The sequence below is a fragment of the Salminus brasiliensis genome, chromosome 6, assembly GCF_030463535.1.
Source record: "Salminus brasiliensis chromosome 6, fSalBra1.hap2, whole genome shotgun sequence".
Taxonomy (NCBI): Eukaryota; Metazoa; Chordata; class Actinopteri; order Characiformes; family Bryconidae; genus Salminus; species Salminus brasiliensis.
This window is the reverse complement of record NC_132883.1, coordinates 23,049,538-23,337,895: the sequence shown is the minus strand read 5'-3', so window position 1 is coordinate 23,337,895 and position 288,358 is coordinate 23,049,538.

Below are 288,358 nucleotides of genomic sequence, written 5' to 3'. Positions count from 1 at the left end.
CCAACGTGGTATAATTTGTCACATTGTGGTAAAGCACCAAGGGAAGAAACACCTCATGTGCATGAAAGAGATGTGGACGTACAGAAGGAGAGAGGCAGGAAGATCTACAGGGTCAAACTCCAAAAGAGGAGATTGTCCATGATGTGGACAATGGTGATGACTCTGTGGGCATTTCTGATGATGCCGGAAATGACTCTGCAATTAACCAATAGGAAAGAAGATTTGGGGACATTGAGTTTAGGGATGTCCCAGAAACAGCAGGAACTAGTTCAGGGGAGTGTAAAGCACTAAAAGGGTACTGAGGACACTGATTCCTCAACAGGGGGAGTCAGAGAGTCAAATAGACGTACAAGTCCAAAACCAGTACAAAAAAGGGTCAGACCTAAACGTTACGAAGACTGAGGTAGATGTGTCATTGGAGAAGATGACTTTATTAGCATCAAATGTTACTGAAGATATAAATAAAGAAGTAACTTTCTTTCGTATTACAAAGAAGAAAGTCAATACATGATAAGAAACTGAATGTTTACTTACCTGTTACACAGTTGCAGATGAAAACACAGCCAGTAAGACAGAATTCTAGATGCAGAAAACCACATACAGCTGGATATGGATAGACTCTTGAGATCATGAGGTCCTGTCAACAAGTAAGGCAAAGAAGAAAGTCAATACATGAAAAGAAACTGAATGTATACTTACCTGTTACACAGTTGCAGATGAATACACAGCCAGTAAGCCAGAGTTCCAGATTCAGACAACCATATACAGTTGATAAATAATCTCTTGGGATCATGTCCTGTGAACAAGTAAAACAAAGAAAAAAGTCAATACATAAAAAGAAACTGAATGCTTACTTACCGATTACACAGTTGCAGATGAAAAAAAGCCAGTAAGCTAGAGTTCCAGATTCAGAAAACCATATACAGTTGATGTATAGTCTCTTGAGATCATGAGATCTCTTTTTTTTTATGATCTCTTGAGATCATAAAATAAACGGAATGTATAGTTACCTGTTACACATTTGCAGATGAATACACCGTCAGTAATCCAAAATTCCAGATGCAGACGATGGCAAAAAGTTGGAGATGGATACACTCTTAGGATCAAGAGGTCATATAAACAAGTAAGACAAATAAAGTCAATACATGAAAAGAAACTGAATGTATACTTACCTGTTACAGAGTTGCAGATTAATACACAGCCAGTAAGAAAGAATTCCAGATGCAGACAACCACATACAGCTGGACATGGATAGCCTCTTGGGATCATGAAATCCTGTCAACAAGTAAGACAAAGAAGAAAGTCAATACATGAAAAGAAACTGAAAGTATACTCACCTGTTACACAGTTGAAGATAAATAAACAGCCAATAAGAAGAAAAATCCAGATACAGACAACGGCAAACAGCTGGAGATGAACAGTCTCTTAGCATCATGAGGTCCTGTGAACAAGAAAGTCAATACATGAAAAGAAACTGAATGTTTACTTACCTGTTACACAGTTGCAGATGAATACACAGCCAGTACGACAGAGTTCCAGATGCAGACTACGGCAAAAAGTTGGAAATAGATAGTCTCTTGGTATCATGAGGGCCTGTCAACAAGTAAGACAAAGAAGAAAGTCAAAACATGAAAAGAAACTGAATGTATACTTACCTGTTACACAGTTGCAGATGAAAAAAAAGCCAGTAAGCCAGAGTTCCAGATTCAGACAACCATATACAGTTGATGTATCGTCTCTTGAGATCACGAGGTCCTGTCAACAAGTAAGACAAAGAAGAAAATCAAAATATGAAAAGAAACTGAATGTTTACTTACCTGTAACACAGTTGCAGATTAATACACAGTCAGTAAGAAAGAATTCAAGATGCAGACAACCACATACAGCTGCATATGGACAGTCTCTTGGGATCATGAAGTCCTGTGAACAAGTAAGACTAAGAAGAAAGTCAATACATGAAAAGAAACTGAATGTTTACTTACCTGTTACACAGTTGCAGATGAATACACAGCCAGTACGACAGAGTTCCAGATGCAGACTACGGCAAAAAGTTGGAAATAGATAGTCTCTTGGTATCATGAGGGCCTGTCAACAAGTAAGACAAAGAAGAAAGTCAATACATGAAAAGAAACTGAATGTTTACTTACCTGTTACACAGTTGCAGATGAATACACAGCCAGTAAGAAAGACTTCCAGATGCAGACAACCACATACAGCTGGACATGGATAGTGTCTTGCGATCATGAAGTCCTGTGAACAAGTAAAACAAAGAAAAAAAGTCAAATCATGAAAAGAAACTGAATGCTTACTTACCGATTACACAGTTGCGGATGAAAAAAAGCCAGTAAGCTAGAGTTCCAGATTCAGACAACCATATACAGTTGATGTATAGTCTCTTGAGATCATGAGGTCCTGTGAAAGGGACAAAATGAAAGTCCATACATGAAAAGAAGCGGAATGTATACTTACTTGTTACACAGTTGCAGACTAATACACAGCCAGTAAGAAAGACTTCCAGATGCAGACAACCACATACAGCTGGACATGAATATCTCTTGGGATCATGAAGTCCTGACAAAGAGTAAAACAAAGATGAAAATCAATATATGAAAAGAAACTGAATGTATACTTACCTGTTACACAGTTGCAGATGAAAAAAAGGCCAGTAAGCCAGAGTTCCAGATGCAGACAACCATATACAGTTGATGTAAAGTCTCTTGGGATCACGAGGTCCTGTGAACAAGTAAAACAATGAAGAAAGTTAATACATGAAAAGAAACTGAATGTATACTTACCGATTACACAGTTGTAGATGAATAGAAAATCAGTCAAATTGAGATCCAGATGCAGACAACGGCAAACACTTGGAGATCTATAGCCTCTTGGGATCATGAAGTCCTGTAAACAAGACAAAAAAAGTCAATACATGAAGAGAAACGGAATGTATACTTACCTGTTACACAGTTGCAGATGAATACAAAGCCAGTAAGAAAGAATTCCAGATGCAGACAACCACATACAGCTGGACATCGATAGCCTCTTGGGATCATGAAGTCCTGTCAAGAAGTAAGACAAAGAAGAAAATCAAAACATGAAAAGAAACTGAATGTATACTTACATTTAACACAGTTGCAGATGAATACACAGCCAATAAGACAAAAAATCCAGATGCAGATGAATAGTCTCTTGGGATCATGAGGTCCTGTGAACAAGTAAGACAAAGAAGAAAGTCAATACATGAAAAGAATCTGAATGTATACTTACCTGTAACAAAGTTCCAAATGAATACACAACCATTAAGAAAGAATTCCAGATGCAGACAACCACAAATAGCTGGACATGGACAGTCTCTTGGGATCATGAAGTCCTGTGAACAAGTGAGACAACGAAGAAAGTCAATACATGAAAAGAAACTGAATGTATACTTACCTGTTACAAAGTTGCAGATGAATACAAAGCCAGTAAGAAAGAATTCCAGATGCAGACAACCACATCCAGCTGGACATGAATAGTCTCTTGGGATCATGAGGTCTTGTACACAAGACAAAGAAGAAAGTCAATACATGAAAAGTAACTGAATTTATACTTACCTGTTACACTGTTGCAGATGAATACACAGTCAGTAAAAAGAATTCCAGATGCAGACAACCACATACAGCTGGACATCGATAGCCTCTTGGGATCATGAGGTCCTGTAAACAAGACAAAGAAGAAAGTCAATACATGAAAAGAAACTGAATGTATACTTACCTGTTACACAGTTGCAGATGAAAAAAAAAAGCTAGTAAGCCAGAGTTCCAGATGCAGATAACCATATACAGTTGATGCATAGTCTCTTGGGATCACGAGATTCTGTGAACAAGTAAGACAAAGAAGAAAGTCAATACATGAAAAGAATCTGAATGCTTACTTACCGATTACACAGTTGCAGATGAATAGAAAGTCAGTCAGATTGAGATCCAGATGCAGACAACGGCAAACACTTGGAGATCGATAGCCTCTTGGGATCATGAAGTCCTGTGAACAAGTAAGACAAAGAAGAAAATCAAAATATGAAAAGAAATGGAATGTATACTTACCTGTAACACAGTTGCAGATGAATAGAAAGTTAGTCAGATTGAGTTCCAGATGCAGACAATGGCAAGAAGTTGGAGATGAATAGTCTCTTGGGATCATGAGGTCCTGTAAACAAGAAAAAAAGAAAGTCAATACATGAAAAGAAACTGAATGCTTACTTACCAATTACACAGTTGGAGATGAATACACAGCCATTAAGAAAGAATTCCAGATGCAGACAACCACATACAGCTGGACATGGACAGACTCTTGGGATCATGAAGTCCTGTGAACAAGTGAGACAACGAAGAAAGTCAATACATGAAAAGAAGCTGAATTTATACTTACCTGTTACAAAGTTGCAGATGAATACAAAGCCAGTAAGCCAGAGTTCCAGATTCAGTCAACCATATACAGTTGATGTATAGTCTCCTGGGATCATGAAGTCCTGTGAACAAGTAAGACAAAGAAGAAATTCAATACATGAAAAGAAACTGATACTTACCTGTAACACAGTTGCAGATGAATACACTGTCAGTAAGAAAGAATTCCAGATGCAGACAACCACATACAGCTGGACATCGATAGCCTCTTGGGATCATGAGGTCCTGTAAACAAGACAAAAAAAAAAGCCAATACATGAAAAGAAACTGAATGTATACTTACCTGTTACACAGTTGCAGTTGAAAAAAAGCCAGTAAGCCAGAGTTCCAGATTCAGACAACCATATACAGCTGGACATCGATAGCCTCTTGGGATCACGAGGTCCTGTGAACAAGGAAGACAAAGAAGAAAGTCAATACATGAAAAGAAACTAAATGTATACTTACCTGTTACAAAGTTGCAGATGAATACAAAGCCAGTAAGAAAGAATTCCAGTTGCAGACAACCACATACAGCTGGACATAGACAGTCTCTTGGGATAATGAAGTCCTGTGAATAAGTAAGACAAATAAGAAAGTCAATACATGAAAAAAAACTGAATGTATACTTACCTGTTACACAGTTGCAGATGAAAAGAAACGGTATGTATACTTACCAGTTGCACAGTTGCAGATGAATAGAAAGTCATTCAGATTGAGTTGCAGATGCAGACAACGGCAAACACTTGGAGATCTATAGCCTCTTGGGATCATGAAGTCCTGTGAACAAGTAAGACAAAGAAGAAAGTCAAAACATGAAAAGAAACTGAATGTTTACTTACCTGTAACACAGTTGCAGATGAATACACAGCCAATAAGACGAAAAATCCAGATGCAGTTGAATAGTCTCTTGGGATCAAGAGGTCCTGTGAAGAAGTAAGACAAAGAAGAAAGTCAATACATGAAAAGAAACAGAATGTATACTTACCTATAACACAGTTGCAGATGAATACACAGCCAATAAAATGTAAAATCCAGATGCAGACAACGGCAAACAGCTGGAGATGAATAGTCTCTTGGGATCATGAGGTCCTGTAAACAAGACAAAAAAAAAAGTCAATACATGAATAGAAACGGAATGTATACCCACCTGTTACACAGTTGCAGATGAAAAGAAACGGAATGTATACTTACCTGTTACACAGTTGCAGATGAATACACAGCCAGTAAGAAAGAGTTCCAGTTGCAGACAACCACATACAGCTGGACATGGACAGTCTCTTGGGATCATGAAGTCCTGTGAACAAGACAAAGAAGAAAGTCAATACATGAAAAGAAACTGAATGTATACTTACCTGTTACACAGTTGCAGATGAATACACAGTCAGTAAGAAAGAATTCCAGATGCAGACAACCACATACAGCTGGACATCGATAGCCTCTTGGGATCATGAAGTCCTGTGAACAAGACAAAAAGAAAGTCAATACATGAAAAGAAACTGAATGTATACTTACCTGTTACAAAGTTGCAGATGAATAGAAAGTCAGTCAGATTGAGTTCCAGATGTAGACAACGGCAAACACTTGGAGATCGATAGCCTCTTGGGATCATGAAGTCCTGTGAACAAGTAAGACAAAGAAGAAAGTCAATACATGAAAAGAAACTGAATGTATACTTACCTGTTACACAGTTGCAGATGAATACACAGTCAGTAAGAAAGAATTCCAGATGCAGACAACCACATACAGCTGGACATCGATAGCCTCTTGGGATCATGAAGTCCTGTGAACAAGACAAAAAGAAAGTCAATACATGAAAAGAAACTGAATGTATACTTACCTGTTACAAAGTTGCAGATGAATAGAAAGTCAGTCAGATTGAGTTCCAGATGCAGACAACGGCAAGCACTTGGAGATCGATAGCCTCTTGGGATCATGAAGTCCTTTCAAGAAGTAAGACAAAGAAGAAAATCAAAACATGAAAAGAAACTGAATGTATACTTACCTGTTACACAGTTGCAGATGAATACAGTCAGTAAGAAAGAATTCCAGATGCAGACAACCACATACAGCTGGACATCGATAGCCTCTTGGGATCATGAAGTCCTGTAAACAAGACAAAAAGAAAGTCAATACATGAATCAGAATCAGATTCAGAATCAGAATCTCTATTTCATATGTTACACATACAAGGAATTTGTCTTGGTGAGAGCAACACGTATGACAAGTAACAAAAAAAAAAACAAAAACAGAATATTCTTAAACTAAAGGAAAATGACACTAAACAATAAATAGGGTAGGGGATAAATTAAAAAAGTAAAAAGTACTAAGGTAAAAAAGAGCTGAAAATATATTTACAGAAAAGAACATCTGTACAGGTGTGCAAATAGTCATAGTGCAAAATAGCTGTTCAGTCCGGTTTGGTACAGTTCAGTTGTAAGTTTTGAGGTTTACAGTGGGAGGTGTCCACTGTGATTGAGGAGCACTACAGCTCTGGGGAAGAAGCTGTTAGCATGACGTGTTGTGCTGGTTTTGATGGACCGCAGTCTTCTACCCGAGGGGAGTGTCTGGAAGAGGAGGTGTCCAGGATGTGAGGGGTCAGATGTAATCTTGCCAGCCCGCTTCCTCATCCTGCTGGTGTAGATCTGCTGAAGTGATGGCAGGTTACATCCGATGATCCTCTCTGCTGTCCTGATGATGCGCTGGAGTTTGGTTCTTTCTTGTGAGGTGGAGGAACCAAACCAGATAGTTATGAAGGCTGTGATAATGGACTCGATGATCGCTGTGTAGAACTGGATCATCAGGGTCTGTGGCAGGTTGAATTTCTTGAGCTGTCTCAAGAACATCATTCTTTGTTGAGCTTTCTTGATGATGGAGATGGTGTTTTTCTCCCATTTCAAGTCTCTGGAAATGGTGGTGACCAGGAACTTGAGTGACTCCACAATTGATGCTGCAGTGTTGTTGATGTGGAGGGGGGGAAGGGTGGGTGGATTGCGTCGGACGTCCACCACCACCTCTACAGTCTTTTCTGTGTTTAGCAGCAGGTGGTTGTTGCTGCACCAGGACAACGGCAAACAGCTGGAAATGAATAGTCTCTTGGGATCATGAGGTCCTGTAAAAAAGTAAGACAAAGAAGAAAGTCAAAACATGAAAAGAAACTGAATGTATACTTACCTGTTACACAGTTGCAGATGAATACACAGTCAGTAAGAAAGAATTCCAGATGCAGACAACCACATACAGCTGGACATGGACAGTCTCTTGGGATCATGAAGTCCTGTAAAAAAGACAAAAAAAGTCAATACATGAAGAGAAACTGAATGTATACTTACCTGTTACACAGTTGCAGATGAATACAAAGCCAGTAAGAAAGAATTCCAGATGCAGACAACCACATACAGCTGGACATCGATAGCCTCTTGGGATCATGAAGTCCTGTCAAGAAGTAAGACAAAGAAGAAAATCAAAACATGAAAAGAAACTGAATGTATACTTACCTGTTACACAGTTGCAGATGAATAGAAAGTCAGTCAGATTGACTTCCAGATGCAGACAATGGCAAACACTTGGAGATCGATAGCCTCTTGGGATCATGAAGTCCTGTCAACAAGTAAGACAAATAAGAAAGTCAATACATGAAAAGAAACTGAATGTATACTTACCTGTTACACAGTTGCAGATGAAAAGAAACTGAATGTATACTTACCTGTTACACAGTTGCAGATGAATAGAAAGTCAGTAAGAAAGAATTCCAGATGCAGACAACCACATACAGCTGGACATCGATAGCCTCTTGGGATCATGAAGTCCGGTAAACAAGACAAAAAGAAAGTCAATACATGAAAAGAAACTGAATGTATACTTACCTGTTACACAGTTGCAGATGAAAAGAAACTGAATGTATACTTACCTGTTACACAGTTGCAGATGAATAGAAAGTCAGTAAGAAAGAATTCCAGATGCAGACAACCACATACAGCTGGACATCGATAGCCTCTTGGGATCATGAAGTCCTGTCAAGAAGTAAGACAAAGAAGAAAATCAAAACATGAAAAGAAACTGAATGTATACTTACCTGATACACAGTTGCAGATGAATACACAGTCAGTAAGAAAGAATTCCAGATGCAGACAACCACATACAGCTGGACATCGATAGCCTCTTGGGATCATGAAGTCCTGTGAACAAGACAAAAAGAAAGTCAATACATGAAAATAAAACTGAATGTATACTTACCTGTTACAAAGTTGCAGATGAATAGAAAGTCAGTCAGATTGAGTTCCAGATGCAGACAACGGCAAACACTTGGAGATCGATAGCCTCTTGGGGGTCATGAAGTCCTGTGAACAAGTAAGAAAAAGAAGAAAGTCAAAACATGAAAAGAAACTGAATGTATACTTACCTGTTGCACAGTTGCAGATTAATAGAAAGTCAGAAACGGAAGTCAAGAAACGGAATGTATACTTACTTGTTGCACAGTTGCAGATGAATAGAAAGTCAGTCAGATTGAGTTCCAGATGCAGACAACGGCAAGCACTTGGAGATCGATAGCCTCTTGGGATCATGAAGTCCTGTCAAGAAGTAAGACAAAGAAGAAAATCAAAACATAAAAAGATACTGAATGTATACTTACCTGTTACACAGTTACAGATGAATACACAGTCAGTAAGAAAGAATTCCAGATGCAGACAACCACATACAGCTGGAAACCGATAGCCTCTTGGGATCATGAAGTCCTGTAAACAAGACAAAAAGAAAGTCAATACATGAATCAGAATCAGATTCAGAATCAGAATCTCTTTATTTCATATGTTACACATACAAGGAATTTGTCTTGGTGAGAGCAACACGTATGATAAGTAACAAAAAAAAAAACAAAAACAGAATATTCTTAAACTAAAGGAAAATGACACTAAACAATAAATAGGGTAGGGGATAAATTAAAAAAGTAAAAAGTACTAAGGTAAAAAAGAGCTGAAAATAGATTTACAGAAAAGAACATCTGTACATAGAACATATGTATACTTACCTGTTACACAGTTGCAGATGAATACACAGTCAGTAAGAAAGAATTCCAGATGCAGACAACCACATACAGCTGGACATCGATAGCCTCTTGGGATCATGAAGTCCTGTGAACAAGACAAAAAGAAAGTCAATACATGAAAAGAAACTGAATGTATACTTACCTGTTACAAAGTTGCAGATGAATAGAAAGTCAGTCAGATTGAGTTCCAGATGCAGACAACGGCAAGCACTTGGAGATCGATAGCCTCTTGGGATCATGAAGTCCTTTCAAGAAGTAAGACAAAGAAGAAAATCAAAACATGAAAAGAAACTGAATGTATACTTACCTGTTACACAGTTGCAGATGAATACAGTCAGTAAGAAAGAATTCCAGATGCAGACAACCACATACAGCTGGACATCGATAGCCTCTTGGGATCATGAAGTCCTGTGAACAAGACAAAAAGAAAGTCAATACATGAAAATAAAACTGAATGTATACTTACCTGTTACAAAGTTGCAGATGAATAGAAAGTCAGTCAGATTGAGTTCCAGATGCAGACAACGGCAAACACTTGGAGATCGATAGCCTCTTGGGGGTCATGAAGTCCTGTGAACAAGTAAGAAAAAGAAGAAAGTCAAAACATGAAAAGAAACTGAATGTATACTTACCTGTTGCACAGTTGCAGATTAATAGAAAGTCAGAAACGGAAGTCAAGAAACGGAATGTATACTTACTTGTTGCACAGTTGCAGATGAATAGAAAGTCAGTCAGATTGAGTTCCAGATGCAGACAACGGCAAGCACTTGGAGATCGATAGCCTCTTGGGATCATGAAGTCCTGTCAAGAAGTAAGACAAAGAAGAAAATCAAAACATAAAAAGATACTGAATGTATACTTACCTGTTACACAGTTACAGATGAATACACAGTCAGTAAGAAAGAATTCCAGATGCAGACAACCACATACAGCTGGAAACCGATAGCCTCTTGGGATCATGAAGTCCTGTAAACAAGACAAAAAGAAAGTCAATACATGAATCAGAATCAGATTCAGAATCAGAATCTCTTTATTTCATATGTTACACATACAAGGAATTTGTCTTGGTGAGAGCAACACGTATGATAAGTAACAAAAAAAAAAAAAAAAACAGAATATTCTTAAACTAAAGGAAAATGACACTAAACAATAAATAGGGTAGGGGATAAATTAAAAAAGTAAAAAGTACTAAGGTAAAAAAGAGCTGAAAATAGATTTACAGAAAAGAACATCTGTACATAGAACATATGTATACTTACCTGTTACACAGTTGCAGATGAATACACAGTCAGTAAGAAAGAATTCCAGATGCAGACAACCACATACAGCTGGACATCGATAGCCTCTTGGGATCATGAAGTCCTGTGAACAAGACAAAAAGAAAGTCAATACATGAAAAGAAACTGAATGTATACTTACCTGTTACAAAGTTGCAGATGAATAGAAAGTCAGTCAGATTGAGTTCCAGATGCAGACAACGGCAAGCACTTGGAGATCGATAGCCTCTTGGGATCATGAAGTCCTTTCAAGAAGTAAGACAAAGAAGAAAATCAAAACATGAAAAGAAACTGAATGTATACTTACCTGTTACACAGTTGCAGATGAATACAGTCAGTAAGAAAGAATTCCAGATGCAGACAACCACATACAGCTGGACATCGATAGCCTCTTGGGATCATGAAGTCCTGTAAACAAGACAAAAAGAAAGTCAATACATGAATCAGAATCAGATTCAGAATCAGAATCTCTATTTCATATGTTACACATACAAGGAATTTGTCTTGGTGAGAGCAACACGTATGACAAGTAACAAAAAAAAAAACAAAAACAGAATATTCTTAAACTAAAGGAAAATGACACTAAACAATAAATAGGGTAGGGGATAAATTAAAAAAGTAAAAAGTACTAAGGTAAAAAAGAGCTGAAAATATATTTACAGAAAAGAACATCTGTACAGGTGTGCAAATAGTCATAGTGCAAAATAGCTGTTCAGTCCGGTTTGGTACAGTTCAGTTGTAAGTTTTGAGGTTTACAGTGGGAGGTGTCCACTGTGATTGAGGAGCACTACAGCTCTGGGGAAGAAGCTGTTAGCATGACGTGTTGTGCTGGTTTTGATGGACCGCAGTCTTCTACCCGAGGGGAGTGTCTGGAAGAGGAGGTGTCCAGGATGTGAGGGGTCAGATGTAATCTTGCCAGCCCGCTTCCTCATCCTGCTGGTGTAGATCTGCTGAAGTGATGGCAGGTTACATCCGATGATCCTCTCTGCTGTCCTGATGATGCGCTGGAGTTTGGTTCTTTCTTGTGAGGTGGAGGAACCAAACCAGATAGTTATGAAGGCTGTGATAATGGACTCGATGATCGCTGTGTAGAACTGGATCATCAGGGTCTGTGGCAGGTTGAATTTCTTGAGCTGTCTCAAGAACATCATTCTTTGTTGAGCTTTCTTGATGATGGAGATGGTGTTTTTCTCCCATTTCAAGTCTCTGGAAATGGTGGTGACCAGGAACTTGAGTGACTCCACAATTGATGCTGCAGTGTTGTTGATGTGGAGGGGGGGAAGGGTGGGTGGATTGCGTCGGACGTCCACCACCACCTCTACAGTCTTTTCTGTGTTTAGCAGCAGGTGGTTGTTGCTGCACCAGGACAACGGCAAACAGCTGGAAATGAATAGTCTCTTGGGATCATGAGGTCCTGTAAAAAAGTAAGACAAAGAAGAAAGTCAAAACATGAAAAGAAACTGAATGTATACTTACCTGTTACACAGTTGCAGATGAATACACAGTCAGTAAGAAAGAATTCCAGATGCAGACAACCACATACAGCTGGACATGGACAGTCTCTTGGGATCATGAAGTCCTGTAAAAAAGACAAAAAAAGTCAATACATGAAGAGAAACTGAATGTATACTTACCTGTTACACAGTTGCAGATGAATACAAAGCCAGTAAGAAAGAATTCCAGATGCAGACAACCACATACAGCTGGACATCGATAGCCTCTTGGGATCATGAAGTCCTGTCAAGAAGTAAGACAAAGAAGAAAATCAAAACATGAAAAGAAACTGAATGTATACTTACCTGTTACACAGTTGCAGATGAATAGAAAGTCAGTCAGATTGACTTCCAGATGCAGACAATGGCAAACACTTGGAGATCGATAGCCTCTTGGGATCATGAAGTCCTGTCAACAAGTAAGACAAATAAGAAAGTCAATACATGAAAAGAAACTGAATGTATACTTACCTGTTACACAGTTGCAGATGAAAAGAAACTGAATGTATACTTACCTGTTACACAGTTGCAGATGAATAGAAAGTCAGTAAGAAAGAATTCCAGATGCAGACAACCACATACAGCTGGACATCGATAGCCTCTTGGGATCATGAAGTCCGGTAAACAAGACAAAAAGAAAGTCAATACATGAAAAGAAACTGAATGTATACTTACCTGTTACACAGTTGCAGATGAAAAGAAACTGAATGTATACTTACCTGTTACACAGTTGCAGATGAATAGAAAGTCAGTAAGAAAGAATTCCAGATGCAGACAACCACATACAGCTGGACATCGATAGCCTCTTGGGATCATGAAGTCCGGTAAACAAGACAAAAAGAAAGTCAATACATGAAAAGAAACTGAATGTATACTTACCTGTTACACAGTTGCAGATGAATAGGAAGTAAGTTAGATTGAGTTCCAGATGTAGACAACGGCAAGCACTTGGAGATCGATAGCCTCTTGGGATCATGAAGTCCTGTCAAGAAGTAAGACAAAGAAGAAAATCAAAACATGAAAAGAAACTGAATGTATACTTACCTGTTACACAGTTGCAGATGAATACACAGTCAGTAAGAAAGAATTCCAGATGCAGACAACCACATACAGCTGGACATGGACAGTCTCTTGGGATCATGAAGTCCTGTAAAAAAGACAAAAAAAGTCAATACATGAAGAGAAACTGAATGTATACTTACCTGTTACACAGTTGCAGATGAATACAAAGCCAGTAAGAAAGAATTCCAGATGCAGACAACCACATACAGCTGGACATCGATAGCCTCTTGGGATCATGAAGTCCTGTCAAGAAGTAAGACAAAGAAGAAAATCAAAACATGAAAAGAAACTGAATGTATACTTACCTGATACACAGTTGCAGATGAATACACAGTCAGTAAGAAAGAATTCCAGATGCAGACAACCACATACAGCTGGACATCGATAGCCTCTTGGGATCATGAAGTCCTGTGAACAAGACAAAAAGAAAGTCAATACATGAAAATAAAACTGAATGTATACTTACCTGTTACAAAGTTGCAGATGAATAGAAAGTCAGTCAGATTGAGTTCCAGATGCAGACAACGGCAAACACTTGGAGATCGATAGCCTCTTGGGGGTCATGAAGTCCTGTGAACAAGTAAGAAAAAGAAGAAAGTCAAAACATGAAAAGAAACTGAATGTATACTTACCTGTTGCACAGTTGCAGATGAATAGAAAGTCAGAAACGGAAGTCAAGAAACGGAATGTATACTTACTTGTTGCACAGTTGCAGATGAATAGAAAGTCAGTCAGATTGAGTTCCAGATGCAGACAACGGCAAGCACTTGGAGATCGATAGCCTCTTGGGATCATGAAGTCCTGTCAAGAAGTAAGACAAAGAAGAAAATCAAAACATAAAAAGATACTGAATGTATACTTACCTGTTACACAGTTACAGATGAATACACAGTCAGTAAGAAAGAATTCCAGATGCAGACAACCACATACAGCTGGAAACCGATAGCCTCTTGGGATCATGAAGTCCTGTAAACAAGACAAAAAGAAAGTCAATACATGAATCAGAATCAGATTCAGAATCAGAATCTCTTTATTTCATATGTTACACATACAAGGAATTTGTCTTGGTGAGAGCAACACGTATGATAAGTAACAAAAAAAAAAACAAAAACAGAATATTCTTAAACTAAAGGAAAATGACACTAAACAATAAATAGGGTAGGGGATAAATTAAAAAAGTAAAAAGTACTAAGGTAAAAAAGAGCTGAAAATAGATTTACAGAAAAGAACATCTGTACAGGTGTGCAAATAGTCATAGTGCAAAATAGGCAGAGTGCAAAATAGCTGTTCAGTCCGGTTTGGTACAGTTCAGTTGTAAGTTTTGAGGTTTACAGTGGGAGGTGTCCACTGTGATTGAGGAGCGCTACAGCTCTGGGGAAGAAGCTGTTAGCATGACGTGTTGTGCTGGTTTTGATGGACCGCAGTCTTCTACCCGAGGGGAATGTCTGGAAGAGGAGGTGTCCAGGATGTGAGGGGTCAGATGTAATCTTGCCAGCCCGCTTCCTCATCCTGCTGGTGTAGATCTGCTGAAGTGATGGCAGGTTACATCCGATGATCCTCTCTGCTGTCCTGATGATGCGCTGGAGTGCTGGATGGTTCTTTCTTGTGAGGTGGAGGAACCAAACCAGATAGTTATGGAGGCTGTGATAATGGACTCGATGATCGCTGTGTAGAACTGGATCATCAGGGTCTGTGGCAGGTTGAATTTCTTGAGCTGTCTCAAGAAGAACATTCTTTGTTGAGCTTTCTTGATGATGGAGATGGTGTTTTTCTCCCATTTCAAGTCTCTGGAAATGGTGGTGACCAGGAACTTGAGTGACTCCACCATTGATGCTGCAGTGTTGTTGATGTGGAGGGGGGGAAGGGTGGGTGGATTGCGTCGGACGTCCACCACCACCTCTACAGTCTTTTCTGTGTTTAGCAGCAGGTGGTTGTTGCTGCACCAGGACAACGGCAAACAGCTGGAAATGAATAGTCTCTTGGGATCACGAGGTCCTGTAAACAAGTAAGACAAAGAAGAAAGTCAAAACATGAAAAGAAACTGAATGTATACTTACCTGTTACACAGTTGCAGATGAATACACAGTCAGTAAGAAAGAATTCCAGATGCAGACAACCACATACAGCTGGACATGGACAGTCTCTTGGGATCATGAAGTCCTGTGAATAAGTAAGACGAATAAGAAAGTCAATACATGAAAAGAAACTGAATGTATACTTACCTGTTACACAGTTGCAGATGAATACAAAGCCAGTAAGAAAGAATTCCAGATGCAGACAACCACATCCAGCTGGACATGAATAGTCTCTTGGGATCATGAAGTCCTGTACACAAGACAAAGAAGAAAGTCAATACATGAAAAGTAACTGAATTTATACTTACCTGTTACACTGTTGCAGATGAATACACAGTCAGTAAGAAAGAATTCCAGATGCAGACAACCACATACAGCTGGACATCGATAGCCTCTTGGGATCATGAGGTCCTGTAAACAAGACAAAGAAGAAAGTCAATACATGAAAAGAAACTGAATGTATACTTACCTGTTACACAGTTGCAGATGAAAAAAAAAAGCTAGTAAGTCAGAGTTCCAGATGCAGATAACCATATACAGTTGATGCATAGTCTCTTGGGATCACGAGGTTCTGTGAACAAGTAAGACAAAGAAGAAAGTCAATACATGAAAAGAATCTGAATGCTTACTTACCGATTACACAGTTGCAGATGAATAGAAAGTCAGTCAGATTGAGATCCAGATGCAGACAACGGCAAACACTTGGAGATCGATAGCCTCTTGGGATCATGAAGTCCTGTGAACAAGTAAGACAAAGAAGAAAATCAAAATATGAAAAGAAATGGAATGTATACTTACCTGTAACACAGTTGCAGATGAATAGAAAGTTAGTCAGATTGAGTTCCAGATGCAGACAATGGCAAGAAGTTGGAGATGAATAGTCTCTTGGGATCATGAGGTCCTGTAAACAAGAAAAAAAGAAAGTCAATACATGAAAAGAAACTGAATGCTTACTTACCGATTACACAGTTGGAGATGAATACACAGCCATTAAGAAAGAATTCCAGATGCAGACAACCACATACAGCTGGACATGGACAGACTCTTGGGATCATGAAGTCCTGTGAACAAGTAAGACAATATATAAAGTCAATACATGAAAAGAAGCTGAATGTATACTTACCTGTTACACAGTTGCAGATGAAAAAAAGCCAGTAAGCCAGAGTTCCAGATTCAGTCAACCATATACAGTTGATGTATAGTCTCCTGGGATCATGAAATCCTGTGAACAAGTAAGACAAAGAAAAAAGTAAATACATGAAAAGAAACTGAATGTATACTTACCTGTAACACAGTTGCAGATGAACACAGCCAATAAGATGAAAAATCCAGATGCAGACAATGGCAAACACTTGGAGATCGATAGCCTCATGGGATCATGAAGTCCTGTCAACAAGTAACAAAGAAGAAAATCCAAATATGAAAAGAAACTGAATGTATACTTACCTGTATCACAGTTGCAGATTAATACACAGCCAAGAAGATGAAAAATCCAGATGCAGACAACAGCAAACAGCTGGAGATGAATAGTCTCTTGGGATCATGAGGTCCGGTGAACAAGTAAGACAAAGAAGAAAGTCAATACATGAAAAGAAACTGAATGCTTACTTACCGATTACACAGTTGCAGATGAAAAAAATAAAGCCAGTAAGCCAGAGTTCCAGATTCAGACAACCATATACAGTTGATTTATAGTCTCTTGGGATCACGAGGTACTGTGAACAAGTAAGACAAAGAAGAAAGTCAATACATGAAAAGAAGCTGAATGTATACTTACCTGTTACACAGTTGCAGATGAATACACAGCCATTAAGAAAGAATTCCAGATGCAGACAACCACATCCAGCTGGACACAGATAGTCTCTTGGGATCATGAGGTCCTGTAAAGAAGACAAAGAAGAAAGTCAATATATGAAAAGAAACTGAATGTATACTTACCTGTTACACAGTTGCAGATGAATACACAGTCAGTAAGAAAGAATTTCAGATGCAGACAACAACATACAACTGGAGATCGATAGCCTGTTGGGATCATGAGGTCCTGTAAACAAGACAAAAAGAAAGTCAATACATGAAAAGAAACTGAATGTATACTTACCTGTTACACAGTTGCAGTTGAAAAAAAGCCAGTAAGCCAGAGTTCCAGATTCAGACAACCATATACAGTTGATGTATAGTCTCTTGGGATGATGAGGTCCTGTGAACAAGTAAGACAAAGAAGAAAGTCAATACATGAAAAGAAATTGAATGTATACTTACCTGTAACACAGTTGCAGATGAAAAGAAACGGAATGTATACTTACCTGTTACAATGTTGCAGATGAATACACAGTCAGTAAGAAAGAGTACCAGATGCAGACAACCACATACAGCTGGACAAGGACAGTCTCTTGGGATCATGAAGTCCTGTGAACAAGTAAGACAAAGAAGAAAGTCAATACATGAAAAGAAACTGAATGTATACTTACCTGTTACAAAGTTGCAGATGAATACAAAGCCAGTAGGAAAGAATTCCAGATGCAGACAACCGCATACAGCTGGACATGGATAGTCTCTTGGGATCAGGAGGTCCTGTAAACAAGAGAAAGAAGAAAGTCAATACATGAAAAGAAAATGAATGTATACTTACCTGTTACACAGTTGGAGATGAAAAAAACGCCAGTAAGCCAGATTCACACAACCATATACAGTTGATGTATAGTCTCTTGGGATGATGAGGTCCTGTGAAAAAGTAAGACAAAGAAGAAAGTAAATACATGAAAAGAAACTGAATGTATACTTACCTATTGCACTGTTGCAGATGAATACACAGCCAATAAGACGAAAAATCCAGATGCAGTTGAATAGTCTCTTGGGATCACGAGGTCCTGTGAACAAGTAAGACAAAGAAGAAAGTAAATACATGAAAAGAAACTGAATGTATACTTACCTATTGCACAGTTGCAGATGAATACACGGTCAGTAAGAAAGAATTCCAGTTGCAGACAACCACATACAGCTGGACATGGACCGTCTCTTGGGATCCTGAAGTCCTGTGAATAAGTAAGACAAATAAGAAAGTCAATACATGAAAACAAACTGAATGTATACTTACCTGTTACACAGTTGCAGATGAAAAGAAACTGAATGTATACTTACCTGTAACAGTTGCAGATTAATACAAAGCCAATAAGATAAAAAATCCAGATGCAGACAACAGCAAACAGCTGGAGATGAATACTCTCTTGGGATCATGAAGTCCTGTCAACAAGTAAGACAAAGAAGAAAATCAAAATATGAAAAGAAATTGAATGTATACTTACCTATAACACAGTTGCAGATGAATACACAGCCAATAAAACGTGAAATCCAGATGCAGACAACGGCAAACAGCTGGAGATGAATAGTCTCTTGGGATCATGAGGTCCTGTAAACAAGACAAAAAAAAGTCAATACATGAATAGAAACGGAATGTATACTTACCTGTTACAAAATTGCAGATGAATACAAAGCCAGTAAGAAAGAATTCCAGATGCAGACAACCGCATACAGCTGGACATGGATAGTATCTTGGGATCAGGAGGTCCTGTAAACAAGAGAAAGAAGAAAGTCAATATATGAAAAGAAAATGAATGTATACTTACCTGTTACACAGTTGCAGATGAATAGAAAGTTAGTCAGATTGAGTTCCAGATGCAGACAACGGCAAACACTTGGAGATTGATAGCCTCTTGGGGTCATCAAGTCCTGTGAACAAGTAAGAAAAAGAAGAAAGTCAAAACATGAAAAGAAACTGAATGTATACTTACCTGTTGCACAGTTGTAGATGAATAGAAAGTCAGAAACGGAAGTCAAGTAACGGAAACGGAAGTCAAGAAACGGAATGTATACTTACCTAATACACAGTTGCAGTTGAAAAAAAGCCAGTAAGCCAGAGTTGCAGATTAAGACAACAATATTCAGTTGATGTACAGTCTCTTGGGATTACGAGGTCCTGTGAACAAGTAAGACAAAGAAGAAAGTCAATACATGAAAAGAAACTGAATGAATACTTACCTGTAACACAGTTGCAGATGAATACACAGTCAGTAAGAAAGAATTCCAGTTGCAGACAACTACATACAGCTGGACATGGATAGTATCTTGGGATCACGAGGTCCTGTAAACAAGAGAAAGAAGAAAGTCAATACATGAAAAAAAACTGAATGTATACTTATCTATTGCACAGTTGCAGATTAATACACAGCCAATAAGACGATAAATCCAGATGCAGACAACCGCAAACAGCTGGAGATGAATAGTCTCTTGGGATCATGAGGTCCTGTAAATAAGATAAAAAGAAAGTCAATACATGAAAAGAAACTGAATGTATACTTACCTGTTAGACAGTTGCAGATGAAAAGAAACGGAATGTATACTTACCCGTAACACAGTTGCAGGTTAATACACAGTCAGTAAGAAAGAATTCCAGATGCAGACAACCACATACAGCTGGACATCGATAGCCTCTTGGGATCATGAAGTCCTCTAAACAAGACAAAAAAAAGTCAATACATGAAAAGAGACTGAATGAATACTTAACTGTTACACAGTTGCAGATGAATACACAGCCAATAAGACGAAAAATCCAGATGCAGTTGAATAGTCTCTTGGGATCACGAGGTCCTGTGAACAAGTAAGACAAAGAAGAAAGTAAATACATGAAAAGAAACTGAATGTATACTTACCTATTGCACAGTTGCAGATGAATACACAGTCAGTAAGAAAGAATTCCAGTTGCAGACAACCACATACAGCTGGACATGGACCGTCTCTTGGGATCCTGAAGTCCTGTCAACAAGTAAGACAAAGAAGAAAATCAAAATATGAAAAGAAATTGAATGTATACTTACCTATAACACAGTTGCAGATGAATACACAGCCAATAAAACGTAAAATCCAGATGCAGACAACGGCAAACAGCTGGAGATGAATAGTCTCTTGGGATCATGAGGTCCTGTAAACAAGACAAAAAAAAGTCAATACATGAATAGAAACGGAATGTATACTTACCTGTTACACAGTTGCAGATGAATAGAAAGTCAGTCAGATTGAGATCCAGATGCAGACAACGGCAAACAGCTGGAGATGAATAGTCTCTTGGGATCATGAGGTCCTGTAAACAAGACAAAAAAAAGTCACTACATGAAAAGAAACTGAATGTATACTTACCTGTTACACAGTTGCAGATGAAAAGAAACGGAATGTATACTTACCTGTTACACAGATGCAGATGAATACACAGTCAGTAAGAAAGAATTCCAGATGCAGACAACCACATACAGCTAGACATGGATAGTCTCTTTGGATCATGAAGTCTTGTGAACAAGTAAGACAAAGAAGAAAATTAAAATATAAAAACAAACTGAATGTATACTTACCTGTAACACAGTTGCAGATTAATACACAGCCAATAAGATGAAAAATCCAGATGCAGACAACAGAACACAGCTGGAGATGAATAGTCTCTTGGGATCATGAGGTCCTGTAAACAAGTATGACAAAGACGAAAGTCAATACATGAAAAGAAACTGAATGTATACTTACTTGTTACACAGTTGCAGATGAATACACAGTCAGTAAGAAAGAATTCCAGTTGCAGACAACCACATACAGCTGGACATGGACAGACTCTTGGGATCATGAAGTCCTGTGAATAAGTAAGACAAATAACAAAGTCAATACATGAAAAGAAGCTGAATGCTTACTTACCGATTACACAGTTGCAGATGAAAAAAATAAAGCCAGTAAGCCAGAGTTCCAGATTCAGACAACCATATACAGTTGATTTATAGTCTCTTGGGATCACGAGGTACTGTGAACAAGTAAGACAAAGAAGAAAGTCAATACATGAAAAGAAGCTGAATGTATACTTACCTGTTACACAGTTGCAGATGAATACACAGCCATTAAGAAAGAATTCCAGATGCAGAAAACCACAAATAGCTGGACATGGACAGTCTCTTGGGATCATGAAGTCCTGTGAACAAGTGAGACAACGAAGAAAGTCAATACATGAAAAGAAACGGAATGTATACTTACCTGTTACACAGTTGCAGATGAGTACACAGTCAGTAAGAAAGAATTCCAGATGCAGACAACATACAGCTGGACATGGACAGTCTCTTGGGATCATGAAGTCCTGTGAACAAGTGAGACAACGAAGAAAGTCAATACATGAAAAGAAACTGAATGTATACTTACCTGTTACACAGTTGCAGATGAGTACACAGTCAGTAAGAAAGAATTCCAGATGCAGACAACCACATCCAGCTGGACACGGATAGTCTCTTGGGATCATGAGGTCCTGTAAACAAGACAAAGAAGAAAGTCAATACATGAAAAGAAACTGAATGTATACTTACCTGTTACACAGTTGCAGATGAATAGGAAGTAAGTTAGATTGAGGTCCAGATTCAGACAACGGCAAACAACTGGAGATCGATAGCCTGTTGGGATCATGAATTCCTGTCAAGAAGTAAGACAAAGAAGAAAATAAAAACATGAAAACAAACTGAATGTATACTTACTTGTTACACAGTTGCAGATGAATACACAGTCAGTAAGAAAGAATTCCAGTTGCAGACAACCACATACAGCTGGACATGGACAGACTCTTGGGATCATGAAGTCCTGTGAATAAGTAAGACAAATAAGAAAGTCAATACATGAATAGAAACTGAATGTATACTTACCTGTTACACAGTTGCAGATGAAAAGAAACGGAATGTATACTTACCTGTTGCACAGTTGCAGATGAATACACAGTCAGTAAGAAAGAATTCCAGTTACAGACAAATACATACAGCTGGAAATGGACAGTCTCTTGGGATCAAGAAGTCCTGTCAACAAGTAAGACAAAGAAGAAAATCAAAAGATGAAAAGAAACTGAATGTATACTTACCTGTTGCACAGTTGCAGATGAATAGAAAGTCAGTCAGATTGAGTTCCAGATGCAGACAACGACAAACACTTGGAGATCGATAGCCTCTTGGGGTCATGAAGTCCTGTGAACAAGTAAGAAAAAGAAGAAAGTCAAAACATGAAAAGAAACTGAATGTTTACTTACCTGTTACACAGTTGCCGATGAAAAGAAACGGAATGTATACTTACCTGTTACACAGTTGCAGATGAATACACAGCCAGTAAGAAAGAGTTCCAGATGCAGACAACCACATACAGCTGGACAAGGACAATCTCTTGGGATCATGAAGTCCTGTGAACAAGCAAGACAAAGAAGAAAGTCAATACATGGAAAGAAACTAAAATGTATACTTACCTGTTACACAGTTGCAGATGAATAGAAAGTCAGTCAGATTGAGTTCCAGATGCAGACAACGGCAAACAACTGGAGATCGATAGCCTGTTGGGATCATGAATTCCTGTCAACAAGTAAGACAAAGAAGAAAATCAAAACATGAAAACAAACTGAATGTATACTTACTTGTTACACAGTTGCAGATGAATACACAATCAGTAAGAAAGAATTCCAGTTGCAGACAACCACATACAGCTGGACAAGGACAGTCTCTTGGGATCATGAAGTCCTGTGAACAAGTAAGACAAAGAAGAAAGTCAATACATGGAAAGAAACTAAATGTATACTTACCTGTTACAAAGTTGCAGAAGAATGCATCTGGAATTCTTTCTTACTGGATTTGTAGACAACCACATCCACCTGGACAGGGATAGTCTCTTGGGATCATGAGGTCCTGTAAACAAGACAAAGAAAAAAGTCAATACATGAAAAGAAACCGAATGTATACTTACCTGTTACACAGTTGCAGATGAATAGAAAGTCAGTCACATTGAGTTCCAGATGCAGACAACGGCAAACACTTGGAGATCTATAGCCTCTTGGGGTCATGAAGTCCTGTGAACAAGTAAGAAAAAGAAGAAAGTCAAAACATGAAAAGAAACTGAATGTATACTTACCTGTTGCACAGTTGCAGATGAATAGAAAGTCAGTCACATTGAGTTCCAGATGCAGACAACGGCAAACACTTGGAGATCTATAGCCTCTTGGGATCATGAAGTCCTGTCAACAAGTAAGACAAAGAAGAAAGTCAATACATGAAAAGAAACTGAATGTATACTTACCTGTTACACAGTTGCAGATGAATACACAGCCATTAAGAAAGAATTCCAGATGCAGACAACCACAAATAGCTGGACATGGACAGTCTCTTGGGATCATGAAGTCCTGTGAACAAGTCAATACATAAAAAAAACTGAATGTATACTTACCTGTTACAAAGTTGCAGATGAATACAAAGCCAGTAAGAAAGAATTCCAGATGCAGACAACCACATCCAGCTCGACAAGGACAGTCTCTTGGGATCATGAGGTCCTGTAAACAAGACAAAGAAGAAAGTCAATACATGAAAAGAAACTGAATGTATACTTACCTGTTACACAGTTGCAGATGAATAGAAAGTCAGTCAGATTGAGTTCCAGATGCAGACAACGGCAAACACTTGGAGATTGATAGCCTCTTGGGGTCATGAAGTCCTGTGAACAAGTAAGAAAAAGAAGAAAATAAAAATATGAAAAGAAATTGAATGTATACTTACCTATAACACAGTTGCAGATGAATACACAGCCAATAAAACGTAAAATCCAGATGCAGACAACGGCAAACAGCTGAAGATGAATAGTCTCTTGGGATCATGAAGTCCTGTAAACAAGACAAAAAGAAAGTCAATACATGAAAAGAAACTGAATGTATACTTACCTGTTACACAGTTGCAGATGAAAACAAAGCCAGTAAGAAAGAATTCCAGATGCAGACAACCACATACAGCTGGACATCGATAGCCTCTTGGGATCATGAAGTCCTGTAAACAAGACAAAAAGAAAGTCAATACATGAAAAGAAACTGAATGTATACGTACCTGTTACACAGTTGCAGATGAATAGAAAGTCAGTTAGATTGAGTTCCAGATGCAGACAACGGCAAACACTTGGAGATCGATAGCCTCTTGGGATCATGAAGTCCTGTCAACAAGTAAGACAAAAAAGAAAATCAAAATATGAAAAGAATCTGAATGTTTACTTACCTGTAACACAGTTGCAGATGAATACAAAGCCAATAAGACGAAAAATCCAGATGCAGATGAATAGTCTCTTGGCATAATGAGGTCCTGTAAACAAGACAAAGAAGAAAGTCAATACATGAAAAGAAACTGAATGCTTACTTACCTACTACACAGTTGCAGATGAATAGAAAGTCAGTCAGATTGAGATCCAGACGCAGACAACGGCAAACACTTTGTCTTGCTTGTTGACAGGACTTCATGATCCCAAGAGGCTATCGATCTCAAAGTGTTTGCCGTTGTCTGCGTCTGGATCTCAATCTGACTGACTTTCTATTCATCTGCAACTGTGTAACAGGTAAGTAAGCATTCAGTTTCTTTTCATATTTTGATTTTCTTCTTTGTCTTACTTGTTGACAGGACTTCATGATCCCAAGAGGCTATCGATCTCAAAGAAGAAAATCAAAATATGAAAAGAAACTGAATGTATACTTACCTGTTACACAGTTGCAGATGAATACACAGCCATTAAGAAAGAATTCCAGATGCATATGAAGAGCAAGTTAGTTGATTGAGAAACATCCAACTAAGAAAAACGCATTTTTAGCTAAACAAAAAAACAAAACACTTTTCGGTTGAGAGTCATATCTCATATGAAGACATATTAGAAAAGCCTATTATCTTTTGAAAATAACAAAATCTGACATGTGTGACTGTCATTGTAAGGCCAAGTAGGAAGGCATTAAGAATCAGTCCAAAAAATAATTATATCAGACAAAGTATTTATGAGTGTAGGACTTACAGGTCTGATATGATGGAGTTACAGCAAAGGATTAAACATTTTTAATCAATAATAAGGCCAGTGAATGTCAGTTTTCTTGGCTGGGTATTTTCACAGCTGCTGTATCTTGTTTGGTGTTTCTGGGCTTTACAGCTCTTTATGTCAAGTGTAAACAGATCCAAAGTGTCATTCTCAGTGCTGATTACATCTGAAATTAACCATAAACCAGAGGTGAGTGGCTAGCAACAGGGTAATGCAGCTCAACACATGTTTCAGTTTACTACACACCCATGTCGCCTCTCCAAAGTCACAGTGATTCTAAAGTCACTCAATACAAAGCACTTAAAAACCAAACCATAAAACACTGCTTAAATCACAAATACATTAATAAAGACTTTGAGCCCATTTCCCTGAAACGGTTCACCCATTAAAGATAATAGACAAAGAAGGTTGGGAGCAGGTGGCTAGTGTTTTCTTACCTGACTGGTGTGACTGGGTAGGGCCAGTAAGTCCTGGCATAGCACCTTCTCTATGTTCCTGGAGAGTACAACAGATCCCAGTCAGCACATGTGAAGCCTTTCTCGGTGGTAAAGGACCAGACATCAAACCTGCAATCAGCAGTGGAGTGCAAAAAGTCTGCAGAATGGCTTGCTCCCTCATCGGTAGGTAAGCAAGTGGCCCAGAGACGACAATCCTGGCGTCTGTCTTCTTTCAAACTGTGTCTTGAATCTAGTGCACTAGTGGCACCGTGACACTGTGGCATTACCCTTTGGGCCCTATATTTAAGAGTGTCTTACAATAAAATTTTCAACAGTGAGAACGCCGCCCTTAGTAGTTGTCCTCGTTGCTGGAGCATGCAGAGCCATAGACAAACTGCTGAAGACATTTAATTGGTTAGAGAGGTGAAAACCAGCTGTGGGGGTGTAGAAAACCTCTGTTTTCCATGGTCAAGATGATGCTTGCAGGGCTGCTCCATGGCCACCATTGTCTTTGAAGAAAAAAACACAGAGGTTAGTTAGTTAGTAAAGCAAAGTAATGTAAAGTAACACACATAGTGTATTCCAAGATTAAAACTGGCTAAGATAAACAATCAATAGCTATCAGCTGGGATACAGACAGACAGAAAGAGCATTGTGGATGGATGGAGAGAGAAAAGAGTTGTAAGGGAACAAGACAGGAAAACAAACCCCAGAAACTTACTAAACTCTGTTAACATGGCTGCACCTAATCTCACCCCCAATACCCAACTTCACCACTTTCACCATTGGTACTATTTTCATATGTTTCTAAGACTAGAACAAGCTGAATTTAAAAGAACAGGTCATGTGTTTGTACATCCAAGCACATTTTCACTAGAGTTTGGGGAGCTCAGTCAAGTTAGTTTGATATTGGATCTGCAGATATTTACTTCTCCCCTGCTCTCACTCACAATGTCCTAACATCTGACATGATTTTTTTAAACAATAGAGAACAGATAAACTGCAATCACTAAATATTCTTCTCAAAATGAAAAGACTGGAAATGTTGAGGAAATATAATCAAAATAGCCAGAATTCTTGCAGCAGGTGCCGTAGATGGTAAAAGAACGTCTATAAAGTGTGGATACCGAAAACTCTCACAGAGATAAGGAGCTGCTGGTGTTAGTTAAAAAGACAGTCAAACCTACTGAAGAACAGAGACTAAATAAAAATCAATGACTAACCTTAACTTCCTCACTTTTAAGGAATGGATATATTTTAGCACTTTAGACAATATAAACATGCATGTAGCACATTTTTATAACGAATAAATCATTACTGTGACACTGTCATAAAATATGCCTATTTGAACCATTTTTAAATAATATTGTTCCAGTAAAACATCCATATAGCTTACACATCCAAAGTCAGCTGTAGTGTACAGAGACACATCTGATAAATATACTACAACCCTTAGAATAGCCAGATTACAATTTGCTAACAAATGCTTAAGAGATCCTGGAGAATTCTGGAGAAAGGTCTTGTGGACAAATGAGACTAGGATTAACCTATATCAGAGTGATGGAAAGACAGAAATTGTGGATTGCTCACTCGCGCTTCAAGGGAGGTAAAATTTAGTTTGCACTCACCCTCTTATTAACGGTACATACTTGGAGCCCATAGGAACCATCCAAAACATAGGTGTTGGAAAGCTCCCACAAAGGTGTTTGTACTTCAGAAATCTTTCTTTCTGAAGACATTTTATAATCCTGGGTGTTTCCTTGTGAAAGTAAAGTCTGAACTGTGCAAGTCCTCAGTTTGAGTTGCTGAGAGTCAATTTAGGAGTGATCCCTTTATCCTACAGAGTGCTCTGTGTGTAAGTTTATTCTAATGTCCATATGAAAGCACAAAACCTCATGAATAAAAACATACACAAGGCTTGGCTGAACATATAAGGAAACGTACAACTTACTTAGAACCTATAGTTCCATCAGTAATCTTCATTACAGTGAAGTTAGCCACAGCTAAACCTTTGCTAAAGCATGGTTCTCTCCTTTTGGCTTGTAACCTGGCCTACTTCCAATATACTGCCACATAGTGGATGGAGTAGGAATTACCATGTAAAATGCCATCTGTTGCAACAATGGAGTCACATGGGTATCAGCTATGGCTTCAAGTTGTAGGACTTTTTATGGCATTATAGACAATAGGCAAGTGGCTTAAAGGTCCAACCACAACAGGCCCAATGAGACATAAAGAACCAGCACAACAGGCCCAGTGAGACTAGGGATGCACCTATCAGATATTAGGATCGGATATGTGTCCCTATATTAACAACGACCCCTTTTGGTCTCACTGACTTAATATTTCAGAATTACTTATTTTAGTGACAAATAAATAGCAATTTAATACATTCATATCTGTGTGTTAATTTGTTGTATTTTATTTTACAAACATGGTGAGGTAAACAGTTTATTTTTTTAACAATGTATCGGATCAATATTGTGTATCGATCGATAAGTTTATGTATTGGTATAGAAACTGAACAATGTTGGTGCATCATTAAATGTAACATATAGGAAACAGTGTGTCTTTGACAACTTCCCTAGTTAATAGAATATGCCTACATTGATAAATCCCCATACGTTTCACCCTGATTGGTGAATGTTTAGCCTTTCAAATGCATGCTTGAATGTGATTGGCTAATGGCAACCACAATAATTGACATGTCAAGTCTTCTGGACAGACAGTATTATAGAATAGGCTAAAGACGCAGTATGTAAAATTGCAGCTTGACTGGCTGTATGGTTTCTGAGAAACAGTTACGTACCACTGACCTCACCCTGCTCTGCTCACTGAGAGACAGGTAATCAGTCACACAAGTCATGTCAGACTTACTATTCAAACGTGCTGTATGTAGCTGTTACTTAATATCTGTCCGTGTCTCTTTGGATTAGGACAGAGTCATCACCACAGGCCCTCTCCTGCATTTTATCCACCGACTTGATGATCTGGTCTTAAAAACTGCTGAAGGTATACAAACTGTCCTCCTAGAACAGCTGCAGCTTTGCTTGGTCTGCCACTCAGAAGATCCAAATTTCATCAAGATGTCTGATGTAAGCCTGTACCTTTTTGTGATGTAAAACTGTGGTGCATGTATAGATTTTAACATGTATTTGTGATGCAATAAGCTGTTTTATTAATTGCTTAAACTATAGAGGAGCATTATTGGGCTAATCAGCATTATGAGCTAAATAGTTTAATTGTCACTTTAACAGGTAAGGACACCAGTTTCTCTCAGAGTTAGCTTAAGTTTTACCTATAAAAAAGGTAACTTTGATTAAAAACAAAATAATAATACTGTCTTGCAGACATCTGATTGATGTCATTTATGGCTGATTTACCGTTACAGTAACTTGATCACAATATTCTGCAAAATAAAATGTAGTAGTTTACTATAGCTCCACTGAATATTGGTTTTGTTTGTTGGTTTTATTTGGTTTCCTAAGAGGAATCTGTAACAGGAACAGGTCATTGTAATTTTATGTGTTACCCAGGTTTTAAATGTTCAGAACATTAAAATCAGATGCAAAGCAAAAAACAATAAATAAATAAAAGCATATAATATATAAAGCAAATAATACAACGTGAATAAACTGCTCAAAACAGCCATTAAAGCAGATAGAAAATGACTTACTGATAAGTAAGGTAAATAAAACGAGCCTTAAATGACAGCCAATAGCTTGTTGCCAAGACTGGTCTGCGTCAGAGACGGCCAATCAGCGCTCAGGGGGGCGTTACCTCGGCTCCTCCGCTAGAGACGTGCTGTGGATCAGAAAAAAGGTGAGAACGGCAGAGTGAAACACGATGGAAAGTTTTATTAAACTTTGTTTCATAAAATCGCTCATAAAGGTGAACGTTGAGAAGTACGACTGAAACGACGATTTGGATTTAGTCTGCATTTGATTTTGTGAGTGTAATAGGTGAAGCTTTTGGTGCAAATAGTTCAAAAGATTAAAAAGAAAAGCCTGTAGAGTTGAGGCTAACATGCTTAGGGGTCAAGGGGTCATGAGCGAGTGGGCAGTGCTGGCCACCATTTCATGCTGCTAATGAGAGTTTTATATTGAAAGAGGGAAGAAAAAATTGCTTTACTTTGTAAATGTAGTATTATGTGTATCTATTAAGGCGCTGTTTTTGGGAACAGGTCAGTTTTTTCTGGGTGTAATTTTACTCTACTCTGCAATCTGGCTGCACCTGCGTGAACACTCTGCAGCAGTAGTGGCGTGGTGGCGCTGTAAAGTAATCAGTACAGTGCACCGGGGAAGATGCCGCCAAAATTCTGCGTGCTGTGAGCTGCAGATAAAAGTCTTACCACACAGTGCGTCTCACCTGTGGAGCTGTGTCTCTAAAAGCAGCTCAGAACTCAAAGCTAACTTCAGGTTCGCCTGTATCAGGGTTGAGTGCAGAAACAGTCCTAAAGCTTCCTCTGTGAAACTGATACTGCAGCACGCACACTGTTTCCTCTCCCGAGGCCCCGTCTCAAATCAGTCCCTCTTCACTATGTAGTGCACTTTATGGGTCATATAAAAATAGCAGCATCTCCACCAAACAGAGCATGATATGTGTGATCAAGTCATTTCTACTCAGCAGTCGGTTCTACAATTCCCTATTTAGGCTCTCAGAATCATCAGAGACACTTTTCACCTCAAAAGGCACTTGGTGGTCAGTTTGAAGACACTAACCTGTGTGCTGTCCACACCAAAAGAATCACCCTTCTGCTTAAACACCTCCAGCTGGTCGGCAGAGAGCGCACAAACCAGGGCAGTGACTTTTACTTTTTATTTGATTTTGATAGTTAAATCACTTAGGAGCTCGCTGAAGTAATGCTAATGTACCAACAGCTGTGCTAGCTAGCTAGGTTAGCAAGTGCTGCTTTCTCAATAAAGCTGTACAGGAAGATCATGGTCATCTTAGCTCCTTTTATTTAAAACAGATTTAGAAGGCATATTAATAATAGAAGCACTTTATAATTGTGTAATTGCATACTGTAGTTCATCTGTTTCTCTGCATACTTTCACCCTGTTCTTCAGTGGTGAGGACCACCACAGAGCAGGTATTCTGTGGGAGGTGAGCTTTTTATAGCACTGCAGTGTTAAATGTCTGGACGAGTCCAGAACAAATGTGTAAACTGCTCGTTTGGAGCGATAAAAGCAACATTCCTGCAACATCCTCAAATCTGAATGTCCAGATCACTTTTCAGAGGTTTTGATGGCCGATTCTAAAGTCGTGATGAGCGGCAAGTTAGCATGGTGACATTCGTCAAAGTGGTACGTGCCAGTGGATGGCATTTTCGGATGGTGCAGTGGCCACTTCCTAGTGCCAGATGCTGATTAGGAACTGAACCCCCTTTCAAAATGTGCCTGAGCTCTTTACCTACTGGATAGGCTTGACTATCCAGGAGTGGCTAAATGTTTACATAAGATACAACTGATTTTGTTAGATGAACAGAATTACTGACACATTTGATTCATTTTGTTGCTCTTGGCGTGCAGGTATCCCACCAATGCAGAGTAATAATTTTATTCTTTTATTATTGTTGATCACAGAAGAGTAGTTGGTGTAATATTGGTGGGGAGATTTGAGTAATTCTCTTGTTTTGGTTGAGACTGAGAACTTGTGTCTTTGCTAAAGGAATGCATTGTTGGAGAGGATGCTACGCCTGAGGCCCACGTTAAGGTGTTGCGTGAAAAGTACAGGACGACACAACCTGATTTAATGATCGTGAAGGACCACATGAAGACTTTTGCATTGGCAGCATGGAGAAAGGGGTTTGGCCATTGAAAATGTATACTTGTGTCTTTAATAGTCTATTATAAGATATTTTTGGCTATTCAAGGTTTTTACTCTTCACTACTGCCTTCATCACTACACTTTATTGCAACTATATAATGAAACTTTCGTGTATTTTCTGCTTTTATCTTACAGTTGTATGATGAGTTCAATGCCATCCATCCTTTAATGGTGTACGTTTGTCACTGCTTCACCTGAAACAATGCTGGGAGTTTAGCTCTAAAGGCCTCCTAGGTGATCTTCAAGAGATGCTCGTCAAAAGTGTAAGCACACAATTTTTTTATCTTTACCAGCAGACCTACAGACCTACTCTTGTGTGTATCTAATATTACACTAAATGATGTTTAGTATTCCCTTGATGTTTGTGTAATGGGCCATCTGCATAGTAAAGTGATTTCATTGTGGAAGATCTTACTTACTAAACTTGGACACTCTGTGGGTTCTGTGTGGTAAAATGTTGCTTCTGGTTTCTGGTGGGTGCTTTTCTTTTTAATAAGGCTTAATTTTCTCTGGAGTATAAATGTAACCATTTGATATGGATTCTTTGAGTATGGCATACATTTAGCCATGTTAGGATGATTTTTTTTTTTTTAGCTGGTATAATAAAACCTTTTTTGCTTTATTTCATTGTTTTGTTTGCTGTGAGTGCCACATTTGAATAGTATTGAGTCTAATTGTTTTTGTTTGTTTGATGCTCTTTCAATTAATGCTAAAGTTGTGTATGTTTACTACTAAATAAACAGCATAGACAAACATTGTGAACATGTGTGGATATTTCAGGTACACTTTAGTCACACTAGGGTCCAGAGTGGCTTGTCACTGGGGTAGTGCCTCTAAAAGCACTGGTTGGTACCTTTTGAAAAGGGGATACAGTTGTACCATAATTTAAAGGTACATTTTAGCCTCATAGGGTTCTACAGAAGCACGAAGCCTTGGTGTAGTCATGGATGATCAGTTATCGTTCTCAAGTCATGTTGCAAACATAACTCGGTCCTGCAGATTTCTTCTGTACAACATCAGGAGAATTCGACCCTTCCTCTCTAGAGAGGCCGCCCAGGTGCTTGTTCAGTCTCTCGTCACTTCCAGACTTGATTACTGCAACTCTCTTCTGGCTGGTCTCCCTCTGCGCACCATCAGGCCCCTGCAGCTCATCCAGAATGCAGCGGCACGGGTCGTCTTCAATGTCCCTAAATTCAGCCATGTCACTCCACTGCTGCGTTCTCTCCACTGGCTTCCTGTAGCTGCCCGCATCAGATTCAAAACCCTGACGCTGGCCTACAAAGCCAAGACTGGACCAGCCCCTCCGTACTTGATGGCAATGGTCAAAAGCCGGTCTGCACCAAGAGCCCTTCGAGCTTCAAGTACGGCTCGGCTCGACCCGCCATCCCTCAAAATCCGCGGAAGACAAGCGTCCAGACTTTTTTCTGTCCTGGCACCAAAGTGGTGGAACGAGCTTCCCCTGGGTGTCCGAACGGCCGAGTCGCTCGCTGTCTTCAAACGCAGACTGAAGACCCACCTCTTCAGAGAGTACTTGGGCGAATAGAGTACTATGGTCGCCTTATTGTATTGTGTTTAGTAATGTCTAAGCTTAGAGGTATCTTTGAATTATTAGTCTATTCTAACTAGCTAAGGTTTCTTTCTTGGGTAAATAGCAAAGCACTTTGTAAGTCGCTCTGGATAAGAGCGTCTGCTAAATGCCGTAAATGTAAATGTAAATGTAACAGTCTAACAGTGGATTAGGGCTGCCCGTGGTGATTGTGTGGCTTTAAGCAGATGTGAAGGACGATTCACCACAAGAATACAGCCAAACACTTTCAGGTAAGTTCCAGTGGTATGTAATGTTGAATTTGTGTAGAAATCAAAAGAGAGTACACGCAACAAAAACAAAAAATAGACGAGCTAGATAGTACACTCTTTGTACAACAAGGCCTCAGCTGCCTTCATCTGAGGGCTGCAAAGCCTCACGCACGTCTACTATTGCTTCAGCCTACTCCGTGCAAGCTGAACCCCCTTATTGCCTCCTACACAGCCCTTTTAAGATGTATGCTGAAATTGATCCAACTCGCACAAAACATTAAAGTATGAGAAGTCAGTAAAAGAATAACCGTAAAGTTAAGCTAGCTGTAATCAAGGAAACACCTGCATTTAGTTCTCCTTCCATTAAAGCAAGATTATACAAATTTAGGCTTTGGTGATAATGATTTAGTACCACAGTGAAGTTGTAAAGTAAACCAGAAATAAACCCATATAAATAAGCAAACAAGAGCATGTCATCATTATTATGGCTTAGTACTAAAGTAAAGCAGATGATTGCATGACAGAACAGCACTGACCACAGAATACCTCAAAATGTCCGTTAACTCTTCATCTAAGGTGTGTTTTGAGTTGAATTTAGTAAAAACAAGTCTTTCTGAATGTGTGTTTACACACATTTGATGGGACAGTGCAACACTGCTGAAAGTTAATCCTGCTTTTCTGAACACTATTTAATGTTTGTGTTTTATCATGTGCTGATCATTATAACAGTGAGGCACACAGGAACTTTCACTGTCACTATGGCTAATTTACACTTTGCCATTTAGGCCAGTAAGATGCTTTAAAGAAGTATTTTGTAGACATATGTATATGTGTGTCTGCAGGTGTGGAGGTCCATGGTATAACATGTGAATTTGCACAACCAGTTCTACTCAGCGCTCAACCACGACTGATCGTCTTGTTCAGCAGTGGCACTTCGAGAGATGCCTGGGACTTACGATCGCCAAGTATGGGATTTACTGCCATTTTTACTGCCAATATTGAACATGTTTGTGTGGATGTTTCAGAGTATTGCAGCACAAAAACAAAGTAGTAAGCTGACTTAAAATAGAGCAACTCCAACAAAGGTGCAGAGTTAAATTGAGAGGAACATAAGTTGATGCAGTAGATTAAAATGTTTGTGCATGTATCATTGTTGGGAAGGCCTAGCCTGCAGTGAAGTGCCAGAATAGTGACTGGAATGGGCGTCACTGTCTTGTTGGATGCACATGTGCATAAATCTTCCATAAATGTACACTGACCAGCCATTTCTTTTCACCACTGTGTTTGATCCAGTTGTACCAGAGAGTTGCACGGCCCCTAACTTTTTATCTCTAGGGGTCAACCTAACCAAACACAAAAGAGCCTGTCACTATCAAAAGTCTTCAACCTTGATTGTGGTTAAAGCATAGTTACAGCACAGTGCTCATGTGTCTGAGACTCGTGAATTAATTAGGCAGTTGAGAATGTTGGCAGTCCCAAAAACTTGGCCCTGCCATCTATGGATGCTTAAAGATGCTTCCTCTCCACCTGCGCTGAGATGCCTTCAAGACCTGCAATGCAAAACCCACTGGTGTGAAAATATCAATTATTATAGTGCAAGCAAGTAATAAATTAAATAAACTTGATGTGTATTCCAGGATTTCACATAATTGTGTTATATCTGACAACTGTGTTAAGATATACTTTTAAATTACGAAACAGTATGATCAATATTTTGATTATCATATAGTTTTGAATTTCAACTTTTCAGATTCTCTTCTGTCCACAGGTCTTGATTATTCAGGAGTGGCTACGAAATGTATTAATGAGGCTCTGACCAACCTCATCCACAGTTCTTGTTGAGTCCACTTTTTCACACTTCTTGTGATACCACTTACAGTGCCCATTGCAATCACCTGCCCAGATTTTTTTCTGTCCACAGCCCTCTATGATTCTGAAGTGGCTATGAAGTTCATTAATGAGGCGATCACCATCTTCATTCACAGATCTTGGTGAGTCCACTTCATCACACTTGTTTTATGCTGTTTACAGAGCCCATGACATAGTTTGTCCAAAGTAGCTTATTTACACAGCCCTCAATGATTCAACTTCATTAATGAGGCTGTTACCAACCTCATTCACAGTTTTTGGTCCACTTGGTCCACTTGGTCCACTTTATCACGTTCCATTTCCTTTCGTTTATGGTACCATTTACAATTGAGTGGACTGATGCTCTTGTGTGCTCTAGATATTTTGGAAATTGCTAAACCACTTTATCCACAGTTGTTGGTGAGTCCACTTCATCACAGTCCCTGATGGACTGCTTACAGTGCCCATTACAATCGACTGCCCAGATTCTCTTTTGTCCACAGCCCTTTTTGATTCAGAAGTGGCTACGAACTTCATATATGAGGCTTTCGCCAACATCGTCCACTGTTCTTGGTACAATCGCCTGCCCAGATTCTCTTCTGTCCACAGTGTTACTGTTACATTCAAGACATAGGTGATCCTGTGATCCAGTATTGCATATTTGATACTGTTAGTGCTGCCATCTGGTGGCCTGTTTCTTGTTGTTTTTGTTTTTCTCTCTCTCCCTCTCCTGGTGAAACGACTGATTGGAAACAGCTGATCTCAATGCGTGTGCTGGTTGGCTGCAGTGTCTGAGCTTTGTCATTGAAATGTTGCCATTGGCGTTTATCTAGTCGCCCGTGGCGTTCTCACCATGTGGCCAAAGGTGGTTGTGATTGAGGCTGTTCAAGATATATAACATGACAATTCACAGTTTGATGTATGTGGATCTATTGTAGCCTACTGTTTTCTGTGTCATTATGTACTTGTTGATGTCCAAGTGGTTTAATCATAGTCATGTTTGTAGTGGTGAGTGCCATTTACTATTTTAATTTCATTTATTATTTTTCATTTATTATTCTCTTGCTTCATGTTGGGGAGGCAGGTAAGGCCATTGTATTTTGTTTTATTATTTTGTAGTTAGGTTAGTTAGTAAGGAGGGATGTCATGTGTGTCTGTAATTTTGGCCTTTGCTCACCCTGATGCTATATGATGTTGACTGTGGTCTTGATATGTTTGCCTATAATACTACATTTTCATTTGAGCATTAAATCTGTTTCTTTATGGTTTGTTTATCTCCTCAAGCCCTAAACTAGTTTTTTTTATGAAATGGTTTAATAAACTGGGCTGTAAGATTACTCAAAAATTGACTAACTTTACAAGACTTTAACAAAGCAAAACTTCACCAAAAGTGAAGTAGAAAAGAAAAACGTAGGCCAGAGTTATAAGAAAAAGTAGGCCAGAGTTATAAGAACTGCTTTTTATTGGAATTTAAAAACCTGAATGTTCTTATACGACTGAAGACGTGTCGAGGTTCTTCTGTTCCCTGTATGCTCTGTGACTAATTTGCTGAACAAGTAGATCTATCTGAGATGTTTCCAAGCTGTTTTAAGCCTGCGTCTGAGATGAACACTGTATGTGAACTTTTACATTCTGAATTTTTAGTTGAAAGTAAGTCAGAAGATGCTGAAAATGATTTCACATCAAAACTGAATTTTATTAAAGAGGCTTTGATGGAGGAACAAAGTTGGGATCAATCTCTTGATAACTGTAGACTAACTGCTGTAACAGAAGAAAGTAATGCCCCATCATGCAGTTATGTATTTTCAGCAAGATGTACATGTACTTAGCATGTACTTAGCTTAGCCCCCTGACAGTGTGTTCTCTGGTCATCTGGGTATACAGAAAACACATCAGCAGATCATGTGTTTTTTCTTTTGGCCTGGTCCTAAAGCTGATGCTGTGTTATGTTGAGTTACGGGAAAACCCAATCAGGTTATTCCATCCACATCACTTCATCCAATCCTAGCATTATGAGCACCATTTCAACGTGTGTAGGGCAGCTGCCCTGGCCACTGATCAAATCCTTCTACTTTTGTGTTACCCCTTGACCAGCTACCTAAACAAATGCTCATGCTTCATTACAGTAACAAGGCTGTGATGGCTGTCTTAAGTATGTTGCGAGAAGGTTACAAAGTATGTTCAGGTTTTTCGCTGCTGCTGCTGCACCTGCACCTGCATCATTATCCTCTATTTTATTTGTTCCAGACATGAGGAGCTCCTCCCTTACTGTTCCACATTGCATTGTGGTATAATGTAAAAAAGTGTCCATTGAGTATACACCAAAAATTAGCTGTGCGCTAATCCGTATACGTTCGGCACCATTTAAGGTGGCTTCCAGTAAGAAGCTGGAGAATAACTCCAGCCTTGTTGGTGCAGCCGTTTCTTTACGGCATCATAAATCAGCACATTTTACAGTTGTAAAATACATCCAGATAGATCCGGGAACTAATTTTACTGAAGTTCTGAAATTGTTAGCAATTGATCATCACATGTCCAGTGCATATCACCCCGAATCTCAGGGTTCTCTAGAATGTTTTCAACAACCTCAGTGCTTCGTACCTACTGTCTTTAGGTAGATAAAGAATGTGATGATGGCATCCTGGTCTTATTGTTTGCCATTTGTGAAAGTGATCAGGATTCCATTGGGTTTAGCCATTCACAGCTGAATTGTGAATTTCACTTTGGAGATAAAAGACTTGTACGTACCAGGTTCTGCCCTGTGTGCAGAGTTTTCAGGAAGATTGTGTTGATGGAGGTGGATCTGCTAATAGGGTTTTGCTAAGTTCTCCCCTACTGCTTCTGAAGTATCTGCTTTTGTCACACCAGATCTCTTTCTACAGTATTCCGTAATGCCATTTGGGTTACAAAAGGTAATAGCTAATGTAAACAATTGTGAAGCATGTCTGGATGTCGTTGTGATGTCTAGATGTCTATCAGAGTTGGAATGAACATTTGGCAATCCTCTGAAATGTGTTTAAGCGCTTTCTGAAAGTTTCCCTCACACTTAATCTCACTAAATGTGAGTCTGGGAAAGCTAGAGTATCCTAGGTTTGTAAGAAGGTGGGCCAAGGTGAAGTGCGCCCTCTTGAGGCTAAGATACCAACCCTGCAGTTGTGCTTTTGTAGAACCCCTGTTCTAATGACTCCTGACTACACTCAATTCTTCAAGCTGTAAGCTGGGGCTGGAGCTGTCCTCCTTAAAGAAGACTCGAGGTGTTGACCATCCAGTTTATTTTTCATAAAAATTGAAGGAACATCAGATCATGTATAGAACCACTGAGAAGGAAGCTTAGCACTCTTATTAGCTTTTCAACACTTTATGTGGGGTCGAGTGTTTTGGCAGTAGTGCTCTATATATACCACAATATCAGCTGAAGACTGATGAGATGGTTCATGATTGTTCAAGGTTTTAATGTTCAGAATAAGAAAGATTGTGAAAATGTAGTTGCTGATGCGTTGTCTAGGCAGTAGTGTGAGGGTGTTATGACCCTGGGGAGTGTAGAAGAGAGCCTCGTTGGTGCAGCCGTGTTTGTTTACAGCGTCAGAAAGACGAAGCAGTTTAGGAACACAGAGTCCTAATCTGACGTCAGTCCAATTATTCCATTCCACCTTAAATGGTGCAGCAGTTTCAGTCAAAAGTATTCACCCCCCCATCTACTACTAAACATAACAAGTGCTTTCTCCAAATTCAATAATGCTAAATTGCAATGAGGGGTGTGAATAATTTGGACTGCAACTGTACAGCACCAGAATGGAACAGGTGGAGCATAATTGGGATGAGATGCCGATTTCAGTAGGGCATCAATCTTAGTGTGCTTCTCTATCCTTCTTCCACTTAAACACAACTCTAATAATAAACATATGATGCTTTAAATACAAAAACAGAAAATTATATTATTTATATTCAGCCCGTAGTTCAAAACTACTTCCAACCAAACACCACTGTCTGACTCACTGTTGTCTTTTCCTAGTTAATAGATGTAGATCTGCACTCTTAGCTCCTTCAGTGGAGTTTTTTTCAACCATTTCAGCCCAAAAAAAAAAAAAAAAAAAAAGCTTCTAAGCTTTTCAGTCCCTGAGATCAGTACTGGAGGACTTGTGTCCCATCTGCTGAATTAAGAAAACAAATGGTAAATGTGGCATCAATCTATACAAAATGAAAATGTGAACGAGTTAGACAGTCATGCAGTGAGGTGAAGATGAATCAATGTGAGGACCAGCGGGCAGGAGGGTAGTGTTTTCTTCTTATCTTTTTTTATATCTTTGTCTTCTTTCTTCTTTGTCTTTGTAATTTTCTTTTTTCTTGTTTTCTTCTTTTGGTCGTCCTCCATTTACGCTCTAGTTTCTGCACTGTTTTTAGTTTTTGCCTTGTCATTTTACTTTTAAACAGTGCTTCTTTGTCTAAGGTTGATTGAAGGGTATTTTCTAGGTCGTTTGTTAATTTAACTAGCTCCGTTTGGAGTCATTGGGGTTATCGTGCGCTTTAGACAGTGTTACGGGGACAAATGAACATTTTGCCTAAGATGTATCTCAAAGGAGATTAGATAATGGTCTGATATTACTGAGCTTTGAGGTACAATATTTAGATGATCAATTATAACACCCAGGGTCAGGACTAAATCTAGGGTATGGTTACAGTAATGTGTGGGTCCAGTCACATTTTTTGTGATGCCGACAGAATCTAAGATTGATACAAACGCCTTTGTTAATGGATCATCTGCTTTTTCAAAATGAATATTAAAGTCTTCTACTATTAGAACTTTGTCACTGCACACTGACAAGTCTGCAGCAAAATCACAAAATGATTAAAAAAATTCAGAATATGACCCTGGAGGCCTATAAATATTAATTTAGTCTGAATGCATTTTTATTTGCTGCTGGATTTGATTTTTTAATGTAGAAAATCTCAAAAGAAGTGAAAGTGTTAGTGTTTTTGAATAATATGTAGTGTATTCTGGTAGATTATGCATACTCCACCTCCTGTGCCTGATAATCTAGGGCTATGTACATATTTATAACCTGCGGCGGTGGCTTCATTTACTGCTATACATTGATCAGGTTTCAGTGTGGCAGAAAATGTCTAGTTTCTAATTAATTTATTAAAACAAGCAGATTTAGATATTCTATGTTTGGCTTTAATTTGGGGCACAGACAGTCTTAATACAATGAAACCTGGGTGACACCTCAAAGCAGCTCGCAGACGGTTTAGCGTGTCTGTCTGTGGCCTGGTCCCGGCTTTGGATTGTCAGCAGCCTTTTACACTACTCGACTAACTAGCAGACTATGCGTTATGCTGCACGAAAATAGGGCAGCACCCTCCTGCGTGGGGTGGACGCCATCCCTACCTAAAAAACAGGCTTGCCCTCAAACTTTAATCAGTTATCTATGTTATTTAGTGCTGTGATTCGGCTGTAAGACTCAATCGAATGAAGTTGCCGGTGAGTGGAAGCACAAGATAGATGTTTCTAATAAAGTGACCGTAACTTAAAGCTACCTTACACTCAGCAAAAGTCCATTCTCTATCAGCAGAGAAACCTTTGGATGAAAAGTACTGAGCTATCTTTTGCTCATTAATATATTTCTTCACTATGCCATTGATTACTTTTTCAAAATCAGAATCAGTCCACTGAGGCATTTCAGTCCCTCCCTTAACTAAGGTGCTGCTTTTATAGTTAAGAGACTTCCATGAGTCTTTACCAAGATTCTGAGTATGTTGGCCTTTTCTTGACATGGTGTGGAAACAGGAGAACAAATCCAAGTTTTCTTCTTATTAACTAAACTACAGAAGAACAAAAACACAACTCCGTTCAGAGAGGATTACGGTTACAAACGTTACGTTTAACAGTAACAAAACAAACTTCTCTCCTTTAGAGAGGATAACAGCCACAAAACACTAGGTTTTTATCAGTGACAAACAGATAACTTCTCTTCTTTCAGAGAGGCTAACAATTACTGACTCCTCTGTCTTAAGAAAACAGAATTTCTCTCAGATTCGAAATGGCGTTTACTCACCAAGAAGGTTTTAGTAGGCCATCCGGGTCACGGCACCACATTGTTAGAAATCCGGCATAAAGGAGACAGATTCAGGAGTCAGGAGACTGGATCTTTAGCATTGGAGTTTATTCACGTGCAGACAGAAAATCATACACTGGCACAGCTTAGTTGATCACGGTCAGTCTAGTCTATTCCGACCATGTCTAGTCCGAACCAATCCAGTCTGAACCAATCCAGTCTAAAACAGAATCCAGTCTAAAACAGAATCCAGTCTGATTAGGGGTATTTTGAGAGGGCCTTATATATATTGGAAATTGTGGGAGGGGAAAGGTTCATGAAGAGGAGTTTAAGGAGGGGTAGGAGGGGAATGAAGGACAGGTCACTTGGAGTATCAACAGTAGGGGGTGATAGTTAGCACTTTAAAGAGGGGTAGGAGGTGGGTGAAGTTGAGGGGGGTTGATGGTCATCACACATCAAAGGTCATCGGTATGACCACTTGATTGTTGTCACCTTTTGAGGGTTATTCGAATTACCATATACAAAGAGAGAGAGTGACCACTTTAGGCCGGCAGACGAAGGGTAACAAAAGGTGAGACAAAGGATTAAGATAACCATTTGATAAGTTGAAACCACATGAAAGTAATGTTAGAAAGGGCCATATTTTCTCTCAGCTACAACTCTCAGGTCTTTGGTCTTCACCTATATAAGGCCATCAGTTGTCAGGTACATCTGGATTGTACACAAAACTGTCTTCCCTCCATTGGGCGTTGTGCCCACTTGGGCTATTCGGGGTCAGTGTGGGTGGAGGTGGAAGAACTGCCGATTGGCTTTTCAGTTTTGCTTTCTGTCAGTGTGATCTCACCCTTGCATGAGTATGATGCAGGACCTCTAGTTTGCACCTTAGGAGTGTCTGGTGGGTTAGGGGGTTCAGGCTGATCTTTGACCTTGAACTTGACCAAACCTTGCATCTCCATCTCCACATCAGTTTTGGTCCAGGTGGTCACGTGACGTGGTCACTGCATTGCTGTCTGCTCTTGTCCATCTGATTCAGGGGCATATGGAGGTGGTCTCAGGTTTGAGCCGAGAATACAGCCCGGGCTTGTTTGTCTTGTCATCATGTTGTTTGCTTATCTCCATGTTGTGAAAGTTAGCCTACGAGTGATAAGAAGATAAGGGGTGATGAGAAATATTGGCGTAATACAAGAAGATATGGGGTGATAAGAGAAACAAAGGGGTGAAACCAGTAGAAGGATGTTACAAGAGAAATATGGAGTGTTAAGAGAAATATGGGGAGTTATAAAGAATAAATTAAGGGGTGTTAAAAGAAAAAGAAGGGGTATTATTAGAAGAAACTGGGTATTACAAGAAGGGTGAGTAATTATACAAGTGAAGAGATAGGGTATAGTGTACACAGAAGCTTGTGTGTGTGAATGTGAAGGGAATTATTGTGTGTCTCTCAGTCTGTGTGTGGATTCTGGGTGGCTATGTTCTGTTGGGGTTGAAGGGATATGTTTGGAGAGTAATTCTAAAAACTCGCCATACTGTTGTCTTTTATTGTGAGATCTTGTGCTTTGCAGGAGATCTCACAATAAGAAAAATCTCAAAAACGAGAGAGGAGCTATATTTAAGTTTGTGCACAGAATCAATAAAAGCCAAATTAATTGGGGTTGTAAAAAGATAAGGGTAAAAGCTGAAAAGAATTCTGTTATTGTCTCAGAAAAATGTGTGCATTTGTGGGAGGTTGCAAATTTAAGGGAAGACACAGTATGGGGGCCCCCGGAGAGAAGAAAAAGAGGAGTAAATGTTACATGTTGTATGTCTAGTCTGAGATTTTGTTTTAATGGCCAATAAAAGATAAATGGATCCATTCGATAGAGTTATGTGATAATGAGTGTAGAAAAGCAGTAGGAAATCTATGAAATAAATAGGTTTTGTAGATATGTGGGTTGGAATGAAGTATAGGAAAATTAATGAGCCCTGACTGGGCATCAGAGAGGGAGATAGGTAAAGGAACAGTTTCATAAACCACTAAAGCAGCCCATACTGGCACCAGGTCACGTGTAGTACAAGAATACTGTTAATAAGTCCTGTGGTTGTTGTATGGATACTGGAATGTGGGTTTTATAGTGTAAGTCCAACCTACCAACCTGAGAAAGAGATTTGACTAGGTTCAAATAGTTATACATAAAAGATGTGTTTATATCTTGTGTAGGTAATTCTTTGTATGAATAACATAAGCATTATTGTTAAGCACTGTAGGAAAGTAATCTCTGGTATTTCTGTTCTATCCTGGCAGAAAGGGAATCTATCCACCTGTACATACTAGCATATAAATAGGTTCTGCACAGATGCTTTTGGTTGAACTTTCACCACTGGAAAGGGGAGCCTCATGTATGCAAGCATACACATACACTAAGGTTTAAGGTTGGTAGAGAGTTAAATCACTTTTAAACACACATGGTTAAAGATTCTCTCACTTGATTAGCTTAAGATTAGATCTGAATTACAAGTAATCTGGTTTGATTCTCCTTTCTCTTTTATGGGATGTGAGAGGAGACAGAAAGAAGGACCTAAGGAGGGGCAACTGGTGAGTGACGTGCCAGAAACGTCACATGGACTGAGTGGAAGAAGCTGTGCTGACTTCCGATCAGGCTAGTGTGCTTATCCACAGATCACTTCCCTGTATACACCTACATTCTAAACAAATGTGTATTCATATTTATAGTGCTATTAATTATATAATACTTGCTAACAGTTGCCAACTGATTGGTTGGGCAGTGACTTTGATTACTTAAAGATAACACACTTGGGGGTTAAACATTTTGTTGAAAGCCACAGGTATTGAAGTATTTGGTGGTTTAACTCTTACTAGAGGACTTTTTTTTTTTTTTTTTTAGAGTGGTCATACATTCTTAAGGTCTGGGCTGTTCTGAAGTTGGCAAACCTCAGTTAATTTCAACAACTCGTATAGTAACTTTTAATAAACAAATAAATAAATATCGTATAATTCAAAGTAGACAGTGAAGTGGTAGTAATTTCAATAATTTAAAGTAATCTTTTTCACACTCAAATAACATAGAGGCCATTATTATGCCAACTATGGGTACAAACACTTCAAAAGGAATTACTCCTGTTGATGTAGTTAAAATAATCCATTAATTAAAGGCATAACTAAGACATCAGAGAAATGGCACAAGCGTTGGCCTGACATTGACCAACCATGGCCAGTGGAGGGGACTCTTAATCCAGATGTAATTAAAGTAATGCAAGTACTTCTGGCCACGTACAAGGCTAACCAAAAGAAAGGTAAGAAGGGGGAAAAAAACATAAGAAGAAGAGACCGATGGAGCTCGGCATTCTCCAGTTGCTTGAATAAGAAGGGCAGAAACTGGTCAAAGCAGCAAAGGATAAGAGAGAGAGGAGTGCAGCAGAAATGGAGAGACAGATGAGAGGAATAGGAAAGCAGATGGCAGAAATTAATAAGCCATTTTCACACGTAAACCCAGTAAAGAACCCCCCACCATAGGAGAAGGAATTGAAGTCTGAGAAGATCTATCCCCAGCTCCCAGTGATCACTCAAGAGGGCAAATATCACATCAGAGATGATGGCCGAATAGTGGAAGCAGGAAAAGCAGAAACAATTATAATAATGTATTTTCCAAAAGCAAGAAGAAATCAACATATATGTAAACTGAAGGTGAAGTGAAGATCAGGAGGACAAAAGTTGGAGATGATGTGGACGAAAGTGCGTGGGAAGCCAGAAGAGGATGTGATCCAGCAGTCACGCTTAGAACGTGAACAAGTAAGACAAAGAATAAAGAAAGAAAATGAATGCTTACTTACCGATAACACAGTTGCAGATGGAAAAAAAAAGCCAGAAAGCCAGAGGTCCACATTCAGACAACCATATACAGTTGATGTATAGTCTCTTGGAATCATGAGGTCCTGTGAACAAAGACAAAGAAGAAAGTCAACAGCTGAAAAGAAACATAATGCTTTCTTACCGATGACACAGTTGAAGATGAATAGAAAGTCAGTCAGATTGAGTTGCAGATGTAGACAACGGCAAAAAATTGGAGATCGATAGCCTCTTGGGATCATGAAATCCTGTCAACTAGTAGGACAAAAAAGAAAATCAAAATATGAAAAGAAAGTGAATGTATACTCACCTGTTACACAGTTGAAGATAAATTAAAAGCCAATAAGAAGAAAAATCCAGATACAGACAACGGCAAACAGCTGGAGATGAACAGTCTCTTGGCATCATGAGGTCCTGTGAACAAGACAAAGAAGAAAGTCAATACATGAAAAGAAACTGAATGTATACTTACCTGTTACAAAGTTGCAGATGAATACACAGCCAGTAAGACAGAAGTCCAGATGCAGACAACCACATGCAGCTGGACATGGACAGTCTCTTGGGATCTTGAGGTCCTATGACCAAGTAAGACTAAGAAGAAAGTCAATACATGAAAAGAAACTGAATGTATACTTACCTGTTACACAGTTGCAGATGGAAAAAAAAGCCCGTAAGCCAGAGTTCCAGATTCAGAAAACCATATACTGTTGATATATAGTCTCTTGGGATCATGAAGTCCTTTCAACAAGTAAGACAAAGAAGAAAGTCATTACATGAAAAGAAACGGAATGCTTACGTAGCAATTACACAGTTGCAGATGAATACACAGCCAATTAGAAAAAAAATCCAGATGCAGATGAATAGTCTCTTGGGATCATGAGGTCCTGTAAACAAGACAAAATGAAAGTCAATACATGAAAAGAAACGGAATGTAGACTTACCTGTTACACAGTTGCAGATGAATACACAGCCAGTAAGAAATACTTCCAGATGCAGATAACCACATACAGCTGGACTTGAATAGTCTCTTGGGATCATGAAGTCCTGTGAACAAGTAAGACAAAGATGAAAATCAAAATATTAAAAAAAGAAACTGAATGTATACTTACCTGTAACACAGTTGCAGATTAATACACAGCCAATAAGACGAAAAACCCAGATGCAGATGAATAGTCTCTTGGGATCATGAGGTCCTGAAAACAAGACAAAGAAGAAATTCAATACATGAAAAAAACTGAATGTATACTTACCTGTGACACAGTTGCAGATGAAAAAAAAGCCAGTAAGGCAGAGTTCCAGATTCAGACAACCATATACAGTTGCTGTATAGTCTCTTGGGATCACGAGGTCCTGTGAAGAAGTAAAACAAAGAACAAAGTTAATACATGAAAAGAAACGGAATGATTACTTACCTGTAACAAAGTTGCAGATGAATACACAGTAAGAAAGAAAGAATTCCAGATGCAGACAACATACAGCTGGACATGGACAGTCTCTTGGGATCATGAAGTCCTGTCAACAAGTAAGACAAAGAAGAAAATCAAAACATGAAAAGAAACTGAATGTTTACTTACCTGTAACAAAGTTGCAGATGAATACACAGCCAATAAGACGAAAAATCCAGATGCACACAACTGCAAACAGCTGGAGATGAATAGTCTCTTGGGATCATGAGGTCCTGTTAACAAGACAAAAAGAAAGTCAATACATGAAAAGAAATGGAATGTATACTTACCTGTGACACAGTTGCAGATGAATACACAGTCAGTAAGAAAGAATTCCAGATGCAAACAACCACATACAGCTGGACATGGACAATCTCTTGGGATCATGAAGTCCTGTCAACAAGTAAGACAAGGAAGAAAATCAATGCATGAAAAGAAGCTGAATGTATACTTACCTGTTACACAGTTGCAGATGAAGACACAGCCAATAAGACGAAAAATCCAGATAAAGACAACAACATACAGCTGGAGATGAATAGTCTCTTGGGATCATGAAGTCTTCTGAATAAGTAAGACAAAGAAGAAAGTCAATACATGAAAAGACACGGAATGCTTACTTACCGATTAAACAGTTGCAGATGAATACACAGCCATTCAAAAAGAATTCCAGATGCAGACAACCACATATAGCTGGACATGGACAGTCTCTTGGGATCATGAAGTTCTCTGAACAAGTAAGACAAAGAAGAAAGTCAATACATGAAATGAAACTGAATGCTTACTTTCGGATTACACAGTTGCAGACGAACACAGCCAATAAGACGAAAACTCCAGATGCAGACAATGGCAAACAGCTGGAGATAGATACAATCTTGGCATCAAGAGATCCTGTCAACAAGTAAGACAAAGAAGAAAGTGAATACATTAAAAGAAACTTAATGTATACCTACCTGTTACACAGTTGCAGATGAACACAGCCAATAAGATGAAAAATCCAGATGCAGACAACGGCAAACAGCTGGAGATAGATACACTCTTGGCATCAAGAGGTCCTGTCAACAAGTAAGACAAAGATGAAAGTCAAAACATGAAAAGAAACTGAATGTATACTTACCTATTACACAGTTGCAGATGAAGACACAGCCAAGAAGATGAAAAATCCAGATGCAGACAACGGCAAACAGCTGGAGATAGATACACTCTTGGCATCAAGAGGTCCTGTCAACAAGTAAGACAAAGAAGAAAATCAAAATATAAAAAGAAACTGAATGTATACTTATGTGTTACACAATTGCAGATGAATACACTCCCAATAAGACGAAAATTCCAGATGCAGTTGAATAGTCTTTTGGGATCACGAGGTCCTGTGAACAAGTAAGACAAAGAAGAAAGTCAATACATGAAAAGAAACTGAATGTATACTTACCTGTTACACAGTTGCAGATGAATACACAGCCAGTAAGAAAGAATTCCAGATGCAGACAACCACATACAGCTGGACATGGACAGTCTCTTGGGATCATGAAGTCCTGGGAACAAGACAAAGAAGAAAGTCAATACATGAAAAGAAACGGAATGTATACTTACCTGTTACACAGTTGCAGGTGAAAAAAAAGCCAGTAAGCCAGAGTTCCAGATTCAGACAACCATATACAGTTGATGTATAGTCTCTTGGCATCATGAAGTCCTGTGAACAAGTAAGACAAATAAGAAAATCAAAATATGAAAAGAAACTGAATGTATACTTAACGATTACACAGTTGCAGATGAATACACAGCCATTAAGAATGAATTCAAGATGCAGACAACCACATACAGCTGGACATGGACAGTCTGTTGGGATCATGAAGTCCTATGAAAAAGTAAGACAAAGAAGAATATCAAAATATGAAAAGAAACTGAATGTATACTTAACTGTTACACAGTTGCAGATGAATACACAGCCAAGAAGACGAAAAATCCAGATGCAGTCAGGTTGAGTTCCAGATGCAGACAACAGCAAATAATTGAAGGTTTGATAGCCTCTTGGGATCACTAGGTCTTGTGAACAAGTAAGACAAAGAATAAAATCAAAATATGAAAAGAAACTGAATGTATACTTAACTGTTACACAGTTGCAGATGAATACACAGCCAGTTAGAAAGAATTCCAGATGCAGACAACCACATACAGCTGGACATGGACAGTCTCTTGGGATCATGAAGTCCTGTGAAGAAGTAAGACAAAGCAGAAAATCAAAATATGAAAAGAAATTGAATGTATACTTACCTGTTACACAGTTGCAGATGAAAAAAAAAGCCAGTAAGCCAGAGTTCCAGATTCAGACAACCATATATAGTTGATGTATAGTCTCTTGGGATCACGAGGTCCTGTGAAAAAGGAAGACAAAGAAGAAAGTCAATACATGAAAAGAAACTGAATGTTTACTTACCTGTAACACAGTTGCAGATGAATACACAGCCAATAAGACGTAAAATCCAGATGCAGACAACGGCAAACAGATGGAGATGAATAGACTCTTGGCATCATGAGGTCCTGTAAATAAGACAAAAAAAAGTCAATACATGAATAGAAACGGAATGTATACTTACCTGTTACACAGTTGCAGATGAATACACAGCCAGTAAGAAAGAGTTCCAGATGCAGACATCATATAGCTGGACAAGGACAGTCTCTTGGGATCATGAAGTCCTGTGAACAACTAAGACAAAGAAGAAAGTCAATACATGAAAAGAAACTGAATGCTTACTTACCTGTTACACAGTTGCAGATGAATAGAAAATCAGTCAGGTTAAGTTTCAGATTCAGACAACGGCAAACACTTGGAGATCGATAGCCTCTTGGGATCATGAAGTCCTGTCAACAATTACGACAAAGAATAAAATCAAAATATGAAAAGAAACTGAATGTATACTTACCTGTAACACAGTTGCAGATGAATACACAGCCAGTTAGAAAGAATTCCAGATGCAGACAACCACATACAGCTGGACATGGACAGTCTCTTGGGATCATGAAGTTCTGTGAACAAGTAAGACAAAGAAGAAAATCAAAATATGAAAAGAAACTGAATGTATACTTACCGATTACACAGTTGCAGATAAAAAAAAAGCCAGTAAGCCAGAGTTCCAGATTCAGACAACCATATACAGTTGATGTATAGTCTCTTGAGATCACAAGGTCCTGTGAAAAAGGAAGACAAAGAAGAAAGTCATTACATGAAAAGAAACTGAATGTATACTTACCTGTAACACAGTTGCAGATGAATACACAGCCAAGAAGACGAAAAATCCAGATGCAGACAACGGCAAACAGCCGGAGATGAATAGTTTCTTGGGATCATGGAGTCCTGTGAACAAGTAATACAAAGAAGAAAATCAAAATATGAAAAGAAACTGAATATATACTTACCAGTTACACAGTTGCAGATGAACACACAGCCATTAAGAAAGAATTCCAGATGCAGACAACCACATACAGCTGGACATGGACAGTGTCTTGGGATCATGAAGTCCTGTGAACAAGTAAGACAAAGAAGAAAATCAAAATATGAAAAGAAACTGAATATATACTTACCAGTTACACAGTTGCAGATGAACACACAGCCATTAAGAAAGAATTCCAGATGCAGACAACCACATACAGCTGGACATGGACAGTGTCTTGGGATCATGAAGTCCTGTGAACAAGTAAGACAAAGAAGAAAGTCAATACATGAAAAGAAACTGAATGCTTACTTACCAAATACACAGTTGCAGATGAATACACAGCCAATAGGACGTAAAATCCAGATGCAGACAACGGCAAACAGCTGGAGATGAATAGTCTCTTGGGATCATGAGGTCCTGTAAACAAGACCAAAAAAAAGTCAATACATGAATAGAAACGGAATGTATACTTACCTGTTACGCAGTTGCAGATGAATATAAAATCAGTCAGGTTGAGTTCCAGATTCAGACAATGGCAAACAGCTGGAGATTGAGAGCCTCTTGGGATCATGAGGTCCTGTGAACAAGTAAGACAAAGAAGAAAATCAAAATATGAAAAGAAACTGAATGTATACTTACCGATTACACAGTTGCAGATGAAAAAAAAAGCCAGTAAGCCAGAGTTCCAGATTCAGACAACCATATATAGTTGATGTGTAGTCTCTTGGGATCACGAGGTCCTGTGAACAAGTAAACAAGACAAAGAAGAAAGTCAATACATGAAAAGAAACTGAATGTTTACTTACCTGTAACACAGTTGCAGATGAATACACAGCCAATAAGACGTAAAATCCAGATGCAGTTGAAAAGTCTCTTGGGATCACGAGGTCCTGTGAACAAGTAAGACAAAGAAGAAAGTAAATACATGAAAAGAAACGTAAAGCTTACTTACCTGTAACACAGTTGCAGATGAATACACAGCCAATAAGATGTAAAATCCAGATGCAGACAACAGCAAACAGCTGGAGATGAATAGTCTCTTGGGATCATGAGGTCCTGTAAATAAGACAAAAAAAAGTCAATACATGAATAGAAACGGAATGTATACTTACCTGTTACAAAGTTGCAGATGAATACAAAGACAGTAAGAAAGATTTCCAGATGCAGACAACCACATACAGCTGGACATGGATAGTCTCTTGGGATCATGAAGTTCTCTGAACAAGTAAGACAAAGAAGAAAGTCAATACATGAAAAAAAACTGAATGCTTACTTTCGGATTACACAGTTGCAGACGAACACAGCCAATAAAACGAAAACTCCAGATGCGGACAATGGCAAACAGCTGGAGATAGATACAATCTTGGCATCAAGAGATCCTGTCAACAAGTAAGACAAAGAAGAAAGTCAATACATTAAAAGAAACTTAATGTATACCTACCTGTTACACAGTTGCAGATGAACACAGCCAATAAGATAAAAAATCCAGATGCAGACAACAGCAAACAGCTGGAGATGAATACTCTCTTGGGATCATGAGGTCCTGTAAACAAGACAAAGAAGAAAGTCAACACATAAAAAGAAACTGAATGTATAGTTACCTGTCACACAGTTGCAGATGAAAAAAAAAGCCGGTAAGCCAGAGTTCCAGATGCTGACAACCATATGCAGTTGATGTATAGTCTCTTGGGATCACAAGGTTCTGTGAACAAGTAAGACAAAGAAGAAAGTCAATACATGAAAAGAAACTGAATGCTTACTTTCCGATTACACAGTTGCAGATGAATACACAGCCAATAAGACGGAAAATCCAGATGCAGACAATGGCAAACACTTGGAGATCGATATCCTCTTTGGATCATGAAGTCCTGTGAACAAGTAAGACAAAGAAAAAAGTCAATGAATGAAAAGAAACTGAATGTATACTTACCTGTTACAAAGTTGCAGATGAATACAAAGCCAGTAAGAAAGAATTCCAGATGCAGACAACCACATCCAGCTGGACATGGATAGTCCCTTGGGATCACGAGGTCCTGTGAAGAAGTAAGACAAAGAAGAAAATCAAAATATAAAAAGAACCTGAATGTATACTTACGTGTTACACAGTTGCAGATGAATACACACCCAATAAGACGTAAAATCCAGATGCAGACAACGGCAAACAGCTGGAAATGAATAGTCTCTTGGGATCATGAGGTCCTGTTAAAAAGACAAAGAAGAAAGTCAATAAATGAAAAGAAGCTGAATGTATACTTACCTGTTACACAGTTGCAGATGAATAGACAGCCATTAAGAAAGAATTCCAGATGCAGACAATCACATACAGCTGGACATGGACAGTGTCTTGGGATCATGAAGTCCTGTGAACAAGTAAGACAAAGAAGAAAGTCAATACATGAAAAGAAACTGAATGCTTACTTACCGATTACACAGTTGCAGATGAATAGAAAGTCAGTCAGATTGAGTTCCAGATGCAGACGACGGCAAACACTTGGAGATCTATAGCCTCTTGGGATCATGAAGTCCTGTGAACAAGTAAGACAAAGAAGAAAATCAATACATGAAAAGAAACTGAAGGTATACTTACATGTCACACAGTTGCAGATGAATAGAAAGTCAGTCAGATTGAGTTCCAGATGCAGACGACGGCCAAAACTTGGAGATCGATAGCCTCTTGGTATCATGAAGTCCTGTGAACAAGTAAAACAAAGAAGAAAGTCAAAACATGTAAAGAAACTGAATGTATACTTACCTGTTACACAGTTGCAGATGAATAGAAAGTCAGTCAGATTGAGTTCCAGATGCAGTCAACGGCAAACACTTGGAGATCGATAGCCTCTTGGGGTCATGAAGTCCTGTCAACAAGTAAGACATAGAAGAAAATCAATACATGAAAAAAAACTGAATGTATACTTACCTATTACACAGTTGCAGATGAATACACAGTCAGTAAGAAAGAATTCCAGATGCAGACAACCACATACAGCTGGACATCGATAGCCTCTTGGAATCATGAGGTCCTGTAAACAAGACAAAAAGAAAGTCAATACATGAAAAGAAACTGAATGTATACTTACACAGTTGAAAATGAATACACAACCAATAAGACGAAAAATACAGACAACCACATACAGCTGGAAATCGATAGCCTCTTGGAATCATGAGGTCCTGTAAACAAGACAAAAAGAAAGTCAATACATGAAAAGAAACTGAATGTATACTTACACAGTTGAAAATGAATACACAACCAATAAGACGAAAAATCCAGACGACCACATACAGCTGGAAATAGATAGCCTATTGGGATCATGAGGTCCTGAAAACAAGACAAAAAGAAAGTCAATACATAAAAAAACGGAATGTTTACTTACCTGTTACACAGTTGCAGATGAACACACAGTCAGTAAGAAAGAATTCCAGATACAGACAACAACATACAGCTATACATGGACAGTCTCTTGGGATCACGAGGTCCTGTGAAAAAGTAAGACAAAGAAGAAAATCAATACATGAAAAGAAATGGAATGTATACTTACCTACTACACAGTTACAGAAGAACAAAGTCAGTCAGATTGAGATCCAGATGCAGACAACGGCAAGCACTTGGAGATCGATAGCCTCTTAGGATCATGAAGTCCCGTAAACAAGTAAGACAAAGAAGAAAGTCAATACATGAAAATAAACTGAATGTATACTTACCTGTTACACAGTTACAGATGAACACAGCCAGTAAGAAAGAATTCCAGATGCAGACAACCACATACAGCTGGACATGGACAGTCTCTTGGGATCATGAAGTCCTGTGAACAAGTAAGACAAAGAAGAAAGTCAATACATGAAAAGAAACTGAATGTATACTTACCTGTAACACAGTTGCAGATGAATACACAGCCAATAAGACGAAAAATCCAGATGCAGATGAATAGTCTCTTGGGATAATGAGGTCCTGTAAACAAGACAAAGAAGAACGTTAATACATGAAAAGAAGCTGAATGTATACTTACCCGTAACACAGTTGCAGATGAATACACAGCCATTAAGAAAGAATTCCAGATGCAGACAACCACATACAGCTGGACATGGACAGTCTCTTGGGATCATGAAATCCTGTGAACAAGTAAGACAAAGAAGAAAGTCAATACATGAAAAGAAACTGAATGTATACTTACCTGTTACACAGTTGCATATGAAAAAAAGCCAATAAGCCAGAGTTCCGAATTCAAAAAACCATATACAGTTGATGTATAGTCTCTTGGGATCATGAAGTCCTGTAAACAAGTAAGACAAAGAAGAAAGTCAGTACATGAAAAGAAACTGAATGCTTATTTACCGATTACACAGTTGCAGATGAATTAAAAAAGTCAGTCAGATTGAGTTCCAGATGCAGACAACCATATACAGTTGATGTATAGTCTCCTGGGATCATGAAGTCCTGTGAACAAGTAAGACAATGAAAAAAGTAAATACATGAAAAGAAAATGAATGTATACTTACCTGTTACACAGTTGGAGATGAACACAGCCAGTAAGAAAGAATTCCAGATGCAAACAACCACATACAGCTGGACATGGACAGTCTCTTGGGATCATGAAGGCCTGTGAACAAGTTAGACAAAAAACAAAGTTAATACATGAAAAGAAACTGAATGCTTACTTACCAATTTCACAGTTGCAGATGAATAGAAAGTCAGTAAGATTGAGTTCCAGATGCAGACAACGGCAAACACTTGGAGATCGATAGCCTCTTGGGATCATGAAGTCCTGTCAACAAGTAAGACAAAGAAGAAAGTCAATACATGAAAAGAAACAGAATGTATACTTACCTGTTACACAGTTGCAGACTAATACACAGCCAGTAAGAAAGACTTCCAGATGCAGACAACCACATACAGCTGGACTTGAATATCTCTTGGGATCATGAAGTCCTGACAAAGAGTAAGACAAAGATGAAAATCAAAATATGAAAAGAAACTGAATGTATACTTACCTGTTACACAGTTGCAGATGAAAAAAAGGCCAGTAAGCCAGAGTTCCAGATGCAGACAACCACATACAGTTGATGTAAAGTCTCTTGGGATCACGAGGTCCTGTGAACAAGTAAAACAATGAAGAAAGTTAATAAATGAAAAGAAACGGAATGTTTACTTACCTGTTACACAGTTGCAGATGAATACACAGCAAGAAAGAAAGAATTCCAGATGCAGACAACATACAGCTGGACATGGACAGTCTCTTGGGATCATGAAGGCCTGTGAACAAGTAAGACAAAGAAGAAAGTCAATACATGAAAAGAAACTGAATGTATACTTACTTGTTACACAGTTGCAGATGAAAAAAAAAAAAAAAAGGTAAGCCAGAGTTCCAGATTCAGACAACCATATACAGTTGATGTATAGCCTCTTGGGATCACAAGGTCCTGTGAACAAGTAAGACAAAGAAGAAAGTCAATACATTAAAATAAACTGAATGCTTACTTACCGATTACACAGTTGCAGATAAATAGAAAATCAGTCAGATTGAGATCTAGATGCAGACAACGGCAAACACTTGGAGATCGACAGACTCTTGGGATCATGAGGTCCTCTCAACAAGTAAGACAAAGAAGAAAATCAAAATATGAAAAGAAATTGAATGTATACTTACCTATAACACAGTTGCAGATGAATACACAGCCAATAAAATGTAAAATCCAGATGCAGACAACGGCAAACAGCTTGAGATGAATAGTCTCTTGGGATCATGAGTCAATAAAAAAGTCAATACATGAATAGAATCGGAATGTATACTTACCTGTTACACAGTTGCAGGTGAATAGAAAGTCAGTCAGACTGAGATCGAGATGCAGACAACGGCAAACACTTGGAGATCGATAGCCTCCTGGGATCATGAAGTCCTGTGAACAAGACAGACAAAGAAGAAAATCAAAATACGAAAAGAAACTGAATGTACACTTACCTGTTACACAGTTGCAGATGAATACACAGCAAGAAAGAAAGAATTCCAGATGCAGACAGCCACATACAGCTGGACATGGACAGACTCTTGGGATCATGAAGTACTGTGAACAAGACAAAGAAGAAAATCAAAATATGAAAAGAAACTGAATGTATACTTACCTGTTACACAGTTGCTGATAAAGAAAAGCCAGTAAGCCAGAGTTCCAGATTCAGACAACCATATACAATTGATGTATAAACTCTTGGGATCACAAGGTCCTGTGAACAAGTAAGACAAAAAAGAAAGACAATACATGAAAAGAAACTGAATGTATACTTACCTGTTACACAGTTGCAGATGAATATAAAGTCAGACAGATTGAGTTCCAGATGCAGACAACTGCAAACAGCTGGAGATGAATACTCTCTTGGGATCATGAGGTCCTGTAAACAAGATAAAAAGAAAGTCAATACATGAAAAGAAACTGAATGTATACTTACCTGTTACACTGTTGCAGATGAATACAAAGCCAATAAGATGAAAAATCCAGATGCAGATGAATATTCTCTTGGGATCATGAAGTCCTGTGAACAAGACAAAGAAGAAAATCAAAATATGAAAAGAAACTGAATGTATACTTACGTGTAACACAGTTGCAGATGAATACACACCCAATAAGACATAAAATCCAGATGCAGACAACGGCAAACAGGTGGAAATGAATAGTCTCTTGGGATCATGAGGTCCTGTAAACAAGTAAGACAAAGAAGAAAATCAAAATATGGAAAGAAACTGAATGTTTACTTACCTGTAACACAGTTGCAGATGAAAAAAATAAAGCCAGTAAGCCAGAATTCCAGATTCAGACAACCATATACAGTTGATTTATAGTCTCTTGGGATCACGAGGTACTGTGAACAAGTAAGACAAAGAAGAAAGTCAATACATGAAAAGAAACTGAATGTATACTTACCTGTAACACAGTTGCAGATGAATACACTGTCAGTAAGAAAGAATTCCAGATGCAGACAACCACATACAGCTGGACATCGATAGCCTCTTGGGATCATGAGGTCCTGTAAACAAGACAAAAAAAAAAGCCAATACATGAAAAGAAACTGAATGTATACTTACCTGTTACACAGTTGAAGTTGAAAAAAAGCCAGTAAGCCAGAGTTCCAGATTCAGACAACCATATACAGCTGGACATCGATAGCCTCTTGGGATCACGAGGTCCTGTGAACAAGGAAGACAAAGAAGAAAGTCAATACATGAAAAGAAATTGAATGTATACTTACCTGTTACAAATTTGCAGATGAACAGAAATTCAGTCAGATTGAGATCCTGATGCAGACAACGGCAAACACTTGGAGATCGATAGCCTCTTGGGATCATGAAGTCCTGTGAACAAGTAAGACAAAGAAGAAAATCAAAACATGAAAAGAAACTGAATGTATACTTACCTGTTACAAAGTTGCAGATGAATACAAATCCAGTAAGAAAGAATTCCAGATGCAGACAACCACATCCAGCTGGACATGGAAAGTCTCTTGGGATCATGAGGTCCTGTAAACAAGTCAAAGAAGAAAGTCAATACATGAAAAGAAACTAAATGTATACTTACCTGTTACAAAGTTGCAGATGAATACAAAGCCAGTAAGAAAGAATTCCAGATGCAGACAACCACATCCAGCTGGACATGGATAGCCACTTGGGATCATGAAGTCCTGTGAACAAGTAAGACAAAGAAGAAAATCAAAAGATGAAAACAAACTGAATGTATACTTACCTGTTACACAGTTGCAGATAAATACACAGTCAGTAAGAAAGAATTCCAGTTGCAGACAACCACATACAGCTGGACATAGACAGTCTCTTGGGATAATGAAGTCCTGTGAATAAGTAAGACAAATAAGAAAGTCAATACATGAAAAAAAACTGAATGTATACTTACCTGTTACACAGTTGCAGATGAACAGAAACGGTATGTATACTTACCAGTTGCACAGTTGCAGATGAATAAAAAGTCATTCAGATTGAGTTGCAGATGCAGACAACGGCAAACACTTGGAGATCTATAGCCTCTTGGGATCATGAAGTCCTGTGAACAAGTAAGACAAAGAAGAAAGTTAAAACATGAAAAGAAACTGAATGTTTACTTACCTGTAACACAGTTGCAGATGAATACACAGCCAATAAGACGAAAAATCCAGATGCAGTTGAATAGTCTCTTGGGATCACGACGTCCTGTGAATAAGTAAGACAAAGAAGAAAGTCAATACATGAAAAGAAGCGGAATGTATACTTACCTATAACACAGTTGCAGATGAATACACAGCCAATAAAATGTAAAATCCGGATGCAGACAACGGCAAACAGCTGGAGATGAATAGTCTCTTGGGATCATGAGGTCCTGTAAACAAGACAAAAAAAAAGTCAATACATGAATAGAAACGGAATGTATACCTACCTGTTACACAGTTGCAGATGAAAAGAAACGGAATGTATACTTACCTGTTACACAGTTGCAGATGAATAGAAAGTCAGTAAGAAAGAATTCCAGATGCAGACAACCACATACAGCTGGACATCGATAGCCTCTTGGGATCATGAAGTCCTGTAAACAAGACAAAAAGAAAGTCAATACATGAAAAGAAACTGAATGTATACTTACCTGTTACACAGTTGCAGATGAATAGGAAGTACGTTAGATTGAGTTCCAGATGCAGACAACGGCAAGCACTTGGAGATCGATAGCCTCTTGGGATCATGAAGTCCTGTGAACAAGTGAGACAACGAAGAAAGTCAATACATGAAAAGAAACTGAATGTATACTTACCTGTTACAAAGTTGCAGATGAATACAAAGCCAGTAAGAAAGAATTCCAGATGCAGACAACCACATCCAGCTGGACATGAATAGTCTCTTGGGATCATGAGGTCCTGTACACAAGACAAAGAAGAAAGTCAATACATGAAAAGTAACTGAATTTATACTTACCTGTTACACTGTTGCAGATGAATACACAGTCAGTAAGAAAGAATTCCAGATGCAGACAACCACATACAGCTGGACATCGATAGCCTCTTGGGATCATGAGGTCCTGTAAACAAGACAAAGAAGAAAGTCAATACATGAAAAGAAACTGAATGTATACTTACCTGTTACACAGTTGCAGATGAAAAAAAAAAGCTAGTAAGCCAGAGTTCCAGATGCAGATAACCATATACAGTTGATGCATAGTCTCTTGGGATCACGAGGTTCTGTGAACAAGTAAGACAAAGAAGAAAGTCAATACATGAAAAGAATCTGAATGCTTACTTACCGATTACACAGTTGCAGATGAATAGAAAGTCAGTCAGATTGAGATCCAGATGCAGACAACGGCAAACACTTGGAGATCGATAGCCTCTTGGGATCATGAAGTCCTGTGAACAAGTAAGACAAAGAAGAAAATCAAAATATGAAAAGAAATGGAATGTATACTTACCTGTAACACAGTTGCAGATGAATAGAAAGTTAGTCAGATTGAGTTCCAGATGCAGACAATGGCAAGAAGTTGGAGATGAATAGTCTCTTGGGATCATGAGGTCCTGTAATCAAGAAAAAAAGAAAGTCAATACATGAAAAGAAACTGAATGCTTACTTACCAATTACACAGTTGGAGATGAATACACAGCCATTAAGAAAGAATTCCAGATGCAGACAACCACATACAGCTGGACATGGACAGACTCTTGGGATCATGAAGTCCTGTGAACAAGTGAGACAACGAAGAAAGTCAATACATGAAAAGAAGCTGAATTTATACTTACCTGTTACAAAGTTGCAGATGAATACAAAGCCAGTAAGCCAGAGTTCCAGATTCAGTCAACCATATACACTTGATGTATAGTCTCCTGGGATCATGAAGTCCTGTGAACAAGTAAGACAAAGAAGAAATTCAATACATGAAAAGAAACTGATACTTACCTGTAACACAGTTGCAGATGAATACACTGTCAGTAAGAAAGAATTCCAGATGCAGACAACCACATACAGCTGGACATCGATAGCCTCTTGGGATCATGAGGTCCTGTAAACAAGACAAAAAAAAAAGCCAATACATGAAAAGAAACTGAATGTATACTTACCTGTTACACAGTTGCAGTTGAAAAAAAGCCAGTAAGCCAGAGTTCCAGATTCAGACAACCATATACAGCTGGACATCGATAGCCTCTTGGGATCACGAGGTCCTGTGAACAAGGAAGACAAAGAAGAAAGTCAATACATGAAAAGAAACTAAATGTATACTTACCTGTTACAAAGTTGCAGATGAATACAAAGCCAGTAAGAAAGAATTCCAGATGCAGACAACCACATCCAGCTGGACATGGATAGCCTCTTGGGATCATGAAGTCCTGTGAACAAGTAAGACAAAGAAGAAAATCAAAAGATAAAAACAAACTGAATGTATACTTACCTGTTACACAGTTGCAGATAAATACACAGTCAGTAAGAAAGAATTCCAGTTGCAGACAACCACATACAGCTGGACATAGACAGTCTCTTGGGATAATGAAGTCCTGTGAATAAGTAAGACAAATAAGAAAGTCAATACATGAAAAAAAACTGAATGTATACTTACCTGTTACACAGTTGCAGATGAAAAGAAACGGTATGTATACTTACCAGTTGCACAGTTGCAGATGAATAGAAAGTCATTCAGATTGAGTTGCAGATGCAGACAACGGCAAACACTTGGAGATCTATAGCCTCTTGGGATCATGAAGTCCTGTGAACAAGTAAGACAAAGAAGAAAGTCAAAACATGAAAAGAAACTGAATGTTTACTTACCTGTAACACAGTTGCAGATGAATACACAGCCAATAAGACGAAAAATCCAGATGCATTTGAATAGTCTCTTGGGATCAAGAGGTCCTGTGAAGAAGTAAGACAAAGAAGAAAGTCAATACATGAAAAGAAACGGAATGTATACTTACCTATAACACAGTTGCAGATGAATACACAGCCAATAAAATGTAAAATCCAGATGCAGACAACGGCAAACAGCTGGAGATGAATAGTCTCTTGGGATCATGAGGTCCTGTAAACAAGACAAAAAAAAAAGTCAATACATGAATAGAAACGGAATGTATACCCACCTGTTACACAGTTGCAGATGAAAAGAAACGGAATGTATACTTACCTGTTACACAGTTGCAGATGAATACACAGCCAGTAAGAAAGAGTTCCAGTTGCAGACAACCACATACAGCTGGACATGGACAGTCTCTTGGGATCATGAAGTCCTGTGAACAAGACAAAGAAGAAAGTCAATACATGAAAAGAAACTGAATGTATACTTACCTGTTACACAGTTGCAGATGAATACACAGTCAGTAAGAAAGAATTCCAGATGCAGACAACCACATACAGCTGGACATCGATAGCCTCTTGGGATCATGAAGTCCTGTGAACAAGACAAAAAGAAAGTCAATACATGAAAAGAAACTGAATGTATACTTACCTGTTACAAAGTTGCAGATGAATAGAAAGTCAGTCAGATTGAGTTCCAGATGTAGACAACGGCAAACACTTGGAGATCGATAGCCTCTTGGGATCATGAAGTCCTGTGAACAAGTAAGACAAAGAAGAAAGTCAATACATGAAAAGAAACTGAATGTATACTTACCTGTTACACAGTTGCAGATTAATACACAGTCAGTAAGAAAGAATTCCAGATGCAGACAACCACATACAGCTGGACATCGATAGCCTCTTGGGATCATGAAGTCCTGTGAACAAGACAAAAAGAAAGTCAATACATGAAAAGAAACTGAATGTATACTTACCTGTTACACAGTTGCAGATGAATAGAAAGTCAGTCAGATTGAGTTCCAGATGCAGACAACGGCAAGCACTTGGAGATCGATAGCCTCTTGGGATCATGAAGTCCTTTCAAGAAGTAAGACAAAGAAGAAAATCAAAACATGAAAAGAAACTGAATGTATACTTACCTGTTACACAGTTGCAGATGAATACACAGTCAGTAAGAAAGAATTCCAGATGCAGACAACCACATACAGCTGGACATCGATAGCCTCTTGGGATCATGAAGTCCTGTAAACAAGACAAAAAGAAAGTCAATACATGAATCAGAATCAGATTCAGAATCAGAATCTCTATTTCATATGTTACACATACAAGGAATTTGTCTTGGTGAGAGCAACACGTATGACAAGTAACAAAAAAAAAAAACAAAAACAGAATATTCTTAAACTAAAGGAAAATGACACTAAACAATAAATAGGGTAGGGGATAAATTAAAAAAGTAAAAAGTACTAAGGTAAAAAAGAGCTGAAAATAGATTTACAGAAAAGAACATCTGTACAGGTGTGCAAATAGTCATAGTGCAAAATAGCTGTTCAGTCCGGTTTGGTACAGTTCAGTTGTAAGTTTTGAGGTTTACAGTGGGAGGTGTCCACTGTGATTGAGGAGCACTACAGCTCTGGGGAAGAAGCTGTTAGCATGACGTGTTGTGCTGGTTTTGATGGACCGCAGTCTTCTACCCGAGGGGAGTGTCTGGAAGAGGAGATGTCCAGGATGTGAGGGGTCAGATGTAATCTTGCCAGCCCGCTTCCTCATCCTGCTGGTGTAGATCTGCTGAAGTGATGGCAGGTTACATCCGATGATCCTCTCTGCTGTCCTGATGATGCGCTGGAGTTTGGTTCTTTCTTGTGAGGTGGAGGAACCAAACCAGATAGTTATGGAGGCTGTGATAATGGACTCGATGATCGCTGTGTAGAACTGGATCATCAGGGTCTGTGGCAGGTTGAATTTCTTGAGCTGTCTCAAGAACATCATTCTTTGTTGAGCTTTCTTGATGATGGAGATGGTGTTTTTCTCCCATTTCAAGTCTCTGGAAATGGTGGTGACCAGGAACTTGAGTGACTCCACAATTGATGCTGCAGTGTTGTTGATGTGGAGGGGGGGAAGGGTGGGTGGATTGCGTCGGACGTCCACCACCACCTCTACAGTCTTTTCTGTGTTTAGCAGCAGGTGGTTGTTGCTGCACCAGGACAACGGCAAACAGCTGGAAATGAATAGTCTCTTGGGATCATGAGGTCCTGTAAAAAAGTAAGACAAAGAAGAAAGTCAAAACATGAAAAGAAACTGAATGTATACTTACCTGTTACACAGTTGCAGATGAATACACAGTCAGTAAGAAAGAATTCCAGATGCAGACAACCACATACAGCTGGACATGGACAGTCTCTTGGGATCATGAAGTCCTGTGAATAAGTAAGACGAATAAGAAAGTCAATACATGAAAAGAAACTGAATGTATACTTACCTGTTACACAGTTGCAGATGAATAGAAAGTCAGTCAGATTGACTTCCAGATGCAGACAATGGCAAACACTTGGAGATCGATAGCCTCTTGGGATCATGAAGTCCTGTCAACAAGTAAGACAAATAAGAAAGTCAATACATGAAAAGAAACTGAATGTATACTTACCTGTTACACAGTTGCAGATGAAAAGAAACTGAATGTATACTTACCTGTTACACAGTTGCAGATGAATAGAAAGTCAGTAAGAAAGAATTCCAGATGCAGACAACCACATACAGCTGGACATCGATAGCCTCTTGGGATCATGAAGTCCGGTAAACAAGACAAAAAGAAAGTCAATACATGAAAAGAAACTGAATGTATACTTACCTGTTACACAGTTGCAGATGAATAGGAAGTAAGTTAGATTGAGTTCCAGATGTAGACAACGGCAAGCACTTGGAGATCGATAGCCTCTTGGGATCATGAAGTCCTGTCAAGAAGTAAGACAAAGAAGAAAATCAAAACATGAAAAGAAACTGAATGTATACTTACCTGTTACACAGTTGCAGATGAATACACAGTCAGTAAGAAAGAATTCCAGATGCAGACAACCACATACAGCTGGACATGGACAGTCTCTTGGGATCATGAAGTCCTGTAAAAAAGACAAAAAAAGTCAATACATGAAGAGAAACTGAATGTATACTTACCTGTTACACAGTTGCAGATGAATACAAAGCCAGTAAGAAAGAATTCCAGATGCAGACAACCACATACAGCTGGACATCGATAGCCTCTTGGGATCATGAAGTCCTGTCAAGAAGTAAGACAAAGAAGAAAATCAAAACATGAAAAGAAACTGAATGTATACTTACCTGATACACAGTTGCAGATGAATACACAGTCAGTAAGAAAGAATTCCAGATGCAGACAACCACATACAGCTGGACATCGATAGCCTCTTGGGATCATGAAGTCCTGTGAACAAGACAAAAAGAAAGTCAATACATGAAAATAAAACTGAATGTATACTTACCTGTTACAAAGTTGCAGATGAATAGAAAGTCAGTCAGATTGAGTTCCAGATGCAGACAACGGCAAACACTTGGAGATCGATAGCCTCTTGGGGGTCATGAAGTCCTGTGAACAAGTAAGAAAAAGAAGAAAGTCAAAACATGAAAAGAAACTGAATGTATACTTACCTGTTGCACAGTTGCAGATGAATAGAAAGTCAGAAACGGAAGTCAAGAAACGGAATGTATACTTACTTGTTGCACAGTTGCAGATGAATAGAAAGTCAGTCAGATTGAGTTCCAGATGCAGACAACGGCAAGCACTTGGAGATCGATAGCCTCTTGGGATCATGAAGTCCTGTCAAGAAGTAAGACAAAGAAGAAAATCAAAACATAAAAAGATACTGAATGTATACTTACCTGTTACACAGTTACAGATGAATACACAGTCAGTAAGAAAGAATTCCAGATGCAGACAACCACATACAGCTGGAAACCGATAGCCTCTTGGGATCATGAAGTCCTGTAAACAAGACAAAAAGAAAGTCAATACATGAATCAGAATCAGATTCAGAATCAGAATCTCTTTATTTCATATGTTACACATACAAGGAATTTGTCTTGGTGAGAGCAACACGTATGATAAGTAACAAAAAAAAAAAACAAAAACAGAATATTCTTAAACTAAAGGAAAATGACACTAAACAATAAATAGGGTAGGGGATAAATTAAAAAAGTAAAAAGTACTAAGGTAAAAAAGAGCTGAAAATAGATTTACAGAAAAGAACATCTGTACAGGTGTGCAAATAGTCATAGTGCAAAATAGGCAGAGTGCAAAATAGCTGTTCAGTCCGGTTTGGTACAGTTCAGTTGTAAGTTTTGAGGTTTACAGTGGGAGGTGTCCACTGTGATTGAGGAGCGCTACAGCTCTGGGGAAGAAGCTGTTAGCATGACGTGTTGTGCTGGTTTTGATGGACCGCAGTCTTCTACCCGAGGGGAATGTCTGGAAGAGGAGGTGTCCAGGATGTGAGGGGTCAGATGTAATCTTGCCAGCCCGCTTCCTCATCCTGCTGGTGTAGATCTGCTGAAGTGATGGCAGGTTACATCCGATGATCCTCTCTGCTGTCCTGATGATGCGCTGGAGTGCTGGATGGTTCTTTCTTGTGAGGTGGAGGAACCAAACCAGATAGTTATGGAGGCTGTGATAATGGACTCGATGATCGCTGTGTAGAACTGGATCATCAGGGTCTGTGGCAGGTTGAATTTCTTGAGCTGTCTCAAGAAGAACATTCTTTGTTGAGCTTTCTTGATGATGGAGATGGTGTTTTTCTCCCATTTCAAGTCTCTGGAAATGGTGGTGACCAGGAACTTGAGTGACTCCACCATTGATGCTGCAGTGTTGTTGATGTGGAGGGGGGGAAGGGTGGGTGGATTGCGTCGGACGTCCACCAGCACCTCTACAGTCTTTTCTGTGTTTAGCAGCAGGTGGTTGTTGCTGCACCAGGACAACGGCAAACAGCTGGAAATGAATAGTCTCTTGGGATCACGAGGTCCTGTAAACAAGTAAGACAAAGAAGAAAGTCAAAACATGAAAAGAAACTGAATGTATACTTCCCTGTTACACAGTTGCAGATGAATACACAGTCAGTAAGAAAGAATTCCAGATGCAGACAACCACATACAGCTGGACATGGACAGTCTCTTGGGATCATGAAGTCCTGTGAATAAGTAAGACGAATAAGAAAGTCAATACATGAAAAGAAACTAAATGTATACTTACCTGTTACACAGTTGCAGATGAATACAAAGCCAGTAAGAAAGAATTCCAGATGCAGACAACCACATCCAGCTGGACATTAATAGTCTCTTGGGATCATGAAGTCCTGTACACAAGACAAAGAAGAAAGTCAATACATGAAAAGTAACTGAATTTATACTTACCTGTTACACAGTTGCAGATGAAAAAAAAAAGCTAGTAAGTCAGAGTTCCAGATGCAGATAACCATATACAGTTGATGCATAGTCTCTTGGGATCACGAGGTTCTGTGAACAAGTAAGACAAAGAAGAAAGTCAATACATGAAAAGAATCTGAATGCTTACTTACCGATTACACAGTTGCAGATGAATAGAAAGTCAGTCAGATTGAGATCCAGATGCAGACAACGGCAAACACTTGGAGATCGATAGCCTCTTGGGATCATGAAGTCCTGTGAACAAGTAAGACAAAGAAGAAAATCAAAATATGAAAAGAAATGGAATGTATACTTACCTGTAACACAGTTGCAGATGAATAGAAAGTTAGTCAGATTGAGTTCCAGATGCAAACAATGGCAAGAAGTTGGAGATGAATAGTCTCTTGGGATCATGAGGTCCTGTAAACAAGAAAAAAAGAAAGTCAATACATGAAAAGAAACTGAATGCTTACTTACCGATTACACAGTTGGAGATGAATACACAGCCATTAAGAAAGAATTCCAGATGCAGACAACCACATACAGCTGGACATGGACAGACTCTTGGGATCATGAAGTCCTGTGAACAAGTAAGACAATATATAAAGTCAATACATGAAAAGAAGCTGAATGTATACTTACCTGTTACACAGTTGCAGATGAAAAAAAGCCAGTAAGCCAGAGTTCCAGATTCAGTCAACCATATACAGTTGATGTATAGTCTCCTGGGATCATGAAGTCCTGTGAACAAGTAAGACAAAGAAAAAAGTAAATACATGAAAAGAAACTGAATGTATTCTTACCTGTATCACAGTTGCAGATTAATACACAGCCAAGAAGATGAAAAATCCAGATGCAGACAACAGCAAACACTTGGAGATCGATAGCCTCATGGGATCATGAAGTCCTGTCAACAAGTAACAAAGAAGAAAATCCAAATATGAAAAGAAACTGAATGTATACTTACCTGTATCACAGTTGCAGATTAATACACAGCCAAGAAGATGAAAAATCCAGATGCAGACAACAGCAAACAGCTGGAGATGAATAGTCTCTTGGGATCATGAGGTCCTGTAAACAAGTATGACAAAGAAGAAAGTCAATACATGAAAAGAAACTGAATGCTTACTTACCGATTACACAGTTGCAGATGAAAAAAATAAAGCCAGTAAGCCAGAGTTCCAGATTCAGACAACCATATACAGTTGATTTATAGTCTCTTGGGATCACGAGGTACTGTGAACAAGTAAGACAAAGAAGAAAGTCAATACATGAAAAGAAGCTGAATGTATACTTACCTGTTACACAGTTGCAGATGAATACACAGCCATTAAGAAAGAATTCCAGATGCAGACAACCACATCCAGCTGGACACAGATAGTCTCTTGGGATCATGAGGTCCTGTAAAGAAGACAAAGAAGAAAGTCAATATATGAAAAGAAACTGAATGTATACTTACCTGTTACACAGTTGCAGATGAATACACAGTCAGTAAGAAAGAATTTCAGATGCAGACAACAACATACAACTGGAGATCGATAGCCTGTTGGGATCATGAGGTCCTGTAAACAAGACAAAAAGAAAGTCAATACATGAAAAGAAACTGAATGTATACTTACCTGTTACACAGTTGCAGTTGAAAAAAAGCCAGTAAGCCAGAGTTCCAGATTCAGACAACCATATACAGTTGATGTATAGTCTCTTGGGATGATGAGGTCCTGTGAACAAGTAAGACAAAGAAGAAAGTCAATACATGAAAAGAAATTGAATGTATACTTACCTGTAACACAGTTGCAGATGAAAAGAAACGGAATGTATACTTACCTGTTACAATGTTGCAGATGAATACACAGTCAGTAAGAAAGAGTACCAGATGCAGACAACCACATACAGCTGGACAAGGACAGTCTCTTGGGATCATGAAGTCCTGTAAACGAGTAAGACAAAGAAGAAAGTCAATACATGAAAAGAAACTGAATGTATACTTACCTGTTACAAAGTTGCAGATGAATACAAAGCCAGTAAGAAAGAATTCCAGATGCAGACAACCACATCCAGCTGGACATGAATAGTCTCTTGGGATCATGAAGTCCTGTACACAAGACAAAGAAGAAAGTCAATACATGAAAAGTAACTGAATTTATACTTACCTGTTACACAGTTGCAGATGAAAAAAAAAAGCTAGTAAGTCAGAGTTCCAGATGCAGATAACCATATACAGTTGATGCATAGTCTCTTGGGATCACGAGGTTCTGTGAACAAGTAAGACAAAGAAGAAAGTCAATACATGAAAAGAATCTGAATGCTTACTTACCGATTACACAGTTGCAGATGAATAGAAAGTCAGTCAGATTGAGATCCAGATGCAGACAACGGCAAACACTTGGAGATCGATAGCCTCTTGGGATCATGAAGTCCTGTGAACAAGTAAGACAAAGAAGAAAATCAAAATATGAAAAGAAATGGAATGTATACTTACCTGTAACACAGTTGCAGATGAATAGAAAGTTAGTCAGATTGAGTTCCAGATGCAAACAATGGCAAGAAGTTGGAGATGAATAGTCTCTTGGGATCATGAGGTCCTGTAAACAAGAAAAAAAGAAAGTCAATACATGAAAAGAAACTGAATGCTTACTTACCGATTACACAGTTGGAGATGAATACACAGCCATTAAGAAAGAATTCCAGATGCAGACAACCACATACAGCTGGACATGGACAGACTCTTGGGATCATGAAGTCCTGTGAACAAGTAAGACAATATATAAAGTCAATACATGAAAAGAAGCTGAATGTATACTTACCTGTTACACAGTTGCAGATGAAAAAAAGCCAGTAAGCCAGAGTTCCAGATTCAGTCAACCATATACAGTTGATGTATAGTCTCCTGGGATCATGAAGTCCTGTGAACAAGTAAGACAAAGAAAAAAGTAAATACATGAAAAGAAACTGAATGTATTCTTACCTGTATCACAGTTGCAGATTAATACACAGCCAAGAAGATGAAAAATCCAGATGCAGACAACAGCAAACACTTGGAGATCGATAGCCTCATGGGATCATGAAGTCCTGTCAACAAGTAACAAAGAAGAAAATCCAAATATGAAAAGAAACTGAATGTATACTTACCTGTATCACAGTTGCAGATTAATACACAGCCAAGAAGATGAAAAATCCAGATGCAGACAACAGCAAACAGCTGGAGATGAATAGTCTCTTGGGATCATGAGGTCCTGTAAACAAGTATGACAAAGAAGAAAGTCAATACATGAAAAGAAACTGAATGCTTACTTACCGATTACACAGTTGCAGATGAAAAAAATAAAGCCAGTAAGCCAGAGTTCCAGATTCAGACAACCATATACAGTTGATTTATAGTCTCTTGGGATCACGAGGTACTGTGAACAAGTAAGACAAAGAAGAAAGTCAATACATGAAAAGAAGCTGAATGTATACTTACCTGTTACACAGTTGCAGATGAATACACAGCCATTAAGAAAGAATTCCAGATGCAGACAACCACATCCAGCTGGACACAGATAGTCTCTTGGGATCATGAGGTCCTGTAAAGAAGACAAAGAAGAAAGTCAATATATGAAAAGAAACTGAATGTATACTTACCTGTTACACAGTTGCAGATGAATACACAGTCAGTAAGAAAGAATTTCAGATGCAGACAACAACATACAACTGGAGATCGATAGCCTGTTGGGATCATGAGGTCCTGTAAACAAGACAAAAAGAAAGTCAATACATGAAAAGAAACTGAATGTATACTTACCTGTTACACAGTTGCAGTTGAAAAAAAGCCAGTAAGCCAGAGTTCCAGATTCAGACAACCATATACAGTTGATGTATAGTCTCTAGGGATGATGAGGTCCTGTGAACAAGTAAGACAAAGAAGAAAGTCAATACATGAAAAGAAATTGAATGTATACTTACCTGTAACACAGTTGCAGATGAAAAGAAACGGAATGTATACTTACCTGTTACAATGTTGCAGATGAATACACAGTCAGTAAGAAAGAGTACCAGATGCAGACAACCACATACAGCTGGACAAGGACAGTCTCTTGGGATCATGAAGTCCTGTGAACAAGTAAGACAAAGAAGAAAGTCAATACATGAAAAGAAACTGAATGTATACTTACCTGTTACAAAGTTGCAGATGAATACAAAGCCAGTAGGAAAGAATTCCAGATGCAGACAACCGCATACAGCTGGACATGGATAGTCTCTTGGGATCAGGAGGTCCTGTAAACAAGAGAAAGAAGAAAGTCAATACATGAAAAGAAAATGAATGTATACTTACCTGTTACACAGAATGGAGATGAAAAAACGCCAGTAAGCCAGATTCACACAACCATATACAGTTGATGTATAGTCTCTTGGGATGATGAGGTCCTGTGAAAAAGTAAGACAAAGAAGAAAGTAAATACATGAAAAGAAACTGAATGTATACTTACCTATTGCACAGTTGCAGATGAATACACAGCCAATAAGATGAAAAATCCAGATGCAGTTGAATAGTCTCTTGGGATCACGAGGTCCTGTGAACAAGTAAGACAAAGAAGAAAGTAAATACATGAAAAGAAACTGAATGTATACTTACCTATTGCACAGTTGCAGATGAATACACAGTCAGTAAGAAAGAATTCCAGTTGCAGACAACCACATACAGCTGGACATGGACCGTCTCTTGGGATCCTGAAGTCCTGTGAATAAGTAAGACAAATAAGAAAGTCAATACACGAAAACAAACTGAATGTATACTTACCTGTTACACAGTTGCAGATGAAAAGAAACTGAATGTATACTTACCTGTAACAGTTGCAGATTAATACAAAGCCAATAAGATAAAAAATCCAGATGCAGACAACAGCAAACAGCTGGAGATGAATACTCTCTTGGGATCATGAAGTCCTGTCAACAAGTAAGACAAAGAAGAAAATCAAAATATGAAAAGAAATTGAATGTATACTTACCTATAACACAGTTGCAGATGAATACACAGCCAATAAAACGTGAAATCCAGATGCAGACAACGGCAAACAGCTGGAGATGAATAGTCTCTTGGGATCATGAGGTCCTGTAAACAAGACAAAAAAAAGTCAATACATGAATAGAAACGGAATGTATACTTACCTGTTACAAAATTGCAGATGAATACAAAGCCAGTAAGAAAGAATTCCAGATGCAGACAACCGCATACAGCTGGACATGGATAGTATCTTGGGATCAGGAGGTCCTGTAAACAAGAGAAAGAAGAAAGTCAATATATGAAAAGAAAATGAATGTATACTTACCTGTTACACAGTTGCAGATGAATAGAAAGTTAGTCAGATTGAGTTCCAGATGCAGACAACGGCAAACACTTGGAGATTGATAGCCTCTTGGGGTCATGAAGTCCTGTGAACAAGTAAGAAAAAGAAGAAAGTCAAAACATGAAAAGAAACTGAATGTATACTTACCTGTTGCACAGTTGTAGATGAATAGAAAGTCAGAAACGGAAGTCAAGTAACGGAAACGGAAGTCAAGAAACGGAATGTATACTTACCTAATACACAGTTGCAGTTGAAAAAAAGCCAGTAAGCCAGAGTTGCAGATTAAGACAACAATATTCAGTTGATGTACAGTCTCTTGGGATCACGAGGTCCTGTGAACAAGTAAGACAAAGAAGAAAGTCAATACATGAAAAGAAACTGAATGAATACTTACCTGTAACACAGTTGCAGATGAATACACAGTCAGTAAGAAAGAATTCCAGTTGCAGACAACTACATACAGCTGGACATAGACAGTCTCTTGGGATCACGAGGTCCTGTGAGCAAGTAAGACAAAGAAGAAAGTCAATACATGAAAAAAAACTGAATGTATACTTACCTATTGCACAGTTGCAGATTAATACACAGCCAATAAGACGATAAATCCAGATGCAGACAACCGCAAACAGCTGGAGATGAATAGTCTCTTGGGATCATGAGGTCCTGTAAATAAGATAAAAAGAAAGTCAATACATGAAAAGAAACTGAATGTATACTTACTTGTTAGACAGTTGCAGATGAAAAGAAACGGAATGTATACTTACCCGTAACACAGTTGCAGGTTAATACACAGTCAGTAAGAAAGAATTCCAGATGCAGACAACCACATACAGCTGGACATCGATAGCCTCTTGGGATCATGAAGTCCTGTAAACAAGACAAAAAAAAGTCAATACATGAAAAGAGACTGAATGAATACTTAACTGTTACACAGTTGCAGATGAATACACAGCCAATAAGACGAAAAATCCAGATGCAGTTGAATAGTCTCTTGGGATCACGAGGTCCTGTGAACAAGTAAGACAAAGAAGAAAGTAAATACATGAAAAGAAACTGAATGTATACTTACCTATTGCACAGTTGCAGATGAATACACAGTCAGTAAGAAAGAATTCCAGTTGCAGACAACCACATACAGCTGGACATGGACCGTCTCTTGGGATCCTGAAGTCCTGTCAACAAGTAAGACAAAGAAGAAAATCAAAATATGAAAAGAAATTGAATGTATACTTACCTATAACACAGTTGCAGATGAATACACAGCCAATAAAACGTAAAATCCAGATGCAGACAACGGCAAACAGCTGGAGATGAATAGTCTCTTGGGATCATGAGGTCCTGTAAACAAGACAAAAAAAAGTCAATACATGAATAGAAACGGAATGTATACTTACCTGTTACACAGTTGCAGATGAATAGAAAGTCAGTCAGATTGAGATCCAGATGCAGACAACGGCAAACAGCTGGAGATGAATAGTCTCTTGGGATCATGAGGTCCTGTAAACAAGACAAAAAAAAGTCACTACATGAAAAGAAACTGAATGTATACTTACCTGTTACACAGTTGCAGATGAAAAGAAACGGAATGTATACTTACCTGTTACAATGTTGCAGATGAATACACAGTCAGTAAGAAAGAGTACCAGATGCAGACAACCACATACAGCTGGACAAGGACAGTCTCTTGGGATCATGAAGTCCTGTGAACAAGTAAGACAAAGAAGAAAGTCAATACATGAAAAGAAACTGAATGTATACTTACCTGTTACAAAGTTGCAGATGAATACAAAGCCAGTAGGAAAGAATTCCAGATGCAGACAACCGCATACAGCTGGACATGGATAGTCTCTTGGGATCAGGAGGTCCTGTAAACAAGAGAAAGAAGAAAGTCAATACATGAAAAGAAAATGAATGTATACTTACCTGTTACACAGTTGGAGATGAAAAAAACGCCAGTAAGCCAGATTCACACAACCATATACAGTTGATGTATAGTCTCTTGGGATGATGAGGTCCTGTGAAAAAGTAAGACAAAGAAGAAAGTAAATACATGAAAAGAAACTGAATGTATACTTACCTATTGCACAGTTGCAGATGAATACACAGCCAATAAGACGAAAAATCCAGATGCAGTTGAATAGTCTCTTGGGATCACGAGGTCCTGTGAACAAGTAAGACAAAGAAGAAAGTAAATACATGAAAAGAAACTGAATGTATACTTACCTATTGCACAGTTGCAGATGAATACACAGTCAGTAAGAAAGAATTCCAGTTGCAGACAACCACATACAGCTGGACATGGACCGTCTCTTGGGATCCTGAAGTCCTGTGAATAAGTAAGACAAATAAGAAAGTCAATACATGAAAACAAACTGAATGTATACTTACCTGTTACACAGTTGCAGATGAAAAGAAACTGAATGTATACTTACCTGTAACAGTTGCAGATTAATACAAAGCCAATAAGATAAAAAATCCAGATGCAGACAACAGCAAACAGCTGGAGATGAATACTCTCTTGGGATCATGAAGTCCTGTCAACAAGTAAGACAAAGAAGAAAATCAAAATATGAAAAGAAATTGAATGTATACTTACCTATAACACAGTTGCAGATGAATACACAGCCAATAAAACGTGAAATCCAGATGCAGACAACGGCAAACAGCTGGAGATGAATAGTCTCTTGGGATCATGAGGTCCTGTAAACAAGACAAAAAAAAGTCAATACATGAATAGAAACGGAATGTATACTTACCTGTTACAAAATTGCAGATGAATACAAAGCCAGTAAGAAAGAATTCCAGATGCAGACAACCGGATACAGCTGGACATGGATAGTATCTTGGGATCAGGAGGTCCTGTAAACAAGAGAAAGAAGAAAGTCAATATATGAAAAGAAAATGAATGTATACTTACCTGTTACACAGTTGCAGATGAATAGAAAGTCAGTCAGATTGAGATCCAGATGCAGACAACGGCAAACAGCTGGAGATGAATAGTCTCTTGGGATCATGAGGTCCTGTAAACAAGACAAAAAAAAGTCACTACATGAAAAGAAACTGAATGTATACTTACCTGTTACACAGTTGCAGATGAAAAGAAACGGAATGTATACTTACCTGTTACACAGATGCAGATGAATACACAGTCAGTAAGAAAGAATTCCAGATGCAGACAACCACATACAGCTAGACATGGATAGTCTCTTTGGATCATGAAGTCTTGTGAACAAGTAAGACAAAGAAGAAAATTAAAATATAAAAACAAACTGAATGTATACTTACCTGTAACACAGTTGCAGATTAATACACAGCCAATAAGATGAAAAATCCAGATGCAGACAACAGAACACAGCTGGAGATGAATAGTCTCTTGGGATCATGAGGTCCTGTAAACAAGTATGACAAAGACGAAAGTCAATACATGAAAAGAAACTGAATGTATACTTACTTGTTACACAGTTGCAGATGAATACACAGTCAGTAAGAAAGAATTCCAGTTGCAGACAACCACATACAGCTGGACATGGACAGACTCTTGGGATCATGAAGTCCTGTGAATAAGTAAGACAAATAAGAAAGTCAATACATGAAAAGAAGCTGAATGCTTACTTACCGATTACACAGTTGCAGATGAAAAAAATAAAGCCAGTAAGCCAGAGTTCCAGATTCAGACAACCATATACAGTTGATTTATAGTCTCTTGGGATCACGAGGTACTGTGAACAAGTAAGACAAAGAAGAAAGTCAATACATGAAAAGAAGCTGAATGTATACTTACCTGTTACACAGTTGCAGATGAATACACAGCCATTAAGAAAGAATTCCAGATGCAGAAAACCACAAATAGCTGGACATGGACAGTCTCTTGGGATCATGAAGTCCTGTGAACAAGTGAGACAACGAAGAAAGTCAATACATGAAAAGAAACTGAATGTATACTTACCTGTTACACAGTTGCAGATGAGTACACAGTCAGTAAGAAAGAATTCCAGATGCAGACAACCACATCCAGCTGGACACGGATAGTCTCTTGGGATCATGAGGTCCTGTAAACAAGACAAAGAAGAAAGTCAATACATGAAAAGAAACTGAATGTATACTTACCTGTTACACAGTTGCAGATGAATAGGAAGTAAGTTAGATTGAGGTCCAGATTCAGACAACGGCAAACAACTGGAGATCGATAGCCTGTTGGGATCATGAATTCCTGTCAAGAAGTAAGACAAAGAAGAAAATAAAAACATGAAAACAAACTGAATGTATACTTACTTGTTACACAGTTGCAGATGAATACACAGTCAGTAAGAAAGAATTCCAGTTGCAGACAACCACATACAGCTGGACATGGACAGACTCTTGGGATCATGAAGTCCTGTGAATAAGTAAGACAAATAAGAAAGTCAATACATGAATAGAAACTGAATGTATACTTACCTGTTACACAGTTGCAGATGAAAAGAAACGGAATGTATACTTACCTGTTGCACAGTTGCAGATGAATACACAGTCAGTAAGAAAGAATTCCAGTTACAGACAAATACATACAGCTGGAAATGGACAGTCTCTTGGGATCAAGAAGTCCTGTCAACAAGTAAGACAAAGAAGAAAATCAAAAGATGAAAAGAAACTGAATGTATACTTACCTGTTGCACAGTTGCAGATGAATAGAAAGTCAGTCAGATTGAGTTCCAGATGCAGACAACGACAAACACTTGGAGATCGATAGCCTCTTGGGGTCATGAAGTCCTGTGAACAAGTAAGAAAAAGAAGAAAGTCAAAACATGAAAAGAAACTGAATGTTTACTTACCTGTTACACAGTTGCCGATGAAAAGAAACGGAATGTATACTTACCTGTTACACAGTTGCAGATGAATACACAGCCAGTAAGAAAGAGTTCCAGATGCAGACAACCACATACAGCTGGACAAGGACAATCTCTTGGGATCATGAATTCCTGTCAACAAGTAAGACAAAGAAGAAAATCAAAACATGAAAACAAACTGAATGTATACTTACTTGTTACACAGTTGCAGATGAATACACAATCAGTAAGAAAGAATTCCAGTTGCAGACAACCACATACAGCTGGACATGGACAGACTCTTGGGATCATGAAGTCCTGTGAATAAGTAAGACAAATAAGAAAGTCAAAACATGAAAAGAAACTGAATGTTTACTTAACTGTAACACAGTTGCAGATGAATACACAGCCAATAAAACGTAAAATCCAGATGCAGACAACGGCAAACAGCTGGAGATGAATAGTCTCTTGGGATCATGAGGTCCACTGAACAAGTAAGACAAAGAAAAAAGTCAATACATGAAAAGAAACTGAATGTATACTTACCTGTTACAAAGTTGCAGATTAATACAAAGCCAGTAAGAAAGAGTTCCAGATGCAGACAACCACATACAGCTGGACAAGGACAGTCTCTTGGGATCATGAAGTCCTGTGAACAAGTAAGACAAAGAAGAAAGTCAATACATGGAAAGAAACTAAATGTATACTTACCTGTTACAAAGTTGCAGAAGAATGCATCTGGAATTCTTTCTTACTGGATTTGTAGACAACCACATCCACCTGGACAGGGATAGTCTCTTGGGATCATGAGGTCCTGTAAACAAGACAAAGAAAAAAGTCAATACATGAAAAGAAACCGAATGTATACTTACCTGTTACACAGTTGCAGATGAATAGAAAGTCAGTCACATTGAGTTCCAGATGCAGACAACGGCAAACACTTTGAGATCTATAGCCTCTTGGGGTCATGAAGTCCTGTGAACAAGTAAGAAAAAGAAGAAAGTCAAAACATGAAAAGAAACTGAATGTATACTTACCTGTTGCACAGTTGCAGATGAATAGAAAGTCAGTCACATTGAGTTCCAGATGCAGACAACGGCAAACACTTGGAGATCTATAGCCTCTTGGGATCATGAAGTCCTGTCAACAAGTAAGACAAAGAAGAAAGTCAATACATGAAAAGAAACTGAATGTATACTTACCTGTTACACAGTTGCAGATGAATACACAGCCATTAAGAAAGAATTCCAGATGCAGACAACCACAAATAGCTGGACATGGACAGTCTCTTGGGATCATGAAGTCCTGTGAACAAGTGAGACAACGAAGAAAGTCAATACATGAAAAGAAACTGAATGTATACTTACCTGTTACACAGTTGCAGATGAGTACACAGTCAGCAAGAAAGAATTCCAGATGCAGACAACCACATACAGCTGGACATCGATAGCCTCTTGGGATCATGAAGTCCTGTAAACAAGACAAAAAGAAAGTCAATACATGAAAAGAAACTGAATGTATACGTACCTGTTACACAGTTGCAGATGAATAGAAAGTCAGTTAGATTGAGTTCCAGATGCAGACAACGGCAAACACTTGGAGATCGATAGCCTCTTGGGATCATGAAGTCCTGTCAACAAGTAAGACAAAAAAGAAAATCAAAATATGAAAAGAATCTGAATTTTTACTTACCTGTAACACAGTTGCAGATGAATACAAAGCCAATAAGACGAAAAATCCAGATGCAGATGAATAGTCTCTTGGCATAATGAGGTCCTGTAAACAAGACAAAGAAGAAAGTCAATACATGAAAAGAAACTGAATGCTTACTTACCTACTACACAGTTGCAGATGAATAGAAAGTCAGTCAGATTGAGATCCAGACGCAGACAACGGCAAACACTTTGTCTTGCTTGTTGACAGGACTTCATGATCCCAAGAGGCTATCGATCTCAAAGTGTTTGCCGTTGTCTGCGTCTGGATCTCAATCTGACTGACTTTCTATTCATCTGCAACTGTGTAACAGGTAAGTAAGCATTCAGTTTCTTTTCATATTTTGATTTTCTTCTTTGTCTTACTTGTTGACAGGACTTCATGATCCCAAGAGGCTATCGATCTCAAAGAAGAAAATCAAAATATGAAAAGAAACTGAATGTATACTTACCTGTTACACAGTTGCAGATGAATACACAGCCATTAAGAAAGAATTCCAGATGCATATGAAGAGCAAGTTAGTTGATTGAGAAACATCCAACTAAGAAAAACGCATTTTTAGCTAAACAAAAAAACAAAACACTTTTCGGTTGAGAGTCATATCTCATATGAAGACATATTAGAAAAGCCTATTATCTTTTGAAAATAACAAAATCTGACATGTGTGACTGTCATTGTAAGGCCAAGTAGGAAGGCATTAAGAATCAGTCCAAAAAATAATTATATCAGACAAAGTATTTATGAGTGTAGGACTTACAGGTCTGATATGATGGAGTTACAGCAAAGGATTAAACATTTTTAATCAATAATAAGGCCAGTGAATGTCAGTTTTCTTGGCTGGGTATTTTCACAGCTGCTGTATCTTGTTTGGTGTTTCTGGGCTTTACAGCTCTTTATGTCAAGTGTAAACAGATCCAAAGTGTCATTCTCAGTGCTGATTACATCTGAAATTAACCATAAACCAGAGGTGAGTGGCTAGCAACAGGGTAATGCAGCTCAACACATGTTTCAGTTTACTACACACCCATGTCGCCTCTCCAAAGTCACAGTGATTCTAAAGTCACTCAATACAAAGCACTTAAAAACCAAACCATAAAACACTGCTTAAATCACAAATACATTAATAAAGACTTTGAGCCCATTTCCCTGAAACGGTTCACCCATTAAAGATAATAGACAAAGAAGGTTGGGAGCAGGTGGCTAGTGTTTTCTTACCTGACTGGTGTGACTGGGTAGGGCCAGTAAGTCCTGGCATAGCACCTTCTCTATGTTCCTGGAGAGTACAACAGATCCCAGTCAGCACATGTGAAGCCTTTCTCGGTGGTAAAGGACCAGACATCAAACCTGCAATCAGCAGTGGAGTGCAAAAAGTCTGCAGAATGGCTTGCTCCCTCATCGGTAGGTAAGCAAGTGGCCCAGAGACGACAATCCTGGCGTCTGTCTTCTTTCAAACTGTGTCTTGAATCTAGTGCACTAGTGGCACCGTGACACTGTGGCATTACCCTTTGGGCCCTATATTTAAGAGTGTCTTACAATAAAATTTTCAACAGTGAGAACGCCGCCCTTAGTAGTTGTCCTCGTTGCTGGAGCATGCAGAGCCATAGACAAACTGCTGAAGACATTTAATTGGTTAGAGAGGTGAAAACCAGCTGTGGGGGTGTAGAAAACCTCTGTTTTCCATGGTCAAGATGATGCTTGCAGGGCTGCTCCATGGCCACCATTGTCTTTGAAGAAAAAAACACAGAGGTTAGAGTTAGTTAGTAAAGCAAAGTAATGTAAAGTAACACACATAGTGTATTCCAAGATTAAAACTGGCTAAGATAAACAATCAATAGCTATCAGCTGGGATACAGACAGACAGAAAGAGCATTGTGGATGGATGGAGAGAGAAAAGAGTTGTAAGGGAACAAGACAGGAAAACAAACCCCAGAAACTTACTAAACTCTGTTAACATGGCTGCACCTAATCTCACCCCCAATACCCAACTTCACCACTTTCACCATTGGTACTATTTTCATATGTTTCTAAGACTAGAACAAGCTGAATTTAAAAGAACAGGTCATGTGTTTGTACATCCAAGCACATTTTCACTAGAGTTTGGGGAGCTCAGTCAAGTTAGTTTGATATTGGATCTGCAGATATTTACTTCTCACCTGCTCTCACTCACAATGTCCTAACATCTCTGACATGATTTTTTTAAACAATAGAGAACAGATAAACTGCAATCACTAAATATTCTTCTCAAAATGAAAAGACTGGAAATGTTGAGGAAATATAATCAAAATAGCCAGAATTCTTGCAGCAGGTGCCGTAGATGGTAAAAGAACGTCTATAAAGTGTGGATACCGAAAACTCTCACAGAGATATGGAGCTGCTGGTGTTAGTTAAAAAGACAGTCAAACCTACTGAAGAACAGAGACTAAATAAAAATCAATGACTAACCTTAACTTCCTCACTTTTAAGGAATGGATATATTTTAGCACTTTAGACAATATAAACATGCATGTAGCACATTTTTATAACGAATAAATCATTACTGTGACACTGTCATAAAATATGCCTATTTGAACCATTTTTAAATAATATTGTTCCAGTAAAACATCCATATAGCTTACACATCCAAAGTCAGCTGTAGTGTACAGAGACACATCTGATAAATATACTACAACCCTTAGAATAGCCAGATTACAATTTGCTAACAAATGCTTAAGAGATCCTGGAGAATTCTGGAGAAAGGTCTTGTGGACAAATGAGACTAGGATTAACCTATATCAGAGTGATGGAAAGACAGAAATTGTGGATTGCTCACTCGCGCTTCAAGGGAGGTAAAATTTAGTTTGCACTCACCCTCTTATTAACGGTACATACTTGGAGCCCATAGGAACCATCCAAAACATAGGTGTTGGAAAGCTCCCACAAAGGTGTTTGTACTTCAGAAATCTTTCTTTCTGAAGTCATTTTATAATCCTGGGTGTTTCCTTGTGAAAGTAAAGTCTGAACTGTGCAAGTCCTCAGTTTGAGTTGCTGAGAGTCAATTTAGGAGTGATCCCTTTATCCTACAGAGTGCTCTGTGTGTAAGTTTATTCTAATGTCCATATGAAAGCACAAAACCTCATGAATAAAAACATACACAAGGCTTGGCTGAACATATAAGGAAACGTACAACTTACTTAGAACCTATAGTTCCATCAGTAATCTTCATTACAGTGAAGTTAGCCACAGCTAAACCTTTGCTAAAGCATGGTTCTCTCCTTTTGGCTTGTAACCTGGCCTACTTCCAATATACTGCCACATAGTGGATGGAGTAGGAATTACCATGTAAAATGCCATCTGTTGCAACAATGGAGTCACATGGGTATCAGCTATGGCTTCAAGTTGTAGGACTTTTTATGGCATTATAGACAATAGACAAGTGGCTTAAAGGTCCAACCACAACAGGCCCAATGAGACATAAAGAACCAGCACAACAGGCCCAGTGAGACTAGGGATGCACCTATCAGATATTAGGATCGGATATGTGTCCCTATATTAACAACAACCCCTTTTGGTCTCACTGACTTAATATTTCAGAATTACTTATTTTAGTGACAAATAAATAGCAATTTAATACATTCATATCTGTGTGTTAATTTGTTGTATTTTATTTTACAAACATGGTGAGGTAAACAGTTTATTTTTTTAACAATGTATCGGATCAATATTGTGTATCGATCGATAAGTTTATGTATTGGTATAGAAACTGAACAATGTTGGTGCATCATTAAATGTAACATATAGGAAACAGTGTGTCTTTGACAACTTCCCTAGTTAATAGAATATGCCTACATTGATAAATCCCCATACGTTTCACCCTGATTGGTGAATGTTTAGCCTTTCAAATGCATGCTTGAATGTGATTGGCTAATGGCAACCACAATAATTGACATGTCAAGTCTTCTGGACAGACAGTATTATAGAATAGGCTAAAGACGCAGTATGTAAAATTGCAGCTTGACTGGCTGTATGGTTTCTGAGAAACAGTTACGTACCACTGACCTCACCCTGCTCTGCTCACTGAGAGACAGGTAATCAGTCACACAAGTCATGTCAGACTTACTATTCAAACGTGCTGTATGTAGCTGTTACTTAATATCTGTCCGTGTCTCTTTGGATTAGGACAGAGTCATCACCACAGGCCCTCTCCTGCATTTTATCCACCGACTTGATGATCTGGTCTTAAAAACTGCTGAAGGTATACAAACTGTCCTCCTAGAACAGCTGCAGCTTTGCTTGGTCTGCCACTCAGAAGATCCAAATTTCATCAAGATGTCTGATGTAAGCCTGTACCTTTTTGTGATGTAAAACTGTGGTGCATGTATAGATTTTAACATGTATTTGTGATGCAATAAGCTGTTTTATTAATTGCTTAAACTATAGAGGAGCATTATTGGGCTAATGAGCATTATGAGCTAAATAGTTTAATTGTCACTTTAACAGGTAAGGACACCAGTTTCTCTCAGAGTTAGCTTAAGTTTTACCTATAAAAAAGGTAACTTTGATTAAAAACAAAATAATAATACTGTCTTGCAGACATCTGATTGATGTCATTTATGGCTGATTTACCGTTACAGTAACTTGATCACAATATTCTGCAAAATAAAATGTAGTAGTTTACTAAAGCTCCACTGAATATTGGTTTTGTTTGTTGGTTTTATTTGGTTTCCTAAGAGGAATCTGTAACAGGAACAGGTCATTGTAATTTTATGTGTTACCCAGGTTTTAAATGTTCAGAACATTAAAATCAGACTGCAAAGCAAAGCAAAAAAAACAATAAATAAATAAAAGCAAAAAAACTTTTAAAAATAATACAACGTGAATAAACTGCTCAAAACAGCCATTAAAGCAGATAGAAAATGACTTACTGATAAGTAAGGTAAATAAAACGAGCCTTAAATGACAGCCAATAGCTTGTTGCCAAGACTGGTCTGCGTCAGAGACGGCCAATCAGCGCTCAGGGGGGCGTTACCTCGGCTCCTCCGCTAGAGACGTGCTGTGGATCAGAAAAAAGGTGAGAACGGCGGAGTGAAACACGATGGAAAGTTTTATTAAACTTTGTTTCATAAAATCGCTCATAAAGGTGAACGTTGAGAAGTACGACTGAAACGACGATTTGGATTTAGTCTGCATTTGATTTTGTGAGTGTAATAGGTGAAGCTTTTGGTGCAAATAGTTCAAAAGATTAAAAAGAAAAGCCTGTAGAGTTGAGGCTAACATGCTTAGGGGTCAAGGGGTCATGAGCGAGTGGGCAGTGCTGGCCACCATTTCATGCTGCTAATGAGAGTTTTATATTGAAAGAGGGAAGAAAAAATTGCTTTACTTTGTAAATGTAGTATTATGTGTATCTATTAAGGCGCTGTTTTTGGGAACAGGTCAGTTTTTTCTGGGTGTAATTTTACTCTACTCTGCAATCTGGCTGCACCTGCGTGAACACTCTGCAGCAGTAGTGGCGTGGTGGCGCTGTAAAGTAATCAGTACAGTGCACCGGGGAAGATGCCGCCAAAATTCTGCGTGCTGTGAGCTGCAGATAAAAGTCTTACCACACAGTGCGTCTCACCTGTGGAGCTGTGTCTCTAAAAGCAGCTCAGAACTCAAAGCTAACTTCAGGTTCGCCTGTATCAGGGTTGAGTGCAGAAACAGTCCTAAAGCTTCCTCTGTGAAACTGATACTGCAGCACGCACACTGTTTCCTCTCCCGAGGCCCCGTCTCAAATCAGTCCCTCTTCACTATGTAGTGCACTTTATGGGTCATATAAAAATAGCAGCATCTCCACCAAACAGAGCATGATATGTGTGATCAAGTCATTTCTACTCAGCAGTCGGTTCTACAATTTCCTATTTAGGCTCTCAGAATCATCAGAGACACTTTTCACCTCAAAAGGCACTTGGTGGTCAGTTTGAAGACACTAACCTGTGTGCTGTCCACACCAAAAGAATCACCCTTCTGCTTAAACACCTCCAGCTGGTCGGCAGAGAGCGCACAAACCAGGGCAGTGACTTTTACTTTTTATTTGATTTTGATAGTTAAATCACTTAGGAGCTCGCTGAAGTAATGCTAATGTACCAACAGCTGTGCTAGCTAGCTAGGTTAGCAAGTGCTGCTTTCTCAATAAAGCTGTACAGGAAGATCATGGTCATCTTAGCTCCTTTTATTTGAAACAGATTTAGAAGGCATATTAATAATAGAAGCACTTTATAATTGTGTAATTGCATACTGTAGTTCATCTGTTTCTCTGCATACTTTCACCCTGTTCTTCAGTGGTGAGGACCACCACAGAGCAGGTATTCTGTGGGAGGTGAGCTTTTTATAGCACTGCAGTGTTAAATGTCTGGACGAGTCCAGAACAAATGTGTAAACTGCTCGTTTGGAGCGATAAAAGCAACATTCCTGCAACATCCTCAAATCTGAATGTCCAGATCACTTTTCAGAGGTTTTGATGGCCGATTCTAAAGTCGTGATGAGCGGCAAGTTAGCATGGTGACATTCGTCAAAGTGGTACGTGCCAGTGGATGGCATTTTCGGATGGTGCAGTGGCCACTTCCTAGTGCCAGATGCTGATTAGGAACTGAACCCCCTTTCAAAATGTGCCTGAGCTCTTTACCTACTGGATAGGCTTGACTATCCAGGAGTGGCTAAATGTTTACATAAGATACAACTGATTTTGTTAGATGAACAGAATTACTGACACATTTGATTCATTTTGTTGCTCTTGGCGTGCAGGTATCCCACCAATGCAGAGTAATAATTTTATTCTTTTATTATTGTTGATCACAGAAGAGTAGTTGGTGTAATATTGGTGGGGAGATTTGAGTAATTCTCTTGTTTTGGTTGAGACTGAGAACTTGTGTCTTTGCTAAAGGAATGCATTGTTGGAGAGGATGCTACGCCTGAGGCCCACGTTAAGGTGTTGCGTGAAAAGTACAGGACGACACAACCTGATTTAATGATCGTGAAGGACCACATGAAGACTTTTGCATTGGCAGCATGGAGAAAGGGGTTTGGCCATTGAAAATGTATACTTGTGTCTTTAATAGTCTATTATAAGATATTTTTGGCTATTCAAGGTTTTTACTCTTCACTACTGCCTTCATCACTACACTTTATTGCAACTATATAATGAAACTTTCGTGTATTTTCTGCTTTTATCTTACAGTTGTATGATGAGTTCAATGCCATCCATCCTTTAATGGTGTACGTTTGTCACTGCTTCACCTGAAACAATGCTGGGAGTTTAGCTCTAAAGGCCTCCTAGGTGATCTTCAAGAGATGCTCGTCAAAAGTGTAAGCACACAATTTTTTTATCTTTACCAGCAGACCTACAGACCTACTCTTAATTTCATTGATACTCTCAGACATGTACAGTTTCAGGAAAAGGTGCTTCAGTGTGTATCTAATATTACACTAAATGATGTTTAGTATTCCCTTGATGTTTGTGTAATGGGCCATCTGCATAGTAAAGTGATTTCATTGTGGAAGATCTTACTTACTAAACTTGGACACTCTGTGGGTTCTGTGTGGTAAAATGTTGCTTCTGGTTTCTGGTGGGTGCTTTTCTTTTTAATAAGGCTTAATTTTCTCTGGAGTATAAATGTAACCATTTGATATGGATTCTTTGAGTATGGCATACATTTAGCCATGTTAGGATGATTTTTTTTTTTAGCTGGTATAATAAAACCTTTTTTGCTTTATTTCATTGTTTTGTTTGCTGTGAGTGCCACATTTGAATAGTATTGAGTCTAATTGTTTTTGTTTGTTTGATGCTCTTTCAATTAATGCTAAAGTTGTGTATGTTTACTACTAAATAAACAGCATAGACAAACATTGTGAACATGTGTGGATATTTCAGGTACACTTTAGTCACACTAGGGTCCAGAGTGGCTTGTCACTGGGGTAGTGCCTCTAAAAGCACTGGTTGGTACCTTTTGAAAAGGGGATACAGTTGTACCATAATTTAAAGGTACATTTTAGCCTCATAGGGTTCTACAGAAGCACGAAGCCTTGGTGTAGTCATGGATGATCAGTTATCGTTCTCAAGTCATGTTGCAAACATAACTCGGTCCTGCAGATTTCTTCTGTACAACATCAGGAGAATTCGACCCTTCCTCTCTAGAGAGGCCGCCCAGGTGCTTGTTCAGTCTCTCGTCACTTCCAGACTTGATTACTGCAACTCTCTTCTGGCTGGTCTCCCTCTGCGCACCATCAGGCCCCTGCAGCTCATCCAGAATGCAGCGGCATGGGTCGTCTTCAATGTCCCTAAATTCAGCCATGTCACTCCACTGCTGCGTTCTCTCCACTGGCTTCCTGTAGCTGCCCGCATCAGATTCAAAACCCTGACGCTGGCCTACAAAGCCAAGACTGGACCAGCCCCTCCGTACTTGATGGCAATGGTCAAAAGCCGGTCTGCACCAAGAGCCCTTCGAGCTTCAAGTACGGCTCGGCTCGACCCGCCATCCCTCAAAATCCGCGGAAGACAAGCGTCCAGACTTTTTTCTGTCCTGGCACCAAAGTGGTGGAACGAGCTTCCCCTGGGTGTCCGAACGGCCGAGTCGCTCGCTGTCTTCAAACGCAGACTGAAGACCCACCTCTTCAGAGAGTACTTGGGCGAATAGAGTACTATGGTCGCCTTATTGTATTGTGTTTAGTAATGTCTAAGCTTAGAGGTATCTTTGAATTATTAGTCTATTCTAACTAGCTAAGGTTTCTTTCTTGGGTAAATAGCAAAGCACTTTGTAAGTCGCTCTGGATAAGAGCGTCTGCTAAATGCCATAAATGTAAATGTAAATGTAACAGTCTAACAGTGGATTAGGGCTGCCCGTGGTGATTGTGTGGCTTTAAGCAGATGTGAAGGACGATTCACCACAAGAATACAGCCAAACACTTTCAGGTAAGTTCCAGTGGTATGTAATGTTGAATTTGTGTAGAAATCAAAAGAGAGTACACGCAACAAAAACAAAAAATAGACGAGCTAGATAGTACACTCTTTGTACAACAAGGCCTCAGCTGCCTTCATCTGAGGGCTGCAAAGCCTCACGCACGTCTACTATTGCTTCAGCCTACTCCGTGCAAGCTGAACCCCCTTATTGCCTCCTACACAGCCCTTTTAAGATGTATGCTGAAATTGATCCAACTCGCACAAAACATTAAAGTATGAGAAGTCAGTAAAAGAATAACCGTAAAGTTAAGCTAGCTGTAATCAAGGAAACACCTGCATTTAGTTCTCCTTCCATTAAAGCAAGATTATACAAATTTAGGCTTTGGTGATAATGATTTAGTACCACAGTGAAGTTGTAAAGTAAACCAGAAATAAACCCATATAAATAAGCAAACAAGAGCATGTCATCATTATTATGGCTTAGTACTAAAGTAAAGCAGATGATTGCATGACAGAACAGCACTGACCACAGAATACCTCAAAATGTCCGTTAACTCTTCATCTAAGGTGTGTTTTGAGTTGAATTTAGTAAAAACAAGTCTTTCTGAATGTGTGTTTACACACATTTGATGGGACAGTGCAACACTGCTGAAAGTTAATCCTGCTTTTCTGAACACTATTTAATGTTTGTGTTTTATCATGTGCTGATCATTATAACAGTGAGGCACACAGGAACTTTCACTGTCACTATGGCTAATTTACACTTTGCCATTTAGGCCAGTAAGATGCTTTAAAGAAGTATTTTGTAGACATATGTATATGTGTGTCTGCAGGTGTGGAGGTCCATGGTATAACATGTGAATTTGCACAACCAGTTCTACTCAGCGCTCAACCACGACTGATCGTCTTGTTCAGCAGTGGCACTTCGAGAGATGCCTGGGACTTACGATCGCCAAGTATGGGATTTACTGCCATTTTTACTGCCAATATTGAACATGTTTGTGTGGATGTTTCAGAGTATTGCAGCACAAAAACAAAGTAGTAAGCTGACTTAAAATAGAGCAACTCCAACAAAGGTGCAGAGTTAAATTGAGAGGAACATAAGTTGATGCAGTAGATTAAAATGTTTGTGCATGTATCATTGTTGGGAAGGCCTAGCCTGCAGTGAAGTGCCAGAATAGTGACTGGAATGGGCGTCACTGTCTTGTTGGATGCACATGTGCATAAATCTTCCATAAATGTACACTGACCAGCCATTTCTTTTCACCACTGTGTTTGATCCAGTTGTACCAGAGAGTTGCACGGCCCCTAACTTTTTATCTCTAGGGGTCAACCTAACCAAACACAAAAGAGCCTGTCACTATCAAAAGTCTTCAACCTTGATTGTGGTTAAAGCATAGTTACAGCACAGTGCTCATGTGTCTGAGACTCGTGAATTAATTAGGCAGTTGAGAATGTTGGCAGTCCCAAAAACTTGGCCCTGCCATCTATGGATGCTTAAAGATGCTTCCTCTCCACCTGCGCTGAGATGCCTTCAAGACCTGCAATGCAAAACCCACTGGTGTGAAAATATCAATTATTATAGTGCAAGCAAGTAATAAATTAAATAAACTTGATGTGTATTCCAGGATTTCACATAATTGTGTTATATCTGACAACTGTGTTAAGATATACTTTTAAATTACGAAACAGTATGATCAATATTTTGATTATCATATAGTTTTGAATTTCAACTTGTCAGATTCTCTTCTGTCCACAGGTCTTGATTATTCAGGAGTGGCTACGAAATGTATTAATGAGGCTCTGACCAACCTCATCCACAGTTCTTGTTGAGTCCACTTTTTCACACTTCTTGTGATACCACTTACAGTGCCCATTGCAATCACCTGCCCAGATTTTTTTCTGTCCACAGCCCTCTATGATTCTGAAGTGGCTATGAAGTTCATTAATGAGGCGATCACCATCTTCATTCACAGATCTTGGTGAGTCCACTTCATCACACTTGTTTTATGCTGTTTACAGAGCCCATGACATAGTTTGTCCAAAGTAGCTTATTTACACAGCCCTCAATGATTCAACTTCATTAATGAGGCTGTTACCAACCTCATTCACAGTTTTTGGTCCACTTGGTCCACTTGGTCCACTTTATCACGTTCCATTTCCTTTCGTTTATGGTACCATTTACAATTGAGTGGACTGATGCTCTTGTGTGCTCTAGATATTTTGGAAATTGCTAAACCACTTTATCCACAGTTGTTGGTGAGTCCACTTCATCACAGTCCCTGATGGACTGCTTACAGTGCCCATTACAATCGACTGCCCAGATTCTCTTTTGTCCACAGCCCTTTTTGATTCAGAAGTGGCTACGAACTTCATATATGAGGCTTTCGCCAACATCGTCCACTGTTCTTGGTACAATCGCCTGCCCAGATTCTCTTCTGTCCACAGTGTTACTGTTACATTCAAGACATAGGTGATCCTGTGATCCAGTATTGCATATTTGATACTGTTAGTGCTGCCATCTGGTGGCCTGTTTCTTGTTGTTTTTGTTTTTCTCTCTCTCCCTCTCCTGGTGAAACGACTGATTGGAAACAGCTGATCTCAATGCGTGTGCTGGTTGGCTGCAGTGTCTGAGCTTTGTCATTGAAATGTTGCCATTGGCGTTTATCTAGTCGCCCGTGGCGTTCTCACCATGTGGCCAAAGGTGGTTGTGATTGAGGCTGTTCAAGATATATAACATGACAATTCACAGTTTGATGTATGTGGATCTATTGTAGCCTACTGTTTTCTGTGTCATTATGTACTTGTTGATGTCCAAGTGGTTTAATCATAGTCATGTTTGTAGTGGTGAGTGCCATTTACTATTTTAATTTCATTTATTATTTTTCATTTATTATTCTTTTGCTTCATGTTGGGGAGGCAGGTAAGGCCATTGTATTTTGTTTTATTATTTTGTAGTTAGGTTAGTTAGTAAGGAGGGATGTCATGTGTGTCTGTAATTTTGGCCTTTGCTCACCCTGATGCTATATGATGTTGACTGTGGTCTTGATATGTTTGCCTATAATACTACATTTTCATTTGAGCATTAAATCTGTTTCTTTATGGTTTGTTTATCTCCTCAAGCCCTAAACTAGTTTTTTTTTATGAAATGGTTTAATAAACTGGGCTGTAAGATTACTCAAAAATTGACTAACTTTACAAGACTTTAACAAAGCAAAACTTCACCAAAAGTGAAGTAGAAAAGAAAAACGTAGGCCAGAGTTATAAGAAAAAGTAGGCCAGAGTTATAAGAACTGCTTTTTATTGGAATTTAAAAACCTGAATGTTCTTATACGACTGAAGACGTGTCGAGGTTCTTCTGTTCCCTGTATGCTCTGTGACTAATTTGCTGAACAAGTAGATCTATCTGAGATGTTTCCAAGCTGTTTTAAGCCTGCGTCTGAGATGAACACTGTATGTGAACTTTTACATTCTGAATTTTTAGTTGAAAGTAAGTCAGAAGATGCTGAAAATGATTTCACATCAAAACTGAATTTTATTAAAGAGGCTTTGATGGAGGAACAAAGTTGGGATCAATCTCTTGATAACTGTAGACTAACTGCTGTAACAGAAGAAAGTAATGCCCCATCATGCAGTTATGTATTTTCAGCAAGATGTACATGTACTTAGCATGTACTTAGCTTAGCCCCCTGACAGTGTGTTCTCTGGTCATCTGGGTATACAGAAAACACATCAGCAGATCATGTGTTTTTTCCTTTGGCCTGGTCCTAAAGCTGATGCTGTGTTATGTTGAGTTACGGGAAAACCCAATCAGGTTATTCCATCCACATCACTTCATCCAATCCTAGCATTATGAGCACCATTTCAACGTGTGTAGGGCAGCTGCCCTGGCCACTGATCAAATCCTTCTACTTTTGTGTTACCCCTTGACCAGTTACCTAAACAAATGCTCATGCTTCATTACAGTAACAAGGCTGTGATGGCTGTCTTAAGTATGTTGCGAGAAGGTTACAAAGTATGTTCAGGTTTTTCGCTGCTGCTGCTGCACCTGCATCATTATCCTCTATTTTATTTGTTCCAGACATGAGGAGCTCCTCCCTTACTGTTCCACATTGCATTGTGGTATAATGTAAAAAAGTGTCCATTGAGTATACACCAAAAATTAGCTGTGCGCTAATCCGTATACGTTCGGCACCATTTAAGGTGGCTTCCAGTAAGAAGCTGGAGAATAACTCCAGCCTTGTTGGTGCAGCCGTTTCTTTACGGCATCATAAATCAGCACATTTTACAGTTGTAAAATACATCCAGATAGATCCGGGAACTAATTTTACTGAAGTTCTGAAATTGTTAGCAATTGATCATCACATGTCCAGTGCATATCACCCCGAATCTCAGGGTTCTCTAGAATGTTTTCAACAACCTCAGTGCTTCGTACCTACTGTCTTTAGGTAGATAAAGAATGTGATGATGGCATCCTGGTCTTATTGTTTGCCATTTGTGAAAGTGATCAGGATTCCATTGGGTTTAGCCATTCACAGCTGAATTGTGAATTTCACTTTGGAGATAAAAGACTTGTACGTACCAGGTTCTGCCCTGTGTGCAGAGTTTTCAGGAAGATTGTGTTGATGGAGGTGGATCTGCTAATAGGGTTTTGCTAAGTTCTCCCCTACTGCTTCTGAAGTATCTGCTTTTGTCACACCAGATCTCTTTCTACAGTATTCCGTAATGCCATTTGGGTTACAAAAGGTAATAGCTAATGTAAACAATTGTGAAGCATGTCTGGATGTCGTTGTGATGTCTAGATGTCTATCAGAGTTGGAATGAACATTTGGCAATCCTCTGAAATGTGTTTAAGCGCTTTCTGAAAGTTTCCCTCACACTTAATCTCACTAAATGTGAGTCTGGGAAAGCTAGAGTATCCTAGGTTTGTAAGAAGGTGGGCCAAGGTGAAGTGCGCCCTCTTGAGGCTAAGATACCAACCCTGCAGTTGTGCTTTTGTAGAACCCCTGTTCTAATGACTCCTGACTACACTCAATTCTTCAAGCTGTAAGCTGGGGCTGGAGCTGTCCTCCTTAAAGAAGACTCGAGGTGTTGACCATCCAGTTTATTTTTCATAGAAATTGAAGGAACATCAGATCATGTATAGAACCACTGAGAAGGAAGCCTAGCACTCTTATTAGCTTTTCAACACTTTATGTGGGGTTGAGTGTTTTGGCAGTAGTGCTCTATATATACCACAATATCAGCTGAAGACTGATGAGATGGTTCATGATTGTTCAAGGTTTTAATGTTCAGAATAAGAAAGATTGTGAAAATGTAGTTGCTGATGCGTTGTCTAGGCAGTAGTGTGAGGGTGTTATGACCCTGGGGAGTGTAGAAGAGAGCCTCGTTGGTGCAGCCATGTTTGTTTACAGCGTCAGAAAGATGAAGCAGTTTAGGAACACAGAGTCCTAACCTGACGTCAGTCCAATTATTCCATTCCACCTTAAATGGTGCAGCAGATTTAGTCAAAAGTATTCACCAACTGTATAGCACCAGAATGGAACAGGTGGAACATAATTGGGATGAGATGCCGATTTCAGTAGGGCATCAATCTTAGTGTGCTTCTCTATCCTTCTTCTACTTAAGCACAACTCTAATAATGAACATATGATGCTTTAAATACAAAAACAGAAAATATTATTTAAATTCAGCCTGTAGTTCAAAACTACATCCAACCAAACACCACTGTCTGACTCACTGTTGTCTTTACCTAGTTAATAGATGTAGATCTGCACTCTTAGCTCCTTCAGTGGGGGTTTTTTTCAACCATTTCAGCCCAAAAAAAAAAAGCTTCTAAGCTTTTCAGTCCCTGAGATCAGTCCTGGAGGACTTGTGTCCATCTGCTGAATTAAGAAAACAAATGGTAAATGTGGCATCAATCTATACAAAATGAAAATGTGAGCGAGTTAGACAGTCATGCAGTGAGGTGAGGATGAATCAATGCGAGGACCAGCGGGCAGTGTTTTCTTCTTTTTCTTGTCTTACCTTTGTCTTCTTTTCGTCTTATATTTTCTTTTTTATCTTTGTCGTCTTTGTCGTCTTTCTTCTTTGTCTTTGTAATTTTCTTTTTTCTTGTTTTCTTCTTTGACTTCTTTTTCTCAATATATATTTTTTTGTCTTTCTTCTGTCTTCTTAGTCTTCGGCTTTTTGTTTTTCTTATTTTTCTTTTCTTAGTGTTTTTGTCTTGTCAAGTCAAATTTATTTGTATAGTGCTTTGTACAACTGTTGTGGTCACAAAGCAGCTTTACATAATTAGTAATTAGTAAAAGACAGAAAAAAGTCTTTAATAGCAGTCCTAAAATAGAGCCTTGTGGAACTCCATATCTTACTTCTGTGTAATGTGAAGATAAATCTTTACAAACTCCTTTAGATATGATTTGAACCACCATAGGGCTGGTCCTGTGATTCCAACCATTTTCTCTAATCTTTCTAGTAATATAGTATGATCTATTGTATCAAAGGCTGCACTAAGGTCTAGTAGGGCTAATAAAGATACATAGCCTTTATCAGAGGCAAGAAGGAGATCATTTTTATTCTTCACTAGGGAGGTCTCAGTGCTGTGATGGGATCTGAATCCAGATTGGAATTTCTCATACATGTCATTTGTACTCAGGTATAAGCAGAGTTGTTGGCCTACAGCTTTTTCTAAAATCTTGGATATGTATGTTAAGTTGGAGATGGGTCTGTAAATAGACAATACACAAGGATCAAGATTTGGCTTCTGGATTAAAGGTTTTATGACTGCCAATTTAAGTTTTTTAAGGTTTTTGGGAAATGCCCTAGGCTAAGGGATGAATTTACAATTGTTAAAAGAGGTCTAATTAGAAGTGAGAGTATTTCTTTTAGCAATTTAGAGGGAATCGGGTCAAGTTGTACAGGCTGTACAATTTGGTGAGGAAATATTTTTTTTTTCTAGTAAGTTTAGAGATCTCGCTAAAAAGAACTCTGGGATTGTCTGTTTTTGTTTTTCTCAATCAGCGAGGCCAAATACGCTGAGCGAGCTTTAATGAGTGCCTTTCTATATTGACTAAGGCTGTCCTTCCACACAGAGTGGAACACCTCTAGTTTGGTCGTCCACCATTTACGCTCTAGTTTCTGCACTGTTTTTAGTTTTTGCCTTGTCATTTTACTTTTAAACAGTGCTTCTTTGTCTAAGGTTGATTGAAGGGTATTTTCCAGGTCGTTCGTTAATGTAACTAGCTCCGTTTGGAGTCATTGGGGTTATTGCGCGCTTTAGACAGTGTTGCGGGGAAAAAATTAACATTCTGCCTAAGATGTGTCTCAAAGGAGATTAGATAATGGTCTGATATTACTGAGCTTTGAGGTACAATATTTAGATGATCAATTATAACACTCAGGGTCAGGACTAAATCTAGGGTATGGTTACAGTAATGTGTGGGTCCAGTCACATTTTTTGTGATGCCGACAGAATCTAAGATTGATACAAACGCCTTTGCTAATGGATCATCTGCTTTTTCAAAATGAATATTAAAGTCTTCTACTATTATAAATTTGTCACTGCACACTGACAAAAATCACAAAATTATTAAAAAAATTCAGAATATGACCCTGGAGGCCTATAAATATTAATTTAGTCTGAATGCATTTTTATTTGTTGCTGGATTTGATTTTTTAATGTAGAAAATCTCAAAAGAAGTGAAAGTGTTAGTGTTTTTGAATAATCCCTACCCCATCCCTACCTAAAAAACAGGCTTGCCCTCAAACTTTAATCAGTTATCTATGTTATTTAGTGCTGTGATTCGGCTGTAAGACTCAATCGAATGAAGTTGCCGGTGAGTGGAAGCACAAGATAGATGTTTCTAATAAAGTGACCGTAACTTAAAGCTACCTTACACTCAGCAAAAGTCCATTCTCTATCAGCAGAGAAACCTTTGGATGAAAAGTACTGAGCTATCTTTTGCTCATTAATATATTTCTTCACTATGCCATTGATTACTTTTTCAAAATCAGAATCAGTCCACTGAGGCATTTCAGTCCCTCCCTTAACTAAGGTGCTGCTTTTATAGTTAAGAGACTTCCATGAGTCTTTACCAAGATTCTGAGTATGTTGGCCTTTTCTTGACATGGTGTGGAAACAGGAGAACAAATCCAAGTTTTCTTCTTATTAACTAAACTACAGAAGAACAAAAACACAACTCCGTTCAGAGAGGATTACGGTTACAAACGTTACGTTTAACAGTAACAAAACAAACTTCTCTCCTTTAGAGAGGATAACAGCCACAAAACACTAGGTTTTTATCAGTGACAAACAGATAACTTCTCTTCTTTCAGAGAGGCTAACAATTACTGACTCCTCTGTCTTAAGAAAACAGAATTTCTCTCAGATTCGAAATGGCGTTTACTCACCAAGAAGGTTTTAGTAGGCCATCCGGGTCACGGCACCACATTGTTAGAAATCCGGCATAAAGGAGACAGATTCAGGAGTCAGGAGACTGGATCTTTAGCATTGGAGTTTATTCACGTGCAGACAGAAAATCATACACTGGCACAGCTTAGTTGATCACGGTCAGTCTAGTCTAGTCCGAACCAATCCAGTCTAAAACAGAATCCAGTCTAAAACAGAATCCAGTCTGATTAGGGGTATTTTGAGAGGGCCTTATATATATATTGGAAATTGTGGGAGGGGAAAGGTTCATGAAGAGGAGTTTAAGGAGGGGTAGGAGGGGGATGAAGGACAGGTCACTTGGAGTATCAACAGTAGGGGGTGATAGTTAGCACTTTAAAGAGGGGTAGGAGGTGGGTGAAGTTGAGGGGGGTTGATGGTCATCACACATCAAAGGTCATCGGTATGACCACTTGATTGTTGTCACCTTTTGAGGGTTATTCGAATTACCATATACAAAGAGAGAGAGTGACCACTTTAGGCCGGCAGACGAAGGGTAACAAAAGGTGAGACAAAGGATTAAGATAACCATTTGATAAGTTGAAACCACATGAAAGTAATGTTAGAAAGGGCCATATTTTCTCTCAGCTACAACTCTCAGGTCTTTGGTCTTCACCTATATAAGGCCATCAGTTGTCAGGTACATCTGGATTGTACACAAAACTGTCTTCCCTCCATTGGGCGTTGTGCCCACTTGGGCTATTCGGGGTCAGTGTGGGTGGAGGTGGAAGAACTGCCGATTGGCTTTTCAGTTTTGCTTTCTGTCAGTGTGATCTCACCCTTGCATGAGTATGATGCAGGACCTCTAGTTTGCACCTTAGGAGTGTCTGGTGGGTTAGGGGGTTCAGGCTGATCTTTGACCTTGAACTTGACCAAACCTTGCATCTCCATCTCCACATCAGTTTTGGTCCAGGTGGTCACGTGACGTGGTCACTGCATTGCTGTCTGCTCTTGTCCATCTGATTCAGGGGCATATGGAGGTGGTCTCAGGTTTGAGCCGAGAATACAGCCCGGGCTTGTTTGTCTTGTCATCATGTTGTTTGCTTATCTCCATGTTGTGAAAGTTAGCCTACGAGTGATAAGAAGATAAGGGGTGATGAGAAATATTGGCGTAATACAAGAAGATATGGGGTGATAAGAGAAACAAAGGGGTGAAACCAGTAGAAGGATGTTACAAGAGAAATATGGGGAGTTATAAAGAATAAATTAAGGGGTGTTAAAAGAAAAAGAAGGGGTATTATTGGAAGAAACTGGGTATTACAAGAAGGGTGAGTAATTATACAAGTGAAGAGATAGGGTATAGTGTACACAGAAGCTTGTGTGTGTGAATGTGAAGGGAATTATCGTGTGTCTCTCAGTCTATGTGTGGATTCTGGGTGGCTATGTTCTGTTGGGGTTGAAGGGATATGTTTGGAGAGTAATTCTAAAAACTCGCCATACTGTTGTCTTTTATTGTGAGATCTTGTGCTTTGCAGGAGATCTCACAATAAGAAAAATCTCATAAAAACGAGAGAGGAGCTATATTTAAGTTTGTGCACAGAATCAATAAAAGCCAAATTAATTGGGGTTGTAAAAAGATAAGGGTAAAAGCTGAAAAGAATTCTGTTATTGTCTCAGAAAAATGTGTGCATTTGTGGGAGGTTGCAAATTTAAGGGAAGACACAGTATGGGGGCCCCCGGAGAGAAGAAAAAGAGGAGTAAATGTTACATGTTGTATGTCTAGTCTGAGATTTTGTTTTAATGGCCAATAAAAGATAAATGGATCCATTCGATAGAGTTATGTGATAATGAGTGTAGAAAAGCAGTAGGAAATCTATGAAATAAATAGGTTTTGTAGATATGTGGGTTGGAATGAAGTATAGGAAAATTAATGAGCCCTGACTGGGCATCAGAGAGGGAGATAGGTAAAGGAACAGTTTCATAAACCACTAAAGCAGCCCATACTGGCACCAGGTCACGTGTAGTACAAGAATACTGTTAATAAGTCCTGTGGTTGTTGTATGGATACTGGAATGTGGGTTTTATAGTGTAAGTCCAACCTACCAACCTGAGAAAGAGATTTGACTAGGTTCAAATAGTTATACATAAAAGATGTGTTTATATCTTGTGTAGGTAATTCTTTGTATGAATAACATAAGCATTATTGTTAAGCACTGTAGGAAAGTAATCTCTGGTATTTCTGTTCTATCCTGGCAGAAAGGGAATCTATCCACCTGTACATACTAGCATATAAATAGGTTCTGCACAGATGCTTTTGGTTGAACTTTCACCACTGGAAAGGGGAGCCTCATGTATGCAAGCATACACATACACTAAGGTTTAAGGTTGGTAGAGAGTTAAATCACTTTTAAACACACATGGTTAAAGATTCTCTCACTTGATTAGCTTAAGATTAGATCTGAATTACAAGTAATCTGGTTTGATTCTCCTTTCTCTTTTATGGGATGTGAGAGGAGACAGAAAGAAGGACCTAAGGAGGGGCAACTGGTGAGTGACGTGCCAGAAACGTCACATGGACTGAGTGGAAGAAGCTGTGCTGACTTCCGATCAGGCTAGTGTGCTTATCCACAGATCACTTCCCTGTATACACCTGCATTCTAAACAAATGTGTATTCATATTTATAGTGCTATTAATTATATAATACTTGCTAACAGTTGCCAACTGATTGGTTGGGCAGTGACTTTGATTACTTAAAGATAACACACTTGGGGGTTAAACATTTTGTTGAAAGCCACAGGTATTGAAGTATTTGGTGGTTTAACTCTTACTAGAGGACTTTTTTTTTTTTTTTTTTTAGAGTGGTCATACATTCTTAAGGTCTGGGCTGTTCTGAAGTTGGCAAACCTCAGTTAATTTCAACAACTCGTATAGTAACTTTTAATAAACAAATAAATAAATATCGTATAATTCAAAGTAGACAGTGAAGTGGTAGTAATTTCAATAATTTAAAGTAATCTTTTTCACACTCAAATAACATAGAGGCCATTATTATGCCAACTATGGGTACAAACACTTCAAAAGGAATTACTCCTGTTGATGTAGTTAAAATAATCCATTAATTAAAGGCATAACTAAGACATCAGAGAAATGGCACAAGCGTTGGCCTGACATTGACCAACCATGGCCAGTGGAGGGGACTCTTAATCCAGATGTAATTAAAGTAATGCAAGTACTTCTGGCCACGTACAAGGCTAACCAAAAGAAAGGTAAGAAGGGGGAAAAAAACATAAGAAGAAGAGACCGATGGAGCTCGGCATTCTCCAGTTGCTTGAATAAGAAGGGCAGAAACTGGTCAAAGCAGCAAAGGATAAGAGAGAGAGGAGTGCAGCAGAAATGGAGAGACAGATGAGAGGAATAGGAAAGCAGATGGCAGAAATTAATAAGCCATTTTCACACGTAAACCCAGTAAAGAACCCCCCACCATAGGAGAAGGAATTGAAGTCTGAGAAGATCTATCCCCAGCTCCCAGTGATCACTCAAGAGGGCAAATATCACATCAGAGATGATGGCCGAATAGTGGAAGCAGGAAAAGCAGAAACAATTATAATAATGTATTTTCCAAAAGCAAGAAGAAATCAACATATATGTAAACTGAAGGTGAAGTGAAGATCAGGAGGACAAAAGTTGGAGATGATGTGGATGAAAGTGCGTGGGAAGCCAGAAGAGGATGTGATCCAGCAGTCACGCTTAGAACGTGAACAAGTAAGACAAAGAATAAAGAAAGAAAATGAATGCTTACTTACCGATAACACAGTTGCAGATGGAAAAAAAAAGCCAGAAAGCCAGAGGTCCACATTCAGACAACCATATACAGTTGATGTATAGTCTCTTGGAATCATGAGGTCCTGTGAACAAAGACAAAGAAGAAAGTCAACAGCTGAAAAGAAACATAATGCTTTCTTACCGATGACACAGTTGAAGATGAATAGAAAGTCAGTCAGATTGAGTTGCAGATGTAGACAACGGCAAAAAATTGGAGATCGATAGCCTCTTGGGATCATGAAATCCTGTCAACTAGTAGGACAAAAAAGAAAATCAAAATATGAAAAGAAAGTGAATGTATACTCACCTGTTACACAGTTGAAGATAAATTAAAAGCCAATAAGAAGAAAAATCCAGATGCAGACAACAGCAAATAATTGAAGGTTTGATAGCCTCTTGGGATCACTAGGTCTTGTGAACAAGTAAGACAAAGAATAAAATCAAAATATGAAAAGAAACTGAATGTATACTTAACTGTTACACAGTTGCAGATGAATACACAGCCAGTTAGAAAGAATTCCAGATGCAGACAACCACATACAGCTGGACATGGACAGTCTCTTGGGATCATGAAGTCCTGTGAAGAAGTAAGACAAAGCAGAAAATCAAAATATGAAAAGAAACTGAATGTATACTTACCTGTTACACAGTTGCAGATGAAAAAAAAAGCCAGTAAGCCAGAGTTCCAGATTCAGACAACCATATATAGTTGATGTATAGTCTCTTGGGATCACGAGGTCCTGTGAAAAAGGAAGACAAAGAAGAAAATCAAAATATGAAAAGAAACTGAATGTATACTTACCGATTACACAGTTGCAGATAAAAAAAAAAGCCAGTAAGCCAGAGTTCCAGATTCAGACAACCATATATAGTTGATGTATAGTCTCTTGGGATCACGAGGTCCTGTGAAAAAGGAAGACAAAAAAGAAAGTCAATACATGAAAAGAAACTGAATGTTTACTTACCTGTAACACAGTTGCAGATGAATACACAGCCAATAAGACGTAAAATCCAGATGCAGACAACGGCAAACAGATGGAGATGAATAGACTCTTGGCATCATGAGGTCCTGTAAATAAGACAAAAAAAAGTCAATACATGAATAGAAACGGAATGTATACTTACCTGTTACACAGTTGCAGATGAATACACAGCCAGTAAGAAAGAGTTCCAGATGCAGACATCATACAGCTGGACAAGGACAGTCTCTTGGGATCATGAAGTCCTGTGAACAACTAAGACAAAGAAGAAAGTCAATACATGAAAAGAAACTGAATGCTTACTTACCTGTTACACAGTTGCAGATGAATAGAAAATCAGTCAGGTTAAGTTTCAGATTCAGACAACGGCAAACACTTGGAGATCGATAGCCTCTTGGGATCATGAAGTCCTGTCAACAATTACGACAAAGAATAAAATCAAAATATGAAAAGAAACTGAATGTATACTTACCTGTAACACAGTTGCAGATGAATACACAGCTAGTTAGAAAGAATTCCAGATGCAGACAACCACATACAGCTGGACATGGACAGTCTCTTGGGATCATGAAGTTCTGTGAACAAGTAAGACAAAGAAGAAAATCAAAATATGAAAAGAAACTGAATGTATACTTACCGATTACACAGTTGCAGATAAAAAAAAAAGCCAGTAAGCCAGAGTTCCAGATTCAGACAACCATATACAGTTGATGTATAGTCTCTTGAGATCACAAGGTCCTGTGAAAAAGGAAGACAAAGAAGAAAGTCATTACATGAAAAGAAACTGAATGTATACTTACCTGTAACACAGTTGCAGATGAATACACAGCCAAGAAGACGAAAAATCCAGATGCAGACAACGGCAAACAGCCGGAGATGAATAGTCTCTTGGGATCATGGAGTCCTGTGAACAAGTAATACAAAGAAGAAAATCAAAATATGAAAAGAAACTGAATATATACTTACCAGTTACACAGTTGCAGATGAACACACAGCAATTAAGAAAGAATTCCAGATGCAGACAACCACATACAGCTGGACATGGACAGTCTCTTGGGATCATGAAGTCCTGTGAACAAGTAAGACAAAGAAGAAAATCAAAATATGAAAAGAAACTGAATATATACTTACCAGTTACACAGTTGCAGATGAACACACAGCCATTAAGAAAGAATTCCAGATGCAGACAACCACATACAGCTGGACATGGACAGTGTCTTGGGATCATGAAGTCCTGTGAACAAGTAAGACAAAGAAGAAAGTCAATACATGAAAAGAAACTGAATGCTTACTTACCAAATACACAGTTGCAGATGAATACACAGCCAATAGGACGTAAAATCCAGATGCAGACAACGGCAAACAGCTGGAGATGAATAGTCTCTTGGGATCATGAGGTCCTGTAAACAAGACAAAAAAAAAGTCAATACATGAATAGAAACGGAATGTATACTTACCTGTTACACAGTTGCAGATGAATATAAAATCAGTCAGGTTGAGTTCCAGATTCAGACAATGGCAAACAGCTGGAGATTGAGAGCCTCTTGGGATCATGAGGTCCTGTGAACAAGTAAGACAAAGAAGAAAATCAAAATATGAAAAGAAACTGAATGTATACTTACCGATTACACAGTTGCAGATGAAAAAAAAAGCCAGTAAGCCAGAGTTCCAGATTCAGACAACCATATATAGTTGATGTGTAGTCTCTTGGGATCACGAGGTCCTGTGAACAAGTAAACAAGACAAAGAAGAAAGTCAATACATGAAAAGAAACTGAATGTTTACTTACCTGTAACACAGTTGCAGATGAATACACAGCCAATAAGACGTAAAATCCAGATGCAGTTGAAAAGTCTCTTGGGATCACGAGGTCCTGTGAACAAGTAAGACAAAGAAGAAAGTAAATACATGAAAAGAAACGTAAAGCTTACTTACCTGTAACACAGTTGCAGATGAATACACAGCCAATAAGACATAAAATCCAGATGCAGACAACGGCAAACAGCTGGAGATGTATAGACTCTTGGGATCATGAGGTCCTGTAAATAAGACAAAAAAAAGTCAATACATGAATAGAAACGGAATGTATACTTACCTGTTACACATTTGCAGATGAATACACAGCCAAGAAGACGAAAAATCCAGATGCAGACAACGGCAAACAGCCGGAGATGAATAGTCTCTTGGGATCATGGAGTCCTGTGAACAAGTAAGACAAAGAAGAAAATCAAAATATGAAAAGAAACTGAATATATACTTACCAGTTACACAGTTGCAGATGAACACACAGCCATTAAGAAAGAATTCCAGATGCAGACAACCACATACAGCTGGACATGGACAGTGTCTTGGGATCATGAAGTCCTGTGAACAAGTAAGACAAAGAAGAAAGTCAATACATGAAAAGAAATTGAATGCTTACTTACCAAATACACAGTTGCAGATGAATACACAGCCAATAAGACGTAAAATCCAGATGCAGACAACGGCAAACAGCTGGAGATGAATAGTCTCTTGGGATCATGAGGTCCTGTAAACAAGACAAAAAAAAAAGTCAATACATGAATAGAAACGGAATGTATACTTACCTGTTACACAGTTGCAGATGAATATAAAATCAGTCAGGTTGAGTTCCAGATTCAGACAATGGCAAACAGCTGGAGATTGAGAGCCTCTTGGGATCATGAGGTCCTGTGAACAAGTAAGACAAAGAAGAAAATCAAAATATGAAAAGAAACTGAATGTATACTTACCGATTACACAGTTGCAGATGAAAAAAAAAGCCAGTAAGCCAGAGTTCCAGATTCAGACAACCATATATAGTTGATGTGTAGTCTCTTGGGATCACGAGGTCCTGTGAACAAGTAAGACAAAGAAAAAAGTAAATACATGAAAAGAAACGTAAAGCTTACTTACCTGTAACACAGTTGCAGATGAATACACAGCCAATAAGATGTAAAATCCAGATGCAGACAACAGCAAACAGCTGGAGATGAATAGTCTCTTGGGATCATGAGGTCCTGTAAATAAGACAAAAAAAAGTCAATACATGAATAGAAACGGAATGTATACTTACCTGTTACACAGTTGCAGATGAATAGAAAGTCAGTCAGATTGAGTTCCAGATGCAGTCAACGGCAAACACTTGGAGATCGATAGCCTCTTGGGGTCATGAAGTCCTGTCAACAAGTAAGACATAGAAGAAAATCAATACATGAAAAAAAACTGAATGTATACTTACCTATTACACAGTTGCAGATGAAAAAAAAAGCCGGTAAGCCAGAGTTCCAGATGCAGACAACCATATACAGCTGGACATGGATAGTCTCTTGGGATCATGAAGTCCTGTGAACAAGTAAGACAAAGAAGAAAATCAATACATGAAAAGAAACTGAATGCTTACTTACCGATTACACAGTTGTAGATGAATACAAAGTCAGTCAGATTGAGTTCCAGATGCAGACAACGGCAAACACTTGGAGATCGATAGCCTCTTGGGATCATGAAGTCCTGGGAACAAGTAAGACAAAGAAGAAAGTCAATACATGATGTAAAGTCTCTTGGGATCACGAGGTCCTGTGAACAAGTAAAACAATGAAGGAAGTTAATAAATGAAAAGAAACGGAATGTTTACTTACCTGTAACACAGTTGCAGATGAAAACACAGCTAATAAGACGAAAAATCCAGATACAGTTGAAAAGTCTCTTGGGATCACAAGGTCCTGTGAACAAGTAAGACAAAGAAGAAAATGAATACATGAAAAGAAATTGAAGGTATACTTACCTGTCACACAGTTGCAGATGAATAGAAAGTCAGTCAGATTGAGTTCCAGATGCAGACAACGGCAACCACTTGGAGATCGATAGCCTCTTGGTATCATGAAGTCCTGTGAACAAGTAAGACAAAGAAGAAAGTCAAAACATGAAAAGAAACTGAATGCATACTTACCTGTTACACAGTTGCAGATGAATAGAAAGTCAGTAGGATTGAGTTCCAGATGCAGACAACGGCAAACAGCTGGACATGGACAGTCTCTTGGGATCATGAAGTCCTGTGAACAAGTAAGACAGTGAAAATCAAAATATGAAAAGAAACTGAACGTATACTTACCTGTTACACAGTTGCAGATGAATAGAAAGACAGTCAGATTGAGTTCCAGATGCAGACAACGGCAAACAGCTGGAGATGAATAGTCTTTTGGGATCATGAGGTCCTGTAAACAAGACAAAGAAGAAAGTCAATGCAGGAAAAGTAACTGAATGCTTACTTAGCAATTACACAGTTGCAGATGAATAGAAAGTCACAGCCAGTAAGAAAGAATTCCAGATGCAGACAACCACATACAGCTGCACATGGAAAGTGTCTTGGGATCATGAAGTCCTGTCAACAAGTAAGACAAAGAAGAAAATCAAAACATGAAAAGAAACTGAATGTATACTTACCTGTTACACAGTTGCAGATGAATACACAGTCAGTAAGAAAGAATTCCAGATGCAGACAACCACATACAGCTGGACATCGATAGCCTCTTGGGATCATGAAGTCCTGTAAACAAGACAAAAAGAAAGTCAATACATGAAAAGAAACTGAACTTATACTTACCTGTTACACAGTTGCAGATGAAAAGAAACGGAATGTATACTAACCTGTAACACAGTTGCAGATTAATACAAAGCCAAAAAGAAAAAAAAATCCAGATGCAGACAACAGCAACCAGCTGGAGATGAATACTCTCTTGGGATCATGACGTCCTGTCAACAAGTAAGACAAAGAAGAAAATCAAAATATGAAAAGAAATTGAATGTATACTTACCTATAACACAGTTGCAGATGAATACACAGCCAATAAAACGTAAAATCCAGATGCAGACAACGGCAAACAGCTTGAGATGAATAGTCTCTTGGGATCATGAGTCAATAAAAAAGTCAATACATGAATAGAATCGGAATGTATACTTACCTGTTACACAGTTGCAGGTGAATAAGAAAGTCAGTCAGACTGAGATCGAGATGCAGACAACGGCAAACACTTGGAGATCGATAGCCTCCTGGGATCATGAAGTCCTGTGAACAAGACAGACAAAGAACAAAATCAAAATACAAAAAGAAACTGAATGTACACTTACCTGTTACACAGTTGCAGATGAATACACAGCAAGAAAGAAAGAATTCCAGATGCAGACAGCCACATACAGCTGGACATGGACAGACTCTTGGGATCATGAAGTACTGTGAACAAGACAAAGAAGAAAATCAAAATATGAAAAGAAACTGAACGTATACTTACCTGTTACACAGTTGCAGATGAATATAAAGTCAGACAGATTGAGTTCCAGATGCAGACAACGGCAAACAGCTGGAGATGAATACTCTCTTGGGATCATGAGGTCCTGTAAACAAGATAAAAAGAAAGTCAATACATGAAAAGAAACTGAACGTATACTTACGTGTAACACAGTTGCAGATGAATACACACCCAATAAGACATAAAATCCAGATGCAGACAACGGCAAACAGGTGGAAATGAATAGTCTCTTGGGATCATGAGGTCCTGTAAACAAGTAAGAAAAAGAAGAAAATCAAAATATGAAAAGAAACTGAATGTTTACTTACCTGTAACACAGTTGCAGATGAAAAAAATAAAGCCAGTAAGCCAGAATTCCAGATTCAGACAACCATATACAGTTGATTTATAGTCTCTTGGGATCACGAGGTACTGTGAACAAGTAAGACAAAGAAGAAAGTCAATACATGAAAAGAAACTGAATGTATACTTACCTGTAACACAGTTGCAGATGAATACACTGTCAGTAAGAAAGAATTCCAGATGCAGACAACCACATACAGCTGGACATCGATAGCCTCTTGGGATCATGAGGACCTGTAAACAAGACAAAAAAAAAAAGCCAATACTTGAAAAGAAACTGAATGTATACTTACCTGTTACACAGTTGCAGTTGAAAAAAAGCCAGTAAGCCAGAGTTCCAGATTCAGACAACCATATACAGCTGGACATCGATAGCCTCTTGGGATCACGAGGTCCTGTAAACAAGGAAGACAAAGAAGAAAGTCAATACATGAAAAGAAATTGAATGTATACTTACCTGTTACAAATTTGCAGATGAATATAAATTCAGTCAGATTGAGATCCTGATGCAGACAACGGCAAACACTTGGAGATCGATAGCCTCTTGGGATCATGAAGTCCTGTGAACAAGTAAGACAAAGAAGAAAATAAAACATGAAAAGAAACTGAATGTATACTTACCTGTTACAAAGTTGCGGATGAATACAAATCCAGTAAGAAAGAATTCCAGATGCAGACAACCACATCCAGCTGGACATGGAAAGTCTCTTGGGATCATGAGGTCCTGTAAACAAGTCAAAGAAGAAAGTCAATACATGAAAAGAAACTAAATGTATACTTACCTGTTACACAGTTGCAGATAAATACACAGTCAGTAAGAAAGAATTCCAGTTGCAGACAACCACATACAGCTGGACATAGACAGTCTCTTGGGATAATGAAGTCCTGTGAATAAGTAAGACAAATAAGAAAGTCAATACATGAAAAAAACTGAATATATACTTACCTGTTACACAGTTGCAGATGAACAGAAACGGTATGTATACTTACCAGTTTCACAGTTGCAGATGAATAAAAAGTCATTCAGATTGAGTTGCAGATGCAGACAACGGCAAACACTTGGAGATCTATAGCCTCTTGGGATCATGAAGTCCTGTGAACAAGTAAGACAAAGAAGAAAATCAAAATATGAAAAGAAATGGAACGTATACTTACCTGTAACACAGTTGCAGATGAATAGAAAGTTAGTCAGATTGAGTTCCAGATGCAGACAATGGCAAGAAGTTGGAGATGAATAGTCTCTTGGGATCATGAGGTCCTGTAAACAAGAAAAAAAGAAAGTCAATACATGAAAAGAAACTGAATGCTTACTTACCAATTACACAGTTGGAGAAGAATACACAGCCATTAAGAAAGAATTCCAGATGCAGACAACCACATACAGCTGGACATGGACAGACTCTTGGGATCATGAAGTCCTGTGAACAAGTGAGACAACGAAGAAAGTCAATACATGAAAAGAAGCTGAATTTATACTTACCTGTTACAAAGTTGCAGATGAATACAAAGCCAGTAAGCCAGAGTTCCAGATTCAGTCAACCATATACAGTTGATGTATAGTCTCTTTGGATCATGAGGTCCTGTAAACAAGACAAAGAAGAAAGTCAATACATGAAAAGTAACTGAATTTATACTTACCTGTTACACAGATGCAGATGAATACACAGTCAGTAAGAAAGAATTCCAGATGCAGACAACCACATACAGCTAGACATGGATAGTCTCTTTGGATCATGAAGTCCTGTAAAGAAGACAAAGAAGAAAATCAAAATATAAAAACAAACTGAATGTGTACTTACCTGTAACACAGTTGCAGATTAATACACAGCCAATAAGATGAAAAATCCAGATGCAGACAACAGCAAACAGCTGGAGATGAATAGTCTCTTGGGATCATGAGGTCGTGTAAACAAGTATGACAAAGAAGAAAGTCAATACATGAAAAGAAACTGAATGCTTACTTACCGATTACACAGTTGCAGATGAAAAAAATAAAGCCAGTAAGCAAGAGTTCCAGAATCAGACAACCATATACAGTTGATTTATAGTCTCTTGGGATCACGAGGTACTGTGAACAAGTAAGACAAAGAAGAAAGTCAATACATGAAAAGAAGCTGAATGTATACTGACCTGTTACACAGTTGTAGATGAATACACAGCCATTAAGAAAGAATTCCAGATGCAGAAAACCACAAATAGCTGGACATGGACAGACTCTTGGGATCATGAAGTCCTGTGAACAAGTGAGACAACGAAGAAAGTCAATACATGAAAAGAAGCTGAATTTATACTTACCTGTTACAAAGTTGCAGATGAATACAAAGCCAGTAAGCCAGAGTTCCAGATTCAGTCAACCATATACAGTTGATGTATAGTCTCTTTGCATCATGAGGTCCTGTAAACAAGACAAAGAAGAAAGTCAATACATGAAAAGTAACTGAATTTATACTTACCTGTTACACAGATGCAGATGAATACACAGTCAGTAAGAAAGAATTCCAGATGCAGACAACCACATACAGCTAGACATGGATAGTCTCTTTGGATCATGAAGTCCTGTAAAGAAGACAAAGAAGAAAATCAAAATATAAAAACAAACTGAATGTGTACTTACCTGTAACACAGTTGCAGATTAATACACAGCCAATAAGATGAAAAATCCAGATGCAGACAACAGCAAACAGCTGGAGATGAATAGTCTCTTGGGATCATGAGGTCGTGTAAACAAGTATGACAAAGAAGAAAGTCAATACATGAAAAGAAACTGAATGCTTACTTACCGATTACACAGTTGCAGATGAAAAAAATAAAGCCAGTAAGCAAGAGTTCCAGAATCAGACAACCATATACAGTTGATTTATAGTCTCTTGGGATCACGAGGTACTGTGAACAAGTAAGACAAAGAAGAAAGTCAATACATGAAAAGAAGCTGAATGTATACTGACCTGTTACACAGTTGTAGATGAATACACAGCCATTAAGAAAGAATTCCAGATGCAGAAAACCACAAATAGCTGGACATGGACAGTCTCTTGGGATCATGAAGTCCTGTGAACAAGTGAGACAACAAAGAAAGTCAATACATGAAAAGAAACTGAATGTATACTTACCTGTTACACAGTTGCAGATGAGTACACAGTCAGTAAGAAAGAATTCCAGATGCAGACAACATACAGCTGGAAATGGACAGACTCTTGGGATCATGAAGTCCTGTGAACAAGTAAGACAAAGAAGAAAATCAAAATATAAAAAGAAACTGAATGTATACTTACGTGTAACACAGTTGCAGATGAATACACAGTCAGTAAGAAAGAATTTCAGATGCAGACAACAACATACAACTGGAGATCGATAGCCTGTTGGGATCATGAGGTCCTGTAAACAAGTAAGACAAATAAGAAAGTCAATACATGAAAACAAACTGAATGTATACTTACCTGTTACACAGTTGCAGATGAAAAGAAACTGAATGTATACTTACCTGTAACACAGTTGCAGATTAATACAAAGCCAATAAGATAAAAAATCCAGATGCAGACAACAGCAAACAGCTGGAGATGAATACTCTCTTGGGATCATGAAGTCCTGTCAACAAGTAAGACAAAGAAGAAAACCTAAATATGAAAAGAAATTGAATGTATACTTACCTATAACACAGTTGCAGATGAACACACAGCCAATAAAACGTAAAATCCAGATGCAGACAACGGCAAACAGCTGGAGATGAATAGTCTCTTGGGATCATGAGGTCCTGTAAACAAGACAAAAAAAAGTCAATACATGAATAGAAACGGAATGTATACTTACCTGTTACACAGTTGCAGATGAATAGAAAGTCAGTCAGATTGAGATCCAGATGCAGACAACGGCAAACAGCTGGAGATGAATAGTCTCTTGGGATCATGAAATCTTGTGAACAAGTAAGACAAAGAAGAAAATCAAAATATAAAAAGAAACTGAATGTATACTTACGTGTAACACAGTTGCAGATGAATACACACCCAATAAGACGTAAAAGCCAGATGCAGACAACGGCAAACAGCTGGAAATGAATAGTCTCTTGGGATCATGAGGTCTTGTAAACAAGTAAGACAAAGAAGAAAGTCAAAACGAAAAGAAACTGAATGTATACTTACCTGTTACACAGTTGCAGATGAATAGAAAGTCAGTCAGATTGAGTTCCAGATGCAGACAACGACAAATACTTGGAGATCAATAGCCTCTTGGGATCATGAAGTCCTGTGAACAAGTAAGACAAAGAAGAAAGTCAATACATGAAAAGAAACTGAATGTATACTTACCTGTTACACAGTTGCAGATGAATAGAAAGTCAGTCAGATTGAGTTCCAGATGCAGACAACGACAAATACTTGGAGATCAATAGCCTCTTGGGATCATGAAGTCCTGTGAACAAGTAAGACAAAGAAGAAAGTAAATACATGAAAAGAAACTGAATGCTTACTTACCTTTTACAAACTTGCAGATGAATACAAATCCAGTAAGAAAGAATTCCAGATGCAGACAATCACATCCAGCTGGACATGGATAGTCTCTTGGGATCATGAGGTCCTGTAAACAAGACAAAGAAGAAAGTCAATACATGAAAAGAAACTGAATGTATACTTACCTGTTACACAGTTGCAGATGAATAGAAAGTCAGTAAGATTGAGTTCCATATGCAGACAACCGCAAACACTTGGAGATCGATAACCTCTTGGGATCATGAAGTCCTGTCAACAAGTAAGACAAAGAAGAAAGTCAATACATGAAAAGAAACTGAATGTATACTTACCTGTTACACAGTTGCAGATGAATACACAGTCAGTAAGAAAGAATTCCAGATGCAGACAACCACATACAGCTGGACATCGATAGCCTCTTGGGATCATGAAGTCCTGTCAAGAAGACAACAAGAAAGTCAATATATGAAAAGAAACTGAATGTATACTTACCTGTTACACAGTTGCAAATTAAAAAAAGCCAGTAAGCCAGAGTTCCAGATTCAGACAACCATATACAGTTGATGTATAGTCTCTTGGGATCACGAGGTCCTGTGAACAAGTAAGACAAAGAAGAAAGTCAATACATGAAAAGAAACTGAATGTATACTTACCTTTTACAAACTTGCAGATGAATACAAATCCAGTAAGAAAGAATTCCAGATGCAGACAACCACATCAAGCTGGACATGGATAGTCTCTTGGGATCATGAGGTCCTGTAAACAAGACAAAGAAGAAAGTCAATACATGAAAAGAAACTGAATGTATACTTACCTGTTACACAGTTGCAGATGAATAGAAAGTCAGTAAGATTGAGTTCCATATGCAGACAACCGCAAACACTTGGAGATCGATAACCTCTTGGGATCATGAAGTCCTGTCAAGAAGTAAGAAAAAGAAGAAAATCAAAACATGAAAAGAAACTGAATGTATACTTACCTGATACACAGTTGCAGATGAAAAGAAACGGAATGTATACTTACCTGTTACACAGTTGCAGATGAATACACAGTCAGTAAGAAAGAATTCCAGATGCAGACAACCACATACAGCTAGACATGGATAGTCTCTTTGGATCATGAAATCTTGTGAACAAGTAAGACAAAGAAGAAAAAAAAAACATGAAAAGAAACTGAATGTATACTTACCTCTTGCACAGTTGCAGATGAATAGAAAGTCAGTCAAATTGAGATCCAGATGCCGACAACGGCAAACACTTGGAGATCGATAGCCTCTTGGGATCATGAAGTCCTGTCAAGAAGTAAGAAAAAGAAGAAAATCAAAACATGAAAAGAAACTGAATGTATACTTACCTGTTACACAGTTGCAGATGAATACACAGTCAGCAAGAAAGAATTTCAGATGCAGACAACATACAGCTGGAGATCGATAGCCTGTTGGGATCATGAGGTCCTGTAAACAAGACAAAAAGAAAGTCAATACATGAAAAGAAACTGAATGTATACTTAACTGTTACACAGTTGCAGTTGAAAAAAAGCGAGTAAGCCAGAGTTCCAGATTCAGACAACCATATACAGTTGACGTATAGTCTCTTGGGATGATGAGGTCCTGTGAACAAGTAAGACAAAGAAGAAAGTCAATACATGAAAAGAAATTGAATGTATACTTACCTGTAACACAGTTGCAGATGAAAAGAAACGGAATGTATACTTACCTGTTACAATGTTGCAGATGAATACACAGTCAGTAAGAAAGAGTTCCAGATGCAGACAACCACATACAGCTGGACAAGGACAGTCTCTTGGGATCATGAATTCCTGTGAACAAGTAAGACAAAGAAGAAAATCAAAATATGAAAAGAAATTGAATGTATACTTACCTATAACACAGTTGCAGATGAATCCACAGCCAATAAAACGTAAAATCCAGATTGCAGACAACGGCAAACAGCTGGAGATGAATAGTCTCTTGGGATCATGAGGTCCTGTGAACAAGTAAGACAAAGAAAAAAGTCAATACATGAAAAGAAACTGAATGTATACTTACATGTTACAAAGTTGCAGATGAATGCATCTGGAATTCTTTCTTACTGGATTTGTAGACAACCACATCCACCTGGACAGGGATAGTCTCTTGGGATCATGAGGTCCTGTAAACAAGACAAAGAAAAAAGTCAATACATGAAAAGAAACTGAATGTATACTTACCTGTTACACAGTTGCAGATGAATAGAAAGTCAGTAAGAAAGAATTCCAGATGCAGACAACCACATCCAGCTGGACATGGATAGTCTCTTGGGATCATGAGGTCCTGTAAACAAGACAAAGAAGAAAGTCAATACATGAAAAGAAACTGAATGTACACTTACCTGTTACACAGTTGCAGATGAATGGAAAGTCAGTCACATTGAGTTCCAGATGCAGACAACGGCAAACACTTGGAGATCTATAGCCTCTTGGGATCATGAAGTCCTGTGAACAAGTAAGACAAAGAAGAAAATCAAAATATGAAAAGAAACTGAATGTTTACTTACCTGTAAAACAGTTGCAGATGAATACACACCCAATAAGACGAAAAATCCAGATGCAGATGAATAGTCTCTTGGGATCACGAGGTCCTGTGAACAAGTAAGACAAAGAAGAAAGTCAATACATGAAAAAAAACTGAATGTATACTTACCTATTGCACAGTTGCAGATTAATACACAGCCAATAAGACGTAAAATCCAGATGCAGACAACGGCAAACAGCTGGAGATGAATAGTCTCTTGGGATCATGAGGTCCTGTAAATAAGATAAAAAGAGAGTCAATACATGAAAAGAAACTGAATGTATACTTACCTGTTACACAGTTGCAGATGAATAGAAAGTCAGTCAGATTGAGTTCCAGATGCAGACAACGACAAATACTTGGAGATCAATAGCCTCTTGGGATCATGAAGTCCTGTGAACAAGTAAGACAAAGAAGAAAGTAAATACATGAAAAGAAACTGAATGTATACTTACCTCTTGCACAGTTGCAGATGAACACACAGTCAGTAAGAAAGAATTCCAGTTGCAGACAACCACATACAGCTGGACATGGACCGTCTCTTGGGATCCTGAAATCCTATGAATAAGTAAGACAAATAAGAAAGTCAATACATGAATAGAAACGGAATGTATACTTACCTGTTACACAGTTGCAGATGAATAGAAAGTCAGTCAGATTGAGATCCAGATGCAGACAACGGCAAACAGCTGGAGATGAATAGTCTCTTGGGATCATGAAATCTTGTGAACAAGTAAGACAAAGAAGAAAATCAAAATATAAAAAGAAACTGAATGTATACTTACGTGTAACACAGTTGCAGATGAATACACACCCAATAAGACGTAAAAGCCAGATGCAGACAACGGCAAACAGCTGGAAATGAATAGTCTCTTGGGATCATGAGGTCCTGTAAACAAGTAAGACAAAGAAGAAAGTCAAATCGAAAAGAAACTGAATGTATACTTACCTGTTACACAGTTGCAGATGAATACACAGCCAATAAGACGAAAAATTCAGATGCAGTTGAAAAGTCTCTTGGGATCACGAGGTCCTGTGAACAAGTAAGACAAAGAAGAAAGTCAATACATGAAAAGAAACGGCATGCTTACTTACCGATTACACAGTTGCAGATGAAAACACAGCCAATAAGACGTAAAATCCAGATGCAGACAACGGCAAACAGCTGGAGATGAATAGTCTCTTGGGATCATGAGGTTCTGTAAATAAGACAAAAAAAAAAAGTCAATACATGAATAGAAACGGAATGTATACTTACCTGTTACACAGTTGCAGATGAAAAAAAGCCAGTAAGCCAGAGTTCCAGATACAGACAACCATATACAGTTGATGTATAGTCTCTTGGGATCACGAGGTCCTGTGAACAAGTAAGACAAAGAAGAAAGTCAATACATGAAAAGAAACTGAATGCTTACTTACCTTTTACAAACTTGCAGATGAATACAAATCCAGTAAGAAAGAATTCCAGATGCAGACAATCACATCCAGCTGGACATGGATAGTCTCTTGGGATCATGAGGTCCTGTAAACAAGACAAAGAAGAAAGTCAATACATGAAAAGAAACTGAATGTATACTTACCTGTTACACAGTTGCAGATGAATAGAAAGTCAGTAAGATTGAGTTCCATATGCAGACAACCGCAAACACTTGGAGATCGATAACCTCTTGGGATCATGAAGTCCTGTCAACAAGTAAGACAAAGAAGAAAGTCAATACATGAAAAGAAACTGAATGTATACTTACCTGTTACACAGTTGCAGATGAATACACAGTCAGTAAGAAAGAATTCCAGATGCAGACAACCACATACAGCTGGACATCGATAGCCTCTTGGGATCATGAAGTCCTGTCAAGAAGACAACAAGAAAGTCAATATATGAAAAGAAACTGAATGTATACTTACCTGTTACACAGTTGCAAATTAAAAAAAGCCAGTAAGCCAGAGTTCCAGATTCAGACAACCATATACAGTTGATGTATAGTCTCTTGGGATCACGAGGTCCTGTGAACAAGTAAGACAAAGAAGAAAGTCAATACATGAAAAGAAACTGAATGTATACTTACCTTTTACAAACTTGCAGATGAATACAAATCCAGTAAGAAAGAATTCCAGATGCAGACAACCACATCAAGCTGGACATGGATAGTCTCTTGGGATCATGAGGTCCTGTAAACAAGACAAAGAAGAAAGTCAATACATGAAAAGAAACTGAATGTATACTTACCTGTTAAACAGTTGCAGATGAATAGAAAGTCAGTAAGATTGAGTTCCATATGCAGACAACCGCAAACACTTGGAGATCGATAACCTCTTGGGATCATGAAGTCCTGTCAACAAGTAAGACAAAGAAGAAAGTCAATACATGAAAAGAAACTGAATGTATACTTACCTGTTACACAGTTGCAGGTGAATACACAGTCAGTAAGAAAGAATTCCAGATGCAGACAACCACATACAGCTAGACATGGATAGTCTCTTTGGATCATGAAATCTTGTGAACAAGTAAGACAAAGAAGAAAATCAAAACATGAAAAGAAACTGAATGTATACTTACCTCTTGCACAGTTGCAGATGAATAGAAAGTCAGTCAAATTGAGATCCAGATGCCGACAACGGCAAACACTTGGAGATCGATAGCCTCTTGGGATCATGAAGTCCTGTCAAGAAGTAAGAAAAAGAAGAAAATCAAAACATGAAAAGAAACTGAATGTATACTTACCTGATACACAGTTGCAGATGAAAAGAAACTGAATGTATACTTACCTGTAACACAGTTGCAGATTAATACAAAGCCAATAAGATAAAAAATCCAGATGCAGACAACAGCAAACAGCTGGAGATGAATACTCTCTTGGGATCATGAAGTCCTGTCAACAAGTAAGACAAAGAAGAAAACCTAAATATGAAAAGAAATTGAATGTATACTTACCTATAACACAGTTGCAGATGAACACACAGCCAATAAAACGTAAAATCCAGATGCAGACAACGGCAAACAGCTGGAGATGAATAGTCTCTTGGGATCATGAGGTCCTGTAAACAAGACAAAAAAAAGTCAATACATGAATAGAAACGGAATGTATACTTACCTGTTACACAGTTGCAGATGAATAGAAAGTCAGTCAGATTGAGATCCAGATGCAGACAACGGCAAACAGCTGGAGATGAATAGTCTCTTGGGATCATGAAATCTTGTGAACAAGTAAGACAAAGAAGAAAATCAAAATATAAAAAGAAACTGAATGTATGCTTACGTGTAACACAGTTGCAGATGAATACACACCCAATAAGACGTAAAAGCCAGATGCAGACAACGGCAAACAGCTGGAAATGAATAGTCTCTTGGGATCATGAGGTCCTGTAAACAAGTAAGACAAAGAAGAAAGTCAAATCGAAAAGAAACTGAATGTATACTTACCTGTTACACAGTTGCAGATGAATACACAGCCAATAAGACGAAAAATTCAGATGCAGTTGAAAAGTCTCTTGGGATCACGAGGTCCTGTGAACAAGTAAGACAAAGAAGAAAGTCAATACATGAAAAGAAACGGCATGCTTACTTACCGATTACACAGTTGCAGATGAAAACACAGCCAATAAGACGTAAAATCCAGATGCAGACAACGGCAAACAGCTGGAGATGAATAGTCTCTTGGGATCATGAGGTTCTGTAAATAAGACAAAAAAAAAAAAAAGTCAATACATGAATAGAAACGGAATGTATACTTACCTGTTACACAGTTGCAGATGAAAAAAAGCCAGTAAGCCAGAGTTCCAGATACAGACAACCATATACAGGTGATGTATAGTCTCTTGGGATCACGAGGTCCTGTGAACAAGTAAGACAAAGAAGAAAGATAATACATGAAACGAAACTGAATGCTTACTTACCTTTTACAAACTTGCAGATGAATACAAATCCAGTAAGAAAGAATTCCAGATGCAGACAATCACATCCAGCTGGACATGGATAGTCTCTTGGGATCATGAGGTCCTGTAAACAAGACAAAGAAGAAAGTCAATACATGAAAAGAAACTGAATGTATACTTACCTGTTACACAGTTGCAGATGAATAGAAAGTCAGTAAGATTGAGTTCCATATGCAGACAACCACATACAGCTAGACATGGATAGTCTCTTTGGATCATGAAATCTTGTGAACAAGTAAGACAAAGAAGAAAATCAAAACATGAAAAGAAACTGAATGTATACTTACCTCTTGCACAGTTGCAGATGAATAGAAAGTCAGTCAAATTGAGATCCAGATGCCGACAACGGCAAACACTTGGAGATCGATAGCCTCTTGGGATCATGAAGTCCTGTCAAGAAGTAAGAAAAAGAAGAAAGTCAATACATAAAAAAAACTGAATGTATACTTACCTGTTACACAGTTGCAGATGAATACACAGTCAGTAAGAAAGAATTCCAGATGCAGACAACCACATACAGCTAGACATGGATAGTCTCTTTGGATCATGAAATCTTGTGAACAAGTAAGACAAAGAAGAAAGTCAATACATGAAAACAAACTGAATGTATACTTACCTGTTACACAGTTGCAGATGAAAAGAAACTGAATGTATACTTACCTGTTACACAGTTGCAGATGAATACACAGTCAGCAAGAAAGAATTTCAGATGCAGACAACAACATACAGCTGGAGATCGATAGCCTGTTGGGATCATGAGGTCCTGTCAACAAGTAAGACAAAGAAGAAAATCAAAATATGAAAAGAAATTGAATGTATACTTACCTATAACACAGTTGCAGATGAATACACAGCCAATAAAACGTGAAATCCAGATGCAGACAACGGCAAACAGCTGGAGATGAATAGTCTCTTGGGATCATGAGGTCCTGTAAACAAGACAAAAAAAAGTCAATACATGAATAGAAACGGAATGTATACTTACCTGTTACAAAATTGCAGATGAATACAATGCCAGTAAGAAAGAATTCCAGATGCAGACAACCGCATACAGCTGGACATGGATAGTATCTTGGGATCAGGAGGTCCTGTAAACAAGAGAAAGAAGAAAGTCAATATATGAAAAGAAAATGAATGTATACTTACCTGTTACACAGTTGCAGATGAATAGAAAGTTAGTCAGATTGAGTTCCAGATGCAGACAACGGCAAACACTTGGAGATTGATAGCCACTTGGGGTCATCAAGTCCTGTGAACAAGTAAGAAAAAGAAGAAAGTCAAAACATGAAAAGAAACTGAATGTATACTTACCTGTTGCACAGTTGTAGATGAATAGAAAGTCAGAAACGGAAGTCAAGTAACGGAAACGGAAGTCAAGAAACGGAATGTATACTTACCTAATACACAGTTGCAGTTGAAAAAAAGCCAGTAAGCCAGAGTTGCAGATTAAGACAACAATATTCAGTTGATGTACAGTCTCTTGGGATCACGAGGTCCTGTGAACAAGTAAGACAAAGAAGAAAGTCAATACATGAAAAGAAACTGAATGAATACTTACCTGTAACACAGTTGCAGATGAATACACAGTCAGTAAGAAAGAATTCCAGTTGCAGACAACTACATACAGCTGGACATGGATAGTATCTTGGGATCACGAGGTCCTGTAAACAAGAGAAAGAAGAAAGTCAATACATGAAAAAAAACTGAATGTATACTTATCTATTGCACAGTTGCAGATTAATACACAGCCAATAAGACGATAAATCCAGATGCAGACAACCGCAAACAGCTGGAGATGAATAGTCTCTTGGGATCATGAGGTCCTGTAAATAAGATAAAAAGAAAGTCAATACATGAAAAGAAACTGAATGTATACTTACCTGTTAGACAGTTGCAGATGAAAAGAAACGGAATGTATACTTACCCGTAACACAGTTGCAGGTTAATACACAGTCAGTAAGAAAGAATTCCAGATGCAGACAACCGCAAACAGCTGGAGATGAATAGTCTCTTGGGATCATGAGGTCCTGTAAATAAGATAAAAAGAAAGTCAATACATGAAAAGAAACTGAATGTATACTTACCTGTTAGACAGTTGCAGATGAAAAGAAACGGAATGTATACTTACCCGTAACACAGTTGCAGGTTAATACACAGTCAGTAAGAAAGAATTCCAGATGCAGACAACCACATACAGCTGGACATCGATAGCCTCTTGGGATCATGAAGTCCTCTAAACAAGACAAAAAAAAGTCAATACATGAAAAGAGACTGAATGAATACTTAACTGTTACACAGTTGCAGATGAATACACAGCCAATAAGACGAAAAATCCAGATGCAGTTGAATAGTCTCTTGGGATCACGAGGTCCTGTGAACAAGTAAGACAAAGAAGAAAGTAAATACATGAAAAGAAACTGAATGTATACTTACCTATTGCACAGTTGCAGATGAATACACAGTCAGTAAGAAAGAATTCCAGTTGCAGACAACCACATACAGCTGGACATGGACCGTCTCTTGGGATCCTGAAGTCCTGTCAACAAGTAAGACAAAGAAGAAAGTAAATACATGAAAAGAAACTGAATGTATACTTATCTATTGCACAGTTGCAGATTAATACACAGCCAATAAAACGTAAAATCCAGATGCAGACAACGGCAAACAGCTGGAGATGAATAGTCTCTTGGGATCATGAGGTCCTGTAAACAAGACAAAAAAAAGTCAATACATGAATAGAAACGGAATGTATACTTACCTGTTACACAGTTGCAGATGAATAGAAAGTCAGTCAGATTGAGATCCAGATGCAGACAACGGCAAACAGCTGGAGATGAATAGTCTCTTGGGATCATGAGGTCCTGTAAACAAGACAAAAAAAAGTCACTACATGAAAAGAAACTGAATGTATACTTACCTGTTACACAGATGCAGATGAATACACAGTCAGTAAGAAAGAATTCCAGATGCAGACAACCACATACAGCTAGACATGGATAGTCTCTTTGGATCATGAAGTCTTGTGAACAAGTAAGACAAAGAAGAAAATTAAAATATAAAAACAAACTGAATGTATACTTACCTGTAACACAGTTGCAGATTAATACACAGCCAATAAGATGAAAAATCCAGATGCAGACAACAGAACACAGCTGGAGATGAATAGTCTCTTGGGATCATGAGGTCCTGTAAACAAGTATGACAAAGACGAAAGTCAATACATGAAAAGAAACTGAATTTATACTTACTTGTTACACAGTTGCAGATGAATACACAGTCAGTAAGAAAGAATTCCAGTTGCAGACAACCACATACAGCTGGACATGGACAGACTCTTGGGATCATGAAGTCCTGTGAATAAGTAAGACAAATAAGAAAGTCAATACATGAAAAGAAGCTGAATGCTTACTTACCGATTACACAGTTGCAGATGAAAAAAATAAAGCCAGTAAGCCAGAGTTCCAGATTCAGACAACCATATACAGTTGATTTATAGTCTCTTGGGATCACGAGGTACTGTGAACAAGTAAGACAAAGAAGAAAGTCAATACATGAAAAGAAGCTGAATGTATACTTACCTGTTACACAGTTGCAGATGAATACACAGCCATTAAGAAAGAATTCCAGATGCAGAAAACCACAAATAGCTGGACATGGACAGTCTCTTGGGATCATGAAGTCCTGTGAACAAGTGAGACAACGAAGAAAGTCAATACATGAAAAGAAACTGAATGTATACTTACCTGTTACACAGTTGCAGATGAGTACACAGTCAGTAAGAAAGAATTCCAGATGCAGACAACATACAGCTGGACATGGACAGTCTCTTGGGATCATGAAGTCCTGTGAACAAGTGAGACAACGAAGAAAGTCAATACATGAAAAGAAACTGAATGTATACTTACCTGTTACACAGTTGCAGATGAGTACACAGTCAGTAAGAAAGAATTCCAGATGCAGACAACCACATCCAGCTGGACACGGATAGTCTCTTGGGATCATGAGGTCCTGTAAACAAGACAAAGAAGAAAGTCAATACATGAAAAGAAACTGAATGTATACTTACCTGTTACACAGTTGCAGATGAATAGGAAGTAAGTTAGATTGAGGTCCAGATTCAGACAACGGCAAACAACTGGAGATCGATAGCCTGTTGGGATCATGGATTCCTGTCAAGAAGTAAGACAAAGAAGAAAATAAAAACATGAAAACAAACTGAATGTATACTTACTTGTTACACAGTTGCAGATGAATACACAGTCAGTAAGAAAGAATTCCAGTTGCAGACAACCACATACAGCTGGACATGGACGGACTCTTGGGATCATGAAGTCCTGTGAATAAGTAAGACAAATAAGAAAGTCAATACATGAATAGAAACTGAATGTATACTTACCTGTTACACAGTTGCAGATGAAAAGAAACGGAATGTATACTTACCTGTTGCACAGTTGCAGATGAATACACAGTCAGTAAGAAAGAATTCCAGTTACAGACAAATACATACAGCTGGAAATGGACAGTCTCTTGGGATCAAGAAGTCCTGTCAACAAGTAAGACAAAGAAGAAAATCAAAAGATGAAAAGAAACTGAATGTATACTTACCTGTTGCACAGTTGCAGATGAATAGAAAGTCAGTCAGATTGAGTTCCAGATGCAGACAACGACAAACACTTGGAGATCGATAGCCTCTTGGGGTCATGAAGTCCTGTGAACAAGTAAGAAAAAGAAGAAAGTCAAAACATGAAAAGAAACTGAATGTTTACTTACCTGTTACACAGTTGCCGATGAAAAGAAACGGAATGTATACTTACCTGTTACACAGTTGCAGATGAATACACAGCCAGTAAGAAAGAGTTCCAGATGCAGACAACCACATACAGCTGGACAAGGACAATCTCTTGGGATCATGAATTCCTGTCAACAAGTAAGACAAAGAAGAAAATCAATACATGGAAAGAAACTAAAATGTATACTTACCTGTTACACAGTTGCAGATGAATAGAAAGTCAGTCAGATTGAGTTCCAGATGCAGACAACGGCAAACAACTGGAGATCGATAGCCTGTTGGGATCATGAATTCCTGTCAACAAGTAAGACAAAGAAGAAAATCAAAACATGAAAACAAACTGAATGTATACTTACTTGTTACACAGTTGCAGATGAATACACAATCAGTAAGAAAGAATTCCAGTTGCAGACAACCACATACAGCTGGACAAGGACAGTCTCTTGGGATCATGAAGTCCTGTGAACAAGTAAGACAAAGAAGAAAGTCAATACATGGAAAGAAACTAAATGTATACTTACCTGTTACAAAGTTGCAGAAGAATGCATCTGGAATTCTTTCTTACTGGATTTGTAGACAACCACATCCACCTGGACAGGGATAGTCTCTTGGGATCATGAGGTCCTGTAAACAAGACAAAGAAAAAAGTCAATACATGAAAAGAAACCGAATGTATACTTACCTGTTACACAGTTGCAGATGAATAGAAAGTCAGTCACATTGAGTTCCAGATGCAGACAACGGCAAACACTTGGAGATCTATAGCCTCTTGGGGTCATGAAGTCCTGTGAACAAGTAAGAAAAAGAAGAAAGTCAAAACATGAAAAGAAACTGAATGTATACTTACCTGTTGCACAGTTGCAGATGAATAGAAAGTCAGTCACATTGAGTTCCAGATGCAGACAACGGCAAACACTTGGAGATCTATAGCCTCTTGGGATCATGAAGTCCTGTCAACAAGTAAGACAAAGAAGAAAGTCAATACATGAAAAGAAACTGAATGTATACTTACCTGTTACACAGTTGCAGATGAATACACAGCCATTAAGAAAGAATTCCAGATGCAGACAACCACAAATAGCTGGACATGGACAGTCTCTTGGGATCATGAAGTCCTGTGAACAAGTCAATACATAAAAAAAACTGAATGTATACTTACCTGTTACAAAGTTGCAGATGAATACAAAGCCAGTAAGAAAGAATTCCAGATGCAGACAACCACATCCAGCTGGACAAGGACAGTCTCTTGGGATCATGAGGTCCTGTAAACAAGACAAAGAAGAAAGTCAATACATGAAAAGAAACTGAATGTATACTTACCTGTTACACAGTTGCAGATGAATAGAAAGTCAGTCAGATTGAGTTCCAGATGCAGACAACGGCAAACACTTGGAGATTGATAGCCTCTTGGGGTCATGAAGTCCTGTGAACAAGTAAGAAAAAGTAGAAAATAAAAATATGAAAAGAAATTGAATGTATACTCACCTATAACACAGTTGCAGATGAATACACAGCCAATAAAACGTAAAATCCAGATGCAGACAACGGCAAACAGCTGGAGATGAATAGTCTCTTGGGATCATGAGGTCTTGTAAACAAGACAAAAAAAGTCAATACATTAAGAGAAACAGAATGTATACTTACCTGTTACACAGTTGCAGATGAAAACAAAGCCAGTAAGAAAGAATTCCAGATGCAGACAACCACATACAGCTGGACATCGATAGCCTCTTGGGATCATGAAGTCCTGTAAACAAGACAAAAAGAAAGTCAATACATGAAAAGAAACTGAATGTATACGTACCTGTTACACAGTTGCAGATGAATAGAAAGTCAGTTAGATTGAGTTCCAGATGCAGACAACGGCAAACACTTGGAGATCGATAGCCTCTTGGGATCATGAAGTCCTGTCAACAAGTAAGACAAAAAAGAAAATCAAAATATGAAAAGAATCTGAATGTTTACTTACCTGTAACACAGTTGCAGATGAATACAAAGCCAATAAGACGAAAAATCCAGATGCAGATGAATAGTCTCTTGGCATAATGAGGTCCTGTAAACAAGACAAAGAAGAAAGTCAATACATGAAAAGAAACTGAATGCTTACTTACCTACTACACAGTTGCAGATGAATAGAAAGTCAGTCAGATTGAGATCCAGACGCAGACAACGGCAAACACTTTGTCTTGCTTGTTGACAGGACTTCATGATCCCAAGAGGCTATCGATCTCAAAGTGTTTGCCGTTGTCTGCGTCTGGATCTCAATCTGACTGACTTTCTATTCATCTGCAACTGTGTAACAGGTAAGTAAGCATTCAGTTTCTTTTCATATTTTGATTTTCTTCTTTGTCTTACTTGTTGACAGGACTTCATGATCCCAAGAGGCTATCGATCTCAAAGAAGAAAATCAAAATATGAAAAGAAACTGAATGTATACTTACCTGTTACACAGTTGCAGATGAATACACAGCCATTAAGAAAGAATTCCAGATGCATATGAAGAGCAAGTTAGTTGATTGAGAAACATCCAACTAAGAAAAACGCATTTTTAGCTAAACAAAAAAACAAAACACTTTTCGGTTGAGAGTCATATCTCATATGAAGACATATTAGAAAAGCCTATTATCTTTTGAAAATAACAAAATCTGACATGTGTGACTGTCATTGTAAGGCCAAGTAGGAAGGCATTAAGAATCAGTCCAAAAAATAATTATATCAGACAAAGTATTTATGAGTGTAGGACTTACAGGTCTGATATGATGGAGTTACAGCAAAGGATTAAACATTTTTAATCAATAATAAGGCCAGTGAATGTCAGTTTTCTTGGCTGGGTATTTTCACAGCTGCTGTATCTTGTTTGGTGTTTCTGGGCTTTACAGCTCTTTATGTCAAGTGTAAACAGATCCAAAGTGTCATTCTCAGTGCTGATTACATCTGAAATTAACCATAAACCAGAGGTGAGTGGCTAGCAACAGGGTAATGCAGCTCAACACATGTTTCAGTTTACTACACACCCATGTCGCCTCTCCAAAGTCACAGTGATTCTAAAGTCACTCAATACAAAGCACTTAAAAACCAAACCATAAAACACTGCTTAAATCACAAATACATTAATAAAGACTTTGAGCCCATTTCCCTGAAACGGTTCACCCATTAAAGATAATAGACAAAGAAGGTTGGGAGCAGGTGGCTAGTGTTTTCTTACCTGACTGGTGTGACTGGGTAGGGCCAGTAAGTCCTGGCATAGCACCTTCTCTATGTTCCTGGAGAGTACAACAGATCCCAGTCAGCACATGTGAAGCCTTTCTCGGTGGTAAAGGACCAGACATCAAACCTGCAATCAGCAGTGGAGTGCAAAAAGTCTGCAGAATGGCTTGCTCCCTCATCGGTAGGTAAGCAAGTGGCCCAGAGACGACAATCCTGGCATCTGTCTTCTTTCAAACTGTGTCTTGAATCTAGTGCACTAGTGGCACCGTGACACTGTGGCATTACCCTTTGGGCCCTATATTTAAGAGTGTCTTACAATAAAATTTTCAACAGTGAGAACGCCGCCCTTAGTAGTTGTCCTCGTTGCTGGAGCATGCAGAGCCATAGACAAACTGCTGAAGACATTTAATTGGTTAGAGAGGTGAAAACCAGCTGTGGGGGTGTAGAAAACCTCTGTTTTCCATGGTCAAGATGATGCTTGCAGGGCTGCTCCATGGCCACCATTGTCTTTGAAGAAAAAAACACAGAGGTTAGAGTTAGTTAGTAAAGCAAAGTAATGTAAAGTAACACACATAGTGTATTCCAAGATTAAAACTGGCTAAGATAAACAATCAATAGCTATCAGCTGGGATACAGACAGACAGAAAGAGCATTGTGGATGGATGGAGAGAGAAAAGAGTTGTAAGGGAACAAGACAGGAAAACAAACCCCAGAAACTTACTAAACTCTGTTAACATGGCTGCACCTAATCTCACCCCCAATACCCAACTTCACCACTTTCACCATTGGTACTATTTTCATATGTTTCTAAGACTAGAACAAGCTGAATTTAAAAGAACAGGTCATGTGTTTGTACATCCAAGCACATTTTCACTAGAGTTTGGGGAGCTCAGTCAAGTTAGTTTGATATTGGATCTGCAGATATTTACTTCTCCCCTGCTCTCACTCACAATGTCCTAACATCTCTGACATGATTTTTTTAAACAATAGAGAACAGATAAACTGCAATCACTAAATATTCTTCTCAAAATGAAAAGACTGGAAATGTTGAGGAAATATAATCAAAATAGCCAGAATTCTTGCAGCAGGTGCCGTAGATGGTAAAAGAACGTCTATAAAGTGTGGATACCGAAAACTCTCACAGAGATAAGGAGCTGCTGGTGTTAGTTAAAAAGACAGTCAAACCTACTGAAGAACAGAGACTAAATAAAAATCAATGACTAACCTTAACTTCCTCACTTTTAAGGAATGGATATATTTTAGCACTTTAGACAATATAAACATGCATGTAGCACATTTTTATAACGAATAAATCATTACTGTGACACTGTCATAAAATATGCCTATTTGAACCATTTTTAAATAATATTGTTCCAGTAAAACATCCATATAGCTTACACATCCAAAGTCAGCTGTAGTGTACAGAGACACATCTGATAAATATACTACAACCCTTAGAATAGCCAGATTACAATTTGCTAACAAATGCTTAAGAGATCCTGGAGAATTCTGGAGAAAGGTCTTGTGGACAAATGAGACTAGGATTAACCTATATCAGAGTGATGGAAAGACAGAAATTGTGGATTGCTCACTCGCGCTTCAAGGGAGGTAAAATTTAGTTTGCACTCACCCTCTTATTAACGGTACATACTTGGAGCCCATAGGAACCATCCAAAACATAGGTGTTGGAAAGCTCCCACAAAGGTGTTTGTACTTCAGAAATCTTTCTTTCTGAAGTCATTTTATAATCCTGGGTGTTTCCTTGTGAAAGTAAAGTCTGAACTGTGCAAGTCCTCAGTTTGAGTTGCTGAGAGTCAATTTAGGAGTGATCCCTTTATCCTACAGAGTGCTCTGTGTGTAAGTTTATTCTAATGTCCATATGAAAGCACAAAACCTCATGAATAAAAACATACACAAGGCTTGGCTGAACATATAAGGAAACGTACAACTTACTTAGAACCTATAGTTCCATCAGTAATCTTCATTACAGTGAAGTTAGCCACAGCTAAACCTTTGCTAAAGCATGGTTCTCTCCTTTTGGCTTGTAACCTGGCCTACTTCCAATATACTGCCACATAGTGGATGGAGTAGGAATTACCATGTAAAATGCCATCTGTTGCAACAATGGAGTCACATGGGTATCAGCTATGGCTTCAAGTTGTAGGACTTTTTATGGCATTATAGACAATAGGCAAGTGGCTTAAAGGTCCAACCACAACAGGCCCAATGAGACATAAAGAACCAGCACAACAGGCCCAGTGAGACTAGGGATGCACCTATCAGATATTAGGATCGGATATGTGTCCCTATATTAACAACGACCCCTTTTGGTCTCACTGACTTAATATTTCAGAATTACTTATTTTAGTGACAAATAAATAGCAATTTAATACATTCATATCTGTGTGTTAATTTGTTGTATTTTATTTTACAAACATGGTGAGGTAAACAGTTTATTTTTTTAACAATGTATCGGATCAATATTGTGTATCGATCGATAAGTTTATGTATTGGTATAGAAACTGAACAATGTTGGTGCATCATTAAATGTAACATATAGGAAACAGTGTGTCTTTGACAACTTCCCTAGTTAATAGAATATGCCTACATTGATAAATCCCCATACGTTTCACCCTGATTGGTGAATGTTTAGCCTTTCAAATGCATGCTTGAATGTGATTGGCTAATGGCAACCACAATAATTGACATGTCAAGTCTTCTGGACAGACAGTATTATAGAATAGGCTAAAGACGCAGTATGTAAAATTGCAGCTTGACTGGCTGTATGGTTTCTGAGAAACAGTTACGTACCACTGACCTCACCCTGCTCTGCTCACTGAGAGACAGGTAATCAGTCACACAAGTCATGTCAGACTTACTATTCAAACGTGCTGTATGTAGCTGTTACTTAATATCTGTCCGTGTCTCTTTGGATTAGGACAGAGTCATCACCACAGGCCCTCTCCTGCATTTTATCCACCGACTTGATGATCTGGTCTTAAAAACTGCTGAAGGTATACAAACTGTCCTCCTAGAACAGCTGCAGCTTTGCTTGGTCTGCCACTCAGAAGATCCAAATTTCATCAAGATGTCTGATGTAAGCCTGTACCTTTTTGTGATGTAAAACTGTGGTGCATGTATAGATTTTAACATGTATTTGTGATGCAATAAGCTGTTTTATTAATTGCTTAAACTATAGAGGAGCATTATTGGGCTAATGAGCATTATGAGCTAAATAGTTTAATTGTCACTTTAACAGGTAAGGACACCAGTTTCTCTCAGAGTTAGCTTAAGTTTTACTAATAAAAAAGGTAACTTTGATTAAAAACAAAATAATAATACTGTCTTGCAGACATCTGATTGATGTCATTTATGGCTGATTTACCGTTACAGTAACTTGATCACAATATTCTGCAAAATAAAATGTAGTAGTTTACTATAGCTCCACTGAATATTGGTTTTGTTTGTTGGTTTTATTTGGTTTCCTAAGAGGAATCTGTAACAGGAACAGGTCATTGTAATTTTATGTGTTACCCAGGTTTTAAATGTTCAGAACATTAAAATCAGATGCAAAGCAAAAAACAATAAATAAATAAAAGCAAAAAAACTTTTAAAAATAATACAACGTGAATAAACTGCTCAAAACAGCCATTAAAGCAGATAGAAAATGACTTACTGATAAGTAAGGTAAATAAAACGAGCCTTAAATGACAGCCAATAGCTTGTTGCCAAGACTGGTCTGCGTCAGAGACGGCCAATCAGCGCTCAGGGGGGCGTTACCTCGGCTCCTCCGCTAGAGACGTGCTGTGGATCAGAAAAAAGGTGAGAACGGCGGAGTGAAACACGATGGAAAGTTTTATTAAACTTTGTTTCATAAAATCGCTCATAAAGGTGAACGTTGAGAAGTACGACTGAAACGACGATTTGGATTTAGTCTGCATTTGATTTTGTGAGTGTAATAGGTGAAGCTTTTGGTGCAAATAGTTCAAAAGATTAAAAAGAAAAGCCTGTAGAGTTGAGGCTAACATGCTTAGGGGTCAAGGGGTCATGAGCGAGTGGGCAGTGCTGGCCACCATTTCATGCTGCTAATGAGAGTTTTATATTGAAAGAGGGAAGAAAAAATTGCTTTACTTTGTAAATGTAGTATTATGTGTATCTATTAAGGCGCTGTTTTTGGGAACAGGTCAGTTTTTTCTGGGTGTAATTTTACTCTACTCTGCAATCTGGCTGCACCTGCGTGAACACTCTGCAGCAGTAGTGGCGTGGTGGCGCTGTAAAGTAATCAGTACAGTGCACCGGGGAAGATGCCGCCAAAATTCTGCGTGCTGTGAGCTGCAGATAAAAGTCTTACCACACAGTGCGTCTCACCTGTGGAGCTGTGTCTCTAAAAGCAGCTCAGAACTCAAAGCTAACTTCAGGTTCGCCTGTATCAGGGTTGAGTGCAGAAACAGTCCTAAAGCTTCCTCTGTGAAACTGATACTGCAGCACGCACACTGTTTCCTCTCCCGAGGCCCCGTCTCAAATCAGTCCCTCTTCACTATGTAGTGCACTTTATGGGTCATATAAAAATAGCAGCATCTCCACCAAACAGAGCATGATATGTGTGATCAAGTCATTTCTACTCAGCAGTCGGTTCTACAATTTCCTATTTAGGCTCTCAGAATCATCAGAGACACTTTTCACCTCAAAAGGCACTTGGTGGTCAGTTTGAAGACACTAACCTGTGTGCTGTCCACACCAAAAGAATCACCCTTCTGCTTAAACACCTCCAGCTGGTCGGCAGAGAGCGCACAAACCAGGGCAGTGACTTTTACTTTTTATTTGATTTTGATAGTTAAATCACTTAGGAGCTCGCTGAAGTAATGCTAATGTACCAACAGCTGTGCTAGCTAGCTAGGTTAGCAAGTGCTGCTTTCTCAATAAAGCTGTACAGGAAGATCATGGTCATCTTAGCTCCTTTTATTTGAAACAGATTTAGAAGGCATATTAATAATAGAAGCACTTTATAATTGTGTAATTGCATACTGTAGTTCATCTGTTTCTCTGCATACTTTCACCCTGTTCTTCAGTGGTGAGGACCACCACAGAGCAGGTATTCTGTGGGAGGTGAGCTTTTTATAGCACTGCAGTGTTAAATGTCTGGACGAGTCCAGAACAAATGTGTAAACTGCTCGTTTGGAGCGATAAAAGCAACATTCCTGCAACATCCTCAAATCTGAATGTCCAGATCACTTTTCAGAGGTTTTGATGGCCGATTCTAAAGTCGTGATGAGCGGCAAGTTAGCATGGTGACATTCGTCAAAGTGGTACGTGCCAGTGGATGGCATTTTCGGATGGTGCAGTGGCCACTTCCTAGTGCCAGATGCTGATTAGGAACTGAACCCCCTTTCAAAATGTGCCTGAGCTCTTTACCTACTGGATAGGCTTGACTTTGGGCCCAAGTTATCTTACTAAACTGAGAAATCCTGCTTTGTGAAATGCCCCCCAGGAGTGGCTAAATGTTTACATAAGATACAACTGATTTTGTTAGATGAACAGAATTACTGACACATTTGATTCATTTTGTTGCTCTTGGCGTGCAGGTATCCCACCAATGCAGAGTAATAATTTTATTCTTTTATTATTGTTGATCACAGAAGAGTAGTTGGTGTAATATTGGTGGGGACATTTGAGTAATTCTCTTGTTTTGGTTGAGACTGAGAACTTGTGTCTTTGCTAAAGGAATGCATTGTTGGAGAGGATGCTACGCCTGAGGCCCACGTTAAGGTGTTGCGTGAAAAGTACAGGACGACACAACCTGATTTAATGATCGTGAAGGACCACATGAAGACTTTTGCATTGGCAGCATGGAGAAAGGGGTTTGGCCATTGAAAATGTATACTTGTGTCTTTAATAGTCTATTATAAGATATTTTTGGCTATTCAAGGTTTTTACTCTTCACTACTGCCTTCATCACTACACTTTATTGCAACTATATAATGAAACTTTCGTGTATTTTCTGCTTTTATCTTACAGTTGTATGATGAGTTCAATGCCATCCATCCTTTAATGGTGTACGTTTGTCACTGCTTCACCTGAAACAATGCTGGGAGTTTAGCTCTAAAGGCCTCCTAGGTGATCTTCAAGAGATGCTCGTCAAAAGTGTAAGCACACAATTTTTTTATCTTTACCAGCAGACCTACAGACCTACTCTTAATTTCATTGATACACTCAGACATGTACAGTTTCAGGAAAAGGTGCTTCAGTGTGTATCTAATATTACACTAAATGATGTTTAGTATTCCCTTGATGTTTGTGTAATGGGCCATCTGCATAGTAAAGTGATTTCATTGTGGAAAATCTTACTTACTAAACTTGGACACTCTGTGGGTTCTGTGTGGTAAAATGTTGCTTCTGGTTTCTGGTGGGTGCTTTTCTTTTTAATAAGGCTTAATTTTCTCTGGAGTATAAATGTAACCATTTGATATGGATTCTTTGAGTATGGCATACATTTAGCCATGTTAGGATGATTTTTTTTTTTTAGCTGGTATAATAAAACCTTTTTTGCTTTATTTCATTGTTTTGTTTGCTGTGAGTGCCACATTTGAATAGTATTGAGTCTAATTGTTTTTGTTTGTACTGCAACTCTCTTCTGGCTGGTCTCCCTCTGCGCACCATCAGGCCCCTGCAGCTCATCCAGAATGCAGCGGCCGAGTCGCTCGCTGTCTTCAAACGCAGACTGAAGACCCACCTCTTCAGAGAGTACTTGGGCGAATAGAGTACTATGGTCGCCTTATTGTATTGTGTTTAGTAATGTCTAAGCTTAGAGGTATCTTTGAATTATTAGTCTATTCTAACTAGCTAAGGTTTCTTTCTTGGGTAAATAGCAAAGCACTTTGTAAGTCGCTCTGGATAAGAGCGTCTGCTAAATGCCGTAAATGTAAATGTAAATGTAACAGTCTAACAGTGGATTAGGGCTGCCCGTGGTGATTGTGTGGCTTTAAGCAGATGTGAAGGACGATTCACCACAAGAATACAGCCAAACACTTTCAGGTAAGTTCCAGTGGTATGTAATGTTGAATTTGTGTAGAAATCAAAAGAGAGTACACGCAACAAAAACAAAAAATAGACGAGCTAGATAGTACACTCTTTGTACAACAAGGCCTCAACTGCCTTCATCTGAGGGCTGCAAAGCCTCACGCACGTCTACTATTGCTTCAGCCTACTCCGTGCAAGCTGAACCCCCTTATTGCCTCCTACACAGCCCTTTTAAGATGTATGCTGAAATTGATCCAACTCGCACAAAACATTAAAGTATGAGAAGTCAGTAAAAGAATAACCGTAAAGTTAAGCTAGCTGTAATCAAGGAAACACCTGCATTTAGTTCTCCTTCCATTAAAGCAAGATTATACAAATTTAGGCTTTGGTGATAATGATTTAGTACCACAGTGAAGTTGTAAAGTAAACCAGAAATAAACCCATATAAATAAGCAAACAAGAGCATGTCATCATTATTATGGCTTAGTACTAAAGTAAAGCAGATGATTGCATGACAGAACAGCACTGACCACAGAATACCTCAAAATGGCCGTTAACTCTTCATCTAAGGTGTGTTTTGAGTTGAATTTAGTAAAAACAAGTCTTTCTGAATGTGTGTTTACACACATTTGATGGGACAGTGCAACACTGCTGAAAGTTAATCCTGCTTTTCTGAACACTATTTAATGTTTGTGTTTTATCATGTGCTGATCATTATAACAGTGAGGCACACAGGAACTTTCACTGTCACTATGGCTAATTTACACTTTGCCATTTAGGCCAGTAAGATGCTTTTGTATTTTGTAGACATATGTATATGTGTGTCTGCAGGTGTGGAGGTCCATGGTATAACATGTGAATTTGCACAACCAGTTCTACTCAGCGCTCAACCACGACTGATCGTCTTGTTCAGCAGTGGCACTTCGAGAGATGCCTGGGACTTACGATCGCCAAGTATGGGATTTACTGCCATTTTTACTGCCAATATTGAACATGTTTGTGTGGATGTTTCAGAGTATTGCAGCACAAAAACAAAGTAGTAAGCTGACTTAAAATAGAGCAACTCCAACAAAGGTGCAGAGTTAAATTGAGAGGAACATAAGTTGATTCAGTAGATTAAAATGTTTGTGCATGTATCATTGTTGGGAAGGCCTAGCCTGCAGTGAAGTGCCAGAATAGTGACTGGAATGGGCGTCACTGTCTTGTTGGATGCACATGTGCATAAATCTTCCATAATTGTACACTGACCAGCCATTTCTTTTCACCACTGTGTTTGATCCAGTTGTACCAGAGAGTTGCACGGCCCCTAACTTTTTATCTCTAGGGGTCAACCTAACCAAACACAAAAGAGCCTGTCACTATCAAAAGTCTTCAACCTTGATTGTGGTTAAAGCATAGTTACAGCACAGTGCTCATGTGTCTGAGACTCGTGAATTAATTAGGCAGTTGAGAATGTTGGCAGTCCCAAAAACTTGGCCCTGCCATCTATGGATGCTTAAAGATGCTTCCTCTCCACCTGCGCTGAGATGCCTTCAAGACCTGCAATGCAAAACCCACTGGTGTGAAAATATCAATTATTATAGTGCAAGCAAGTAATAAATTAAATAAACTTGATGTGTATTCCAGGATTTCACATAATTGTGTTATATCTGACAACTGTGTTAAGATATACTTTTAAATTACGAAACAGTATGATCAATATTTTGATTATCATATAGTTTTGAATTTCAACTTGTCAGATTCTCTTCTGTCCACAGGTCTTGATTATTCAGGAGTGGCTACGAAATGTATTAATGAGGCTCTGACCAACCTCATCCACAGTTCTTGTTGAGTCCACTTTTTCACACTTCTTGTGATACCACTTACAGTGCCCATTGCCATTACCTGCCCAGATTTTTTCCTGTCCACAGCCCTCTATGATTCTGAAGTGGCTATGAAGTTCATTAATGAGGCGATCACCATCTTCATTCACAGATCTTGGTGAGTCCACTTCATCACACTTGTTTTATGCTGTTTACAGAGCCCATGACATAGTTTGTCCAAAGTAGCTTATTTACACAGCCCTCAATGATTCAACTTCATTAATGAGGCTGTTACCAACCTCATTCACAGTTTTTGGTCCACTTGGTCCACTTGGTCCACTTTATCACGTTCCATTTCCTTTCGTTTATGGTACCATTTACAATTGAGTGGACTGATGCTCTTGTGTGCTCTAGATATTTTGGAAATTGCTAAACCACTTTATCCACAGTTGTTGGTGAGTCCACTTCATCACAGTCCCTGATGGACTGCTTACAGTGCCCATTACAATCGACTGCCCAGATTCTCTTTTGTCCACAGCCCTTTTTGATTCAGAAGTGGCTACGAACTTCATATATGAGGCTTTCGCCAACATCGTCCACTGTTCTTGGTACAATCGCCTGCCCAGATTCTCTTCTGTCCACAGTGTTACTGTTACATTCAAGACATAGGTGATCCTGTGATCCAGTATTGCATATTTGATACTGTTAGTGCTGCCATCTGGTGGCCTGTTTCTTGTTGTTTTTGTTTTTCTCTCTCTCCCTCTCCTGGTGAAACGACTGATTGGAAACAGCTGATCTCAATGCGTGTGCTGGTTGGCTGCAGTGTCTGAGCTTTGTCATTGAAATGGTGCCATTGGCGTTTATCTAGTCGCCCGTGGCGTTCTCACCATGTGGCCAAAGGTGGTTGTGATTGAGGCTGTTCAAGATATATAACATGACAATTCACAGTTTGATGTATGTGGATCTATTGTAGCCTACTGTTTTCTGTGTCATTATGTACTTGTTGATGTCCAAGTGGTTTAATCATAGTCATGTTTGTAGTGGTGAGTGCCATTTACTATTTTAATTTCATTTATTATTTTTCATTTATTATTCTCTTGCTTCATGTTGGGGAGGCAGGTAAGGCCATTGTATTTTGTTTTATTATTTTTTAGTTAGGTTAGTTAGTAAGGAGGGATGTCATGTGTGTCTGTAATTTTGGCCTTTGCTCACCCTGATGCTATATGATGTTGACTGTGGTCTTGTTATGTTTGCCTATAATACTACATTTTCATTTGAGCATTAAATCTGTTTCTTTATGGTTTGTTTATCTCCTCAAGCCCTAAACTAGTTTTTTTTATGAAATGGTTTAATAAACTGGGCTGTAAGATTACTCAAAAATTGACTAACTTTACAAGACTTTAACAAAGCAAAACTTCACCAAAAGTGAAGTAGAAAAGAAAAACGTAGGCCAGAGTTATAAGAAAAAGTAGGCCAGAGTTATAAGAACTGCTTTTTATTGGAATTTAAAAACCTGAATGTTCTTATACGACTGAAGACGTGTCGAGGTTCTTCTGTTCCCTGTATGCTCTGTGACTAATTTGCTGAACAAGTAGATCTATCTGAGATATTTCCAAGCTGTTTTAAGCCTGCGTCTGAGATGAACACTGTATGTGAACTTTTACATTCTGAATTTTTAGTTGAAAGTAAGTCAGAAGATGCTGAAAATGATTTCACATCAAAACTGAATTTTATTAAAGAGGCTTTGATGGAGGAACAAAGTTGGGATCAATCTCTTGATAACTGTAGACTAACTGCTGTAACAGAAGAAAGTAATGCCCCATCATGCAGTTATGTATTTTCAGCAAGATGTACATGTACTTAGCATGTACTTAGCTTAGCCCCCTGACAGTGTGTTCTCTGGTCATCTGGGTATACAGAAAACACATCAGCAGATCATGTGTTTTTTCTTTTGGCCTGGTCCTAAAGCTGATGCTGTGTTATGTTGAGTTACGGGAAAACCCAATCAGGTTATTCCATCCACATCACTTCATCCAATCCTAGCATTATGAGCACCATTTCAACGTGTGTAGGGCAGCTGCCCTGGCCACTGATCAAATCCTTCTACTTTTGTGTTACCCCTTGACCAGCTACCTAAACAAATGCTCATGCTTCATTACAGTAACAAGGCTGTGATGGCTGTCTTAAGTATGTTGCGAGAAGGTTACAAAGTATGTTCAGGTTTTTCGCTGCTGCTGCTGCACCTGCATCATTATCCTCTATTTTATTTGTTCCAGACATGAGGAGCTCCTCCCTTACTGTTCCACATTGCATTGTGGTATAATGTAAAAAAGTGTCCATTGAGTATACACCAAAAATTAGCTGTGCGCTAATCCGTATACGTTCGGCACCATTTAAGGTGGCTTCCAGTAAGAAGCTGGAGAATAACTCCAGCCTTGTTGGTGCAGCCGTTTCTTTACGGCATCATAAATCAGCACATTTTACAGTTGTAAAATACATCCAGATAGATCCGGGAACTAATTTTACTGAAGTTCTGAAATTGTTAGCAATTGATCATCACATGTCCAGTGCATATCACCCCGAATCTCAGGGTTCTCTAGAATGTTTTCAACAACCTCAGTGCTTCGTACCTACTGTCTTTAGGTAGATAAAGAATGTGATGATGGCATCCTGGTCTTATTGTTTGCCATTTGTGAAAGTGATCAGGATTCCATTGGGTTTAGCCATTCACAGCTGAATTGTGAATTTCACTTTGGAGATAAAAGACTTGTACGTACCAGGTTCTGCCCTGTGTGCAGAGTTTTCAGGAAGATTGTGTTGATGGAGGTGGATCTGCTAATAGGGTTTTGCTAAGTTCTCCCCTACTGCTTCTGAAGTATCTGCTTTTGTCACACCAGATCTCTTTCTACAGTATTCCGTAATGCCATTTGGGTTACAAAAGGTAATAGCTAATGTAAACAATTGTGAAGCATGTCTGGATGTCGTTGTGATGTCTAGATGTCTATCAGAGTTGGAATGAACATTTGGCAATCCTCTGAAATGTGTTTAAGCGCTTTCTGAAAGTTTCCCTCACACTTAATCTCACTAAATGTGAGTCTGGGAAAGCTAGAGTATCCTAGGTTTGTAAGAAGGTGGGCCAAGGTGAAGTGCGCCCTCTTGAGGCTAAGATACCAACCCTGCAGTTGTGCTTTTGTAGAACCCCTGTTCTAATGACTCCTGACTACACTCAATTCTTCAAGCTGTAAGCTGGGGCTGGAGCTGTCCTCCTTAAAGAAGACTCGAGGTGTTGACCATCCAGTTTATTTTTCATAAAAATTGAAGGAACATCAGATCATGTATAGAACCACTGAGAAGGAAGCTTAGCACTCTTATTAGCTTTTCAACACTTTATGTGGGGTCGAGTGTTTTGGCAGTAGTGCTCTATATATACCACAATATCAGCTGAAGACTGATGAGATGGTTCATGATTGTTCAAGGTTTTAATGTTCAGAATAAGAAAGATTGTGAAAATGTAGTTGCTGATGCGTTGTCTAGGCAGTAGTGTGAGGGTGTTATGACCCTGGGGAGTGTAGAAGAGAGCCTCGTTGGTGCAGCCGTGTTTGTTTACAGCGTCAGAAAGACGAAGCAGTTTAGGAACACAGAGTCCTAATCTGACGTCAGTCCAATTATTCCATTCCACCTTAAATGGTGCAGCAGTTTCAGTCAAAAGTATTCACCCCCCCATCTACTACTAAACATAACAAGTGCTTTCTCCAAATTCAATAATGCTAAATTGCAATGAGGGGTGTGAATAATTTGGACTGCAACTGTACAGCACCAGAATGGAACAGGTGGAGCATAATTGGGATGAGATGCCGATTTCAGTAGGGCATCAATCTTAGTGTGCTTCTCTATCCTTCTTCCACTTAAACACAACTCTAATAATAAACATATGATGCTTTAAATACAAAAACAGAAAATTATATTATTTATATTCAGCCCGTAGTTCAAAACTACTTCCAACCAAACACCACTGTCTGACTCACTGTTGTCTTTTCCTAGTTAATAGATGTAGATCTGCACTCTTAGCTCCTTCAGTGGAGTTTTTTTCAACCATTTCAGCCCAAAAAAAAAAAAAAAAAAAAAGCTTCTAAGCTTTTCAGTCCCTGAGATCAGTACTGGAGGACTTGTGTCCCATCTGCTGAATTAAGAAAACAAATGGTAAATGTGGCATCAATCTATACAAAATGAAAATGTGAACGAGTTAGACAGTCATGCAGTGAGGTGAAGATGAATCAATGTGAGGACCAGCGGGCAGGAGGGTAGTGTTTTCTTCTTATCTTTTTTTATATCTTTGTCTTCTTTCTTCTTTGTCTTTGTAATTTTCTTTTTTCTTGTTTTCTTCTTTTGGTCGTCCTCCATTTACGCTCTAGTTTCTGCACTGTTTTTAGTTTTTGCCTTGTCATTTTACTTTTAAACAGTGCTTCTTTGTCTAAGGTTGATTGAAGGGTATTTTCTAGGTCGTTTGTTAATTTAACTAGCTCCGTTTGGAGTCATTGGGGTTATCGTGCGCTTTAGACAGTGTTACGGGGACAAATGAACATTTTGCCTAAGATGTATCTCAAAGGAGATTAGATAATGGTCTGATATTACTGAGCTTTGAGGTACAATATTTAGATGATCAATTATAACACCCAGGGTCAGGACTAAATCTAGGGTATGGTTACAGTAATGTGTGGGTCCAGTCACATTTTTTGTGATGCCGACAGAATCTAAGATTGATACAAACGCCTTTGTTAATGGATCATCTGCTTTTTCAAAATGAATATTAAAGTCTTCTACTATTATAACTTTGTCACTGCACACTGACAAGTCTGCAGCAAAATCACAAAATGATTAAAAAAATTCAGAATATGACCCTGGAGGCCTATAAATATTAATTTAGTCTGAATGCATTTTTATTTGTGGCTGGATTTGATTTATTAATGTAGAAAATCTCAAAAGAAGTGAAAGTGTTAGTGTTTTTGAATAATATCTAGTGTATTCTGGTAGATTATGCATACTCCACCTCCTGTGCCTGATAATCTAGGGCTATGTACATATTTATAACCTGCGGTGGTGGCTTCATTTACTGCTATACATTGATCAGGTTTCAGTGTGGCAGAAAATGTCTAGTTTCTAATTAATTTATTAAAACAAGCAGATTTAGATATTCTATGTTTGGCTTTAATTTGGGGCACAGACAGTCTCAAAGCAGCTCGCAGACGGTTTAGCGTGTGTCTGCGGCCTGGTCCCGGCTTTGGATTGTCAGCAGCCTTTTACACTACTCGACTAACTAGCAGACTATGCGTTATGCTGCACGAAAATAGGGCAGCACCCTCCTGCGTGGGGTGGACGCCATCCCTACCTAAAAAACAGGCTTGCCCTCAAACTTTAATCAATTATCTGTGCTATATAGCACTGTGATTCGGCTGTAAGACTCAGCGGCGCGCCTCATTGGAATGGGGCCAAAGCAAATTACGGCAATAAAGTTGCCGGTGAGTGGAAGCATAAGGTAGGTGTTTCTAATAAAGTGACCATAACCTAAAGCTACCTTACACTCAGCAAAAGTCCATTCTCTATCAGCAGAGAAACCTTTGGATGAAAAGTACTGAGCTATCTTTTGCTCATTAATATGTTTCTTCACTATGCCATTGATTACCTTTTCAAAATCAGAATCAGTCCACTGAGGCATTTCAGTCTCTCCCTTAGCTAAGGTGCTGCTTTTATAGTTAAGAGGCTTCCATGAGTATGATGGCCTTTTCTTGACATGGTGAGGAAACAGGAGAACAAAACCAAGTTTTCTTCTTATTAACTAAACTACAGAAGAACAAAAACACAACTCCGTTCAGAGAGGATTACTGTTACAAACGTTACGTTTAACAGTAACAAAACAAACTTCTCTCCTTTAGAGAGGATAACAGCCACAAAACACTAGGTTTTTATCAGTGACAAACAGATAACTTCTCTTCTTTCAGAGAGGCTAACAATTACTGACTCCTCTGTCTTAGGAAACCAGAATTTCTCTCAGATTCGAAATGATGTTTACTCACCAAGAAGGTTTTAGTAGGCCATCCGGGTCACAACACCACATTGTTAGAAATCCGGCATACAGGACACAGATTCAGGAGTCAGGAGACTGGATCTTTAGCATTGGAGTTTATTCACATGCAGACAGAAAATCATACACTGGCACAGCTTAGTTGATCACGGTCAGTCTAGTCTAGTCCGACCATGTCTAGTCCGAACCAATCCAGTCTAAGACAAAATTCAGTCCAAAACTGAATTCAGTCTAAAACAGAATCCAGTCTGATTAGGGGTATTTTGAGAGGGCCTTATATATATTGGAAATTGTGGGAGGGGAAACGAAGGGTAACAAAAGGTGAGACAAAGGATTAAGATAACCATTTGATAAGTTGAAACCACATGAAAGTAATGTTAGAAAGGGCCATATTTTCTCTCAGCTGCAACTCTCAGGTCTTTGGTCTTCACCTATATAAGGCCATCAGTTGTCAGGTACATCTGGATTGTACACAAAACTGTCTGCCCTCCATTGGGTGTTGTGCCCACTTGGGCTATTCGGGGTCAGTGTGGGTGGAGGTAAAGAACTGCCGATTGGCTTTTCAATTTTGCTTTCTGTCAGCGTGATCTCACCCTTGCATGAGTATGATGCAGGACCTCTAGTGTGCACCTTAGGAGTGTCTGGTGGGTTAGGGGGTTCAGGCTGATCTTTGACCTTGAACTTGACCAAACCTTGCATCTCCATCTCCACATCAGTTTCGGTCCAGGTGGTCATGTGAAGTGGTCACTGCACTGCTGTCTGCTCTTGTCCATCTGATTCAGGGGCATATGGAGGTGGTCTCAGGTTTGAGCCGAGAATACAGCCCGGGCTTGTTTGTCTTGTCATCATGTTGTTTGCTTATCTCCATGTTGTGAAAGTTAGCTTACGAGTGATAAGAAGATAAGGGGTGATGAGAGAAATATTGGGGTAATACAAGAAGATATGGGGTGATGAGAGAAACAAAGGGGTGAAACCAGTAGAAGGATGTTACAAGAGAAATATGGAGTGTTAAGAGAAATATGGGGAGTTATAAAGAATAAATAAAGGGGTGTTAAAAGAAAAAGAAGGGGTATTAATAGAAGAAACTGGGTATTACAAGAAGGGTGAGTAATTATACAAGTGAAGAGATAGGGTATAGTGTACACAGAAGAAAGTAAAGCGATAGCTTAAAAGGGATAGCTTGTGTGTGTGAATGTGAAGGGAATTATCGTGTGTCTCTCAGTCTGTGTGTGGATTCTGGGTGGCTATGTTCTGTTGGGGTTGAAGGGATATGTTTGGAGAGTAATTCTAAAAACTCTCCATACTGTTGTCTTTTATTGTGAGATCTTGTGCTTTGCAGGAGATCTCACAATAAGAAAAATCTCATAAAAACGAGAGGAGCTATATTTAAGTTCAATAAAATATCAATAAAAGCCAAATTAATTGGGGTTGTAAAAAGATAAGGGTAAAAGCTGAAAATAATTCTGTTATTGTCTCAGAAAAATGTGTGCCTTTGTGGGAGGTTTAAGGGAAGATACAGTATGGGGGCCACCGGAGAATAGAAAAACAGGAGTAAATGTTACATGTTGTATGTCTAGTCTGAGATTTAGTTTTAATGGCCAATAAAAGATAAATGGATCCATTAGATAGAGTTATGTGATAATGAGTGTAGAAAAGCAGTAGGAAATCTATGAAATAAATAGGTTTTGTAGATATGTGGGTTGGAACGAAGTATAGGAAAATTAATGAGCCCGGACTGGACGTCAGAGAGGGAGATAGGTAAAGGAACAGTTTCATAAACCACTAAAGCAGCCCATACTGGCACCAGGTCACGTGTAGTACAATAATACTGTTAATAAGTCCTGTGGTTGTTGTATGGATACTGGAATGTGGGTTTTATAGTGTAAGTCCAACCTACCAACCTGAGAAAGAGATTGACTAGGTTAAAATAGTTATACATAGAAGATGTGTTTATATCTTATGTGTAGGTAATTCTTTGTATGAATAACAAGCATTATTGTTAAGCACTGTAGGAAAGTAATCTCTGGTATTTCTGTTCTATGCTGGTATCTCTGGTATTTCTGTTCTATGCTGGCAGAAAGGGAATCTATCCACCTGTACATACTAGCATCTAAATATGTTCTGCACACATGCTTCTGGTTGAACTTTGACCACTGGAAAGGGGAGCCTCATGTATGCAAGCATACACATACACTAAGGTTTAAGGTTGGTAGAGAGTTAAATCACTTTTAAACACACATAGTTAAAGATTCTCTCACTTGATTAGCTTAAGATTAGATCTACAAGTAATCTGGTTTGATTCTCCTTTCTCTTTTATGGGATGTGAGAGGAGACAGAAAGAAGGACCTAAGGAGGGGCAGCTGGCGAGCGACGTGCCAGAAACATCACATGGACTGAGTGGAAGAAGCTGTGCTGACTTCAGATCAGGCTAGTGTGCTTATCCACAGATCACTTCCCTGTATACACCTGCATTCTAAACAAATGTGTATTCATATTTATAGTGCTATTAATTATATAATACTTGCTAACAGCGTATAAGATGCTGCATGAAGCTTGCCAACTGATTGGTCGGGCAGTGACTTTGATTACTTAAAGAGAACACACTTGGGGGTTAAACATTTTGTTGAAAGCCACAGGTAAGGAAGTATTTGGTGGTTTTTTTTTTTTTTTTTTAGTGTTCATACATTCTTAAGGTCTGGGCTGGTCTGAAGTTGGCAAACCTCAGTTAATTTCAACAACTCGTATAGTAACTTATAATAAACAAATAAATAAATATTGTATAATTCAAAGTAGACAGTGAAGTGGTAGTAACTTCAAAAATTTTAAAGTAATCTTTTTCACACTCAAATAACATAAAGAGGCCATTATTATGCCAACTATGGGTACAAACACTTCGAAAGGAATTACTGTTCCTGTTGATGTAGTTAAAATAATCCATTAATTAAAGGCATAACTAAGACATCAGAGAAATGACACAAGCGTTGGCCTGACATTGACCAACCTTGGCCAGTGGAGGGGACTCTTAATCCAGATGTAATTAAAGTAATGCAAGTACTTGTGGCCACGTACAAGGCTAACCAAAAGAAAGGTAAGAAGGGGGAAAAACATAAGGAGAAGAGACCGATGGAGCTTGGCATTCTCCAGTTGCTGGAATAAGAAGGGCAGAAACTGGTCAAAGCAGCAAAGGATAAGAGAGAGAGGAGTGCAGAAGAAATGGAGAGACAGATGAGAGGAATAGGAAAGCAGATGGCAGAAATTAATAAGCCATTTTCACACGTAAACCCAGTAAAGAACCCCCCACCATATGAGAAGGAATTGAAGTCTGAGAAGATCTATCCCCAGCTCCCAGTGATCACTCAAGAGGGCAAATATCACATCAGAGATGATGATGACCGAATAGTGGAAGCAGGAAAAGCAGAAACAATTATAAAAATGTATTTTCCAAAAGCAAGAAGAAATCAACATATATGTAAACTGAAGGTGAAGTGAAGATCAGGAGGACAAAAGTTGGAGATGATGTGGATGAAAGTGCGTGGGAAGAAGCCAGAAGAGGATGTGATCCAGCAGTCACGCGGATCCTGGTGAGGGCAGAAAGGAAAGGAGACAAGACGAGAAAGTATGAGGACTCAACAGATGAGAGTTCTAATAAAATGAGTATATGAAGGTAGTGATCAAGGTAAGGAACATAGTCTTTCCACCTTAAGGGGATTCTTTCCAACAGCAGCCGGTACAAGAATGGAAGAAGAAATGTAGAGAGGCGTATAGACCAATGCCTTTCTCACGTGGACACTGCTATGACTTTAGAAAGTCAAAAATCATTGGAGAAGCAGTTGAAGGAGCTGCAGATGCAGACGAAAGAATTGAGGCTGGAAGGATCTCAGAAAGTGGATGAGAAATATGCATTGCACCCCAAAAAAGGATTGTCATGTGACAATATGTGTCCAGTGATTATCTGAGGACCGACATTAGAGTACAAGCCTTGGCAGAATACAGACATGTCTGATGTCATGGAAAAATTGCCAACTCTTCAAGATGGAGCACATCCTTGGAGTAAGAAGAGATCATGGTGGGAACAGAACCTGCTGTAGGAGATAAAGAGACTTCTTGCTATTCTCCGGGGAGTTCCAGCCATCGAAGAAATTCTGCAAAAAGCTGGATTTGATTGCTACATGGGGACAGCGGTAAATGATCCAGAACGGTTTGCTGCAATTAGAGGTCGGGTGTGGACAGCATTGAGATACATTTCCAACAAATATACATCCTGATAACATTGGGAGAACCATTGGGAGAGGAAGAAAACCCTAGAGCCTTATGTGTCAAGAACCCATCAAGGGAGAAATCACAGGGCATGACCCGGAAGCAAATCCATACAAAACAATAAATCCTTCGAGCCAAAATACAGAAAGGACTGCCGTTGTCTGTGAAAAACAAACTGGCAGAAGTCGTGGGCTTAGAAGGTATGGCAAAAGGGGTTTATACAGACCACATTTCTCATCAAGTGGAGTTGTATAGGGAGAAGGAACAGGACCAAAAAGAGCAAGATCAAGAGACCCTCAGAAAACCGACCTCACATACAACTGGTGGAGAACAAGAAAAAAGAAAAAAAAAAAATGCAAGCCCTGGTTATACCAAGCCAGCCTCCAAAAAATCAGCAAGATCAGCCTTCACAACAACTGCAGCCAAATCAGGTTCACCCTCATTGACTCAACCATCATCAGTGGTTCCAGATGTCTCCTGGCCACAGCCAGTTTTTGGTCAAGTACAGGTCTAGAGAGGACAGGGTCAAGGAATCATAGGAAGAGGAAGAAGATTTGATCCAACCTTTCAGCAATCCTTGAAGCATGCTACAACTGTGGAATGGTAGGTCACCTCGCTCGAGAGTGCAACAGACCAAGAGAAAGTTTCAGGGGAAATTACAGAGGAGGATTCAGGGTCCAATTGAGGCCATTCAGGGGACCGGTGAACCCTTATAGGGGCCTGGAACCAGGATTCTAGAGGTGTCCAGAGAATTCGAAAGGGGGTGTCAGCTGGTAGCATCAGAGCCAGAGTGATCCAACCATTGAGGTGAAAGTAAATAATTGACCATTAAAGATGATGGCAGATGGCGGAGCAGCTTTCACATGTAGCCAGCCTGAAGATGCTACACATCTCCCCATGTCTGGTCAGTGGATTCGGACAATCGGGTTTCAGGGAGTGAAACAGCTGATTCCTCTCACAGAACCAATAGAGCTCTGCTATAAAGATATGAAGATTACAATACCCATTCTGGTATCAGAACACACACCAATAGCATTGTTGGGAAGAGATGCTTTGTGCAAATTGAACTGCACAATAAAATGTACACCAGACGGATGCCTGGTGGAAGTGCCAAGTGACATTGTCCACCAACTACTGATGACGACAGAAGCCGAAGCTTCATCAGTGTTCTGGATTGGAAATCTTACTGCAGCCTTCTTGGAGCCGGCCAAGTTGTGGGAGATGTTTATTGCGGCAAACCTGCCTGATGCAGTACTGTTAAACAGTACTGTTATTCAGTATGTAGATGATCATAATTGCTGCAGATGTTGGCTGAGAAGGGGCATAAGGTCTCTCAGAAAAAGGTGCAGTACTGTCAGAAGAAGGTAGTTTATTTGGGTCAGACAATAACGCAGGGGCACAGAAGTATTTCTGACAAACAGTTGAAGCTATTCGTTATGCTCCCAAGCCCAGAACAGTCAGGGAACTGATGACATTTTTATGTATTGCAAGTTATTCTATAGAGGACTATGCCAGTTTAATAGGGCCTTTGAGGGCTATGCTTAAAGATATTGGGAATGCTAAACTCCACTGTAACTTATCCGGGACACGAGATGGCCTTTTAGCATTTGAGACGATTAAACAGAGGTTACAAGAGGCTCCAGCATTGGCGCTTCCAGATTACTCTAAGAATTCCTTATTGTATGGGTCTTGTACTTCTACTGGAGGTAAATATGCATGTGCAGTCCTCTGTCAAGCGACAGGTACAGTAACAGGTCCACAGCCTATTTCTTATTATTCTACAGCATTTTCAGGAGTTGAATTAGGGTTGCCATTATGTTATAGAGCTATGGTAGGAGTCCATTTAATGTATGAGAAAGTGTCATCCAGTAACAATTATTACCCATCATAGCCTTAGAAATCTACTGAACCATGGCAAATACACATTGACTATGTCAAGGCTGAGTTATTATTATAAGCTTCTAGAACAGGAAGATGTCACCCTAATGAGGTGTGTCACAGTGAATCCAGCTGACACCTTGCCAACTTCAGAAGATGGTGAACCCCATGATTGTGTTCAAGACGCTGAGAAATACTCAAGGCTTAGGTCAGATTTGCAAGCCCTCCCACTGCATAATGCAGACTTGGAATATTGGACTGATGGGTCTTATTATAGGAGAGGCAATACATTGTGTGCAGGTTATGCAGTAGTAAAAGCCCAAGGAGCAAACTTTGTGGTTGAGAAAGCTGCAGTAATACCACAGCCTGCTTCAGCACAACTTGATAAACTTATAGGGTTAACAGAAGCATGTTTATTGGCAGAAGGTAAGCAAGTGACTATCTATACTGATTCTGCCTATGCACATAGCGTGTGTCACCTGTTTGGTGCAATATGGAATAGGGGGTTTAAGAAAACAGATGGTTCTCCTATACAGCATCATGAGCAAATAATGAAATTGTTACATGCCATGATGAAGCCCAAAGAAAGTGCTATAGCTAAATGTGCAACACATAAAAGAGACATGTCAAAAGTCATTCAGGGGAATAAAGCGGCTGATGACGCTGCACAGGTAGCAGCTGATGACGCTGCACAAGGAGCAGACAAATGGGGTGAAGTCTTTTTGGTTACGCATGAGGTAGACATGGAAGACAAAATAACAATCAAGGATGTGACCTTAATGCAGGAAGCAGTTCCTGATAAAGATAAACAGTTGTGGCGAGATCGAGGGGCCACTCTAGATTCTACTGGCCTTTAGAGTAATCATGAGGGGCTGATAGTCGCATAGTCCTATGCGTGATTTAGTAGTGGACTTTGTTGACATGATTAAACCAATAGGAGGTAAGAGATTTGTTAGTCGTGGAAGACTGATTTTCGAGATGGCCAGAGGCCTGTCCAACTAAACGGAAAGATGCACATTTAGTTGCCAAGTTTCTGTGCAGAGAAGTCATAAGCAAGTGGGGACTTCCACATCGAATATCCTCAGATAATGGGAAGGAGTTTGTAGAAGTGAAATTCATTAGATTAAATAGCGTCTTAGGGCAGTGTATCATCCACAAAGTCAGGAAATTTGTGTAAAAAATTTAATGGTAAGAACCGCATTGTGAAAATCTGTCAGGACAGGTCTGAATTGGGTTGCTGCACTTCCATTGGCGTTAATGGTGTGTCGATCACGTGAGCTGTGTGATTTGCACATGACACCGCATGAGTTGGCAACAGGCAGACGAATGCCAATGCCTTGCTTGCATACAAGTGTAAAGGGTTCAAGTCTTGGCCTTTTAGAAGATGAAATGAGAGCGTATGTAACATACATGGCTAATCCACATAAGAGAATATCCATGTATGTTTCTGACAGGCAAAAGAAAGAAGAGGTGCAGGAGAGGCTGGATGAGCAAAAGAGGAGTGTGGTGCAACCTGGGGACAAGTTGTTTGTGAAGGTGTTTAAAAGAAAATGATATAACGAACGCCGTGAAGGTCCTTTTGAGGTTGTGCGCAGTCCAAGTTAAAGGGTCTCCAACGTGGTATAATTTGTCACATTGTGGTAAAGCACCAAGGGAAGAAACACCTCATGTGCATGAAAGAGATGTGGAAGGCTCAAGAGAACCAGGACGTACAGAAGGAGAGAGGCAGGAAGATCTACAGGGTCAAACTCCAAAAGAGGAGATTGTCCATGATGTGGACAATGGTGATGACTCTGTGGGCATTTCTGATGATGCCGGAAATGACTCTGCAATTAACCAATAGGAAAGAAGATTTGGGGACATTGAGTTTAGGGATGTCCCAGAAACAGCAGGAACTAGTTCAGGGGAGTGTAAAGCACTAAAAGGGTACTGAGGACACTGATTCCTCAACAGGGGGAGTCAGAGAGTCAAATAGACGTACAAGTCCAAAACCAGTACAAAAAAGGGTCAGACCTAAACGTTACGAAGACTGAGGTAGATGTGTCATTGGAGAAGATGACTTTATTAGCATCAAATGTTACTGAAGATATAAATAAAGAAGTAACTTTCTTTCGTATTACAAAGAAGAAAGTCAATACATGATAAGAAACTGAATGTTTACTTACCTGTTACACAGTTGCAGATGAAAACACAGCCAGTAAGACAGAATTCTAGATGCAGAAAACCACACACAGCTGGATATGGATAGACTCTTGAGATCATGAGGTCCTGTCAACAAGTAAGGCAAAGAAGAAAGTCAATACATGAAAAGAAACTGAATGTATACTTACCTGTTACACAGTTGCAGATGAATACACAGCCAGTAAGCCAGAGTTCCAGATTCAGACAACCATATACAGTTGATAAATAATCTCTTGGGATCATGTCCTGTGAACAAGTAAAACAAAGAAAAAAGTCAATACATAAAAAGAAACTGAATGCTTACTTACCGATTACACAGTTGCAGATGAAAAAAAGCCAGTAAGCTAGAGTTCCAGATTCAGAAAACCATATACAGTTGATGTATAGTCTCTTGAGATCATGAGGTCCTGTGAACAAGTAAGACAAAGAAGAAAGTCAATACATTAAAATAAACGGAATGTATAGTTACCTGTTACACATTTGCAGATGAATACACCGTCAGTAATCCAAAATTCCAGATGCAGACGATGGCAAAAAGTTGGAGATGGATACACTCTTAGGATCAAGAGGTCATATAAACAAGTAAGACAAATAAAGTCAATACATGAAAAGAAACTGAATGTATACTTACCTGTTACAGAGTTGCAGATTAATACACAGCCAGTAAGAAAGAATTCCAGATGCAGACAACCACATACAGCTGGACATGGAAAGCCTCTTGGGATCATGAAATCCTGTCAACAAGTAAGACAAAGAAGAAAGTCAATACATGAAAAGAAACAGTTGAAGATAAATAAACAGCCAATAAGAAGAAAAATCCAGATACAGACAATGGCAAACAGCTGGAGATGAACAGTCTCTTGGCATCATGAGGTCCTGTGAACAAGAAAGTCAATACATGAAAAGAAACTGAATGTTTACTTACCTGTTACACAGTTGCAGATGAACACAGCCAGTACGACAGAGTTCCAGATGCAGACTACGGCAAAAAGTTGGAAATAGATAGTCTCTTGGTATCATGAGGGCCTGTCAACAAGTAAGACAAAGAAGAAAGTCAAAACATGAAAAGAAACTGAATGTATACTTACCTGTTACACAGTTGCAGATGAAAAAAAAGCCAGTAAGCCAGAGTTCCAGATTCAGACAACCATATACAGTTGATGTATCATCTCTTGAGATCACGAGGTCCTGTCAACAAGTAAGACAAAGAAGAAAATCAAAATATGAAAAGAAACTGAATGCTTACTTACCTGTAACACAGTTGCAGATTAATACACAGTCAGTAAGAAAGAATTCAAGATGCAGACAACCACATACAGCTGCATATGGACAGTCTCTTGGGTTCATGAAGTCCTGTGAATAAGTAAGACTAAGAAGAAAGTCAATACATGAAAAGAAACTGAATGCTTACTTACCGATTACACAGTTGCAGATGAATAGAAAGTCAGTCAGATTGAGATCCAGATGCAGACAACGGCAAACACTTGGAGATCGATAGCCTCTTGGGATCATGAAGTCCTGTCAACAAGTAAGACAAAGAAGAAAGTCAATACATGAAAAGAAACTGAATGTTTACTTACCTGTTACACAGTTGCAGATGAATACACAGCCAGTAAGAAAGACTTCCAGATGCAGACAACCACATACAGATGGACATGGATAGTGTCTTGCGATCATGAAGTCCTGTGAACAAGTAAAACAAAGAAAAAAAGTCAAATCATGAAAAGAAACTGAATGCTTACTTACCGATTACACAGTTGCGGATGAAAAAAAGCCAGTAAGCTAGAGTTCCAGATTCAGACAACCATATACAGTTGATGTATAGTCTCTTGAGATCATGAGGTCCTGTGAAAGGGACAAAATGAAAGTCAATACATGAAAAGAAGCGGAATGTATACTTACTTGTTACACAGTTGCAGACTAATACACAGCCAGTAAGAAAGACTTCCAGATGCAGACAACCACATACAGCTGGACATGAATATCTCTTGGGATCATGAAGTCCTGACAAAGAGTAAGACAAAGATGAAAATCAATATATGAAAAGAAACTGAATGTATACTTACCTGTTACACAGTTGCAGATGAAAAAAAGGCCAGTAAGCCAGAGTTCCAGATGCAGACAACCATATACAGTTGATGTAAAGTCTCTTGGGATCACGAGGTCCTGAGAACAAGTAAAACAATGAAGAAAGTTAATACATGAAAAGAAACAGAATGTTTACTTACCTGTTACACAGTTGCAGATGAATACACAGCAAGAAAGAAAGAATTCCAGATGCAGACAACATACAGCTGGACATGGACAGTCTCTTGGGATCATGAAGGCCTGTGAACAAGTAAGACAAAGAAGAAAGTCAATACATGAAAATGAACTGAATGCTTACTTACCGATTACACAGTTGCAGATGAATAGAAAATCAGTCAGATTGAGATCCAGATGCAGACAACGGCAAACACTTGGAGATCGACAGACTCTTGGGATCATGAGGTCCTGTAAACAAGACAAAAAGAAAGTCAATACATGAAAAGAAACTGAATGTATACTTACCTGTTACACAGTTGCAGGTGAATAGAAAGTCAGTCAGATTGAGATCCAGATGCACACAACGGCAAACACTTGGAGATCGATAGCCTCTTGGGATCATGAAGTCCTGTGAACAAGTAAGAAAAAGAAGAAAATTAAAATATGAAAAGAAACTGAATGTTTACTTACCTGTAACACAGTTGCAGATGATTACACAGCCAATAAGACGAAAAATCCAGATGCAGATAACTGCAAACAGCTGGAGATGAATAGTCTTTTGGGATCATGAGGTCCTGTAAACAAAAGAAACTGAATGCTTTTCTACCGATTACACAGTTGCAGATGAATACACAGTCAGTAAGAAAGAATTCCACATGCAGACAACGGCAAACAGCTGGAGATGAATAGTCTCTTCGGATCATGAGGTCCTGTAAACAAGACAAAGAAGAAAGTCAATACATGAAAAGAAACTGAATGTATACTTACCTGTAACACAGTTGCAGATGAATACACAGCCAATAAGACGAAAAATCCAGATGCAGATAAATAGTCTCTTGAGATAATGAGGTCCTGTAAACAAGACAAAAAGAAAGTCAATACATGAAAAGGAACTGAATGTATACTTACCTGTTACAAAGTTGCAGATGAATACAAAGCCAGTAAGTAAGAGTTCCAGATGCAGACAACCACATCCAGCTGGACAAGGACAGTCTCTTGGGATCATGAAGTCCTGTGAACAAGTAAGACAAAGAAGAAAGTCAATACATGAAAAGAAACTGAATGTATACTTACCTGTTACAAAGTTGCAGATGAATACAAATCCAGTAAGAAAGAATTCCAGATTCAGACAACCACATCCAGCTGGAAATGGAAAGTCTCTTGGGATCATGAGGTCCTGTAAACAAGACAAAGAAGAAAGTCAACACACGAAAAGAAACTGAATGTATACTTACCTGTTACACAGTTGCAGATGAATAGAAAGTCAGTCAGATTGAGTTCCAGATGCAGACAACGGCAAACACTTGGAGATCGATAGCCTCTTGGGGTCATGAAGTCCTGTGAACAAGTAAGAAAAAGAAGAAAGTCAAACCATGAAAAAAAACTGAATGTATACTTACCTATAACACAGTTGCAGATGAATACACAGCCAATAAGATGAAAAATCCAGATGCAGCTGAATAGTCTCTTGGGATCACGAGGTCCTGTGAACAAGTAAGACAAAGAAGAAAGTCAAACCATGAAAAGAAACGGAATGTATACTTACCTGTTACACAGTTGCAGATGAAAACACAGCCATTAAGAAAGAATTTCAGATGCAGACAACCTCATACAGCTGGACATGGATAGCCTCTTGGGATCAAAAAGTCCTGTGAACAAGTAAGCTAAAGAAGAAAATCAAAATATGAAAAGAAATTGTATGTATACTTACCTGTAACACAGTTGCAGATGAATACACAGCCAATAAGACGTAAAATCCAGATGCAGACAACGGCAAACAGCTGGAGATAAATAGTCTCTTGGGATCATGAGGTCCTGTAAACAAAACAAAAAAAAAGTCAATACATGAAAAGAAACGGAATGTATACTTACCTGTTACACAGTTGCAGATGAATACACAGCCAGTAAGAAAGAATTCCAGATGCAGACAACCACATACAGCTGGACAACGACAATCTCTTGGGATCACGAAGTCCTGTCAACAAGTAAGACAAGGAAGAAAGTCAATACATGAAAAGAAACTAAATGTATACTTACCTGTTACAAAGTTGCAGATGAATACAAATCCAGTAAGAAAGAATTCCTGATGCAGACAACCACATCCAGCTGGACATGGAAAGTCTCTTGGGATCATGAAGTCCTGTGAATAAGTAAGACAAAGAAGAAAGTCAATACATGAAAAGAAACTGAATGTATACTTACCTGTTACACAGTTGCAGTTGAAAAAAAGCCAGTAAGCCAGAGTTCCAGATTCAGACAACCATATACAGTTGATGTATAGTTTCTTGGGATCACGAGGTCCTGTGAACAAGTAAGACAAAGAAGAAAGTCAATACATGAAAAGAAATTGAATGTATACTTACCTGTTACACAGTTGCAGATATATAGAAAGTCAGTCAGATTGAGATCCTGATGCAGACAACGACAAACACTTGGAGATAGATAGCCTCTTGGGATCATGAAGTCCTGTGAACATGTAAGACAAAGAAGAAAATCAAAATATGAAAAGAAACTGAATGTATACTTACCTGTAACACAGTTGCAGATGAATACACAGCCAATAAGACGTAAAATCCAGATGCAGATGAATAGTCTCTTGGGATCATGAGGTCCTGTAAACAAGACAAAGAAGAAAGTCAATACATAAAAAGAAACTGAATGTATACTTACCTGTTACACAGTTGCAGATGAATGGGAAGTAAGTTAGATTTAGTTCCAGATGCAGACAACGGCAAGCACTTGGAGATCGATAGCCTCTTGGGATCATGAAGTCTTGTCAAGAAGTAAGAGAAAGAAGAAAATCAAAACATGAAAAGAAACTGAATGTATACTTACCTGTTACACAGTTGCAGATGAATACACAGTCAGTAAGAAAGAATGCCAGATGCACACAACCACATACAGCTGGACATCGATAGTCTCTTGGGATCATGAAGTCCTGTGAACAAGTAAGACAAAGAAGAAAGTCAAAACATGAAAAGAAACTGAATGTATACTTACCTGTTACACAGTTGCAGATGAAAAAAAAGCTAGTAAGCCAGAGTTCCAGATGCAGATAACCATATACAGTTGATGTATCGTCTCTTGGGATCACGAGGTTCAGTGAACAAGTAAGACAAAGAAGAAAGTCAATACATGAAAAGAAACTGAATGCTTACTTACCGATTACACAGTTGCAGATGAATAGAAAGTCAGTCAGATTGAGATCCAGATGCAGACAACGGCAAACACTTGGAGATCGATAGCCTCTTGGGATCATTAAGTCCTGTCATCAAGTAAGACAAAGAAGAAAATCCAAATATGAAAAGAAACTGAATGTATACTTACCTGTAACACAGTTGCAGATTAATACACAGCCAATAAGATGAAAAATCAAGATGCAGACAATGGCAAACAGCTGGAGATGAATAGTCTCTTGGGATCATGAGGTCCTGTAAACAAGTAAGACAAAGAAGAAAGTCAATACATGAAAAGAAACTGAATGCTTACTTACCGATTACACAGTTGCAGATGAAAAAAAAAAAAGCCAGTAAGCCAGAATTCCAGATTCAGACAACCATATACAGTTGATTTATAGTCTCTTGGGATCACGAGGTCCTGTGAACAAGTAAGACAAAGAAGAAAGTCAATACATGAAAAGAAACTGAATGTATACTTACCTGTTACACAGTTGCAGATGAATAGGAAGCAAGTTAGATTGAGTTCCAGATGCAGACAACGGCAAGCACTTGGAGATCGATAGCCTCTTGGGATCATGAAGTCCTGTCAAGAAGTAAGACAAAGAAGAAAATCAAAACATGAAAAGAAACTGAATGTATACTTACCTGTAACACAGTTCCAGATGAGCACACAGCCAATAAGACGAAAAATCCAGATGAAGACAATGGCAAACACTTGGAGATCGATAGCCTCTTGGGATCATGAAGTCCTGTCAACAAGTAAGACAAAGAAGAAAATCAAAACATGAAAAGAAACTGAATGTATACTTACCTGTTACACAGTTGCAGATGAATACACAGTCAGTAAGAAAGAATTCCAGATGCAGACAATCACATACAGCTGGACATCGATAGCCTCTTGGGATCATGAAGTCCTGTAAACAAGACAAAAAGAAAGTCAATACATGAAAAGAAACTGAATGTATACGTACCTGTTACACAATTGCAGATGAATAGGAAGTAAGTTAGATTGAGTTCCAGATGCAGACAACAGCAAGCACTTGGAGATCGATAGCCTCTTGGGATCATGAAGTCCTGTCAAGAAGTAAGACAAAGAAGAAAATCAAAACATGAAAAGAAACTGAATGTATACTTACCTGTTACACAGTTGCAGATGAATACACAGTCAGTAAGAAAGAATTCCAGATGCAGACAACCACATACAGCTGGAGATCGATAGCCTCTTGGGATCATGAGGTCCTGTAAACAAGACAAAAAGAAAGTCAATACATGAAAAGTAACTGAATTTATACTTACCTGTTACACTGTTGCAGATGAATACACAGTCAGTAAGAAAGAATTCCAGATGCAGACAACCACAAATAGCTGGACACGGACAGTCTCTTGGGATCATGAAGTCCTGTGAACAAGTGAGACAACGAAGAAAGTCAATACATGAAAAGAAACTGAATGTATACGTACCTGTTACAAAGTTGCAGATGAAAACAAAGCCAGTAAGAAAGAATTCCAGATGCAGACAACCACATCCAGCTGGACACGGATAGTCTCTTGGGATCATGAGGTCCTGTAAACAAGACAAAGAAGAAAGTCAATACATGAAAAGAAACTGAATGTATACTTACCTGTTACACAGTTGCAGATGAATACACAGTCAGTAAGAAAGAATTCCAGATGCAGACAATCACATACAGCTGGACATCGATAGCCTCTTGGGATCATGAAGTCCTGTAAAGAAGACAAAAAGAAAGTCAATACATGAAAAGAAACTGAATGTATACGTACCTGTTACACAATTGCAGATGAATAGGAAGTAAGTTAGATTGAGTTCCAGATGCAGACAACAGCAAGCACTTGGAGATCGATAGCCTCTTGGGATCATGAAGTCCTGTCAAGAAGTAAGACAAAGAAGAAAATCAAAACATGAAAAGAAACTGAATGTATACTCACCTGTTACACAGTTGCAGATGAATACACAGTCAGTAAGAAAGAATTCCAGATGCAGACAATCACATACAGCTGGACATCGATAGCCTCTTGGGATCATGAAGTCCTGTAAAGAAGACAAAAAGAAAGTCAATACATGAAAAGAAACTGAATGTATACGTACCTGTTACACAATTGCAGATGAATAGGAAGTAAGTTAGATTGAGTTCCAGATGCAGACAACAGCAAGCACTTGGAGATCGATAGCCTCTTGGGATCATGAAGTCCTGTCAAGAAGTAAGACAAAGAAGAAAATCAAAACATGAAAAGAAACTGAATGTATACTTACCTGTTACACAGTTGCAGATGAATACACAGTCAGTAAGAAAGAATTCCAGATGCAGACAACCACATACAGCTGGACATCGATAGCCTCTTGGGATCATGAGGTCCTGTAAACAAGACAAAAAGAAAGTCAATACATGAAAAGAAACTGAATGTATACTTACCTTTTACATAGTTGCAGTTGAAAAAAATCCAGTATGCCAGAGTTCCAGATTCAGACAACCATATACAGTTGATGTATAGTCTCTTGGGATCACAAGGTTCTGTGAACAAGTAAGACAAAGAAGAAAGTCAATAAATGAAAAGAAACTGAATGCTTAGTTACAGATTAATAGAATTATTTGCAGATGAATAGAAAGTCAGTCAGATTGAGTTCCAGATGCAGACAACGGCAAACACTTGGAGATCAATAGCCTCTTGGGATCATGAAGTCCTGTCAAGAAGTAAGAAAGAAGAAAATCAAAACATGAAAACAAACTGAATGCTTACTTACCGATTACACAGTTGGAGATGAATACACAGCCATTATGAAAGAATTCCAGATGTAGACAACCACATACAGCTGGACATGGACAGACTCTTGGGATCATGAAGTCCTGTGAACAAGTAAGACAAAATAGAAAGTCAATACATGAAAAGAAGCTGAATGTATACTTACCTGTTACACAGTTGCAGATGAAAAAAAGCCAGTAAGCCAGAGTTCCAGATTCAGTCAACCATATACAGTTGATGTATAGTCTCCTGGGATCATGAAGTCCTGTGAACAAGTAAGACAAAGAAAAAAGTAAATACATGAAAAGAAACTGAATGTATACTTACCTGTAACACAGTTGCAGATGAGCACACAGCCAATAAGATGAAAAATCCAGATGAAGACAATGGCAAACACTTGGAGATCGATAGCCTCTTGGGATCATGAAGTCCTGTCAACAAGTAAGACAAAGAAGAAAATCAAAACATGAAAAGAAACTGAATGTATACTTACCTGTTACACAGTTGCAGATAAATACACAGTCAGTTATAAAGAATTCCAGATGCAGACAACCACATACAGCTGGACATCGATAGCCTCTTGGGATCATGAAGTCCTGTAAACAAGACAAAAAGAAAGTCAATACATGAAAAGAAACTGAATGTATACTTACCTGTTACAGAGTTGCAGATTAATACACAGCCAGAAAGAAAGAATTCCAGATGCAGACAACCACATACAGCTGGACATGGATAGCCTCTTGGGATCATGAAATCCTGTCAACAAGTAAGACAAAGAACAAAATCAAAATATGAAAAGAAAGTGAATGTATACTCACCTGTTACACAGTTAAAGATAAATAAACAGCCAATAAGAAGAAAAATCCAGATACAGACAACGGCAAACAGCTGGAGATGAACAGTCTCTTGGCATCATGAGGTCCTGTGAACAAGAAAGTCAATACATGAAAAGAAACTGAATGTTTACTTACCGGTTACACAGTTGAAGATGAATACACAGCCAGTACGACAGAGTTCCAGATGCAGACTACGGCAAAAAGTTGGAAATAGATAGTCTCTTGGTATCATGAGGGCCTGTCAACAAGTAAGACAAAGAAGAAAGTCAAAACATGGAAAGAAACTGAATGTATACTTACCTGTTACACAGTTGCAGATGAAAAAAAAGCCAGTAAGCCAGAGTTCCAGATTCAGACAACCATATACAGTTGATGTATCGTCTCTTGAGATCACGAGGTCCTGTCAACAAGTAAGACAAAGAAAATCAAAATATAAAAAGAAACTGAATGTTTACTTACCTGTAACACAGTTGCAGATTAATACACAGTCAGTAAGAAAGAATTCAAGATGCAGACAACCACATACAGCTGCATATGGACAGTCGCTTGGGATCATGAAGTCATGTGAACAAGTAAGACTAAGAAGAAAGTCAATACATGAAAAGAAACTGAATGCTTACTTACCGATTACACAGTTGCAGATAAATTGAAAGTCAGTCAGATTGAGATCCAGATGCAGACAACGGCAAACACTTGGAGATCGATAGCCTCTTGGGATCATGAAGTCCTGTCAACAAGTAAGACAAAGAAGAAAGTCAATACATGAAAAGAAACTGAATGTTTACTTACCTGTTACACAGTTGCAGATGAATACACAGCCAGTAAGAAAGAACTCCAGATACAGACAACCACATACAGATGGACATGGATAGTGTCTTGCGATCATGAAGTCCTGTGAACAAGTAAAACAAAAAAAAAAGTCAAATCATGAAAAGAAACTGAATGCTTACTTACCGATTACATAGTTGCAGATGAAAAAAAGCCAGTAAGCTAGAGGTCTAGATTCAGACAACCATATACAGTTGATGTATAGTCTCTTGAGATCATGAGGTCCTGTGAAAGGGACAAAATGAAAGTCAATACATGAAAAGAAATGGAATGTATACTTACCTGTTACACAGTTGCAGACTAATACACAGCCAGTAAGAAAGACTTCCAGATGCAGACAACCACATACAGCTGGACTTGAATATCTCTTGGGATCATGAAGTCCTGACAAAGAGTAAGACAAAGATGAAAATCAAAATATGAAAAGAAACTGAATGTATACTTACCTGTTACACAGTTGCAGATGAAAAAAAGGCCAGTAAGCCAGAGTTCCAGATGGAGACAACCATATACAGTTGATGTATAGTCTCTTGGGATCACGAGGTCCTGTGAACAAGTAAAACAATGAAGAAAGTTAATACATGAAAAGAAACGGAATGTTTACTTACCTGTTACACAGTTGCAGATGAATACACAGCAAGAAAGAAAGAATTCCAGATGCAGACAACATACAGCTGGACATGGACAGTCTCTTGGGATCATGAAGGCCTGTGAACAAGTAAGACAAAGAAGAAAGTCAATACATGAAAAGAAACTGAATGTATACTTACTTGTTACACAGTTGCAGATGAAAAAAAAAAAAAAAACGTAAGCCAGAGTTCCAGATTCAGACAACCATATACAGTTGATGTATAGCCTCTTGGGATCACAAAATCCTGTCAACAAGTAAGACAAAGAAGGAAGTCAATACATGAAAATAAACTGAATGCTTACTTACCGATTACACAGATGCAGATGAATAGAAAATCTGTCAGATTGAGATCCAGATGCAGACAACGGCAAACACTTGGAGATCGACAGACTCTTGGGATCATGAGGTCCTGTAAACAAGACAAAAAGAAATTCAATACATGTAAAGAAACTGAATGTATACTTACCTGTTACACAGTTGCAGATGAATACACAGCCAATAAGACGAAAAATCCAGATGCAGACAACCACATACAGCTGGACATGGACAGTCTCTTGGGATCATGAAGTCCTGTGAACAAGTAAGACAGTGAAAATCAAAATATGAAAAGAAACTGAACGTATACTTACCTGTTACACAGTTGCAGATGAATAGAAAGACAGTCAGATTGAGTTCCAGATGCAGACAACGGCAAACAGCTGGAGATGAATAGTCTTTTGGGATCATGAGGTCCTGTAAACAAGACAAAAAGAAAGTCAATACATGAAAAGAAACCGAATGTATACTTACCTGTTACACAGTTGCAGATGAATATACAGCCAATAAGACGAAAAATCCAGATGCAGATGAATAGTCTCTTGGGCTCATGAGGTCCTGTAAACAAGACAAAGAAGAAAGTCAATGCAGGAAAAGAAACTGAATGCTTACTTAGCAATTACACAGTTGCAGATGAATAGAAAGTCACAGCCAGTAAGAAAGAATTCCAGATGCAGACAACCACATACAGCTGCACATGGAAAGTGTCTTGGGATCATGAAGTCCTGTCAACAAGTAAGACAAAGAAGAAAATCAAAACATGAAAAGAAACTGAATGTTTACTTACCTGTTACACAGTTGCAGATGAATACACAGTCAGTAAGAAAGAATTCCAGATGCAGACAACCACATACAGCTGGACATCGATAGCCTCTTGGGATCATGAAGTCCTGTAAACAAGACAAAAAGAAAGTCAATACATGAAAAGAAACTGAACGTATACTTACCTGTTACACAGTTGCAGATGAAAAGAAACGGAATGTATACTAACCTGTAACAAAGTTGCAGATTAATACAAAGCCAAAAAGAAAAAAAAATCCAGATGCAGACAACAGCAACCAGCTGGAGATGAATACTCTCTTGGGATCATGACGTCCTGTCAACAAGTAAGACAAAGAAGAAAATCAAAATATGAAAAGAAATTGAATGTATACTTACCTATAACACAGTTGCAGATGAATACACAGCCAATAAAACGTAAAATCCAGATGCAGACAACGGCAAACAGCTTGAGATGAATAGTCTCTTGGGATCATGAGTCAATAAAAAAGTCAATACATGAATAGAATCGGAATGTATACTTACCTGTTACACAGTTGCAGGTGAATAGAAAGTCAGTCAGACTGAGATCGAGATGCAGACAACGGCAAACACTTGGAGATCGATAGCCTCCTGGGATCATGAAGTCCTGTGAACAAGGAAGACAAAGAAGAAAGTCAATACATGAAAAGAAATTGAATGTATACTTACCTGTTACACAGTTGCAGATGAATACACAGCAAGAAAGAAAGAATTCCAGATGCAGACAGCCACATACAGCTGGACATGGACAGACTCTTGGGATCATGAAGTACTGTGAACAAGACAAAGAAGAAAATCAAAATATGAAAAGAAACTGAATGTATACTTACCTGTTACACAGTTGCTGATAAAGAAAAGCCAGTAAGCCAGAGTTCCAGATTCAGACAACCATATACAATTGATGTATAAACTCTTGGGATCACAAGGTCCTGTGAACAAGTAAGACAAAAAAGAAAGACAATACATGAAAAGAAACTGAATGTATACTTACCTGTTACACAGTTGCAGATGAATATAAAGTCAGACAGATTGACTTCCAGATGCAGACAACGGCAAACAGCTGGAGATGAATACTCTCTTGGGATCATGAGGTCCTGTAAACAAGATAAAAAGAAAGTCAATACATGAAAAGAAACTGAATGTATACTTACCTGTTACACTGTTGCAGATGAATACAAAGCCAATAAGATGAAAAATCCAGATGCAGATGAATATTCTCTTGAGATCACGAGGTCCTGTGAACAAGTAAGACAAAGAAGAAAGTCAATACATGAAAAGAAACTGAATGTATACTTACCTGTTACACAGTTGCAGTTGAATAGAAAGTCAGTCAGATTGAGTTCCAGATGCAGACAAAGGCAAACACTTGGAGATCGATAGCCTCTTGGGATCATGAGGTCCTGTAAACAAGAAAGACAAAGAAGAAAGTCAAAATATGAAAAGAAACTGAATGTATACTTACGTGTAACACAGTTGCAGATGAATACACACCCAATAAGACATAAAATCCAGATGCAGACAACGGCAAACAGGTGGAAATGAATAGTCTCTTGGGATCATGAGGTCCTGTAAACAAGTAAGACAAAGAAGAAAATCAAAATATGAAAAGAAACTGAATGTTTACTTACCTGTAACACAGTTGCAGATGAAAAAAATAAAGCCAGTAAGCCAGAATTCCAGATTCAGACAACCATATACAGTTGATTTATAGTCTCTTGGGATCACGAGGTACGGTGAACAAGTAAGACAAAGAAGAAAGTCAATACATGAAAAGAAACTGAATGTATACTTACCTGTAACACAGTTGCAGATGAATACACTGTCAGTAAGAAAGAATTCCAGATGCAGACAACCACATACAGCTGGACATCGATAGCCTCTTGGGATCATGAGGTCCTGTAAACAAGACAAAAAAAAAAGCCAATACATGAAAAGAAACTGAATGTATACTTACCTGTTACACAGTTGCAGTTGAAAAAAAGCCAGTAAGCCAGAGTTCCAGATTCAGACAACCATATACAGCTGGACATCGATAGCCTCTTGGGATCACGAGGTCCTGTGAACAAGGAAGACAAAGAAGAAAGTCAATACATGAAAAGAAATTGAATGTATACTTACCTGTTACAAAGTTGCAGATGAATAGAAATTCAGTCAGATTGAGATCCTGATGCAGACAACGGCAAACACTTGGAGATCGATAGCCTCTTGGGATCATGAAGTCCTGTGAACAAGTAAGACAAAGAAGAAAATCAAAACATGAAAAGAAACTGAATGTATACTTACCTGTTACAAAGTTGCAGATGAATACAAATCCAGTAAGAAAGAATTCCAGATGCAGACAACCACATCCAGCTGGACATGGAAAGTCTCTTGGGATCATGAGGTCCTGTAAACAAGTCAAAGAAGAAAGTCAATACATGAAAAGAAACTAAATGTATACTTACCTGTTACAAAGTTGCAGATGAATACAAAGCCAGTAAGAAAGAATTCCAGATGCAGACAACCACATCCAGCTGGACATGGATAGCCTCTTGGGATCATGAAGTCCTGTGAACAAGGAAGACAAAGAAGAAAGTCAATACATGAAAAGAAATTGAATGTATACTTACCTGTTACAAAGTTGCAGATGAATAGAAATTCAGTCAGATTGAGATCCTGATGCAGACAACGGCAAACACTTGGAGATCGATAGCCTCTTGGGATCATGAAGTCCTGTGAACAAGTAAGACAAAGAAGAAAATCAAAACATGAAAAGAAACTGAATGTATACTTACCTGTTACAAAGTTGCAGATGAATACAAATCCAGTAAGAAAGAATTCCAGATGCAGACAACCACATCCAGCTGGACATGGAAAGTCTCTTGGGATCATGAGGTCCTGTAAACAAGTCAAAGAAGAAAGTCAATACATGAAAAGAAACTAAATGTATACTTACCTGTTACAAAGTTGCAGATGAATACAAAGCCAGTAAGAAAGAATTCCAGATGCAGACAACCACATCCAGCTGGACATGGATAGCCTCTTGGGATCATGAAGTCCTGTGAACAAGTAAGACAAAGAAGAAAATCAAAAGATGAAAACAAACTGAATGTATACTTACCTGTTACACAGTTGCAGATAAATACACAGTCAGTAAGAAAGAATTCCAGTTGCAGACAACCACATACAGCTGGACATAGACAGTCTCTTGGGATAATGAAGTCCTGTGAATAAGTAAGACAAATAAGAAAGTCAATACATGAAAAAAAACTGAATGTATACTTACCTGTTACACAGTTGCAGATGAACAGAAACGGTATGTATACTTACCTGTAACACAGTTGCAGATGAATACACAGCCAATAAGACGAAAAATCCAGATGCAGATGAATAGTCTCTTGGGATCACGAGGTCCTGTGAACAAGTAAGACAAAGAAGAAAGTCAATACATGAAAAGAAACTGAATGTATACTTACCTGTTACACAGTTGCAGTTGAATAGAAAGTCAGTCAGATTGAGTTCCAGATGCAGACAAAGGCAAACACTTGGAGATCGATAGCCTCTTGGGATCATGAGGTCCTGTAAACAAGAAAGACAAAGAAGAAAGTCAATACATGAAAAGAAACTGAATGTATACTTACCTGTTACACAGTTGCAGATGAATACAAAGCCAGTAAGAAAGAATTCCAGATGCAGACAAACACATCCAGCTGGACATGGATCGTCTCTTGGGATCATGAAGTCCTGTCAACAAGTAAGACAAAGAAGAAAATCAAAATATGAAAAGAAACTGAATGTATACTTACCTGTAACACAGTTGCAGATTAATGCAAAGCCAATAAGATAAAAAATCCAGATGCAGACAACAGCAAACAGCTGGAGATGAATACTCTCTTGGGATCATGAGGTCCTGTAAACAAGATAAAAAGAAAGTCAATACATGAAAAGACACTGAATGTATACTTACCTGTTACACAGTTGCAGATGAATACAAAGCCAATAAGACGAAAAATCCAGATGCAGATGAATAGTCTCTTGGGATAATGAGGTCCTGTAAACAAGACAAAGAAGAAAGTCAATACATGAAAAGAAACTGAATGTATACTTACCTGTTACACAGTTGCAGATGAAAAAAAGCCAGTAAGCCAGAGTTCAAGATTTAGACAACCATATACAGTTGATGTATAGTCTCTTGGGATCACGAGGTCCTGTGAACAAGTAAGACAAGGAAGAAAGTCAATACATGAAAAGAAACGGAATGATTACTTACCGATTAAACAGTTGCAGATGAAAACACAGCCAATAAAACGTAAAATCCAGATGCAGACAACGGCAAACAGCTGGAGATGAATAGTCTCTTGGGATCATGAGGTCCTGTAAACAAGACAAAAAAAAGTCAATACATGAATAGAAACGGAATGTATACTTACCTGTTACACAGTTGCAGATGAATAGAATGTCAGTCAGATTGAGATCCAGATGCAGACAATGGCAAACAGCTGGAGATGAATAGTCTCTTGGGATCATGAGGTCCTGTAAACAAGACAAAAAAAAGTCAATACATGAAAAGAAACTGAATGTATACTTACCTGTTACACAGTTGCAGATGAATACACAGTCAGTAAGAAAGAATTCAAGATGCAGACAACCACATACAGCTGGAGATCGATAGCCTCTTGGGATCATGAAGTCCTGTAAATAAGACAAAAAGAAAGTCAATACATGAAAAGAAACTGAATGTATACTTACCTGTTACACAGTTGCAGATGAAAAGAAACGGAATGTATACTTACCTGTTACACAGATGCAGATGAATACACAGTCAGTAAGAAAGAATTCCAGATGCAGACAACCACATACAGCTAGACATGGATAGTCTCTTTGGATCATGAAGTCTTGTGAACAAGTAAGACAAAGAAGAAAATCAAAATATAAAAACAAACTGAATGTGTACTTACCTGTAACACAGTTGCAGATTAATACACAGCCAATAAGATGAAAAATCCAGATGCAGACAAAAGCAAACAGCTGGAGATGAATAGTCTCTTGGGATCATGAGGTCGTGTAAACAAGTATGACAAAGAAGAAAGTCAATACATGAAAAGAAACTGAATGCTTACTTACCGATTACACAGTTGCAGATGAAAAAAATAAAGCCAGTAAGCAAGAGTTCCAGATTCAGACAACCATATACAGTTGATTTATAGTCTCTTGGGATCACGAGGTACTGTGAACAAGTAAGACAAAGAATAAAGTCAATACATGAAAAGAAGCTGAATGTATACTGACCTGTTACACAGTTGTAGATGAATACACAGCCATTAAGAAAGAATTCCAGATGCAGAAAACCACAAATAGCTGGACATGGACAGTCTCTTGGGATCATGAAGTCCTGTGAACAAGTGAGACAACGAAGAAAGTCAATACATGAAAAGAAACTGAATGTATACTTACCTGTTACACAGTTGCAGATGAGTACACAGTCAGTAAGAAAGAATTCCAGATGCAGACAACATACAGCTGGACATGGACAGACTCTTGGGATCATGAAGTCCTGTGAACAAGTAAGACAAAGAAGAAATTCAATACATGAAAAGAAACTGAATGTATACTTACCTGTTACACAGTTGCAGATGAGTACACAGTCAGTAAGAAAGAATTCCAGATGCAGACAACATACAGCTGGACATGGACAGACTCTTGGGATCATGAAGTCCTGTGAACAAGTAAGACAAAGAAGAAATTCAATACATGAAAAGAAACTGAATGTATACTTACCTGTTACAAAGTTGCAGATGAAAACAAAGCCAGTAAGAAAGAATTCCAGATGCAGACAACCACATCCAGCTGGACACAGATAGTCTCTTGGGATCATGAGGTCCTGTAAAGAAGACAAAGAAGAAAGTCAATATATGAAAAGAAACTGAATATATACTTACCTACTACACAGTTGCAGATGAATACAAAGCCAGTAAGAAAGAATTCCAGATGCAGACAACCACATACAGCTGGACATGGATAGTCTCTTGGGATCAGGAGGTCCTGTAAACAAGAGAAAGAAGAAAGTCAATACATGAAAAGAAAATGAATGTATACTTACCTGTTACACAGTTGCAGATGAATAGAAAGTTAGTCCGATTAAGAATCCAGATGCAGACAACGGCAAACACTTGGAGATCGATAGCCTCTTGGGGTCATGAAGTCCTGTGAACAAGTAAGAAAAAGAAGAAAGTCAAAACATGAAAAGAAACTGAATGTATACTTACCTGTTGCACAGTTGCAGATGAATAGAAAGTCAGAAACAGAAGTCAAGAAACGGAAACGGAAGTCAAGAAACGGAATGTATACTTACCTGTTACACAGTTGCAGTTGAAAAAAAGCCAGTAAGCCAGAGTTGCAGATTCAGACAACCATATTCAGTTGATGTATAGTCTCTTGGGATCACGAGGTCCTGTGAACAAGTAAGACAAAGAAGAAAGTCAATACATGAAAAGAAACTGAATGTATACTTACCGATTAAACAGTTGCAGATGAAAACACAGCCAATAAGACGTGAAATCCAGATGCAGACAACGGCAAACAGCTGGAGATGAATAGTCTCTTGGGATCATGAGGTCCTGTAAATAAGACAAAAAAAAAAAAAGTCAATACATGAATAGAAACGGAATGTATACTTACCTGTTACACAGTTGCAGATGAATACACAGCCAGTAAGAAAGAGTTCCAGATGCAGACAACCACATATAGCTGGACAAGGACAGTCTCTTTGGATCATGAAGTCCTGTGAACAAGTAAGACAAAAAAAGAAAGTCAATACATGAAAAGAAACTGAATGTATACTTACCTGTTACACAGTTGCAGATGAATGCACAGTCAGTAAGAAAGAATTCCAGATGCAGACAACCACATACAGCTGGACATCGATAGCCTCTTGGGATCATGAAGTCCTGCAAACAATACAAAAAGAAAGTCAATACATGAAAAGAAACTGAATGTATACTTACCTGTTACACAGTTGCAGATGAATATAAAGTAGATTGAGTTCCAGATGCAGACAACGGCAAGTACTTGGAGATCGAAAGCCTCTTGGGATCATGAAGTCCTGTGAACAAGTAAGACAAAGAAGAAAATCAAAACATGAAAAGAAACTGAGTGTATACTTACCTCTTACACAGTTGCAGATGAAAAGAAACGGAATGTATACTTACCTGTTACACAGTTGCAGATGAATACACAGTCAGTAAGAAAGAATTCCAGAGGCAGACAACCACATACAGCTAGACATGGATAGTCTCTTTGGATCATGAAATCTTGTGAACAAGTAAGACAAAGAAGAAAATCAAAATATAAAAAGAAACTGAATGTATACTTACGTGTAACACAGTTGCAGATGAATACACACCCAATAAGACGAAAAATCCAGATGCAGACAACGGCAAACAGCTGGAGATGAATAGTCTCTTGGGATCACGAGGTCCTGTGAACAAGTAAGACAAAGAAAAAAGTCAATACATGAAAAAAAACTGAATGTATACTTACCTATTGCACAGTTGCAGATTAATACACAGCCAATAAGACGTAAAATCCAGATGCAGACAACGGCAAACAGCTGGAGATGAATAGTCTCTTGGGATCACGAGGTCCTGTAAATAAGATAAAAAGAAAGTCAATACATGAAAAGAAACTGAATGTATACTTACCTGTTACACAGTTGCAGATGAATAGAAAGTCAGTCAGATTGAGTTCCAGATGCAGACGACGGCAAATACTTGGAGATCAATAGCCTCTTGGGATCATGAAGTCATGTGAACAAGTAAGACAAAGAAGAAAGTCAAAACATGAAAAGAAACTGAATGTATACTTACCTGTTACACAGTTGCAGATGAATACACAGCCAATAAGACGAAAAATCCAGATGCAGTTGAATAGTCTCTTGGGATCACGAGGTCCTGTGAACAAGTAAGACAAAGAAGAAAGTAAATAAATGAAAAGAAACTGAATGTATACTTACCTATTGCACAGTTGCAGATGAACACACAGTCAGTAAGAAAGAATTCCAGTTGCAGACAACCACATACAGCTGGACATGGACCGTCTCTTGGGATCCTGAAATCCTATGAATAAGTAAGACAAATAAGAAAGTCAATACATGAAAACAAACTGAATGTATACTTACCTGTTACACAGTTGCAGATGAAAAGAAACTGAATGTATACTTACCTGTAACACAGTTGCAGATTAATACAAAGCCAATAAGATAAAAAATCCAGATGCAGACAACAGCAAACAGCTGGAGATGAATACTCTCTTGGGATCATGAAGTCCTGTCAACAAGTAAGACAAAGAAGAAAACCTAAATATGAAAAGAAATTGAATGTATACTTACCTATAACACAGTTGCAGATGAACACACAACCAATAAAACGTAAAATCCAGATGCAGACAACGGCAAACAGCTGGAGATGAATAGTCTCTTGGGATCATGAGGTCCTGTAAACAAGACAAAAAAAAGTCAATACATGAATAGAAACGGAATGTATACTTACCTGTTACACAGTTGCAGATGAATAGAAAGTCAGTCAGATTGAGATCCAGATGCAGACAACGGCAAACAGCTGGAGATGAATAGTCTCTTGGGATCATGAAATCTTGTGAACAAGTAAGACAAAAAAGAAAATCAAAATATAAAAAGAAACTGAATGTATACTTACGTGTAACACAGTTGCAGATGAATACACACGCAATAAGACGTAAAAGCCAGATGCAGACAACGGCAAACAGCTGGAAATGAATAGTCTCTTGGGATCATGAGGTCCTGTAAACAAGTAAGACAAAGAAGAAAGTCAAAACATGAAAAGAAACTGAATGTATACTTACCTGTTACACAGTTGCAGATGAATACACAGCCAATAAGACGAAAAATTCAGATGCAGTTGAAAAGTCTCTTGGGATCACGAGGTCCTGTGAACAAGTAAGACAAAGAAGAAAGTCAATACATGAAAAGAAACGGCATGCTTACTTACCGATTACACAGTTGCAGATGAAAACACAGCCAATAAGACGAAAAATTCAGATGCAGTTGAAAAGTCTCTTGGGATCACGAGGTCCTGTGAACAAGTAAGACAAAGAAGAAAGTCAATACATGAAAAGAAACTGAATGTATACTTACCTGTTACACAGTTGCAGATGAATACACAGTCAGTAAGAAAGAATTCCAGATGCAGACAACCACATACAGCTGGACATCGATAGCCTCTTGGGATCATGAAGTCCTGTCAAGAAGACAACAAGAAAGTCAATATATGAAAAGAAACTGAATGTATACTTACCTGTTACACAGTTGCAAATTAAAAAAAGCCAGTAAGAAAGAATTCCAGATGCAGACAACCACATCCAGCTGGACATGGATAGTCTCTTGGGATCATGAGGTCCTGTAAACAAGACAAAGAAGAAAGTCAATACATGAAAAGAAACTGAATGTACACTTACCTGTTACACAGTTGCAGATGAATAGAAAGTCAGTAAGATTGAGTTCCATATGCAGACAACCGCAAACACTTGGAGATCGATAACCTCTTGGGATCATGAAGTCCTGTCAACAAGTAAGACAAAGAAGAAAGTCAATACATGAAAAGAAACTGAATGTATACTTACCTGTTACACAGTTGCAGATGAATACACAGTCAGTAAGAAAGAATTCCAGATGCAGACAACCACATACAGCTAGACATGGATAGTCTCTTTGGATCATGAAATCCTGTGAACAAGTAAGACAAAGAAGAAAATCAAAACATGAAAAGAAACTGAATGTATACTTACCTCTTGCACAGTTGCAGATGAATAGAAAGTCAGTCAAATTGAGATCCAGATGCCGACAACGGCAAACACTTGGAGATCGATAGCCTCTTGGGATCATGAAGTCCTGTCAAGAAGTAAGAAAAAGAAGAAAATCAAAACATGAAAAGAAACTGAATGTATACTTACCTGATACACAGTTGCAGATGAAAAGAAACTGAATGTATACTTACCTGTTACACAGTTGCAGATGAATAGAAAGTCAGTCAGATTGAGTTCCAGATGCAGACAACGGCAAACACTTGGAGATCGATAGCCTGTTGGGATCATGAGGTCCTGTAAACAAGACAAAAAGAAAGTCAATACATGAAAAGAAACTGAATGTATACTTACCTATAACACAGTTGTAGATGAATACACAGCCAATAAAACGTAAAATCCAGATTGCAGACAACGGCAAACAGCTGGAGATGAATAGTCTCTTGGGATCATGAAATCCTGTGAACAAGTAAGACAAAGAAGAAAATCAAAACATGAAAAGAAACTGAATGTATACTTACCTCTTGCACAGTTGCAGATGAATAGAAAGTCAGTCAAATTGAGATCCAGATGCCGACAACGGCAAACACTTGGAGATCGATAGCCTCTTGGGATCATGAAGTCCTGTCAAGAAGTAAGAAAAAGAAGAAAATCAAAACATGAAAAGAAACTGAATGTATACTTAACTGATACACAGTTGCAGATGAAAAGAAACTGAATGTATACTTACCTGTTACACAGTTGCAGATGAATAGAAAGTCAGTCAGATTGAGTTCCAGATGCAGACAACGGCAAACACTTGGAGATCGATAGCCTGTTGGGATCATGAGGTCCTGTAAACAAGACAAAAAGAAAGTCAATACATGAAAAGAAACTGAATGTATACTTACCTATAACACAGTTGTAGATGAATACACAGCCAATAAAACGTAAAATCCAGATTGCAGACAACGGCAAACAGCTGGAGATGAATAGTCTCTTGGGATCATGAAGTCCTGTGAACAAGTGAGACAACGAAGAAAGTCAATACATGAAAAGAAACTGAATGTATACTTACCTGTTACACAGTTGCAGATGAATACACAGCCATTAAGAAAGAATTCCAGATGCAGACAACCACAAATAGCTGGACATGGACAGTCTCTTTGGATCATGAAGTCCTGTGAACAAGTGAGACAACGAAGAAAGTCAATACATGAAAAGAAACTGAATGTATACTTACCTGTTACACAGTTGCAGATGAATACACAGTCAGTAAGAAAGAATTCCAGATGCAGACAACCACATCCAGCTGGACACGGATAGTCTCTTGGGATCATGAGGTCCTGTAAACAAGACAAAGAAGAAAGTCAATACATGAAAAGAAACTGAATGTATACTTACCTGTTACACAGTTGCAGATGAATAGGAAGTAAGTTAGATTGAGGTCCAGATGCAGGCAACGGCAAGCACTTGGAGATCGATAGCCTCTTGGGATCATAAAGTCCTGTAAACAAGACAAAAAGAAAGTCAATACATGAAAAGAAGCTGAATGTATACTTACCTGTTACACAGTTGGAGATGAAAAAAAAGCCAGTAAGCCAGATTCACACAACCATATACAGTTGATGTATAGTCTCTTGGGATCATGAAGTCCTGTGAACAAGTAAGACAAAGAAGAAAGTCAATGCATGAAAAGAAACTGAATGTATACTTACCTGTTACACAGTTGCAGATGAAAAGAAACGGAATGTATACTTACCTGTTACACAGCTGCAGATGAATACACAGTCAGCAAGAAAGAATTCCAGATGCAGACAACCACATACAGCTGGACAAGGACAGTCTCTTGGGATCATGAAGTCCTGTGAACAAGTCAATACATAAAAAAAACTGAATGTATACTTACCTGTTACAAAGTTGCAGATGAATACAAAGCCAGTAAGAAAGAATTCCAGATGCAGACAACCACATCCAGCTGGACAAGGACAGTCTCTTGGGATCATGAGGTCCTGTAAACAAGACAAAGAAGAAAGTCAATACATGAAAAGAAACTGAATGTATACTTACCTGTTACACAGTTGCAGATGAATAGAAAGTCAGTCAGATTGAGTTCCAGATGCAGACAACGGCAAACACTTGGAGATTGATAGCCTCTTGGGGTCATGAAGTCCTGTGAACAAGTAAGACAAAGAAGAAAATAAAAATATGAAAAGAAATTGAATGTATACTTACCTGTTACACAGTTGCAGATGAATAGAAAGTCAGTCAGATTGAGTTCCAGATGCAGACAACGGCAAACAGCTGGAGATGAATAGTCTCTTGGGATCATGAGGTCCTGTAAACAAGACAAAAAAAGTCAATACATTAAGAGAAACGGAATGTATACTTACCTGTTACACAGTTGCAGATGAATACACAGTCAGTAAGAAAGAATTCCAGATGCAGACAACCACATACAGCTGGACATCGATAGCCTCTTGGTATCATGAAGTCCTGTAAACAAGACAAAAAGAAAGTCAATACATGAAAAGAAACTGAATGTATACTTACCTGTTACACAGTTGCAGATGAATACACAGTCAGTCAGATTGAGTTCCAGATGTAGACAACGGCAAACACTTGGAGATCGATAGCCTCTTGGGGTCATGAAGTCCTGTGAACAAGTAAGACAAAGTAGAAAGTCAATACATGAAAACAAACTGAATGTATACTTACCTGTTACACAGTTGCAGATGAATACACAGTCAGAAAGAAAGAATTCCATTTGCAGACAACCACATCCAGCTGGACATAGACAGTCTCTTGGGATCATGAAGTCCTGTGAACAAGTAAGACAAAGAATAAAGAAAGAAAATGAATGCTTACTTACCGATAACACAGTTGCAGATGAAAAAAAAAGCCAGAAAGCCAGAGGTCCACATTCAGACAACCACATCCAGCTGGACATAGACAGTCTCTTGGAATCATGAGGTCCTGTGAACAAAGACAAAGAAGAAAGTCAACAGCTGAAAAGAAACATAATGCTTTCTTACCGATGACACAGTTGAAGATGAATAGAAAGTCAGTCAGATTGAGTTGCAGATGTAGACAACGGCAAAAAATTGGAGATCGATAGCCTCTTGGGATCATGAAATCCTGTCAACTAGTAGGACAAAAAAGAAAATCTAAATATGAAAAGAAAGTGAATGTATACTCACCTGTTACACAGTTGAAGATAAATTAAAAGCCAATAAGAAGAAAAATCCAGATACAGACAACGGCAAACAGCTGGAGATGAACAGTCTCTTGGCATCATGAGGTCCTGTGAACAAGACAAAGAAGAAAGTCAATACATGAAAAGAAACTGAATTTATACTTACCTGTTACAAAGTTGCAGATGAATACACAGCCAGTAAGACAGAAGTCCAGATGCAGACAACCACATGCAGCTGGACATGGACAGTCTCTTGGGATCTTGAGGTCCTATGACCAAGTAAGACTAAGAAGAAAGTCAATACATGAAAAGAAACTGAATGTATACTTACCTGTTACACAGTTGCAGATGGAAAAAAAAGCCCGTAAGCCAGAGTTCCAGATTCAGAAAACCATATACTGTTGATATATAGTCTCTTGGGATCATGAAGTCCTTTCAACAAGTAAGACAAAGAAGAAAGTCATTACATGAAAAGAAACGGAATGCTTACTTAGCAATTACACAGTTGCAGATGAATACACAGCCAATTAGAAAAAAAATCCAGATGCAGATGAATAGTCTCTTGGGATCATGAGGTCCTGTAAACAAGACAAAATGAAAGTCAATACATGAAAAGAAACGGAATGTAGACTTACCTGTTACACAGTTGCAGATGAATACACAGCCAGTAAGAAATACTTCCAGATGCAGATAACCACATACAGCTGGACTTGAATAGTCTCTTGGGATCATGAAGTCCTGTGAACAAGTAAGACAAAGATGAAAATCAAAATATTAAAAAAAGAAACTGAATGTATACTTACCTGTAACACAGTTGCAGATTAATACACAGCCAATAAGACGAAAAACCCAGATGCAGATGAATAGTCTCTTGGGATCATGAGGTCCTGAAAACAAGACAAAGAAGAAATTCAATACATGAAAAAAACTGAATGTATACTTACCTGTTACAAAGTTGCAGAAGAAAAAAAAGCCAGTAAGGCAGAGTTCCAGATTCAGACAACCATATACAGTTGCTGTATAGTCTCTTGGGATCACGAGGTCCTGTGAAGAAGTAAAACAAAGAAAAAAGTTAATACATGAAAAGAAACGGAATGATTACTTACCTGTAACAAAGTTGCAGATGAATACACAGTGAGAAAGAAAGAATTCCAGATGCAGACAACATACAGCTGGACATGGACAGTCTCTTTGGATCATTAAGTCCTGTCAACAAGTAAGACAAAGAAGAAAATCAAAACATGAAAAGAAACTGAATGTTTACTTACCTGTAACAAAGTTGCAGATGAATACACAGCCAATAAGACGAAAAATCCAGATGCACACAACTGCAAACAGCTGGAGATGAATAGTCTCTTGGGATCATGAGGTCCTGTTAACAAGACAAAAAGAAAGTCAATACATGAAAAGAAATGGAATGTATACTTACCTGTGACACAGTTGCAGATGAATACACAGTCAGTAAGAAAGAATTCCAGATGCAGACAACCACATACAGCTGGACATGGACAATCTCTTGGGATCATGAAGTCCTGTCAACAAGTAAGACAAGGAAGAAAATCAATGCATGAAAAGAAGCTGAATGTATACTTACCTGTTACACAGTTGCAGATGAATACACAGCCAATAAGACGAAAAATCCAGATAAAGACAATAACATACAGCTGGAGATGAATAGTCTCTTGGGATCATGAAGTCTTCTGAATAAGTAAGACAAAGAAGAAAGTCAATACATGAAATGAAACTGAATGCTTACTTTCGGATTACACAGTTGCAGACGAACACAGCCAATAAGACGAAAACTCCAGATGCAGACAATGGCAAACAGCTGGAGATAGATACAATCTTGGCATCAAGAGATTCTGTCAACAAGTAAGACAAAGAAGAAAGTCAATACATTAAAAGAAACTTAATGTATACCTACCTGTTACACAGTTGCAGATGAACACAGCCAATAAGATGAAAAATCCAGATGCAGACAACGGCAAACAGCTGGAGATAGATACACTCTTGGCATCAAGAGGTCCTGTCAACAAGTAAGACAAAGATGAAAGTCAAAACATGAAAAGAAACTGAATGTATACTTACCTATTACACAGTTGCAGATGAAGACACAGCCAAGAAGATGAAAAATCCAGATGCAGACAACGGCAAACAGCTGGAGATAGATACACTCTTGGCACCAAGAGGTCCTGTCAACAAGTAAGACAAAGATGAAAGTCAATACATGAAACGAAACGGAATATATACTTACCTGTTACACCGTTGCAGATGAATACACAGCCAGTAAGAAAGAATTCCAGATGCAGACAACCACATACAGCTGGACATGGATAGTCTCTTGGGAACATGAAGTCCTGTGAACAAGTAAGACAAAGAAGAAAATCAAAATATAAAAAGAAACTGAATGTATACTTATGTGTTACACAATTGCAGATGAATACACTCCCAATAAGACGAAAATTCCAGATGCAGTTGAATAGTCTTTTGGGATCACGAGGTCCTGTGAACAAGTAAGACAAAGAAGAAAGTCAATACATGAAAAGAAACTGAATGTTTACTTACCTGTAACACAGTTGCAGATGAATACACAGCCAATAAGACGTAAAATCCAGATGCAGACAGCGGCAAACAGATGGAGATGAATAGACTCTTGGCATCATGAGGTCCTGTAAATAAGACAAAAAAAAGTCAATACATGAATAGAAACGGAATGTATACTTACCTGTTACACAGTTGCAGATGAATACACAGCCAGTAAGAAAGAGTTCCAGATGCAGACATCATACAGCTGGACAAGGACAGTCTCTTGGGATCATGAAGTCCTGTGAACAACTAAGACAAAGAAGAAAGTCAATACATGAAAAGAAACTGAATGCTTACTTACCTGTTACACAGTTGCAGATGAATAGAAAATCAGTCAGGTTAAGTTTCAGATTCAGACAACGGCAAACACTTGGAGATCGATAGCCTCTTGGGATCATGAAGTCCTGTCAACAATTACGACAAAGAATAAAATCAAAATATGAAAAGAAACTGAATGTATACTTACCTGTAACACAGTTGCAGATGAATACACAGCCAGTTAGAAAGAATTCCAGATGCAGACAACCACATACAGCTGCACATGGACAGTCTCTTGGGATCATGAAGTTCTGTGAACAAGTAAGACAAAGAAGAAAATCAAAATATGAAAAGAAACTGAATGTATACTTACCGATTACACAGTTGCAGATAAAAAAAAAGCCAGTAAGCCAGAGTTCCAGATTCAGACAACCATATACAGTTGATGTATAGTCTCTTGAGATCACAAGGTCCTGTGAAAAAGGAAGACAAAGAAGAAAGTCATTACATGAAAAGAAACTGAATGTATACTTACCTGTAACACAGTTGCAGATGAATACACAGCCAAGAAGACGAAAAATCCAGATGCAGACAACGGCAAACAGCCGGAGATGAATAGTCTCTTGGGATCATGGAGTCCTGTGAACAAGTAATACAAAGAAGAAAATCAAAATATGAAAAGAAACTGAATATATACTTACCAGTTACACAGTTGCAGATGAACACACAGCAATTAAGAAAGAATTCCAGATGCAGACAACCACATACAGCTGGACATGGACAGTCTCTTGGGATCATGAAGTCCTGTGAACAAGTAAGACAAAGAAGAAAATCAAAATATGAAAAGAAACTGAATATATACTTACCAGTTACACAGTTGCAGATGAACACACAGCCATTAAGAAAGAATTCCAGATGCAGACAACCACATACAGCTGGACATGGACAGTGTCTTGGGATCATGAAGTCCTGTGAACAAGTAAGACAAAGAAGAAAGTCAATACATGAAAAGAAATTGAATGCTTACTTACCAAATACACAGTTGCAGATGAATACACAGCCAATAAGACGTAAAATCCAGATGCAGACAACGGCAAACAGCTGGAGATGAATAGTCTCTTGAGATCACGAGGTCCTGTGAACAAGTAAGACAAAGAAGAAAGTCAATACATGAAAAGAAACTGAATGTTTACTTACATGTAACACAGTTGCAGATGAATACACAGCCAATAAGACGAAAAATCCAGATGCAGTTGAAAAGTCTCTTGGGATCACGAGGTCCTGTGAACAAGTAAGACAAAGAAAAAAGTAAATACATGAAAAGAAACGTAAAGCTTACTTACCTGTAACACAGTTGCAGATGAATACACAGCCAATAAGATGTAAAATCCAGATGCAGACAACAGCAAACAGCTGGAGATGAATAGTCTCTTGGGATCATGAGGTCCTGTAAATAAGACAAAAAAAAGTCAATACATGAATAGAAACGGAATGTATACTTACCTGTTACAAAGTTGCAGATGAATACAAAGACAGTAAGAAAGATTTCCAGATGCAGACAACCACATACAGCTGGACATGGATAGTCTCTTGGGATCATGAAGTTCTCTGAACAAGTAAGACAAAGAAGAAAGTCAATACATGAAATGAAACTGAATGCTTACTTTCGGATTACACAGTTGCAGACGAACACAGCCAATAAGACGAAAACTCCAGATGCAGACAATGGCAAACAGCTGAAGATAGATACAATCTTGGCATCAAGAGATCCTGTCAACAAGTAAGACAAAGAAGAAAGTCAATACATTAAAAGAAACTTAATGTATACCTACCTGTTACACAGTTGCAGATGAACACAGCCAATAAGATAAAAAATCCAGATGCAGACAACAGCAAACAGCTGGAGATGAATACTCTCTTGGGATCATGAGGTCCTGTAAACAAGACAAAGAAGAAAGTCAACACATAAAAAGAAACTGAATGTATAGTTACCTGTCACACAGTTGCAGATGAAAAAAAAAGCCGGTAACCCAGAGTTCCAGATGCTGACAACCATATGCAGTTGATGTATAGTCTCTTGGGATCACAAGGTTCTGTGAACAAGTAAGACAAAGAAGAAAGTCAATACATGAAAAGAAACTGAATGCTTACTTTCCGATTACACAGTTGCAGATGAATACACAGCCAATAAGACGGAAAATCCAGATGCAGACAATGGCAAACACTTGGAGATCGATATCCTCTTTGGATCATGAAGTCCTGTGAACAGGTAAGACAAAGAAAAAAGTCAATGAATGAAAAGAAACTGAATGTATACTTACCTGTTACAAAGTTGCAGATGAATACAAAGCCAGTAAGAAAGAATTCCAGATGCAGACAACCACATCCAGCTGGACATGGATAGTCCCTTGGGATCACGAGGTCCTGTGAAGAAGTAAGACAAAGAAGAAAATCAAAATATAAAAAGAACCTGAATGTATACTTACGTGTTACACAGTTGCAGATGAATACACACCCAATAAGACGTAAAATCCAGATGCAGACAACGGCAAACAGCTGGAAATGAATAGTCTCTTGGGATCATGAGGTCCTGTTAAAAAGACAAAGAAGAAAGTCAATAAATGAAAAGAAGCTGAATGTATACTTACCTGTTACACAGTTGCAGATGAATAGACAGCCATTAAGAAAGAATTCCAGATGCAGACAATCACATACAGCTGGACATGGACAGTGTCTTGGGATCATGAAGTCCTGTGAACAAGTAAGACAAAGAAGAAAGTCAATACATGAAAAGAAACTGAATGCTTACTTACCGATTACACAGTTGCAGATGAATAGAAAGTCAGTCAGATTGAGTTCCAGATGCAGACGACGGCAAACACTTGGAGAACTATAGCCTCTTGGGATCATGAAGTCCTGTGAACAAGTAAGACAAAGAAGAAAATCAATACATGAAAAGAAACTGAAGGTATACTTACCTGTCACACAGTTGCAGATGAATATAAAGTCAGACAGATTGAGTTCCAGATGCAGACAACGGCAAACAGCTGGAGATGAATACTCTCTTGGGATCATGAGGTCCTGTAAACAAGATAAAAAGAAAGTCAATACATGAAAAGGAACTGAATGTATACTTACGTGTAACACAGTTGCAGATGAATACACACCCAATAAGACATAAAATCCAGATGCAGACAACGGCAAACAGGTGGAAATGAATAGTCTCTTGGGATCATGAGGTCCTGTAAACAAGTAAGACAAAGAAGAAAATCAAAATATGAAAAGAAACTGAATGTTTACTTACCTGTAACACAGTTGCAGATGAAAAAAATAAAGCCAGTAAGCCAGAATTCCAGATTCAGACAACCATATACAGTTGATTTATAGTCTCTTGGGATCACGAGGTACTGTGAACAAGTAAGACAAAGAAGAAAGTCAATACATGAAAAGAAACTGAATGTATACTTACCTGTAACACAGTTGCAGATGAATACACTGTCAGTAAGAAAGAATTCCAGATGCAGACAACCACATACAGCTGGACATCGATAGCCTCTTGGGATCATGAGGTCCTGTAAACAAGACAAAAAAAAAAAGCCAATACATGAAAAGAAACTGAATGTATACTTACCTGTTACACAGTTGCAGATGAATACACAGCCAATAAGACGAAAAATCCAGATGCAGTTGAATAGTCTCTTGGGATCACGAGGTCCTATGAATAAGTAAGACAAAGAAGAAAGTCAATACATGAAAAGAAACGGAATGTATACTTACCTATAACACAGTTGCAGATGAATACACAGCCAATAAAATGTAAAATCCAGATGCAGACAACGGCAAACAGCTGGAGATGAATAGTCTCTTGGGATCATGAGGTCCTGTAAACAAGACAAAAAAAAAGTCAATACATGAATAGAAACGGAATGTATACCTACCTGTTACACAGTTGCAGATGAAAAGAAACGGATTGTATACTTACCTGTTACAAAGTTGCAGATGAATAGAAAGTCAGTCAGATTGAGTTCCAGATGCAGACATCGGCAAACACTTGGAGATCGATAGCCTCTTGGGGTCATGAAGTCCTGTGAACAAGTAAGAAAAAGAAGAAAGTCAAAACATGAAAAGAAACTGAATGTATACTTACCTGTTGCACAGTTGCAGATGAATAGAAAGTCAGAAACGGAAGTCAAGAAACGGAATGTATACTTACCTGTTGCACAGTTGCAGATGAATAGAAAGTCAGTCAGATTGAGTTCCAGATGCAGACAACGGCAAGCACTTGGAGATCGATAGCCTCTTGGGATCATGAAGTCCTGTCAACAAGTAAGACAAATAAGAAAGTCAATACATGAAAAGAAACTGAATGTATACTTACCTGTTACACAGTTGCAGATGAATAGAAAGTCAGTAAGAAAGAATTCCAGATGCAGACAACCACATACAGCTGGACATCGATAGCCTCTTGGGATCATGAAGTCCTGTAAACAAGACAAAAAGAAAGTCAATACATGAAAAGAAACTGAATGTATGCTTACCTGTTACACAGTTGCAGATGAATAGGAAGTACGTTAGATTGAGTTCCAGATGCAGACAACGGCAAGCACTTGGAGATCGATAGCCTCTTGGGATCATGAAGTCCTGACAAGAAGTAAGACAAAGAAGAAAATCAAAACATGAAAAGAAACTGAATTTATACTTACCTGTTACACTGTTGCAGATGAATACACAGTCAGTAAGAAAGAATTCCAGATGCAGACAACCACATACAGCTGGACATCGATAGCCTCTTGGGATCATGAGGTCCTGTAAACAAGACAAAGAAGAAAGTCAATACATGAAAAGAAACTGAATGTATACTTACCTGTTACACAGTTGCAGATGAAAAAAAAAAGCTAGTAAGCCAGAGTTCCAGATGCAGATAACCATATACAGTTGATGCATAGTCTCTTGGGATCACGAGGTTCTGTGAACAAGTAAGACAAAGAAGAAAGTCAATACATGAAAAGAATCTGAATGCTTACTTACCGATTACACAGTTGCAGATGAATAGAAAGTCAGTCAGATTGAGATCCAGATGCAGACAACGGCAAACACTTGGAGATCGATAGCCTCTTGGGATCATGAAGTCCTGTGAACAAGTAAGACAAAGAAGAAAATCAAAATATGAAAAGAAATGGAATGTATACTTACCTGTAACACAGTTGCAGATGAATAGAAAGTTAGTCAGATTGAGTTCCAGATGCAGACAATGGCAAGAAGTTGGAGATGAATAGTCTCTTGGGATCATGAGGTCCTGTAAACAAGAAAAAAAGAAAGTCAATACATGAAAAGAAACTGAATGCTTACTTACCAATTACACAGTTGGAGAAGAATACACAGCCATTAAGAAAGAATTCCAGATGCAGACAACCACATACAGCTGGACATGGACAGACTCTTGGGATCATGAAGTCCTGTGAACAAGTAAGACAATATTTAAAGTCAATACATGAAAAGAAGCTGAATGTATACTTACCTGTTACACAGTTGCAGATGAAAAAAAGCCAGTAAGCCAGAGTTCCAGATTCAGTCAACCATATACAGTTGATGTATAGTCTCCTGGGATCATGAAGTCCTGTGAACAAGTAAGACAAAGAAAAAAGTAAATACATGAAAAGAAACTGAATGTATACTTACCTGTAACACAGTTGCAGATGAACACAGCCAATAAGACGAAAAATCCAGATGCAGACAATGGCAAACACTTGGAGATCGATAGCCTCATGGGATCATGAAGTCCTGTCAACAAGTAACAAAGAAGAAAATCCAAATATGAAAAGAAACTGAATGTATACTTACCTGTATCACAGTTGCAGATTAATACACAGCCAATAAGATGAAAAATCCAGATGCAGACAACAGCAAACAGCTGGAGATGAATAGTCTCTTGGGATCATGAGGTCCTGTAAACAAGTAAGACAAAGAAGAAAGTCAATACATGAAAAGAAGCTGAATGTATACTTACCTGTTACACAGTTACAGATGAATACACAGCCATTAAGAAAGAATTCCAGATGCAGAAAACCACAAATAGCTGGACATGGACAGTCTCTTGGGATCATGAAGTCCTGTGAACAAGTAAGACAAAGAAGAAATTCAATACATGAAAAGAAACTGAATGTATACTTACCTGTTACAAAGTTGCAGATGAAAACAAAGCCAGTAAGAAAGAATTCCAGATGCAGACAACAACATACAGCTGGAGATCGATAGCCTGTTGGAATCATGAGGTCCTGTAAACAAGACAAAAAGAAAGTCAATACATGAAAAGAAACTGAATGTATACTTACCTGTTACACAGTTGCAGTTGAAAAAAAGCCAGTAAGCCAGAGTTCCAGATTCAGACAACCATATACAGTTGATGTATAGTCTCTTGGGATGATGAGGTCCTGTGAACAAGTAAGACAAAGAAGAAAGTCAATACATGAAAAGAAATTGAATGTATACTTACCTGTAACACAGTTGCAGATGAAAAGAAACGGAATGTATACTTACCTGTTACACAGTTGCAGATGAAAACAAAGCCAGTAAGAAAGAGTTCCAGATGCAGACAACCACATACAGCTGGACAAGGACAGTCTCTTGGGATCATGAAGTCCTCTCAAGAAGTAAGACAAAGAAGAAAATCAAAACATGAAAAGAAACTGAATGTATACTTACCTGATACACAGTTGCAGATGAATACACAGTCAGTAAGAAAGAATTCCAGATGCAGACAACCACATACAGCTGGACATGGACAGTCTCTTGGGATCATGAAGTCCTGTGAACAAGTAAGAAAAAGAAGAAAGTCAAAACATGAAAAGAAACTGAATGTATACTTACCTGTTGCACAGTTGCAGATGAATAGAAAGTCAGAAACGGAAGTCAAGAAACGGAAACGGAAGTCAAGAAACGGAATGTATACTTACCTGTTACACAGTTGCAGATGAATACAAAGCCAGTAAGAAAGAATTCCAGATGCAGACAACCGCATACAGCTGGACATGGATAGTCTCTTGGGATCAGGAGGTCCTGTAAACAAGAGAAAGAAGAAAGTCAATACATTAAAAGAAAATGAATGTATACTTACCTGTTACACAGTTGCAGATGAATAGAAAGTCAGTCAGATTGAGATCCAGATGCAGACAACAGCAAACACTTGAAGATCGATAGCCTCTTGGGGTCATTAAGTCCTGTGAACAAGTAAGAAAAAGAAGAAAGTCAAAACATGAAAAGAAACTGAATGTATACTTACCTGTTGTACAGTTGCAAATGAATAGAAAGTCAGAAACGGAAGTCAAGAAACGGAAACGGAAGTCAAGAAACGGAATGTATACTTACCTGTTACACAGTTGCAGTTGAAAAAAAGCCAGGAAGCCAGAGTTGCAGATTCAGACAACCATATTCAGTTGATGTATAGTCTCTTGGGATCACGAGGTCCTGTGAACAAGTAAGACAAAAAAGAAAGTCAATACATGAAAAGAAACTGAATGTATACTTACCTGTGACACAGTTGCTGATGAATAGAAAGTTAGTCAGATTGAGTTCCAGAAGCAGACAACGGCAAACACTTGGAGATCGATAGCCTCTTGGGGTCATGAAGTCCTGTGAACAAGTAAGAAAAAGAAGAAAGTCAAAACATGAAAAGAAACTGAATGTATACTTACCTGTTGCACAGTTGCAGATGAATAGAAAGTCAGAAACGGAAGTCAAGAAACTTAAACGGAAGTCAAGAAACGGAATGTATGCTTACCTGTTACACAGTTGCAGTTGAAAAAAAGCCAGTAAGCCAGAGTTGCAGATTCAGTTGATGTATAGTCTCTTGGGATCACGAGGTCCTGTGAACAAATAAGACAAAGAAGAAAGTCAATACATGAAAAGAAACTGAATGTATACTTACCTGTTACACAGTTGCAGTTGAATAGAAAGTCAGTCACGTTGAGTTCCAGATGCAGACAAAGGCAAACACTTGGAGATCGATAGTCTCTTGGGATCATGAAGTCCTGTGAAGAAGTAAGACAAAGAAGAAAGTCAATACATGAAAAAAAACTGAATGTATACTTACCTGTAACACAGTTGCAGATGAATACACAGCCAATAAGACGAAAAATCCAGATGCAGATGAATAGTCTCTTGGGATCACGAGGTCCTGTGAACAAGTAAGACAAAGAAGAAAGTCAATACATGAAAAGAAACTGAATGTATACTTACCTGTTACACAGTTGCAGTTGAATAGAAAGTCAGTCAGATTGAGTTCCAGATGCAGACAAAGGCAAACACTTGGAGATCGATAGCCTCTTGGGATCATGAGGTCCTGTAAACAAGAAAGACAAAGAAGAAAGTCAATACATGAAAAGAAACTGAATGTATACTTACCTGTTGTACAGTTGCAGATGAATACAAAGCCAGTAAGAAAGAATTCCAGATGCAGACAAACACATCCAGCTGGACACAGATAGTCTCTTGGGATCATGAGGTCCTGTAAAGAAGACAAAGAAGAAAGTCAATATATGAAAAGAAACTGAATATATACTTACCTACTACACAGTTGCAGATGAATAAAAAGCCAGTAAGAAAGAATTCCAGATGCAGACAACCACATACAGCTGGACATGGATAGTCTCTTGGGATCAGGAGGTCCTGTAAACAAGAGAAAGAAGAAAGTCAATACATGAAAAGAAAATGAATGTATACTTACCTGTTACACAGTTGCAGATGAATAGAAAGTTAGTCCGATTGAGTTCCAGATGCAGACAACGGCAAACACTTGGAGATCGATAGCCTCTTGGGGTCATGAAGTCCTGTGAACAAGTAAGAAAAAGAAGAAAGTCAAAACATGAAAAGAAACTGAATGTATACTTACCTGTTGCACAGTTGCAGATGAATAGAAAGTCAGAAACGGAAGTCAAGAAACGGAAACGGAAGTCAAGAAACGGAATGTATACTTACCTGTTACACAGTTGCAGTTGAAAAAAAGCCAGTAAGCCAGAGTTGCAGATTCAGACAACCATATTCAGTTGATGTATAGTCTCTTGGGATCACGAGGTCCTGTGAACAAGTAAGACAAAGAAGAAAGTCAATACATGAAAAGAAACTGAATGTATACTTACCGATTAAACAGTTGCAGATGAAAACACAGCCAATAAGACGTGAAATCCAGATGCAGACAACGGCAAACAGCTGGAGATGAATAGTCTCTTGGGATCATGAGGTCCTGTAAATAAGACAAAAAAAAAAAAGTCAATACATGAATAGAAACGGAATGTATACTTACCTGTTAAACAGTTGCAGATGAATACACAGCCAGTAAGAAAGAGTTCCAGATGCAGACAACCACATATAGCTGGACAAGGACAGTCTCTTTGGATCATGAAGTCCTGTGAACAAGTAAGACAAAAAAAGAAAGTCAATACATGAAAAGAAACTGAATGTATACTTACCTGTTACACAGTTGCAGATGAATGCACAGTCAGTAAGAAAGAATTCCAGATGCAGACAACCACATACAGCTGGACATCGATAGCCTCTTGGGATCATGAAGTCCTGCAAACTATACAAAAAGAAAGTCAATACATGAAAAGAAACTGAATGTATACTTACCTGTTACACAGTTGCAGATGAATATAAAGTAGATTGAGTTCCAGATGCAGACAACGGCAAGTACTTGGAGATCGATAGCCTCTTGGGATCATGAAGTCCTGTGAACAAGTAAGACAAAGAAGAAAATCAAAACATGAAAAGAAACTGAGTGTATACTTACCTGTTACACAGTTGCAGATGAAAAGAAACGGAATGTATACTTACCTGTTACACAGTTGCAGATGAATACACAGTCAGTAAGAAAGAGTTCCAGATGCAGACAACCACATACAGCTGGACAAGGACAGTCTCTTGGGATCATGAAGTCCTGTGAACAAGTAAGACAAAGAAGAAAATCAAAATATAAAAAGAAACTGAATGTATACTTACGTGTAACACAGTTGCAGATGAATACACACCCAATAAGACGAAAAATCCAGATGCAGATGAATAGTCTCTTGGGATCACGAGGTCCTGTGAACAAGTAAGACAAAGAAGAAAGTCAATACATGAAAAAAAACTGAATGTATACTTACCTATTGCACAGTTGCAGATTAATACACAGCCAATAAGACGTAAAATCCAGATGCAGACAACGGCAAACAGCTGGAGATGAATAGTCTCTTGGGATCATGAGGTCCTGTAAATAAGATAAACTGAATGCTTACTTACCTTTTACAAACTTGCAGATGAATACAAATCCAGTAAGAAAGAATTCCAGATGCAGACAATCACATCCAGCTGGACATGGATAGTCTCTTGGGATCATGAGGTCCTGTAAACAAGACAAAGAAGAAAGTCAATACATGAAAAGAAACTGAATGTATACTTACCTGTTACACAGTTGCAGATGAATAGAAAGTCAGTAAGATTGAGTTCCATATGCAGACAACCGCAAACACTTGGAGATCGATAACCTCTTGGGATCATGAAGTCCTGTCAACAAGTAAGACAAAGAAGAAAGTCAATACATGAAAAGAAACTGAATGTATACTTACCTGTTACACAGTTGCAGATGAATACACAGTCAGTAAGAAAGAATTCCAGATGCAGACAACCACATACAGCTGGACATCAATAGCCTCTTGGGATCATGAAGTCCTGTCAAGAGACAACAAGAAAGTCAATATATGAAAAGAAACTGAATGTATACTTACCTGTTACACAGTTGCAAATTAAAAAAAGCAAGTAAGCCAGAGTTCCAGATTCAGACAACCATATACAGTTGATGTATAGTCTCTTGGGATCACGAGGTCCCAAGAGACTATACTATACTTACCTCTTGCACAGTTGCAGATGAATAGAAAGTCAGTCAAATTGAGATCCAGATGCCGACAACGGCAAACACTTGGAGATCGATAGCCTCTTGGGATCATGAAGTCCTGTCAAGAAGTAAGAAAAAGAAGAAAATCAAAACATGAAAAGAAACTGAATGTATACTTACCTGATACACAGTTGCAGATGAAAAGAAACGGAATGTATACTTACCTGTTACACAGTTGCAGATGAATACACAGTCAGCAAGAAAGAATTTCAGATGCAGACAACAACATACAGCTGGACAAGGACAGTCTCTTGGGATCATGAAGTCCTGTGAACAAGTAAGACAAAGAAGAAAATCAAAATATGAAAAGAAATTGAATGTATACTTACCTATAACACAGTTGCAGATGAATACACAGCCAATAAAACGTAAAATCCAGATTGCAGACAACGGCAAACAGCTGGAGATGAATAGTCTCTTGGGATCATGAGGTCCTGTGAACAAGTAAGACAAAGAAAAAAGTCAATACATGAAAAGAAACTGAATGTATACTTACATGTTACAAAGTTGCAGATGAATGCATCTGTAATTCTTTCTTACTGGATTTGTAGACAACCACATCCACCTGGACAGGGATAGTCTCTTGGGATCATGAGGTCCTGTAAACAAGACAAAGAAAAAAGTCAATACATGAAAAGAAACTGAATGTATACTTACCTGTTACACAGTTGCAGATGAATAGAAAGTCAGTAAGAAAGAATTCCAGATGCAGACAACCACATCCAGCTGGACATGGATAGTCTCTTGGGATCATGAGGTCCTGTAAACAAGACAAAGAAGAAAGTCAATACATGAAAAGAATCAAAATATAAAAAGAAACTGAATGTATACTTACGTGTAACACAGTTGCAGATGAATACACACCCAATAAGACGTAAAAGCCAGATGCAGACAACGGCAAACAGCTGGAAATGAATAGTCTCTTGGGATCATGAGGTCTTGTAAACAAGTAAGACAAAGAAGAAAGTCAAAACGAAAAGAAACTGAATGTATACTTACCTGTTACACAGTTGCAGATGAATACACAGCCAATAAGACGAAAAATTCAGATGCAGTTGAAAAGTCTCTTGGGATCACGAGGTCCTGTGAACAAGTAAGACAAAGAAGAAAGTCAATACATGAAAAGAAACGGCATGCTTACTTACCGATTACACAGTTGCAGATGAAAACACAGCCAATAAGACGTAAAATCCAGATGCAGACAACGGCAAACAGCTGGAGATGAGGTTCTGTAAATAAGACAAAAAAAAAAGTCAATACATGAATAGAAACGGAATGTATACTTACCTGTTACACAGTTGCAGATGAAAAAAAGCCAGTAAGCCAGAGTTCCAGATACAGACAACCATATACAGTTGATGTATAGTCTCTTGGGATCACGAGGTCCTGTGAACAAGTAAGACAAAGAAGAAAGTCAATACATGAAAAGAAACTGAATGCTTACTTACCTTTTACAAACTTGCAGATGAATACAAATCCAGTAAGAAAGAATTCCAGATGCAGACAATCACATCCAGCTGGACATGGATAGTCTCTTGGGATCATGAGGTCCTGGAGATCTATAGCCTCTTGGGATCATTAAGTCCTGTGAACAAGTAAGACAAAGAAGAAAATCAAAATATGAAAAGAAACTGAATGTTTACTTACCTGTAAAACAGTTGCAGATGAATACACACCCAATAAGACGAAAAATCCAGATGCAGATGAATAGTCTCTTGGGATCACGAGGTCCTGTGAACAAGTAAGACAAAGAAGAAAGTCAATACATGAAAAAAAACTGAATGTATACTTACCTATTGCACAGTTGCAGATTAATACACAGCCAATAAGACGTAAAATCCAGATGCAGACAACGGCAAACAGCTGGAGATGAATAGTCTCTTGGGATCATGAGGTCCTGTAAATAAGATAAAAAGAGAGTCAATACATGAAAAGAAACTGAATGTATACTTACCTGTTACACAGTTGCAGATGAATACAAAGCCAATAAGACGAAAAATCCAGATGCAGTTGAATAGTCTCTTGGGATCATCACGAGGTCCTGTGAACAAGTAAGACAAAGAAGAAAGTAAATACATGAAAAGAAACTGAATGTATACTTACCTATTGCACAGTTGCAGATGAACACACAGTCAGTAAGAAAGAATTCCAGTTGCAGACAACCACATACAGCTGGACATGGACCGTCTCTTGGGATCCTGAAATCCTATGAATAAGTAAGACAAATAAGAAAGTCAATACATGAAAACAAACTGAATGTATACTTACCTGTTACACAGTTGCAGATGAAAAGAAACTGAATGTATACTTACCTGTAACACAGTTGCAGATTAATACAAAGCCAATAAGATAAAAAATCCAGATGCAGACAACAGCAAACAGCTGGAGATGAATACTCTCTTGGGATCATGAAGTCCTGTCAACAAGTAAGACAAAGAAGAAAACCTAAATATGAAAAGAAATTGAATGTATACTTACCTATAAAACAGTTGCAGATGAACACACAGCCAATAAAACGTAAAATCCAGATGCAGACAACGGCAAACAGCTGGAGATGAATAGTCTCTTGGGATCATGAGGTCCTGTAAACAAGACAAAAAAAAGTCAATACATGAATAGAAACGGAATGTATACTTACCTGTTACACAGTTGCAGATGAATAGAAAGTCAGTAAGATTGAGTTCCATATGCAGACAACCACATACAGCTAGACATGGATAGTCTCTTTGGATCATGAAATCTTGTGAACAAGTAAGACAAAGAAGAAAATCAAAACATGAAAAGAAACTGAATGTATACTTACCTCTTGCACAGTTGCAGATGAATAGAAAGTCAGTCAAATTGAGATCCAGATGCCGACAACGGCAAACACTTGGAGATCGATAGCCTCTTGGGATCATGAAGTCCTGTGAACAAGTAAGAAAAAGAAGAAAGTCAATACATGAAAAGAAACTGAATGTATACTTACCTGTTACACAGTTGCAGATGAATACACAGTCAGTAAGAAAGAATTCCAGATGCAGACAACCACATACAGCTAGACATGGATAGTCTCTTTGGATCATGAAATCTTGTGAACAAGTAAGACAAAGAAGAAAATCAAAACATGAAAAGAAACTGAATGTATACTTACCTGAAACACAGTTGCAGATGAAAAGAAACGGAATGTATATTTACCTGTTACACAGTTGCAGATGAATACACAGTCAGCAAGAAAGAATTTCAGATGCAGACAACAACATACAGCTGGAGATCGATAGCCTGTTGGGATCATGAGGTCCTGTAAACAAGACAAAAAGAAAGTCAATACATGAAAAGAAACTGAATGTATACTTACCTATAACACAGTTGCAGATGAATACACAGCCAATAAAACGTAAAATCCAGATTGCAGACAACGGCAAACAGCTGGAGATGAATAGTCTCTTGGGATCATGAGGTCCTGTGAACAAGTAAGACAAAGAAAAAAGTCAATACATGAAAAGAAACTGAATGTATACTTACATGTTACAAAGTTGCAGATGAATGCATCTGTAATTCTTTCTTACTGGATTTGTAGACAACCACATCCACCTGGACAGGGATAGTCTCTTGGGATCATGAGGTCCTGTAAACAAGACAAAGAAAAAAGTCAATACATGAAAAGAAACTGAATGTATACTTACCTGTTACACAGTTGCAGATGAATAGAAAGTCAGTAAGAAAGAATTCCAGATGCAGACAACCACATCCAGCTGGACATGGATAGTCTCTTGGGATCATGAGGTCCTGTAAACAAGACAAAGAAGAAAGTCAATACATGAAAAGAAACTGAATGTACACTTACCTGTTACACAGTTGCAGATGAATAGAAAGTCAGTCACATTGAGTTCCAGATGCAGACAACGGCAAACACTTGGAGATCTATAGCCTCTTGGGGTCATGAAGTCCTGTGAACAAGTAAGAAAAAGAAGAAAGTCAAAACATGAAAAGAAACTGAATGTATACTTACCTGTTGCACAGTTGCAGATGAATAGAAAGTCAGTCACATTGAGTTCCAGATGCAGACAACGGCAAACACTTGGAGATCTATAGCCTCTTGGGATCATGAAGTCCTGTCAACAAGTAAGACAAAGAAGAAAGTCAATACATGAAATGAAACTGAATGTATACTTACCTGTTACACAGTTGCAGATGAATACACAGCCATTAAGAAAGAATTCCAGATGCAGACAACCACAAATAGCTGGACATGGACAGTCTCTTGGGATCATGAAGTCCTGTGAACAAGTGAGACAACGAAGAAAGTCAATACATGAAAAGAAACTGAATGTATACTTACCTGTTACAAAGTTGCAGATGAAAACAAAGCCAGTAAGAAAGAATTCCAGATGCAGACAACCACATCCAGCTGGACACGGATAGTCTCTTGGGATCACGAGGTCCTGTGAACAAGTAAGACAAAGAAGAAAGTCAATACATGAAAAGAAACCGAATGCTTACTTACCTTTTACAAACTTGCAGATGAATACAAATCCAGTAAGAAAGAATTCCAGATGCAGACAATCACATCCAGCTGGACATGGATAGTCTCTTGGGATCATGAGGTCCTGTAAACAAGACAAAGAAGAAAGTCAATACATGAAAAGAAACTGAATGTATACTTACCTGTTACACAGTTGCAGATGAATAGAAAGTCAGTCAGATTGAGTTCCAGATGCAGACAACAGAGGACACCTTTCGCTGTACAATTTGCACTGTACAGTGACAAAAAAGGGGCACCTTACCTTACCTTGGGATCATGAGGTCCTGTAAACAAGAAAAAAAGAAAGTCAATACATGAAAATAAACTGAATGCTTACTTACCGATTACACAGTTGGAGATGAATACACAGCCATTATGAAAGAATTCCAGATGCAGACAACCACATACAGCTGGACATGGACAGACTCTTGGGATCATGAAGTCCTGTGAACAAGTAAGACAAAATAGAAAGTCAATACATGAAAAGAAGCTGAATGTATACTTACCTGTTACACAGTTACAGATGAATAGAAAGTCAGTCAGATTGAGATCCAGATGCAGACGACGGCAAACACTTGGAGATCGATAGCCTCTTGGGATCACGAAGTCCTGTCAACACGACAAAGAAGAAAATCAAAATATGAAAAGAAACTGAATGCTTACTTACCGTTTACACAGTTGCAGGTGAATAGAAAGTCAGTCAGATTGAGATCCAGATGCACACAACGGCAAACACTTGGAGATCGATAGCCTCTTGGGATCATGAAGTCCTGTGAACAAGTAAGACAAAGAAGAAAATCAAAATATGAAAAGAAACTGAATGTTTACTTACCTGTAACACAGTTGCAGATGATTACACAGCCAATAAAACGAAAAATCCAGATGCAGACAACGGCAAACAGCTGGAGATGAATAGTCTCTTGGGATCATGAGGTCCTGTAAACAAAAGAAACTGAATGCTTTTCTACCGATTACACAGTTGCAGATGAATACACAGTCAGTAAGAAAAAATTCCAGATGCAGAAAACCACATACAGCTGGACATCGATAGGCTCTTGGGATCATGAAATCCTATAAACAAGACAAAAAGAAGTCAATACATGAAAAGAAACTGAATGTATACTTACCTGTTGCAAAGTTGCAGATAAATACAAAGCCAGTAAGAAAGAGTTCCAGATGCAGACAACCACATACAGCTGGACAAGGACAGTCTCTTGGGATCATGAAGTCCTGTGAACAAGTAAGACAAAGAAGAAAGTCAATACATGGAAAGAAACTGAATGTATACTTACCTGTTACAAAGTTGCAGATGAATACAAATCCAGTAAGAAACAATTCCAGATGCAGACAACCACATCCAGCTGGACATGGATAGTCTCTTGGGATCATGAGGTCCTGTAAACAATACAAAGAAGAAAGTCAATATATGAAAAGAAACTGAATATATACTTACCGATTACACAGTTGCAGATGAATAGAAAGTCAGTCAGATTGAGTTCCAGATGCAGACAATGGCAAATACTTGGAGATCGATAGCCTCTTGGGATCATGAAGTCCTGTGAACAATTAAGACAAAAAAGAAAATCAAAATATGAAAAGAAACGGAATGCTTACTTACCGATTACACAGTTGCAGATGAAAACATAGCCATTAAGAAAGAATTTCAGATGCAGACAACCTCGTACAGCTGGACATGGATAGCCTCTTGGGATCATAAAGTCCTGTGAACAAGTAAGCCAAAGAAGAAAATCAAAATATGAAAAGAAATTGTATGTATACTTACCTGTAACACAGTTGCAGATGAATACACAGCCAATAAGACGTAAAATCCAGATGCAGACAACGGCAAACAGCTGGAGATGAATAGTCTCTTGGGATCATGAGGTCCTGTGAATAAGACAAAAAAAAGTCAATACATGAAAACAAACTGAATGTATACTTATCTGTTGCACAGTTGCAGATGAATAGAAAGTCAGTCAGATTGAGTTCCAGATGCAGACAACGGCAAACACTTGGAGATCTATAGCCTCTTGGGATCATGAAGTCCTGTCAAGAAGTAAGACAAAGAAGAAAATCAAAACATGAAAACAAACTGAATGTATACTTACCTTTTACACAGTTGCAGATGAATACACAAGTCAAGTCAAGTCAAGTCAAGTGGGTTTATTGTCATTTCAACTACATACAGAGTACACAGTGAAACGAAACAACGTTCCTCCCGGACCATGGTGCAACATAGACAGTGCATACAAGACACAAGTGCAACACAAACAAACAAGTGCGGACAGACAACACAGTACAGACAGAGGATAATAAATAATGACTGTAGTGTGCAAGTTGTGCAATGTGCGATAAATAGAGTCCAGTGAGGTAGTAAAGTCAGTCAGTAAGAAAGAATTCCAGTTGCAGACAACCACATTCAGCTGGACATAGACAGTCTCTTGGGATAATGAAGTCCTGTGAATAAGTAAGACAAATAAGAAAGTCAATACATGAAAAGAAACTGAATGTATACTTACCAGTTGCACAGTTGCAGATGAATAGAAAATCAGTCAGATTGAGTTCCAGATGCAGACAACCACATCCAACTGGACATGGATAGTCTCTTAGGTTCATGAGGTCCTGTAAACAAGACAAAGAAGAAAGTAAATACATGAAAAGAAACTGAATGTATACTTACCCGTTACAAAGTTGCAGATGAATACAAATCTAGTAAGAAAGAATTCCAGATGCAGACAACCACATCCAACTGGACATGGATAGTCTCTTAGAATCATGAGGTCCTGTAAACAAGACAAAGAAGAAAGTAAATACATGAAAAGAAACTGAATGTATACTTACGTATTACACAGTTGCAGATGAATAGAAAGTCAGTCAGATTGAGATCCAGATGCAGACAACGGCAAACACTTGGAGATCGATAGCCTCTTGGGATCATGAAGTCATGTGAACAAGTAAGACTAAGAAGAAAGTCAATACATGAAAAGAAACTGAAAGCTTACTTACCGATTACACAGTTGCAGATAAATTGAAAGTCAGTCAGATTGAGATCCAGATGCAGACAACGGCAAACACTTGGAGATCGATAGCCTCTTGGGATCATGAAGTCCTGTCAACAAGTAAGACAAAGAAGAAAGTCAATACATGAAAAGAAACTGAATGTTTACTTACCTGTTACACAGTTGCAGATGAATACACAGCCAGTAAGAAAGAACTCCAGATACAGACAACTACATACAGATGGACATGGATAGTGTCTTGCGATCATGAAGTCCTGTGAACAAGTAAAACAAAAAAAAAAGTCAAATCATGAAAAGAAACTGAATGCTTACTTACCGATTACATAGTTGCAGATGAAAAAAAGCCAGTAAGCTAGAGTTCCAGATTCAGACAACCATATACAGTTGATGTATAGTCTCTTGAGATCATGATGTCCTCTGAAAGGGACAAAATGAAAGTCAATACATGAAAAGAAATGGAATGTATACTTACCTTTTACACAGTTGCAGACTAATACACAGCCAGTAAGAAAGACTTCCAGATGCAGACAACCACATACAGCTGGACTTGAATATCTCTTGGGATCATGAAGTCCTGACAAAGAGTAAGACAAAGATGAAAATCAAAATATGAAAAGAAACTGAATGTATACTTACCTGTTACACAGTTGCAGATGAAAAAAAGGCCAGTAAGCCGGAGTTCCAGATGCAGACAACCATATACAGTTGATGTAACGTCTCTTGGGATGACGAGGTCCTGTGAACAAGTAAAACAATGAAGAAAGTTAATACATGAAAAGAAACTGAATGTTTACTTACCTGTTACACAATTGCAGATGAATACACAGCAAGAAAGAAAGAATTCCAGATGCAGACAACATACAGATGGACATGGACAGTCTCTTGGGAACATGAAGGCCTGAGAACAAGTAAGACAAAGAAGAAAGTCAATACATGAAAAGAAACTGAATGTATACTTACTTGTTACACAGTTGCAGATGAAAAAAAAAAAAAAAACGTAAGCCAGAGTTCCAGATTCAGACAACCATATACAGTTGATGTATAGCCTCTTGGGATCACAAAATCCTGTGAACAAGTAAGACAAAGAAGGAAGTCAATAAATGAAAATAAACTGAATGCTTACTTACCGATTACACAGATGCAGATGAATAGAAAATCAGTCAGATTGAGATCCAGATGCAGACAACGGCAAACACTTGGAGATCGACAGACTCTTGGGATCATGAGGTCCTGTAAACAAGACAAAAAGAAATTCAATACATGAAAAGAAACTGAATGTATACTTACCTGTTACACAGTTGCAGATGAATACACAGCCAATAAGACGAAAAATCCAGATGCAGACAACCACATACAGCTGGATATGGACAGTCTCTTGGGATCATGAAGTCCTGTGAACAAGTAAGACAGAAGAAAATCAAAATATGAAAAGAAACTGAACGTATACTTACCTGTTACACAGTTGCAGATGAATAGAAAGACAGTCAGATTGAGTTCCAGATGCAGACAACGGCAAACAGCTGGAGATGAATAGTCTTTTGGGATCATGAGGTCCTGTAAACAAGACAAAAAGAAAGTCAATACATGAAAAGAAACCGAATGTATACTTACCTGTTAAACAGTTGCAGATGAATACACAGCCAATAAGACGTAAAATCCAGATGCAGATGAATAGTCTCTTGGGCTCATGAGGTCCTGTAAACAAGACAAAGAAGAAAGTCAATGCAGGAAAAGAAACGGAATGTATACTGACCTGTTACACAGTTGCAGATGAATATACAGCCAGTAAGAAAGAAATCCAGATGCAGACAACCACATACAGCTGGACATTGACAGTCTCTTGAGATCATGAAGTCCTGTGAATAAGTAAGACAAAGAAGAAAGTCAATACTTGAAAAGAAACTGAATGCTTACTTAGCAATTACACAGTTGCAGATGAATAGAAAGTCAGTCAGATTGAGATCCAGATGCAGACGATGGCAAACACTTGGAGATCGATAGCCTCTTGGGATCACGAAGTCCTGTCAACACGACAAAGAAGAAAATCAAAATATGAAAAGAAACTGAATGCTTACTTACCGTTTACACAGTTGCAGGTGAATAGAAAGTCAGTCAGATTGAGATCCAGATGCACACAACGGCAAACACTTGGAGATCGATAGCCTCTTGGGATCATGAAGTCCTGTGAACAAGTAAGACAAAGAAGAAAATCAAAATATGAAAAGAAACTGAATGTTTACTTACCTGTAACACAGTTGCAGATGATTACACAGCCAATAACACGAAAAATCCAGATGCAGACAACGGCAAACAGCTGGAGATGAATAGTCTCTTGGGATCATGAGGTCCTGTAAACAAAAGAAACTGAATGCTTTTCTACCGATTACACAGTTGCAGATGAATACACAGTCAGTAAGAAAAAATTCCAGATGCAGAAAACCACATACAGCTGGACATCGATAGGCTCTTGGGATCATGAAATCCTATAAACAAGACAAAAAGAAGACAATACATGAAAAGAAACTGAATGTATACTTACATGTTGCAAAGTTGCAGATAAATACAAAGCCAGTAAGAAAGAGTTCCAGATGCAGACAACCACATACAGCTGGACAAGGACAGTCTCTTGGGATCATGAAGTCCTGTGAACAAGTAAGACAAAGAAGAAAGTCAATACATGGAAAGAAACTGAATGTATACTTACCTGTTACAAAGTTGCAGATGAATACAAATCCAGTAAGAAAGAATTCCAGATGCAGACAACCACATCCAGCTGGACATGGATAGTCTCTTGGGATCATGAGGTCCTGTAAACAATACAAAGAAGAAAGTCAATATATGAAAAGAAACTGAATATATACTTACCGATTACACAGTTGCAGATGAATAGAAAGTCAGTCAGATTGAGTTCCAGATGCAGACAATGGCAAATACTTGGAGATCGATAGCCTCTTGGGATCATGAAGTCCTGTGAACAAGTAAGACAAAGAAGAAAATCAAAATATGAAAAGAAACGGAATGCTTACTTACCGATTACACAGTTGCAGATGAAAACATAGCCATTAAGAAAGAATTTCAGATGCAGACAACCTCGTACAGCTGGACATGGATAGCCTCTTGGGATCATAAAGTCCTGTGAACAAGTAAGCCAAAGAAGAAAATCAAAATATGAAAAGAAATTGTATGTATACTTACCTGTAACACAGTTGCAGATGAATACACAGCCAATAAGACGTAAAATCCAGATGCAGACAACGGCAAACAGCTGGAGATGAATAGTCTCTTGGGATCATGAGGTCCTGTGAATAAGACAAAAAAAAGTCAATACATGAAAACAAACTGAATGTATACTTACCTGTTACACAGTTGCAGATGAAAAGAAACGGAATGTATACTTATCTGTTGCACAGTTGCAGATGAATAGAAAGTCAGTCAGATTGAGTTCCAGATGCAGACAACGGCAAACACTTGGAGATCTATAGCCTCTTGGGATCATGAAGTCCTGTCAAGAAGTAAGACAAAGAAGAAAATCAAAACATGAAAACAAACTGAATGTATACTTACCTTTTACACAGTTGCAGATGAATACACAAGTCAAGTCAAGTCAAGTCAAGTGGGTTTATTGTCATTTCAACTACATACAGAGTACACAGTGAAACGAAACAACGTTCCTCCCGGACCATGGTGCAACATAGACAGTGCATACAAGACACAAGTGCAACACAAACAAACAAGTGCGGACAGACAACACAGTACAGACAGAGGATAATAAATAATGACTGTAGTGTGCAAGTTGTGCAATGTGCGATAAATAGAGTCCAGTGAGGTAGTAAAGTCAGTCAGTAAGAAAGAATTCCAGTTGCAGACAACCACATACATCTGGACATGGATAGTCTCTTAGGTTCATGAGGTCCTGTAAACAAGACAAAGAAGAAAGTAAATACATGAAAAGAAACTGAATGTATACTTACCTGTTACAAAGTTGCAGATGAATACAAATCTAGTAAGAAAGAATTCCAGATGCAGACAACCACATCCAACTGGACATGGATAGTCTCTTAGAATCATGAGGTCCTGTAAACAAGACAAAGAAGAAAGTAAATACATGAAAAGAAACTGAATGTATACTTACCTGTTACACAGTTGCAGATGAATAGAAAATCAGTCAGATTGAGTTCCAGATGCAGACAACCACATCCAACTGGACATGGATAGTCTCTTAGGTTCATGAGGTCCTGTAAACAAGACAAAGAAGAAAGTAAATACATGAAAAGAAACTGAATGTATACTTACCTGTTACAAAGTTGCAGATGAATACAAATCTAGTAAGAAAGAATTCCAGATGCAGACAACCACATCCAACTGGACATGGATAGTCTCTTAGAATCATGAGGTCCTGTAAACAAGACAAAGAAGAAAGTAAATACATGAAAAGAAACTGAATGTATACTTACCTGTTACACAGTTGCAGATGAATAGAAAGTCAGTCAGATTGAGATCCAGATGCAGACAACGGCAAACACTTGGAGATCGATAGCCTCTTGGGATCATGAAGTCCTGTGAACAAGTAAGACAAAGAAGAAAATCAAAATATGAAAAGAAACTGAATGTTTACTTACCTGTAAAACAGTTGCAGATGAATACACAGCCAATAAGACGAAAAATCCAGATGCATTTGAATAGTCTCTTGGGATCACAAGGTCCTGTGAACAAGTAAGACAAAGAAGAAAGTCAATACATGAAAAGAAACGGAATGTATACTTACCTATTGCACAGTTGCAGATGAATAGAACGTCAGTCAGATTGAGATCCAGATGCAGACAACGGCAAACACTTGGAGATCGATAGCCTCTTGGGATCATGAGGTCCTGTAAACAAGATAAAAAGAAAGTCAATACATGAAAAGAAACTGAATGTATACTTACCTGTTACACTGTTGCAGATGAATACAAAGCCAATAAGATGAAAAATCCAGATGCAGATGAATATTCTCTTGGGATCATGAAGTCCTGTGAACAAGACAAAGATGAAAATCTAAATATGAAAAGAAACTGAATGTTTACTTACCTGTAACACAGTTGCAGACGAATACACAGCCAATAAGACGAAAAATTCAGATGCGGTTGAAAAGTCTCTTGGGATCACGAGGTCCTGTGAACATGTAAGACAAAGAAGAAAGTCAATACATGAAAAGAAACGGAATGCTTACTTACCGATTACACAGTTGCAGATGAAAACACAGCCAATAAGACGTAAAATCCAGATGCAGAAAACGGCAAACAGCTGGAGATGAATAGTCTCTTGGGATCACGAGGTCCTGTGAACATGTAAGACAAAGAAGAAAGTCAATACATGAAAAGAAACTGAATGTATACTTACCTGTTACAAAGTTGCAGATGAATACAAAGCCAATAAGAAAGAGTTCTAGATGAAGACAACCACATACAGCTGGACAAGGACAGTCTCTTTGGATTATGAAGTCCTGTGAACAAGTAAGACAAAGAAGAAAATCAAAATATGAAAAGAAACTGAATGTATACTTACGTGTAACACAGTTGCAGATGAATACACACCCAATAAGACATAAAATCCAGATGCAGAAAACGGCAAACAGGTGGAAATGAATAGTCTCTTGGGATCATGAGGTCCTGTAAACAAGTAAGACAAAGAAGAAAATCAAAATATGAAAAGAAACTGAATGTTTACTTACCTGTAACACAGTTGCAGATGAATACACAGCCAATAAGACAACAAATCCAGATGCAGATGAATAGTCTCTTGGGATCATGAGGTCCTGTAAACAAGACAAAGAAGAAAGTCAAAACATGAAAAGAAGCTGAAAGTATGCTTACCTGTTACACAGTTACAGATGAAAAGAAACGGAATGTATACTTACCTGTTGCACAGTTGCAGATGAATAGGAAGTCAGTCAGATTGAGTTCCAGATGCAGACAACGGCAAACACTTGGAGATCGATAGCCTCTTGGGATCATGAAGTCCTGTGAACAAGTAAGACAAAGAAGAAAATCAAAATATGAAAAGAAACGGAATGCTTACTTACCGATTACACAGTTGCAGATGAAAACATAGCCATTAAGAAAGAATTTCAGATGCAGACAACCTCGTACAGCTGGACATGGATAGCCTCTTGGGATCATAAAGTCCTGTGAACAAGTAAGCCAAAGAAGAAAATCAAAATATAAAAAGAAATTGTATGTATACTTACCTGTAACACAGTTGCAGATGAATACACAGCCAATAAGACGTAAAATCCAGATGCAGACAACGGCAAACAGCTGGAGATGAATAGTCTCTTGGGATCATGAGGTCCTGTGAATAAGACAAAAAAAAGTCAATACATGAAAACAAACTGAATGTATACTTACCTGTTACACAGTTGCAGATGAAAAGAAACGGAATGTATACTTATCTGTTGCACAGTTGCAGATGAATAGAAAGTCAGTCAGATTGAGTTCCAGATGCAGACAACGGCAAACACTTGGAGATCTATAGCCTCTTGGGATCATGAAGTCCTGTCAAGAAGTAAGACAAAGAAGAAAATCAAAACATGAAAACAAACTGAATGTATACTTACCTTTTACACAGTTGCAGATGAATACACAAGTCAAGTCAAGTCAAGTCAAGTGGGTTTATTGTCATTTCAACTACATACAGAGTACACAGTGAAACGAAACAACGTTCCTCCCGGACCATGGTGCAACATAGACAGTGCATACAAGACACAAGTGCAACAAAAACAAACAAGTGCGGACAGACAACACAGTACAGACAGAGGATAATAAATAATGACTGTAGTGTGCAAGTTGTGCAATGTGCGATAAATAGAGTCCAGTGAGGTAGTAAAGTCAGTCAGTAAGAAAGAATTCCAGTTGCAGACAACCACATACATCTGGACATGGATAGTCTCTTAGGTTCATGAGGTCCTGTAAACAAGACAAAGAAGAAAGTAAATACATGAAAAGAAACTGAATGTATACTTACCTGTTACAAAGTTGCAGATGAATACAAATCTAGTAAGAAAGAATTCCAGATGCAGACAACCACATCCAACTGGACATGGATAGTCTCTTAGAATCATGAGGTCCTGTAAACAAGACAAAGAAGAAAGTAAATACATGAAAAGAAACTGAATGTATACTTACCTGTTACACAGTTGCAGATGAATAGAAAATCAGTCAGATTGAGTTCCAGATGCAGACAACCACATCCAACTGGACATGGATAGTCTCTTAGGTTCATGAGGTCCTGTAAACAAGACAAAGAAGAAAGTAAATACATGAAAAGAAACTGAATGTATACTTACCTGTTACAAAGTTGCAGATGAATACAAATCTAGTAAGAAAGAATTCCAGATGCAGACAACCACATCCAACTGGACATGGATAGTCTCTTAGAATCATGAGGTCCTGTTAACAAGACAAAGAAGAAAGTAAATACATGAAAAGAAACTGAATGTATACTTACCTGTTACACAGTTGCAGATGAATAGAAAGTCAGTCAGATTGAGATCCAGATGCAGACAACGGCAAACACTTGGAGATCGATAGCCTCTTGGGATCATGAAGTCCTGTGAACAAGTAAGACAAAGAAGAAAATCAAAATATGAAAAGAAACTGAATGTTTACTTACCTGTAAAACAGTTGCAGATGAATACACAGCCAATAAGACGAAAAATCCAGATGCATTTGAATAGTCTCTTGGGATCACAAGGTCCTGTGAACAAGTAAGACAAAGAAGAAAGTCAATACATGAAAAGAAACGGAATGTATACTTACCTATTGCACAGTTGCAGATGAATAGAACGTCAGTCAGATTGAGATCCAGATGCAGACAACGGCAAACACTTGGAGATCGATAGCCTCTTGGGATCATGAGGTCCTGTAAACAAGATAAAAAGAAAGTCAATACATGAAAAGAAACTGAATGTATACTTACCTGTTACACTGTTGCAGATGAATACAAAGCCAATAAGATGAAAAATCCAGATGCAGATGAATATTCTCTTGGGATCATGAAGTCCTGTGAACAAGACAAAGATGAAAATCTAAATATGAAAAGAAACTGAATGTTTACTTACCTGTAACACAGTTGCAGACGAATACACAGCCAATAAGACGAAAAATTCAGATGCGGTTGAAAAGTCTCTTGGGATCACGAGGTCCTGTGAACATGTAAGACAAAGAAGAAAGTCAATACATGAAAAGAAACGGAATGCTTACTTACCGATTACACAGTTGCAGATGAAAACACAGCCAATAAGACGTAAAATCCAGATGCAGAAAACGGCAAACAGCTGGAGATGAATAGTCTCTTGGGATCACGAGGTCCTGTGAACATGTAAGACAAAGAAGAAAGTCAATACATGAAAAGAAACTGAATGTATACTTACCTGTTACAAAGTTGCAGATGAATACAAAGCCAATAAGAAAGAGTTCTAGATGAAGACAACCACATACAGCTGGACAAGGACAGTCTCTTTGGATTATGAAGTCCTGTGAACAAGTAAGACAAAGAAGAAAATCAAAATATGAAAAGAAACTGAATGTATACTTACGTGTAACACAGTTGCAGATGAATACACACCCAATAAGACATAAAATCCAGATGCAGAAAACGGCAAACAGGTGGAAATGAATAGTCTCTTGGGATCATGAGGTCCTGTAAACAAGTAAGACAAAGAAGAAAATCAAAATATGAAAAGAAACTGAATGTTTACTTACCTGTAACACAGTTGCAGATGAATACACAGCCAATAAGACAACAAATCCAGATGCAGATGAATAGTCTCTTGGGATCATGAGGTCCTGTAAACAAGACAAAGAAGAAAGTCAAAACATGAAAAGAAGCTGAAAGTATGCTTACCTGTTACACAGTTACAGATGAAAAGAAACGGAATGTATACTTACCTGTTGCACAGTTGCAGATGAATAGAAAGTCAGTCAGATTGAGTTCCAGATGCAGACAACGGCAAACACTTGGAGATCGATTGCCACTTGGGATCATGAACTCCTGTGAACAAGTAAGACAAAGAAGAAAATCAAAATATTAAAAGAAATTGAATGTATACTTACCTATAACACAGTTGCAGATGAATACACAGCCAATAAGACGAAAAATCCAGATGCAGCTGAATAGTCTCTTGGGATCATGAGGTCCTGTAAACAAAACAAAAAAAAGTCAATACATGAATTGAAACGGAATGTATACTTACCTGTAACACAGTTGCAGATGAATACACAGCCAGTAAGAAAGAATTCCAGATGCAGACAACCACATCCAGCTGGACATGGAAAGTCTCTTGGGATCATGAGGTCCTGTAAACAAGACAAAGAAGAAAGTCAATACATGAAAAGAAACTGAATGTATACTTACCCGTTACACAGTTGCAGATGAATACACAGTCAGTAAGAAAGAATTCCAGATGCAGAAAACCACATACAGCTGGACATCGATAGGCTCTTGGGATCATGAAATCCTATTAACAAGACAAAGAAGAAAGTCAATACATGAAAAGAAACTGAATGTATACTTACCTGTTACAAAGTTGCAGATGAATACAAATCTAGTAAGAAAGAATTCCAGATGCAGATAACGGCAAACACTTGGAGATCGATAGCCTCTTGGGATCATGAAGTCCTGTGAACAAGTAAGACAAAGAAGAAAATCAAAATATGAAAAGAAACTGAATGTTTACTTACCTGTAAAACAGTTGCAGATGAATACACAGCCAATAAGACGAAAAATCCAGATGCATTTGAATAGTCTCTTGGGATCACAAGGTCCTGTGAACAAGTAAGACAAAAAAGAAAGTCAATACATGAAAAGAAACGGAATGTATACTTACCTATTGGACATTTGCAGATGAATAGAACGTCAGTCAGATTGAGTTCCAGATGCAGATAACGGCAAACACTTGGAGATCGATAGCCTCTTGGGATCATGAAGTCCTGTGAACAAGTAAGACAAAGAAGGAAATCAAAATATGAAAAGAAATTGAATGTATACTTACCTATAACACAGTTGCAGATGAATACACAGCCAATAAAACGTAAAATCCAGATGCAGACAACAGCAAACAGCTGGAGATGAATAGTCTCTTGGGATCATGAGGTCCTGTAAACAAGACAAAAAAAAGTCAATACATAAATAGAAACGGAATGTATACTTACCTGTTACACAGTTGCAGATGAATACACAGCCAGTAAGAAAGAGTTCCAGATGCAGACAACCACATACCGATAGACAAGGACAGTCTCTTGGGATCATGAAGTCCTGTGAACAAGTAAGACAGAGAAGAAAGTCAATACATGAAAAGAAACTGAATGTATACTTACCTGTTACACAGTTGCAAATGAATAGAACGTCAGTCAGATTGAGTTCCAGATGCAGACAACGGCAAACACTTGGAGATCGATAGCCTCTTGGGATCATGAAGTCCTGTCAAGAAGTAAGACAAAGAAGAAAATCAAAACATGAAAACAAACTGAATGTATACTTACCTGTTACACAGTTGCAGATGAATACCCAGTCAGTAAGAAAGAATTCCAGATGCAGACAATCACATACAGCTGGACATGGACAGTCTCTTGGGATCATGAAGTCCTGTGAATAAGTAAGACAAATAAGAAGGTCAATACAAGAAAAGAAACTGAATGTATACTTACCTGTTACACAGTTGCAGATGAAAAGAAACGGAATGTATACTTACCTGTTACACAGTTGCAGATGAAAAGAAATTGAATGTATACTTACCTATCACACAGTTGCAGATGAATACAGAGCCAATAAAATGTAAAATCCAGATGCAGACAACGGCAAAAAGCTGGAGATCTATAGCCTCTTGGGATCATGAGGTCCTGTAAACAAGACAAAAAGAAAGTCAATACATGAAAAGAAACTGAATGTATACTTACCTGTTACAAAGTTGCAGATGAATACAAAGCCAGTAAGAAAGAATTCCAGATGCAGACAACGACATCCAGCTGGACATGGATAGTCTCTTGGGATCATGAGGTCCTGTAAACAAGACAAAGAAGAAAGTCAATACATGAAAAGAAACCGAATGTATACTTACCTGTTACACAGTTGCAGATGAATACACAGCCAATAAGAGAAACAATCCAGATGCAGATGAATAGTCTCTTGGGATAATGAGGTCCTGTAAACAAGACAAAGAAGAAAGTCAATACATGAAAAGAAGCTGAATGTATACTTACCTGTTACAAAGTTGCAGATGAATACACAGCCATTAAGAAAGAATTCCAGATGTAGACAACCACAAATAATTGGACATGGACAGTCTCTTGGGATCATGAAGTCCTGTGAACAAGTGAGACAACGAAGAAAGTCAATACATGAAAAGAAACTGAATGTATACTTACCTGTTACACTGTTGCAGATGAATACACAGTCAGTAAGAAAGAATTTCAGATGCAGACAACCACATACAGCTGGACATCGATAGCCTCTTGGGATCATGAGGTCCTGTAAACAAGACAAAAAGAAAGTCAATACATGAAAAGAAACTGAATGTATACTTACCTGTTACACAGTTGCAGTTGAAAAAAAGCCAGTAAGCCAGAGTTCCAGATTCAGACATCCATATACATTTGATGTATAGTCTCTTGGGATCACGTGGTCCTGTGAACAAGTAAGACAAAGAAGAAAATCAAAATATGAGAAGAAACTGAATGTATACTTATCTGTAACACAGTTGCAGATGAATACACAGCCAATAAGACGTAAAATCCAGATGCAGATGAATAGTCTCTTTGGTTCATGAGGTCCTGTAAACAAGACAAAGAATAAAGTCAATACATTAAAAAAAACTGGATGCTGACTTACCGATTACACAGTTGCAGATGAATACACAGCCATTAAGAAAGAATTCCAGATTCAGACAACCACATACAGCTGGACATGGAAAGACTCCTTGGATCATGAAGTCCTGTCAACAAGTAAGACAAAGAAGAAAATCAAAATATGAAAAGAAACTGAATGTATACTTACCTGTTACACAGTTGCAGATGAATACACAGCCAAGAAGACGAAAAATCCAGATGCAGACAAAGGCAAACAGCTGGAGATGAATAGTCTCTTGGGATCATGAAGTCCTGTGAACAAGTAAGACAAAGAAGAATGTCAATACATGAAAAGAAGCTGAATGTATACTTACCTGTTACACAGTTGCAGATGAAAAAAAAGCCAGTAAGCCAGAGTTCCAGATTCACACAACCATATACAGTTGATGTATTGTCTCTTGGGATCATGAAGTCCTGTGAACAAGTAAGACAAAGAAGAAAGTCAAAACATGAAAAGAAACTGAATGTATACTTACCTATAACACAGTTGCAGATGAATACACAGCCAATAAAACGTAAAATCCAGATGCAGACAACAGCAAACAGCTGGAGATGAATAGTCTCTTGGGATCATGAGGTCCTGTAAACAAGACAAAAAAAAGTCAATACATAAATAGAAACGGAATGTATACTTACCTGTTACACAGTTGCAGATGAATACACAGCCAGTAAGAAAGAGTTCCAGATGCAGACAACCACATACCGATAGACAAGGACAGTCTCTTGGGATCATGAAGTCCTGTGAACAAGTAAGACAGAGAAGAAAGTCAATACATGAAAAGAAACTGAATGTATACTTACCTGTTACACAGTTGCAAATGAATAGAACGTCAGTCAGATTGAGTTCCAGATGCAGACAACGGCAAACACTTGGAGATCGATAGCCTCTTGGGATCATGAAGTCCTGTCAAGAAGTAAGACAAAGAAGAAAATCAAAACATGAAAACAAACTGAATGTATACTTACCTGTTACACAGTTGCAGATGAATACCCAGTCAGTAAGAAAGAATTCCAGATGCAGACAATCACATACAGCTGGACATGGACAGTCTCTTGGGATCATGAAGTCCTGTGAATAAGTAAGACAAATAAGAAGGTCAATACAAGAAAAGAAACTGAATGTATACTTACCTGTTACACAGTTGCAGATGAAAAGAAACAGAATGTATACTTACCTGTTACACAGTTGCAGATGAAAAGAAATTGAATGTATACTTACCTATCACACAGTTGCAGATGAATACAGAGCCAATAAAATGTAAAATCCAGATGCAGACAACGGCAAAAAGCTGGAGATCTATAGCCTCTTGGGATCATGAGGTCCTGTAAACAAGACAAAAAGAAAGTCAATACATGAAAAGAAACTGAATGTATACTTGCCTATTACAAAGTTGCAGATGAATACAAAGCCAGTAAGAAAGAATTCCAGATGCAGACAACGACATCCAGCTGGACATGGATAGTCTCTTGGGATCATGAGGTCCTGTAAACAAGACAAAGAAGAAAGTCAATACATGAAAAGAAACTGAATGTATACTTACCTGTTACACAGTTGCAGATGAATACACAGCCAATAAGAGAAACAATCCAGATGCAGATGAATAGTCTCTTGGGATAATGAGGTCCTGTAAACAAGACAAAGAAGAAAGTCAATACATGAAAAGAAGCTGAATGTATACTTACCTGTTACAAAGTTGCAGATGAATACACAGCCATTAAGAAAGAATTCCAGATGTAGACAACCACAAATAATTGGACATGGACAGTCTCTTGGGATCATGAAGTCCTGTGAACAAGTGAGACAACGAAGAAAGTCAATACATGAAAAGAAACTGAATGTATACTTACCTGTTACACTGTTGCAGATGAATACACAGTCAGTAAGAAAGAATTCCAGATGCAGACAACCACATACAGCTGGACATCGATAGCCTCTTGGGATCATGAGGTCCTGTAAACAAGACAAAAAGAAAGTCAATACATGAAAAGAAACTGAATGTATACTTACCTGTTACACAGTTGCAGTTGAAAAAAAGCCAGTAAGCCAGAGTTCCAGATTCAGACATCCATATACATTTGATGTATAGTCTCTTGGGATCACGTGGTCCTGTGAACAAGTAAGACAAAGAAGAAAATCAAAATATGAGAAGAAACTGAATGTATACTTATCTGTAACACAGTTGCAGATGAATACACAGCCAATAAGACGTAAAATCCAGATGCAGATGAATAGTCTCTTTGGTTCATGAGGTCCTGTAAACAAGACAAAGAATAAAGTCAATACATTAAAAAAAACTGGATGCTGACTTACCGATTACACAGTTGCAGATGAATACACAGCCATTAAGAAAGAATTCCAGATTCAGACAACCACATACAGCTGGACATGGAAAGACTCCTTGGATCATGAAGTCCTGTCAACAAGTAAGACAAAGAAGAAAATCAAAATATGAAAAGAAACTGAATGTATACTTACCTGTTACACAGTTGCAGATGAATACACAGCCAAGAAGACGAAAAATCCAGATGCAGACAAAGGCAAACAGCTGGAGATGAATAGTCTCTTGGGATCATGAAGTCCTGTGAACAAGTAAGACAAAGAAGAATGTCAATACATGAAAAGAAGCTGAATGTATACTTACCTGTTACACAGTTGCAGATGAAAAAAAAGCCAGTAAGCCAGAGTTCCAGATTCACACAACCATATACAGTTGATGTATTGTCTCTTGGGATCATGAAGTCCTGTGAACAAGTAAGACAAAGAAGAAAGTCAAAACATGAAAAGAAACTGAATGTATACTTACCTATAACACAGTTGCAGATGAATACACAGCCAATAAAACGTAAAATCCAGATGCAGACAACAGCAAACAGCTGGAGATGAATAGTCTCTTGGGATCATGAGGTCCTGTAAACAAGACAAAAAAAAGTCAATACATGAATAGAAACGGAATGTATACTTACCTGTTACACAGTTGCAGATGAATACACAGCCAGTAAGAAAGAGTTCCAGATGCAGACAACCACATACCGATAGACAAGGACAGTCTCTTGGGATCATGAAGTCCTGTGAACAAGTAAGACAGAGAAGAAAGTCAATACATGAAAAGAAACTGAATGTATACTTACCTGTTACACAGTTGCAAATGAATAGAACGTCAGTCAGATTGAGTTCCAGATGCAGACAACGGCAAACACTTGGAGATCGATAGCCTCTTGGGATCATGAAGTCCTGTCAAGAAGTAAGACAAAGAAGAAAATCAAAACATGAAAACAAACTGAATGTATACTTACCTGTTACACAGTTGCAGATGAATACCCAGTCAGTAAGAAAGAATTCCAGATGCAGACAATCACATACAGCTGGACATGGACAGTCTCTTGGGATCATGAAGTCCTGTGAATAAGTAAGACAAATAAGAAGGTCAATACAAGAAAAGAAACTGAATGTATACTTACCTGTTACACAGTTGCAGATGAAAAGAAACAGAATGTATACTTACCTGTTACACAGTTGCAGATGAAAAGAAATTGAATGTATACTTACCTATCACACAGTTGCAGATGAATACAGAGCCAATAAAATGTAAAATCCAGATGCAGACAACGGCAAAAAGCTGGAGATCTATAGCCTCTTGGGATCATGAGGTCCTGTAAACAAGACAAAAAGAAAGTCAATACATGAAAAGAAACTGAATGTATACTTGCCTATTACAAAGTTGCAGATGAATACAAAGCCAGTAAGAAAGAATTCCAGATGCAGACAACGACATCCAGCTGGACATGGATAGTCTCTTGGGATCATGAGGTCCTGTAAACAAGACAAAGAAGAAAGTCAATACATGAAAAGAAACTGAATGTATACTTACCTGTTACACAGTTGCAGATGAATACACAGCCAATAAGAGAAACAATCCAGATGCAGATGAATAGTCTCTTGGGATAATGAGGTCCTGTAAACAAGACAAAGAAGAAAGTCAATACATGAAAAGAAGCTGAATGTATACTTACCTGTTACAAAGTTGCAGATGAATACACAGCCATTAAGAAAGAATTCCAGATGTAGACAACCACAAATAATTGGACATGGACAGTCTCTTGGGATCATGAAGTCCTGTGAACAAGTGAGACAACGAAGAAAGTCAATACATGAAAAGAAACTGAATGTATACTTACCTGTTACACTGTTGCAGATGAATACACAGTCAGTAAGAAAGAATTCCAGATGCAGACAACCACATACAGCTGGACATCGATAGCCTCTTGGGATCATGAGGTCCTGTAAACAAGACAAAAAGAAAGTCAATACATGAAAAGAAACTGAATGTATACTTACCTGTTACACAGTTGCAGTTGAAAAAAAGCCAGTAAGCCAGAGTTCCAGATTCAGACATCCATATACATTTGATGTATCGTCTCTTGGGATACAGAGCCAATAAAATGTAAAATCCAGATGCAGACAACGGCAAAAAGCTGGAGATCTATAGCCTCTTGGGATCATGAGGTCCTGTAAACAAGACAAAAAGAAAGTCAATACATGAAAAGAAACTGAATGTATACTTACCTGTTACACAGTTGCAGATGAATACACAGTCAGTAAGAAAGAATTCCAGATGCAGACAACCACATACAGCTGGACATCGATAGCCTCTTGGGATCATGAAGTCCTGTCAAGAAGACAACAAGAAAGTCAATATATGAAAAGAAACTGAATGTATACTTACCTGTTACACAGTTGCAAATTAAAAAAAGCCAGTAAGCCAGAGTTCCAGATTCAGACAACCATATACAGTTGATGTATAGTCTCTTGGGATCACGAGGTCCTGTGAACAAGTAAGACAAAGAAGAAAGTCAATTCATGAAAAGAAACTGAATGTATACTTACCTTTTACAAACTTGCAGATGAATACAAATCCAGTAAGAAAGAATTCCAGATGCAGACAACCACATCCAGCTGGACATGGATAGTCTCTTGGGATCATGAGGTCCTGTAAACAAGACAAAGAAGAAAGTCAATACATGAAAAGAAACTGAATGTATACTTACCTGTTACACAGTTGCAGATGAATAGAAAGTCAGTAAGATTGAGTTCCATATGCAGACAACCGCAAACACTTGGAGATCGATAACCTCTTGGGATCATGAAGTCCTGTCAACAAGTAAGACAAAGAAGAAAGTCAATACATGAAAAGAAACTGAATGTATACTTACCTGTTACACAGTTGCAGATGAATACACAGTCAGTAAGAAAGAATTCCAGATGCAGACAACCACATACAGCTAGACATGGATAGTCTCTTTGGATCATGAAATCTTGTGAACAAGTAAGACAAAGAAGAAAATCAAAACATGAAAAGAAACTGAATGTATACTTACCTCTTGCACAGTTGCAGATGAATAGAAAGTCAGTCAAATTGAGATCCAGATGCCGACAACGGCAAACACTTGGAGATCGATAGCCTCTTGGGATCATGAAGTCCTGTCAAGAAGTAAGAAAAAGAAGAAAATCAAAACATGAAAAGAAACTGAATGTATACTTACCGGATACACAGTTGCAGATGAAAAGAAACGGAATGTATACTTACCTGTTACACAGTTGCAGATGAATACACAGTCAGCAAGAAAGAATTTCAGATGCAGACAACAACATACAGCTGGAGATCGATAGCCTGTTGGGATCATGAGGTCCTGTAAACAAGTAAGACAAAGAAGAAAGTCAATACATGAAAAGAAATTGAATGTATACTTACCTGTAACACAGTTGCAGATGAAAAGAAACGGAATGTATACTTACCTGTTACAATGTTGCAGATGAATACACAGTCAGTAAGAAAGAGTTCCAGATGCAGACATCCACATACAGCTGGACAAGGACAGTCTCTTGGGATCATGAAGTCCTGTGAACAAGTAAGACAAAGAAGAAAATCAAAATATGAAAAGAAATTGAATGTATACTTACCTATAACACAGTTGCAGATGAATACACAGCCAATAAAACGTAAAATCCAGATTGCAGACAACGGCAAACAGCTGGAGATGAATAGTCTCTTGGGATCATGAGGTCCTGTGAACAAGTAAGACAAAGAAAAAAGTCAATACATGAAAAGAAACTGAATGTATACTTACATGTTACAAAGTTGCAGATGAATGCATCTGTAATTCTTTCTTACTGGATTTGTAGACAACCACATCCACCTGGACAGGGATAGTCTCTTGGGATCATGAGGTCCTGTAAACAAGACAAAGAAAAAAGTCAATACATGAAAAGAAACTGAATGTATACTTACCTGTTACACAGTTGCAGATGAATAGAAAGTCAGTAAGAAAGAATTCCAGATGCAGACAACCACATCCAGCTGGACATGGATAGTCTCTTGGGATCATGAGGTCCTGTAAACAAGACAAAGAAGAAAGTCAATATATGAAAAGAAACTGAATGTACACTTACCTGTTACACAGTTGCAGATGAATAGAAAGTCAGTCACATTGAGTTCCAGATGCAGACAACGGCAAACACTTGGAGATCTATAGCCTCTTGGGATCATTAAGTCCTGTGAACAAGTAAGACAAAGAAGAAAATCAAAATATGAAAAGAAACTGAATGTTTACTTACCTGTAAAACAGTTGCAGATGAATACACACCAAATAAGACGAAAAATCCAGATGCAGATGAATAGTCTCTTGGGATCACGAGGTCCTGTGAACAAGTAAGACAAAGAAGAAAGTCAATACATGAAAAAAAACTGAATGTATACTTACCTATTGCACAGTTGCAGATTAATACACAGCCAATAAGACGTAAAATCCAGATGCAGACAACGGCAAACAGCTGGAGATGAATAGTCTCTTGGGATCATGAGGTCCTGTAAATAAGATAAAAAGAGAGTCAATACATGAAAAGAAACTGAATGTATACTTACCTGTTACACAGTTGCAGATGAATACAAAGCCAATAAGACGAAAAATCCAGATGCAGTTGAATAGTCTCTTGGGATCACGAGGTCCTGTGAACAAGTAAGACAAAGAAGAAAGTCAATACATGAAAACAAACTGAATGTATACTTACCTGTTACACAGTTGCAGATGAAAAGAAACTGAATGTATACTTACCTGTAACACAGTTGCAGATTAATACAAAGCCAATAAGATAAAAAATCCAGATGCAGACAACAGCAAACAGCTGGAGATGAATACTCTCTTGGGATCATGAAGTCCTGTCAACAAGTAAGACAAAGAAGAAAACCTAAATATGAAAAGAAATTGAATGTATACTTACCTATAAAACAGTTGCAGATGAACACACAGCCAATAAAACGTAAAATCCAGATGCAGACAACGGCAAACAGCTGGAGATGAATAGTCTCTTGGGATCATGAGGTCCTGTAAACAAGACAAAAAAAAGTCAATACATGAATAGAAACGGAATGTATACTTACCTGTTACACAGTTGCAGATGAATAGAAAGTCAGTCAGATTGAGATCCAGATGCAGACAACGGCAAACAGCTGGAGATGAATAGTCTCTTGGGATCATGAAATCTTGTGAACAAGTAAGACAAAGAAGAAAATCAAAATATAAAAAGAAACTGAATGTATACTTACGTGTAACACAGTTGCAGATGAATACACACCCAATAAGACGTAAAAGCCAGATGCAGTTGAAAAGTCTCTTGGGATCATGAGGTCCTGTAAACAAGTAAGACAAAGAAGAAAGTCAAATCGAAAAGAAACTGAATGTATACTTACCTGTTACACAGTTGCAGATGAATACACAGCCAATAAGACGAAAAATTCAGATGCAGTTGAAAAGTCTCTTGGGATCACGAGGTCCTGTGAACAAGTAAGACAAAGAAGAAAGTCAATACATGAAAAGAAACGGCATGCTTACTTACCGATTACACAGTTGCAGATGAAAACACAGCCAATAAGACGTAAAATCCAGATGCAGACAACGGCAAACAGCTGGAGATGAATAGTCTCTTGGGATCATGAGGTTCTGTAAATAAGACAAAAAAAAAAAAAGTCAATACATGAATAGAAACGGAATGTATACTTACCTGTTACACAGTTGCAGATGAAAAAAAGCCAGTAAGCCAGAGTTCCAGATACAGACAACCATATACAGTTGATGTATAGTCTCTTGGGATCACGAGGTCCTGTGAACAAGTAAGACAAAGAAGAAAGTCAATACATGAAAAGAAACTGAATGTATACTTACCTCTTACACAGTTGCAGATGAATAGAAAGTCAGTAAGATTGAGTTCCATATGCAGACAACCACATACAGCTAGACATGGATAGTCTCTTGGGATCATGAGGTCCTGTAAACAAGACAAAGAAGAAAGTCAATACATGAAAAGAAACTGAATGTATACTTACCTCTTACACAGTTGCAGATGAATAGAAAGTCAGTAAGATTGAGTTCCATATGCAGACAACCACATACAGCTAGACATGGATAGTCTCTTTGGATCATGAAATCTTGTGAACAAGTAAGACAAAGAAGAAAATCAAAACATGAAAAGAAACTGAATGTATACTTACCTCTTGCACAGTTGCAGATGAATAGAAAGTCAGTCAAATTGAGATCCAGATGCCGACAACGGCAAACACTTGGAGATCGATAGCCTCTTGGGATCATGAAGTCCTGTCAAGAAGTAAGAAAAAGAAGAAAGTCAATACATGAAAAGAAACTGAATGTATACTTACCTGTTACACAGTTGCAGATGAATACACAGTCAGTAAGAAAGAATTCCAGATGCAGACAACCACATACAGCTAGACATGGATAGTCTCTTTGGATCATGAAATCTTGTGAACAAGTAAGACAAAGAAGAAAATCAAAACATGAAAAGAAACTGAATGTATACTTACCTGAAACACAGTTGCAGATGAAAAGAAACGGAATGTATACTTACCTGTTACACAGTTGCAGATGAATACACAGTCAGCAAGAAAGAATTTCAGATGCAGACAACAACATACAGCTGGAGATCGATAGCCTGTTGGGATCATGAGGTCCTGTAAACAAGACAAAAAGAAAGTCAATACATGAAAAGAAACTGAATGTATACTTACCTATAACACAGTTGCAGATGAATACACAGCCAATAAAACGTAAAATCCAGATTGCAGACAACGGCAAACAGCTGGAGATGAATAGTCTCTTGGGATCATGAGGTCCTGTGAACAAGTAAGACAAAGAAAAAAGTCAATACATGAAAAGAAACTGAATGTATACTTACATGTTACAAAGTTGCAGATGAATGCATCTGTAATTCTTTCTTACTGGATTTGTAGACAACCACATCCACCTGGACAGGGATAGTCTCTTGGGATCATGAGGTCCTGTAAACAAGACAAAGAAAAAAGTCAATACATGAAAAGAAACTGAATGTATACTTACCTGTTACACAGTTGCAGATGAATAGAAAGTCAGTAAGAAAGAATTCCAGATGCAGACAACCACATCCAGCTGGACATGGATAGTCTCTTGGGATCATGAGGTCCTGTAAACAAGACAAAGAAGAAAGTCAATACATGAAAAGAAACTGAATGTACACTTACCTGTTACACAGTTGCAGATGAATAGAAAGTCAGTCACATTGAGTTCCAGATGCAGACAACGGCAAACACTTGGAGATCTATAGCCTCTTGGGGTCATGAAGTCCTGTGAACAAGTAAGAAAAAGAAGAAAGTCAAAACATGAAAAGAAACTGAATGTATACTTACCTGTTGCACAGTTGCAGATGAATAGAAAGTCAGTCACATTGAGTTCCAGATGCAGACAACGGCAAACACTTGGAGATCTATAGCCTCTTGGGATCATGAAGTCCTGTCAACAAGTAAGACAAAGAAGAAAGTCAATACATGAAATGAAACTGAATGTATACTTACCTGTTACACAGTTGCAGATGAATACACAGCCATTAAGAAAGAATTCCAGATGCAGACAACCACAAATAGCTGGACATGGACAGTCTCTTGGGATCATGAAGTCCTGTGAACAAGTGAGACAACGAAGAAAGTCAATACATGAAAAGAAACTGAATGTATACTTACCTGTTACAAAGTTGCAGATGAAAACAAAGCCAGTAAGAAAGAATTCCAGATGCAGACAACCACATCCAGCTGGACACGGATAGTCTCTTGGGATCACGAGGTCCTGTGAACAAGTAAGACAAAGAAGAAAGTCAATACATGAAAAGAAACCGAATGCTTACTTACCTTTTACAAACTTGCAGATGAATACAAATCCAGTAAGAAAGAATTCCAGATGCAGACAATCACATCCAGCTGGACATGGATAGTCTCTTGGGATCATGAGGTCCTGTAAACAAGACAAAGAAGAAAGTCAATACATGAAAAGAAACTGAATGTATACTTACCTGTTACACAGTTGCAGATGAATAGAAAGTCAGTAAGAATGAGTTCCATATGCAGACAACCACATACAGCTAGACATGGATAGTCTCTTTGGATCATGAAATCTTGTGAACAAGTAAGACAAATAAGAAAATCAAAACATGAAAAGAAACTGAATGTATACTTACCTGATACACAGTTGCAGATGAAAAGAAACGGAATGTATACTTACCTGTTACACAGTTGCAGATGAATACACAGTCAGCAAGAAAGAATTTCAGATGCAGACAACAACATACAGCTGGAGATCGATAGCCTGTTGGGATCATGAGGTCCTGTAAACAAGACAAAAAGAAAGTCAATACATGAAAAGAAACTGAATGTATACTTACCTGTTACACAGTTGCAGATGAAAAAAAGCCAGTAAGCCAGAGTTCCAGATTCAGTCAACCATATACAGTTGATGTATAGTCTCCTGGGATCATGAGGTACTGTGAAAAAGTAAGACAAAGAAGAAAGTCAATACATGAAAAGAAACTGAATGTATACTTACCTGTTACACAGTTGCAGATGAATACACAGTCAGTAAGAAAGAATTCCAGATGCAGACAATCACATACAGCTGGACATCGATAGCCTCTTGGGATCATGAAGTCCTGTAAACAAGACAAAAAGAAAGTCAATACATGAAAAGAAACTGAATGTACACTTACCTGTTACACAGTTGCAGATTAATACACAGTCAGTAAGAAAGAATTCCAGATGCAGACAACCACATACAGCTGGAGATCGATAGCCTCTTGGGATCATGAGGTCCTGTAAACAAGACAAAAAGAAAGTCAATACATGAAAAGAAACTGCTTAGTGCTTACTTACCAATTACACAATTGGAGATGAATACACAGCCATTATGAAAGAATTCCAGATGCAGACAACCACATACAGCTGGACAAGGACAGACTCTTGGGATCATGAAGTCCTGTGAACAAGTAAGACAAAATAGAAAGTCAATACATGAAAAGAAGCTGAATGTGTACTTACCTGTTACACAGTTGCAGATGAAAAAAAGCCAGTAAGCCAGAGTTCCAGATTCAGTCAACCATATACAGTTGATGTATAGTCTCCTGGGATCATGAAATCCTGTGAACAAGTAAGCAAAGAAAAAAGTAAATACATGAAAAGAAACTGAATGTATACTTACCTGTAACACAGTTGCAGATGAACACACAGCCAATAAGACACAGCCAATGGCAAACACTTGGAGATCGATAGCCTCTTGGGATCATGAAGTCCTGTCAACAAGTAAGACAAAGAAGAAAATCAAAACATGAAAAGAAACTGAATGTATACTTACCTGTTACACAGTTGCAGATGAATACACAGTCAGTAAGAAAGAATTCCAGATGCAGACAACCACATACAGCTGGACATCGATAGCCTCTTGGGATCATGAAGTCCTGTAAACAAGACAAAAAGAAAGTCAATACATGAAAAGAAACTGAATGTATACTTACCTATTACACAGTTGCAGATGAATAGAAAGTCAGTCAGATTGAGTTCCAGATGCAGACAACAGAGGACACCTTTCGCTGTACAATTTGCACTGTACAGTGACAAAAAAGGGGCACCTTACCTTACCTTGTGATCATGAGGTCCTGTAAACAAGAAAAAAAGAAAGTCAATACATGAAAATAAACTGAATGCTTACTTACCGATTACACAGTTGGAGATGAATACACAGCCATTATGAAAGAATTCCAGATGCAGACAACCACATACAGCTGGACATGGACAGACACTTGGGATCATGAAGTCCTGTGAACAAGTAAGACAAAATAGAAAGTCAATACATGAAAAGAAGCTGAATGTATACTTACCTGTTACACAGTTACAGATGAATAGAAAGTCAGTCAGATTGAGATCCAGATGCAGACGACGGCAAACACTTGGAGATCGATAGCCTCTTGGGATCACGAAGTCCTGTCAACACGACAAAGAAGAAAATCAAAATATGAAAAGAAACTGAATGCTTACTTACCGTTTACACAGTTGCAGGTGAATAGAAAGTCAGTCAGATTGAGATCCAGATGCACACAACGGCAAACACTTGGAGATCGATAGCCTCTTGGGATCATGAAGTCCTGTGAACAAGTAAGACAAAGAAGAAAATCAAAATATGAAAAGAAACTGAATGTTTACTTACCTGTAACACAGTTGCAGATGATTACACAGCCAATAAAACGAAAAATCCAGATGCAGACAACGGCAAACAGCTGGAGATGAATAGTCTCTTGGGATCATGAGGTCCTGTAAACAAAAGAAACTGAATGCTTTTCTACCGATTACACAGTTGCAGATGAATACACAGTCAGTAAGAAAAAATTCCAGATGCAGAAAACCACATACAGCTGGACATCGATAGGCTCTTGGGATCATGAAATCCTATAAACAAGACAAAAAGAAGTCAATACATGAAAAGAAACTGAATGTATACTTACCTGTTGCAAAGTTGCAGATAAATACAAAGCCAGTAAGAAAGAGTTCCAGATGCAGACAACCACATACAGCTGGACAAGGACAGTCTCTTGGGATCATGAAGTCCTGTGAACAAGTAAGACAAAGAAGAAAGTCAATACATGGAAAGAAACTGAATGTATACTTACCTGTTACAAAGTTGCAGATGAATACAAATCCAGTAAGAAACAATTCCAGATGCAGACAACCACATCCAGCTGGACATGGATAGTCTCTTGGGATCATGAGGTCCTGTAAACAATACAAAGAAGAAAGTCAATATATGAAAAGAAACTGAATATATACTTACGGATTACACAGTTGCAGATGAATAGAAAGTCAGTCAGATTGAGTTCCAGATGCAGACAATGGCAAATACTTGGAGATCGATAGCCTCTTGGGATCATGAAGTCCTGTGAACAATTAAGACAAAAAAGAAAATCAAAATATGAAAAGAAACGGAATGCTTACTTACCGATTACACAGTTGCAGATGAAAACATAGCCATTAAGAAAGAATTTCAGATGCAGACAACCTCGTACAGCTGGACATGGATAGCCTCTTGGGATCATAAAGTCCTGTGAACAAGTAAGCCAAAGAAGAAAATCAAAATATGAAAAGAAATTGTATGTATACTTACCTGTAACACAGTTGCAGATGAATACACAGCCAATAAGACGTAAAATCCAGATGCAGACAACGGCAAACAGCTGGAGATGAATAGTCTCTTGGGATCATGAGGTCCTGTGAATAAGACAAAAAAAAGTCAATACATGAAAACAAACTGAATGTATACTTATCTGTTGCACAGTTGCAGATGAATAGAAAGTCAGTCAGATTGAGTTCCAGATGCAGACAACGGCAAACACTTGGAGATCTATAGCCTCTTGGGATCATGAAGTCCTGTCAAGAAGTAAGACAAAGAAGAAAATCAAAACATGAAAACAAACTGAATGTATACTTACCTTTTACACAGTTGCAGATGAATACACAAGTCAAGTCAAGTCAAGTCAAGTGGGTTTATTGTCATTTCAACTACATACAGAGTACACAGTGAAACGAAACAACGTTCCTCCCGGACCATGGTGCAACATAGACAGTGCATACAAGACACAAGTGCAACACAAACAAACAAGTGCGGACAGACAACACAGTACAGACAGAGGATAATAAATAATGACTGTAGTGTGCAAGTTGTGCAATGTGCGATAAATAGAGTCCAGTGAGGTAGTAAAGTCAGTCAGTAAGAAAGAATTCCAGTTGCAGACAACCACATTCAGCTGGACATAGACAGTCTCTTGGGATAATGAAGTCCTGTGAATAAGTAAGACAAATAAGAAAGTCAATACATGAAAAGAAACTGAATGTATACTTACCAGTTGCACAGTTGCAGATGAATAGAAAATCAGTCAGATTGAGTTCCAGATGCAGACAACCACATCCAACTGGACATGGATAGTCTCTTAGGTTCATGAGGTCCTGTAAACAAGACAAAGAAGAAAGTAAATACATGAAAAGAAACTGAATGTATACTTACCCGTTACAAAGTTGCAGATGAATACAAATCTAGTAAGAAAGAATTCCAGATGCAGACAACCACATCCAACTGGACATGGATAGTCTCTTAGAATCATGAGGTCCTGTAAACAAGACAAAGAAGAAAGTAAATACATGAAAAGAAACTGAATGTATACTTACGTATTACACAGTTGCAGATGAATAGAAAGTCAGTCAGATTGAGATCCAGATGCAGACAACGGCAAACACTTGGAGATCGATAGCCTCTTGGGATCATGAAGTCATGTGAACAAATAAGACTAAGAAGAAAGTCAATACATGAAAAGAAACTGAAAGCTTACTTACCGATTACACAGTTGCAGATAAATTGAAAGTCAGTCAGATTGAGATCCAGATGCAGACAACGGCAAACACTTGGAGATCGATAGCCTCTTGGGATCATGAAGTCCTGTCAACAAGTCAGACAAAGAAGAAAGTCAACACATGAAAAGAAACTGAATGTTTACTTACCTGTTACACAGTTGCAGATGAATACACAGCCAGTAAGAAAGAACTCCAGATACAGACAACTACATACAGATGGACATGGATAGTGTCTTGCGATCATGAAGTCCTGTGAACAAGTAAAACAAAAAAAAAAGTCAAATCATGAAAAGAAACTGAATGCTTACTTACCGATTACATAGTTGCAGATGAAAAAAAGCCAGTAAGCTAGAGTTCCAGATTCAGACAACCATATACAGTTGATGTATAGTCTCTTGAGATCATGATGTCCTCTGAAAGGGACAAAATGAAAGTCAATACATGAAAAGAAATGGAATGTATACTTACCTTTTACACAGTTGCAGACTAATACACAGCCAGTAAGAAAGACTTCCAGATGCAGACAACCACATACAGCTGGACTTGAATATCTCTTGGGATCATGAAGTCCTGACAAAGAGTAAGACAAAGATGAAAATCAAAATATGAAAAGAAACTGAATGTATACTTACCTGTTACACAGTTGCAGATGAAAAAAAGGCCAGTAAGCCGGAGTTCCAGATGCAGACAACCATATACAGTTGATGTAACGTCTCTTGGGATGACGAGGTCCTGTGAACAAGTAAAACAATGAAGAAAGTTAATACATGAAAAGAAACTGAATGTTTACTTACCTGTTACACAATTGCAGATGAATACACAGCAAGAAAGAAAGAATTCCAGATGCAGACAACATACAGATGGACATGGACAGTCTCTTGGGAACATGAAGGCCTGAGAACAAGTAAGACAAAGAAGAAAGTCAATACATGAAAAGAAACTGAATGTATACTTACTTGTTACACAGTTGCAGATGAAAAAAAAAAAAAAAAACGTAAGCCAGAGTTCCAGATTCAGACAACCATATACAGTTGATGTATAGCCTCTTGGGATCACAAAATCCTGTGAACAAGTAAGACAAAGAAGGAAGTCAATAAATGAAAATAAACTGAATGCTTACTTACCGATTACACAGATGCAGATGAATAGAAAATCAGTCAGATTGAGATCCAGATGCAGACAACGGCAAACACTTGGAGATCGACAGACTCTTGGGATCATGAGGTCCTGTAAACAAGACAAAAAGAAATTCAATACATGAAAAGAAACTGAATGTATACTTACCTGTTACACAGTTGCAGATGAATACACAGCCAATAAGACGAAAAATCCAGATGCAGACAACCACATACAGCTGGATATGGACAGTCTCTTGGGATCATGAAGTCCTGTGAACAAGTAAGACAGAAGAAAATCAAAATATGAAAAGAAACTGAACGTATACTTACCTGTTACACAGTTGCAGATGAATAGAAAGACAGTCAGATTGAGTTCCAGATGCAGACAACGGCAAACAGCTGGAGATGAATAGTCTTTTGGGATCATGAGGTCCTGTAAACAAGACAAAAAGATAGTCAATACATGAAAAGAAACCGAATGTATACTTACCTGTTAAACAGTTGCAGATGAATACACAGCCAATAAGACGTAAAATCCAGATGCAGATGAATAGTCTCTTGGGCTCATGAGGTCCTGTAAACAAGACAAAGAAGAAAGTCAATGCAGGAAAAGAAACGGAATGTATACTGACCTGTTACACAGTTGCAGATGAATATACAGCCAGTAAGAAAGAAATCCAGATGCAGACAACCACATACAGCTGGACATTGACAGTCTCATGAGATCATGAAGTCCTGTGAATAAGTAAGACAAAGAAGAAAGTCAATACTTGAAAAGAAACTGAATGCTTACTTAGCAATTACACAGTTGCAGATGAATAGAAAGTCAGTCAGATTGAGATCCAGATGCAGACGACGGCAAACACTTGGAGATCGATAGCCTCTTGGGATCACGAAGTCCTGTCAACACGACAAAGAAGAAAATCAAAATATGAAAAGAAACTGAATGCTTACTTACCGTTTACACAGTTGCAGGTGAATAGAAAGTCAGTCAGATTGAGATCCAGATGCACACAACGGCAAACACTTGGAGATCGATAGCCTCTTGGGATCATGAAGTCCTGTGAACAAGTAAGACAAAGAAGAAAATCAAAATATGAAAAGAAACTGAATGTTTACTTACCTGTAACACAGTTGCAGATGATTACACAGCCAATAACACGAAAAATCCAGATGCAGAAAACCACATACAGCTGGACATCGATAGGCTCTTGGGATCATGAAATCCTATAAACAAGACAAAAAGAAGTCAATACATGAAAAGAAACTGAATGTATACTTACCTGTTGCAAAGTTGCAGATAAATACAAAGCCAGTAAGAAAGAGTTCCAGATGCAGACAACCACATACAGCTGGACAAGGACAGTCTCTTGGGATCATGAAGTCCTGTGAACAAGTAAGACAAAGAAGAAAGTCAATACATGGAAAGAAACTGAATGTATACTTACCTGTTACAAAGTTGCAGATGAATACAAATCCAGTAAGAAAGAATTCCAGATGCAGACAACCACATCCAGCTGGACATGGATAGTCTCTTGGGATCATGAGGTCCTGTAAACAATACAAAGAAGAAAGTCAATATATGAAAAGAAACTGAATATATACTTACCGATTACACAGTTGCAGATGAATAGAAAGTCAGTCAGATTGAGTTCCAGATGCAGACAATGGCAAATACTTGGAGATCGATAGCCTCTTGGGATCATGAAGTCCTGTGAACAAGTAAGACAAAGAAGAAAATCAAAATATGAAAAGAAACGGAATGCTTACTTACCGATTACACAGTTGCAGATGAAAACATAGCCATTAAGAAAGAATTTCAGATGCAGACAACCTCGTACAGCTGGACATGGATAGCCTCTTGGGATCATGAAGTCCTGTGAACAAGTAAGCCAAAGAAGAAAATCAAAATATGAAAAGAAATTGTATGTATACTTACCTGTAACACAGTTGCAGATGAATACACAGCCAATAAGACGTAAAATCCAGATGCAGACAACGGCAAACAGCTGGAGATGAATAGTCTCTTGGGATCATGAGGTCCTGTGAATAAGACAAAAAAAAGTCAATACATGAAAACAAACTGAATGTATACTTACCTGTTACACAGTTGCAGATGAAAAGAAACGGAATGTATACTTATCTGTTGCACAGTTGCAGATGAATAGAAAGTCAGTCAGATTGAGTTCCAGATGCAGACAACGGCAAACACTTGGAGATCTATAGCCTCTTGGGATCATGAAGTCCTGTCAAGAAGTAAGACAAAGAAGAAAATCAAAACATGAAAACAAACTGAATGTATACTTACCTTTTACACAGTTGCAGATGAATACACAAGTCAAGTCAAGTCAAGTCAAGTGGGTTTATTGTCATTTCAACTACATACAGAGTACACAGTGAAACGAAACAACGTTCCTCCCGGACCATGGTGCAACATAGACAGTGCATACAAGACACAAGTGCAACACAAACAAACAAGTGCGGACAGACAACACAGTACAGACAGAGGATAATAAATAATGACTGTAGTGTGCAAGTTGTGCAATGTGCGATAAATAGAGTCCAGTGAGGTAGTAAAGTCAGTCAGTAAGAAAGAATTCCAGTTGCAGACAACCACATACAGCTGGACATAGACAGTCTCTTGGGATAATGAAGTCCTGTGAATAAGTAAGACAAATAAGAAAGTCAATACATGAAAAGAAACTGAATGTATACTTACCAGTTGCACAGTTGCAGATGAATAGAAAATCAGTCAGATTGAGTTCCAGATGCAGACAACCACATCCAACTGGACATGGATAGTCTCTTAGGTTCATGAGGTCCTGTAAACAAGACAAAGAAGAAAGTAAATACATGAAAAGAAACTGAATGTATACTTACCCGTTACAAAGTTGCAGATGAATACAAATCTAGTAAGAAAGAATTCCAGATGCAGACAACCACATCCAACTGGACATGGATAGTCTCTTAGAATCATGAGGTCCTGTAAACAAGACAAAGAAGAAAGTAAATACATGAAAAGAAACTGAATGTATACTTACGTATTACACAGTTGCAGATGAATAGAAAGTCAGTCAGATTGAGATCCAGATGCAGACAACGGCAAACACTTGGAGATCGATAGCCTCTTGGGATCATGAAGTCATGTGAACAAGTAAGACTAAGAAGAAAGTCAATACGTGAAAAGAAACTGAAAGCTTACTTACCGATTACACAGTTGCAGATAAATTGAAAGTCAGTCAGATTGAGATCCAGATGCAGACAACGGCAAACACTTGGAGATCGATAGCCTCTTGGGATCATGAAGTCCTGTCAACAAGTAAGACAAAGAAGAAAGTCAATACATGAAAAGAAACTGAATGTTTACTTACCTGTTACACAGTTGCAGATGAATACACAGCCAGTAAGAAAGAACTCCAGATACAGACAACTACATACAGATGGACATGGATAGTGTCTTGCGATCATGAAGTCCTGTGAACAAGTAAAACAAAAAAAAAAGTCAAATCATGAAAAGAAACTGAATGCTTACTTACCGATTACATAGTTGCAGATGAAAAAAAGCCAGTAAGCTAGAGTTCCAGATTCAGACAACCATATACAGTTGATGTATAGTCTCTTGAGATCATGAGGTCCTCTGAAAGGGACAAAATGAAAGTCAATACATGAAAAGAAATGGAATGTATACTTACCTTTTACACAGTTGCAGACTAATACACAGCCAGTAAGAAAGACTTCCAGATGCAGACAACCACATACAGCTGGACTTGAATATCTCTTGGGATCATGAAGTCCTGACAAAGAGTAAGACAAAGATGAAAATCAAAATATGAAAAGAAACTGAATGTATACTTACCTGTTACACAGTTGCAGATGAAAAAAAGGCCAGTAAGCCGGATTTCCAGATGCAGACAACCATATACAGTTGATGTAAAGTCTCTTGGGATGACGAGGTCCTGTGAACAAGTAAAACAATGAAGAAAGTTAATACATGAAAAGAAACTGAATGTTTACTTACCTGTTACACAATTGCAGATGAATACACAGCAAGAAAGAAAGAATTCCAGATGCAGACAACATACAGCTGGACATGGACAGTCTCTTGGGAACATGAAGGCCTGTGAACAAGTAAGACAAAGAAGAAAGTCAATACATGAAAAGAAACTGAATGTATACTTACTTGTTACACAGTTGCAGATGAAAAAAAAAAAAAAACGTAAGCCAGAGTTCCAGATTCAGACAACCATATACAGTTGATGTATAGCCTCTTGGGATCACAAAATCCTGTGAACAAGTAAGACAAAGAAGGAAGTCAATAAATGAAAATAAACTGAATGCTTACTTACCGATTACACAGATGCAGATGAATAGAAAATCAGTCAGATTGAGATCCAGATGCAGACAACGGCAAACACTTGGAGATCGACAGACTCTTGGGATCATGAGGTCCTGTAAACAAGACAAAAAGAAATTCAATACATGAAAAGAAACTGAATGTATACTTACCTGTTACACAGTTGCAGATGAATACACAGCCAATAAGACGAAAAATCCAGATGCAGACAACCACATACAGCTGGACATGGACAGTCTCTTGGGATCATGAAGTCCTGTGAACAAGTAAGACAGAAGAAAATCAAAATATGAAAAGAAACTGAACGTATACTTACCTATTACACAGTTGCAGATGAATAGAAAGACAGCCAGATTGAGTTCCAGATGCAGACAACGGCAAACAGCTGGAGATGAATAGTCTTTTGGGATCATGAGGTCCTGTAAACAAGACAAAAAGAAAGTCAATACATGAAAAGAAACCGAATGTATACTTACCTGTTAAACAGTTGCAGATGAATACACAGCCAATAAGACGTAAAATCCAGATGCAGATGAATAGTCTCTTGGGCTCATGAGGTCCTGTAAACAAGACAAAGAAGAAAGTCAATGCAGGAAAAGAAACGGAATGTATACTGACCTGTTACACAGTTGCAGATGAATATACAGCCAGTAAGAAAGAAATCCAGATGCAGACAACCACATACAGCTGGACATTGACAGTCTCTTGAGATCATGAAGTCCTGTGAATAAGTAAGACAAAGAAGAAAGTCAATACTTGAAAAGAAACTGAATGCTTACTTAGCAATTACACAGTTGCAGATGAATAGAAAGTCAGTCAGATTGAGATCCAGATGCAGACGACGGCAAACACTTGGAGATCGATAGCCTCTTGGGATCACGAAGTCCTGTCAACACGACAAAGAAGAAAATCAAAATATGAAAAGAAACTGAATGCTTACTTACCGTTTACACAGTTGCAGGTGAATAGAAAGTCAGTCAGATTGAGATCCAGATGCACACAACGGCAAACACTTGGAGATCGATAGCCTCTTGGGATCATGAAGTCCTGTGAACAAGTAAGACAAAGAAGAAAATCAAAATATGAAAAGAAACTGAATGTTTACTTACCTGTAACACAGTTGCAGATGATTACACAGCCAATAACACGAAAAATCCAGATGCAGAAAACCACATACAGCTGGACATCGATAGGCTCTTGGGATCATGAAATCCTATAAACAAGACAAAAAGAAGTCAATACATGAAAAGAAACTGAATGTATACTTACCTGTTGCAAAGTTGCAGATAAATACAAAGCCAGTAAGAAAGAGTTCCAGATGCAGACAACCACATACAGCTGGACAAGGACAGTCTCTTGGGATCATGAAGTCCTGTGAACAAGTAAGACAAAGAAGAAAGTCAATACATGGAAAGAAACTGAATGTATACTTACCTGTTACAAAGTTGCAGATGAATACAAATCCAGTAAGAAAGAATTCCAGATGCAGACAACCACATCCAGCTGGACATGGATAGTCTCTTGGGATCATGAGGTCCTGTAAACAATACAAAGAAGAAAGTCAATATATGAAAAGAAACTGAATATATACTTACCGATTACACAGTTGCAGATGAATAGAAAGTCAGTCAGATTGAGTTCCAGATGCAGACAATGGCAAATACTTGGAGATCGATAGCCTCTTGGGATCATGAAGTCCTGTGAACAAGTAAGACAAAGAAGAAAATCAAAATATGAAAAGAAACGGAATGCTTACTTACCGATTACACAGTTGCAGATGAAAACATAGCCATTAAGAAAGAATTTCAGATGCAGACAACCTCGTACAGCTGGACATGGATAGCCTCTTGGGATCATGAAGTCCTGTGAACAAGTAAGCCAAAGAAGAAAATCAAAATATGAAAAGAAATTGTATGTATACTTACCTGTAACACAGTTGCAGATGAATACACAGCCAATAAGACGTAAAATCCAGATGCAGACAACGGCAAACAGCTGGAGATGAATAGTCTCTTGGGATCATGAGGTCCTGTGAATAAGACAAAAAAAAGTCAATACATGAAAACAAACTGAATGTATACTTACCTGTTACACAGTTGCAGATGAAAAGAAACGGAATGTATACTTATCTGTTGCACAGTTGCAGATGAATAGAAAGTCAGTCAGATTGAGTTCCAGATGCAGACAACGGCAAACACTTGGAGATCTATAGCCTCTTGGGATCATGAAGTCCTGTCAAGAAGTAAGACAAAGAAGAAAATCAAAACATGAAAACAAACTGAATGTATACTTACCTTTTACACAGTTGCAGATGAATACACAAGTCAAGTCAAGTCAAGTCAAGTGGGTTTATTGTCATTTCAACTACATACAGAGTACACAGTGAAACGAAACAACGTTCCTCCCGGACCATGGTGCAACATAGACAGTGCATACAAGACACAAGTGCAACACAAACAAACAAGTGCGGACAGACAACACAGTACAGACAGAGGATAATAAATAATGACTGTAGTGTGCAAGTTGTGCAATGTGCGATAAATAGAGTCCAGTGAGGTAGTAAAGTCAGTCAGTAAGAAAGAATTCCAGTTGCAGACAACCACATACAGCTGGACATAGACAGTCTCTTGGGATAATGAAGTCCTGTGAATAAGTAAGACAAATAAGAAAGTCAATACATGAAAAGAAACTGAATGTATACTTACCAGTTGCACAGTTGCAGATGAATAGAAAATCAGTCAGATTGAGTTCCAGATGCAGACAACCACATCCAACTGGACATGGATAGTCTCTTAGGTTCATGAGGTCCTGTAAACAAGACAAAGAAGAAAGTAAATACATGAAAAGAAACTGAATGTATACTTACGTATTACACAGTTGCAGATGAATAGAAAGTCAGTCAGATTGAGATCCAGATGCAGACAACGGCAAACACTTGGAGATCGATAGCCTCTTGGGATCATGAAGTCATGTGAACAAGTAAGACTAAGAAGAAAGTCAATACGTGAAAAGAAACTGAAAGCTTACTTACCGATTACACAGTTGCAGATAAATTGAAAGTCAGTCAGATTGAGATCCAGATGCAGACAACGGCAAACACTTGGAGATCGATAGCCTCTTGGGATCATGAAGTCCTGTCAACAAGTAAGACAAAGAAGAAAGTCAATACATGAAAAGAAACTGAATGTTTACTTACCTGTTACACAGTTGCAGATGAATACACAGCCAGTAAGAAAGAACTCCAGATACAGACAACTACATACAGATGGACATGGATAGTGTCTTGCGATCATGAAGTCCTGTGAACAAGTAAAACAAAAAAAAAAGTCAAATCATGAAAAGAAACTGAATGCTTACTTACCGATTACATAGTTGCAGATGAAAAAAAGGCAGTAAGCTAGAGTTCCAGATTCAGACAACCATATACAGTTGATGTATAGTCTCTTGAGATCATGAGGTCCTCTGAAAGGGACAAAATGAAAGTCAATACATGAAAAGAAATGGAATGTATACTTACCTTTTACACAGTTGCAGACTAATACACAGCCAGTAAGAAAGACTTCCAGATGCAGACAACCACATACAGCTGGACTTGAATATCTCTTGGGATCATGAAGTCCTGACAAAGAGTAAGACAAAGATGAAAATCAAAATATGAAAAGAAACTGAATGTATACTTACCTGTTACACAGTTGCAGATGAAAAAAAGGCCAGTAAGCCGGATTTCCAGATGCAGACAACCATATACAGTTGATGTAAAGTCTCTTGGGATGACGAGGTCCTGTGAACAAGTAAAACAATGAAGAAAGTTAATACATGAAAAGAAATTGAATGTTTACTTACCTGTTACACAATTGCAGATGAATACACAGCAAGAAAGAAAGAATTCCAGATGCAGACAACATACAGCTGGACATGGACAGTCTCTTGGGAACATGAAGGCCTGTGAACAAGTAAGACAAAGAAGAAAGTCAATACATGAAAAGAAACTGAATGTATACTTACTTGTTACACAGTTGCAGATGAAAAAAAAAAAAAAAAACGTAAGCCAGAGTTCCAGATTCAGACAACCATATACAGTTGATGTATAGCCTCTTGGGATCACAAAATCCTGTGAACAAGTAAGACAAAGAAGGAAGTCAATAAATGAAAATAAACTGAATGCTTACTTACCGATTACACAGATGCAGATGAATAGAAAATCAGTCAGATTGAGATCCAGATGCAGACAACGGCAAACACTTGGAGATCGACAGACTCTTGGGATCATGAGGTCCTGTAAACAAGACAAAAAGAAATTCAATACATGAAAAGAAACTGAATGTATACTTACCTGTTACACAGTTGCAGATGAATACACAGCCAATAAGACGAAAAATCCAGATGCAGACAACCACATACAGCTGGACATGGACAGTCTCTTGGGATCATGAAGTCCTGTGAACAAGTAAGACAAAGAAGAAAATCAAAATATGAAAAGAAACTGAATGTTTACTTACCTGTAACACAGTTGCAGATGATTACACAGCCAATAACACGAAAAATCCAGATGCAGAAAACCACATACAGCTGGACATCGATAGGCTCTTGGGATCATGAAATCCTATAAACAAGACAAAAAGAAGTCAATACATGAAAAGAAACTGAATGTATACTTACCTGTTGCAAAGTTGCAGATAAATACAAAGCCAGTAAGAAAGAGTTCCAGATGCAGACAACCACATACAGCTGGACAAGGACAGTCTCTTGGGATCATGAAGTCCTGTGAACAAGTAAGACAAAGAAGAAAGTCAATACATGGAAAGAAACTGAATGTATACTTACCTGTTACAAAGTTGCAGATGAATACAAATCCAGTAAGAAAGAATTCCAGATGCAGACAACCACATCCAGCTGGACATGGATAGTCTCTTGGGATCATGAGGTCCTGTAAACAATACAAAGAAGAAAGTCAATATATGAAAAGAAACTGAATATATACTTACCGATTACACAGTTGCAGATGAATAGAAAGTCAGTCAGATTGAGTTCCAGATGCAGACAATGGCAAATACTTGGAGATCGATAGCCTCTTGGGATCATGAAGTCCTGTGAACAAGTAAGACAAAGAAGAAAATCAAAATATGAAAAGAAACGGAATGCTTACTTACCGATTACACAGTTGCAGATGAAAACATAGCCATTAAGAAAGAATTTCAGATGCAGACAACCTCGTACAGCTGGACATGGATAGCCTCTTGGGATCATGAAGTCCTGTGAACAAGTAAGCCAAAGAAGAAAATCAAAATATGAAAAGAAATTGTATGTATACTTACCTGTAACACAGTTGCAGATGAATACACAGCCAATAAGACGTAAAATCCAGATGCAGACAACGGCAAACAGCTGGAGATGAATAGTCTCTTGGGATCATGAGGTCCTGTGAATAAGACAAAAAAAAGTCAATACATGAAAACAAACTGAATGTATACTTACCTGTTACACAGTTGCAGATGAAAAGAAACGGAATGTATACTTATCTGTTGCACAGTTGCAGATGAATAGAAAGTCAGTCAGATTGAGTTCCAGATGCAGACAACGGCAAACACTTGGAGATCTATAGCCTCTTGGGATCATGAAGTCCTGTCAAGAAGTAAGACAAAGAAGAAAATCAAAACATGAAAACAAACTGAATGTATACTTACCTTTTACACAGTTGCAGATGAATACACAAGTCAAGTCAAGTCAAGTCAAGTGGGTTTATTGTCATTTCAACTACATACAGAGTACACAGTGAAACGAAACAACGTTCCTCCCGGACCATGGTGCAACATAGACAGTGCATACAAGACACAAGTGCAACACAAACAAACAAGTGCGGACAGACAACACAGTACAGACAGAGGATAATAAATAATGACTGTAGTGTGCAAGTTGTGCAATGTGCGATAAATAGAGTCCAGTGAGGTAGTAAAGTCAGTCAGTAAGAAAGAATTCCAGTTGCAGACAACCACATACAGCTGGACATAGACAGTCTCTTGGGATAATGAAGTCCTGTGAATAAGTAAGACAAATAAGAAAGTCAATACATGAAAAGAAACTGAATGTATACTTACCAGTTGCACAGTTGCAGATGAATAGAAAATCAGTCAGATTGAGTTCCAGATGCAGACAACCACATCCAACTGGACATGGATAGTCTCTTAGGTTCATGAGGTCCTGTAAACAAGACAAAGAAGAAAGTAAATACATGAAAAGAAACTGAATGTATACTTACCCGTTACAAAGTTGCAGATGAATACAAATCTAGTAAGAAAGAATTCCAGATGCAGACAACCACATCCAACTGGACATGGATAGTCTCTTAGAATCATGAGGTCCTGTAAACAAGACAAAGAAGAAAGTAAATACATGAAAAGAAACTGAATGTATACTTACGTATTACACAGTTGCAGATGAATAGAAAGTCAGTCAGATTGAGATCCAGATGCAGACAACGGCAAACACTTGGAGATCGATAGCCTCTTGGGATCATGAAGTCATGTGAACAAGTAAGACTAAGAAGAAAGTCAATACGTGAAAAGAAACTGAAAGCTTACTTACCGATTACACAGTTGCAGATAAATTGAAAGTCAGTCAGATTGAGATCCAGATGCAGACAACGGCAAACACTTGGAGATCGATAGCCTCTTGGGATCATGAAGTCCTGTCAACAAGTAAGACAAAGAAGAAAGTCAATACATGAAAAGAAACTGAATGTTTACTTACCTGTTACACAGTTGCAGATGAATACACAGCCAGTAAGAAAGAACTCCAGATACAGACAACTACATACAGATGGACATGGATAGTGTCTTGCGATCATGAAGTCCTGTGAACAAGTAAAACAAAAAAAAAAGTCAAATCATGAAAAGAAACTGAATGCTTACTTACCGATTACATAGTTGCAGATGAAAAAAAGCCAGTAAGCTAGAGTTCCAGATTCAGACAACCATATACAGTTGATGTATAGTCTCTTGAGATCATGAGGTCCTCTGAAAGGGACAAAATGAAAGTCAATACATGAAAAGAAATGGAATGTATACTTACCTTTTACACAGTTGCAGACTAATACACAGCCAGTAAGAAAGACTTCCAGATGCAGACAACCACATACAGCTGGACTTGAATATCTCTTGGGATCATGAAGTCCTGACAAAGAGTAAGACAAAGATGAAAATCAAAATATGAAAAGAAACTGAATGTATACTTACCTGTTACACAGTTGCAGATGAAAAAAAGGCCAGTAAGCCGGATTTCCAGATGCAGACAACCATATACAGTTGATGTAAAGTCTCTTGGGATGACGAGGTCCTGTGAACAAGTAAAACAATGAAGAAAGTTAATACATGAAAAGAAATTGAATGTTTACTTACCTGTTACACAATTGCAGATGAATACACAGCAAGAAAGAAAGAATTCCAGATGCAGACAACATACAGCTGGACATGGACAGTCTCTTGGGAACATGAAGGCCTGTGAACAAGTAAGACAAAGAAGAAAGTCAATACATGAAAAGAAACTGAATGTATACTTACTTGTTACACAGTTGCAGATGAAAAAAAAAAAAAAAAACGTAAGCCAGAGTTCCAGATTCAGACAACCATATACAGTTGATGTATAGCCTCTTGGGATCACAAAATCCTGTGAACAAGTAAGACAAAGAAGGAAGTCAATAAATGAAAATAAACTGAATGCTTACTTACCGATTACACAGATGCAGATGAATAGAAAATCAGTCAGATTGAGATCCAGATGCAGACAACGGCAAACACTTGGAGATCGACAGACTCTTGGGATCATGAGGTCCTGTAAACAAGACAAAAAGAAATTCAATACATGAAAAGAAACTGAATGTATACTTACCTGTTACACAGTTGCAGATGAATACACAGCCAATAAGACGAAAAATCCAGATGCAGACAACCACATACAGCTGGACATGGACAGTCTCTTGGGATCATGAAGTCCTGTGAACAAGTAAGACAAAGAAGAAAATCAAAATATGAAAAGAAACTGAATGTTTACTTACCTGTAACACAGTTGCAGATGATTACACAGCCAATAACACGAAAAATCCAGATGCAGAAAACCACATACAGCTGGACATCGATAGGCTCTTGGGATCATGAAATCCTATAAACAAGACAAAAAGAAGTCAATACATGAAAAGAAACTGAATGTATACTTACCTGTTGCAAAGTTGCAGATAAATACAAAGCCAGTAAGAAAGAGTTCCAGATGCAGACAACCACATACAGCTGGACAAGGACAGTCTCTTGGGATCATGAAGTCCTGTGAACAAGTAAGACAAAGAAGAAAGTCAATACATGGAAAGAAACTGAATGTATACTTACCTGTTACAAAGTTGCAGATGAATACAAATCCAGTAAGAAAGAATTCCAGATGCAGACAACCACATCCAGCTGGACATGGATAGTCTCTTGGGATCATGAGGTCCTGTAAACAATACAAAGAAGAAAGTCAATATATGAAAAGAAACTGAATATATACTTACCGATTACACAGTTGCAGATGAATAGAAAGTCAGTCAGATTGAGTTCCAGATGCAGACAATGGCAAATACTTGGAGATCGATAGCCTCTTGGGATCATGAAGTCCTGTGAACAAGTAAGACAAAGAAGAAAATCAAAATATGAAAAGAAACGGAATGCTTACTTACCGATTACACAGTTGCAGATGAAAACATAGCCATTAAGAAAGAATTTCAGATGCAGACAACCTCGTACAGCTGGACATGGATAGCCTCTTGGGATCATGAAGTCCTGTGAACAAGTAAGCCAAAGAAGAAAATCAAAATATGAAAAGAAATTGTATGTATACTTACCTGTAACACAGTTGCAGATGAATACACAGCCAATAAGACGTAAAATCCAGATGCAGACAACGGCAAACAGCTGGAGATGAATAGTCTCTTGGGATCATGAGGTCCTGTGAATAAGACAAAAAAAAGTCAATACATGAAAACAAACTGAATGTATACTTACCTGTTACACAGTTGCAGATGAAAAGAAACGGAATGTATACTTATCTGTTGCACAGTTGCAGATGAATAGAAAGTCAGTCAGATTGAGTTCCAGATGCAGACAACGGCAAACACTTGGAGATCTATAGCCTCTTGGGATCATGAAGTCCTGTCAAGAAGTAAGACAAAGAAGAAAATCAAAACATGAAAACAAACTGAATGTATACTTACCTTTTACACAGTTGCAGATGAATACACAAGTCAAGTCAAGTCAAGTCAAGTGGGTTTATTGTCATTTCAACTACATACAGAGTACACAGTGAAACGAAACAACGTTCCTCCCGGACCATGGTGCAACATAGACAGTGCATACAAGACACAAGTGCAACACAAACAAACAAGTGCGGACAGACAACACAGTACAGACAGAGGATAATAAATAATGACTGTAGTGTGCAAGTTGTGCAATGTGCGATAAATAGAGTCCAGTGAGGTAGTAAAGTCAGTCAGTAAGAAAGAATTCCAGTTGCAGACAACCACATACAGCTGGACATAGACAGTCTCTTGGGATAATGAAGTCCTGTGAATAAGTAAGACAAATAAGAAAGTCAATACATGAAAAGAAACTGAATGTATACTTACCAGTTGCACAGTTGCAGATGAATAGAAAATCAGTCAGATTGAGTTCCAGATGCAGACAACCACATCCAACTGGACATGGATAGTCTCTTAGGTTCATGAGGTCCTGTAAACAAGACAAAGAAGAAAGTAAATACATGAAAAGAAACTGAATGTATACTTACCCGTTACAAAGTTGCAGATGAATACAAATCTAGTAAGAAAGAATTCCAGATGCAGACAACCACATCCAACTGGACATGGATAGTCTCTTAGAATCATGAGGTCCTGTAAACAAGACAAAGAAGAAAGTAAATACATGAAAAGAAACTGAATGTATACTTACGTATTACACAGTTGCAGATGAATAGAAAGTCAGTCAGATTGAGATCCAGATGCAGACAACGGCAAACACTTGGAGATCGATAGCCTCTTGGGATCATGAAGTCATGTGAACAAGTAAGACTAAGAAGAAAGTCAATACGTGAAAAGAAACTGAAAGCTTACTTACCGATTACACAGTTGCAGATAAATTGAAAGTCAGTCAGATTGAGATCCAGATGCAGACAACGGCAAACACTTGGAGATCGATAGCCTCTTGGGATCATGAAGTCCTGTCAACAAGTAAGACAAAGAAGAAAGTCAATACATGAAAAGAAACTGAATGTTTACTTACCTGTTACACAGTTGCAGATGAATACACAGCCAGTAAGAAAGAACTCCAGATACAGACAACTACATACAGATGGACATGGATAGTGTCTTGCGATCATGAAGTCCTGTGAACAAGTAAAACAAAAAAAAAAGTCAAATCATGAAAAGAAACTGAATGCTTACTTACCGATTACATAGTTGCAGATGAAAAAAAGCCAGTAAGCTAGAGTTCCAGATTCAGACAACCATATACAGTTGATGTATAGTCTCTTGAGATCATGAGGTCCTCTGAAAGGGACAAAATGAAAGTCAATACATGAAAAGAAATGGAATGTATACTTACCTTTTACACAGTTGCAGACTAATACACAGCCAGTAAGAAAGACTTCCAGATGCAGACAACCACATACAGCTGGACTTGAATATCTCTTGGGATCATGAAGTCCTGACAAAGAGTAAGACAAAGATGAAAATCAAAATATGAAAAGAAACTGAATGTATACTTACCTGTTACACAGTTGCAGATGAAAAAAAGGCCAGTAAGCCGGATTTCCAGATGCAGACAACCATATACAGTTGATGTAAAGTCTCTTGGGATGACGAGGTCCTGTGAACAAGTAAAACAATGAAGAAAGTTAATACATGAAAAGAAACTGAATGTTTACTTACCTGTTACACAATTGCAGATGAATACACAGCAAGAAAGAAAGAATTCCAGATGCAGACAACATACAGCTGGACATGGACAGTCTCTTGGGAACATGAAGGCCTGTGAACAAGTAAGACAAAGAAGAAAGTCAATACATGAAAAGAAACTGAATGTATACTTACTTGTTACACAGTTGCAGATGAAAAAAAAAAAAAAAAACGTAAGCCAGAGTTCCAGATTCAGACAACCATATACAGTTGATGTATAGCCTCTTGGGATCACAAAATCCTGTGAACAAGTAAGACAAAGAAGGAAGTCAATAAATGAAAATAAACTGAATGCTTACTTACCGATTACACAGATGCAGATGAATAGAAAATCAGTCAGATTGAGATCCAGATGCAGACAACGGCAAACACTTGGAGATCGACAGACTCTTGGGATCATGAGGTCCTGTAAACAAGACAAAAAGAAATTCAATACATGAAAAGAAACTGAATGTATACTTACCTGTTACACAGTTGCAGATGAATACACAGCCAATAAGACGAAAAATCCAGATGCAGACAACCACATACAGCTGGATATGGACAGTCTCTTGGGATCATGAAGTCCTGTGAACAAGTAAGACAGAAGAAAATCAAAATATGAAAAGAAACTGAACGTATACTTACCTGTTACACAGTTGCAGATGAATAGAAAGACAGTCAGATTGAGTTCCAGATGCAGACAACGGCAAACAGCTGGAGATGAATAGTCTTTTGGGATCATGAGGTCCTGTAAACAAGACAAAAAGAAAGTCAATACATGAAAAGAAACCGAATGTATACTTACCTGTTAAACAGTTGCAGATGAATACACAGCCAATAAGACGTAAAATCCAGATGCAGATGAATAGTCTCTTGGGCTCATGAGGTCCTGTAAACAAGACAAAGAAGAAAGTCAATGCAGGAAAAGAAACGGAATGTATACTGACCTGTTACACAGTTGCAGATGAATATACAGCCAGTAAGAAAGAAATCCAGATGCAGACAACCACATACAGCTGGACATTGACAGTCTCTTGAGATCATGAAGTCCTGTGAATAAGTAAGACAAAGAAGAAAGTCAATACTTGAAAAGAAACTGAATGCTTACTTAGCAATTACACAGTTGCAGATGAATAGAAAGTCAGTCAGATTGAGATCCAGATGCAGACGACGGCAAACACTTGGAGATCGATAGCCTCTTGGGATCACGAAGTCCTGTCAACACGACAAAGAAGAAAATCAAAATATGAAAAGAAACTGAATGCTTACTTACCATTTACACAGTTGCAGGTGAATAGAAAGTCAGTCAGATTGAGATCCAGATGCACACAACGGCAAACACTTGGAGATCGATAGCCTCTTGGGATCATGAAGTCCTGTGAACAAGTAAGACAAAGAAGAAAATCAAAATATGAAAAGAAACTGAATGTTTACTTACCTGTAACACAGTTGCAGATGATTACACAGCCAATAACACGAAAAATCCAGATGCAGACAACGGCAAACAGCTGGAGATGAATAGTCTCTTGGGATCATGAGGTCCTGTAAACAAAAGAAACTGAATGCTTTTCTACCGATTACACAGTTGCAGATGAATACACAGTCAGTAAGAAAAAATTCCAGATGCAGAAAACCACATACAGCTGGACATCGATAGGCTCTTGGGATCATGAAATCCTATAAACAAGACAAAAAGAAGTCAATACATGAAAAGAAACTGAATGTATACTTACCTGTTGCAAAGTTGCAGATGAATACAAAGCCAGTAAGAAAGAGTTCCAGATGCAGACAACCACATACAGCTGGACAAGGACAGTCTCTTGGGATCATGAAGTCCTGTGAACAAGTAAGACAAAGAAGAAAGTCAATACATGGAAAGAAACTGAATGTATACTTACCTGTTACAAAGTTGCAGATGAATACAAATCCAGTAAGAAAGAATTCCAGATGCAGACAACCACATCCAGCTGGGCATGGATAGTCTCTTGGGATCATGAGGTCCTGTAAACAATACAAAGAAGAAAGTCAATATATGAAAAGAAACTGAATATATACTTACCGATTACACAGTTGTAGATGAATAGAAAGTCAGTCAGATTGAGTTCCAGATGCAGACAATGGCAAATACTTGGAGATCGATAGCCTCTTGGGATCATGAAGTCCTGTGAACAAGTAAGACAAAGAAGAAAATCAAAATATGAAAAGAAACGGAATGCTTACTTACCGATTACACAGTTGCAGATGAAAACATAGCCATTAAGAAAGAATTTCAGATGCAGACAACCTCGTACAGCTGGACATGGATAGCCTCTTGGGATCATAAAGTCCTGTGAACAAGTAAGCCAAAGAAGAAAATCAAAATATGAAAAGAAATTGTATGTATACTTACCTGTAACACAGTTGCAGATGAATACACAGCCAATAAGACGTAAAATCCAGATGCAGACAACGGCAAACAGCTGGAGATGAATAGTCTCTTGGGATCATGAGGTCCTGTGAATAAGACAAAAAAAAGTCAATACATGAAAACAAACTGAATGTATACTTACCTGTTACACAGTTGCAGATGAAAAGAAACGGAATGTATACTTATCTGTTGCACAGTTGCAGATGAATAGAAAGTCAGTCAGATTGAGTTCCAGATGCAGACAACGGCAAACACTTGGAGATCTATAGCCTCTTGGGATCATGAAGTCCTGTCAAGAAGTAAGACAAAGAAGAAAATCAAAACATGAAAACAAACTGAATGTATACTTACCTTTTACACAGTTGCAGATGAATACACAAGTCAAGTCAAGTCAAGTCAAGTGGGTTTATTGTCATTTCAACTACATACAGAGTACACAGTGAAACGAAACAACGTTCCTCCCGGACCATGGTGCAACATAGACAGTGCATACAAGACACAAGTGCAACACAAACAAACAAGTGCGGACAGACAACACAGTACAGACAGAGGATAATAAATAATGACTGTAGTGTGCAAGTTGTGCAATGTGCGATAAATAGAGTCCAGTGAGGTAGTAAAGTCAGTCAGTAAGAAAGAATTCCAGTTGCAGACAACCACATACATCTGGACATGGATAGTCTCTTAGGTTCATGAGGTCCTGTAAACAAGACAAAGAAGAAAGTAAATACATGAAAAGAAACTGAATGTATACTTACCTGTTACAAAGTTGCAGATGAATACAAATCTAGTAAGAAAGAATTCCAGATGCAGACAACCACATCCAACTGGACATGGATAGTCTCTTAGAATCATGAGGTCCTGTAAACAAGACAAAGAAGAAAGTAAATACATGAAAAGAAACTGAATGTATACTTACCTGTTACACAGTTGCAGATGAATAGAAAATCAGTCAGATTGAGTTCCAGATGCAGACAACCACATCCAACTGGACATGGATAGTCTCTTAGGTTCATGAGGTCCTGTAAACAAGACAAAGAAGAAAGTAAATACATGAAAAGAAACTGAATGTATACTTACCTGTTACAAAGTTGCAGATGAATACAAATCTAGTAAGAAAGAATTCCAGATGCAGACAACCACATCCAACTGGACATGGATAGTCTCTTAGAATCATGAGGTCCTGTAAACAAGACAAAGAAGAAAGTAAATACATGAAAAGAAACTGAATGTATACTTACCTGTTACACAGTTGCAGATGAATAGAAAGTCAGTCAGATTGAGATCCAGATGCAGACAACGGCAAACACTTGGAGATCGATAGCCTCTTGGGATCATGAAGTCCTGTGAACAAGTAAGACAAAGAAGAAAATCAAAATATGAAAAGAAACTGAATGTTTACTTACCTGTAAAACAGTTGCAGATGAATACACAGCCAATAAGACGAAAAATCCAGATGCATTTGAATAGTCTCTTGGGATCACAAGGTCCTGTGAACAAGTAAGACAAAGAAGAAAGTCAATACATGAAAAGAAACGGAATGTATACTTACCTATTGCACAGTTGCAGATGAATAGAACGTCAGTCAGATTGAGATCCAGATGCAGACAACGGCAAACACTTGGAGATCGATAGCCTCTTGGGATCATGAGGTCCTGTAAACAAGATAAAAAGAAAGTCAATACATGAAAAGAAACTGAATGTATACTTACCTGTTACACTGTTGCAGATGAATACAAAGCCAATAAGATGAAAAATCCAGATGCAGATGAATATTCTCTTGGGATCATGAAGTCCTGTGAACAAGACAAAGATGAAAATCTAAATATGAAAAGAAACTGAATGTTTACTTACCTGTAACACAGTTGCAGACGAATACACAGCCAATAAGACGAAAAATTCAGATGCGGTTGAAAAGTCTCTTGGGATCACGAGGTCCTGTGAACATGTAAGACAAAGAAGAAAGTCAATACATGAAAAGAAACGGAATGCTTACTTACCGATTACACAGTTGCAGATGAAAACACAGCCAATAAGACGTAAAATCCAGATGCAGAAAACGGCAAACAGCTGGAGATGAATAGTCTCTTGGGATCACGAGGTCCTGTGAACATGTAAGACAAAGAAGAAAGTCAATACATGAAAAGAAACTGAATGTATACTTACCTGTTACAAAGTTGCAGATGAATACAAAGCCAATAAGAAAGAGTTCTAGATGAAGACAACCACATACAGCTGGACAAGGACAGTCTCTTTGGATTATGAAGTCCTGTGAACAAGTAAGACAAAGAAGAAAATCAAAATATGAAAAGAAACTGAATGTATACTTACGTGTAACACAGTTGCAGATGAATACACACCCAATAAGACATAAAATCCAGATGCAGAAAACGGCAAACAGGTGGAAATGAATAGTCTCTTGGGATCATGAGGTCCTGTAAACAAGTAAGACAAAGAAGAAAATCAAAATATGAAAAGAAACTGAATGTTTACTTACCTGTAACACAGTTGCAGATGAATACACAGCCAATAAGACAACAAATCCAGATGCAGATGAATAGTCTCTTGGGATCATGAGGTCCTGTAAACAAGACAAAGAAGAAAGTCAAAACATGAAAAGAAGCTGAAAGTATGCTTACCTGTTACACAGTTACAGATGAAAAGAAACGGAATGTATACTTACCTGTTGCACAGTTGCAGATGAATAGAAAGTCAGTCAGATTGAGTTCCAGATGCAGACAACGGCAAACACTTGGAGATCGATTGCCACTTGGGATCATGAACTCCTGTGAACAAGTAAGACAAAGAAGAAAATCAAAATATTATAAGAAATTGAATGTATACTTACCTATAACACAGTTGCAGATGAATACACAGCCAATAAGACGAAAAATCCAGATGCAGCTGAATAGTCTCTTGGGATCATGAGGTCCTGTAAACAAAACAAAAAAAAGTCAATACATGAATTGAAACGGAATGTATACTTACCTGTAACACAGTTGCAGATGAATACACAGCCAGTAAGAAAGAATTCCAGATGCAGACAACCACATCCAGCTGGACATGGAAAGTCTCTTGGGATCATGAGGTCCTGTAAACAAGACAAAGAAGAAAGTCAATACATGAAAAGAAACTGAATGTATACTTACCCGTTACACAGTTGCAGATGAATACACAGTCAGTAAGAAAGAATTCCAGATGCAGAAAACCACATACAGCTGGACATCGATAGGCTCTTGGGATCATGAAATCCTATTAACAAGACAAAGAAGAAAGTCAATACATGAAAAGAAACTGAATGTATACTTACCTGTTACAAAGTTGCAGATGAATACAAATCTAGTAAGAAAGAATTCCAGATGCAGATAACGGCAAACACTTGGAGATCGATAGCCTCTTGGGATCATGAAGTCCTGTGAACAAGTAAGACAAAGAAGAAAATCAAAATATGAAAAGAAACTGAATGTTTACTTACCTGTAAAACAGTTGCAGATGAATACACAGCCAATAAGACGAAAAATCCAGATGCATTTGAATAGTCTCTTGGGATCACAAGGTCCTGTGAACAAGTAAGACAAAAAAGAAAGTCAATACATGAAAAGAAACGGAATGTATACTTACCTATTGGACATTTGCAGATGAATAGAACGTCAGTCAGATTGAGTTCCAGATGCAGATAACGGCAAACACTTGGAGATCGATAGCCTCTTGGGATCATGAAGTCCTGTGAACAAGTAAGACAAAGAAGGAAATCAAAATATGAAAAGAAATTGAATGTATACTTACCTATAACACAGTTGCAGATGAATACACAGCCAATAAAACGTAAAATCCAGATGCAGACAACAGCAAACAGCTGGAGATGAATAGTCTCTTGGGATCATGAGGTCCTGTAAACAAGACAAAAAAAAGTCAATACATAAATAGAAACGGAATGTATACTTACCTGTTACACAGTTGCAGATGAATACACAGCCAGTAAGAAAGAGTTCCAGATGCAGACAACCACATACCGATAGACAAGGACAGTCTCTTGGGATCATGAAGTCCTGTGAACAAGTAAGACAGAGAAGAAAGTCAATACATGAAAAGAAACTGAATGTATACTTACCTGTTACACAGTTGCAAATGAATAGAACGTCAGTCAGATTGAGTTCCAGATGCAGACAACGGCAAACACTTGGAGATCGATAGCCTCTTGGGATCATGAAGTCCTGTCAAGAAGTAAGACAAAGAAGAAAATCAAAACATGAAAACAAACTGAATGTATACTTACCTGTTACACAGTTGCAGATGAATACCCAGTCAGTAAGAAAGAATTCCAGATGCAGACAATCACATACAGCTGGACATGGACAGTCTCTTGGGATCATGAAGTCCTGTGAATAAGTAAGACAAATAAGAAGGTCAATACAAGAAAAGAAACTGAATGTATACTTACCTGTTACACAGTTGCAGATGAAAAGAAACGGAATGTATACTTACCTGTTACACAGTTGCAGATGAAAAGAAATTGAATGTATACTTACCTATCACACAGTTGCAGATGAATACAGAGCCAATAAAATGTAAAATCCAGATGCAGACAACGGCAAAAAGCTGGAGATCTATAGCCTCTTGGGATCATGAGGTCCTGTAAACAAGACAAAAAGAAAGTCAATACATGAAAAGAAACTGAATGTATACTTGCCTATTACAAAGTTGCAGATGAATACAAAGCCAGTAAGAAAGAATTCCAGATGCAGACAACGACATCCAGCTGGACATGGATAGTCTCTTGGGATCATGAGGTCCTGTAAACAAGACAAAGAAGAAAGTCAATACATGAAAAGAAACCGAATGTATACTTACCTGTTACACAGTTGCAGATGAATACACAGCCAATAAGAGAAACAATCCAGATGCAGATGAATAGTCTCTTGGGATAATGAGGTCCTGTAAACAAGACAAAGAAGAAAGTCAATACATGAAAAGAAGCTGAATGTATACTTACCTGTTACAAAGTTGCAGATGAATACACAGCCATTAAGAAAGAATTCCAGATGTAGACAACCACAAATAATTGGACATGGACAGTCTCTTGGGATCATGAAGTCCTGTGAACAAGTGAGACAACGAAGAAAGTCAATACATGAAAAGAAACTGAATGTATACTTACCTGTTACACTGTTGCAGATGAATACACAGTCAGTAAGAAAGAATTTCAGATGCAGACAACCACATACAGCTGGACATCGATAGCCTCTTGGGATCATGAGGTCCTGTAAACAAGACAAAAAGAAAGTCAATACATGAAAAGAAACTGAATGTATACTTACCTGTTACACAGTTGCAGTTGAAAAAAAGCCAGTAAGCCAGAGTTCCAGATTCAGACATCCATATACATTTGATGTATAGTCTCTTGGGATCACGTGGTCCTGTGAACAAGTAAGACAAAGAAGAAAATCAAAATATGAGAAGAAACTGAATGTATACTTATCTGTAACACAGTTGCAGATGAATACACAGCCAATAAGACGTAAAATCCAGATGCAGATGAATAGTCTCTTTGGTTCATGAGGTCCTGTAAACAAGACAAAGAATAAAGTCAATACATTAAAAAAAACTGGATGCTGACTTACCGATTACACAGTTGCAGATGAATACACAGCCATTAAGAAAGAATTCCAGATTCAGACAACCACATACAGCTGGACATGGAAAGACTCCTTGGATCATGAAGTCCTGTCAACAAGTAAGACAAAGAAGAAAATCAAAATATGAAAAGAAACTGAATGTATACTTACCTGTTACACAGTTGCAGATGAATACACAGCCAAGAAGACGAAAAATCCAGATGCAGACAAAGGCAAACAGCTGGAGATGAATAGTCTCTTGGGATCATGAAGTCCTGTGAACAAGTAAGACAAAGAAGAATGTCAATACATGAAAAGAAGCTGAATGTATACTTACCTGTTACACAGTTGCAGATGAAAAAAAAGCCAGTAAGCCAGAGTTCCAGATTCACACAACCATATACAGTTGATGTATTGTCTCTTGGGATCATGAAGTCCTGTGAACAAGTAAGACAAAGAAGAAAGTCAAAACATGAAAAGAAACTGAATGTATACTTACCTATAACACAGTTGCAGATGAATACACAGCCAATAAAACGTAAAATCCAGATGCAGACAACAGCAAACAGCTGGAGATGAATAGTCTCTTGGGATCATGAGGTCCTGTAAACAAGACAAAAAAAAGTCAATACATAAATAGAAACGGAATGTATACTTACCTGTTACACAGTTGCAGATGAATACACAGCCAGTAAGAAAGAGTTCCAGATGCAGACAACGACATACCGATAGACAAGGACAGTCTCTTGGGATCATGAAGTCCTGTGAACAAGTAAGACAGAGAAGAAAGTCAATACATGAAAAGAAACTGAATGTATACTTACCTGTTACACAGTTGCAAATGAATAGAACGTCAGTCAGATTGAGTTCCAGATGCAGACAACGGCAAACACTTGGAGATCGATAGCCTCTTGGGATCATGAAGTCCTGTCAAGAAGTAAGACAAAGAAGAAAATCAAAACATGAAAACAAACTGAATGTATACTTACCTGTTACACAGTTGCAGATGAATACCCAGTCAGTAAGAAAGAATTCCAGATGCAGACAATCACATACAGCTGGACATGGACAGTCTCTTGGGATCATGAAGTCCTGTGAATAAGTAAGACAAATAAGAAGGTCAATACAAGAAAAGAAACTGAATGTATACTTACCTGTTACACAGTTGCAGATGAAAAGAAACGGAATGTATACTTACCTGTTACACAGTTGCAGATGAAAAGAAATTGAATGTATACTTACCTATCACACAGTTGCAGATGAATACAGAGCCAATAAAATGTAAAATCCAGATGCAGACAACGGCAAAAAGCTGGAGATCTATAGCCTCTTGGGATCATGAGGTCCTGTAAACAAGACAAAAAGAAAGTCAATACATGAAAAGAAACTGAATGTATACTTGCCTATTACAAAGTTGCAGATGAATACAAAGCCAGTAAGAAAGAATTCCAGATGCAGACAACGACATCCAGCTGGACATGGATAGTCTCTTGGGATCATGAGGTCCTGTAAACAAGACAAAGAAGAAAGTCAATACATGAAAAGAAACTGAATGTATACTTACCTGTTACACAGTTGCAGATGAATACACAGCCAATAAGAGAAACAATCCAGATGCAGATGAATAGTCTCTTGGGATAATGAGGTCCTGTAAACAAGACAAAGAAGAAAGTCAATACATGAAAAGAAGCTGAATGTATACTTACCTGTTACAAAGTTGCAGATGAATACACAGCCATTAAGAAAGAATTCCAGATGTAGACAACCACAAATAATTGGACATGGACAGTCTCTTGGGATCATGAAGTCCTGTGAACAAGTGAGACAACGAAGAAAGTCAATACATGAAAAGAAACTGAATGTATACTTACCTGTTACACTGTTGCAGATGAATACACAGTCAGTAAGAAAGAATTCCAGATGCAGACAACCACATACAGCTGGACATCGATAGCCTCTTGGGATCATGAGGTCCTGTAAACAAGACAAAAAGAAAGTCAATACATGAAAAGAAACTGAATGTATACTTACCTGTTACACAGTTGCAGTTGAAAAAAAGCCAGTAAGCCAGAGTTCCAGATTCAGACATCCATATACATTTGATGTATCGTCTCTTGGGATCACGTGGTCCTGTGAACAAGTAAGACAAAGAAGAAAGTCAATACATGAAAAGAAATTGAATGTATACTTACCTGTTACACAGTTGCAGATGAATAGAAAGTCAGTAAGATTGAGATCCTGATGCAGACAACGACAAACACTTGGAGATCGATAGCCTCTTGGGATCACAAAGTCCTGTGAACAAGTAAGACAAAGAAGAAAATCAAAATATGAGAAGAAACTGAATGTATACTTATCTGTAACACAGTTGCAGATGAATACACAGCCAATAAGACGTAAAATCCAGATGCAGATGAATAGTCTCTTTGGTTCATGAGGTCCTGTAAACAAGACAAAGAATAAAGTCAATACATTAAAAAAAACTGGATGCTGACTTACCGATTACACAGTTGCAGATGAATACACAGCCATTAAGAAAGAATTCCAGATTCAGACAACCACATACAGCTGGACATGGAAAGACTCCTTGGATCATGAAGTCCTGTCAACAAGTAAGACAAAGAAGAAAATCAAAATATGAAAAGAAACTGAATGTATACTTACCTGTTACACAGTTGCAGATGAATACACAGCCAAGACGACGAAAAATCCAGATGCAGACAAAGGCAAACAGCTGGAGATGAATAGTCTCTTGGGATCATGAAGTCCTGTGAACAAGTAAGACAAAGAAGAATGTCAATACATGAAAAGAAGCTGAATGTATACTTACCTGTTACACAGTTGCAGATGAAAAAAAAGCCAGTATGCCAGAGTTCCAGATTCACACAACCATATACAGTTGATGTATTGTCTCTTGGGATCATGAAGTCCTGTGAACAAGTAAGACAAAGAAGAAAGTCAAAACATGAAAAGAAACTGAATGTATACTTACCTGTTACACAGTTGCAGATGAAAAAAAAAGCTAGTAAGCCAGAGGTCCAGATGCAGATAAGAAACTGAATGCTTAGTTACAGATTAATAGAATTAGTTGCAGATGAATAGAAAGTCAGATTGAGTTCCAGATGCAGACAACGGAGGACACATTTCGCTGTACAATGTACACTGTACAGTGACAAATACGTGCACCTTACCTTACCTTGGGATCATGAGGTCCTGTAAACAAGAAAAAAAGAAAGTCAATACATGAAAAGAAACTGAATGCTTACTTACCGATTACACAGTTGGAGATGAATACACAGCCATTAAGAAAGAATTCCAGATGCAGACAATCACATCCAGCTGGACATGGATAGTCTCTTGGGATCATGAAGTCCTGTGAACAAGTAAGACAAAGAAGAAAGTCAATACATGAAAAGAAACTGAATGCTTACTTACCTTTTACAAACTTGCAGATGAATACAAATCCAGTAAGAAAGAAATCCAGATGCAGAAAACCACATACAGCTGGACATCGATAGCCTCTTGGGATCATGAAATCCTATAAACAAGACAAAAAGAAGTCAATACATGAAAAGAAACTAAATGTATACTTACCTGTTACACAGTTGCAGATGAAAAAAAAGCTAGTAAGCCAGAGTTCCAGATGCAGATAACCATATACAGTTGATGTATCGTCTCTTGGGATCACGATGTTCTGTGAACAAGTAAGATAAAGAAGAAAGTCAATACATGAAAAGAAACTGAATGCTTACTTACCGATTACACAGTTGCAGATGAATAGAAAGTCAGTCAGATTGAGATCCAGATGCAGACAACGGCAAACACTTGGAGATCGATAGCCTCTTGGGATCATGAAGTCCTGTCAACAAGTAAGACAAAGAAGAAAATCCAAATATGAAAAGAAACTGAATGTATACTTACCTGTAACACAGTTGCAGATTAATACACAGCCAATAAGATGAAAAATCAAGATGCAGACAATGGCAAACAGCTGGAGATGAATAGTCTCTTGGGATCATGAGGTCCTGTAAACAAGTAAGACAAAGAAGAAAGTCAATACATGAAAAGAAACTGAATGCTTACTTACCGATTACACAGTTGCAGATGAAAAAAATAAAGCCAGTAAACCAGAGTTCCAGATTCAGACAACCATATACAGTTGATTTATAGTCTCTTGGGATCATGAGGTACTGTGAACAAGTAAGACAAAGAAGAAAGTCAATACATGAAAAGAAACTGAATGTATACTTACCTGTTACACAGTTGCAGATGAATACACAGTCAGCAAGAAAGAATTCCAGATGCAGACAACCATATACAGCTGGAGATCGATAGCCTCTTGGGATCATGAGGTCCTGTAAACAAGACAAAAAGAAAGTCAATACATGAAAAGTAACTGAATTTATACTTACCTGTTACACTGTTGCAGATAAATACACAGTCAGTAAGAAAGAATTCCAGATGCAGACAACCACAAATAGCTGGACATGGACAGTCTCTTGGGATCATGAAGTCCTGTGAACAAGTGAGACAACGAAGAAAGTCAATACATGAAAAGAAACTGAATGTATACTTACCTGTTACAAAGTTGCAGATGAAAACAAAGCCAGTAAGAAAGAATTCCAGATCCAGACAACCACATCCAGCTGGACACGGATAGTCTCTAGGGATCATGAGGTCCTGTAAACAAGACAAAGAAGAAAGTCAATACATGAAAAGAAACTGAATGTATACTTACCTGTTACACAGTTGCAGATGAATAGGAAGCAAGTTAGATTGAGTTCCAGATGCAGACAACGGCAAGCACTTGGAGATCGATAGCCTCTTGGGATCATGAAGTCCTGTCAAGAAGTAAGACAAAGAAGAAAATCAAAACATGAAAAGAAACTGAATGTATACTTACCTGTTACACTGTTGCAGATGAATACACAGTCAGTAAGAAAGAATTCCAGATGCAGAAAACCACATACAGCTGGACATCGATAGCCTCTTGGGATCATGAGGTCCTGTAAACAAGACAAAAAGAAAGTCAATACATGAAAAGAAACTGAATGTATACTTACCTTTTACACAGTTGCAGTTGAAAAAAAGCCAGTAAGCCAGAGTTCCAGATTCAGACAACCATATACAGTTGATGTATAGTCTCCTGGGATCACGAGGTTCTGTGAACAAGTAAGACAAAGAAGAAAGTCAATACATGAAAAGAAACTGAATGCTTAGTTACAGATTAATAGAATTATTTGCAGATGAATAGAAAGTCAGTCAGATTGAGTTCCAGATGCAGACAACGGCAAACACTTGGAGATCGATAGCCTCTTGGGATCATGAAGTCCTGTCAACAAGTAAGACAAAGAAGAAAATCAAAACATGAAAAGAAACTGAATGTATACTTACCTGTTACACAGTTGCAGATGAATACACAGTCAGTAAGAAAGAATTCCAGATGCAGACAACCACATACAGCTGGACATCGGTAGCCTCTTGGGATCATGAAGTCCTGTAAACAAGACAAAAAGAAAGTCAATACATGAAAAGAAACTGAATGTATACTTACCTGTTACACAGTTGCAGATGAACACACAGCCAATAAGACGAAAAATCCAGATGAAGACAATGGCAAACACTTGGAGATCGATAGCCTCTTGGGATCATGAAGTCCTGTCAACAAGTAAGACAAAGAAGAAAATCAAAACATGAAAAGAAACTGAATTTATACTTACCTGTTACACAGTTGCAGATGAATACACAGTCAGTAAGAAAGAATTCCAGATGCAGACAACGGAGGACACCTTTCGCTGTACAGTGTGCACTGTACAGTGAAAAATACGTGCACCTTACCTTACCTTGGGATCATGAGGTCCTGTAAACAAGAAAAAAAGAAAGTCAATACATGAAAAGAAACTGAATGCTTACTTACCGATTACACAGTTGGAGATGAATACACAGCCATTATGAAAGAATTCCAGATGCAGACAACCACATACAGCTGGACATGGACAGACTCTTGGGATCATGAAGTCCTGTGAACAAGTAAGACAAAATAGAAAGTCAATACATGAAAAGAAGCTGAATGTATACTTACCTGTTACACAGTTGCAGATGAAAAAAAGCCAGTAAGCCAGAGTTCCAGATTCAGTCAACCATATACAGTTGATGTATAGTCTCCTGGGATCATGAAGTCCTGTGAACAAGTAAGACAAAGAAAAAAGTAAATACATGAAAAGAAACTGAATGTATACTTACCTGTAACACAGTTGCAGATGAACACACAGCCAATAAGACGAAAAATCCAGATGAAGGCAATGGCAAACACTTGGAGATCGATAGCCTCTTGGGATCATGAAGTCCTGTCAACAAATAAGACAAAGAAGAAAATCAAAACATAAAAAGAAACTGAATGTATACTTACCTGTTACACAGTTACAGATGAATACACAGTCAGTAAGAAAGAATTCCAGATGCAGGCAACCACATACAGCTGGAAACCGATAGCCTCTTGGGATCATGAAGTCCTGTAAACAAGACAAAAAGAAAGTCAATACATGAATCAGAATCAGAATCTCTTTATTTCATATGTTACACATACAAGGAATTTGTCTTGGTGAGAGCAACACGTATGACAAGTAACAAAAAAAAAAAAATCACAGAATATTCTTAAACTAAAGGAAAATGACACTAAACAATAAATAGGGTATGGGATAAATTAAAAAAGTAAAAAGTACTAAGGTAAAAAAGAGCTGAAAATATATTTACAGAAAAGAACATCTGTACAGGTGTGCAAATAGTCATAGTGCAAAATAGGCAGAGTGCAAAATAGCTGTTCAGTCCGGTTTGGTACAGTTCAGTTGTAAGTTTTGAGGTTTACAGTGGGAGGTGTCCACTGTGATTGAGGAGCGCTACAGCTCTGGGGAAGAAGCTGTTAGCATGACGTGTTGTGCTGGTTTTGATGGACCGCAGTCTTCTACCCGAGGGGAATGTCTGGAAGAGGAGGTGTCCAGGATGTGAGGGGTCAGATGTAATCTTGCCAGCCCGCTTCCTCATCCTGCTGGTGTAGATCTGCTGAAGTGATGGCAGGTTACATCCGATGATCCTCTCTGCTGTCCTGATGATGCGCTGGAGTGCTGGATGGTTCTTTCTTGTGAGGTGGAGGAACCAAACCAGATAGTTATGGAGGCTGTGATAATGGACTCGATGATCGCTGTGTAGAACTGGATCATCAGGGTCTGTGGCAGGTTGAATTTCTTGAGCTGTCTCAAGAAGAACATTCTTTGTTGAGCTTTCTTGATGATGGAGATGGTGTTTTTCTCCCATTTCAAGTCTCTGGAAATGGTGGTGACCAGGAACTTGAGTGACTCCACCATTGATGCTGCAGTGTTGTTGATGTGGAGGGGGGGAAGGGTGGGTGGATTGCGTCGGACGTCCACCACCACCTCTACAGTCTTTTCTGTGTTTAGCAGCAGGTGGTTGTTGCTGCACCAGGACAACGGCAAACAGCTGGAAATGAATAGTCTCTTGGGATCATGAGGTCCTGTAAACAAGTAAGACAAAGAAGAAAGTCAAAACATGAAAAGAAACTGAATGTATACTTACCTGTTACACAGTTGCAGATGAATACACAGTCAGTAAGAAAGAATTCCAGATGCAGACAACCACATACAGCTGGACATGGACAGTCTCTTGGGATCATGAAGTCCTGTAAACACGACAAAAAGAAAGTCAATGCATGAAGAGAAACTGAATGTATACTTACCTGTTACAAAGTTGCAGATGAATAGAAAGTCAGTCAGATTGAGTTCCAGATGCAGACAACGGCAAACACTTGGAGATCTATAGCCTCTTGGGATCATGAAGTCCTGTCAACAACTAAGACAAAAAAGAAAATCAAAATATGAAAAGAAATTGAATGTATACTTACCTATAACACAGTTGCAGATGAATACACAGCCAATAAAACGTAAAATCCAGATGCAGACAAAGGCAAACAGCTGGCGATGAATAGTCTCTTGGGATCATGAGGTCCTGTGAATAAGACAAAAAAAAGTCAATACAAGAAAACAAACTGAATGTATACTTACCTGTTACACAGTTGCAGATGAAAAGAAACGGAATGTATACTTATCTGTTGCACAGTTGCAGATGAATAGAAAGTCAGTCAGATTGAGTTCCAGATGCAGACAACGGCAAACACTTGGAGATCTATAGCCTCTTGGGATCATGAAGTCCTGTCAAGAAGTAAGACAAAGAAGAAAATCAAAACATGAAAACAAACTGAATGTATACTTACCTTTTACACAGTTGCAGATGAATACACAAGTCAAGTCAAGTCAAGTCAAGTGGGTTTATTGTCATTTCAACTACATACAGAGTACACAGTGAAACGAAAGAACGTTCCTCCCGGACCATGGTGCAACATAGACAGTGCATACAAGACACAAGTTCAACACAAACAAACAAGTGCGGACAGACAACACAGTACAGACAGAGGATAATAAATAATGACTGTAGTGTGCAAGTTGTGCAATGTGCGATAAATAGAGTCCAGTGAGGTAGTAAAGTCAGTCAGTAAGAAAGAATTCCAGTTGCAGACAACCACATACAGCTGGACATAGACAGTCTCTTGGGATAATGAAGTCCTGTGAATAAGTAAGACAAATAAGAAAGTCAATACATGAAAAAAAACTGAATGTATCTTTACCTGTTACACAGTTGTAGATGAAAAGAAACGGAATGTATACTTACCAGTTGCACAGTTGCAGATGAATACAAATCTAGTAAGAAAGAATTCCAGATGCAGACAACCACATCCAACTGGACATGGATAGTCTCTTAGAATCATGAGGTCCTGTAAACAAGACAAAGAAGAAAATCAAAACATGAAAAGAAACTGAATGTATACTTACCTGATACACAGTTGCAGATGAATACACAGTCAGTAAGAAAGAATTCCAGATGCAGAAAACCACATACAGCTGGACATCGATAGGCTCTTGGGATCATGAAATCCTATAAACAAGACAAAAAGAAGTCAATACATGAAAAGAAACTGAATGTATACTTACCTGTTGCAAAGTTGCAGATAAATACAAAGCCAGTAAGAAAGAGTTCCAGATGCAGACAACCACATACAGCTGGACAAGGACAGTCTCTTGGGATCATGAAGTCCTGTGAACAAGTAAGACAAAGAAGAAAGTCAATACATGGAAAGAAACTGAAATGTATACTTACCTGTTACAAAGTTGCAGATGAATACAAATCCAGTAAGAAAGAATTCCAGATGCAGACAACCACATCCAGCTGGACATGGACAGTCTCTTGGGATCATGAGGTCCTGTAAACAATACAAAGAAGAAAGTCAATATATGAAAAGAAACTGAATATATACTTACCTTTTACACAGTTGCAGATGATAGAAAGTCAGTCAGATTGAGTTCCAGATGCAGACAATGGCAAATACTTGGAGATCGATAGCCTCTTGGGATCATGAAGTCCTGTGAACAAGTAAGACAAAGAAGAAAATCAAAATATGAAAAGAAACGGAATGCTTACTTACCGATTACACAGTTGCAGATAAAAAAACACAGCCATTAAGAAAGAATTTCAGATGCAGACAACCTCGTACAGCTGGACATGGATAGCCTCTTGGGATCATAAAGTCCTGTGAACAAGTAAGCCAAAGAAGAAAATCAAAATATGAAAAGAAATTGTATGTATACTTACCTGTAACACAGTTGCAGATGAACACAGCCAATAAGACGTAAAATCCAGATGCAGACAACGGCAAACAGCTGGAGATGAATAGTCTCTTGGGATCATGAGGTCCTGTGAATAAGACAAAAAAAAGTCAATACAAGAAAACAAACTGAATGTATACTTACCTGTTACACAGTTGCAGATGAAAAGAAACGGAATGTATACTTATCTGTTGCACAGTTGCAGATGAATAGAAAGTCAGTCAGATTGAGTTCCAGATGCAGACAACGGCAAACACTTGGAGATCTATAGCCTCTTGGGATCATGAAGTCCTGTCAAGAAGTAAGACAAAGAAGAAAATCAAAACATGAAAACAAACTGAATGTATACTTACCTTTTACACAGTTGCAGATGAATACACAAGTCAAGTCAAGTGGGTTTATTGTCATTTCAACTACATACAGAGTACACAGTGAAACGAAACAACGTTCCTCCCGGACCATGGTGCAACATAGACAGTGCATACAAGACACAAGTGCAACACAAACAAACAAGTGCGGACAGACAACACAGTACAGACAGAGGATAATAAATAATGACTGTAGTGTGCAAGTTGTGCAATGTGCGATAAATAGAGTCCAGTGAGGTAGTAAAGTCAGTCAGTAAGAAAGAATTCCAGTTGCAGACAACCACATACAGCTGGACAAGGACAGTCTCTTTGGATTATGAAGTCCTGTGAACAAGTAAGACAAAGAAGAAAATCAAAATATGAAAAGAAACTGAATGTATACTTACCTGTAACACAGTTGCAGATGAATACACACCCAATAAGACATAAAATCCAGATGCAGACAACGGCAAACAGGTGGAAATGAATAGTCTCTTGGGATCATGAGGTCCTGTAAACAAGTAAGACAAAGAAGAAAATCAAAATATGAAAAGAAACTGAATGTATACTTACCTGTTACACAGTTACAGATGAAAAGAAACGGAATGTATACTTACCTGTTGCACAGTTGCAGATGAATAGAAAGTCAGTCAGATTGAGTTCCAGATGCAGACAACGGCAAACACTTGGAGATCGATTGCCACTTGGGATCATGAAGCCCTGTGAACAAGTAAGACAAAGAAGAAAATCAAAATATGAAAAGAAATTGAAGGTATACTTACCTATAACACAGTTGCAGATGAATACACAGCCAATAAGACGAAAAATCCAGATGCAGCTGAATAGTCTCTTGGGATCATGAGGTCCTGTAAACAAAACAAAAAAAAGTCAATACATGAATTGAAACGGAATGTATACTTACCTATAACACAGATGCAGATGAATACACAGCCAGTAAGAAAGAATTCCAGATGCAGACAACCAGATACAGCTGGACAACGACAATGTATTGGGATCACGAAGTCCTGTCAACAAGTAAGACAAAGAAGAAAGTCAATACATGAATTGAAACGGAATGTATACTTACCTGTTACACATTTGCAAATGAATAGAAAGTCAGTCAGATTGAGTTCCAGATGCAGACAACGGCAAACACTTGGAGATCGATAGCCTGTTGGGATCATGAATTCCTGTCAAAAAGTAAGACAAAGAAGAAAATCAAAACATGAAAAGAAACTGAATGTATACTTACCTGTTAAAGTTGCAGATGAATACAAATCCAGTAAGAAAGAATTCCAGATGCAGACAACCACATCCAGCTGGACATGGAAAGTCTCTTGGGATCATGAGGTCCTGTAAACAAGACAAAGAAAAAAGTCAATACATGAAAAGAAACTGAATGTATACTTACCTGTTACAAAGTTGCAGATGAAAACAAAGCCAGCAAGAAAGAATTCCAGATGCAGACAACCACATCCAACTGGACATGGATAGTCTCTTAGAATCATGAGGTCCTGTAAACAAGACAAAGAAGAAAGTAAATACATGAAAAGAAACTGAATGTATACTTACCTGTTACAAAGTTGCAGATGAATACAAATCTAGTAAGAAAGAATTCCAGATGCAGACAACCACATCCAACTGGACATGGATAGTCTCTTAGAATCATGAGGTCCTGTAAACAAGACAAAGAAGAAAGTAAATACATGAAAAGAAACTGAATGTTTACTTACCTGTAAAACAGTTGCAGATGAATACACAGCCAATAAGACGAAAAATCCAGATGCATTTGAATAGTCTCTTGGGATCACAAGGTCCTGTGAACAAGTAAGACAAATAAGAAAGTCAATACATGAAAAGAAACGGAATGTATACTTACCTATTGCACAGTTGCAGATGAATAGAACGTCAGTCAGATTGAGTTCCAGATGTAGATAACGGCAAACACTTGGAGATCGATAGCCTCTTGGGATCATGAAGTCCTGTGAACAAGTAAGACAAAGAAGGAAATCAAAATATGAAAAGAAATTGAATGTATACTTACCTATAACACAGTTGCAGATGAATACACAGCCAATAAAACGTAAAATCCAGATGCAGACAACAGCAAACAGCTGGAGATGAATAGTCTCTTGGGATCATGAGGTCCTGTAAACAAGACAAAAAAAAGTCAATACATAAATAGAAACGGAATGTATACTTACCTGTTACACAGTTGCAGATGAATACACAGCCAGTAAGAAAGAGTTCCAGATGCAGACAACCACATACCGATAGACAAGGACAGTCTCTTGGGATCATGAAGTCCTGTGAACAAGTAAGACAGAGAAGAAAGTCAATACATGAATAGAAACGGAATGTATACCCACCTGTTACACAGTTGCAGATGAATACACAGCCAGTAAGAAAGAGTTCCAGTTGCAGACAACCACATACAGCTGGACATGGACAGTCTCTTGGGATCATGAAGTCCTGTGAACAAGTAAGACAAAGAAGAAAGTCAATACATGAAAAGAAACTGAATGTATACTTACCTGTTACACAGTTGCAGATGAATACACATTCAGTAAGAAAGAATTCCAGATGCAGACAACCACATACAGCTGGACATCGATAGCCTCTTGGGATCATGAAGTCCTGTGAACAAGACAAAAAGAAAGTCAATACATGAAAAGAAACTGAATGTATACTTACCTGTTACAAAGTTGCAGATGAATAGAAAGTCAGTCAGATTGAGTTCCAGATGCAGACAACGGCAAACACTTGGAGATCGATAGCCTCTTGGGGTCATGAAGTCCTGTGAACAAGTAAGAAAAAGAAGAAAGTCAAAACATGAAAAGAAACTGAATGTATACTTACCTGTTGCACAGTTGCAGATGAATAGAAAGTCAGTTCCAGATGCAGACAACGGCAAGCACTTGGAGATCGATAGCCTCTTGGGATCATGAAGTCCTTTCAAGAAGTAAGACAAAGAAGAAAATCAAAACATGAAAAGAAACTGAATGTATACTTACCTGTTACACAGTTGCAGATGAATACACAGTCAGTAAGAAAGAATTCCAGATGCAGACAACCACATACAGCTGGACATCGATAGCCTCTTGGGATCATGAAGTCCTGTAAACAAGACAAAAAGAAAGTCAATACATGAATCAGAATCAGATTCAGAATCAGAATCTCTTTATTTCATATGTTACACATACAAGGAATTTGTCTTGGTGAGAGCAACACGTATGACAAGTAACAAAAAAAAAACAAAAACAGAATATTCTTAAACTAAAGGAAAATGACACTAAACAATAAATAGGGTAGGGGATAAATTAAAAAAGTAAAAAGTACTAAGGTAAAAAAGAGCTGAAAATATATTTACAGAAAAGAACATCTGTACAGGTGTGCAAATAGTCATAGTGCAAAATAGCTGTTCAGTCCGGTTTGGTACAGTTCAGTTGTAAGTTTTGAGGTTTACAGTGGGAGGTGTCCACTGTGATTGAGGAGCGCTACAGCTCTGGGGAAGAAGCTGTTAGCATGACGTGTTGTGCTGGTTTTGATGGACCGCAGTCTTCTACCCGAGGGGAGTGTCTGGAAGAGGAGGTGTCCAGGATGTGAGGGGTCAGATGTAATCTTGCCAGCCCGCTTCTTCATCCTGCTGGTGTAGATCTGCTGAAGTGATGGCAGGTTACATCCGATGATCCTCTCTGCTGTCCTGATGATGCGCTGGAGTTTGGTTCGTTCTTGTGAGGTGGAGGAACCAAACCAGATAGTTATGGAGGCTGTGATAATGGACTCGATGATCGCTGTGTAGAACTGGATCATCAGGGTCTGTGGCAGGTTGAATTTCTTGAGCTGTCTCAAGAAGAACATTCTTTGTTGAGCTTTCTTGATGATGGAGATGGTGTTTTTCTCCCATTTCAAGTCTCTGGAAATGGTGGTGACCAGGAACTTGAGTGACTCCACCATTGATGCTGCAGTGTTGTTGATGTGGAGGGGGGGAAGGGTGGGTGGATTGCGTCGGACGTCCACCACCACCTCTACAGTCTTTTCTGTGTTTAGCAGCAGGTGGTTGTTGCTGCACCAGGACAACGGCAAACAGCTGGAAATGAATAGTCTCTTGGGATCATGAGGTCCTGTAAACAAGTAAGACAAAGAAGAAAGTCAAAACATGAAAAGAAACTGAATGTATACTTACCTGTTACACAGTTGCAGATGAATACACAGTCAGTAAGAAAGAATTCCAGATGCAGACAACCACATACAGCTGGACATGGACAGTCTCTTGGGATCATGAAGTCCTGTGAATAAGTAAGACGAATAAGAAAGTCAATACATGAAAAGAAACTGAATGTATACTTACCTGTTACACAGTTGCAGATGAATAGAAAGTCAGTCAGATTGACTTCCAGATGCAGACAATGGCAAACACTTGGAGATCGATAGCCTCTTGGGATCATGAAGTCCTGTCAACAAGTAAGACAAATAAGAAAGTCAATACATGAAAAGAAACTGAATGTATACTTACCTGTTACACAGTTGCAGATGAATAGGAAGTAAGTTAGATTGAGTTCCAGATGCAGACAACGGCAAGCACTTGGAGATCGATAGCCTCTTGGGATCATGAAGTCCTGTCAAGAAGTAAGACAAAGAAGAAAATCAAAACATGAAAAGAAACTGAATGTATACTTACCTGTTACACAGTTGCAGATGAATACACAGTCAGTAAGAAAGAATTCCAGATGCAGACAACCACATACAGCTGGACATGGACAGTCTCTTGGGATCATGAAGTCCTGTGAACAAGTAAGAAAAAGAAGAAAGTCAAAACATGAAAAGAAACTGAATGTATACTTACCTGTTGCACAGTTGCAGATGAATAGAAAGTCAGAAACGGAAGTCAAGAAACGGAAACGGAAGTCAAGAAAGGGAATGTATACTTACCTGTTGCACAGTTGCAGATGAATAGAAAGTCAGTCAGATTGAGTTCCAGATGCAGACAACGGCAAACACTTGGAGATCTATAGCCTCTTGGGATCATGAAGTCCTGTAAAAAAGACAAAAAAAGTCAATACATGAAGAGAAACGGAATGTATACTTACCTGTTACACAGTTGCAGATGAATACAAAGCCAGTAAGAAAGAATTCCAGATGCAGACAACCAAATTCAGCTGGACATCGATAGCCTCTTGGGATCATGAAGTCCTGTAAACAAGACAAAAAAAGTCAATACATGAAGAGAAACGGAATGTATACTTACCTGTTACACAGTTGCAGATGAATACAAAGCCAGTAAGAAAGAATTCCAGATGCAGACAACCACATACAGCTGGACATCGATAGCCTCTTGGGATCATGAAGTCCTGTGAACAAGACAAAAAGAAAGTCAATACATGAAAAGAAACTGAATGTATACTTACCTGTTACAAAGTTGCAGATGAATAGAAAGTCAGAAACGGAAGTCAAGAAACGGAATGTATACTTACTTGTTGCACAGTTGCAGATGAATAGAAAGTCAGTCAGATTGAGTTCCAGATGCAGACAACGGCAAGCACTTGGAGATCGATAGCCTCTTGGGATCATGAAGTCCTGTCAAGAAGTAAGACAAAGAAGAAAATCAAAACATAAAAAGATACTGAATGTATACTTACCTGTTACACAGTTACAGATGAATACACAGTCAGTAAGAAAGAATTCCAGATGCAGACAACCACATACAGCTGGAAACCGATAGCCTCTTGGGATCATGAAGTCCTGTAAACAAGACAAAAAGAAAGTCAATACATGAATCAGAATCAGATTCAGAATCAGAATCTCTTTATTTCATATGTTACACATACAAGGAATTTGTCTTGGTGAGAGCAACACGTATGACAAGTAACAAAAAAAAAACAAAAACAGAATATTCTTAAACTAAAGGAAAATGACACTAAACAATAAATAGGGTAGGGGATAAATTAAAAAAGTAAAAAGTACTAAGGTAAAAAAAGAGCTGAAAATATATTTACAGAAAAGAACATCTGTACAGGTGTGCAAATAGTCATAGTGCAAAATAGGCAGAGTGCAAAATAGCTGTTCAGTCCGGTTTGGTACAGTTCAGTTGTAAGTTTTGAGGTTTACAGTGGGAGGTGTCCACTGTGATTGAGGAGCGCTACAGCTCTGGGGAAGAAGCTGTTAGCATGACGTGTTGTGCTGGTTTTGATGGACCGCAGTCTTCTACCCGAGGGGAGTGTCTGGAAGAGGAGGTGTCCAGGATGTGAGGGGTCAGATGTAATCTTGCCAGCCCGCTTCCTCATCCTGCTGGTGTAGATCTGCTGAAGTGATGGCAGGTTACATCCGATGATCCTCTCTGCTGTCCTGATGATGCGCTGGAGTGCTGGATGGTTCTTTCTTGTGAGGTGGAGGAACCAAACCAGATAGTTATGGAGGCTGTGATAATGGACTCGATGATCGCTGTGTAGAACTGGATCATCAGGGTCTGTGGCAGGTTGAATTTCTTGAGCTGTCTCAAGAAGAACATTCTTTGTTGAGCTTTCTTGATGATGGAGATGGTGTTTTTCTCCCATTTCAAGTCTCTGGAAATGGTGGTGACCAGGAACTTGAGTGACTCCACCATTGATGCTGCAGTGTTGTTGATGTGGAGGGGGGGAAGGGTGGGTGGATTGCGTCGGATGTCCACCACCACCTCTACAGTCTTTTCTGTGTTTAGCAGCAGGTGGTTGTTGCTGCACCAGGACAACGGCAAACAGCTGGAAATGAATAGTCTCTTGGGATCATGAGGTCCTGTAAACAAGTAAGACAAAGAAGAAAGTCAAAACATGAAAAGAAACTGAACGTATACTTACCTGTTACACAGTTGCAGATGAATACACAGTCAGTAAGAAAGAATTCCAGATGCAGACAACCACATACAGCTGGACATGGACAGTCTCTTGGGATCATGAAGTCCTGTGAATAAGTAAGACGAATAAGAAAGTCAATACATGAAAAGAAACTGAATGTATACTTACCTGTTACACAGTTGCAGATGAATACAAAGCCAGTAAGAAAGAATTCCAGATGCAGACAACCACATCCAGCTGGACATGAATAGTCTCTTGGGATCATGAAGTCCTGTACACAAGACAAAGAAGAAAGTCAATACATGAAAAGTAACTGAATTTATACTTACCTGTTACACAGTTGCAGATGAAAAAAAAAAGCTAGTAAGCAAGAGTTCCAGATGCAGATAACCATATACAGTTGATGCATAGTCTCTTGGGATCACGAGGTTCTGTGAACAAGTAAGACAAAGAAGAAAGTCAATACATGAAAAGAATCTGAATGCTTACTTACCGATTACACAGTTGCAGATGAATAGAAAGTCAGTCAGATTGAGATCCAGATGCAGACAACGGCAAACACTTGGAGATCGATAGCCTCTTGGGATCATGAAGTCCTGTGAACAAGTAAGACAAAGAAGAAAATCAAAATATGAAAAGAAACGGAATGTATACTTACCTGTAACACAGTTGCAGATGAATAGAAAGTTAGTCAGATTGAGTTCCAGATGCAGACAATGGCAAGAAGTTGGAGATGAATAGTCTCTTGGGATCATGAGGTCCTGTAAACAAGAAAAAAAGAAAGTCAATACATGAAAAGAAACTGAATGCTTACTTACCAATTACACAGTTGGAGATGAATACACAGCCATTAAGAAAGAATTCCAGATGCAGACAACCACATACAGCTGGACATGGACAGACTCTTGGGATCATGAAGTCCTGTGAACAAGTGAGACAACGAAGAAAGTCAATACATGAAAAGAAACTGAATGTATACTTACCTGTTACACAGTTGCAGTTGAAAAAAAGCTAGTAAGCCAGAGTTCCAGATTCAGTCAACCATATACAGTTGATGTATAGTCTCTTGGGATCATGAGGTCCTTTGAACAAGTAAGACAAAGAAGAAAGTCAATACATGAAAAGAAATTGAATGTATACTTACCTGTTACACAGTTGCAGATGAATACACAGCCAATAAGACGAAAAATCCAGATGCAGTTAAATAGTCTCTTGGGATCACGAGGTCCTGTGAACAAGTAAGACAAAGAAGAAAGTAAATACATGAAAAGAAACTGAATGTATACTTACCTATTGCACAGTTGCAGATGAATACACAGTCAGTAAGAAAGAATTCCAGTTGCAGACAACCACATACAGCTGGACATGGACCGTCTCTTGGGATCCTGAAGTCCTGTGAATAAGTAAGACAAATAAGAAAGTCAATACATGAAAACAAACTGAATGTATACTTACCTGTAACACAGTTGCAGATTAATACACAGCCAATAAGATGAAAAATCCAGATGCAGACAACAGAAAACAGCTGGAGATGAATAGTCTCTTGGGATCATGAGGTCCTGTAAACAAGTATGACAAAGAAGAAAGTCAATACATGAAAAGAAACTGAATGCTTACTTACCGATTACACAGTTGCAGATGAAAAAAATAAAGCCAGTAAGCCAGAGTTCCAGATTCAGACAACCATATACAGTTGATTTATAGTCTCTTGGGATCACGAGGTACTGTGAACAAGTAAGACAAAGAAGAAAGTCAATACATGAAAAGAAGCTGAATGTATACTTACCTGTTACACAGTTGCAGATGAATACACAGCCATTAAGAAAGAATTCCAGATGCAGAAAACCACAAATAGCTGGACATGGACAGTCTCTTGGGATCATGAGGTCCTGTAAACAAGACAAAGAAGAAAGTCAATACATGAAAAGAAACTGAATGTATACTTACCTGTTACACAGTTGCAGATGAATAGGAAGTAAGTTAGATTGAGGTCCAGATGCAGACAACTGCAAGCACTTGGAGATCGATAGCCTCTTCGGATCATAAAGTCCTGTAAACAAGACAAAAACAAAGTCAATACATGAAAAGAAACTGAATGTATACTTACCTGTTACACAGTTGCAGATGAATAGGAAGTAAGTTAGATTGAGATCCAGATGCAGACAACGGCAAACACTTGGAGATCGATAGCCTCTTGGGGTCATGAAGTCCTGTGAACAAGTAAGAAAAAGAAGAAAGTCAAAACATGAAAAGAAACTGAATGTATACTTACCTGTTGCACAGTTGCAGATGAATAGAAAGTCAGTCAGATTGAGTTCCAGATGCAGACAACGGCAAACAATTGGAGATCGATAGCCTGTTGGGATCATGAATTCCTGTCAACAAGTAAGATAAAGAAGAAAATCAAAACATGAAAACAAACTGAATGTATACTTACTTGTTACACAGTTGCAGATGAATACACAGTCAGTAAGAAAGAATTCCAGTTGCAGACAACCACATACAGCTGGACATGGACAGACTCTTGGGATCATAAAGTCCTGTGAATAAGTAAGACAAATAAGAAAGTCAATACATGAATAGAAACTGAATGTATACTTACCTGTTACACAGTTGCAGATGAAAAGAAACGGAATGTATACTTACCTGTTGTACAGTTGCAGATGAATACACAGTCAGTAAGAAAGAATTCCAGTTACAGACAAATACATACAGATGGACATGGACAGTCTCTTGGGATCAAGAAGTCCTGTCAACAAGTAAGACAAAGAAGAAAATCAAAAGATGAAAAGAAATTGAATGTATACTTACCTGTTACACAGTTGCAGATGAATACACAGCCAATAAGACGAAAAATCCAGATGCAGTTAAATAGTCTCTTGGGATCACGAGGTCCTGTGAACAAGTAAGACAAAGAAGAAAGTAAATACATGAAAAGAAACTGAATGTATACTTACCTATTGCACAGTTGCAGATGAATACACAGTCAGTAAGAAAGAATTCCAGTTGCAGACAACCACATACAGCTGGACATGGACCGTCTCTTGGGATCCTGAAGTCCTGTGAATAAGTAAGACAAATAAGAAAGTCAATACATGAAAACAAACTGAATGTATACTTACCTGTAACACAGTTGCAGATTAATACACAGCCAATAAGATGAAAAATCCAGATGCAGACAACAGAAAACAGCTGGAGATGAATAGTCTCTTGGGATCATGAGGTCCTGTAAACAAGTATGACAAAGAAGAAAGTCAATACATGAAAAGAAACTGAATGCTTACTTACCGATTACACAGTTGCAGATGAAAAAAATAAAGCCAGTAAGCCAGAGTTCCAGATTCAGACAACCATATACAGTTGATTTATAGTCTCTTGGGATCACGAGGTACTGTGAACAAGTAAGACAAAGAAGAAAGTCAATACATGAAAAGAAGCTGAATGTATACTTACCTGTTACACAGTTGCAGATGAATACACAGCCATTAAGAAAGAATTCCAGATGCAGAAAACCACAAATAGCTGGACATGGACAGTCTCTTGGGATCATGAGGTCCTGTAAACAAGACAAAGAAGAAAGTCAATACATGAAAAGAAACTGAATGTATACTTACCTGTTACACAGTTGCAGATGAATAGGAAGTAAGTTAGATTGAGGTCCAGATGCAGACAACTGCAAGCACTTGGAGATCGATAGCCTCTTCGGATCATAAAGTCCTGTAAACAAGACAAAAACAAAGTCAATACATGAAAAGAAACTGAATGTATACTTACCTGTTACACAGTTGCAGATGAATAGGAAGTAAGTTAGATTGAGATCCAGATGCAGACAACGGCAAACACTTGGAGATCGATAGCCTCTTGGGGTCATGAAGTCCTGTGAACAAGTAAGAAAAAGAAGAAAGTCAAAACATGAAAAGAAACTGAATGTATACTTACCTGTTGCACAGTTGCAGATGAATAGAAAGTCAGTCAGATTGAGTTCCAGATGCAGACAACGGCAAACAATTGGAGATCGATAGCCTGTTGGGATCATGAATTCCTGTCAACAAGTAAGATAAAGAAGAAAATCAAAACATGAAAACAAACTGAATGTATACTTACTTGTTACACAGTTGCAGATGAATACACAGTCAGTAAGAAAGAATTCCAGTTGCAGACAACCACATACAGCTGGACATGGACAGACTCTTGGGATCATAAAGTCCTGTGAATAAGTAAGACAAATAAGAAAGTCAATACATGAATAGAAACTGAATGTATACTTACCTGTTACACAGTTGCAGATGAAAAGAAACGGAATGTATACTTACCTGTTGTACAGTTGCAGATGAATACACAGTCAGTAAGAAAGAATTCCAGTTACAGACAAATACATACAGATGGACATGGACAGTCTCTTGGGATCAAGAAGTCCTGTCAACAAGTAAGACAAAGAAGAAAATCAAAAGATGAAAAGAAATTGAATGTATACTTACCTGTTGCACAGTTGCAGATGAATAGAAAGTCAGTCAGATTGAGATCCAGATGCAGACAATGGCAAACACTTGGAGATCGATAGCCTCTTGGGGTCATGAAGTCCTGTGAACAAGTAAGAAAAAGAAGAAAGTCAAAATGTGAAAAGAAACTGAATGTTTACTTAACTGTAACACAGTTGCAAATGAATACACAGCCAATAAGACGAAAAATCCAGGTGCAGCTGAATAGTCTCTTGGGATCACGAGGTCCTGTGAACAAGTAAGACAAAGAAGAAAATCAAAATATGAAAAGAAACTGAATGTTTACTTAACTGTAACACAGTTGCAGATGAATACACAGCCAATAAAACATAAAATCCAGATGCAGACAACGGCAAACAGCTGGAGATGAATAGTCTCTTGGGATCATGAGGTCCTGTAAAGACAAAGAAAAAAGTCAATACATGAAAAGAAACTGAATGTATACTTACCTGTTACAAAGTTGCAGATGAATACAAAGCCAGTAAGAAAGAGTTCCAGATGCAGACAACCACATACAGCTGGACAAGGACAGTCTCTTGGGATCATGTAGTCCTGTGAACAAGTAAGACAAAGAAGAAAATCAAAATATGAAAAGAAACTAAAATGTATAGTTACCTGTTACACAGTTGCAGATGAATAGAAAGTCAGTCAGATTGAGTTCCAGATTCAGACAACGGCAAACAACTGGAGATCGATAGCCTGTTGGGATCATGAATTCCTGTCAACAAGTAAGACAAAGAAGAAAATCAAAACATGAAAACAAACTGAATGTATACTTACTTGTTACACAGTTGCAGATGAATACACAGTCAGTAAGAAAGAATTCCAGTTGCAGACAACCACATACAGCTGGACATGGACAGACTCTTGGGATCATGAAGTCCTGTGAATAAGTAAGACAAATAAGAAAGTCAATACATGAATAGAAACTGAATGTATACTTACCTGTTGCACAGTTGCAGATGAATACACAGTCAGTAAGAAAGAATTCCAGTTACAGACAAATACATACAGCTGGAAATGGACAGTCTCTTGGGATCAAGAAGTCCTGTCAACAAGTAAGACAAAGAAGAAAATCAAAAGATGAAAAGAAACTGAATGTATACTTACCTGTTGCACAGTTGCAGATGAATAGAAAGTCAGTTAGATTGAGTTCCAGATGCAGACAACGGCAAACACTTGGAGATCGATAGCCTCTTGGGGTCATGAAGTCCTGTGAACAAGTAAGAAAAAGAAGAAAGTCAAAACATGAAAAGAAACTGAATGTTTACTTAACTGTAACACAGTTGCAGATGAATACACAGCCAATAAAACGTAAAATCCAGATGCAGACAACGGCAAACAGCTGGAGATGAATAGTCTCTTGGGATCATGAAGTCCTGTCAACAAGTAAGACAAAGAAGAAAGTCAATACATGAAAAGAAACTGAATGTATACTTACCTGTTACACAGTTGCAGATGAATACACAGCCATTAAGAAAGAATTCCAGATGCAGACAACCACAAATAGCTGGACATGGACAGTCTCTTGGGATCATGAAGTCCTGTGAACAAGTGAGACAACGAAGAAAGTCAATACATGAAAAGAAACTGAATGTATACTTACCTGTTACACAGTTGCAGATGAGTACACAGTCAGTAAGAAAGAATTCCAGATGCAGACAACCACATCCAGCTGGACACGGATAGTCTCTTGGGATCATGAGGTCCTGTAAACAAGACAAAGAAGAAAGTCAATACATGAAAAGAAGCTGAATGTATACTTACCTGTTACACAGTTGGAGATGAAAAAAAAGCCAGTAAGCCAGATTCACACAACCATATACAGTTGATGTATAGTCTCTTGGGATCATGAAGTCCTGTGAACAAGTAAGACAAAGAAGAAAGTCAATGCATGAAAAGAAACTGAATGTATACTTACCTGTTACACAGTTGAAGATGAAAAGAAACGGAATGTATACTTACCTGTTACACAGCTGCAGATGAATACACAGTCAGCAAGAAAGAATTCCAGATGCAGACAACCACATACAGCTGGACAAGGACAGTCTCTTGGGATCATGAAGTCCTGTGAACAAGTCAATACATAAAAAAAACTGAATGTATACTTACCTGTTACAAAGTTACAGATGAATACAAAGCCAGTAAGAAAGAATTCCAGATGCAGACAACCACATCCAGCTGGACAAGGACAGTCTCTTGGGATCATGAGGTCCTGTAAACAAGACAAAAAAAGTCAATACATTAAGAGAAATGGAATGTATACTTACCTGTTACACAGTTGCAGATGAAAACAAAGCCAGTAAGAAAGAATTCCAGATGCAGACAACCACATACAGCTGGACATCGATAGCCTCTTGGGATCATGAAGTCCTGTAAACAAGACAAAAAGAAAGTCAATACATGAAAAGAAACTGAATGTATACTTACCTGTTACACAGTTGCAGATGAATACACAGTCAGTCAGATTGAGTTCCAGATGTAGACAACGGCAAACACTTGGAGATCGATAGCTTCTTGGGGTCATGAAGTCCTGTGAACAAGTAAGACAAAGTAGAAAGTCAATACATGAAAAGAAACGGAATGTATACTTACCTGTTACACAGTTGCAGATGAATACACAGTCAGTAAGAAAGAATTCCAGACGCAGACAACCACATACAGCTGGACATGGACAGACTCTTCGGATCATGAAGTCCTGTGAAAAAGTAAGACAAAGAAGAAAGTCAATACATGAAAAGAAACTGAATGTATACGTACCTGTTACAGAGTTGCAGATGAATAGAAAGTCAGTTAGATTGAGTTCCAGATGCAGACAACGGCAAACACTTGGAGATCGATAGCCTCTTGGGATCATGAAGTCCTGTCAACAAGTAAGACAAAAAAGAAAATCAAAATATGAAAAGAATCTGAATGTTTACTTACCTGTAACACAGTTGCAGATGAATACAAAGCCAATAAGACGAAAAATCCAGATGCAGATGAATAGTCTCTTGGCATAATGAGGTCCTGTAAACAAGACAAAGAAGAAAGTCAATACATGAAAAGAAACTGAATGCTTACTTACCTACTACACAGTTGCAGATGAATAGAAAGTCAGTCAGATTGAGATCCAGACGCAGACAACGGCAAACACTTTGTCTTACTTGTTGACAGGACTTCATGATCCCAAGAGGCTATCGATCTCAAAGTGTTTGCCGTTGTCTGCGTCTGGATCTCAATCTGACTGACTTTCTATTCATCTGCAACTGTGTAACAGGTAAGTAAGCATTCAGTTTCTTTTCATATTTTGATTTTCTTCTTTGTCTTACTTGTTGACAGGACTTCATGATCCCAAGAGGCTATCGATCTCAAAGAAGAAAATCAAAATATGAAAAGAAACTGAATGTATACTTACCTGTTACACAGTTGCAGATGAATACACAGCCATTAAGAAAGAATTCCAGATGCATATGAAGAGCAAGTTAGTTGATTGAGAAACATCCAACTAAGAAAAACGCATTTTTAGCTAAACAAAAAAACAAAACACTTTTCGGTTGAGAGTCATATCTCATATGAAGACATATTAGAAAAGCCTATTATCTTTTGAAAATAACAAAATCTGACATGTGTGACTGTCATTGTAAGGCCAAGTAGGAAGGCATTAAGAATCAGTCCAAAAAATAATTATATCAGACAAAGTATTTATGAGTGTAGGACTTACAGGTCTGATATGATGGAGTTACAGCAAAGGATTAAACATTTTTAATCAATAATAAGGCCAGTGAATGTCAGTTTTCTTGGCTGGGTATTTTCACAGCTGCTGTATCTTGTTTGGTGTTTCTGGGCTTTACAGCTCTTTATGTCAAGTGTAAACAGATCCAAAGTGTCATTCTCAGTGCTGATTACATCTGAAATTAACCATAAACCAGAGGTGAGTGGCTAGCAACAGGGTAATGCAGCTCAACACATGTTTCAGTTTACTACACACCCATGTCGCCTCTCCAAAGTCACAGTGATTCTAAAGTCACTCAATACAAAGCACTTAAAAACCAAACCATAAAACACTGCTTAAATCACAAATACATTAATAAAGACTTTGAGCCCATTTCCCTGAAACGGTTCACCCATTAAAGATAATAGACAAAGAAGGTTGGGAGCAGGTGGCTAGTGTTTTCTTACCTGACTGGTGTGACTGGGTAGGGCCAGTAAGTCCTGGCATAGCACCTTCTCTATGTTCCTGGAGAGTACAACAGATCCCAGGCAGCACATGTGAAGCCTTTCTCGGTGGTAAAGGACCAGACATCAAACCTGCAATCAGCAGTGGAGTGCAAAAAGTCTGCAGAATGGCTTGCTCCCTCATCAGTAGGTAAGCAAGTGGCCCAGAGACGACAATCCTGGCGTCTGTCTTCTTTCAAACTGTGTCTTGAATCTAGTGCACTAGTGGCACCGTGACACTGCGGCATTACCCTTTGGGCCCTATATTTAAGAGTGTCTTACAATAAAATTTTCAACAGTGAGAACGCCGCCCTTAGTAGTTGTCCTCATTGCTGGAGCATGCAGAGCCATAGACAAACTGCTGAAGACATTTAATTGGTTAGAGAGGTGAAAACCAGCTGTGGGGGTGTAGAAAACCTCTGTTTTCCATGGTCAAGATGATGCTTGCAGGGCTGCTCCATGGCCACCATTGTCTTTGAAGAAAAAACACAGAGGTTAGTTAGTTAGTAAAGCAAAGTAATGTAAAGTAACACACATTGTTTATCTTAGCCAGTTTTAATCTTGGAATACACTATCAATAGCTATCAGCTGGGATACAGACAGACAGAAAGAGCATTGTGGATGGATGGAGAGAGAAAAGAGTTGTAAGGGAACAAGACAGGAAAACAAACCCCAGAAACTTACTAAACTCTGTTAACATGGCTGCACCTAATCTCACCCCCAATACCCAACTTCACCACTTTCACCATTGGTACTATTTTCATATGTTTCTAAGACTAGAACAAGCTGAATTTAAAAGAACAGGTCATGTGTTTGTACATCCAAGCACATTTTCACTAGAGTTTGGGGAGCTCAGTCAAGTTAGTTTGATATTGGATCTGCAGATATTTACTTCTCCCCTGCTCTCACTCACAATGTCCTAACATCTCTGACATGATTTTTTTAAACAATAGAGAACAGATAAACTGCAATCACTAAATATTCTTCTCAAAATGAAAAGACTGGAAATGTTGAGGAAATATAATCAAAATAGCCAGAATTCTTGCAGCAGGTGCCGTAGATGGTAAAAGAACGTCTATAAAGTGTGGATACCGAAAACTCTCACAGAGATAAGGAGCTGCTGGTGTTAGTTAAAAAGACAGTCAAACCTACTGAAGAACAGAGACTAAATAAAAATCAATGACTAACCTTAACTTCCTCACTTTTAAGGAATGGATATATTTTAGCACTTTAGACAATATAAACATGCATGTAGCACATTTTTATAACGAATAAATCATTACTGTGACACTGTCATAAAATATGCCTATTTGAACCATTTTTAAATAATATTGTTCCAGTAAAACATCCATATAGCTTACACATCTAAAGTCAGCTGTAGTGTACAGAGACACATCTGATAAATATACTACAACCCTTAGAATAGCCAGATTACAATTTGCTAACAAATGCTTAAGAGATCCTGGAGAATTCTGGAGAAAGGTCTTGTGGACAAATGAGACTAGGATTAACCTATATCAGAGTGATGGAAAGACAGAAATTGTGGATTGCTCACTCGCGCTTCAAGGGAGGTAAAATTTAGTTTGCACTCACCCTCTTATTAACGGTACATACTTGGAGCCCATAGGAACCATCCAAAACATAGGTGTTGGAAAGCTCCCACAAAGGTGTTTGTACTTCAGAAATCTTTCTTTCTGAAGACATTTTATAATCCTGGGTGTTTCCTTGTGAAAGTAAAGTCTGAACTGTGCAAGTCCTCAGTTTGAGTTGCTGAGAGTCAATTTAGGAGTGATCCCTTTATCCTACAGAGTGCTCTGTGTGTAAGTTTATTCTAATGTCCATATGAAAGCACAAAACCTCATGAATAAAAACATACACAAGGCTTGGCTGAACATATAAGGAAACGTACAACTTACTTAGAACCTATAGTTCCATCAGTAATCTTCATTACAGTGAAGTTAGCCACAGCTAAACCTTTGCTAAAGCATGGTTCTCTCCTTTTGGCTTGTAACCTGGCCTACTTCCAATATACTGCCACATAGTGGATGGAGTAGGAATTACCATGTAAAATGCCATCTGTTGCAACAATGGAGTCACATGGGTATCAGCTATGGCTTCAAGTTGTAGGACTTTTTATGGCATTATAGACGATAGGCAAGTGGCTTAAAGGTCCAACCACAACAGGCCCAATGAGACATAAAGAACCAGCACAACAGGCCCAGTGAGACTAGGGATGCACCTATCAGATATTAGGATCGGATATGTGTCCCTATATTAACAACGACCCCTTTTGGTCTCACTGACTTAATATTTCAGAATTACTTATTTTAGTGACAAATAAATAGCAATTTAATACATTCATATCTGTGTGTTAATTTGTTGTATTTTATTTTACAAACATGGTGAGGTAAACAGTTTATTTTTTTAACAATGTATCGGATCAATATTGTGTATCGATCGATAAGTTTATGTATTGGTATAGAAACTGAACAATGTTGGTGCATCATTAAATGTAACATATAGGAAACAGTTAAAGTGACAATTAAATAGTTTAATTGTCACTTTAACAGGTAAGGACACCAGTTTCTCTCAGAGAACTTTAACTTTGATTAAAAACAAAATAATAATACTGTCTTGCAGACATCTGATTGATGTCATTTATGGCTGATTTACCGTTACAGTAACTTGATCACAATATTCTGCAAAATAAAATGTAGTAGTTTACTATAGCTCCACTGAATATTGGTTTTGTTTGTTGGTTTTATTTGGTTTCCTAAGAGGAATCTGTAACAGGAACAGGTCATTGTAATTTTATGTGTTACCCAGGTTTTAAATGTTCAGAACATTAAAATCAGATGCAAAGCAAAAAACAATAAATAAATAAAAGCAAAAAAACTTTTAAAAATAATACAACGTGAATAAACTGCTCAAAACAGCCATTAAAGCAGATAGAAAATGACTTACTGATAAGTAAGGTAAATAAAACGAGCCTTAAATGACAGCCAATAGCTTGTTGCCAAGACTGGTCTGCGTCAGAGACGGCCAATCAGCGCTCAGGGGGGCGTTACCTCGGCTCCTCCGCTAGAGACGTGCTGTGGATCCGAAAAAAGGTGAGAACGGCAGAGTGAAACACGATGGAAAGTTTTATTAAACTTTGTTTCATAAAATCGCTCATAAAGGTGAACGTTGAGAAGTACGACTGAAACGACGATTTGGATTTAGTCTGCATTTGATTTTGTGAGTGTAATAGGTGAAGCTTTTGGTGCAAATAGTTCAAAAGATTAAAAAGAAAAGCCTGTAGAGTTGAGGCTAACATGCTTAGGGGTCAAGGGGTCATGAGCGAGTGGGCAGTGCTGGCCACCATTTCATGCTGCTAATGAGAGTTTTATATTGAAAGAGGGAAGAAAAAATTGCTTTACTTTGTAAATGTAGTATTATGTGTATCTATTAAGGCGCTGTTTTTGGGAACAGGTCAGTTTTTTCTGGGTGTAATTTTACTCTACTCTGCAATCTGGCTGCACCTGCGTGAACACTCTGCAGCAGTAGTGGCGTGGTGGCGCTGTAAAGTAATCAGTACAGTGCACCGGGGAAGATGCCGCCAAAATTCTGCGTGCTGTGAGCTGCAGATAAAAGTCTTACCACACAGTGCGTCTCACCTGTGGAGCTGTGTCTCTAAAAGCAGCTCAGAACTCAAAGCTAACTTCAGGTTCGCCTGTATCAGGGTTGAGTGCAGAAACAGTCCTAAAGCTTCCTCTGTGAAACTGATACTGCAGCACGCACACTGTTTCCTCTCCCGAGGCCCCGTCTCAAATCAGTCCCTCTTCACTATGTAGTGCACTTTATGGGTCATATAAAAATAGCAGCATCTCCACCAAACAGAGCATGATATGTGTGATCAAGTCATTTCTACTCAGCAGTCGGTTCTACAATTTCCTATTTAGGCTCTCAGAATCATCAGAGACACTTTTCACCTCAAAAGGCACTTGGTGGTCAGTTTGAAGACACTAACCTGTGTGCTGTCCACACCAAAAGAATCACCCTTCTGCTTAAACACCTCCAGCTGGTCGGCAGAGAGCGCACAAACCAGGGCAGTGACTTTTACTTTTTATTTGATTTTGATAGTTAAATCACTTAGGAGCTCGCTGAAGTAATGCTAATGTACCAACAGCTGTGCTAGCTAGCTAGGTTAGCAAGTGCTGCTTTCTCAATAAAGCTGTACAGGAAGATCATGGTCATCTTAGCTCCTTTTATTTGAAACAGATTTAGAAGGCATATTAATAATAGAAGCACTTTATAATTGTGTAATTGCATACTGTAGTTCATCTGTTTCTCTGCATACTTTCACCCTGTTCTTCAGTGGTGAGGACCACCACAGAGCAGGTATTCTGTGGGAGGTGAGCTTTTTATAGCACTGCAGTGTTAAATGTCTGGACGAGTCCAGAACAAATGTGTAAACTGCTCGTTTGGAGCGATAAAAGCAACATTCCTGCAACATCCTCAAATCTGAATGTCCAGATCACTTTTCAGAGGTTTTGATGGCCGATTCTAAAGTCGTGATGAGCGGCAAGTTAGCATGGTGACATTCGTCAAAGTGGTACGTGCCAGTGGATGGCATTTTCGGATGGTGCAGTGGCCACTTCCTAGTGCCAGATGCTGATTAGGAACTGAACCCCCTTTCAAAATGTGCCTGAGCTCTTTACCTACTGGATAGGCTTGACTATCCAGGAGTGGCTAAATGTTTACATAAGATACAACTGATTTTGTTAGATGAACAGAATTACTGACACATTTGATTCATTTTGTTGCTCTTGGCGTGCAGGTATCCCACCAATGCAGAGTAATAATTTTATTCTTTTATTATTGTTGATCACAGAAGAGTAGTTGGTGTAATATTGGTGGGGAGATTTGAGTAATTCTCTTGTTTTGGTTGAGACTGAGAACTTGTGTCTTTGCTAAAGGAATGCATTGTTGGAGAGGATGCTACGCCTGAGGCCCACGTTAAGGTGTTGCGTGAAAAGTACAGGACGACACAACCTGATTTAATGATCGTGAAGGACCACATGAAGACTTTTGCATTGGCAGCATGGAGAAAGGGGTTTGGCCATTGAAAATGTATACTTGTGTCTTTAATAGTCTATTATAAGATATTTTTGGCTATTCAAGGTTTTTACTCTTCACTACTGCCTTCATCACTACACTTTATTGCAACTATATAATGAAACTTTCGTGTATTTTCTGCTTTTATCTTACAGTTGTATGATGAGTTCAATGCCATCCATCCTTTAATGGTGTACGTTTGTCACTGCTTCACCTGAAACAATGCTGGGAGTTTAGCTCTAAAGGCCTCCTAGGTGATCTTCAAGAGATGCTCGTCAAAAGTGTAAGCACACAATTTTTTTATCTTTACCAGCAGACCTACAGACCTACTCTTAATTTCATTGATACTCTCAGACATGTACAGTTTCAGGAAAAGGTGCTTCAGTGTGTATCTAATATTACACTAAATGATGTTTAGTATTCCCTTGATGTTTGTGTAATGGGCCATCTGCATAGTAAAGTGATTTCATTGTGGAAGATCTTACTTACTAAACTTGGACACTCTGTGGGTTCTGTGTGGTAAAATGTTGCTTCTGGTTTCTGGTGGGTGCTTTTCTTTTTAATAAGGCTTAATTTTCTCTGGAATATAAATGTAACCATTTGATATGGATTCTTTGAGTATGGCATACATTTAGCCATGTTAGGATGATTTTTTTTTTTAGCTGGTATAATAAAACCTTTTTTGCTTTATTTCATTGTTTTGTTTGCTGTGAGTGCCACATTTGAATAGTATTGAGTCTAATTGTTTTTGTTTGTTTGATGCTCTTTCAATTAATGCTAAAGTTGTGTATGTTTACTACTAAATAAACAGCATAGACAAACATTGTGAACATGTGTGGATATTTCAGGTACACTTTAGTCACACTAGGGTCCAGAGTGGCTTGTCACTGGGGTAGTGCCTCTAAAAGCACTGGTTGGTACCTTTTGAAAAGGGGATACAGTTGTACCATAATTTAAAGGTACATTTTAGCCTCATAGGGTTCTACAGAAGCACGAAGCCTTGGTGTAGTCATGGATGATCAGTTATCGTTCTCAAGTCATGTTGCAAACATAACTCGGCCCTGCAGATTTCTTCTGTACAACATCAGGAGAATTCGACCCTTCCTCTCTAGAGAGGCCGCCCAGGTGCTTGTTCAGTCTCTCGTCACTTCCAGACTTGATTACTGCAACTCTCTTCTGGCTGGTCTCCCTCTGCGCACCATCAGGCCCCTGCAGCTCATCCAGAATGCAGCGGCACGGGTCGTCTTCAATGTCCCTAAATTCAGCCATGTCACTCCACTGCTGCGTTCTCTCCACTGGCTTCCTGTAGCTGCCCGCATCAGATTCAAAACCCTGACGCTGGCCTACAAAGCCAAGACTGGACCAGCCCCTCCGTACTTGATGGCAATGGTCAAAAGCCGGTCTGCACCAAGAGCCCTTCGAGCTTCAAGTACGGCTCGGCTCGACCCGCCATCCCTCAAAATCCGCGGAAGACAAGCGTCCAGACTTTTTTCTGTCCTGGCACCAAAGTGGTGGAACGAGCTTCCCCTGGGTGTCCGAACGGCCGAGTCGCTCGCTGTCTTCAAACGCAGACTGAAGACCCACCTCTTCAGAGAGTACTTGGGCGAATAGAGTACTATGGTCGCCTTATTGTATTGTGTTTAGTAATGTCTAAGCTTAGAGGTATCTTTGAATTATTAGTCTATTCTAACTAGCTAAGGTTTCTTTCTTGGGTAAATAGCAAAGCACTTTGTAAGTCGCTCTGGATAAGAGCGTCTGCTAAATGCCGTAAATGTAAATGTAAATGTAACAGTCTAACAGTGGATTAGGGCTGCCCGTGGTGATTGTGTGGCTTTAAGCAGATGTGAAGGACAATTCACCACAAGAATACAGCCAAACACTTTCAGGCAAGTTCCAGTGGTATGTAATGTTGAATTTGTGTAGAAATCAAAAGAGAGTACACGCAACAAAAACAAAAAATAGACGAGCTAGATAGTACACTCTTTGTACAACAAGGCCTCAGCTGCCTTCATCTGAGGGCTGCAAAGCCTCACGCACGTCTACTATTGCTTCAGCCTACTCCGTGCAAGCTGAACCCCCTTATTGCCTCCTACACAGCCCTTTTAAGATGTATGCTGAAATTGATCCAACTCGCACAAAACATTAAAGTATGAGAAGTCAGTAAAAGAATAACCGTAAAGTTAAGCTAGCTGTAATCAAGGAAACACCTGCATTTAGTTCTCCTTCCATTAAAGCAAGATTATACAAATTTAGGCTTTGGTGATAATGATTTAGTACCACAGTGAAGTTGTAAAGTAAACCAGAAATAAACCCATATAAATAAGCAAACAAGAGCATGTCATCATTATTATGGCTTAGTACTAAAGTAAAGCAGATGATTGCATGACAGAACAGCACTGACCACAGAATACCTCAAAATGGCCATTAACTCTTCATCTAAGGTGTGTTTTGAGTTGAATTTAGTAAAAACAAGTCTTTCTGAATGTGTGTTTACACACATTTGATGGGACAGTGCAACACTGCTGAAAGTTAATCCTGCTTTTCTGAACACTATTTAATGTTTGTGTTTTATCATGTGCTGATCATTATAACAGTGAGGCACACAGGAACTTTCACTGTCACTATGGCTAATTTACACTTTGCCATTTAGGCCAGTAAGATGCTTTAAAGAAGTATTTTGTAGACATATGTATATGTGTGTCTGCAGGTGTGGAGGTCCATGGTATAACATGTGAATTTGCACAACCAGTTCTACTCAGCGCTCAACCACGACTGATCGTCTTGTTCAGCAGTGGCACTTCGAGAGATGCCTGGGACTTACGATCGCCAAGTATGGGATTTACTGCCATTTTTACTGCCAATATTGAACATGTTTGTGTGGATGTTTCAGAGTATTGCAGCACAAAAACAAAGTAGTAAGCTGACTTAAAATAGAGCAACTCCAACAAAGGTGCAGAGTTAAATTGAGAGGAACATAAGTTGATGCAGTAGATTAAAATGTTTGTGCATGTATCATTGTTGGGAAGGCCTAGCCTGCAGTGAAGTGCCAGAATAGTGACTGGAATGGGCGTCACTGTCTTGTTGGATGCACATGTGCATAAATCTTCCATAAATGTACACTGACCAGCCATTTCTTTTCACCACTGTGTTTGATCCAGTTGTACCAGAGAGTTGCACGGCCCCTAACTTTTTATCTCTAGGGGTCAACCTAACCAAACACAAAAGAGCCTGTCACTATCAAAAGTCTTCAACCTTGATTGTGGTTAAAGCATAGTTACAGCACAGTGCTCATGTGTCTGAGACTCGTGAATTAATTAGGCAGTTGAGAATGTTGGCAGTCCCAAAAACTTGGCCCTGCCATCTATGGATGCTTAAAGATGCTTCCTCTCCACCTGCGCTGAGATGCCTTCAAGACCTGCAATGCAAAACCCACTGGTGTGAAAATATCAATTATTATAGTGCAAGCAAGTAATAAATTAAATAAACTTGATGTGTATTCCAGGATTTCACATAATTGTGTTATATCTGACAACTGTGTTAAGATATACTTTTAAATTACGAAACAGTATGATCAATATTTTGATTATCATATAGTTTTGAATTTCAACTTGTCAGATTCTCTTCTGTCCACAGGTCTTGATTATTCAGGAGTGGCTACGAAATGTATTAATGAGGCTCTGACCAACCTCATCCACAGTTCTTGTTGAGTCCACTTTTTCACACTTCTTGTGATACCACTTACAGTGCCCATTGCAATCACCTGCCCAGATTTTTTCCTGTCCACAGCCCTCTATGATTCTGAAGTGGCTATGAAGTTCATTAATGAGGCGATCACCATCTTCATTCACAGATCTTGGTGAGTCCACTTCATCACACTTGTTTTATGCTGTTTACAGAGCCCATGACATAGTTTGTCCAAAGTAGCTTATTTACACAGCCCTCAATGATTCAACTTCATTAATGAGGCTGTTACCAACCTCATTCACAGTTTTTGGTCCACTTGGTCCACTTGGTCCACTTTATCACGTTCCATTTCCTTTCGTTTATGGTACCATTTACAATTGAGTGGACTGATGCTCTTGTGTGCTCTAGATATTTTGGAAATTGCTAAACCACTTTATCCACAGTTGTTGGTGAGTCCACTTCATCACAGTCCCTGATGGACTGCTTACAGTGCCCATTACAATCGACTGCCCAGATTCTCTTTTGTCCACAGCCCTTTTTGATTCAGAAGTGGCTACGAACTTCATATATGAGGCTTTCGCCAACATCGTCCACTGTTCTTGGTACAATCGCCTGCCCAGATTCTCTTCTGTCCACAGTGTTACTGTTACATTCAAGACATAGGTGATCCTGTGATCCAGTATTGCATATTTGATACTGTTAGTGCTGCCATCTGGTGGCCTGTTTCTTGTTGTTTTTGTTTTTCTCTCTCTCCCTCTCCTGGTGAAACAACTGATTGGAAACAGCTGATCTCAATGCATGTGCTGGTTGGCTGCAGTGTCTGAGCTTTGTCATTGAAATGGTGCCATTGGCGTTTATCTAGTCGCCCGTGGCGTTCTCACCATGTGGCCAAAGGTGGTTGTGATTGAGGCTGTTCAAGATTGTTAGAAATCCGGCGTCCAGGAGACAGATTCAGGAGTCAGGAGACTGGATCTTCAGTGTTGATGAGTTTATTGATACACACAGAGATGTACAACTCGATCGGTCACGGTCAACCCAGTCTGATTAGGAGTATTTTGAGAGGGCCTTATATACATTGGAAATTGTGGGAGGAGAAAGGTTGATGAAGAGGAGTTTAAGGAGGGGTAGGAGGGGGATGAAGGGTAGGTCACTTGGAGTATCAACAATAGGGGGTCATAGTTATCACTTTAAAGAGGGGTAGGAGGTGGGTGAAGTTGAGGGCACTTGGAGTGTCAACAATAGGGGGTGATAGTTATCACTTTAAAGAGGGGTAGGAGGTGGGTGAAGTTGAGGGGGGGGGGTTATGATATACAAAGAGAGAGAGTGACCACTTTAGGCCGGCAGATGAAGGGTAACAAAAGGTGAGACAAAGGATTAAGATAACCATTTGATAACAAGTTGAAACCACATGAAAGTAATGTTAGAAAAGACCATATTTTCTCTCAATTCCCCCTTTGATTCTCCCTCATGGAGAATCACAAAACAATATTAAGACTACTAAGTACAATACATATGTACAATAAGAAGTCGAAAACAAAAACAAACAAAATAAACAAAATAAAAGGCAATAACTATACAAAAACAGGGCAGTGCCTATTTCTATATTATTATGCTAAAGAATGTCACATTGAAGTTGTCCATGGCTGCAACTTCCTGAAAAATACCATAGAGAGTTTTCTTCTGTGTCTGTGAGCAGTCACAGTGTGTGTCCAAGTTATGTTTGTGAACATCAGCCGATGGTAGATCATCCAAGTAGTCCAGTGGTCAGTTGGTTCTTCGAGTCTGAAGCTTGGGTGCAATGTGTAAACTATTCTTGCCATTCTCAATGAACAGGAGCACTGTCTGGCTCCAACTGATCTGTAACACAGAAGTAACATTGCGCAGTAAACTGTTCATTGTTGTTGGGAATTTTTTACCATTAGTATACCTGCTCATCCCCACTATCTGTCCCTCAGAGGAGGCTGCTATGGTAATGCATAGTGTGTTAAAAGTCTTCACCAAAGGGTTGGCCCCTATGGCATAAAAACCATAGTTCTTCCCTGAGGCTCTGTGCATTACCCACCTCTTCTCTTTACTGACCCTATTATTTCGTTCTGATGAGCAGATACAACCTTACAGTAAGAAACATGAATAACTGTTTCCTTTACATTTCACTGCTGAATCAGTGATTAGCATAACCTGAAATGGGCCACCCCATCTAAGTTCTAAGGACTGTTCGTCACTGTTTCCTCACCAAGATCCATTGACCTTTCAGCAAGTAGCACAGTTTTGGCTAACTAATCTTGTTAGTTATATGAACTTAGCATTCCTCAAACGTGTGAAAACATTTTTGCTACACTACTGTAACCAGGTAGTGTGATGCTAGTGTCACATCATCTGGAGACCTTTTCACACCATTATTTAGCCATATCTATTATTTCACAGATCAGTGGTTCACTCTAGTGTTCACTCTAAATGTACAATAGGGCCATGTTGCCCAGGGTTATCTTTAAGCAGATCGTATAGTGTTTTTTTTTTTTTAAATGTAGCATTACTTACAAGGCCTAAGAAAGCTTGGCAATTAGTGCACTGTGCTTGGCAGTGGCATTGCGATAACTGCAGCTTCTCTACAAGGCACAATTCCTCTAGAACCCTGGGTAACAAATTGTCCAGAGTGTGTACACCATCACACCACAACTGAACTGCATCAGGACTGACCTTATGTCCCTTGCTTACATAAAAAAACAGTAAAAAAGAATCAATAAGTGCATTTATGCATTTGATATGCATTTTCTCATTCACACTACTTGGGTGTCATTAACATGATACAGTAAGTATGGTGAGTTCAATTCTGTGGACTGTTTAGTTTAAACCACAGCAGGAGGAACTGTTGATGTCCCTATGACTCTCTGTATTCCATTGAATATCAGAAACAACTGCTCTGTGACTCCCTGCAAGGTCCTTAACGTCAAAGACAATTGCTCTTGTGAAATCCCTGCTGGGCTTCCCTGTGAAAACCCCCCAGAATAATTTCCCACTAGGTTGTCTCTCAACCTTGCACCCTTATTGTGGCTATCTGCCCGCTTTTTGCGACATACTCTAGAAAAGTGACCAATTTGATGACAGTAATGACACTGTTTCTTCTTATTAGAGAACCTCTTGCTTGCATCTGAGTTAGAGCTAGTCTCTGTGAGGACATGGATTGATGCTGGAACATGGCATGGTTCTAGATCAATGTCCAATCGGTCAAGTTCATTCTTAAGGTCACTCCACTTGGTTTGCCGCCAATTTGGAACAGCAGTCACCAGAGCTTGTTTTAGATCTGTCCGTAGTGACTCAACCAGCTGTCCAAAATGGGGACCATCAGTTGTACTGTCAATGTTATCACCATTGTATTGATGAATACCTGAGTGACGCAAAAAGACTCTTTCAAACCTCTCACAGAAGTCTGCTGCAGACTCTCCCTTTCTTTGTCTACATTTGGTTATCTGTGTCCAGTCAGTTGTTTTATGGCATTGACAGCTAATCCAATCATTGAATGCTTTCCATCCCCCTTCAAGGTTCTGGCCATTGTTACCCATAGCATTTAACACCTTTTTAGCAAGCTGTCTACTGTCTGCAACGTTAAGTACCTGGCTTGCTATAGCTACAGCATCATTGGGGTGCAAAGAGTAGAGATTCCTTTTCTTATGCATGAGGTCAATGAAATCAAGCCCCATTTTCCTTGGATGCTTAAACTCCTTAGACAACTTGTCCAAAGTATCTGCATCTAAAGGAACATGACCAATTTCTACACTGGTTTCAGTACCTCGGCATTTTGCGTGATTAAGTACTTCAGAAGATACAATGGTTACAGGTCTCATCTGAACTCGCCTTGCACTAGCATGTTCAGAACCCTCGTCAGAGGATGAAGATTCTGATCCATCAGAATGAACAGTCTCATTGCCTTTGTCGTTTACAGATAATTCAGGATACAGCCTTACTGTTACTTGAGAATCTCCATCCTCTGTGTAACATGGCTGACCTGCTGGAGGGGCAACAGAAGGACACTGGCACCTTGATTTAGTTTTACAACTAGCATGCTGCTGTTCAACTTCTGACAGGTTTTGCTGAAGTGTCTTACATGTTCTTTTGGCATTTATGGTAGCTGTTTTATGCCGTCTGCATTCACTAATTAGTTCTAAGATCTTTCCCTGAGCTTCCTTTAACTCATCTTCCATATACTTTAACTTGCATTTCCAATATTGCTTAATTACAAAAAGACACTTCTTCACTGAGTCATGCTTAAGGCCATAACCTAAAGCTACCTTACACTCAGCAAAAGTCCATTCTCTATCAGCAGAGAAACCTTTGGATGAAAAGTACTGAGTTATCTTTTGCTCATTAATCTGTTTTTTCACTATGCCATTGATTACCTTTTCAAAATCAGAATCAGTCCACTGAGGCATTTCAGTCCCTCCCTTAACTAAGGTGCTGCTTTTATAGTTAAGAGGCTTCCATGAGTCTTTACCAAGATTCTGAGTATGTTGGCCTTTTCTGGACATAGTGAGGAAACAGGAGAACAAAACCAAGTTTTCTTCTTATTAACTACAGAAGAACAAAAACACAACTCATCAGTAACAAACAAACCTCTCTCTGTTCAGAGAGGATTCTGGTTACAAACGTTACGTTTAACAGTAACAAAACAAACTTCTCTCCTTTAGAGAGGATAACAGCCACAAAACACTAGGTTTTTATCAGTGACAAACAACAAAACTTCCCTCATAAACAGAGAGGATAACAGCCACAAACACTAGGTTTCTATCAGTGACAAACAACCAAACTTCCCTCAAAAACAGAGAGGATAACAGCCACAAAACACTAGGTTTCTATCAGTGACAAACAGATAACTTCTCTTCTTTCAGAGAGGCTAACACTTACTGACTCCTCTGTCTCAGGAAACCAGAATTTCTCTTAGATTCGAAATGGCGTTTACTCACCAAGAAGGTTTCAGTAGGCCATCCGGGTCACGGCACCAAATTGTTAGAAATCCGGCGTCCAGGAGACAGATTCAGGAGTCAGGAGACTGGATCTTCAGTGTTGATGAGTTTATTGATACACACAGAGATGTACAACTCGATCGGTCACGGTCAACCCAGTCTGATTAGGAGTATTTTGAGAGGGCCTTATATACATTGGAAATTGTGGGAGGAGAAAGGTTGATGAAGAGGAGTTTAAGGAGGGGTAGGAAGGGGATGAAGGGTAGGTCACTTGGAGTATCAACAATAGGGGGTCATAGTTATCACTTTAAAGAGGGGTAGGAGGTGGGTGAAGTTGAGGGCACTTGGAGTGTCAACAATAGGGGGTGATAGTTATCACTTTAAAGAGGGGTAGGAGGTGGGTGAAGTTGAGGGGGGGGGGTTATGATATACAAAGAGAGAGAGTGACCACTTTAGGCCGGCAGATGAAGGGTAACAAAAGGTGAGACAAAGGATTAAGATAACCATTTGATAACAAGTTGAAACCACATGAAAGTAATGTTAGAAAAGACCATATTTTCTCTCAAGATATATAACATGACAATTCACAGTTTGATGTATGTGGATCTATTGTAGCCTACTGTTTTCTGTGTCATTATGTACTTGTTGATGTCCAAGTGGTTTAATCATAGTCATGTTTGTAGTGGTGAGTGCCATTTACTATTTTAATTTCATTTATTATTTTTCATTTATTATTCTCTTGCTTCATGTTGGGGAGGCAGGTAAGGCCATTGTATTTTGTTTTATTATTTTTTAGTTAGGTTAGTTAGTAAGGAGGGATGTCATGTGTGTCTGTAATTTTGGCCTTTGCTCACCCTGATGCTATATGATGTTGACTGTGGTCTTGTTATGTTTGCCTATAATACTACATTTTCATTTGAGCATTAAATCTGTTTCTTTATGGTTTGTTTATCTCCTCAAGCCCTAAACTAGTTTTTTTTATGAAATGGTTTAATAAACTGGGCTGTAAGATTACTCAAAAATTGACTAACTTTACAAGACTTTAACAAAGCAAAACTTCACCAAAAGTGAAGTAGAAAAGAAAAACGTAGGCCAGAGTTATAAGAAAAAGTAGGCCAGAGTTATAAGAACTGCTTTTTATTGGAATTTAAAAACCTGAATGTTCTTATACGACTGAAGACGTGTCGAGGTTCTTCTGTTCCCTGTATGCTCTGTGACTAATTTGCTGAACAAGTAGATCTATCTGAGATGTTTCCAAGCTGTTTTAAGCCTGCGTCTGAGATGAACACTGTATGTGAACTTTTACATTCTGAATTTTTAGTTGAAAGTAAGTCAGAAGATGCTGAAAATGATTTCACATCAAAACTGAATTTTATTAAAGAGGCTTTGATGGAGGAACAAAGTTGGGATCAATCTCTTGATAACTGTAGACTAACTGCTGTAACAGAAGAAAGTAATGCCCCATCATGCAGTTATGTATTTTCAGCAAGATGTACATGTACTTAGCATGTACTTAGCTTAGCCCCCTGACAGTGTGTTCTCTGGTCATCTGGGTATACAGAAAACACATCAGCAGATCATGTGTTTTTTCTTTTGGCCTGGTCCTAAAGCTGATGCTGTGTTATGTTGAGTTACGGGAAAACCCAATCAGGTTATTCCATCCACATCACTTCATCCAATCCTAGCATTATGAGCACCATTTCAACGTGTGTAGGGCAGCTGCCCTGGCCACTGATCAAATCCTTCTACTTTTGTGTTACCCCTTGACCAGCTACCTAAACAAATGCTCATGCTTCATTACAGTAACAAGGCTGTGATGGCTGTCTTAAGTATGTTGCGAGAAGGTTACAAAGTATGTTCAGTTTTTCGCTGCTGCTGCTGCACCTGCATCATTATCCTCTATTTTATTTGTTCCAGACATGAGGAGCTCCTCCCTTACTGTTCCACATTGCATTGTGGTATAATGTAAAAAAGTGTCCATTGAGTATACACCAAAAATTTGCTGTGCGCTAATCCGTATACGTTCGGCACCATTTAAGGTGGCTTCCAGTAAGAAGCTGGAGAATAACTCCAGCCTTGTTGGTGCAGCCGTTTCTTTACGGCATCATAAATCAGCACATTTTACAGTTGTAAAATACATCCAGATAGATCCGGGAACTAATTTTACTGAAGTTCTGAAATTGTTAGCAATTGATCATCACATGTCCAGTGCATATCACCCCGAATCTCAGGGTTCTCTAGAATGTTTTCAACAACCTCAGTGCTTCGTACCTACTGTCTTTAGGTAGATAAAGAATGTGATGATGGCATCCTGGTCTTATTGTTTGCCATTTGTGAAAGTGATCAGGATTCCATTGGGTTTAGCCATTCACAGCTGAATTGTGAATTTCACTTTGGAGATAAAAGACTTGTACGTACCAGGTTCTGCCCTGTGTGCAGAGTTTTCAGGAAGATTGTGTTGATGGAGGTGGATCTGCTAATAGGGTTTTGCTAAGTTCTCCCCTACTGCTTCTGAAGTATCTGCTTTTGTCACACCAGATCTCTTTCTACAGTATTCCGTAATGCCATTTGGGTTACAAAAGGTAATAGCTAATGTAAACAATTGTGAAGCATGTCTGGATGTCGTTGTGATGTCTAGATGTCTATCAGAGTTGGAATGAACATTTGGCAATCCTCTGAAATGTGTTTAAGCGCTTTCTGAAAGTTTCCCTCACACTTAATCTCACTAAATGTGAGTCTGGGAAAGCTAGAGTATCCTAGGTTTGTAAGAAGGTGGGCCAAGGTGAAGTGCGCCCTCTTGAGGCTAAGATACCAACCCTGCAGTTGTGCTTTTGTAGAACCCCTGTTCTAATGACTCCTGACTACACTCAATTCTTCAAGCTGTAAGCTGGGGCTGGAGCTGTCCTCCTTAAAGAAGACTCGAGGTGTTGACCATCCAGTTTATTTTTCATAGAAATTGAAGGAACATCAGATCATGTATAGAACCACTGAGAAGGAAGCCTAGCACTCTTATTAGCTTTTCAACACTTTATGTGGGGTTGAGTGTTTTGGCAGTAGTGCTCTATATATACCACAATATCAGCTGAAGACTGATGAGATGGTTCATGATTGTTCAAGGTTTTAATGTTCAGAATAAGAAAGATTGTGAAAATGTAGTTGCTGATGCGTTGTCTAGGCAGTAGTGTGAGGGTGTTATGACCCTGGGGAGTGTAGAAGAGAGCCTCGTTGGTGCAGCCATGTTTGTTTACAGCGTCAGAAAGATGAAGCAGTTTAGGAACACAGAGTCCTAACCTGACGTCAGTCCAATTATTCCATTCCACCTTAAATGGTGCAGCAGATTTAGTCAAAAGTATTCACCAACTGTATAGCACCAGAATGGAACAGGTGGAACATAATTGGGATGAGATGCCGATTTCAGTAGGGCATCAATCTTAGTGTGCTTCTCTATCCTTCTTCTACTTAAGCACAACTCTAATAATGAACATATGATGCTTTAAATACAAAAACAGAAAATATTATTTAAATTCAGCCTGTAGTTCAAAACTACATCCAACCAAACACCACTGTCTGACTCACTGTTGTCTTTACCTAGTTAATAGATGTAGATCTGCACTCTTAGCTCCTTCAGTGGGGGTTTTTTTCAACCATTTCAGCCCAAAAAAAAAAAGCTTCTAAGCTTTTCAGTCCCTGAGATCAGTCCTGGAGGACTTGTGTCCATCTGCTGAATTAAGAAAACAAATGGTAAATGTGGCATCAATCTATACAAAATGAAAATGTGAGCGAGTTAGACAGTCATGCAGTGAGGTGAGGATGAATCAATGCGAGGACCAGCGGGCAGTGTTTTCTTCTTTTTCTTGTCTTACCTTTGTCTTCTTTTCGTCTTATATTTTCTTTTTTATCTTTGTCGTCTTTGTCGTCTTTCTTCTTTGTCTTTGTAATTTTCTTTTTTCTTGTTTTCTTCTTTGACTTCTTTTTCTCAATATATATATTTTTGTCTTTCTTCTGTCTTCTTAGTCTTCGGCTTTTTGTTTTTCTTATTTTTCTTTTCTTAGTGTTTTTGTCTTGTCAAGTCAAATTTATTTGTATAGTGCTTTGTACAACTGTTGTGGTCACAAAGCAGCTTTACATAATTAGTAATTAGTAAAAGACAGAAAAAAGTCTT